Source organism: Durio zibethinus, chromosome 7 (genome assembly GCF_047325235.1).
Source record: "Durio zibethinus cultivar Kanyao isolate XHJ-2024 chromosome 7, ASM4732523v1, whole genome shotgun sequence".
NCBI lineage: Eukaryota > Viridiplantae > Streptophyta > Magnoliopsida > Malvales > Malvaceae > Durio > Durio zibethinus.
The window spans coordinates 27,102,501-27,377,946 of record NC_143168.1 but is presented as its reverse complement, the minus strand read 5'-3'; the positions used below and the strand labels follow the sequence as shown (position 1 = coordinate 27,377,946).

At 32.8% G+C, this 275,446-nt stretch overlaps 37 protein-coding genes and 7 pseudogenes across 73 annotated transcripts; 22 read left to right on the top strand and 22 right to left on the bottom strand.

The window, feature by feature from the left end:
• Window positions 1-5,038: 5,038 nt before the first annotated feature.
• Window positions 5,039-8,984, bottom strand: LOC111277278 (alpha-crystallin domain-containing protein 22.3). Of its 3 annotated transcripts, XM_022863613.2 has the most exons (4): window positions 8,830-8,914; window positions 6,545-6,577; window positions 5,935-6,302; window positions 5,039-5,451 (listed from the first exon to the last, which is right to left on the bottom strand). In XM_022863613.2, the coding sequence occupies exons 3-4, from the start codon at window positions 6,260-6,262 to the stop codon at window positions 5,219-5,221; spliced, it is 561 nt and encodes a 186-aa protein (XP_022719348.1). In that variant the 5' UTR covers window positions 6,263-6,302; window positions 6,545-6,577; window positions 8,830-8,914; the 3' UTR covers window positions 5,039-5,218. The 3 variants fall into 3 exon arrangements, with proteins under 3 accessions (XP_022719348.1, XP_022719347.1, XP_089620245.1); XM_022863612.2 differs by lacking the exon at window positions 6,545-6,577 and having other exon boundaries at window positions 8,830-8,984; XM_089764119.1 differs by lacking the exons at window positions 6,545-6,577; window positions 8,830-8,914 and having other exon boundaries at window positions 5,935-6,343.
• A 5,955-nt stretch (window positions 8,985-14,939) lies between these two features.
• Window positions 14,940-16,854, top strand: LOC111277614 (increased DNA methylation 2-like). The gene is given in 3 exon segments (XM_022864023.2): window positions 14,940-15,387; window positions 15,390-16,052; window positions 16,531-16,854. Coding segments are annotated over 3 exon segments (1,287 nt in total). The 5' UTR covers window positions 14,940-15,008; the 3' UTR covers window positions 16,776-16,854.
• Window positions 16,855-17,733: 879 nt separating this feature from the next.
• Window positions 17,734-20,111, bottom strand: NF-YC9 (nuclear factor Y, subunit C9). 4 transcript variants are annotated; one of them, XM_022863607.2, is made up of 3 exons: window positions 19,935-20,111; window positions 18,198-19,028; window positions 17,734-18,009 (listed from the first exon to the last, which is right to left on the bottom strand). In XM_022863607.2, the coding sequence occupies exon 2, from the start codon at window positions 18,995-18,997 to the stop codon at window positions 18,215-18,217; it is 783 nt and encodes a 260-aa protein (XP_022719342.1). In that variant the 5' UTR covers window positions 18,998-19,028; window positions 19,935-20,111; the 3' UTR covers window positions 17,734-18,009; window positions 18,198-18,214. The 4 variants fall into 4 exon arrangements, with proteins under 4 accessions (XP_022719342.1, XP_089620243.1, XP_089620242.1 ...); XM_089764117.1 differs by lacking the exon at window positions 19,935-20,111 and adding an exon at window positions 19,679-19,818; XM_089764116.1 differs by lacking the exon at window positions 19,935-20,111 and adding an exon at window positions 19,659-19,794.
• A 783-nt stretch (window positions 20,112-20,894) lies between these two features.
• CAX11 (cation exchanger 11) lies at window positions 20,895-24,376 on the bottom strand. The gene is made up of 2 exons (XM_022863605.2): window positions 23,005-24,376; window positions 20,895-22,075 (listed from the first exon to the last, which is right to left on the bottom strand). Exons 1-2 carry the CDS (start codon window positions 23,815-23,817, stop codon window positions 21,311-21,313), a joined length of 1,578 nt encoding a protein of 525 aa, XP_022719340.1. The 5' UTR covers window positions 23,818-24,376; the 3' UTR covers window positions 20,895-21,310.
• Window positions 24,377-24,546: 170 nt separating this feature from the next.
• LOC111277275 (uncharacterized) lies at window positions 24,547-30,037 on the bottom strand. Of its 3 annotated transcripts, none has more exons than XM_089764113.1 (12): window positions 29,733-30,037; window positions 29,124-29,463; window positions 28,897-29,047; window positions 27,948-28,285; window positions 27,724-27,874; window positions 26,934-27,274; window positions 26,703-26,853; window positions 26,278-26,612; window positions 26,074-26,203; window positions 25,572-25,897; window positions 25,382-25,499; window positions 24,547-25,253 (listed from the first exon to the last, which is right to left on the bottom strand). In XM_089764113.1, exons 2-12 carry the CDS (start codon window positions 29,454-29,456, stop codon window positions 24,781-24,783), a joined length of 2,847 nt encoding a protein of 948 aa, XP_089620239.1. In that variant the 5' UTR covers window positions 29,457-29,463; window positions 29,733-30,037; the 3' UTR covers window positions 24,547-24,780. The 3 variants fall into 3 exon arrangements, with proteins under 3 accessions (XP_089620239.1, XP_022719334.1, XP_089620240.1); XM_022863599.2 differs by having other exon boundaries at window positions 29,916-30,037; XM_089764114.1 differs by having other exon boundaries at window positions 29,030-29,047; window positions 29,916-30,037.
• A 1,096-nt stretch (window positions 30,038-31,133) lies between these two features.
• On the bottom strand, window positions 31,134-32,904 carry LOC111277613 (gamma conglutin 1-like; annotated as a pseudogene).
• A 371-nt stretch (window positions 32,905-33,275) lies between these two features.
• Window positions 33,276-35,819, bottom strand: LOC111277923 (uncharacterized). The gene is made up of 3 exons (XM_022864360.2): window positions 35,424-35,819; window positions 35,222-35,303; window positions 33,276-35,129 (listed from the first exon to the last, which is right to left on the bottom strand). The coding sequence occupies exons 1-3, from the start codon at window positions 35,451-35,453 to the stop codon at window positions 33,655-33,657; spliced, it is 1,587 nt and encodes a 528-aa protein (XP_022720095.2). The 5' UTR covers window positions 35,454-35,819; the 3' UTR covers window positions 33,276-33,654.
• A 7,996-nt stretch (window positions 35,820-43,815) lies between these two features.
• Window positions 43,816-47,621, top strand: LOC111277273 (uncharacterized). 5 transcript variants are annotated; one of them, XR_016343741.1, is made up of 6 exons: window positions 43,817-44,265; window positions 44,745-44,934; window positions 45,326-45,425; window positions 45,635-45,796; window positions 47,066-47,176; window positions 47,432-47,621. XR_016343741.1 is itself a non-coding variant. In XM_089764110.1 (5 exons), the coding sequence occupies exons 2-5, from the start codon at window positions 44,755-44,757 to the stop codon at window positions 46,450-46,452; spliced, it is 465 nt and encodes a 154-aa protein (XP_089620236.1). In that variant the 5' UTR covers window positions 43,816-44,265; window positions 44,745-44,754; the 3' UTR covers window positions 46,453-46,668. The 5 variants fall into 5 exon arrangements, 4 of the variants coding, with proteins under 4 accessions (XP_089620236.1, XP_089620235.1, XP_089620237.1 ...); XM_089764110.1 differs by lacking the exons at window positions 47,066-47,176; window positions 47,432-47,621 and adding an exon at window positions 46,430-46,668 and having other exon boundaries at window positions 43,816-44,265; XM_089764109.1 differs by having other exon boundaries at window positions 47,066-47,621.
• Window positions 47,622-48,518: 897 nt separating this feature from the next.
• On the top strand, window positions 48,519-51,787 carry LOC111277922 (putative serine/threonine-protein kinase PBL7). Its single transcript, XM_022864359.2, has 6 exons — window positions 48,519-49,083; window positions 49,408-49,649; window positions 49,943-50,328; window positions 50,680-50,812; window positions 50,995-51,084; window positions 51,190-51,787. The coding sequence occupies exons 1-6, from the start codon at window positions 48,756-48,758 to the stop codon at window positions 51,352-51,354; spliced, it is 1,344 nt and encodes a 447-aa protein (XP_022720094.2). The 5' UTR covers window positions 48,519-48,755; the 3' UTR covers window positions 51,355-51,787.
• Window positions 51,788-55,555: 3,768 nt separating this feature from the next.
• LOC111277272 (E3 ubiquitin-protein ligase ATL6 pseudogene) lies at window positions 55,556-56,898 on the bottom strand (annotated as a pseudogene). The gene has a single exon (XR_016343740.1). The product of XR_016343740.1 is annotated as an E3 ubiquitin-protein ligase ATL6 pseudogene (transcript).
• A 20,178-nt stretch (window positions 56,899-77,076) lies between these two features.
• LOC111277921 (transcription factor bHLH94-like) lies at window positions 77,077-78,604 on the top strand. The gene is made up of 3 exons (XM_022864356.2): window positions 77,077-77,655; window positions 77,738-78,148; window positions 78,238-78,604. Exons 1-3 carry the CDS (start codon window positions 77,194-77,196, stop codon window positions 78,331-78,333), a joined length of 969 nt encoding a protein of 322 aa, XP_022720091.2. The 5' UTR covers window positions 77,077-77,193; the 3' UTR covers window positions 78,334-78,604.
• A 5,145-nt stretch (window positions 78,605-83,749) lies between these two features.
• LOC111277973 (AP2/ERF and B3 domain-containing transcription factor At1g50680 pseudogene) lies at window positions 83,750-85,006 on the top strand (annotated as a pseudogene).
• Window positions 85,007-86,182: 1,176 nt separating this feature from the next.
• LOC111277612 (branched-chain-amino-acid aminotransferase-like protein 1) lies at window positions 86,183-95,839 on the bottom strand. Its single transcript, XM_089764101.1, has 20 exons — window positions 95,669-95,839; window positions 94,481-94,579; window positions 93,687-93,758; window positions 93,097-93,189; window positions 92,676-92,813; window positions 92,391-92,449; window positions 91,783-91,885; window positions 91,086-91,274; window positions 90,868-90,968; window positions 90,254-90,308; window positions 90,004-90,090; window positions 89,760-89,811; window positions 89,417-89,502; window positions 89,165-89,218; window positions 88,614-88,697; window positions 88,199-88,270; window positions 87,547-87,627; window positions 86,997-87,032; window positions 86,693-86,840; window positions 86,183-86,454 (listed from the first exon to the last, which is right to left on the bottom strand). The coding sequence occupies exons 1-19, from the start codon at window positions 95,759-95,761 to the stop codon at window positions 86,712-86,714; spliced, it is 1,683 nt and encodes a 560-aa protein (XP_089620227.1). The 5' UTR covers window positions 95,762-95,839; the 3' UTR covers window positions 86,183-86,454; window positions 86,693-86,711.
• A 1,682-nt stretch (window positions 95,840-97,521) lies between these two features.
• Window positions 97,522-104,600, bottom strand: LOC149518286 (S-adenosyl-L-methionine-dependent methyltransferases superfamily protein). Of its 6 annotated transcripts, none has more exons than XM_089764102.1 (11): window positions 104,417-104,600; window positions 104,209-104,278; window positions 103,957-104,085; window positions 103,798-103,861; window positions 103,618-103,705; window positions 102,999-103,043; window positions 102,820-102,904; window positions 102,672-102,728; window positions 102,050-102,166; window positions 98,350-98,420; window positions 97,522-98,137 (listed from the first exon to the last, which is right to left on the bottom strand). In XM_089764102.1, the coding sequence occupies exons 1-11, from the start codon at window positions 104,515-104,517 to the stop codon at window positions 97,666-97,668; spliced, it is 1,299 nt and encodes a 432-aa protein (XP_089620228.1). In that variant the 5' UTR covers window positions 104,518-104,600; the 3' UTR covers window positions 97,522-97,665. The 6 variants fall into 6 exon arrangements, with proteins under 6 accessions (XP_089620228.1, XP_089620229.1, XP_089620232.1 ...); XM_089764103.1 differs by having other exon boundaries at window positions 103,801-103,861; window positions 104,417-104,566; XM_089764106.1 differs by lacking the exon at window positions 102,050-102,166 and having other exon boundaries at window positions 104,417-104,566.
• Window positions 104,601-105,416: 816 nt separating this feature from the next.
• Window positions 105,417-106,004, top strand: LOC111277611 (uncharacterized). Its single transcript, XM_022864020.2, has one exon. The coding sequence runs from the start codon at window positions 105,417-105,419 to the stop codon at window positions 106,002-106,004; it is 588 nt and encodes a 195-aa protein (XP_022719755.2).
• A 1,071-nt stretch (window positions 106,005-107,075) lies between these two features.
• Window positions 107,076-109,893, top strand: LOC111277269 (GDSL esterase/lipase At1g54790-like; annotated as a pseudogene). Its single transcript, XR_016343739.1, has 5 exons — window positions 107,076-107,916; window positions 108,146-108,346; window positions 108,482-108,648; window positions 108,829-109,085; window positions 109,316-109,893. The product of XR_016343739.1 is annotated as a GDSL esterase/lipase At1g54790-like (transcript).
• A 113-nt stretch (window positions 109,894-110,006) lies between these two features.
• Window positions 110,007-112,191, bottom strand: LOC111277270 (UPF0603 protein At1g54780, chloroplastic-like). Its single transcript, XM_022863593.2, has 3 exons — window positions 111,609-112,191; window positions 110,906-111,098; window positions 110,007-110,386 (listed from the first exon to the last, which is right to left on the bottom strand). Exons 1-3 carry the CDS (start codon window positions 112,053-112,055, stop codon window positions 110,139-110,141), a joined length of 888 nt encoding a protein of 295 aa, XP_022719328.1. The 5' UTR covers window positions 112,056-112,191; the 3' UTR covers window positions 110,007-110,138.
• A 129-nt stretch (window positions 112,192-112,320) lies between these two features.
• Window positions 112,321-116,152, top strand: LOC111277271 (tagatose-6-phosphate ketose/aldose isomerase, putative (Mog1/PsbP/DUF1795-like photosystem II reaction center PsbP family protein)). 2 transcript variants are annotated; one of them, XM_089764099.1, is made up of 8 exons: window positions 112,321-112,778; window positions 113,624-113,703; window positions 113,914-113,974; window positions 114,217-114,274; window positions 114,438-114,495; window positions 114,925-114,997; window positions 115,280-115,399; window positions 115,566-116,152. In XM_089764099.1, exons 1-7 carry the CDS (start codon window positions 112,464-112,466, stop codon window positions 115,370-115,372), a joined length of 738 nt encoding a protein of 245 aa, XP_089620225.1. In that variant the 5' UTR covers window positions 112,321-112,463; the 3' UTR covers window positions 115,373-115,399; window positions 115,566-116,152. The 2 variants fall into 2 exon arrangements, with proteins under 2 accessions (XP_089620225.1, XP_089620223.1); XM_089764097.1 differs by having other exon boundaries at window positions 115,551-116,152.
• Window positions 116,153-117,261: 1,109 nt separating this feature from the next.
• Window positions 117,262-121,289, top strand: LOC111277267 (sodium/hydrogen exchanger 1-like). The gene is made up of 14 exons (XM_022863588.2): window positions 117,262-117,572; window positions 117,658-117,776; window positions 117,980-118,077; window positions 118,244-118,303; window positions 118,389-118,435; window positions 118,521-118,715; window positions 119,141-119,187; window positions 119,294-119,360; window positions 119,553-119,653; window positions 119,987-120,088; window positions 120,190-120,328; window positions 120,409-120,471; window positions 120,550-120,633; window positions 120,714-121,289. The coding sequence occupies exons 1-14, from the start codon at window positions 117,393-117,395 to the stop codon at window positions 121,044-121,046; spliced, it is 1,635 nt and encodes a 544-aa protein (XP_022719323.1). The 5' UTR covers window positions 117,262-117,392; the 3' UTR covers window positions 121,047-121,289.
• Window positions 121,290-123,363: 2,074 nt separating this feature from the next.
• Window positions 123,364-126,680, bottom strand: LOC111277268 (phosphoglycerate mutase-like protein AT74H). The gene is made up of 2 exons (XM_022863590.2): window positions 125,986-126,680; window positions 123,364-124,592 (listed from the first exon to the last, which is right to left on the bottom strand). The coding sequence occupies exons 1-2, from the start codon at window positions 126,647-126,649 to the stop codon at window positions 124,147-124,149; spliced, it is 1,110 nt and encodes a 369-aa protein (XP_022719325.2). The 5' UTR covers window positions 126,650-126,680; the 3' UTR covers window positions 123,364-124,146.
• LOC149518285 (uncharacterized) lies at window positions 123,406-123,963 on the top strand. Its single transcript, XM_089764100.1, has one exon. The coding sequence runs from the start codon at window positions 123,406-123,408 to the stop codon at window positions 123,961-123,963; it is 558 nt and encodes a 185-aa protein (XP_089620226.1).
• A 2,312-nt stretch (window positions 126,681-128,992) lies between the features above and the next one.
• LOC111277266 (piezo-type mechanosensitive ion channel homolog) lies at window positions 128,993-146,787 on the top strand. The gene is made up of 21 exons (XM_022863587.2): window positions 128,993-129,617; window positions 129,828-129,908; window positions 130,532-130,691; window positions 130,770-130,927; window positions 131,504-131,660; window positions 131,767-131,953; window positions 132,096-132,211; window positions 132,497-132,581; window positions 133,023-133,238; window positions 133,325-133,502; window positions 133,971-134,099; window positions 134,204-134,377; window positions 134,545-134,778; window positions 135,458-136,969; window positions 137,374-139,862; window positions 140,349-140,744; window positions 145,020-145,178; window positions 145,317-145,820; window positions 145,952-146,093; window positions 146,213-146,357; window positions 146,497-146,787. The coding sequence occupies exons 1-21, from the start codon at window positions 129,569-129,571 to the stop codon at window positions 146,630-146,632; spliced, it is 7,407 nt and encodes a 2,468-aa protein (XP_022719322.2). The 5' UTR covers window positions 128,993-129,568; the 3' UTR covers window positions 146,633-146,787.
• A 340-nt stretch (window positions 146,788-147,127) lies between these two features.
• LOC111277265 (uncharacterized) lies at window positions 147,128-150,725 on the top strand (annotated as a pseudogene). Its single transcript, XR_016343738.1, has 9 exons — window positions 147,128-147,367; window positions 147,506-147,520; window positions 147,652-147,861; window positions 147,959-148,794; window positions 149,490-149,557; window positions 149,645-149,720; window positions 149,870-149,942; window positions 150,037-150,213; window positions 150,344-150,725. The product of XR_016343738.1 is annotated as an uncharacterized LOC111277265 (transcript).
• A 797-nt stretch (window positions 150,726-151,522) lies between these two features.
• Window positions 151,523-153,314, bottom strand: LOC111277920 (uncharacterized). Its single transcript, XM_022864355.2, has one exon. The coding sequence runs from the start codon at window positions 153,106-153,108 to the stop codon at window positions 152,113-152,115; it is 996 nt and encodes a 331-aa protein (XP_022720090.2). The 5' UTR covers window positions 153,109-153,314; the 3' UTR covers window positions 151,523-152,112.
• Window positions 153,315-157,102: 3,788 nt separating this feature from the next.
• LOC111277919 (inactive Serine/Threonine-kinase, putative (DUF679)) lies at window positions 157,103-158,184 on the bottom strand. The gene has a single exon (XM_022864353.2). The coding sequence runs from the start codon at window positions 158,001-158,003 to the stop codon at window positions 157,368-157,370; it is 636 nt and encodes a 211-aa protein (XP_022720088.1). The 5' UTR covers window positions 158,004-158,184; the 3' UTR covers window positions 157,103-157,367.
• A 901-nt stretch (window positions 158,185-159,085) lies between these two features.
• Window positions 159,086-164,111, bottom strand: LOC111277263 (sugar transporter ERD6-like 5). 3 transcript variants are annotated; one of them, XM_022863583.2, is made up of 18 exons: window positions 163,463-164,111; window positions 163,064-163,126; window positions 162,558-162,647; window positions 162,398-162,457; window positions 162,113-162,178; window positions 161,967-162,032; window positions 161,818-161,893; window positions 161,676-161,740; window positions 161,395-161,487; window positions 161,194-161,274; window positions 161,028-161,112; window positions 160,877-160,920; window positions 160,731-160,793; window positions 160,581-160,640; window positions 160,437-160,490; window positions 160,220-160,279; window positions 159,980-160,094; window positions 159,086-159,878 (listed from the first exon to the last, which is right to left on the bottom strand). In XM_022863583.2, the coding sequence occupies exons 1-18, from the start codon at window positions 163,646-163,648 to the stop codon at window positions 159,748-159,750; spliced, it is 1,458 nt and encodes a 485-aa protein (XP_022719318.2). In that variant the 5' UTR covers window positions 163,649-164,111; the 3' UTR covers window positions 159,086-159,747. The 3 variants fall into 3 exon arrangements, with proteins under 3 accessions (XP_022719318.2, XP_022719319.2, XP_089620216.1); XM_022863584.2 differs by lacking the exon at window positions 162,398-162,457 and having other exon boundaries at window positions 163,463-163,820; XM_089764090.1 differs by lacking the exons at window positions 162,398-162,457; window positions 162,558-162,647 and having other exon boundaries at window positions 163,463-163,819.
• A 3,639-nt stretch (window positions 164,112-167,750) lies between these two features.
• On the bottom strand, window positions 167,751-172,670 carry LOC111277261 (sugar transporter ESL1-like). Of its 2 annotated transcripts, none has more exons than XM_022863580.2 (18): window positions 172,383-172,670; window positions 171,369-171,431; window positions 171,000-171,089; window positions 170,814-170,873; window positions 170,574-170,639; window positions 170,403-170,468; window positions 170,249-170,324; window positions 170,107-170,171; window positions 169,887-169,979; window positions 169,687-169,767; window positions 169,512-169,596; window positions 169,341-169,384; window positions 169,197-169,259; window positions 169,056-169,115; window positions 168,899-168,952; window positions 168,583-168,642; window positions 168,330-168,444; window positions 167,751-168,239 (listed from the first exon to the last, which is right to left on the bottom strand). In XM_022863580.2, exons 1-18 carry the CDS (start codon window positions 172,581-172,583, stop codon window positions 168,112-168,114), a joined length of 1,470 nt encoding a protein of 489 aa, XP_022719315.2. In that variant the 5' UTR covers window positions 172,584-172,670; the 3' UTR covers window positions 167,751-168,111. The 2 variants fall into 2 exon arrangements, with proteins under 2 accessions (XP_022719315.2, XP_089620215.1); XM_089764089.1 differs by having other exon boundaries at window positions 168,917-168,952.
• A 1,661-nt stretch (window positions 172,671-174,331) lies between these two features.
• On the bottom strand, window positions 174,332-176,255 carry LOC111277609 (sugar transporter ERD6-like 15). Of its 5 annotated transcripts, none has more exons than XM_089764096.1 (8): window positions 175,821-176,255; window positions 175,526-175,588; window positions 175,318-175,364; window positions 175,158-175,217; window positions 174,928-174,993; window positions 174,781-174,846; window positions 174,673-174,705; window positions 174,332-174,556 (listed from the first exon to the last, which is right to left on the bottom strand). In XM_089764096.1, the coding sequence occupies exons 1-8, from the start codon at window positions 175,825-175,827 to the stop codon at window positions 174,437-174,439; spliced, it is 462 nt and encodes a 153-aa protein (XP_089620222.1). In that variant the 5' UTR covers window positions 175,828-176,255; the 3' UTR covers window positions 174,332-174,436. The 5 variants fall into 5 exon arrangements, with proteins under 5 accessions (XP_089620222.1, XP_089620219.1, XP_022719754.2 ...); XM_089764093.1 differs by having other exon boundaries at window positions 175,318-175,407; window positions 175,821-176,250; XM_022864019.2 differs by having other exon boundaries at window positions 174,332-174,705; window positions 175,318-175,407; window positions 175,821-176,248.
• Window positions 176,256-178,372: 2,117 nt separating this feature from the next.
• LOC111277262 (sugar transporter ERD6-like 5) lies at window positions 178,373-182,056 on the bottom strand. Its single transcript, XM_022863581.2, has 18 exons — window positions 181,757-182,056; window positions 181,609-181,671; window positions 181,417-181,506; window positions 181,266-181,325; window positions 180,755-180,820; window positions 180,584-180,649; window positions 180,429-180,504; window positions 180,283-180,347; window positions 180,110-180,202; window positions 179,889-179,969; window positions 179,728-179,812; window positions 179,593-179,636; window positions 179,419-179,481; window positions 179,269-179,328; window positions 179,131-179,184; window positions 178,989-179,045; window positions 178,775-178,889; window positions 178,373-178,685 (listed from the first exon to the last, which is right to left on the bottom strand). The coding sequence occupies exons 1-18, from the start codon at window positions 181,955-181,957 to the stop codon at window positions 178,558-178,560; spliced, it is 1,467 nt and encodes a 488-aa protein (XP_022719316.2). The 5' UTR covers window positions 181,958-182,056; the 3' UTR covers window positions 178,373-178,557.
• A 4,968-nt stretch (window positions 182,057-187,024) lies between these two features.
• LOC111277260 (phytochrome A-like) lies at window positions 187,025-192,805 on the bottom strand. Of its 2 annotated transcripts, none has more exons than XM_022863578.2 (5): window positions 192,645-192,805; window positions 189,704-191,756; window positions 188,694-189,510; window positions 187,795-188,085; window positions 187,025-187,542 (listed from the first exon to the last, which is right to left on the bottom strand). In XM_022863578.2, the coding sequence occupies exons 2-5, from the start codon at window positions 191,748-191,750 to the stop codon at window positions 187,332-187,334; spliced, it is 3,366 nt and encodes a 1,121-aa protein (XP_022719313.1). In that variant the 5' UTR covers window positions 191,751-191,756; window positions 192,645-192,805; the 3' UTR covers window positions 187,025-187,331. The 2 variants fall into 2 exon arrangements, with proteins under 2 accessions (XP_022719313.1, XP_022719314.1); XM_022863579.2 differs by having other exon boundaries at window positions 192,689-192,805.
• A 2,451-nt stretch (window positions 192,806-195,256) lies between these two features.
• LOC111277918 (sugar transporter ERD6-like 7) lies at window positions 195,257-199,104 on the bottom strand. 2 transcript variants are annotated; one of them, XM_022864352.2, is made up of 19 exons: window positions 198,966-199,104; window positions 198,655-198,858; window positions 198,493-198,555; window positions 198,313-198,402; window positions 198,136-198,195; window positions 197,990-198,055; window positions 197,828-197,893; window positions 197,645-197,720; window positions 197,422-197,486; window positions 197,203-197,295; window positions 197,038-197,118; window positions 196,852-196,936; window positions 196,727-196,770; window positions 196,573-196,635; window positions 196,405-196,464; window positions 196,279-196,332; window positions 195,968-196,027; window positions 195,751-195,865; window positions 195,257-195,545 (listed from the first exon to the last, which is right to left on the bottom strand). In XM_022864352.2, exons 2-19 carry the CDS (start codon window positions 198,814-198,816, stop codon window positions 195,433-195,435), a joined length of 1,416 nt encoding a protein of 471 aa, XP_022720087.1. In that variant the 5' UTR covers window positions 198,817-198,858; window positions 198,966-199,104; the 3' UTR covers window positions 195,257-195,432. The 2 variants fall into 2 exon arrangements, with proteins under 2 accessions (XP_022720087.1, XP_089620218.1); XM_089764092.1 differs by having other exon boundaries at window positions 198,970-199,104.
• A 1,769-nt stretch (window positions 199,105-200,873) lies between these two features.
• On the bottom strand, window positions 200,874-202,786 carry LOC111277608 (putative LRR receptor-like serine/threonine-protein kinase RKF3 pseudogene; annotated as a pseudogene).
• Window positions 202,787-205,139: 2,353 nt separating this feature from the next.
• RBK2 (ROP binding protein kinases 2) lies at window positions 205,140-211,503 on the top strand. 2 transcript variants are annotated; one of them, XM_022863576.2, is made up of 9 exons: window positions 205,140-205,393; window positions 206,728-206,840; window positions 206,945-207,310; window positions 207,517-207,768; window positions 207,854-208,008; window positions 209,441-209,520; window positions 209,596-209,731; window positions 209,815-209,964; window positions 211,118-211,503. In XM_022863576.2, exons 1-9 carry the CDS (start codon window positions 205,386-205,388, stop codon window positions 211,286-211,288), a joined length of 1,431 nt encoding a protein of 476 aa, XP_022719311.2. In that variant the 5' UTR covers window positions 205,140-205,385; the 3' UTR covers window positions 211,289-211,503. The 2 variants fall into 2 exon arrangements, with proteins under 2 accessions (XP_022719311.2, XP_022719310.2); XM_022863575.2 differs by lacking the exon at window positions 205,140-205,393 and adding an exon at window positions 205,540-205,776.
• A 1,771-nt stretch (window positions 211,504-213,274) lies between these two features.
• On the top strand, window positions 213,275-221,348 carry LOC111277258 (autophagy-related protein 18h-like). 2 transcript variants are annotated; one of them, XM_089764088.1, is made up of 10 exons: window positions 213,450-213,906; window positions 216,616-216,782; window positions 216,910-217,368; window positions 217,687-218,130; window positions 218,437-218,682; window positions 218,771-219,571; window positions 219,649-219,824; window positions 220,100-220,224; window positions 220,309-220,842; window positions 220,998-221,348. In XM_089764088.1, exons 2-10 carry the CDS (start codon window positions 216,720-216,722, stop codon window positions 221,000-221,002), a joined length of 2,853 nt encoding a protein of 950 aa, XP_089620214.1. In that variant the 5' UTR covers window positions 213,450-213,906; window positions 216,616-216,719; the 3' UTR covers window positions 221,003-221,348. The 2 variants fall into 2 exon arrangements, with proteins under 2 accessions (XP_022719308.2, XP_089620214.1); XM_022863573.2 differs by lacking the exon at window positions 216,616-216,782 and having other exon boundaries at window positions 213,275-213,906.
• A 3,322-nt stretch (window positions 221,349-224,670) lies between these two features.
• Window positions 224,671-226,627, top strand: LOC111277917 (histidine-containing phosphotransfer protein 1-like). Its single transcript, XM_022864351.2, has 6 exons — window positions 224,671-224,975; window positions 225,169-225,299; window positions 225,418-225,486; window positions 226,065-226,136; window positions 226,229-226,301; window positions 226,413-226,627. The coding sequence occupies exons 1-6, from the start codon at window positions 224,916-224,918 to the stop codon at window positions 226,455-226,457; spliced, it is 450 nt and encodes a 149-aa protein (XP_022720086.1). The 5' UTR covers window positions 224,671-224,915; the 3' UTR covers window positions 226,458-226,627.
• Window positions 226,628-228,970: 2,343 nt separating this feature from the next.
• Window positions 228,971-235,428, bottom strand: LOC111277257 (nucleoside hydrolase 3-like). Of its 3 annotated transcripts, none has more exons than XM_022863566.2 (13): window positions 235,263-235,428; window positions 234,850-235,027; window positions 234,133-234,312; window positions 233,834-233,944; window positions 232,821-233,135; window positions 232,567-232,743; window positions 232,190-232,471; window positions 231,769-231,891; window positions 231,370-231,567; window positions 230,892-231,145; window positions 230,495-230,696; window positions 230,006-230,314; window positions 228,971-229,437 (listed from the first exon to the last, which is right to left on the bottom strand). In XM_022863566.2, the coding sequence occupies exons 1-13, from the start codon at window positions 235,325-235,327 to the stop codon at window positions 229,120-229,122; spliced, it is 2,712 nt and encodes a 903-aa protein (XP_022719301.1). In that variant the 5' UTR covers window positions 235,328-235,428; the 3' UTR covers window positions 228,971-229,119. The 3 variants fall into 3 exon arrangements, with proteins under 3 accessions (XP_022719301.1, XP_089620213.1, XP_022719305.1); XM_089764087.1 differs by having other exon boundaries at window positions 234,850-235,001; window positions 235,263-235,410; XM_022863570.2 differs by lacking the exons at window positions 231,370-231,567; window positions 231,769-231,891.
• A 1,614-nt stretch (window positions 235,429-237,042) lies between these two features.
• Window positions 237,043-239,370, top strand: LOC111277915 (uncharacterized). The gene has a single exon (XM_022864350.2). It carries the CDS (start codon window positions 237,247-237,249, stop codon window positions 239,194-239,196), a length of 1,950 nt encoding a protein of 649 aa, XP_022720085.1. The 5' UTR covers window positions 237,043-237,246; the 3' UTR covers window positions 239,197-239,370.
• Window positions 239,371-243,705: 4,335 nt separating this feature from the next.
• Window positions 243,706-246,575, bottom strand: LOC111277256 (gibberellin receptor GID1C-like). The gene is made up of 2 exons (XM_022863565.2): window positions 246,214-246,575; window positions 243,706-245,377 (listed from the first exon to the last, which is right to left on the bottom strand). The coding sequence occupies exons 1-2, from the start codon at window positions 246,334-246,336 to the stop codon at window positions 244,382-244,384; spliced, it is 1,119 nt and encodes a 372-aa protein (XP_022719300.1). The 5' UTR covers window positions 246,337-246,575; the 3' UTR covers window positions 243,706-244,381.
• Window positions 246,576-252,195: 5,620 nt separating this feature from the next.
• LOC111277914 (histone H2AX-like) lies at window positions 252,196-253,042 on the top strand. The gene is made up of 2 exons (XM_022864349.2): window positions 252,196-252,503; window positions 252,658-253,042. Exons 1-2 carry the CDS (start codon window positions 252,303-252,305, stop codon window positions 252,877-252,879), a joined length of 423 nt encoding a protein of 140 aa, XP_022720084.1. The 5' UTR covers window positions 252,196-252,302; the 3' UTR covers window positions 252,880-253,042.
• A 133-nt stretch (window positions 253,043-253,175) lies between these two features.
• Window positions 253,176-256,718, top strand: LOC111277913 (stress regulated protein). Its single transcript, XM_022864348.2, has 7 exons — window positions 253,176-254,413; window positions 254,852-255,070; window positions 255,245-255,331; window positions 255,541-255,687; window positions 255,984-256,010; window positions 256,130-256,225; window positions 256,317-256,718. Exons 1-7 carry the CDS (start codon window positions 254,192-254,194, stop codon window positions 256,515-256,517), a joined length of 999 nt encoding a protein of 332 aa, XP_022720083.1. The 5' UTR covers window positions 253,176-254,191; the 3' UTR covers window positions 256,518-256,718.
• A 235-nt stretch (window positions 256,719-256,953) lies between these two features.
• On the top strand, window positions 256,954-260,728 carry LOC111277255 (putative protein S-acyltransferase 17). Of its 3 annotated transcripts, XM_089764085.1 has the most exons (8): window positions 256,964-257,441; window positions 257,544-257,637; window positions 258,431-258,525; window positions 258,616-258,770; window positions 258,864-258,936; window positions 259,059-259,111; window positions 260,129-260,181; window positions 260,339-260,728. In XM_089764085.1, coding segments are annotated over exons 1-6 (567 nt in total). In that variant the 5' UTR covers window positions 256,964-257,292; the 3' UTR covers window positions 259,060-259,111; window positions 260,129-260,181; window positions 260,339-260,728. The 3 variants fall into 3 exon arrangements, with proteins under 3 accessions (XP_089620210.1, XP_089620212.1, XP_089620211.1); XM_089764086.1 differs by having other exon boundaries at window positions 256,963-257,441; window positions 260,058-260,728; XM_089764084.1 differs by having other exon boundaries at window positions 256,954-257,441; window positions 258,864-259,111; window positions 260,058-260,728.
• On the top strand, window positions 259,068-260,623 carry LOC149518284 (putative protein S-acyltransferase 17). The gene is made up of 7 exons (XM_089763461.1): window positions 259,068-259,111; window positions 259,408-259,548; window positions 259,628-259,719; window positions 259,803-259,855; window positions 259,965-260,046; window positions 260,129-260,181; window positions 260,282-260,623. Exons 1-7 carry the CDS (start codon window positions 259,068-259,070, stop codon window positions 260,621-260,623), a joined length of 807 nt encoding a protein of 268 aa, XP_089619587.1.
• A 495-nt stretch (window positions 260,729-261,223) lies between the features above and the next one.
• On the top strand, window positions 261,224-267,248 carry LOC111277607 (putative disease resistance protein At4g27220; annotated as a pseudogene). The gene is made up of 3 exons (XR_016343737.1): window positions 261,224-264,921; window positions 265,708-266,172; window positions 266,274-267,248. The product of XR_016343737.1 is annotated as a putative disease resistance protein At4g27220 (transcript).
• Window positions 267,249-270,875: 3,627 nt separating this feature from the next.
• On the top strand, window positions 270,876-274,127 carry LOC149518283 (uncharacterized). Its single transcript, XM_089763460.1, has 5 exons — window positions 270,876-271,628; window positions 272,158-272,613; window positions 272,726-272,854; window positions 273,567-273,692; window positions 273,849-274,127. The coding sequence occupies exons 1-5, from the start codon at window positions 270,876-270,878 to the stop codon at window positions 274,125-274,127; spliced, it is 1,743 nt and encodes a 580-aa protein (XP_089619586.1).
• The last annotated feature ends 1,319 nt before the right edge of the window (window positions 274,128-275,446 follow it).

The following is a 275,446-nucleotide window of genomic DNA, read 5'->3' as shown; positions in this document are numbered from 1 at the left end:
GGCATTACATGTAAGAATTTTTTATATACAAAAAATTTTGAATTTAATTTAATTTATTTTGATTTTATTTATATATTTATAGAAATAATTTAAAACTTATACAAAATTAAAGATAGAAAAAAGGTATATTATCATTCACATTACCTAATTATATTTAATTATTAATCTTAATTTATATATTATTTTTTATAAACATTTGTTTTTATTATAATTATAATATTTATATATTAATTAATAGCCTTGTAATTAGTGCTTTATATCTAATGGATCTAAAAGTAATTTGACTTTATGGGAAAAGCCTTGTAATTAGTGCTTTAAGTATGGGAAGTTAAGGTTGATAGAGATCCAGACTTAAAAAGTTTATATTAGAATATGAAAAATCAATCGGTTCAATTTCAGTGACGGGTTTCACTAAAACTTTTAAAGACATGTTTCTTTTATAAGACGTTTCATCGAATAAATCGATCCACTTCAGTTATAGGTTTCACCAAAGCCTTAAAAGAGGTGTTTCTTTTATGAAAGGCTTCACCAAACCCTCCAAAGGCATGTGTTTCTTTTATGAGAGTATCGTTGAATTACTTTTTTTTAACCAAGCAAAAGATCATGAGAAATCAGGTAATTATTATTTTTTATATTTATTGCTATTTAAATATTTTATATTTGTAATAACTAAAAATTTTATTTAATTTATAGGTTTTTAATATTCTAGATGTGAAAGAGTTGCAGAGAAGATACAATTTCGCATTTGGAGATTATTGTGGACCACTAATGAAGCCACTAAAATTTTGAACGAGTTTTACTTCGAGTTCGAGTCATGGTTAAGAGCTTTTTTGTAGATATGACTAATTTTAGGGTTTTTGTATATAAAGATTTTGTGATTTTTAGAATTTAAAAATGTTGTCACCATCACTAACATAATTTTTTTATTGTCACTAAAATTTTCAAGTATAATAAAATGGACTACTACTTTACTAGGTTGTAAAAGAGAGAAGTTGGAAGAAGGTAAAGATGGAGAATAATTTCATTGAGCTTTTGTTGTTAAAAAAAAGTTTCGCAGCATTATCTGGTTGCAAAAACTGCGAGAACTAAAGTTTGAGAGTTTGTTTTGGCATTACATGTAAGAATTTTTAATATACAAAAAAAATTTTAATTTAATTTAATTTATATATTTATAGAAATAATTTAAAACTTATACAAAATTAAAGATAGAAAAAATGTATGTTATCATTCACATTACCTAATTATATTTAATTATTAATCTTAATTTATATATTATTTTTTATAAACAGTTATTTTTATTATAATTATAATATTTATATATTAATTAACAGCGTACAACACACATGTATAAAAATTTGATTCTTTATTATATATGTTATAATGTAATATTATATATGATTCATTTCTTTTGATTTTTTTTTATTAAGTTTATGGATAGAATGTTGATCAATTTTTTTTTTTAAGTTGATTTATAAAAGTGAAGTAGTCAATTCATTAGGGAGGTAATTTGATTTTAAGGGAGAAGATTTGTGATAAGTACTTTCAAGGATTGAAAAATAAAATTGATAAAGATCACCACTTAAGAAAGCTTAGATTGGAATATAAAATTTTAATTATAAAATTATGTTACACTTGAGTCACATGTTTCACAAAAACCTTTAAAGACATGTGTTTTTAATAATAGGATTGCTTGATCACTTTTTTATAAATAAGCAAAAATTTATGGAAAATTAAGTAATTGTTATTTTTTATATTTATTATTATTTAAATATTTTATATATTTTATATTTGTAATAATTAAAATTTTATTTTATTTATAGGTTTTGAATGTCATAGATATTAAAAGTTATAGAGATGATCTGATTTTATATTTGAAGAATATTGCAACTGCCGATGAAACTACTAAAATTTTGAACAGGTTCAAGTTTGAGTTTTAGTTATAATTTTAATTTTATTTTTTTTTGCAAATAAGACTACTTTTAATAGTTATATTTTAAAAGTAATTCTTTTAAAAGAATTTACATTTGGAGATTATTATATACTGTTGATGGAGCTAGTAAAATTTTGGACGAGTTTTAATTTGAATTTTAGTTATAGTTTCGAGTTTTTTATAAATAAGAATATTTTATAATAGTTATATTTTAAAAGCAATTTTTTTTACTTTAAAAAAAAATTACAATTGCAACGTGATTTTTTAATTGTAACAAAAATTTTCGAGTATAATACAATGAACAAATGCTTTTATTTAAATCAAGATTATAATTTGCACTTATTATTGTTCAGTCTTGACGTCATTATGCCACTCACATGGACGGGGTGCAATCCATTAAAAAATAAATGAAAATTAATTAATTAATTAAGATGCTAACATAATGATGGTAACGGGTCATTATTGGGATGGATATTATACTTTGGTTTATGATCGATTAGATATTCATCCGCTCATTTATTTATACTTATTGGGTAATATTTTGATATATTAATTTTGATATCCAACGAGTAACTTGAATAATTGATTATAGTTTTAAAAAATATATATAATAATTAAATAAAAAGCATAAACACAAAATCCAACAAAACTAATTAAAAATTAATATCATATTTTCAAGTAATAAAATCAAAAAAATTAAAAATTAAAAAATGTCCTTAAATGCATAAAAGTGATCTTTAATAATAATGGGAATAGTAAATTAGAAGAGAAATAAAAAAAAAAAAAAAACAAAAATGGAATAACAAAATAATTCAATAAAAATCATAAATGCATAATATCCAACAAAACTAATTAAAAATTAATTTCATTGTTTTCAAGTAACAATACCAACAAAAATAAAAATTAAAAAACGTCCTTAAAAGCATAAAAATGATCTTTAAATAATAATGAGAATAGTAAATTAAAAGAGATAAAAAATAATGAAATTGGTCTTTATACATTTTTGTAACCTAAGTAGTAAGTTAAATTTTTTTGTAATTTATATATTTTTATAATAGGTTTATTTTAATTGTCAAAATAAAGAACTTATGAAAAAATATATAAAAATATATTATATAAGTTAGGTAATAGTAGAGGTAGCTAAATAACTCATGCCTTGAGAATTTCGATTAGTTCCAATATAATAGTATTGATTCTTTTTTTAAATTGAAAATTGGCTCGGAATTGGATTTTAAGTGATACAAATTCGACTTGATCTGAGAATATATAAAAATATTTTTTTATTATTTATTTAATTTTATATTATTATTTAATATTTTAATTTAAGATTTTAACTCAATAAAAATATTTTATTTATGTATAATTAAGCTATAATTTATATTAAAAAATATTTTATAAAAATTATACTAAATTAAAATTATTAAATTAATTTTGGACCAAGTTGGGTTAATTACGATTTATGAATATACAAATTAGGTATGAAAAAAACAATTTTTTAACATTAAATCAAGGAGAATATAAATATTAAAAGATTTGATCGAGTGAAAACCCGTCTTGATACGTTACTATTCTTAAGCATTTGGTGACTAGCACGGCGAGTATTATTTTATCACCCCTACTTTAACCTGACCATGTCCAAATCCAATTACCCGATTAATGTAATGGAATACAAAATTCTCCCCGTACTTGTATTCTTTGGGGTCGAAAAATGAGTAACTCGTTGCTATTCCTGTTACTTCAACATTCATCTTCTTTAGCTTAATCATAGTAACCCGTTGTATATGTATAGAACTGGATGTTTGTCTTTTAACAATGACCTTGAAGCCATGATTGTTCTCTCTACCTCACAATTTTCTATAATAGCCATCATTCCCCACAGTTCTCTCTGGTGACTCCTTGGTTTTCGCCTGTGGCTGCTCCCTCCCATACAAGCCACAATTCTTACCGCTATTTTCTCCCAAGGCAATGATTTCTTTTTATCATTATCACCCCAAAACCGTCAATGCCACAACAAATTGAATAACAAGATATAAAGTTCAACTAGAAAATTCCATAGCACATATGAAGCCTCTATATCTAGCTGTTGGAGCAACCTGATGTCATTACAAATCTTTCACTCCTTATATTCTGTCAGTTAAATTTATGAAAGAGAGTGAAATATAATCCTACATTATAAGTATTTCAAAGAGGGTTTAATTCTGTACCTGCTGTTTGTATTTCACATAACATATTTAATTATGATCATTTTCACTACGAGATGCTTTAATTCAAAAGCTTATATCCTTATTAAATACTCGAATAACACATATAAAATGTATAAATTTAAAATGGTTTATGATCCTAACATAATTAAATTATGAAAAAAAAAAATTATTATCACTTTTTAAAATAAACATAACTTATTTGAAAATGCATATCTATAAATATACAAATTAATTCATGCAAGCTGAAAAGAAAAGAAGAATAAGGGAAATCTCCCAAAGTGATATAGAAATTTTGATCATGCAAAAAAAAAAAAAATTTAAGATTCAAATTTTTACTTGTTTATGCAAAAAAAAAAAAAAATCAATATGACAAGAAAAAAAATGATTAAATTATATACGTTACTTTTATATGTAGCCGGTAATCCCACGCCAATAATTGTTGGGTAAAATAAATAAATAAATAAATTTGCAAGATTTACCTTATGACAAGTTCCTACTTTATGTTTTGGGGATATTGCTTTTATGTCTTTGGGTTATGATTGCATTTCATTTAAGTCCTCAGTGATGGGAAAGAGATGAATATCTGCAATTCTAAAATGATTACAAAATATGAAGGGAAAGAGTTACCAGTCCAATTTTATATATATCCAATTGTATGTGATTGGAAAGACACAATAGTTCAAATGAAAATTATGAATATATCCAAAATTGGGGTTTGGAAATGAAGATTTATTTCTGAATATGAAACAAATTTAAGAGAAGTTCCACCATCCTTGCATGTCAGTTTGATTCTTCCTGTTTCCAGTGAATCTGTTCAACAGGCTGCTTCCAATAAGCTTTCATATGACTGATACCATTGCCAGCTATTTAATTAAAAACAAAAAAACAAAAAAAACAGAACAGAGAAAAGGAAAGGCTGGAGATAACTATTTTATTGATTCCAAAAGAGTAGATCAAACACCAAGTTCTTATGGTCTCCACATTTTCTAAAATGATGCTTAAAGCCTGTAACATATTACTACCAAGTTGGATGCAAGGATGAAGAAGTCATTGCAGGCAGCCACTGCTTTCTGACACTTCTCAATTACATCTTCTTCACAATGGCTTCAAAAATTCCATCAGCCAAAAGACTAGTAACTTCGTAGTTATTGACAGGACCAGGTAGCTGGAATGAGACAGTGAAGTGTCCCGGCGGGCATAGATTTTGTGTCAGCATATGAAAGATTTGAAAGTTCTTGCATACTATTTTCTCACCAGTTGTTGATATCCCCTTTATTAGTACTTTTCCATCAGGTTCAATGTCACAATTGAAGTCTCCTGCACTCATAAAGTCAGATATCTCAATTATCATTCCCAGTAAAATCAATAATAAATCAGACAGATGAATACAATGATAAAACAGACAGATTAATACAATGATTCAAGCTTTTCTGACAGAATTTGATATTCACAAATCACGATAAATATATTAGCTTCAATCATAAATCCTGGAGTAGAGGTTTAATGGCACTCGTATAGAAAATGCTGTGGAAGACAATTATTGAAAGACCATTTTATTTCTAGGAATTTCCAACAACGCTGATGTCAGAAAATATGCACCTGCTCCAGTGAGTTTATATCACATGAACCACTTGCCACTGGCCTTCCCAATCTTAACCAAAGAGGTTAAGCTTCCCACTCTTAACCAAAGAGGTAAGACTTTTCAGATCAAATGAAGAAAACTAACATTCCCGATCCTATTTCAAGCAAGTTATGTAATCATGAGCAGAGTGATTGATCTTAAACGTTAAAGAAACTTACTTTTATCCATTGATACCCCAGGAAGAGCAACACGAAAATAGTATGAATCCTCCAATTCACCGATATCCACTTTCCCTAAAATTGGTCCTACTGTTCCTGTTGCAGCAGCCCCAGTCAACACAACTCCATTTTTAATAGTAGCCATGATACTGTCCAACTCCTCCCTGGTTGATTGTGAAGGCAGCAATATCATAGCTGGACCAATGGTTTCTGCAGCCTCAATCTTCTCGTTGGTTGGTGAAGAAACTGTATCATCCGGATTTGTTGGACCAACATATGGCACACAATTGAGAGGAGCCACATCAAGAACTGGTTGCTGCGGATTCATGTGATTATGCTCGTAATTTTCACCTTTTGTTCTTTCAGACCTGCCAGAAGACATGTAGGCTGTCATGTTAGCACATGAACACCAGAGCTGAAGCCCTAGGATACAAAAGCTATCTCTCACAAGCAATGCTACTATATACATTGTCTCCCTCCAGCCCAACAATTTCTATCATATGTTATTGAGGTTTTTCAAGACATAAGCAATAAAACTTGGCTTGTTTAATAATCCATTGAAAGAACAGGTAGGAAATCTTATGGAAACAGAACAAGGAGAAACATGTACCATAGATATCAGTTATTTAAGTCAGGTTTTCTCCTAAGTCACAAAAATCAAATCAGTAAGCACCGCAAGAGCAATGAAGCTTTTCTAACTATGATATAAAAATCCAAAACTAAACACATAAGCAAATGGAGAACTAATTCAATTTAACATTGACATGCATCAAATCACCAAGAACATATTGAAACCAAAAACCATGATATTTGAAGTAGTTTTGCTCAAACCTTAGAACCCCAACATTGAGATCAAGGGTTGTCAATTTTTCTGATAAATCATGCCCATCTTCGCTACTCAGTCTGAGAACTCATCGCTAGGAAAGTATTCTTTGCCTAAAGATGCTGCTTAAACTTCATGTATATTTAATAATGGTAAAAGATGTAGGTAATGGCTGAAATTTACAACCTTGGCTTATATAATGTTCATCATATTAATGCAAGACCACTTTCCGAGTGCCCTCATTTATTATTCCCCTTTAAAATTATTAATATATCCTTTGCTGCCTTTTATATTTTTTCCTTTTACTGCAAATTTTTATGTTTCGAACAGATTCCCTATTTAATAGCATACATAAACTTCCAAGTGCACAAAACAAGACAGATGCAGCCATTTTAGCTTTCGCAAATGAATAAAACACACATAGCAAGTGCGTAGTTATAATTTGTAAGAAATCAAATTGTCAGCTTTTGTAATGTAATCTTACTTGTGCTACCATTAAATAAGTAAATCTTCAAACCACACAATCAATGCTACACACTAATCATTCTAAGAAACTCTAACTATTATGCATTTGAAGTTTAATCGGGAAAATGATAAAGGACAGATAAGTAATACAGGAAGATCATAGTAAATCAGAAATATATGAAGTTTCCTTTAGACAGCATGGTGAAGAGTGAAGAGTGAAGAGGATTAGGTTGTATTGGACCAGACATATCAATTTATTAATGTTAATTCAAAGATTATTGAACTGAATTAGATGCACTTATGCATTGTAATCTATGTCTATGAAATCTTTCTTCACATGCGTGTCTATGTATTCTAAAAAGAGAGAGACAAGCTCCAGATACAAAGAAAATGAACCTTGAATAAATTTAAGAGCAATAACACTTTGTGGGAATCCTTCTGATTCAGTAGCGATTTGCAATAACAAATCAAATCTCTAACAGATATAAATGCTCATAGAGTTAATGTCAAGCAGCACATTAATATCATGATTTATAATATTAGTTCTTTTACCTCAGATATCCTGTTTTGGATATGTTTTTATGACTGTATGTCCTTTTGATTTGCCAGACAAATATATTTCTAGGCAAATCCTTTTATGTAATCTTTTTCATTATTGATTTATTTCGAGATTTTATTCAATAAATCAAATTTACCACATAATTATTCACAGTTGGATTGATAATAGCTGTGATTCCAAAGTGTATTACTGCCTAATTTATTAATTATAGATGTTTAATCAACTCTTTAATGAATCCAAAGCTTTATCATATACCTACAGAAGCACTTGCATAGCCTGCATTTCACCCAACTTTATCATATGCCTACATAACCAATCCAAATGCATAGCATCCAGCTTAGATCTCGTGAATAAAAAGTTGGCTTGTTACATAGGTGCAAACATACAAGTTATTTTAGTTGTTGGGGAATTTTCAGTTATTTTAGTTGTTGGGAGTAATGCAGATACAGGCTAGTTGTTGGGAGTAATGCAGATACAGGCTAATGCAGTTATCAAAATTCCAAAATTAAAAAAAAAAAAAAAAGTTAACCTAAAAACCCTAGGAAAACCCTAAAATTGAGGGTTTGTAGACAATGAAATCCAAACTCAAAAAAGCAACCAAAGATGAAATAGCAACATACCTGATTCAACTTCCAAGCACTTTCTTTTACATCTGTTTTTCTTATCATTAGAAAATATCGTATGTATAAAAATCCTAAAGTAAAAATCCTTCTTTTCTTTACCTATATAATATAATCAAAACATATAAAAAAAATACAACCATGAAAGTTTAAATCTTTGACAGAAAGATTAAAAACCAAAACAGAATCGATCATAACACGAACCATAAAAATTCAATCAATCCATCATCCAAAATCAATACTCAATATACATCCAAAACCCACAAAGAATATGGCATAAACTATATAATACAATTAGAAAAAATGGGAATTCAAAGCTGTAACTTTTCAGCTTAGTCCAATGCATATTAAGAACAGACATCATCAGATACATACAAAACATGCATTATAATATGTAAAAGAGCTATATAGTCATCGTGTATCTTTACCTCATTGGAGAAGCCATTGATGAGTCACAAGCAATATTGAGAGAGTTCTGTGAGTTTTTAACATGTTTTTCTGGTTTGAGAGAATCTATGTTCTATACTTGGGCCAATAGGTTTTGCCAAAATGGAGAGGGACAAGGAGACTATGTTGGCAATGATTGGGTGCAGTAGACGCACCGTGCACTTGCCTTAGTTTGTGATTTTTGTCTTATTTTTATTTTCATTTTTTATTTTTTATATTTTTCCTTTTTATAAAAATTTTAATATTTTCAATTTTCATAAATAAGATTAGGATAATTTTTTGATTTCATTAGTATATTAAATGTAAATATTCTAATATTTAACCTCTACCAATATTACTATTTGTAATTCATTGTGACAAGTTGTTGCACAAATTCATTAAGATTTTTTTTGCCCAATGGCTTAACTGATTAATGGTTGTCTATTACTTTCTGATAAACTCAACAATTGCTAGATCATTGATATAGGAAAATCATGGGGTAGGTGTTAAGTATTGCAACTCCCAGAGAATGCTTCTGAAGATATATATGCTTCAAATTCCCAAAGAGCCCCTACGGTAAAAACTGGTTTGACTGATATCACTACGCATTGGCTAAACGTACAGCTGTTTTGTCCTTCTTACGTTTGCCTGTCCACAGCTTTAGACATTATTTATCAGCATTTTCACTCCTTAATTCACTTTAAAAAGCAAAAATAATTAACCTCATTTTCAATTTTAGAGGCTCCAGTCTCACTGTAACCCTTTACTGGTTAGACTCTCATCTTCTATCTCAACTCAAATGCCACATCGCAGAATGAGTTAATGAATATGCTTGCATGTCTATAAATATATCTTTGATTAGTCAATGGAAACTGTGATTCTTTCTTTCTTTTTCTGAAACTTTTTTGTGGGGTTGCACCCAAAATATGGATATTTGTAAAGGTAGCTTGTTTCACAATATGAAGTAACTGCATTGTGTTTCTGTTTCTTAAATATTATATGCATGAAATCTTTTCAGTGAAAAAGAAATTTAGGATTTTGATCAAGAAGCCCAAATCTGTCACATTTTGGTAGTTAAATTGAAGTATAGTAAATTGCATGTATGACATGAAACCAGTCCTCTATGTTTCAGCCTGGAATTTAAGATTAAACCCTTGTTCTGTTTTCCCTCTTTGGCTCATCTCTTAACTGTTTTGATCACTGCATTCTGAAATTGATATTTGCTCTAAATTGTTTGATTTCATTCATCTTCACTCTGGTGGTATCTAAAATAGATTTGATAATTTTTGTTGTTATTTTTGAAGCAAAGAAAACTTTACTCACTGTTATATTTCTTAATATCATAAACATTACAATTTAAAGCCTAATTAATAACTACCCATTAAAATCATAATCCTAAGATTAAGCCATGACCACCAGCATGAATAACAAAAAAATAACCAACACCAGAAAAACAGAAACAACATGAAACATTCAACTAAGCAACATTCATGAATCCACATTAGCAGTCCTAAACACATCTTTTAACACTCCTCCTTGCTTTAGGAGCTGCAAACATCAAGTTTTATCCTCAGAAATTCAAACTTGCTAATTGACAGTGGCTTGGTGAAAACATCTGTAACCTGATCTTCTGTTTTGCAGTAGACAAGAACAACAGCTCCATCTTTCTGTACTTCCCTTAAGAAGAATAATTTAATATTAAAATATTTAGTTTTCTCGTGAAACACAGGATTTTGAGAGATAGCAATGGCAGCTTGGTTGTCAACAAGAATCTTCGTGCTTTCCTCCTACTCTAAGTTAAGATCGATTAAAATCTTCCTTAGCCACAAAGCTTGATTAACAGCAGCTGTTGCAGCAATAAACTCTGCTTCAGCTGTGGATTGAGCTACAATTTCTTATTTTTTCGAGCTCCATGAGAAAACACCAGAACCAAGTGTGAAACAATAGCCTGAAATGCTCTTCATATCATCAATGGAACCTCCTCAATCATTGTCTGAGAAACCAACCAGCTTGAACTCTTTGCTCTTTGTGTATTTAATGCCAAAATCACTTGTGCCTTTCAATATCTAAGCACCCTCTTTGCAGTTTTGAGATGCCATTCACTTGCACAATGCATAAATTGAGACAAAATGCTTACAGCATTCAAAATGTCAGGCCGAGTTGCTATGAGAAACATTAAGCAACCAATCAGGCTTCTGAAATATGCCTGATCAATCTTCTCTGTTTCATCTTTTTTACAGAGCTTTTCCTTTGAGTTCATTGGTGTCCTTATTTCTTTACATTCTTTAAGTTTAAACTTCTTCAGAATCTCTTTGGCATATTTCTTCTGACAGATGAAAACTTCATGTTCATTCTGTTTGATTTCCATTCCAAGAAAAAAAGTCATCAATCCAAGATTTGTCATTTCAAAAAACTCCATCATCTCTTGCTTAAACTTCTCCACAATACTTGTGTTGTTTCCTGTCACAAGTAAGTCATCTACATATAGTGAGATAATAAGAATGTTAGCTCCAATGTGCTTGACATATAAAGTTGATTCAGATAAGCTTTTGACAAATCTCAAGTTCTGCAAATGTTCATCAATCCTGCTGTACCAAGCTTTGGAGCTTGCTTCAATCCGTAAAGTGCCTTTTTAAGAAGATAAATCTTGTCTTCTTCTCCTTCATTGACATAGCCTTCTGGTTGTTCTACATAAATCTCTTCCTGCAGAAAACTATTCAAGAATGCTGACTTGACATCTAATTGGTGCACTTTCCAATTCTTTTGTGCTGCAACGACGAGTAAGAGCCTGATGGTGTTGAGTCTAGCAACTGGTGCGAAGGTATCTGAGTAGTCCACAACAAGTATTTGAGCATATCTTTTGACCACGAGTCTAGCTTTATACTTGTTGATTGAGCCATCAGCATTAAGCTTGGTTCTGTACACTCATTTGACTCCAATTACTTTTATGTTTTGAGGTCAATCAACCAACTTTCATGTTTCATTCCTTTCAATCATGAATAGCTCCTCCTTCATTCCAGCAATCCAATTTTGATCCGTCTTAGCCTCTTCATAATTTGTAGGTTCACACACAGTAATATTACATCTTTGATAAACATCAGAAAGTAGTCTTGTACCTTTGATAGGACTATCATCCACCATTTCATTCTCCCAGTCTCCAATGCTAAGAAACTTGGGCTTGTGCTCTTTTAAGGTTGGATCCATCTTTTTTGCATCATCCCAGTTCCACTTTTCATCTTTCATAAAGTGCACATCCTTGCTTATAATAATTTTTTCAGTTTGTGGCTGAAAAACTTTATAAGCTTTTGCAACTGAGCTGTAGCCAATGAAGATGCCTGGAAGTGCTCTTTTATCTAATTTATCTTTCTTAGTCTGTGGAACATAAGTGAAGCACAAACATCCAAATATTTTAAGGAAATTCAGAGATGGTTTATAACCATACCATGCCTCAAAGGGTGTTTTATCCTTCACTGCTCTTGTGGGAAGCCTGTTTTGCAAAAAAATAGCAGTATTTACTACTTCGACCCAAAATTGCTTTAGCAAGTTCTTCTCATGTAGCATACATCGTGTCATCTCCAATATGAATCTATTCCGTCTCTCACTTACTCCATTTTGTTATGGAGTGTATGGAGCGATTAATTGATGTTGGATGCCTGACTCTTCACAAAAACGAGTGAATGCTTCAGAAGTGTACTCTTTGTCATTGTCTAATCTGAGAGTTTGAATTCTACAGCCACTCTCGTTCTCAACTCTGGCTTTAAAGTTCCAGAAGACTTGAGCCACCTCTGACTTGTACTTTAAAAAGAAGATCCAACACATACGGGTGAAATCATCAATGAATGTAACATAATAAAGACTACCTTTCAGAGAGGCGTTCTTGTGGGCCTGCAATGTCAGTATGAATTAATTGTAACTTCTTTGATGCTCTCCATGTTGCCTTGGGAAATGGTTTCCTACTTTGCTTTCCAAACTGACATGCTTTATAGTTTGGAACATGATCATCAAGTTTTGAAAAATCATTTACCATCTTCTTGGATTTCATCTGCAGTAGCCCCTGATGATGATAGTGCCCGAGCCTCTTGTGCCATACTTCAGTGATATTTTTTTTGATTGGGAAAGCAGTTTGCTCCTCCTCCAATAGATTTAGAGCAAAGCTTTTCCCTTTCATTTTTACTTTGAAAATATCTTGGCCAACTGCATCTTTAATCAAGCAATTTTTATCTTCGAACACAACTTTATAACCCTTTTCAATTAGTTGTCCAACACTTAACAAGTTTTGATCAATTTCAGGGACATATAATACATCAGAAATGAACTTTGTACCTGAACAAGTTGAAATTGCAACTGTTCATTTTCCCTTCACAGTCATGTACTTGCCATTACCAACTCGAACTTTCGATGAGTTTACGTTGCTTAGTTCCCTGAATAGATCCTTGTCATATGTCATGTGGTTAGTACAACCATTATCTATAAGCCAACTCTCACTTGATTCGATGCTGGAGAAACATGTAGCTACGAACAGGTGATCCTCTTCCTTTTGATCAGCAACCTTTGCATCTTCACCATGTTGCAGATTTTTGTTTTTACAGATAACAGCTTCATGCCCCATCTGATTACATTTAGTACATTTAGCATCAGGTCTTCTCCAGCATCTAAATGGAGGATGACCCTTCTTTCCACAATGTTGGCAAGGTGAATAGGATTTCTTTTGATTTTCATTCTTTCCTTTTGCATTGGCTAATGCAGTACTTACCCCATTTCCTTCAAAATCATTTTTCTTCTTTCTTTTGCTTTTGGCCACATTTTGATGCTTGACTGCCAAAGCTCCTTCAATTGTTGTATTTTCTCTCATCAGTCTTCTTTGTTCTTGTGCTTGCAAAACGTTAAGCAATTCTGTTAAGAAAATTTTTGACAGATCCTTCGTATTCTCCAAGACAGTGATGGTTGCTTCATATCTTTCAGGTACTATAACAAGAATTTTTTTTACAATTCTTGAGTCAGTAAATTCAGATCCAAGAAGCCTTACTTTGTTTGCGATACTCAGAAGCTTTTTGAAGTAATCTTTAATCGTCTCGGAGTCTTTCATTCTTTGAAGTTCAAATTCCCTAATCAAGTTAAAGACTTGCATCCCTTTAATTCTTTCATCTCCTTCATATTCATTATTGAGATAATCCCATATCTCTTTTGCTGACTTCAGAGACATGATACGAGTAAAGATGATGGATGAGACTACAGCAAACAAGTAGGCTTTTGCCTTTGATTTCTTTGTCTTCTTTTCTTTCTGTGCTTTAATCTGTTCCATGGTGGGATTGTTTGGAAGTGCAGGAATTTCATAGTCTTCTTCCACTGCTTCCCAAAGATCTAAAGCTTCCAAGTATGTCTCCATACGTACTACCCAAATCTGGTAGTTGTCTCCGTCGAACACCGCCGGAGCAATTGCGGAGAAACTGGCTTCAGCTTCCATGACGCGTCAATTTCACACACAGATCCCTTAAGAAAATAGCTATGATACCAAATGTTGTTATTTTTAAAGCAAAGAAAACTTTACTCAGTGTTATATTTCTTAACATTAGAAACATTACAATTTAAAGCCTAATTAATAACTACCCACTAAAATCATAATCCTAAGATTAAGCCATGACCACCAGCATGAATAACAAAAAAATAACTAACACCAGAAAAACAGAAACAACATGAAACATTCAACTAAGCAACATTCATGAATCCACATTAGCAGTCCTAAACACATCTTCTAACAATTTTAATGCACATACTAATTACTAATTGATAGGTATAAATGCTTTAGGAAACTTAAGTAAACCAAAAACTTTTTGTAAAACCTTTTCTATTTTCTGTTGTGGTTATCCATAATTGTTTGTTATGTAATTGCAATATTTTATGCATTTCTTTCTGCAAATAAATAACTGCTAGTATTTCAAAAAAACCTTGTCTTGTTTAACTGTATCCATATCACCAGAACCATGTCAAAGAGGATCACAAACAGATGAATACCGTTCTGTCTCTGGTTTGTTTAATCATTTGCCTTAATCATTGAAAACTATGTTCAGAATTTATATAACTACAAGCATATCATCATTAAAGCGTCTATGGGTGCTTTCTACTTCATTGTCTAAAGTTGGGAGTTAGATGATCTATGAATGTTACATAATGTTCATTTTGAATGAAGTTCAGGTTTGATTTTCTAAGTGATATTTGTTCTTCTTGCAGAATTTTATTTACAGTGAGTATATCTGCTATGGCCAGCTCCTCTCAGACAAATGATTCTCTTGCTGTTATAAAGTTAAGATCAAACAAGATACCAAGTTCGCTGATGCCAAATAAGGACCAGCGCTTCCTTTTGTACTTCATCATTGGTACCTACTTTGGGCCAGATTTAAAAGGGGAAAAGTCCCATAAGTCAGTTTTGCAAAGAAAAGCCGAGGGACTTCCACCCTATACTTCTGACCAACTAGCTGGTTCGCATATAGAAACTGCACAACTAGATCGGATATACTATTATTTACTCCGCAAGGCTACTAAATCTTTAGCGGTGAAGTCACCATTGATGAACCTGCTGCTATCTATCCTCAGTTTCCTGATCTTTTTCCTCCGGATTTGCATCCTCATTCTCGGTTGAAAAATCATTATAATATCATTGAAAACATTGTATTTATTGACAACCCTGAAATTTCTTGCATTAGGATTGAGGATATTGCAAGGTTTGCAAGGCTAACTGGACTAGAAGATTTTTTCTTGGATATAGATGCTGCAAGGTTGCATGGTTCTTTTGACAGTGGCGATTTATATAATGTGACAGTGCAGGAGGCTAAATCTGCTGGAGATTTGTCTACCATTGGATATTCTTTTGGCTCCCAGAAAACAAGAGGAGTGCAAGACGTTTTAGGATGCAAGGATCAACATTTTCGTAGCCCACCACCAATCAAGAGTACATCCACCGATGCAACCTTGACATATAAGGCTCCTGTTCTAATACAAGATGAGACCTATAGTGCTAAGAAAGATGGTGCAGCAATGATATTTTTTCCATCTCCTCCGACTGAGGAAGAGTTGGCTAATATTGCTGCAGCCACTAAAAGTGGAACTGCATTGACTGGCACTGCAGCCATGGGAAAGGTTGGGCCAATTGTAGGACTCATGGGCATTGGTGAATGTGAAGACTCTTACCTGTTCCGCGTCTCTCTTCCAGGGGTGAAAAGAGATGAAAGTAAGTTCTTCATTAGCACTTAATTTCCGTAGTGCTTTAATTTCAATTATGGGTGCCTTCAGGAGTATTTTATATCATTTCAGGATCTGTTGGTTGATTTTACATTTCTGCCTACACTAAAATGTTGAAGGCAATTTATCAAGTTTGTGAATCAGAACACTCTTAACCATATGTGCTGTTGCCATAGAAAAGTTTAGAACTCGAAGTCTTATTTAATTTTTTTTACTTCCCTTCTGCTTATAGTCTTTCTATTCCTGTTTTTTGTTTTGTTTCTTTTCTGTATTTTCTTCAAGGGTTAGGGGAAGGATTGTTGGCTTAACACGCATGGATCAAGGTGATTTCAGAATGAAATGATATCATAACTTTAAACTTTCATATTAACTCGCCATTGTTGCATATCGTAGCTCTCAACAAGCATTTCCTTTTTTCAGTGCCTTCTTATATTTGTTACATAAAAGTAGCTATCTCCTTACTGCAGGTGAATTTAGCTGTGAAGTAGAAAATGATGGCAAGGTATTAATACGGGGAGTGACAACAACCGGTGAGAAAACAGTATACAGGTTCTCGCAAACGTTTGAAATGCTATCACAGAACCTTTGCCCACCAGGGCATTTCTCAATCTCGTTTCAATTGCCAGGGCCAGTCGATCCTAAACAGTTTTCGGGGTATTTTGGCACTGATGGGATTCTTGAAGGAATTGTGATGAAAAAGATACCTATCTAATTCATGCCTTGTCTGTAACCTCACATCTCAAGCATAAGAAGATTACCATGAGTTTTGTCAAAATCATGTATGACTCAGGACAAACGGATACATCAGTGGAATCACTTTGTCTCTCCCCCCCCCCCCCCCCCCAAACAACAATCCCCTGCTCATTCTAGAAACCTGGAATTTCCCAGACTACGTAAGAATCAAAATATATTTTTCATTTGCTTCCTTGCTTCCTTGGGCAAATGAATTTGATTTGGTTTTGGTTTGTTATTGATCCATCGCCCTGTTTTGGTTTTATTGCACTTGCTGATTATGGAGCCCTTCAGCAAGGTGGGTCTCTTACCACGTTTATGTAAAACTACTTCTTTGGATTATTATTTCAAACAGAAACAGCCATCCCCTCAAGCCATTCCCTCAAGCTGGCCCTACTCACACAGCATGTAAAATACCCCCATCACACCTCTACTCGGAATATATTAATCATTGGTCTGGACAGATATTCAGGCACGACCGTTTTGATTAGCCCGGATGACTGTCCTTTTAGAGTTTAAAATTAAATAGATTAGTTGCCGTTGACTGTCCCCATGCACATCTGTAACTGCAATACCTCCAGTAGAAACGGGTCCAGACCTTTCAGGAATATAAATTGAGTACGAACTATAAAGATCATTTCCTACAAGCTTCTCAAGAAAAAATTAGTTAAGCTGGATCTCTCAAGCATCATGCAGATGAGCTGGAACCGTAGGATGGCACCAAGTTCCATCAAACGGCTCAACAGATGATTGCACATTGCAAAGGCCATGTGGAAGCATAAACTTTTCCTAAGGCTTTTTCAAGAAACCAGAAGAACCTACTCCATAGGTTGTAAGTTCACTCTTATGTCTATCTAATCCTTTTATCATAGCAGTCGATCATAAATAAAGCAAGCATAATGATGATAGGAATAGAAATGACTATTTGAAACTAGATATGGAAGGAAACAGTGCTTCATAATGAAATTTATACATAATTCCTTTTTTACGTCTCTAAGTAATCATTCCAACTAGAAACGAGATAAACAAGATTGAAAAAGGAAAGGGTGCATAGAAAGGAAAAGTAAATTGTTCAATCATGATCAGTCATTCTTCCAGCACAGTATTTGTAAAAAGTCTGATCTTCAGCTAGAATCTTGACCAAGGCTTTTCACCAAGAGAAGCCTCCTTATTCCGTTCCGTTGAACATTCTCAAGATGTGTCAAGGAACTAGTCTGTAACCAATTCAGAAAGCAAGCAAAGATAAGAATACAAGAAATTAAAGTTCTCAAGGAATGAAACTGCAACTGGAGCAATTATACCACTGTTATTCTCCGTCACATATCAATTTATCCTTCTACTTGCTAGGCTTCCAGTTTTTAATTCACATTAAGAGTATCAACTTGCCTTCTTGCCTTCTTACCTTCTATCATTGAGCTGCTAATGATCAGAGGATGACTGCTGTTGCTCAGGACCTGGTGGCCACATCTGCTGCGCCATGTATGGATGAGACTGCTGAGCATAGATAGCAGGGTCCACCACAGGTTTCCCCATAATCATTCCCGGAGTCCCAACCTGAGGTGCATGCTGTGCAGGCATGTAATAAGACAGCGCATCAGCAGGCCCCCCAACAGGCATTGTTCCTCTTGGAATCGATGCAAGAACTTCATCTTTCAAATCCTCCCTTGGAACTATGTCAACTAAGAAATCAAATATGTCAGTCCTGGTAATTGCTGCTGCAATATCATTTTTCTGAAGTGTCCTCCTTTTATTCTCTTCTGTGTGATTCCATGATCGCAATGTCAATTCTAAGATGAACATTTCACATGCCCGGGCAAAAATGACGGGAGCCTCAGCTGATATCATCCTCACATCTTCATCAGCTTTCATGATCTTCTTGATCCTGGCTAAGGGAAGGCTATGGTTCTTGAAATCAGTAACTTTCTCAATTTCTTGATACTGATTTGCCCAAAATGCCTGGAGTTGTTGCTGAAGTTGCTGTTGCTGCTGATGATGGATTTGCTGATAAGCAAGTTGGTGCTGTGCAAGTTGAGCTCCTGTTGGCTGACTGGTGGATTGAATACCTCCCACTGATGTTACAACTGGCCCTGGATTTGGGGCCCCAGTCACTTGGTTTTGATAGGGGTTAGTGCCGTACGGCACTTGAGCTCCGCTACCCATGATCCCCATAGCTGGGGGCTGTCCATGTCCTTGCTGATCCATTCTAATCTGCTTGAACCAAAACTTAATGATTCTGCTTCAAATAAAACAGAAAATGTAGCAAGAAACTTTAATTAGGCATTACATTTTTTATTGAATTCTAAACATCCAAATTAGAATAAGCCTTCTAACCAAGATAAACTCCTTTGAAAAGAAAGCCAAAAAATAAAAGCAAATGGGTAGAAAATCAATTCCTACTCCGATCCCTTAGATGCAAATTCTATTTGAAGCATAATATCATCCATCATCCATCATTTTTCCTTTTTTCTTTGTTATTTCCTGAAATCAATTTTACTAATATCTTGCTATTGAAGATCAAGTTCCCAACATAATATAAACACTGTAAATCAAAATCTGTTACTTCCATTTAAATAAAAGACAATTCCTGACAACTGGTGTCATTTTAGCCGCAACAACGTGAATTTGATCCTGATTTACCTAATAAAATTCTCCATCCAAAATAATAACACAAAAAAGAACCAAAAGATGGTAACTGATCAACAGCTTTTTCAATCAAAACAAAGCCACCATGTCTACAGCAGTTAAACATAAAAGAGAAAATTATTATATGAGAAGATCATTCAAATAACATCTCCTAAACCAACCCCGTACGTATATGCTCGTATATTATACTTATAAAAGAAAGTATACAAAAAGCTTATACCTTTAGGGGAAAACTCGTACCTTGATTGGAAGATTTAGATAAACAAAAAAAGCAAAAAAATTGTCAAAAGATAAAAGAAGCTTCCAAGATCAAAAGGGTTAAATTGGGTAAAAGTCTTTTAAAGAGAAAATTTCCGAACGGTGAGAAAGATACAATTTTGGAAATTTTTAGGGTTGAGAGAGAAAGAGAGAATGAACATTGAAGAAAAAAGGTTGTTTTTTTTTTCAGCAATGATTAATTTTTTAAAAATATATATATTTTCTAGTACAAACTAACCTGAGATTGGAAACAACAAAAGCTGAAGATGTTCCTGTTGTTATTGTGAGTTTTTCTGTTCGATTTTGACCTATGATGTCAGAGGGCTACTTTTTATGCGGCCTTCCCCTTCTTTTTGCGTTTTCCTTTCCATTTTTGGTTTTCTGACGAAATTACCCTTTTCAATGAAATGCAGTTATGGGTTATTTGGGTTTTGGGGTGGCTCTTTTTTATATTATTATTATTTTTGTGGTGTGTTTGCCTGCTTCAGAATGAAATGACATTGGTTTGGTTCAAGCTTGCAAGTCAGATTTTGGTTTTTTTTTTTTTTTCCTGTTAGATATTCAGGTGGTGATGCTTGAGGTTAAATATGTTCATGGCATGTTACAAAGTCAGGTTTTTTAGAGTAAATTTACATGTAAATTCAAATTGGTAAACCATTTTAACATATGGAAAGATCTCTCATCAGGCTAACAGGAAGATCCAGAAGCTAAACATCCAATACCTAGTAATGTTCCAGTCTGAACCGGAATAGTTTGCACATTCCACTGTACAGGATAATCCAGTTCTAATGAACTGTTTCTCCAAGGTTTTTAAAGCTCGTTTCGGAACCCACATGCCCTCCAGTCCGGCACAGTGAGGGTCACTTTTTGACCTCAACCACACCAGGCAGCACGATGGGAGCATTCCCACCGGCCTCAGCTCCAGTTGGCCACCGGAGGAAAACCCTCCATACCGGCAGCAAAACTTTTGTATCTGCCAGTGCCTTCATAGTAGCAGTCAGTTGCTATTGATAATGCTGAAAATTTCATTGCATATGTAGTTGTCAGAACTAAGTTTAAGCATTCATCAAACCAGGAGAATCATCAAGAAAATGGTTCGTACTAGGTTGGTATTGTAGTTTTTTGGGGCTTCTTTTAACCAAATCAAGGGTTCTGCCCGTTAAAACTAAAACAAAATCCAACAATGAACATGTAAACCTTTGTGTAAGAACAAAAAGTTGTGGAATTTCATTAATGAATACCAATATACATCTATTGAATACAAATAAATCACACTATGCTCAGACTGTTGTCCTATCAGATAAATTATTCTGGTTTATATATTATTCTAATTTGCTATAAACAAAACATTCATTATAATATTGGAGAATCTAAGAAGTGCTGGATATGAAGAATACAATTCCCTCCCAAGATAAAAGTTATCTATATAGAATTTGCAGGCAAAAACCCCCCCACAATTCCTTTGTATTCATCCTCCTTTGACATAATTAATATATAATAATCTGGCACCTCGCAACGCTGAGACAAGCAACATGTAGTACCTTTTTGAAGTTCTCCAATCTCCATACATCAGCATAAATGAATTGAATTCTTCAGCTTAGTGGATCAGATCAATCACCAAGAAAACTTAGTAATGATCAAGCTAACTAGTGTGAAAACGATATAAAGGCCAACAAGGCAGAATCCCCAAAATCTAGGCACCCGGAATCTAGACCAAATTATAACCAATAGAGATCCCATCAGGCTCAAAAGCAAGAAGACAAATGCAATAATAATACCAATGTGAAAATGAAGCTGGTAGGCTTTTGGATAAACATTAGCTGTTTGCATTACTAAAGCTGTTCCAAGCCCAACAAGCATATTAAACATTGGCCCAGCGAAGCACCCAGCCATGGCCAATGCCGGATGGCCTGCTTTGGCAAGTGCAACATCAGCCACAAGATCTCCCACGGAGTTTCCCCATGCAAGTACTGTGAGTCCAAGGAGTGCCGGAGGCAATTGAAGAAGTGATCCAAGAGCTGCTAAGCAGTTCAGCAATTCGCCAGCAACAGTGGATATCCAGAACACGCTCATTACAAAAGCCACAACCACTACAAGCATTTGCTCGCTCTTTGGAGGTTCTTTTTCCAATATAAAGTGAAGGATGGCCAGAGAGAAGCTTGCAAAGAGTACTACAAACCAGAGTGGGAAACGAGTGTTTGGAAGGAGGAACACTATGGGGTGATCAAATGGCATGAATGAGTTGCAAGCATTTAATAGGGCCAGAGGGCAAAGGGCAATATTGGCAGATAGGTAGAGTCTATTCCATTCAGAAGGGGAAATTTGTGGAATTGTGAGCCTTAGAAGAAATGAGATAGGAACCTCCCATGCTTTAGAGATCTGCATAGAAGAGAAAATACAAATCATTAGGGGGAAAGCTGGTCGAAGTTTATGCATACAAGTAAAAACATAACCGAGCTGAACAAAAAACCCGGCAAATAAGATCCCAATTCCAGAAAATTCATGGAACCTATCCTTTTTCTGGCTCCTAGCATGAAGCGATAAGCAAAAATATAGCATTCCTACTTTAGACATTAAGTTGTCAGGTTAACATAAATATTGCACTTAAACCTTCCACACCTATCAATTCTGCATTGAACTCCTATGCACCCAATATTTCTAAACACTGAAGGAACCACATCAATGTATATAATTTCATATTTTGTAGTGTCTCAAGTTATTTTCATTTTCACAGGTATAAGCATGAGAACATTGACATCATTGGAAGAATGAACTTCGACAACATACAAACTGCAGTATACTTTTAGATTTCCGTTGTAATGGGTCAATGAACAAGTAAATATTCTACTTATCCATCCCAGAAAGGAAGGCTCAACTAAAACTCTTTCTACACTTCCAGTTTTATGTTCATAGCATCCAACATGTACATTTTAATCAACTCCAATATTTCGATCCGGGAGAGAGAAAAAATGGCAAACAGCAGAGCTTAATTAGATGTCACTGCTTCCACCCCATTTTTGGTTATGCTATCTAAAGCACTAAATAAGTTTAAAAAATATAAGCCATTAAGCATAAACATACAAACCAATAACATCAAGATTCAGATCCTAGTGACACTAAGCAGCAACATGAAAGTAGCCTCATCAAACTCTTCTATCTACCAATGCTCTTTCAGACTCCAATCAATCAAGTAATGATATTCTTATCCAACACTAAAACAAAGTTAAAAAAAAAAAAAAAAACACAAAAGACAGCACAAATTAACAATAACATACAAAGTTTCCTTCTAAGTAATTATAGAAGCTTACCATTTCATATACTCCTGCAATTCCGAAAGCCTCCTTCTCTCCTTTGAAACTCCTCTCAACCTCTCCAATCTCACAATCTTTATCCAGCAAACGGCAATCTTCTGCCACCATCTCCTTCTCCTCCTTCTCTCTCTCAGTTCCAAAATCCATCCAAAACACAAACCCAACAAAAAACATATAAAATCCAACAAAACCAACAGCTTGCCACACAAAAATTTCCCCACTCAAATAGACATAGAACAAAAACAATGCCCCAACCAAATAAAACAACACATCCCTAATAAAAGGAACAGGTTTTACCCCAAAAGGTGATGCATAGATAGCAACAAAGCCAACCACAAAGGCAGAGACAAAAGTCCCAGCCGACAATATTGCGCCAAACCCAATTCTATAATGACCCGTACGGACAGCATGGAGGGAGGCAAAGACATCTGGGGCACCATTTCCAAGGGCTAAAAGAGTGACAGCAGCCATGGAAGGGGACAAGTTCAGGAGAGAAGAGAGCTTCGTGGTGACAATGGAGAAATGGGATTGGGCTGTTTTGATGAGAATGTAAAAGTCCAGGAGAAGGAGAAGAGAAAGGAAAGGAATTGAAAGGAAAAAATTTTCATTGAAAAGACAGTAATGGATGGAGACGTAGTTAATGAGGGCATTATCAGAAGAATGTTGGGAATAACAAGAAATTGAAAGGAGGGATCTTTGGGGGACTAATGGGGGTTTTGGTGGGGCTTGAAGGAAGAAGAAGAAGAGAGAGGAAAGGAGAGCTACGGAAAGAAGTGTGGGTTTGAGGAAGGATGGAAACGAGAAGGCCATGCCATTAAGATCGAAAAGACTGGAACTTTGGGAGTTTTTGAGACTCCCTATTTCTTGAAAGGTTCCAACTTTTCTTTTGATTGATCGATGGAAATTTGGTGGACTGGCAGTTTATCAGTTCTTGCAGGAAATGAAAGTGAAGCTGGAAGGAAATGTGGAGGGGACAGGTAGTTTCTGTAGATCTTCGGGTTTTCAGTAGGAAGTGCTGCTTTGGATGTAAATGATCATTGGATCCATGGTTTTTGGGCTGTTTTGCTTGTTTTTGGATCTTTCAGTGAAACACTCCTTCCAGTTTCTTAAACGCGTTTCTGCCAGCGGATTCCATAAAAATGAATAAAATAACATTACTTAAAAAAAAAAAAAAGTGGGTGCTTCTTTTTTTTGGGGGGGGGGGGGGGGGGGTGGGGGAGAGAGGAGGGAAGGCCCAGATCAGATCATCAGAGGAATTGAAGGTTTGATCTTTGCTGAGCCATGCCACCGTTTTCTTTTCTTTGTTTATTCGGAGGGCATTGATTTGATTTGTGGCTACCCTTTCATTTGGAACTTTTTTCACATCTTTCTAGTGGAAGTGAGTGAAAGTATCATTTTCATATCGTTTCTGACCAAAGGAAAAAGATCTAGGTTTGTTGCCATCTAATGATGCAGTTGCAATCCGAGAGGATCAAGATCAGAGAAAAGAAACAGAGAGAAAGGAACTTTCTAAAATCTGATAAATGGAAACGATGGATCTTGGCTTGTCAATCTGGATTAAATAAAATCTGAAGCCACATCATTCATAACAAGCTTGCAGAGTAAATTTTCACCAATCTCAACATTTGTAAAATGTTGTCTGCCGAACATTGGGCTGACCATTTAACATGTCAACTGATTTGCAAATCGAGATCCAAAGAGGAAGAATAATTTACATGGACATTAACTGTTGAAGTGAAACAACTTTTACATGCTAAGAAAGATAAAAGGATGCTATCGCCTAAGCTTTCTTAATAACCACTTCCTTCGTTGATTGACATCCATTGCCACAAACATCTGGGCATTTTGCTCATCTTCGAGAAGTTTGCTAGCATCTAAGAAGAGCACATCATCCATGCCCGGTATGGCTTGAAGAGCATCAACTATGCTTTCAATGGAGCTATAATATTGGTCTTCATTGTTAAAACTAGTTTTGACCATAAGTGGCCTCCCATCAAATGGATGTAGTGTTTCTTGATTGGTTCTTGGGGCTTTTCTTGATGCTGGCATTGATGAAGCATCAGCTTTCCGCCTTTTCCTTTGATCAGGTATTTCAAACTCTGCAGCCAGAGATTGCAGATCCCCAAAGATATCATTGAACCCCATATCAAGAGGATCATTGTCAATCTCTGATTTTATACCCACACTACCCGTTCCATGTATCCTCGTTGGACTGCTACTAGAAGGGGATTCATCCTCCTCTTCACCTACAAAAGTACATTGTCAAAACCTACGTTTAGTACATATGTGACACCCAAAAAGAATGAAGTAACATTGTTCATGGATAGGCAATTCCCTTCCACACACATAAACAGAGAGAGGGAGAGAGATGGACCGGCATAATTTTCTGCCTCCAAATGCCACCCATGTATACTTGCATCTCCATAAATCAAGAACAAATCATTATAACTAGGAAGAGTTCTGTTGCAGTATGATCGCGCATCAGGGTGTTCCTGCACAAGCCAAATTTAAGCTAATAGGAACATCTCAAATTTTGTGCAGAAGAAAATTTGGTCATACAGCACCTTTAGATAAGTAGCCCAGCGATTATCATCAGCAATGATCATCTGTCGCATCTCATCCCAAGCAAATCCATCATGGTCGAGTAGATTTTTCATATCATTGAATCTTTTCCTCAAGTTCATAAAACGACTTTTTAGGACATCTTTGTCATATTGATGCCCAAATTCTGCACTAAATTTTGCAACCATATCACCCCAGGCAAGCTTGTTAAATTTTTTATCAATCAAACTCCCTTGACGGACTTGCTCTAGCATTAGATCAATGAAATATCGATCCATTGATGGTATCCAATCAGTTCTCCGACAGTAGCCATTTTTCAGTATGGTTCCTCGAACAATTAAAAACAAAGAATATGTTGAATGAAAAAGTAATGTTCATCAAAGTTGCTAAAACTAATGGATAAATCAATGGAAATAGTAAATGCCCTGCCTTTTGGATAATATGAACAACACGACTTATAGAGCTAATGCAAGTGCAGATAATCTTAGTAACAGAAAATCTCACCATATCCATTGCAGCCGGCATCTCGACCTGATCTCCGGTCCTTCCCATCAGTTGAATTTTCATAGATCAAGCACAAATCATTATAATTTGGCTTAGAATTGTTCCTGTACGACTCAACATCTGGGTATTCCTACATTTACCATATGTTAGCTACTTTCAAAAGGAAAGCTTGACATCTAAGAACAAAACAAACAAGCAAAGCACCTTGATATAGGTATCCCAAACATCATCACGGGCTGTAACCATCTGACGTGTTTCATCCCAAGAAAACACTCTCCGATCAAGAAGAGTCCTCATATCATGATATTGTTTCCCTAGACTTTTATGATGATTCCTCAAAAATTCCTCATCAAGTTGTAATCCAAAACTTTCCATAAATGAAAAAGAAATATCCATCCATACTTCAGTATTTAAAACATCACTTATCCTGTTGCCTCTATGCACTTGCTCTAACAAAAGGTCAATAAGATGTCGATCCATCAGAGGAGTCCAATCTACCCTTGAACAACCATTACTAGCATGGAATTGGGAGGCATCTCCTACAATGTCATCACATGAGAAAATACTCTCATTACCACCTAGGGAAAAAAATCTTATAATAGGCATGTCTTTTCAAAAAAAATGCATACCAATCATCAAATCTGGGTCTTCACTTTCAAGATACACACTTTTGTGGGCCATACTGCACCTTCCATTAGAACTTTCTTGGCCAAATATAACACATAGTTTGTGATAGTCAGGCACCGTTTTGTTTTTGTATGATTGAGTGTTGGGAAGTGCCTGCATATATTACACTTAAGCTGGAAAAGAAAAAGCATGACACAATGAGAACAGAAAATTAGAGATATACGGAAATTCACCTTCATGTATGCATCCCAAGTATAATCCGCAGCAATGACCATTTCTCGTGTGTCATCCCATGAGAAGCCATCCTGTTCTAGTAGTATCTTTATGTCATTATATTGCATCCTCAGGTGTTTGGCCTGAGACTTCAAAGCATCTTCATCATAGTGACATCCAAATTTTACATTGAACAGTGCAACAATTTGAGTCCACGCCTCAGGTATGAACAAATGACCAATTTTATTCCCTCCAAGTGCTTGGTTAAGCAACAAGTCAATAAAATGACAATTCATTGCTGGTGTCCAATGTGTACCCAGCATCTCACCTCTATCATGGTGATGGCCTTTGTTTTCTCCACCTACAAGAGTAGTAAAGCCCATCATAGACATATCCCAAAGTACGCCAGAAGTAGCCAAATACTTATCACCATAGACACAGCAATTTACTAACATCTTTCATAAAGACTGAAGTTATATTCCTAGTACATGTTGGTCATCAAATCTTTGTGTCTCATAGGCCCCTACAAAAGATAATTATTAACAGAAAATAAACTAATCATGCGAATTTTCTGATAACTTGCTGTTAGAGAAAGAAATGAAGTAAGAAAACCAGAGATCCATGTTCAACCAGTGAAATATACATGGCATTAAAAGGCTAAGATAACAAATAGTATAGTGTATCCACTTTTCTTGTCAAGTTTTCAGTGTTAAAAACTTGGACAAACAATCAGATGCCATGATACAATCCCCTATCCTAACCTTCAGAAGAAAAAATTTTCATGTCTGCTTACACAGAATCAAAGCTCACCATTCCATGCTGGTAATATTTTAGGCCCAGTGTTTCTTCCTTGGCACATATGACTTGAAACTCCATTATTGTTTGCATTTCCATAAATCAACCTCAAGCCTTGGTAGTTTGGCATCTTCTTCTTTCTGTAGGTACGGGCATCTGGATGTGCCTAACATATAACAAAGGAAATTAAAATAAGCTATATCAGTCCATTTACATGTTGAATGGATATAGAGATATACCTTGATATAGTTATCCCAAACACGATCATCAGCAACTACCATTTGTTGTTTATCATCCCAAGAAAACCCTTTTTGTTGAAGTAGACTCTGAACATCACTGTAGTGCTTCAACAGTTTCCTATATCTACGCCTTAAAAAGCTTTTTCCATACTGAAAACAAAACTTGGCATTGAATGAACCAAGCATCGCATTCCATGCTTGTTTGTTGAATGTGTTCTTACTGTTATTGCCCTTTCTTAGATTGTCCAGCATAAGCTCAATAAAGTATTGGTCCATGGCCAACGTCCATTCTATTTTTGGGCGCTCATCACTTGCTGTAGGAATGGTACTGCCAACAGCTAGAATTGAGATGTTAATTAGTGAAAATGTTTGTTCTTTTTTCTTCTAAAACAAAAAGCAGTTCCAACCAAGAAGGAATACATTTACATGCAATAAAAATCAATTTTAACAGCATTTAAGGCACTTGCAAATAAAAAAAACATCATCAAATGTTCATTTGCCTCCTGGTATGTCTGGCTTAGTTTACATTTTAACATTTTACATGTTTGAATAAATAAGGAAGCAATAAGGTATGTCTGCTTAATTTGCAATCAAATGTGAGCATGAATAAATCTATTAGTATGCTAAGACGCTGTATGCAGTAACTAAAGATTGAACAAGGGTTACATTAAGGGTTCATAGGTTTGCATTTAGTACACAGACACTCTCCATGAAAGTATATATGATACTAAAACACTGAAAACATTACTAGGATTTGTCAATCAAATCATATGAAACATTATTACAATGGCATTGTTATATTGAATTTTACTAGCACATGCTTGTTCATCATTCTCAAAATGTTAAATAATCATAAATAACCCCAAAACTGACTCAATGTAACCTGGCACTAGTACCGTACACACAATGCCAATGGAAATATATAACCTTACTAGTAAATAAAACACACCGAAATTCACCCCTTGAGCATCATCATCAAAGTCAATATCATGACTTGACCGGCTGTATCTTCCATCTGCTTGTGTATACGCATATATCAAGCACAAGTCATTGAAATTCATCAAAGTTTTATTCCTATATACCTGTGCATCTGGTTGACCCTGCAAATCCATTATCCTGAAATAAGAGCATATAAAAACACAAAGACCTTGACATAAACCAAAACATTGTCCCCACCTTGACATACGCATCCCAGACATTCGGTGGGGCAACTACCAATTTCCTTGTGTCATCCCAACTAAACCCGTTTTGCTCAAGAAGGTTCTTCACATCGTTATACTGCTTCCACAAATTTGTATAATGACTTTTCAAAGTATCCCTATCATATTTACACCCAAACTTTGCATTGAAAATGGACAACATATCAGTCCAAGCTTGTTTGTTAAATGTATGACCTAATCTATTACCCCTATGCATTTGATCTAACATAAGATCAATGAAATATCGTTCCATTGTTGGCGTCCAATTTGTTCTCGTTCTATCACTGCTCGTAGGTGCATTGCTTCCCATTCTTCCCCTAATAATACACAAAAGTTTCATTGATCAGTTAATTTAGAATTGCAGTATTTTAACAAAAAAAAAAATGATATTTAAATAACAACTTACAAGTTCATAAAATCCAAAGTTAATATAAGATCAAATGAAAATCACTTAAATATAAGCTTAAATGAAACAAAAATTGAAAAGATAACCAAAAAAAAAAAAAAAAAGCTATTAATTTATATGTTCACAAAGAGAACTAAAGAAAAAGGCATAAACAATCGTTAAATTTAAGGTTTCTGTTACCTAAGAGTTTCAAGCAGAGAAATTTATCTCAATTGAGTTGAGATTACGTTAAGTTAGTTAGCTCAATCAAACAACTAAAACTCAAAACTTAATTAATTTTCTTTTGTATTTTCCTTCATCTTCCCAGTAACCACACGGAAACAGAAGCAAAATTGTTAGTAACAGAGAATTAGGGTTTGGTACCTTTGGTTTTTGTGAGAGATTTGGCGAACGAGAAAATTTTATTAGAATGAAGAGAATTTTTTTTTTTCTTTTCTGGCAAATTTGATCGAGAGTGTGTTTCAGGGGTGCTTCGGATTCCAACCAAACACATGAAAACCGGGTGCTTTGGATTTACAGGGAAGGAGATCTACGGCCTGTTTGGCTGCTGGGAAAATGGGTCGTTAGCTGGCAAGGAAGGCGGCTCAAAAGGTCACCAATTGGACCCTTGAAACTAGTCCTAAGGCCCTCTCTAACCAAGGAAGTTGGGTCGAACGTTGGCCCAAAAGTCTGATGATTGGACCCAACATCCTTAGTTATCCTTTCTTCTGGACCATATATTGATGGATTAGATCCAATGTCCTAAATCTACGATTTTGTATCGTTATTTTTTATCGTATTTTAAATTATCGATATTTTTACCTCACACAAACAAACCCTTATTTATATTTTGATAATTCTAGAGCTTCACTTAGATCTATTTTCTTTTCTAATGATCTTATTAAAATGCAATTAAAATTATTTATTTTCCTAAATGCATCGGGCATGTAATTCAGTAAGGAAAAAAAGTAAATTTTAGTATTAAAAAGCCCAAAAATATTTGAAAATATGTTAAATACTATTCAGTATTCTCCCTTTTATTTTACACAATTTTGTTTTCAATTTGTCCAACTATTGGGTTTTATAGATGTTCATACCACTCTTAGATGTATATGGTATAATTTTATCAACAATAAAAAAAATCATTTTATTAATAATGTTCTGAAATCACTATTCAATTTTTTTATATAAAATTTTATTAAAAATTGAATTCTAATCACTAAAATTATTGAATCCATCGTTATGCCATCATTATACCAATAGTCCACGCGGCGGTTGCATTTGTTTCATTTCAACTTTCCTAAGATAGCTTTCAAGTTTTGGATTCTATATGCAAAATTGAAATTACATATATGGAGAGTGGATCTTCTCAAAATTAATAGTAATTTTTTCATTATCTTAACATTACAGTTCATTAGCCCCTAAAGGCCAAAACACAGCTATAGCCCTTTATTGCCATATGGCAGGCTAGCTCAAATTATTCCATTCATCACATTGTAGGAAGTAGAAACTAAAACCAAGCAAAGATCATCCGGCTACTAGAAACTAGCACCGAGCATTAGTTCACGTATACAAGAGGATCAACAAAACTTCCTCTTACAATCAATATGGAACACCAGTGAAGTTGAAGTTATTGCAAGAAGTCCTGAAAAACAGCAGGGAAGAGCTGAAACCTAGCCTTGATCTAGCCAGATCAAATTGTACAAGATTATTCTCCATTTGGTAAGCTCCAATAATAATTGAAGCTCGACTGTTCAGTCCTCCATCAACAAAGGCTAAGCAAGAAACTCCTGGTGCAGCTTGAATCATGGAGTTTGCTCCGAAAATCCTCCATACAACATGCTGATCATGGAGCACAAGGTCGATATTTGGAACCCGTGGTCCAACGTTGGTGCTTTTAAAACTGTTCGAGTTGAAACAAACCCCAAAAGGTTCAACAGGTTTTACTTGGGGAATGCTACAGAGCTCCTTAGTGAAAAATTGAGTGAAAGCTTTGAAGATTGAGTGTTCAAGAACTGTACAAGGATTGATTGTGCTGAGCTTTGTGCCTCCAACACCTCGTCTATTGATTGATAACAGAGTTGTGTTTATTGGAACATCCTTGTTATTTATTTTGATAGATCTCACTTCTATGTAGTACTCTCCTAGTGGACTAATGATAAGTGGAGTGTAGCTTAAAGGGCGTGAGATATCGACATCAGGGAGCATATAATAAGGGCTATCCCCAAAGAAAATGACCCCATCAGGAGCTAGACACAAGGCAAATGTTGGGGCAAAACCAGCAAATCCAAAGTTTGAGGCAAGTTGACTTGGTACAGAAATAGGGGAATGCCCCAGTCCAGCTACCCCTTGAACATTTTCTGCTAACCCTCTTTGCAGTAAAAGCGAAGGTGCACAAGTAAACAAGAACTGAGGTATCCTAACCAGGCGACCAGGGTTAGACCCTTGAGTGGATTCAATTGATAGCACATCTTGGGCAAGCTCACTCATGGCATGTAGGCCTGTCACAGGGTTCATTGACATGAGCCCACGTGTTGTTGTGGCACCCTGGTCTAGCCTTGGAGGAGCAAGTGTGGCAATAGTGAGTGCTGGCTCTAGCGCATTGAGTTGAGTGGCATCAAGGGGCGCGATAGGTTGATGAATGGTAGCTTTGCTCACAAGTAACCCATAGTAACCTTCCATTCAAGTCCACAACAAATAGGACTTGCAATAGAGGAGTTCTCTTGTAAATGTTAGCCACATAAAGATTGGTCATGTTATCTTGGTGCACTGGTAAAACAAATTTGTTTGGCTTGAAAGTTGTTTGAGATTCTGATAGAAGGGTGGAAGAAGAGAAGGAAAGGAAAATGAGAAGCAAATAAAGGGAAGAAGAAGAAGAAGAAGAAGAAGAAATTAGTGGAAGAAAGGAAAGCCTGGCCCTTGTACAGGAAAAGGTTAAGCGGTGAGGAAATAAAGTGTAAATTGAGTTATTTATGGACTATTATGTTCTCAAAATCAGACAGTTTTATGTCATGGCATTGTTCATGTGAAGGTTTAGGCGTTATTTGCTTTTGGCAGCCTGAAAGTGAGGCTTCGAAAGGCAGGTTCACATGCTAAATCTGGCAAAGTGAGGCTAAAGATGAACATCAGAACATCGGAACAAAATTGAATTGGTTAGTGTGAGAGGCACTTCTTAGTGGGCAAGAGCTTCACCAGCCAGCAAATGTTTGTCATTCTTGTGTATAAAAATGCATCTTTTGCGCTTTTTTCCTTATTTTTCTTGTATATACGTCAATCATATCTATATCTATTTATAGGCATCAAAACATCACCTGAAAAACCTGAATCCAAAACTTATCCCATCACTTCTTATTTGCTTAGTTTTCCTAGTCATCTGCCAAACAATTTCCTTAATCTACTGTCAATTATGGGCTTCATAGGGAGAGAAAATTCAATATTTTGAGCATGACTTTCAAAGTGGGCTCAAGTTATATCCTTCTATGAACAGTCATCAACTAGGCTATTTGGTTCCACAGCAAAATGGCTAAAGTAGTGGCATCATAGGCTCATGGCCCCTCCTGCCCAAATCATCAAAAAATATAAATCACAAACAAATGCCCAAATGGGTTAAGCCGAAAACATGGAACAATAGTTACAAATCAATCACTTTCAAAAACTCAAAAAGCGTGTGAGCCTCCCGCTGGAGTTTCTTCTAAGCAAATAATTGAAGATTGCAATCATAGAAAAAATTTAGTGGTCAAAAGCTGAAGCCAAATGGACCCTTTTTCTAACATTAGATGGGGATTGATGCCCAACATATTTTCATATTTGAAACCAACATCATATAAAATAACATATGGTACATCTTTTAAGAAAGCAACTGAACTATACCTCCCCTTCTTTTCTGACCATTCCTTCTAGCTACATCCCACAAACTTTACCTACATTTTCTTCTACATAGTAACCTTACTAGTATTCCATTGTCCAAGACATAAAACCCCCCAAGAAAAAGAGTTTGAGGGATTGATTATCTAAGAAAAACAAAAATTTGCCATTGGCAAGAAACACAAGCAATGTCTTCTTGAACCTTGCACGCTTGTAAAAAGCACCCTAGAGAAGAAAAACCAAAAAGAAAAAGAAAATTTTACATGATAGTGCAGCTGTTGGCGTTCTCATCGCTAAAGAAATGGGCATAGGATTCAGAATTTGCAGCATGCATTGGAGGAGGACCATAATTTGCATGGGGATATGGTTGTGCATACATCATTGGTTGATACATCCCCCCATTCCCGTTTGCTCGCTGTTGATTCATCATCATGGCCATGTATTGTTGTTGACTATAGGGATTCCCTGGCCCCATTCCTTGGTAGTACCCACCATTCATTGCTGCAGCTGCTGGTAGTCCTTGCACTGCAGGAAAATTACCCATCTGGCTCATTGGAAAATTTCCCACTTGGCCCATATGACCGATTTGACCCATATTATAACCCATCTGACCCATGTGACCCATCTGACCCATCTGACCATCCATTTGGCCCATCTGCCCCATATTCTTACTGCTACCGCCACCGCCACCGCCACCACCACCACCACCTCTCCCACCACCACCTCCGCCTCCTTTGCCATGATTAATAATATCAATGTCATCAAACCCACCATTTTTAATTTTTCCCATCTCATGGCCCCCACCACCATGTTTGCTCCTACCCTTTTTAGCTCCATTGCCATTATTGCTTCCACCATCATTGCCCCCATTACTATTATGGGCACCCTTATTTTTCCCATCCCATTCATTTTTACCCTTATGATTACAATCTTTTCCACCTTTATTCTTCTTAAAAAATCCTAGTAAACCACCCCCTCCTTTTTTACCACCATTTTTATCTGCTCCCCCCTTGTTTCCCTTCCCTCCTTTGTTCTTATCACCACCTCCTTTCTTTCCTCCATTACCATGCTTCCCATCTTTGTTTTCTCCCATGCCTTTCATTACTAGAGGTATATCAATAACACCTCCTTTCTTGCCATAATCCCCACCACCACCTCCTCCTTTTTTACCATTCACGGCAGGGCCATTAATCATGCCATTGGGCCCGTATGACCCATGGCCTTTTCCCATCAGAGGTACCATCTTGTTTTGCATTTGATGCCCATGGCCATGACCAAATTCCTCCTCATCATCATCAAACTCATCATCAAACTCATCATCAAATTCATCATCAAACTCATCACCAAACTCATCATAATCATCATCACTTTCATCTAAATCATCCTCAGGCAAGTGGAACTTGACAGATTTCTGGTCTTTGGAAGGTACCTTAAAATCTTTCTTCATTTGCTGCATATGCTGTGGTGCAAATTGCTGCCCTCCTTTTTGCTGGTTATTTCCACCACCACCCTTCTGAGATTTGTTGTCCTTCCCACCTTTGCCACCATCCATATGCATGTTCCTGAACTGGTTGGTGAGTTGGTTTGGGAAATTGTTTGAACCCTTTTGAGCTCCTGCCAATAGCTGTGCATGTTTCCCTGCCTTCTCCAGTTTCTTGATGAGTATAGCTGGATCAACATTTCCTGTCACTGTTACCTTCCCTTGCTCTGCATTTATACTAGTAGTATACACTCCTGACCCAAAAAAAAACAATGAACCAAATAAAACCAACAACCCAAAGTACTAAACTAAAGGAACCATGGAAAAACAAAAGAAATTAACATACCATCAATTTTCTGCAGTAGTTTCTTTATTTTCTGCTTACAGCCATCACAACTACACTGTATATTCACTCTGAGTAACCATGTCTGAAAGCGAAAAGCATTCCCAAAACAACCAGAGAAACAGTGTTAAACATAAATCAAAACTGACAAAAAGGGTTATTGACATTATTGAAAAAAAGTGCCGTATGTAACCAATTAAGTTACCTGCATCTTCATAACCTCTTGTTTATTCATCCTTTAAGGAACAGATCAGAATACGGTTGTAAGAAAAGATCCAAGAACCTGAACTGAGAAAGACAGACAGACGGACATACAGACAGACAGAGAATAGAGATAGGGAAGCTGAAACTTTTGCTTCTTGGTTGTAAAGAAAGAAAAGAAAAACCTCTGCTACAAGATTTAAGAAAGAGACACGAGTTTAAAGGAGGTTGTTGGGCATTAAAACGCTTCGATTTTAGCTTTGGGAAACCTTTATTTTTAGAGAAGAAAGAAAAGAGAAAGAGCTAAGGCGGTTGCAGAAGAGGCAAGGTATCATGGGATTTAAATATAAAAAAATAATTATGAAAAAACAGCTAGAAAAGGAGGGGTCTCATGAACCTTGATAGTATGAGCTCAACTGTATCACTTCGCTTTATACTGTATAAAGCTTCCCAAGTGATTTACAGCCAAATTCTTGAAATAAAAAACTTAATCAAAGATTAAAAAGAATTAAACCTAAAAGAAAAGTTTAGTGATTGTGGCACAGTGAAACACTTGGGCCTGGGACCAAACCGGTGTTACACACTTCTCTCTGGACCGGTGTCTGGTCTGGTCCCCATTGCATTGCTGCTGTTTCTGACTTGTTGTTGGCCTTCTTAGGCAAGTGGATTTATGATAGAATATAATTGCACATGCTCTGAATTGAAAGTAGATATTTGAGTAGATCACATTTGATCCTTGTTGAAATTAAGATCAAGTTTTTTAATATAGTTTGGACTTTGGATCTTGGAACATGAAAAAAAAAAAATTACTAAAAGAAAACTAGGAAAAATAAATTAAGTAGAAAAAAATGTTCTATTATTTTTTTCTTTTAAATTTAATTCATCCATTTTTAATAAGAAATGTTTTTAATAATATCAAGTTTCTCAATTTTTTCTTTTTCCCATACCTTGATATTGTATTAAAAAAAGAAATAAAGAAAAGGACTACCCATTAATGGCATATATCATAATGTTTAACTAATAATTTAAAAAATTTTCTGTCTAGCCTTTTCAGTGAAGTGGGTTAGGACTTAAAAGATGAGGAAAAAGTGATACCAACCAAAAAAAATTTTAAAAAAAATGAACTACTACCATTAAGGCATTACTTAATTTTTTAAAAATAAATGAAAGCATTGTATGATAAATGCACTGTTACATCTCATTCACTCCATTCATTCATTTCTATGTTTTAACATCAATGGCTCTAAATAAAAAGGATACAAAAGAATGAATAAGATGTGACAGTATATTTAGCACTCATCCTAAATGCCAAAAGCCTTTGATCTATCAACAAGTATTCGAATTCAATTGATTAAGATCGTTCTCTTTAATGAAAAAACTCTTGAGTTCGAATCCTGTCGGTGATCATTTGTTGAAATCATTTATAATGCACGACCTGCAATCACTTATATTAGATTGTTAGATATGATACATCTTACCCTAATATAAAAATTTGAGCAGTCTATTTACCCCAAATTTTTTTTACCAAAAAAAAAAAACCCCTTTGATCTAATTAAATATTTCACATATCTATTTCAGTATTTTGTGCTTTCCCCAAAAATAATACATCTCAAAGCATATTATTTTAAACTTAGATTGTGTGATTGAATTATGATTATTAAAATTAAAATTTTAATATTTTGCTAATAAGTTATGTGATTATTATTTTTTATATTTAAAATTATCAGATTAAATTTTAATTACAGAAATTAAAATTTGAATATTTCATCAATAAAACGCACTGATTGTTGGCTAGAATTATGCATTTCCACTCTTATCACATTTATTTATTTTTAAATGTTTTTCAAATATTAAAGAATCAACTTGTTTTTGTTGCAGTGGGTGAAATTAAATACAATGCATGTAGAGAGGTGTGGTAATATAAGTGTGTGAACTAACCATGTAAGCTCAGTTATGGATAAGGGTTTCCTAGGGTCAAGTAAATAATGACTTGCCATTATAGAATTGCCACATATATTAATAATTTTTTTTACAAATTTATTTAAATTGATAAAATATTTTTCTTAATAAGGTTAATGCCACCCTAGATATAGTAGCTTAAATTCGTTACAAAACATTAGCTAAATTTTAAATTATTTAATTAAATCATTTGAAAAAAAAAATGATCTTAATTAATCCTTACATCTCACGTTCTTTTTCTTTCTTTATTTATTGCCTTCGAAATTTACCCAAAAGATAATCATTAGTTCATTACAAAAGTTAATGCTTTTTTTTTCTCTCATAAAATAATTAGCTATTAATTATTAATATAAGACGTGCAAGTTTTATATAAAAACAAAAATTAGAATCCCTTGCATTCTTAATTCTAATTATTAGATGTCTAACACATATAATATATTTTCAAAGCTTAATTATTAGATGTCTAACACATGTAATATATTTTCAAAGTTTTAAAAAAAAAAAAAAAAAAACACAATCATTAAACGCATGCATGAGAATGTGTCATTATAATTCAGTGGACCACTCAAAGTTGTCAATTCGTAAATTTTTTTTATATACAAAAGATGGTAATATGAAAATAAAGTAAGGAGTTGCAAATATCAAAATTCAAACATTAAATTTATTAAATATTATTTTTAAAAATAATTATAAATTAAATTTTGAATTTTAAATTCATGAATTTATCTTTACATAATCACCAACTTCTAATTATAAATTAATTTTTAGTGTAAAAATTTAGATGAATATTTTTTTTAATTTTTAGTATTGCCCAATGATGTATATAGCAATGTTAATTATCCTTAAATTTCTCAAGGAAATAATCAATTATGAATAAAATAATACGTTGTGTTTGTGTTAATCGAGCCTTGGGTTTTGATTCTTCTTTAAATCATATGAACTGTCACATTAGGGAAAGTAACTCAGATCTGAAGTCTTATAGGCGACAGACCATTATCAGACCAAATGGTGCAGGCTTTTGTTTTGCAAATTTACAGTGATTCTTTACTTGTTTGACCATTTGAAAAAAAAAAAAAAAAGGAAAAATCATAGGGAAATGTGGTAATACAAAAGATAACATATGATATTAATCAGAAAAACTATAACATTTTTTTTAGAAATAACTATCTCTCTTCAATATAATATATAGTTTTTGAATGCAAAAAGTATATACAAGGAAAATAAATGCAAACAAGATTGATATAATTGGTTTTTTCAATATTAATAATTTTGGGTTCGAGTTTAAATTTTTTATTGAAATCATTTTAGATGTATGATTTATAATAAATATTTTTTAAATTATTAAATATGATATATTTTATTTTAATTTAAAAAATTAAAAACTTAATTTATTTTTAATTTTTTATAAAAAAATTCAAAAAAAAATTGTCATATATATATATAAATAATTAAGTTCTGTATTTTGGTCAAGGGCTTGACCAAAAGAATCTGAAACATAAATCAAGTTGTTCTCAGATACAAACAAGCACTAGAGTCAAAACTACAATTAAAGGTGTTATAACAATGATTTTCTCTGAGTTTGGACCCTTATTTGGCAAGCAAAATTATTGTTTTAATTTGTTTGTCCACCTTAAAAGCCTAACCCATGAGAAAAAAAAAAATTTGCTATCCCCAAATATCTTCTTTATAGTTTGCTTTTTTCTGTAAAAGATGTTTGAATACTGACAAAACAGACCCCCTCACCATTAGGGTATGTACCCCATAAAGAAAATCTAAACAACCCTTGCAAAATCCTTTTTTGGATATGGAGATTAAGCTGCAAAATTGGCTTTTCCACTCTGAAACTTTTGACTTATTAAATTTCTTTATTTTTTTGAAAAAATTGGGTCATAAAAATTGATTCAATCTTGCTTGTAAATTGTGCGTATCTCTCATGTCATGTAGCTATCTATACATACAAAGAAAAAAAAAAATATGAAATAGGCATTTCATATTATTATATTTTATCATATCTTATAATTAAATAATAAATAATTATTTTGATAAATTTAAAAAAAAATTTATAAAAATCATTGATCTTTCTAAAAACATGATTATGTAAATTTAAATGAAAATGACATATATTTACATTAAGTAACCTGTAAATTTTTTATATGTGAAATAGTGCTAGATTTTGAAGAAAACCTTGCTTCAAAGCAATTAATGTTGGATATGTATCTTAGTAATTGGATGAGATCAAATCCCATGATGATTATCATTATCAAAGTGGCAAATTCATTCTTCTAAAGTTGGTTTTATAACTTTGGGTTATATAATTACATTGCTTTTGGATCATAAATGAACTAGATCAACAAATTGCTTTTAGTTTTAACAAAGAAGAATCATTCAAAGTACTTTTTTTTTCTTATTCCTTTTATTATATTTTATTTAACAACACAAAAGCATAGATTAATCTATGCAAACATAGGATTTTGAAGTATTTTCTATATTGGAAAGATGGGTTATAAAGTCTTTATTAGTAAGAAAAAAGGGATATTTAGAGGTTGGGTTGGTAGCTTTCATATCATCATTAAGATGCTTTTTCAACCATCCAAATTGTAAATTGTTTAATTAAACAAGTTACTTTAGTTTCTATTAAGAACTTTAGTTATACATCTAATCTCAAATTATAGATTTTTCAAGCAAATAGTGAAATTCATGTGTAATTTTATGAACCATAAGGCATCAAAAGTTATCATTTGCAAGCAAAAGGTGAAGTGATCACCTAAAACAACCACTTCAAAAGAAAAACAAAATGATATAGGTACTCAATAATATCAAAGATTCTAATTTTAATTGATTTTCCTCTATACTCCAAACATCTAAAACCCAAAATCTGAAAATCAAATATTCATTGCGAGATTTTTGTGAGGAGTATTTCGAAAATAAAAATTTAATTATATTAAATCAATACAAGAGAATGAGTGTATCTTTAAGGTTATTCGGAAAAATAATTAATTCGAGATAAAATAAAAAATACCTTATATTTAAAAAATAATGAATACCAAATATTGTGAATGTATTGGTTTTAGGTACTTCTGATGAGTACATAGAGCAGCTTTCATGTAAACAAATGAACAAAAAAAAGGTAACATGAGAGTAACTATTGGGAAATATCTAGAGTGTGATGTGAAAATCAGATGAGATATGTGAAGCCTTGTTGAAAGGAAAAATGGAAGACTAAAGCAATCCATGACTTGATATTTGTACAGACTGAATATAACACAGAGTATTGCATCCTGGTATTTGGACTGACATTTTTATCTGATGCCTTATTTGCAGTCAACGGAAGTTGATCAGGTTCAGATATGGGGTAAAACAACAGTAGGATTTTGCTATTCCTTTAGTAAAAGTTATCACCAAGAGGTTTTATAACAAGCTTTTGTCACTTCCATTTTTTCATCTGTGTTAACAGTGGAAAACCTAGAAGAGAAATATTGCAGTTTACAGTACTGACATTGAAATTATTTTCAGAAGGCAAGTCAGGGATATTCAATTTTCAATCTGTATCTGGAATTTGCTCAACTATTATAACTTATTTCAAGCAATATTTATACAGATAATGTTACAATAATCCTCGTGAAACATTTCAAAAGTAAAATTTTGAATGTATTATATTAAAGCGAAAAAGTGTACATTTAAAATCATCTAAAGAATTGATCAAGTCTAGATAAAGTCTGAGAGTATTCCTGATCCCTATATAAGACAAACAATAATGTGGAATTAATGGTTCTCCTGAATTAGAAATTCATTTATTCGAATAAATTTGGAATGGTTTGCTTAAATTACAATGGTTCATATAAGTGGAGCAAATTCCTTGCCATCTTCTCTTTGCAAGAAAAGGGAAAAGAAGGGGCATTGAGCAAAGCAAGCAAGAACAAAAAGCAAAGATATTTTTTTGTTGCACATAAAAGAAGAGAAAGGGGCTCAAAAATAGGACTGAGTGAGGATAGTGACATGTTTTCACAGCTGGTTGACAATTAAGTTGGGTCCCCTACGTGGGGGTCTGGTAGCCCATCAATTAGGGACAAACAACTAGGGCAGTGGTCTTTATGGGCTTAGACAAGCTCTGGAGGGTCCCCACCCCCTAAACAGAAGCCAGTACCGTACCCTTTTGTTGGAGAGTCACTTCAAGCTCCTCAGGACACAGGCTCTCTCCTTTGTTTCAGATAAGATTAGGGTTATGGTTGGTGTGGTGACACCTGATAACTGATAAGGTTCAATGGTTCTTCAGCTCTGTGTTGGACCGATGGCCATGAGCCAAGCCAAACAAATCAAGCTAGCCTAATAAACAGGATTGGTCTGGTTCAGATAAGATATTAATCAAACCTCAACTAATCCGACTGCTCCACTACCAACCTTTCCCCATTGATCTTCGGCCTGGATTCTAAAATATTTGGAAGACAACAGTAGCTGTCCAATACTCACACTGATTATGACAGTTTATATGGCACGAAGAGAGTTGTACGCACAAATTTTAGTTTCAATATTGAATCAAATCTTTCGAGTTTCTAACTAATTTCTTGGCCTAAAGTCTAAAATTTCAGACCTAAAACTATTAAACTTTCTGATTTTGAAGGTTTCCGACACCTGAGACTTTTGTTGATGTATACAGATTAGGACACGCCATCAAAGAAGTTGAACCTTGAGGATAAAACAGAAGCTTGATGTCCTCATATTACCTAATTTTACTGCTATATAGATGTGATTCATTGTAGGCGAATGACAAATCATATTAAAGACCACTGGCCTGGTTTTAGGTGGAATTCTGATAGGTAGCAGTCCAATAAAGCAGAGTATAACTTGACAAAGGGCCATTGCAATCTAAAGGGCAATAAGCATGGGAATAAAGAAATAATATATTAGCTTATTCATTTACTTTTGAATGTCATTCAAATGCCGCAGCTGACATGAAAATCCCAATAAAGATTCAAATTCTCCAAATAATAAGCGCAAAACCCTTGATTCTTTTTCACTTTAAGATACTATTCAAATACGGGAGACCTCACTTTTGTCCCCCTCTTCTCATAACAACAATCTTCACCACTTTAAGACATTCTAAGTATCTTTACATTTTTTATTCGGCTTACTTGTACACCAAATATTCTCTCTGCCTTTTCTGTTCCACAAGCCTCAGAAAATCGGGAGAGAGAGAGAGAGAGAGAGAGAGAGAGAGAGAGAGAGAGAGAGAGAGAGAGAGAGAGAGAATACAACAGGTTTAACTCAACAGGCTTGGTTTTTTTTTTTTTTTTGTAAAGCGATATGACAAATTTACAAGAAACATTCAACTCCTGTAAAATTCCTAGCACAATAAAAGCTTTGCCAGTGTATGTAATGTAAGTGTACCAGCAATGTGAAACTATACCAAAATTTCAAGGCAAAAGGTTAAACTCTATGAAAACCTTGAACTTCATCACTGAGAATCTCTTTAATGACTCAGAAGAAATGTTAAATATATACTTCAAAAGCTGTATAAACAATGTCCCTTCACTGAGTCTTGTGCATTTTTATCTGGTATCATTCTAAACTGCTGGTTGAGGTTGATTCTGCAATAAGAAATCTAGAGCTTTTAAGGCAATGCAATGCTGATTTTTTTTTTAGATTCAAATGAAGAATCCCAAAAATAGATTTTGTTATTTTTCTCTCACTTTAATCCTTATCTCTATTAGTTCTTGGATCGGCTGGCAACATGCGGGACAGCTTGATTACTTTCACTAATGAATCCCCTCAATCCACAAGATTTGCTTTTCACTTCATTATTCTGCTCCAGGACAGCTTGAGTGATTTGAGCATGAGGAGACATGGTTGGTGGAGACTGATGTAGCTCTACTCCTGCCAAGAAAAATGGCAAACTTGCTTCTGCAGAGATAACGAGTGCAAAAATATCACTCTTTCTTTGAGGGTCTTGAAAGAAACCAAGGTTAATGCCAGTTCCTGAGGGCTGATAGAATCTCCCAGACAACCCTTTCTGGAATGGAATTCTCTTTGGCATATAAATTTCAGGATACAGTGGCATGAAAGTGCAGTTGGGCCCTTCCTAGGCCAAGTAAAATATGGTGACTGTCACGAAGAGAGGAAAGCTTTCACATACTTGGATCATTAACTAGACCACAACAAGTAAATCAGAAGCAAATGAAAACAGAATCAGGCCATAAAAAATGATCAAGCCATTAGAACTAGACCTACTAATTTAATACAAGGTGATATTTTATATTCACATAAATTATTAAATATAATTTTTATATAAAATACGATAAAAATATATAAATTTTAATATTTTACACCATTCAAATACACAAATACCAAGTTTAATTAAAACATATCTTGTAATCCCAAAAAAAAATAACAAAAGGATATGATTAAAAAAAATCATAATACCTTATTTATACATTCTTTCAATATAAAATTAGAAGCGATACAGTTTTATCCTTCTTCGGAAACTTCGGGCGTCCAAAAAGAAAATGAACATAACTCATAGAGTCCATCATAGGCAAAAAATTACATGTAAAGAGTTATAATCATTATCAACCAAATTAAAGCTTTGTTTTTAATTTTTTTCTATTCGTCTAGAATTTTATTATTTTCGCTTTCTTTTTCATTTGTTGTTTTAATTTAAGTTTTATTTTCGTTTTGTTTTTCTGTGAATGATTAATAAATGAGCCAAAATGGAAAATTTGTGATTAATTTTGGGCATTAGGGAGATTTGGTCAAAGACTCAAAGAAAGCCAAGAAGGGAATACGGTGTTGTTCCTTGTTTCCCCTTATATAGCTGAGGAAATACGGTGTCGTTCTCCCAACTCTGAATTCTGAAAGCGGAGAAACCCTAATTTTATCAAGTTTTGAGCAAGGTACGTTTTATTTCTTCGTCTTTTGGATCAATTGTATGTCTGTTGTGATCTTGATATATCGAATTGAACCATGTTAAACAAAATTATCTGATCTCTCAAAAAATTAATTTAATTGGAAGTTCGTTGGCATCAATCTGTTGTAGAAAAATACCCTAATCATACACCGTTAATTAAAAAAAATAAGGGAAGATTTTGCTTTGGGATTATTATAGCAGTTCATGATGTTGGTTAATCGGAGATTGTATGCATAGTGGGAACTATAGCTGATTAAGCAGGATTTATGTTTTGGTTTTCTTAGAGAAAAAATTGCTTCTTTAGCCTGAATATGGTTGTGTATGATGTGGGTTAATATCATATTGTTTGAATACTTGGAAAATATAGCTAATTCAACAGAGTGTTTATTTTTTATTTCTTTAAGAAAATATAGCTTTGAATATGGTTATTTATCACAAATCTTGTGTATGTTGTGTACACTGTAGTTTATTGTAGATGGGAGAGCCTGAGGATGGTGCAAAGCCAAAGAGAGTGGTTTTTGTGACAGTGGGAACAACATGTTTTGATGTGCTTGTGAAAGTGGTGGATTCTCAGGAAGTTAAGGATGAGTTATTGAGAAGAGGATATACTCATCTTCTCATTCAAATGGGTCGAGGGTCTTATGTTCCTACAAAGGTATATCATCACTTTCATTGACTAGTGAGTAGCTCTTTATTTTACTTTATATAAGGTTGTGATCAATGATTTTTAATGGAAAAAAAAGAAGTGATTATTGTAATTGCTTTGATCAAATCTGTGATTAGGTGAGATTTATGGGTATGACTTCAAAAATAACAATAATTCTAAGGAAAGTATCAAAATCTTCCAACGCGATTCTATGTAAAGGAATTCACACTTTTTTGATAGGCTTGCTGGTAAAATTTAATGGTTCAAAATATAATGATAAATATGGAGAAATATCCAAATTAATCAATGCTACTACTTTTTTTCTGAACTGAAGATTGCTTCCTCTTCTTCCACGTATTCTTATTCTTGTGATTTTCCTAAGGTTTACCTTTAAATGTAGTCTACTGGTGATGATGGATCTTTGGATGTAGACTACTTCACATTTTCATCAAGCATTGCTGACCATCTGAGATCTGCGTCTCTTGTGATCAGTCATGCAGGTAGCTCTTGATATATATATTTTTCCTTTCACCCTGTTATTATCCATCTTTTCTTGGTAAAAGGTTGTATATCACTCATGGCAAAACTTTTCGAAGTCATTCTTATCCTAAAGATCTGCTTCGTTATTCTTAAATTCCCATTGTGTGGTTGTCATTTAAGTTGGTAAATCCTCAAAAATTGGTGATGAACTCTTTCCGACTTTGTGCAGGTTCTGGGAGCATATTTGAGACCTTGCAGCTTGGCAAACCTCTAATTGTGGTGGTCAATGAAGATTTGATGGATAATCATCAGAGTGAGCTAGCAGAAGAACTGGCAGACAGAAAACATTTATATTGTGCTCGTCCTCAGATACTTCACCAGACTATAGCTGGTATGGATTTGAAGTCCCTCCTTCCATACTCTCCAGGAGATGCCACACCAGTGGCCAAACTCATAAATAGGTTTCTTGGTTTTCCAGAAGATTAATGAGACTGAATATAGTAAAAGAAAGTGAGCAGGCCTAAGGGAAACTTCTTGCTGTACTTTATGGTCCAACAATGCAGTTATGGGTATTTTGATGTTCCATTGAAATTTGAATATACCCAATGGGCCTTACCTGAATATTTATTTTGCAGTTTTTATTTCTCTGGCAGAAAGTGCCACTTGAGTTTCCATAGATATCATATCTTCTCACATATTGTCACCCATTTGGTAGATAGTCTAAAACATGTACTATTATATTAACAGTTGAATGAAAATCCACTGCCCTGTTCTGTCTAAGAGGTAGTAGTTTTGGTTGATGTCATGGTTTGGCTTTGGCTTGACAGCAGATGATAATTAGTCTTTGAAGAAGTCATGGGTGTCCAAATTTAATTCCTTTTCAAGTATAGCAGAGGGTAAATAGATGCAAAGTGCTATATATCAGCATATGGTTGATTATAGTTAGTAAGTAATTAAATATTGATTGTATTTATCAGTAAAACAGTTGGTGCAAAAGTCAAGCTGAGGTTCACATGATTTGCAGGGTTTGATGTCATAGACATCTGAAAGAGGGCTTTAGGTTGAGCTTGCAATGCAGTAGTATCTTGTTTTCATTAGTCTGGACTTGGTCCTACTTGAGTTTGATTCTTTCCAGCTCCAGCTATGACTACCAAAATGCAAGTCACATGACTTCTGGTATTCATAGATGAGGATTACCATCTCTCTGTCTCAGAGATGAAGGGCTCAAATGAGAGAGAAAGAGGCAAGATACAGGGCCTACCCAACCTTGCTGACAGTGATATCATTCTGTTTGTAGGTTCATGAGGCAGGAAAAAGTTGAAAGAGCCTATTACAAATTGAGTTAATGATATCTCATGATTTTTGCTTGGCAAGGTTGTATTTGAATCATTACTGGTATCATCAAGTTTTGCATTTATGGCTACAACTTAACATAAGAATCAAAGCAGACCGGTGCATGACTATTCTACAGGACAATCAATGTTCGGAAATTATATTTTTAGAACCTTTTTTTTTTTTCATTGGACCCGCTGATTTCGGACTTATGTTAGAAAATTTACAGCTGTTTTGTCCTAGGTGACAATAATTATGGAATTGAACAATGCAAACTGGATTCTTTTATCTGATGACGCTTCTGTTCTGCGCTTATGGGGTAACCTAGAGCCTTTTTCAGGATATTGCTGAAACCCCCGAAACAGGGCAATGAAATTGGAGTCTTATAACAACTTGGCAATTAAAATTGGCATTGGAGACAAGAAAGTCAAGCAAGCAGGTTAGCTGGTGCATGGTAATCGTAACATTTCACATGCTAAACATATGCAAATCATTTCACAATGCATCTGATGCGTGTAGTTTTGAGATTAAAATAATGAACCTGTGATTTAAGAATTTAAAGTGTGGAAGCTAGAGAACTCTCGTGATTGATGCTGACCGTGATTTTTTAGTAATCTTTCATTTCATGTCCGTAAATATATTATAGTTTGGACCTTTCGATGATCGAATCCTGGTTTACCTGAATTCTATGCAGCCATTGCTGATTTGGTGTTTTGGTGTGCTCTGGTGAGCAGCACATGTGAGTATGAGACAAGTTCAACAAAGAGAAAATTTCTCTTTACTCTGCTAGCTTTATGTAATAACTAATAAATAGTACTGTAGTAGTATTTTCTATTGGATAAAACAATGGGGAACTTGGTATTTATCTATGTTATTTTGTTTCATTTTCCTTCTACAATTCCTTGGGAAAAAAAAAAGGTCCCATGAGCAGATAGCCAACAGTTCCATTTCAGATTCCTAATAAGAAACTTTAGTTAAAGAATATAGTTTAATTCAATTAGTTCATAGAGTAGTTATGAAATATAATATTTAACAATCAACATCTGTTGGTTCGAATGACAAAGAGTTCAATTCTCTTTAAATAAGATTTCGGTTTCAAATCTTATAAATAAAAAAAATAGACGAGCTTATCTCTCTTTATGAGATTTGATCCGGTTCGATTCCAAATTAATTAAAGCTTAAAGTGATTACCGAACACCGAAAAATTTTAAATAATATATATATATATAATATTTAACAAATTTAAATTCAAACTTTTGTAATCTCTTTTTATATTTTATCTTCTTTTATAAAAAAAATTCAATATGACTGGACCATTTTGGTAGGAAAGCTCAATTAATTTTCCTACACATGGGTCAAGCAACAATTTGATTGGCGCTGATAAATTCCACCATAGCCTCTCTAACTTTATCATAAAAATCACCAAGGATAAGAATTGATACACTTTCCACACTACATAGCCATGATTTCTCCTTTGTGGTTGGCTGCATTATCGTAAATTGTTTGAAATGGATCCATTATTTAAACTTTATGTAAGTTTACATATATATATATATATATATATATATATTTGGAGCTTGGAAGGTTTATCCAGGAAAGGAATGTGTGGGGTCCAAAGTCAAGGACATGGATGACACAAATTTTGCAAAATACAAGTCGATTTATTAGCAAATGATTTGGATATAAGTAATTATGTGAAATGGTAGCGAAAACTTCCAATCTTTTCTTATACAAAGAAAATGACAATTCCTTGGAAAATTACATAAGAATGGACGAATGAAGTACATAAGACACTTGTTTTATCACGAGGGAGAGAGAGAGATGAGGAAAGAGAGCTGTTTTTTGGCCATACATGTAATTTGACTTTCTGTGAAGGAAAGACTCAACCTCCCCTCCCCAACGCATTCCTTTCTCCAAAGACATTACTCTCCTCAGCTCTCTCTCTCTCCTCCTTTCCTCTTTCCTTTTCATCACTCATTTTCTTTCTTGTTCGTTACATTACTTTTTTTCTTTTGTTCATGGAATATAGCAACACCACTGCTACTGCACCACCTGCAATGTCACCAGGGCTTAGTACTGCAAAAAACCATACTCATTACAAGCAACATAATTTCCATTCTACATCTCAAAACCATCAACATAGCACCATCCTTTCCTTAAACTCCATCATTGTAATCATCGTATCCATCATCTCGATTGTCGTAGTTTTGGCAATATTTCTAATTATAGTAATGCTCCGTAGACTTAAATCTGTCAGAAAGCATGCTAGTTGCAAAGAAAGTGGTAGCATCAACAACACTGGCAGGTTCATTGCTCATACTACTATAGACTTCGATTCTAGTCCTGGTAAGTGTTCATTTTCAAAACTCATGTAATTTTAATGTTTAACATTCATTGCACAGTTCATTAATGTCATCTTTGAGAAAATCGAACATGGTTTCTTTGGCTGTCATCTCATTTTCAAATTTGAATCATCAGAATTCATTTCGAAATGAGTTTTCTATAACCAAACATACCTTTAAGGCGATTTGGTTTGTTGAAATGGATTATGTAAAGGCCTTTGAACTCAAACTTGGCATTTGAAAAATCATTAACAGATCTTTTGTTCCTTTTCATATTCTTATAATCATTAACAAACTTTGATCTTGGGATGCCTGAAAAATGGAGCAGATGTGAAGGCAAGGTGTCTATATGGAGGAAGTATGCGTGCACCTCCAAGTAGACACAGAGGGGTCCAAGTTTTCACTTACAAGGAGCTGGAATTGGCAACTGACAACTTCAGTGAGGCAAATGTGATTGGCAATGGAGGTTTTGGTGTGGTATATAAAGGAGTTCTTACAGACGGTACTGTGGCAGCAATTAAGAGGCTTCACAGAGATGGAAAGCAAGGGGAGCGTGCTTTCAGGATGGAGGTGAATGACTTCATTTATTAGCCAGCTCGTTCCCAACTTGTTTTCTCTCATCGATATTCATATCTTTCTTGGATTTTTATATCACAAACTTTTTTCAGCCTTGAATGGATTATAGTTTTGTTTATTCTGGTTTTTAAAGTCAAATACATTTAATTGTTGAGTTAAATTACTGATAACAAACTATAAAGTCAACACTATTATATTGTCATCTTTCATTAATATACTCAAACTTATAAATTCTATTCAATCTTGGCACATGGGGTTGAACTATAGCATCGGATTTTATTCTGCAGGTGGATCTACTAAGCCGGTCGAACTCTCCTTACTTGGTGGAGCTACTAGGCTACTGTGCTGACCAAAATCATAGGCTTCTGATATTTGAATTCATGCCCAATGGCACTCTCCAACAGCATCTTCATGATCCTGGCAGTCAACATAGGCCGTTGGATTGGGGAACTCGGTTAAGGATAGCCCTTGATTGTGCCAGAGCCCTTGAGTTCCTTCATGAGCATGCTACCCCTACTGTTATTCACCGTGACTTTAAGTGCACCAATATATTACTGGATCAACACCTCCGGGCTAAGGTTTCTGATTTTGGATTGGCCAAAATGGGCTCAGACAAGATCAATGGTCAGATTTCAACACGCGTGTTGGGGACCACTGGATATCTAGCTCCAGAGTGAGTGCTCCATCTTGTGTCATGCTCATGCATCTCTATTTCATTATGAGATTATCACTTCCATACCGATGAATATGCAATATTAAGCACAAACTTGCACATGAGGCATCTTACCAAGGTCCTTAGTAGGTAGTTGTCGTTTCTTATTTAATAAAGATTGTTTAGGGAAGAGAAGAACCCATGCCCTTAGACCATTTGGATAGTGATTCTGCATTAAATGCCTGTTCAGGAAAAAATTTTTCAAAGTCTTACTAAACAACAAATTTAAGTCTAGTAAAAAATGAATAGCATTGGAAAGAATGAGGGTGCTGTTTTCTGAATTTTCTTTGTCCATGGATTTTGGCACTGCAGATATGCTTCAACAGGCAAACTTACCACAAAATCAGATGTCTACAGCTATGGTGTGGTGCTTTTACAGCTTTTAACAGGCCGTGTGCCAGTTGATATCAAGAGGCCTCCTGGAGAACATGTCCTTGTTTCATGGGTTAGTGGCCGGAAGCCATCATTCTCTTAGCTGCCAATGATAAGCTATACATCAGTAATAAAGTTTTGATCTTATCAACATTTAAAGCTGCAATGTTTAAAGACAACTAGAGACACTAATTTCAGTGTCATGAATAGCTTAAAGATTGTTAAGTAATGTTCCAATGTTTGATGATTTAACAGGCACTTCCAAGGCTAACCAACAGAGATAAAGTAGAGGACATGGTTGATCCAGCTATACAAGGACAGTATTCAAAGAAGGATCTGATTCAGGTGAAGTTTGCTTCTATATTATTAGTCTTATCATACATCATCACATGAATGGTTTCACCCAGCTGGTGCTAAACTTATATTTATCTTCTAATATTTGCTCCACAGGTAGCTGCTATTGCTGCTATGTGTGTGCAACCAGAAGCCGATTATCGACCTTTAATGGTAGATGTTGTGCAGTCATTGATCCCTCTAGTTAAAAATTTCAAATCCATTAACCCCCCTGCTTCCTCTAGATTTCATCGTCAAACCTCTTCTGGTCCCAAGTATTAATAATACCTTTGAGAATTGCAGAACCCAATAATTATTTTCCCGCTCTTCACGTTGCATCAACAAGAAAAAATCTACACTGTCACAATGTACAAAACAGCCTTAGCAACTGTGGTTGCTTCCTTGCATAAGAAGTAGAGGTATTCAAGACAACAGCTGAAGCTTCAGCACTCAAATCAGAAGGAAGTGAAGAGCTTATATTTGGCATATAACTGTGGCTTTCCCATGAGCCATAGACAAGCTTCTTTACAATCATATTCTTGTATAAATTTGCTGTAAAAGGATTAATAAATTCAATATTAATTATTTTCTGTTTTCAGAAATCCGATGTTTGTCTTGGAAATTAGTAATGCTTTTCTTTTGCTATGGAAAACATTTGTCAATGTAACAGTATATAATTTCTTGAGAGTCAAGTAAATGTCAAGGGAGACTTTCTTGTATCCAAAGAGTATCAGCAATCTGCTTGAATATTATTATAAGTTAAATGGAATTAAAAGGAAAAAAAATACAGCCTAGTACTCGGTTAATCAATGTCTTGTTGGCTCCACATAAAAGCCAGAATCTTCAACCAGTACAATGCCTGATGCAGTGTAAGTACTTAAATGTTTCTTTTTCAGGATATATAGGTCAGATCTCCTAGACATGTCCGATGAAAGGAATATGACAATGAATTCCATATTGATTTATGAAAGGAGAAATCCAAGGAAAAGAGAAAAGAAGGTTGACAGGAGCAGAACTTATCAGTTCTTTGAAATACAGTGAGAATGTTGAATATTGCTATAAGGTCTTTTATATGTTTAACCAGCTGCTTTTATGTTTAACCAGCTGCAATGAAGCCGGTAGCGGAACCAGTAAACTGGGAATCTATATGCCCCGGAAGACTTATAGGGAAGAGACAAAATTATGGTTAGTGCAGCAATGCAGATTGCAGAAGATGGAGATCCGTTCTAGATGTTTGAATGTAGTGTTGGTCAATCAAGGCCGTCTGCTGTGGAAAATCACAAGACCTGATACAGCCAAAAAGGACTGTAACAAAAATATACAGAGTTTTGATGATGAGATATAGTTTACAAGCTACAAAAATACAAGAAAGGGTCACAAATTAACAGCATGGCACATCGAAAACCAAAAGTTGGTGTACTCCCATTAAAATTAAGTTCACCATCCGTGAGGATAATGACCGGCGGTTAAAGCAGTAGAATGAGTATGCAACTTCCAAGGTTTTAATGTTTTTGTTGCTCCATCATTTTCACTCTTATCTGTAATTAGGACATGGTACCAATAGGAAGCTTCATAAAAAAGGCAGTCCCGGAGTCTTACGTTGTATAGGTAGTTTGGTACTAAATTGAAAATCGACAAGATGTTTAACAGAGTAATTCACCTTTTTCAGGACTTTGAAATCTTGGGTTTTGTTTTTGGTTGTATCAATAATGGTAAATCTAGTACATGGTAAGAAAACCTTAATCCACTCTTCTGTACAAAAAGATCAGAGTGAACCAGTGAACCATGTCTGACCAAAAAAAAAAAAAATCAGTGAAACTTGGTTTGACAGCCACCAGCCAACACCAAGTTGTTGGGGAGTTGTTATCGGGAGATTTTTCTCTTTCTATATTCCCTTTTAAAGAAGGAAAACAGACCACCATCTTTAACATTTCATGCATCATGTTGGTTTCTCCAACATGTAGGATGAATCAGGTAGCTTAGGCTATCAACATTGATGTCTGAAAACAACAATGTGAAGAATCATAAAGAACAAAGGAAAAAGATATTGTCTAGCTTTCCCACTTCAAACCTAAACCTGATTAACATTTAGGATAATGAAAATTCGATGAGTGATTGTTAGGATGAAATTCATAGAATTCAGAAAATTTGTGAACAATTCTACTCAAGTTATTCGAAGCAACGGTTGATCTTTTTTACCCTTGAAAACTGTAATTCTCCTAAGACCAACGAGGAGACCATGGTTACAACCCATTTTCAGTTTGCCAGGCCTATGTTAAATCCAGTTCTTCGGGACAGGTCTTAAAAATAAATTAGACCATTACCAGGCCCAAGAATTAAGATCATTCACTCAAACCATATTAAGGGTATTAGGCCCAACTTTGATGTTTTTACATCACCAACCACCAAACAATTAATTAATATATTAATGCATTGAATGTGGCCCACATGGAGTTGTTTCTGGCTTTTTCCTATCCGTCGGAACCCAACTCTTCGGTTCACAAATTCTAAGAACATATTGTATCAACAACGTTGAAAATCACCAAAATGAAGCCAAAGCTTTCATTGATACGGAAATCTCAAGCCTTTAATTGATTTATTAGTCATCTTTCAATTTTGAAAGCTCACTTGGCTTACCATGGAGTATGATTTCCCCATGGCCACATTCAAGAACTACAACTTAGCAATGGATCTTGTCAGAACTCAGAAGAAAAATATATCAAGAACCATTCTGTCTAGAGTCTTGGCATCTTGATTTTAGTTAAAGCATGGAGAAAATATCATTATTTTCTAGCTAGCTTCGAGTGCTATCAGTTTCCCTTAATCACAAACATTAAATTAAGTCTGCCACTTGCAAAATTGCAATGCTGCTGCCTTATCCTTTTGGTATAGATCATTTATTACATACAAACAAAACAAGTGATTAGTTAGAGAAAGGTTTACAGACCAAATGAAATCACCTTATGCCAAATTAATGTTAGGTCGTTTATTCCTAACTAGTTCCCATATTTATGAAGAAATGAACTAGCTAGAATCTTAATTATTCTTTGATTATTAACAAATCTTTACAAAAATTCTGATCACTTTGTCATCACTTTCAATGATCTACATGACCAAAAAAGTTAGTTTAGTTGATAAAGAAATGTTTTTTTTTTCTTGGTAACGAACCTTTGTCTCAATGCAATAAATGGATGTGAGGTAATGCATCTTTAAAATTATTCGTGAAAAGAATTAAGCTTGAATAAAATCTAAAAGCGCCTCAAGCCGTATTAAAAATAAAAGTTATCCACATGAACCCTAATGATCAGCCTAGATGCTGAAGCATATGGACCATTACAAAAATGAAAAAATGTTCATTAGCCAATGACTCAACGGATGAGTGGGGATGGATTCATTCCCACCCCTATTAACAAGGCTTTTTTAAGAAGAATGAAAAGTCAGACTCATTGTGGTTTCTGAATTCTGGCAGATCCCCACAAACAGCATCACTAAGCTGGAAGCAGCAGCTCATGCAATTATTTGTTCAGTTACAATGGCAATGGCTGTTGTGTGATGAGGTAGCTTTTCTCATTTGGAAAATCATTGCAAGATCACAGTAAAGTCAAACGGATGTGCTGTAAGCCTGTAATGGAAATTGATCAAGCTGAAATGCTGGCCATGGAAACCCAAAAAGGCAAGCGAAAAAAAAAAGTGAACTGTCAAAGTTCACCAACTTGCAAGCTCTATTTCAGTCTGATATGAAATTTCTTTCCACGTTGTCAAAGCTGAAAATGACCTGCAAGTTTTGAATCAGATTCCATACACACTTGCAAATTTTATTACAAAATTGTAAATTGATGGAATTTCAGGGAAAACCAATGTTCACCAACAATGAAGAGTTGAAAACAACCAGTCTTCTAGAACTCAAAAAATCAAAAATTGCCGGCAACAATTTTTCTTCACTATTTTTCATTTCTTCCAAAGCTTTGTTAGTGCTTATCCAATCCTTGTCCCGTCAAGTGCAGTTCAATTGGAATTTTTGCTAGAGGTCTATGTCACATTCTCCCTCAAATTCAAATTTGACTTTTGCTCGCTCACGATGCAGCTTCCAGGAAATCATGAAAGAAATTTCAAAACATACATTGTAGGTGGCAGTCAAAATCAGATGTACAAGATTCCTTTCCTTTGATCATTCAAACTCTACAACACCAAAGAAAAACCCATGCAGAAAATATTTAACTCAAAACACCTTGCTTTATTTTCTTTCCTTTTTAATTACAGTAAAATTTGCTAACTGACCTGTTCAAGACTTTGCTTAAATTAAAATACAAAATTATGAAAACTAATTAAATTTTGTCCACAAATATTATTAATTTCAATAATTAAAATTTAATATCGAACAATCTCTAATAAAAAAAATTTTCACCCTTATGTATACAACTCTGGAAAGATCAATTTCCAATCGACTTGGTCTAATATGATTGTGATCTTACACACATTGCTCTTGAAAATCAAATTGAAATCAATAAACCAAAAAATTTACTTAAAAGGACAAAAATGCATAGATAATGTACATATCTACACAAAGCTATTGACTTTTAAGTCGAAATTTAATTTATGGTATTAATAAACTTTTAAAATTGTAGGAAGAAAAAATAAATGTAATTAAACAGGAGGACGGCTTGAGTCACCCGGTCCAATCGGCAAACTTGAGGTGCCTTCGCCATCATTGGCCGCCACCTTGGGTGACTTCATGGAGGATGCTCTACTAAAAAATGGTGGTGTTATACTAAACACCCACCGGTCCGACTTAACTCCCCGGTCCAACTTCTCGAGCCGCCAGAAAGACTTTCCTCTACTACTTCCAGCGTCTTCTCCGGCTCGAAATCCTTGCCGCGAACTGCTTTCCCTAGGCAACACCAAGCTTGTTGCCCGGTTCAACTTCCGGTTTATTAACTGCTTTCGAACATCAACTGGTAATCGCAAGGTGAACCGGTCTGTGTTCTCACCCGGCTGGACCAAAGAGTGTCCGGTCGAGTGAGACCGTGGAAAGAAGAGTTTACGTGCACGGCTTGATCTTGATCCACGTGTACGGTTCCTATTTAGAGTTTGGTTCACGTCAATTACTTCAACCTCTGGAGCAACTTGATCCTCCACGTCACAGCTGACGTTATTAGTAGTTCTTCTCCTTTCTTGTTCCGTTTCCGAGTCACTGCCGTCGTTTTGAGCCTCGAGGTCTAACTCGGTGGCGGTGTCGTTCAACTCAGTGGGTTGACCCGCTGGAAGGTCACCTGGTTGAGGAGCGAGATTAGCTCTACAAACAGGGCAAGTAGTATGAGAAGCCAACCAAGCGTCGATACATTCAGGGTGAAAAACGTGGTCGCATTTGGGTATTAAACGCAGCGTTTCGTCGTCTTCGAATTCATTCAAACAAACCGCGCATTCTAAAACTCCTTTACCTATCTTGTGAACCTTAACTTCGGAGTAAACCATGGTGGGAAAAGTCTCGATCACCGACGCATCAAGTCCACGCATACCACGACGCGAACGACCGCCTGCACCGTTGACAGGGCGGATGCTTCTGTTGGAGTTGGCGTCAGAGCAGTTCCGGATGTAAATCGAGAAAAGACCCACAAAGAACAAAGCAGCAATTAAAACGACAACGATGACGGCCATGGAAGGGCTGAAACGCGCGTAAGGGTAACGCTCGTCGTTTTGGCTGGTGGTTTGAGCGGCTGAAGGAGGCGGTGCGAGGAGGAGGAAGAAAAGAAGGGAAATGATTCCATGCTTTGCGGTGTACGACATGGTAAAATGATGGGCATTTGAAGAATGGGAGAGTAAGGAGAGACGAGTAGGGGGGGTTTTAAATGAGAGATGAATGAGAGAGGTGGGGTCCACTTTATTTAATATTTTAGAGTTGGGGGGTCAGACTTGGTGAGCCACGTAGGATTGGGAAGGTTCCAAGGAAAAACGGAACTTTGAAGAATTTTGGGATTGAAGAAGTGACAATTGCATAATTAATGCAAAACAAAGGCATTTAGGCTAAATTGTATATTTTATATTTAGTTTTTTATTGCTACATTATATGAATGTTTTATTCATAATTTAAAACTTTGATTTTTTTAATTTGTAATAGTTTGTTGTTTCAAATTTATCCATACACCAATAATTTATTTTTTGAATTTAAATAAAATGTCATTATTTTAATTAGATTTGACAATTATGTTATGTTTTTATATTATGTAAAATATTAAAATTAGTATATTTATAATGTGTTTTATATAAAAATTATTTATCATAATTTATATTGATACAAAAATATAAAATATATTTTTTTATTAAATTTATATATAATTATTATTTAAATTTTAAATCATATCATTTTTATATTTTTTTATTTATATTATATTTGAATTGTATTATTTTATCATATTTTAAATTATTAAATTTAATTTTAATGGACATATATGTAATAAATTTTATCAAAATTTTAACTATATTTTAATACACGGATGAATCAAAAGATTAAAAATAATAAAGAACAAAATTTTTAGGTCAATAAAAAAATACTTTGCCAAAAAATCACAGATCAATGGTGGAATTTAATTTAGTAAACTAGTAGTTATAAAAATCAATTACTAGACTATACTACTATACTTGTTTTAGGCTTTTAGGGCTCTATAAAATAAAATAATCATTATCCATAGCAATTAATTGCTCTACTAATGATAATTTAATAGTTATTATATCAAGTTAAACTAATTACGTGTCTTACGAGGTGGACTTGTTTCAAATAAAAAATTTCTTATATTTATACTTAAATGTCTAATTAAATTAATCTTATTTTTCTTTCAATGAACCCATTTTGATATATATATATATATATAATACTTGACATGAAATACTTTAAGTCTTGATTAAGAAACTTCTTTTTTTTTTTAATGAAAATTTACCTACAATTTTTTATGACATGTTTTAATTAATTTCTAAAGTACAGGTTAATAATATTTTACCTTATAAATCGTTTTCACTAATAATTTTGATTTATATCCACTAAAAGCTAGTCAGTTATGACATAAAAAAATCAAAACATTTTTATTTTGTGAAAACCATCTAACATCAATTAGGTTGGTAGGTATAAAAATTAAAAAAGGCCAAATTTCATAAACGGTTGACCTAACATTTTAATTAGTGGCGGAAAATACGAGTACTTGATTTTTTAAAATTATTTTTAAAAGTGATAATGATTTAAATTGGATCAAATTTTAATTTTTTTTAAATATATAATATTATAAATTTTAAAAATTCAATTTGAATCTCATCTTTTTTTAAAAAAATTGATTTGATTCGAATTAAATTTTTACTTATTTGATTCAGTTTATTTGTTTTTAAATTTTAAATTTTTATATATTTTTTAATATATTTAAATAAATTTATACATAAAATAATTACTTTTATTCTATAAAAATTTAAAAAATATATAAAAAATAATAAAAATATATATTTTGATTTGATTTTTTTATATTTTGATTCAAAATACAATATGAATTTAATAAATATATTTAACATCAAACTTGATCCAAATTAAATAAAAAAAATCCGCATTGAATTGAATATTATGATTTTAAATCGATTTTAATTTTTTTAATTTTTTCTTACTCCTAATTATCTCAATAATTTTAAAACATAAATTCAAAATATAATTCAATTAATTCATATAATTGTTTTTTAAAATTAAATTCAATAATTTTAAATTTTAAATTCGCAATCTATTTTTTTAATTTTCAGATTAAGGTTTAAAAAAATAATTCTAAAACAAAAGTAAAAAATTTCAGCTTTACACTTTGATATAAAAACAGTAGAATCAAAGGGGCAGGACGGAAATTGATAAGATGAGGTGGCATAAGATTAGAAGTAGAGGATAATCGTGAGCTTCTAGAAGAATTGATTCCCTAGTTAATGGGGCGTCTAATTTAGTTGTAGGAATAATGATAATATTTCATGTTCAAAACAAGGAAGCGTTTTGCAGCCATGCAAGACCCATTGCAGGCGTAGGTCCCACTTAAGAGGAAATGAAGTTAGCATCCATTGAATTTTCTATATGTGAGAAAAAAACTTCCATCTTTTTTTCATTGCATTAATTATTACATAATAAGCAAGTGAATTTATTTTTTTAATATTTAAAGTGTCAAATTTTAAATTATAATTATTAAAATTAAAAAAAATAATTTTAAATATAAAACTTTCGCATTAAAATTTTTTATTAAAAATGTGTAAATAAAAATTTAATAAAAAATTTAAATTAATATATAATTGATAAAATTTAATGCAAATAAATAATATGTAAAAAAATTATTTATAATTTAAAAAGCTAAAAATCACTTTTCCAATGGAAACTAAAAAGGTGATACTTTGGTATTAAATGAATGAGCACTGTTCCTAGATTCATTTAAGATAAGTTTGGTATTAATGAAAACCCTAATTTTCAACGTGTCAAGTGTTTTAATCATGATTAGAAATGTGTTGATTGGGGCTTTAAAGCTAGCCACAAGATTGCTGCTTGAGCAGCCAATAATCTACTTTCTTCTATCACGAGTTTTGAATCTTGAACAAAGAATCTTTTGCTTTCTTCAATTAATTAGTCTTTTCCACTTGAATTTGGTTAAAAAGTTTGGTGGGATGCAAGGAAGCCTGAAAGAAATTGTTGAAGTTAGAATCCAAAGTTTGCAAGGAATTTGTCGTTCCTGGAAGCTAGCTTCTAGCAACAAGAACATGATCCAGGGGACCACAACTCTTTGCCAGGGACAGTTAACTTCTCTCTACAATTATTAAGGAAATTAAACAAAAGAAAAAAAAAAAAAAGCAACAATCTCAAAATTAGAAGGTGAGGTTCAGTTTGCAAGATATATGATTTGAAGCCCGGCTAGCTAATGCAATAGTTAGATTATGCAGTGGGGCAGATTCCTTTCATTTTTATTTCTTTTGGGTATTTAAAATTGTTAGGGATTAAATGCCGATGAATAAATTAAAAGTTAAGAATTCTATCAGATCACATGATACACTGCACAATTGTTGATAAAATTTTTTTTTAATTTTTCAATTCAGTAACGTTAAAAACGTCAATTTTATCTATATTTAATGAAGAATTTGATTTTTTATCCAAAAAAAGATAAGAATGGTATTATATTATGGATACGAAGATTGAAATGTATATGATTTTAAATTTTTATTAGGTATAGAGATGAAGATAGATAATATAATATTCGTTTTATATTTATATCTATATCTTACATATATATTTATATATATTTATTAAATAGTATAAATTGTTATTTTAAATTAATTAAAATTAATATATTTTTATTAAAAAAATATATTAATATATATTTATAAAAATAAAATAAAAAAGCTAAAAAAAAAAACTATGGGTATAAAAGTTCTTCATACCCATTAAACTTTCACAAGAATAAGATGAAAATAAATTTAAAATACTGATGGAGTATGAGTATGAAAACTCATATAATATAAAAGTTCAAAAATAATAATAGAGAATACTTTACCCATTGATATTCATAAATAACATGTCATCCTTGATCAAGACATGATCATTCCCATTATAATTTTACTTTCTCATTTTTTTTGCATTGATAAATTTTTTGGTTAATTATAAAGAGAAGCATTAGAGCCTGACAGCCATAGCACCCAAAAAAAAAAAAGTGTCGGAGAGTGGAGGCTGGAAGCTGACGAAGCTCTCTTTTTAACATTCTCTTCACACATATCATGACTAGAAAGAGTAATGGGGTAATTTACAGAGCTTTTCAAGCAAGTGATCAGAAAACGCGTAATGAAAAAGCAGTAGGATTTAGTGACGATCTATTGACTAAGTCACCCTGCAATATAATATTGACTGAAACCAAACGGCCACAAATATGCTTGATAAGTTGTGTATTTGTGAAGCAAAACTGCAATTTCTTCTTTCTAGCATGTAACTCCATATATATATGAATGATACCATTTGAACGGCTTGAGACTCGTCAAATATTCTTTGCCTTTTTTTAAGTTTGTTTCAAGCACTTTTGCTTTGATGTACTCTTTTCTTTCTGTTGGATATGGCAGGAAAAGTTAGAAATTATGATTTTTTTTTTGTCCTCTAGGCTTGGATACGGCATGGTTACATATTCCATAGTACATATCTGAGTATTTAAATCTGTCGATAACTATTAGAACCCTTTATCTATAACTAGATGTTGGGTCCGATGGTATGTTTCAATAGAGGAGATGGTAAGCTAGTAAGAGGTTTTAGAAAAGTAAAAAATAAAAAATAAGTTGTAATTGAGAAGGAATTGGTTTAGTTGATAGGTTCTTCCATCTTCTTAGTGAAATGGGTTTGAATTTGTTGGTGTTTTTTTTTTTTTTTTTTGTATAAAAATGATTGTAATTTAAAGATAAAATTTTTTTATAATTATTGAGATTTAAAATTTTAATTTATTAAGTGTTATTTTTTTAAAATATTGATTTTAGTTTACATTAATAATTTCAAATGGATGATTTTATAAAATATGACACATTTTGTCAAAAAATTGAACAATTTATTTATTTTAATATTTTTATAATAAAAACAATTATAAAATGTGAAGTGTAGATTTAGCAAAAACAAGATGCTAAAGTTGTTTATTGTAGCCTAATGTAAAGGGATCTTCAATTATATGGATGGTTTTCATTTTGGGGTATGTGTGATTAAGTGAAGCAAATTGTATACGTTGAGATTTAAGAGCATACATTTAACAATTCTAACTTCAAAAATTAAAATGTTAAATTCAAACCTTGAATGTTCCATGGTAACCATTTTTTTTAATGTTTAGTCAAATTGTCTTAAAGCTGACTGGTGTTATCAAATTAAAATTAAATTAATTGGTTTCTGATTCTTTTCATTACTTGTCAACCATCCATCTTTATTAACTTTGTTACAAAGTTTTAAATTTTATTTATCAAAAAAAGTCATAATTTAAAGATAAAAATAAAAAATATTATAAATATTTAAATTTATTTTTATTTTTATTAAATATTTTTTTTTAAAATAATTGTAAGCCTAAAAAATTTGCTTTCAAACTTTGAGTTCCAATCGATTAATTGTGATAAGAGATGCTATCATATCTATGATCATTTGGCATAAATTTAATGTTGAATGAAACATTTTTCAATTCATTGAAAAATCAAACATTGACAAAGTATACCATTTTTTTGTTCTGACTAGGAAATCTATGTAAGGAACACGCCGTCCAACTGTTTTTTTTTTTTTTGCATCAATCACTTTCATCTTGTCTCTGTTTGTTTTTGTCTGATCCTTGTTCTCTCCTTTATTCATTAATTAAATTAACCCCACATTTTATATATTTTCAATCCAACAAATTATATCAATATTATGTAATATGTTTTACTTTTCTTTATTTAATTATTTTAATTGAGATTAAAATTAGATATCCTATTGATTTCATATAGAAAAAAAGTTTTTAGTCATTGAATGATTAATCATGATTAAATTAACAGCATAAAGTGAAGCTTTAAACAATTAATTAAAGACAGGTTAAGCAGCCAAATCCACTTTTCAAATTCTAACCTTTGAATGATCTTGAAAAATCACTCTATACATTTTCCCTTTTCGGTTTTTCTTGCTAGTTCAAACTTCAAACGCGTCTTGGAATTGGTTTCTCCTTAGATTCTAAGAAAGGCTGCAAGAAATTGTTCAAGTTGGGCCATAATCTCAGAGAATATATATTTAGTATAGAGCAAAATTGTGTGAACTGTGGCATGAGAAGCAAATTGCTTGGGATTCTTTGGAATCTAATTTGTGGGTAAAAAAAATTTTTTCTCCAAGAATATTAAATTTCCAGGAAAGTTAAATCCCAACTAAACATTAGCCTGATTACCTACATCTTAAGTGTTGCTTATTATACTTTTTTTTAATATAAAAATGGTCGTAATTTTAAGATAAAAAAAATTATAAGTGATGAAATTTAAATTTTATATTTATTAGATATTATTTATTAAAGATAATTATATTAATCAACCAAATTAAATATTGAATTCGTAGTTCAATTTATTATACTTCAATAAAAACAAAAGATGCTTAAAAAATTATAGTAGATTGATTAAAATCTTTAAAAATTGAAGAATTGGATTGTTGGATGGAATCAAAAGGATGTGGAGTTCTCTTGTTCGCATTCTCTTCAATAATCATGACTAAAATGCTTAATTAAGCAAGGTTGTGGAGCAATTAAACAAATCTATAGTTTAGAAGAAGAGAGAAAACAAGAAAGCTACTCATAGAATAAAGTTTATTGACCCAGCAATTTTAACTAAAAAACCAAAGGCTGGAAGGCATAACATAGTCTTCCTTAATCCATCCTTGAAGCAAACGATACTCCCTTTTTTTTTTTTTTTTTCTTCTATTAGAAAAAAGTTGGTATAAATGGAACTCCATATGTATGGATGGCCTCGTGATGGTACCAACTTGAACGGCTAAACATTAGTAATAGGACAAATGATCATAGATAGCTCATCCGCATTTCTATTTGTAAATTAGTTAATTATTACTGTTAGTTTTTTTTTTCTTTTATCATTGTCGATGCTTCTGGGAAAGCATTCCTAAAACCCTAAGAACTTCGATTTCAAAATATTCTTGATACATGCCTATCATTTTTATATATGAATATCATATTTCAACTATAATATTATAAAAGGATTGCATCAAATTATATATAAGTTGAAATTACTCGTATGATATATTAATAGGATATTTAATTTTTAATTTTAATAATAAAAATTTAATATCTACAACTGCGATAAAAAAAAAAAAAAAAGAGTTTATTACTTAGTTATTCCGTACATTTTGATGAATATGGCTAAGCACATGGATGAATTGTAAATTCTGTACATTTTGAAGATTCAATTCATCCATGTGCTTAGTTATTAATTTTTCTCAAGTCAAGCTATTTCCAGAAGTTGGCTTTTTCCATTTATTTTCATTTATAAATCCCCTGATCAAGAAATTGTACCTCAAACTCTGAGTCTACGGTCTCTGCCCGACAAAAAGGATGACCAACTGACCAAGTCTTTTGTTTTAAAATAATTTAAGTTTAATTTAGAATATTCATCGTTGTCGAGTTTTATTTGGAAGTATATATTAACATTCAAAAGATAATTGATATTCGTTAATTATAAATTTTTAAATTTTAATATTTGTAACTTTTTATTTTTATTTTTAAGTTATGGTTTTTTATATAAAAAAAAAGGATAAAATCATTTTTTGCTTAAAAAAAGATAAGCCTTTCTGTCCTTTTTTCCTCTTAATTTTTTTCTTATAAACTTAAACCTGTTTCATCATAAAATGTATTTTTCCATATCTGATTGAATCCCGACCCTGAATGAAGTCTTAGAAATTAAAAGAATTCCATACCTATAGCAAAATCAACATAGGCTCATAGGTTGGGGTCAACCCAAGAGAATTTGGGCTATTTGTCCATCTTCTATAAACAGGAATCCAACAGTAATTGGGCATTTTTGAGAAAATTTTGGGCCTACTAACTCGTATTGAATCTTGAAATGCAGATTTACAAAATTTTAAGAGGAAGAGAGGTAAATCTTGAAGGCAAAATAATTTTAGGAAATTGTAATTACATAGAAGTAGTTAATTCAAGTGTCTAGTACTTTTTTTTTAGTCCATAAAAAAGAAATGAAGGAGAGCGGAACCGTTTTTCTCTTCTTTCTAATTATTTATTTTAGGGGTGAGCAAAAGTCAGTTTGAACTGATTAGATCGATCGAAATCGAATGAATTCGATTTAATTGATATGGTTTATTCGATTTTAGTTATAATCGATTTTTTAAATCGATTAAATTGATTAATTCGATCGATTTTCGATTTTTAAAATTAATAACCGTACTAACCGAATTAACTAACTTTTTAATAATTAAAAATAAAAAAATTGAGATAAATATTTTTATTTTTTAATTTTTGTAAAATATTATTAAAATTATTAAATTATTTAGTAATTTAGTTTGAATAATACTAGAGTTTGAATTTTATTGAATTGAATTTGTGGTTAAATAATTATTAATAATAGAAAAAAAAATAAAAAAATCGGTTATTTAACTAAACTAATCGAACCGAACCAATTTTGATCGGTTCGATTATGGTTGATTATTTAATAATATTCGATCGGTTTGATTATTTGTTAAATGAAAATCGATTAAGTCGATTATTGATTTTTTCAAATCGAACTGACCGAATCGATCATTTACTCACCACTAATTTATTTATTTTTTAATAAAAAACTCTGTAATCTAAAAATATGAAAATAAATTATAAATATTAAAATTTAAAGTTAAATTTTATTAATTGTAATCTTTAACTGTACCGAATCTCAAACTTAATTTTCCATTAATTTTAGAAAAGGATAAGAGTCGACCCTAAAATCTTAATATGCAAAAACGCATTTACACCTAACAAGTTTAGCTTCATACAGCCAAAATCAATGTTGTAAGGTGAAAGCAAAAATGGGGCTGGATTAATGATGAGGACAAATCAAAAATTTCATTTTGGGCTCTTTAGATGAAAATTATTACTGAAAATGAGTATTGCAACAACTAATACAACTACATTTCTTTTTTGCAATGTCAACTTCATTTTGGGGTCCATAATCCAACAAAAAAATTGATCTCTCTAGGTTTCTCTCTCTCTAGCCCTCTGTTGTTTTGGAATTTTGTTAAGGTTCAAAGCAACCATTATTATCACACCAATCATAATCATGAAGAATAATTGGTAATTAAATTAGTGAATTTTATGAATGGCCCCTCTCTTTTTCCCTATATTATTTTTACCCAAATAAAAAATTTTTTACCAAAAGATGCCTTGGAAATTATATAATGATAGAAAATAATTTCCCATATATATCTTCTGAAGTGGGCCCAAAAGTAGCATAATTTGCCTGAATTTACATTCTCCAAAATTGCAGACTTTGCTGTTAGTTTAGTGTCAGCTTCATTGGTTAAAGTAATCTTTATCTTAAATCAAATTTATAACTGACTCAGATTTTTAGGTTAGTCGGTGGCTTATGTTTTAGTTATCGATCATGTTGTTTATTCTCAAAAATAGCAAAAAAAAAAAGAAAAAAAAAAGAAAAAGTGTTGTAATTCTGCAATTTGGAAAGAATTTTAAACATAGTAATAGTAAAATTTAAATCGTTTTTTAAAAATTTGAAATATTATACATTAATTAAAATAATTGAATCGAAACTTAATCGTTACTATTTTTATAAATAATTCAATTGAATATTACTAACAATAATTAAAATTTTTCATAATTATTTAATTCAAAACTAATAATTTAAATTCCAGGCATATACATCCAGGGATTTTTATTTTTATTTTTGTCAGTGAAACCGGTTCTTAAAAATGTAAACAGAAGCTGTTTGCCAAATTATTTGCAAGAAAAAATTGCAATCAGTCTCTCTTCGATCAATATTCCAGATTTTTTTTTGAGGAACTAGCTAGCTAGCTGCCATAGCTAAATATATCGCCTGTCACCATGTATTTCCGAAATTTGTCTTCATATATGCATGCTGTATAATTTTCTAATACAGTACTGAAAAGGAAAGCAAAATAGAGATAATCTCATTCATTTTTCAGCTAAAATAATGTTGAAAAATAAATGATCAATAATTACCACCATTTTCACCATGCATGCATGTTATTAATGGAACTACCGTTAAGATTGACTCGTAATTATGAGTTTCGCTTACATGTGTTATTCTTCGTTGATATATATAAATATGTATAAGTTGGTTATTTCAATTTTTTCTTGTAGGTTGTAACTTTCAAGTTAAAAAAATAAAAATTTTATAAACATTATATTGATTATTAATGATAATAATCAATAAAATATTACATGCATTGCATGCATGATTTCTGCAATAAAGAATAAGTAATATAAAAAACTTGTATATAAGCAAAGCAGCTTTCTGGTATTACAGTTTCCTAGTATAAAAAGCTTGGAGAATGAGTGAATGACCAAGACCCCACAACCCAATTGGCCACATCAACAAGGTGTGGAACGTAAGTGATCGGCATCGGTCCAAGGCTGAGGGACCCAAACCAAAAGGTTCAGCGGGAAACAGCAGCAGCAGATCAGAGACATGAAAGAAAAAAGGCTGAAAACGAGCCAAAGAAGACCTGTTTAACCTGTTTTCCGTTGGAACGTTGCTCCAATTCTTCCTTTTTTTTTTGAATTGTTTGTATATACTAACAGTAGTAGTATCATTATTATTGCTTTACCATGATTCACTCTTGCATGCCTAGTTATCTACAACACTACTGCCCCAACGCATGTCAACGTCCATCGATTCATAATATAAGGCCAAAACAAATGCATGTGTTTTTTCTGAGGGGGTAAAAACCCCAGACACAAAGGACATCGAAACCGCTCTGGTTTTGAGGGCAGCGCCGTTGTTTGGGGTTCCAGCTACCATCAAACAACACAACTTATTACTTACACCACAGCCACATGTTCGAAAGAAACAAAATGGGGTATCTTTGGATGCCACGTGTACGGTCTCGAATCGCCCATCAAGGTACCCTTTCCAAACGCATCATGACAAACTAGTTTTCTTTATGTCATTTCCATTCAACAGGTTAGAAGAGGAGTTATAAACGCCGATCGGGGCAAAGATTTTGTTTTCTCAATTTTTTAAATTGTTTTTGTTCCCTCAAGCACAGAGGTGTGGACTGGCCTCTGAAAATTTTGCGAATTGTAAAGACTTCTGCATGCATGCATGCATGCAAATGCAATGTATGCTTGTTTAAAGGTCTTTTGAAGTTCTGTTTAGTGATATTATTGTCCTGTGTTTGGAACATGTTATGGAGTACTAAAAATTGTTAATATATTAATCGAAGGGCTGCTAAAAATTATTAATATATTAATCAAAGGGCTGCTAAAGCCAAACATGGCATGCTTCAACGCCACAAATTCAAGATGATGATATTCTAAAATCCTTTGCGTTCGTCTCGTTTAAAAAAATTTTAAGTTTAATATATTTAATATTAAAATTTAATTTTTTAATAAAATTAATATTTCATAATTTTTAATGTTAAAATGAAAATTTCTAAAAAATAATTTTAAAATATAAAAATAAGAGTTTTAGATATTCAAAAAGGAATAAAAACATAATTTGAACATAAAAAAATAGACAAAAAAAAAAAAAAGAAAGATGGAGGGATTTTTTTTAACAACTTTCCAAAAAAATAAAACAAATTACCCTTCTCTAGAATGAGCTATTGATGCTTCTATATTCATATGTGATATTGATGTCTTTTTCTAGTCAAATTTTTAATTTAACATTTTTCAACCATATATAAAATTTTTAAATTTAATTCATATGTGATATTGGTTTTAACATTAACACCAATGATCCAAAATCTTGAACAAATAAGTTTTTAACATTAACAATAATAATTTTGGAGTAAAGAAATTTATGCATTAATCGTCGAGTCAAATGATTAGGTTTTAAATTTCCTTATTTAAATAGCTAGATTATGGAATAAAATATGATGTGCTTGCAGACAAGCAATTAAGATCCAAGAATCATAGGTTGTACCAAAACAAAGATTACTCGAGACAATTCGAGTAGCTGAACAACTCAAACAAATATTTTCAATCTTCAAAGGGTAGATGATTATGCTTTGGATTAAAACTTGAGATTTTGCAATAATGCCTTGGACATTTGTTTGAAAGAAATATAAGTTTAATAAATCATCCAAGTGTACCAAACAACTGTTTGGTTTGTGGTGTGGTCTCATGTCTGCACATTCCAATAGCATAACATTACAAGAAGCTTGAGACACATTGACAAACTATAGAGATTAATTATTATGCCATAGAAAAAAAAAAGTGTTTTCTCCACACTTGAGATATACACCAAAGAGCCTTGAGAAGAGGTTGATTGGAAGTGAATGGAACTTTTTGCTGTTAGACAAATTCATAATAATGAATCAAAGGTATATTTTATGTGGGGTTGGTCGGTAAGGATTTTGGGCAATGGATAGATTTGATTGAGCTTTTAGCCGACAATTATTTTGCCTAGGATAAATCCAGGAAAAAAAAGTTTCTGCCCTTTTGCAATAGATTTCTTTGTTGAAAACATCCGGTTTTTCTCTATTTGTAATGGAGACCTATATGGGTTTGGTTCAATGGAACTATGTTTGCGTAATACATAACATTCATTTAAATTCGATGACCAAAATTCAATTTCTATCGTTCTCAAAAATATATATATATATACACACACTATTTTTTTTTTATTGTTGTATTGTTTTTTTGTTGGTCTAAAACAAGCTGCTATAGTTAAGTATACAGGGATGGGAAGTGATGGTGGGAGAATAAAATTATAGATCATTGAGACCCCACAAATTGAGTGGTGCTTTCACATGATGAAAGGATAAAAAACAATTAGTCTTTATCATTCTCCATCTTCCAAATCCTTTTGTTTTTTCATATGAAGTAAAGATAAAGCAATGCCTCTCTCTTACTCTTCCTTCCTCTTCTCTCTAGCTATCCCCCACAAAACATATATAGATTATAAGACAACTGGGGAATGCATTGTATAATCATAGCTTTTGTTGGAAAATTATGTTTTGCACAGTGTTAAGTGTAAAATGTTGTTCCTAGGCAGAGAAAAAGGGAGAGAGAGAGAGGGTACCTTGGCAGCCAAGGCCATGGAATTTTTCTATGTGTGTGCTTTTGGAATTAATTAGACTGCTTTTCAGGTTGAAAATTGCTTGCCATTGATGATTTGGGATTCAATTCTTTTGTTAGGTCTTCTCCCACTAGTTTCAAAGTGCTTGAAAAAACCATGCAGTTAAGGAAGAACATTGTATTGGAAAAGCCACCATGTGATGGGCTGAGGAGACAAACAAATTTCAAAAGAATTATAAGATTGAGACTAAATTTTATTTGAATTCCAAACTTTTAAAGCTTTAACATTAATGGAAGCTATAGACATGTATATTGAATTTTTAAAATAGAAATATTGAAACATGGTTTTAATCATTGTCTTAGTAATGGAAAAAGGAGAATTGAAGAGCATATAGTATGATTTTTTTTTCATTTTTTTAATGGCAAATGAAGTCATCTCAATGAGGGCAGCCAGCTGCTAAATCAAAATTTTATTTGACATAAAGTGCAATGGTGTTGGTCACTGCTAATAATGCAAAAAGTGATCAACTTTCTTGGGATCACATCATCAAACAGTTCTGCCTTTGCTCATAATCCAGCTACCTATGGTTTCAACCCACTCCAATATCTATCTGCTCATCCTCGGTTTTTGGAACAGAAATCATCTTCTACGATTTTCTTCTACTCAAATTATATATTCTAGCATTAGCAGCTGCTAGAATTCAACTAAAAAAAACTATATCAAGAACAATCTCCAATGCTTAACGTGAACAGTCATATGATCTATTGATAAAATATTAAATTTTTAATTTTAATAACTTTGTTCAAATTCTTACAATTTCAAGTACAAAAAAAGTAATTAACAATAACTGTATCATGACCCTCATGAACTAATTAAAAAAAATTCTAGACACTCATCAAGCCTAAGGGGATTAATCTAATTTATAGACCTAATAGAATTTTTGATAATTTCAGTTTCATTTGTTAGGTAGGATGGTGTATGTTACATTTAAACTAATTTGTTAAGGAGGTGAGCTGTTATACATAAGGGGTCCTCACAGTAATTAAGTTGATTTGGAAATGGGACAAAGCCTAGAAGGAGAAGAGGGGAGGTGGGGGAGGGGGTTAGTGTTTCCACCTTCGTCGGCAACAACAAAATCCAAATCCTTGAAAAATCTGTTTGATTTCATCTATGCCTTGACCGGATACTGACAAAGTTGCCCGGTATCCTTATCACCAAAGATTTATCGAACCAAATCCATGGCATGAGCATTTCTTCAAACCCTACATATGACCAATTTGCTTAAGTCATCGTCATTGGGGCGCCAATGGCCCCCATCGGTTTGAATGACCCTTACCGACTCCCTGAGGAACAAGGCATATCCATGCATGCATTTGAGCTTTCTCTCTCACACAAAACCCTAGCCCAGAGGGAAACTTAAACCCCATTAATGAATTGCAAAGAAAAAAAAATTGAAGTATCTTGTTGATGCAAGAATTATTGATATGCATCTGTTATGAGAAATTTTTCGGCTTTAAAGTCAAAACATTTTGATAAGACAAGGATTCGATACTAAATCACAGTTCGATATTTGACTATTAGATGTGGGATTGTTTCCCTTCAACAAGTCCGATCAATTAATTTAATTAATTATTATACCCTCCAGATGATGCAGATATGCATAATTTTTGACTTTGAAGAAAAGATATAATCAGTTGACCTAATCAGGGCCAGAATAATCCTTTATTGACCAAGTCTTATGTTCCATGCATTTGCCTTTGCCATGGCAGCGAATATAGGAAACCAATTACCAAACGGCCTAAGGCCCTAAAATCCTAATGTATGCAATCAATCTATAGCCATAACTTTGGCCATTTTTCACTATCAGAGCAGACAGGATTTCAATTAACTCGATCGTTGGGATCCATTGCTCCGACCTCGGATCCTTCCTAACTTGTTATCTCTGACCAAAACCTCGACACTGACTTAAAAGCTTACACTGTTAGGTTCCATACTTTTTTTTTAATATGATCACATAAACATTAAAGTCTTAATTTGCCTTTTAGGTCATTATAAACATGACTTTTAGGGCACTGATGATTATTAAAAATAACCTTATTGTGATAACATCAATAGTCATCACTATCAATTTTTGTCGTTTTCTCGTAACATATCTTTAAATGTATGATCTAATCAAATTAAGTTAATTTTATACCATAAATTTATATTAGCTCTTAATTAACAATTAAACAATTATTTGGCTTGTTTAGGCAGCATGGACTAATATTATTCTAGAGGTGATGAGTAACATAACTAAAGTTCCTTCCATATTGTTTCATTAATCTCATTTATTAATTTTCGGAAACTTGTCTCTGCTTTGCCCAGTACTAAAGAAAACAAAATGATCTATAAATTAATAACAAATAGAACTGATTGAGCAATTTAAACAGACCCATGCAACAAGTTGGTTGGACGCTAGTAATAATATTAGCCGCATGATTTCATAAAATACAAAAAAAAAAAAAAAAGACTTGTCCTGATCCACTGGTAAAATAATTGTGTTAGTACATTGTTGTCCTCTTGCAATGATTATGATAAAATTATATATATATATATATATATATATATTTGGATTAACTTGCAAACTACAATACATTTCGATTCTATAGTCAAGGAGGGTGCATACTTCAAGTAATGTAGTATAGTACTGATCAGCCTGCAATTTTCCTACCCAAAAGAATAAATTTATTGAATAATAATTCTACAGTTTCTCGATTTTTAATTTAATAACTTAAAATATAATATGATAATATAATATATAAAATATAAAAATAATATAATTTAAAATTTTAATAATAATTACATATAAATTTAATAAAATTAAATTTTTTTTATTTTATATTTTATACAAATTATAACACTTAATTTTCATATAAAATATAATATAAATATATAAAATTTAATATTATATACGATATAAATATAAAAATAAATAAATTTAAACGTTTTCTATTGTATCAATATAATTAATTAATCAATTAATTTCTCAAAGTAAATAAGCTCTTATAATTTTGTTGGTTGGATATTGTGCCTTTTCTCGTTAAAAGTAATTAATTTATTATTTATAATAATTTTTTAAATATAATAATTAATAATTAATGTTAAAACAAATTAATTAACGCAATAAATTTAAAGAATGCCTTTAAAACCACTTGTTAGCAAAACAATTTGTGATAATCAAACTAGTCTATGGTAAACTTATATCTATAAAAATTTAAAACATTGTATTATATTTTTTTCTTAGATAATCCTAGTTTAGACATAGAAATTAATGAATAATATTAAAGAAGAGGAAGGCAAGAGAATCTAGCTTGGTTTTCTATATGCAATGAGACAAATACAAGTAAGAGAATGGTAGTCCATTAAAATAAAAAATCAACCTCAGAATATGTACACGATTGAAGTGGATACACCAAGGCATAATATGTCGTTTGCTACAGTAATCTTAATTTTTGTTAGCATCTATTATTCACGACAAGATATGCTTTTTTGTTTTCTCTCACAAGATTGGGAACAAACTAATTAAATTTTTATAAAATATTAGGGTTAATCCGAATTATTAAGCTGTAATCTTGTTAAAGACTGAATTGTCAACGTATCTCTTAAATGACAATATATATATTTTTTTGATACATTCAAACTAGTGACAGTTGGGTCTAATATTTTGTTTATTGGGTTTTAGATCAGTTGGTGAAATTTGAAATTGGATTTTTTTGGGTTAAAGAATGAAATTATTTATCATATAGGGTTTAGGTTTAATTTCAATTATATTTTATGTATCCTTCATCTAATTTTTAGTAATATTGTACTTATTTGTAACTTCTATATATATGTGTATGCATGTATGTATAAACATTCAATAGTACAAGATTACTGAAATATTAATATGGAGTTACCTAATCTAAGAAATTTTTTTAGTTTTTTTTTTTATATAATTTTGGCTTACAAATTAATTAATTAATTAGTTAATAACAACTATATTTTATATAAAAATAATTCTATAAATTATAATTTAACCATAACTTTAAAGAGTATCGAAAAGCAATGTTGTTAGAATTGGATCTATTCAATTAGGTTCGAAAGGAGTATTAAGTCGAGGTGGTCTTCTAATCTATCAAAAACTGGTTAATAACCTATTAAACCATCAAAATTGGTATTTTTTAATTAAAGGTTTGCATGTAGTAAGATTAAAACCTATTAGTTGACACAACTGAATGATAAAATCTTGTTTTCAATGTAATTACTTGACACAATTGAGCCGATTAGTTGAACCGAAAACTAAACATCCGATTAGTTTGAACTGTTATTAAAACATTGCGTAAAACACTTGTTAGCAAAATCCAATCAGAGTTGGAATTGGAAAGAATTATATGATACACCCTCCTAAAAAGGGAAAAGAATAACAAGTTGCTAGGCGACCTGCCATTGCAATGGCAGCCATATTGAACACAATATATAGGATGAGTAGCTTGCGTTTCAGATATTTCAAACTTCATATGGTCCATTAAACATTGACTAACTAATTAAAAAGCTAGATTTTCAAGCGTGTGGCTAACTATATTTTTGGATTTATTTTCTAATTTCCCATTCATAATCTTTGGATTATTCTTTCATAGCTGGCTTAAACTCAAACCTTGTAAATTTAGGGTTTGGGGTTGACCTTATTTTTTTTATTTTAATGGTTATTTGGTGTATGGTCATCTTCATAATAGTAAAGACCAACCCCCAAAAGAGATTGCAAATGATCTAACAAAGCTCCAAATTCCAACAACTTGATTAGTTGTTATTGATTATTGAAACTATTGCCAAAATGTCGAAAAAAAAATGATTTTCAAATTAAGTTTTTCATCTTTTTTTCTTATCAACTATAGGGGAACCACAAAATTAGTAAAAAAAAAAAAAAAATCACCATAGCATTGTTAATGGTACTTGTCATATGCGGCCAAAAAAAAATTGTACTTGTCATATGGATGATTGTTGATTCATTTTGGTTATTCAACATGTATGATTTGAATTAATTGTGATATTTTCTATTGTTTTTAATTATGTTCTTTGATCCTTATATATATCCTTTCTTATATAAAAAAAAAGGAACAAATAAAAATAGAAAAACCCATAAAAGTTATTCTAGTTAATAACAAGGACGAACAATCACTTAAAATCATCGTAAAAAAAAAATTAAACTCAAGATCCGAAGATATTTTTGATAATATTACAAAAAAAGAAAGAAAAAGAATAGAAAGCTCAAACAAACTTTCTAAAGCCATCTAACCTTCTAACTCTGTACCTAAAGTTAAAATAAATAAATAAATAAAAAACCTTGAAAATTTTCTTTCAAAACTCTCTTTCTAAGTGTAAGCCTTTGTTTTGTTGCTTTTCCAACCTTCTTTTTACACAACATTGCAAGAATCTCTGCGATGTCAGCCTTTTTTATTTTGGTTCTCTATTGTATCATTGTGATTTGTACGTCCGACCGTATTATCACCAAATGACGACCAATCCTTTTCTCTTTTGTTTGGATTGTTCCAAAGCCTCTCAACGCGCGTGCACTCCACGCGCCACCTAATTTGGCCGACTTATGGTTCTTATTGGCCCGTCAGCTTGATTGTTCTTTTGGAAAGTATTAGCCTAGTGTAATGCTTAGAATTAATAATAACAAAAAAATAAAAGAAAAAGGATTAGCCATAAAAACATTCCTAAAAATGCGGAAGAATTAAGGTTGAACTTTTTTCTCTTGTTTGCTGAAAATTATATCTAAAAATTTGTGTTTGTATTATGTATAATATTAAAATTTATATAAAAATTACGTATGAAATTAGTGTCATAAAATATAGATTTAAAATTTTATTAAATTTATATATAATTATTATAAAAATATTAAATCGTATTATTTTTATGTCTTTTTTTTATATCATATTCGTATCATATTTTAAAAGATCAGATTTATTAAAAATAAGGTTCAACATGAAATAAAAAAAACTTATATAATTGGCCTTTTTTTTTTCGTAAGTTCATTGCATTAAGCTACATTCTTAGTTCAATGAAAAAAGTAAAATGATCATGTTTAAGACCATTAAGTGTTTGAATTAAACAAACATTACAATATACATGTTAGTTTTTCCTTTAAATTTTTCCTAGCCAGACCATGCTAATTTTTCTTAACCTAAGTTATATAAGAATCATACAAGTTTGTATTTAAAAATAAAAAAATTTGATCTCATAGACACGATCTCTTAAAAGTTACCATGGAATTTTGATGTGGGTTAATTATAATTATAAAATCCCAACTCATAATAAGTATATAGATTTTAATTTTAAATATAGAAATTATATTTTTATATCAATAAATCTTAATTATAATTAAGATTTATTGATAAATTTAATTATCGATAAATCATGTTAAAATTTCGTAGTAATTCTCGTGTGCCGTAGAACTTTGAAAGATCATTTTGTTATGCAATATTCAATGTGAATGATGTATAAGAAGAACTCTTCTAGTTAATAGAATGTTATGGAAAGAAAAAAAAAAAATCTTATGCATCATTTATAAATAAGATTTAGACAACCTTTTATCCAAAATTAATTAAAGCTCCTAAATATCTTGCATCATTTTCATTATTGATTTCAAAGTGTGGAGACTTATATTCAATCTGCGAAATATTATTTATTTTAATATAAAATTTTATTATTTTATCTGTTCTGATAATATTTGTGGAGATTTGTACTTAACGTATAAAATGTTGTTCGCTTTAATTCGAAAATTTTATGATTTTATTTTAAAAAGAAAAAAAAAACACTTTAGAAATATAAGTTTAGATTTTAACATATATATCATATTATATCATCACATTTTTCACTATAAGATTAAAGGCATCACACAAAGAGAAAATTTTTTTTTCTACAAAAATCATTTTTACCACTTAAACCGATGAGTAGACAAGGTGTGGCTCACAAGAGGAGAGTGTGTTACCTTAATACCCCAAAGACAGGGCCTCTACCAATATTTTCAAAGGGAAATCATAATTTTGTACCCTTTGGCCTTTGCTTTATCTCTTTCAATAAAATTCCATACTATTTCACGTGCAATTATGCTGTACAGTTTTATGTTTTTCGGTTCATCAAATGCCTTTTTTATATCTTAATCATTAGAATTAAAAATGTATCATTTTACCAATAAATTATATGACTGTTAGTTTCATCAAATGCCTTTAAAAAGCTCACTTCTTCACCCCAAAGTTCAATCCCTCAAGGCTAACGTATCCCTTTTTTTTTTCTTTTTTTTTGGATTGGAGGTCTCTTATTTAAACAGTAAAGTTTTTTAGTTTTGAGAACAAGAAAGAGAAAGAGAGAAAAAGAATGGCATTAGAAGCTGTGGTTTTTCCGCAGGACTTCTTTGGTTACAACAGCAAAGATCTCTACAGCTTGTTAGGAGGGAATTGGAGCTATGACTTTGGCTTGGAAAGAGAAGAGAAGCATTTTCCTGATCAGACTAATAATAATTTTGGTTATGGAGATTGGACTTCTTCTTCAACAACTTCAATGGTTCCACCACATCATTTCAGTGATCATCATCAAATTCACCAACCAAAGGCATCCTCCGATGCTAATGGATCATCCTCCTGTGGCCCTCCAGCCTTGGATGCTTCAACAATTACTTCAAATCGTCCCAAGAGACGCCGATCCAAGACTCGGAAAAACAAGGAAGAGATTGAGAATCAAAGAATGACTCACATTGCCGTGGAACGAAATAGAAGAAAGCAAATGAATGAATATCTTTCTGTTCTTCGATCTATAATGCCTGAATCTTATGTTCAAAGGGTATTTTTCTCTTAACCCCCTAGCTACAATATGAAAAAAATAAAATAAAATCAAAGTGTCTTGATTGTGTTTCTTTGGTCAGGGTGATCAAGCATCAATTATTGGAGGTGCTATCAATTTTGTAAAGGAGCTTGAGCAGCGTCTTCAATTGCTAAGTGCTCAGAAAGAGGTAAAAGAAAGCTCAGATCATGGTGGTGGCAGCTGCTCTTCACTTTTTGATGAATTCTTCACATTCCCACAGTACTCAACTAGTTCAACAAGGGGTGATAATTCAACTTCCATGAATGATCAACCTATGGTTGAGACTCAATCTGCCATAGCTGACATAGAAGTTACCATGGTGGAGAGCCATGCAAACCTCAAAATAAGATCGAAAAGGCGACCGGCGCAGCTCTTGAAGGTGGTTACAGGGTTGAATAGTATGCATCTCAGTATCCTCCATCTCAATGTCACAACAGTTGATCAAACTGTGCTCTATTCTCTCAGTGTCAAGGTTAGTCTAATTATATAAAAATAATTGTCACAGTTTAATTTAGTTTCCCTTAGATTTATAGCATTGATTATAGTTGGTTTTAAATGCAGGTAGAAGATGATTGTAATCTGACTTCAGTGGATGACATTGCCACAGCAGTGAATAAATTGCTAGGTAGGATTCAAGAAGATGCTATGTTGAATTGAAAATTTCTCTGATTTCACCTTTTTTCACCCCACTGTAATTTGTTTTTCTCTTTAATTTTCACCTTCATACATACCATATATGAAGGTCCTTTTTTTTAGTTCCTTTTAATCCTCAAGTTGTTTTCTGAAATTGCCTATTGCCACTGATGCTTCAATTTAGTGTAGTTTGTTTTAGGTGACTCTATCCTTCTATGGGGATGAACTGTTTTAGAAAAACATCTCTGTTTCTTTCCCTAGAATCAATCATAATTTTCAAGTAAATTAATTTTTATTATTTTTTTTCTTTTAATTGCATATAATGTATCAGCCAGACGCATAAAAAAGCCGGGTCAATTCTAACCACCTTTACTGTAATACTAATAATGCATGTCATTGACTAATGTTGTTGGAGAGTTTAAGATTGGCACTCTTGCCCACCATTAATCCCAATGACAACTTTGATTCAAGTCTTTTATTAAACACTTTTTTTTCTCTCAGTGTTATAAGTTGGAACCAAAGTGAAGTAGGTGGCTTGAACCTTGAATTTGAAACCCTTATTACCATAGAGAAACTAATCTCACTATTATTATTATTTTAAATTTCATCAAAATTAATCTTATCATCCATTCAAATTGATCTTACACTGTTAATTGATTAGGTGCTTAACATTTGCTTATAGTCTTGTCATGTTGCTAATGCTTCTTTTTCAATTAGCAAATCCAAAATTTGGCAGCAAATCCAACCTAAATGAAGCCAAAATCACAATTAGCAGCTCAAAGTTATGCAATAAAAACCATTCAAATAACCATGATTCCATGAATAATTCTTTATCATCTTATCAGAAAAGCCTGGTTTCAAGAATTTTCTTGTCAAAAGAAGCTCAAAGGAGACAATGACCAATGAAGGTGAAGTACTAAAGAAAGGCTGTCATATAAACAGCTTTTAGAAAGGCTAAAAACTTTCCCTCTTTCTGTAAATTTCTTTTTTACTTCAACATTGGGGAAAATGTATTATGATGAAGCACCAGACCAAGTAAATTAGAAGCCAAAAAACCAAGATATCATGAAAATTTGTTTTGAACAAAAATTTTGTACCTAAAAAGCCATGATTTTTTTTCCCGTATTTTACTTCAAATCAAAATCATTTGTGCATTGAAGATATCATGGCCCCATGAATTTTGTACGACATTGTTCATGGTCGAATCCCAAGGTAAGAAAAAAAAAGTTGATATGTTGGTGGGGTTTTGATTGTCTTTAAGACAGCAGAAGAACAAAGAAAATAGTATTGAAGTCTGTTTGATCATTATGTAATATCATTAAAAAGACAAATTAAAATTATGTGATGCCTTGGAGATTAGCTACATTTTATGCTTATATAACCCTTAATTTTTTTTTTCTTTAATTTCACCCCTTTGCAAAGTTCTATCATTTTTTGGAATGTTTTGTCAATTGCATAATTTTGATATTCAATTTGAAACAATTTCAATTCAAGAGATACATTTTAAGGTATAGGTTAGTCTCTTAATTCAATTTGTGAAAATAAAAAATAAATTTACATAACTTAAAATGAAAATTAATTAATTTAAATTAAGTCAGGTGTGAATGCAAAAGTTTTGGTTTAAGGTACCAACCAATGCTTTTGCAGCAATAGTTACATAATTGTGATAAATATGAATTAATCACTGTAATTGAAAGAATGGAAAATGAACTAAAGGGGATGTTTTGTTACTGTATAACTTTACACATGGAGCACAAGTTAACATATTAACAAAGTAACAAGCACAAAATGGTTTAAAAAAATAATAAAATATATTATCAACAATGCTTTGGGTGTTTCATGTTGGAGTTTGTTTATATTTTTTTTTCTTTTATTTTTTTAAAATATTAATTTTTATAAATATGTTTTACTTTTCACATGCATTGTTGAAGAGTCCAAGTCTCCATTAGTGAACCACAACATCATGTTTTTCTTTATACCATTTAGGATTTATTTTATTTTAGATGATTCTAACTTTATATATTATTTTCTTTCATGCAAAGATTCGTACTTTATTTATAAGATATTATTTATTTTAATTTGAAAGATTCACGATATTATTTTATAGAATATGTCTTGTAAACTTGAGTTTAAATTTTAATTTACATATTATAATAAAATTTTAAAGCATTCAAATATAAAATTTAGGTGTCACACTTCATTTTCTCCCTTCATCTGTTTTTATCTTCTTGTTTTCTAGCGGAGATAAATGGACTTGCAATGATTCCGATTATTTTTCTCTTTCTCTCTCTCTCTCTTCACTCAATATTATATTTTTATCTTTTTTTTTTGCAAAAAAAAAAAAAAAGACAGTGAAAAAGCTTTTATATTTTAAGTGTAAATAAACAAAGAATAAACAGGAATGAAAGGGAACTTTAAATAACAATGATCTTTGAATAAGGATGCATGGGAAAAAGATATACATTGGTCCTGATTTTACAAGGGGGAACAAGAGCAAAATTTTCACTAGGAAAAAATTTGAATGATCATTTCATTGGTAATGTTTCTTGGTGGACATCAACATATTTGATCAAGAAAATAATTGACAAAAATTGACTAAATCCACTCTCTGTTGAAAAATCTAAATTCATAACTATGAGTTCTTAAGATATTCAAGTGATTCAATTAGTAAATTAGTACGATCATTATCGGTCCATTAAAGGTTTGGTTTACGCTAATTTTTTTGATACAAGAAGGTCGTAATTTGGGATTAATGAAAAATTTCAGATACTAAGATTTGAATTAAAATTTTATTGTTGTCGTTTTTTAAAAATGGTTACACGAGCCAAATTAAGTTAAATTTTGAAGAATAAAAACGTGTGTGGAAGCAATTCTATGGTTTCTTTAACCAAGTACTAGCCAGGATAAATTAAAAGAGCTGAGTGCATATTGGATTAATTTATATTTAACCAGAAACGTTTGCGCATTATTGTTATAAGCTGATCATGATTAGTCTTCACCACACATTACTTACCGGAAATATGAAAGAGACTATTTTATATGAGAAGTAAATCAACAGCAATGCTATTGCTACGAGATAAAGATTCTGTAAAATGAAGGCTATTGTATTACAAAATAAATTGTAACTAGCCCTGATTCCAATCACAATCCGTGAGAGCTAAATATACTGATCTAATTGACATCAGAGCACACGATATATTTAATTTAGTAATCAAAAGGTTGAAATTTGATATTTAAAAAAACAAAGCAATTTGCAGACGGTTGGACCAGAGAAAATGCTGTCCCATTAGCACTTGATAGAGTATCCATAATAAAAATGTACTAAAAAAGGTGAGATTTTATCATGGGCATTGATCAAATAGCAATCAAATTTGGAAGCATTGCCTAAAGAAGTTGGGAAACACCATCCGTCAGTCCTACATTATGTCTGGAACTCTCAATTGTATACGGTTATATAAGAAAGTTTTCATTGGGACGTAGTAATATGTGAGAAACCATTGGAAAGCTTAAAGGGCATGAAATTCAGACCTGAGCCATATGCATGATCCCTGATGGCTCAAAGCCATCACATCAAACGCGGTTGGTGCTAATACCAATTCTTTCCTCTGCTGTACTACTCATTCTGTAGTCAACCATATGATTATGCTTTACCAGGACTTCAATGAGGTCAACCATATGATTTATGTGATTTATGAATTCAAGAGGCAGAGAAAATCCTGAGAAGCAGTTTGGAAAATTTAACTTTAAGCAGCTCAAGTTGTTTGTTTTGAAGAACATTGACATGGGTTTCCTATTCTAAGTAAACATTGGTTGACATGACATGGATCTTGGTAAAGATTGGAGAACATGTTTTGATGGTAACTTTATGGGAACTTTTGAAACATTAATTTACATAAAAACAACACAATCAGCGGAGGCAGGAATATTTTTGAAAAGAAAATCGTTTGCTTGACTATGATTTATTTTGTAGAATGCAACTATACAAGGAAATAATTGTCTGATTTTTTGCTGATTCTTTCTTTTTTTTTTTACAATTATTTATATTTGATTTTGTTTCCTAAAAGATTATTTACAAGTCTTTGAGTTTTGACCTTAAGTTTTGACTCTCCAGGTCCAGGATTCTGAATTTTTCTGCCATTGGTTGCTGGTGCTTGTTGATTCACCTTTTCAAAACAAAAAACCTCTCGTCATGGCGTTGAATTTTGAAACAAATTTGAGTTTCCTTTACAATGCAAATATGGATTATATTCTTGCCAAAAATAAAGTTCTGAAGTGAAAATTTTCCTAATGGAAGTTGGTATTAATTGAATAAGCAGATTTTTCTCTGATACTTATTTTATTGCCTTTTCTGGAACATCTTTCTTTGTTTCCAAGTTTCTTCCGACTACATATAAGTATCAAATAGGGTCTATATATGTTTTCTCATAGCACAACTCGTTTGATTTTGGAGAGATATCCAAGTCCTTTGTTTTTTTTTTCTTCCTGCTGCATAATTACTCAGGTACCAGCTTTTAAAATTTAATGGTAACTTTCTTTCAATTTAGTTTCAGTTTCTGATCATAAAATTTGCCGCAGTGATTGTTCTGATTTTGTTTGATTGGTCTAGGGAATCAGTCATGGATTAGCATCCAGATTTGTGTCTGTAACTGGTTACTGCTTAAAATTAGTTGGTTTGTAAGTCATATAGAGCATCTACTAAAGACGGGTTGAGCATTGGATTTGGCTTAATATTATAAAGGCATGATATTATCTTGTCAAGGAAGAGGGAGTTGTGGGGAGCAAAGGTTCCACACTGAAGACTCTTTCTCCAAGGGACTGTTAGATTGACAGAGGTTTGCTGTCACCATCTTGGCAATTTCTTGATGGAGAACCAAAGTTAAAGCCATTGAGGGATAATGTGACTATCCAAGAAGGGCTAACCCAATTTTCGTTGCGATTTTAGGATCTTTGCAGCATAGTTTCTTATATATGGAGATAAATTGGTATAGACTAAATTAATCAATAGGTCATGTAAGATCAGTGAAAACAGGTTATACATAAACTATAGCAGTACCTAGTAGCTCATAGGGCTTATTTTCCCTGGTGATACCCACCAGGTTGGCCTGCAAATTCATATCTGTCCCTTCTCAAAAATTTATAGATATCTTCTTAGTTAGAGGAAACTTTAGCAAATTTTATCTTTCTAATTGTGCTGCATAATTCCATTTTATTCGCTGTTAGTCAAAACACGATTGAATTTAGGCTTTACCTGTGAATAGTGAATAGTCCTACTCCTTCCCTTAAATTAAGTTGATTTAATTTTAACATATAGGCTACAAATGAGCATCTGAATGCTTAATATATTAGCTATGCAGTAAATTCTGTTTTCTGTAATATACTGTAAGTTATTTTGGTTCCTCACTACTTGCATTTTACTAACCTTCAACAGTGATATGTTTGTTTCTTAGAGATGATGGAAGAAGAGATGTCAAGTGTGATTTCAAGTGGTGAAGTGAATGCAACTTCAGAAGTTTTGGATTCAATTAGCACTAATCACCCTGCAAACAAACGCCAAAGATGTGGCTGTAATGGTACCTCCTCACAATTCAAAGGCGTTATGCGACAGAAAAATGGACAGTGGGGTGCTCAATTGTATGCTAATCATACTCGAATTTGGCTAGGGACTTTCAAATCTGAAAAAGACGCAGCTATGGCCTATGACAGCGCAGCAATCAAGTTTCGTCCTGGAGACACACATAGGAATTTTCCATGGACTGACGTCACCGTTGAGGAACCAAAATTTCAGAGCCATTACAGTGCTGAAGCTGTCCCGAACATGATAAGGGATGGTTCTTATCAATACAAGTTCTTGGATTTTCTTAAGGCTCGATCTAGAAATGCAAAAGCAGAAATTGATCTCAACTCAGTTGGGACATATAGCAATAAAGGGCTAACTTGCAAACAACTGTTTCAAAAGGAGCTAACACCAACCGATGTTGGTAAGCTGAATAGGCTTGTTATCCCGAAAAAATATGCTGTCAAGTACTTTCCACCAGTATCTGGAAGCAAAAAAGAAAATGATGAGACTGGTGGTAGCATGGCAAATGATGCTGAGTTATTTTTCTATGACAAGTTTATGAGATTATGGAAATTTCGTTATTGCTATTGGAATAGCAGCCAAAGCTTTGTTTTCACCAGGGGTTGGAACCGATTTTTAAAGGAAAAACAACTGAAAGCGAATGATGTGATTTCTTTCTACGTATGTCAGCGTAGAAAGGAAAGGGAGATACATAGATTCTGCATGATCGATGTGAACGAGTTTGGAAATAATAGTGCATTGATTGAGGCAGCCAATTTTCAGGTGGGAAGAGAAGTAGATTTGCAACTTCGGTTGGGACATTGTTATGCCTCTGATGGTCAAAACCACGTCAAACAAGAGAAAGAATTAATGGAAGCATGGCCTAAACAAGGGCAAGTAATGGCAGCAGAAGCAAGACAAGATGTTAATACTGAGGGTTTCAAGCTCTTTGGTATACAAATTAACTAAACCTGAGATCAGTGCTTTTTTTTATCTCTCTTTGCTATATATCTTTCTTTTATGATCAGGATTCTAGCTGATTTGAAAATTACAGTAATGATGGCTTAAGGGTTTTTTCTTTTTTTTTCTTTTTTTTTTCTGCACAATTTGTTTGCTGGAATTTTGGTTTTATGTATCAAACTATCAATGGAAGTTCAATCAGCATTTCTTTTCAACATAATTCTGAACTTTAAAGCATGATGTGATTCCCCTTATACAGTTAAATGTAAGGTAAACCCTTAATATATACTTAAAAGATTTTTTGTCTGAATTTGTGAGGAATAGTTTAAATTGGTGAAGTTCTGTTTTTCGAACTTCCCAAGTTTCTTTCATACATGATTTTATGTGAAATTTACTAGAAATTAGCTAAAGACACTAGAAATGCCATAGATATACATAGCTGGATAATTATGGATCCATATAGGATACTTTTTGCAGCAAATAGAAGCAGGAAAACCTGTAACCTCAAAAACAGCAAAAACCAAGATGAAGAAAAAATAACTTAAGACCTAAGAAACTAAAAGATAAGACAAAAACAATCTAGAAAGTGCCTTCAACCCTTAGAGTTGGCTCAGGATTTCCAGAAGTAGAAAATAATTGTATTGTTTTGTACTTTCCAGTCCTGAAGGAATATATCCATAGCTCCTGACATTTGTGGTTATGATAATAAATCATATCAGCTAAATCTATTTTGACACGTGTGGCTGAGGTTGTATATGACACGTGATCTATGATTATAGTTCTAGCTCCCAGTTTAGATTTCTTGATCCATGCCATCTTCGACCGTGATAAGACTTCTGATGCTTGGAATAATTTGGACAACATACCAATAATAGCTCTCCTTCAGATTCAACCACATAGAAATTGTATAACCATATAGGAGACAAATATGTCTGGTGGCACCACCAGTGGTTTAACGACTTGCTCAAGAAGAGAAAATTATGGAAGAAGATGATCGAACGGCTGACCTTAGCTTTCTTACCTGTATCTATTGTCTAGAGTTTTCGTTTCCAATAATAGCCGTAGCTAGGGGTTTTGGAGTAATTAACTAGTTACTACTTAACTAGGTCATGTTACTCATGTACGTGACAGCCTTGTTCTGATCGCTAAGCCACAGACCCTCAAACCATCAAAAGCCTTCGTCCAACATGAAGACAACCTCTAGTTTTGATCCTCAGGGGCAGAATTATCTCGTAAAGTTAAAGCCAACTGATAAACGTACAGCACCCCAGGGAATACTGTCATATATCTGACTTTGGTAGAAAATTATTGTAACATACATTGAAACACATTATATATGTGAGAAGATCGAGTCAATAAAGGAAATTGTCTCCTTGTAATATATGTGAGTTTGGCATTACTTTCACAATGCCAAAAAACAAAATCCAAATGTATAAGATATCAAAGTAAATATCTTGGAGCATATTGATGATACTATTCATTACAGAGGACTAATGATAATCATTTTAATACTGAACAGCAGTGCTCAAAAATATGTTGGTGCATCCAAAATCTCCATTAATCATGGTTCTGGAAGCAATCCTAACTCGTTTTCGTCTTGAGATGTGCTGCTCCTTGGTAATGATGACCTGGTATGAGGAATTTCCATTAGTTAAACTAGGAGTGAAAATGCCTAGCTTGAGGACAGATTAATTCGAACCAGCTTGTTGTATCAACTTTCAAGAGAAGCAGAAAATAAATGATATTAGGCATTAATATACCCAAAAATAGAAGAATTTAGAAAAGGAACAACCCCATTTTTTAGAATTGACAATTCCAGTTCTCGCTTTAAAGGTTAAGTGGAAAATAATCCAAAAGAGAGCAGACCTCCGTTGAAATATGTTATTCATGTTTCACCATTGGTCGGTATAAGCACTCCTGATTCTTCTGTCAGCACTTTATAAGCATTTTGCAATCTTCGAGTAACAGGCCCCACTTTCCCATCGCCAATGATGCGCCCATCAATTTTCACAACCTGTTAGAAGGATATTCATCAAGTAGTTCGAACAAGGGAATATAAACTAGCCAGCCTGTTTGTTTTATGTGCCAACAGCAAATTGAAAACGCTCTCTTTCTATCTCTCTCAGTTGATTAAGGTTCTGAATTGAATATTTAGAAAGAAGGAACTCACCGGGCTGAGTTCTCCCATTGTTCCAGTAGTCCATACCTGCAGGCCATTCTTTTTCATCATAACTTTAAACACATGTAAAAGGAATATTCACAACCAAGGTACATATATCTTAGAGTCATTTGTAAGCCAAAAATATCCCATCATTACAATTTTAACACAAAGTTTACATGCCATTATCATATTTTAGTTGGCCTCCTGAAACACTCTAAAGATTAACCACTGTAGAAGAAAGTAGCTCTGGGGTCAGAGTGGAACGATATAACTAATAAAAACAACCAGAAAAGCTTCAATAGGAAGGTATCTGGACATAGTTATCATGGTAAACACTTGTCTTATGACAGTAAAACTGTTGATGAACTTCAAAATATGACATAAGGTATACGCAACCCTTCATTATTGTGCAAGCACTAAGGCCTTTTAGTATAGTTCAAAGGAACTTCATCAAGCATATCATTGTAAAATAGAGGAGCAATTAATTTAGAATTTTCAAAGTATTTCTTGAAATGGATTCTATAAAAAAAAAAAAAAAAGAAAAGAAAACACTGGAAACCTCATCTGCTGTATGGAACTCAGATAAGCTAATCCTTCGCTCCACTAGGACAAAATTTTCCTTAATAACAAGCTCCATGACCTGCAATACCAATGACAAGAGCATCACATCAGTTTCAAAAATATAAAATAAAAGTACCGAATAAATAGCTTTAATAACATCCATTAAAAGGAAAAAAAAATTTAATAAGTGTAAGACAAGTTCATTTAATTTCACACACAAACATTTCCTCACAAAAAAATATATTTTTGGATATCTTTTTCAAGTATATGCATAAACGAAGAATATATAATATGTTGTACAAAAACAAGGGAAGAAGTTCTAGTTCTACAAATTTGCATTATTGCATCCTTAATTGCAGGGTAGATTTTAAAGATGCAAATTCATACCATTGCATAATAAAGACTGTAGTTATACCAATATATTGAGCATAGCAGTAATTTCTAGTCACACTTGATTAATAAACTTTTTTTGCTTATTCTGCTACAGGGATGAAGTAGGCAATATGTAATCAAAATTAGTCACGTTCAAATAAGATATTGATCAACTTTTCATGTACCTAAAGTGCTATTTGTTTCCTTGAGATCAGGAAGTTAGAAGTACATTGGCAAAGACACAAATTACAGCTAAAATGAAAGTTTAAGCAACTTACAGTTGCGCGAGTAATCCCAGGAAGACAATAATCAGCATGAGGTGTCAAAACGTGGCCTTTTTTTACCAAAAACTGCAACATGAAACAGAAGAATATTTCTAAGGTAGAGATTTTCAACTTGCAAAGCACATGCATTAGAAAAAACTGTCCTTCTAACAACCAAATGCCATCTGTCAACAGGTAGTAAGATCTAGAAGCCACATGTCCATTTGAACTTTCCATACCAAAGACCAACTACCTGCATATTTACTGCAGTTGTCGAGGTATATAAAAACAATGAGAACGTGAACATGAACAATTAAGTCCACGTGGAGATTATAATGCATCCAATATTAATACTTGGTCATAATGTTCTAAAATTCCTAGTTCACATGTAGATCTAAAATAAGCAATTGCAGCAAAAGCCTAGTCATACAATGTTTGTGGCATTTGTTTCGGATACATAACCATCCTTGTCAAGCATGATTGCATCATCGGCATTTGCATTATTCCCTTCTACCTGCATCAGACAACACAAATCAATTTAAGTCCAAGTCATAGTTCAACAAAAATACATAGCTGGAATTAGTAATACAAACATAACTCTCCACCATAACATAGTTAACATAATGGTCATATCAACCCATCATGGTCTACATCCTTAAGCTGAACAAAACACCAATAACCAAACTTAGAGAAACTGGTGATCAAAAAACTTTTATGTTTCAGAGATTAACAGGTCCACTGCAGCTTTGTGATAAGAAAATCCGCAATTTAATGCAGTTGTTATCTTGCAAAATATAGTTAATCAGTTCATATTAGGGCCCGAAGTATTTCATGACAGTAAAGCCATCAAATCAAGAACTACAATAGCCTGAATTGCATGACAGAAAGAAAATAACCATTCAAATAATGAATTAGATATTAAAACTTTATCTACTCTCAAATTTATCACCAAATCATATCAAAACCTTGGTAGGACAATACCTTTGCTAGTATATTATTCAGAAGATTATTGTGGTGAATCTTTGAGTCCAAATTCTGAAAGGGTTACAAAACAATTCAAAGTCAGCTGGCTCATAGGAAGATAAAATTTCCTAAAGGAAAATATTATTAAATAGAAAAAAACACCCAGCATTTCTTTCTACAATAAGCCACAAGGAGGCCAGGCATATTATGTTCTCTTAAACTTTTCTACAAGTAGCAAACAGTAGTAAGAAAAGAAACCAAGAATCTTACGTTTGGTGAATTACGTCGTGTAGTAGCAGTAACAAGTGTTATACCACTCAAGTTGTCATAAACAGGGGGTTTCCATTCAGGAAGCACTGCATTTTTTTCACAGGAAACATTAGTGTATCACTTGAGAGCCACAAAATTAAAGAAGCAGCTCTATACTCGCAAAAGTAATTTTGCTAATATTATGCAGATGCACTACGACAGAACATTCTAAGTGTGGTATTAATTTGCAGCTAACATCCATGTGTCAATAGAAATAAGAATTCATGAATACTTCTCTAGCATATGAAGGACTTAAAAATCATTTTACCAATCAAAGTGCGACTTTAAAAAAAAATCATTTTACCAATCAAAGTGCAGCCATAACGATTAAATGCAGGGCTCATTCCAGAAGTAACCTGAATAAGATGAGAGTATAGCATATGAAAGAAGAAAATCTTAGGCCAAACAAAGAATTCATGAATGGCAACAACCATAATTTTGCACCATCCCAGTTTTTAGCCCAAAGAGTGCAGTATTTTAGGCATTTCAATGGTTCCTCAAGTATATAGACTATCGAGAGACAGAGAGGAGGTGAAAATGTTTCGTACCTTTTTCCCACGAGTAAGTGTTAATCGAATGTGTGTATTATCAAACATTCCATTGGCATTGAGAGTTCTGAAAATAGCCTCTTTGATCTGCAATAACACAACATGTTACTAAGAATCAACCAATTAACTTCCTTGCAAGTGCAGAGTCAAAAGATGCTTGCACAATCGGTGGCCATCACCCAATGCCTAATACCATGAAACGCTGATATTTTCACAACAAGTGAAATCAAATTCATATTCAGATCCTCACCTCATCACGAGTTGGAACATTGTTGAAAGCCAGAGCCTTTGCAGAATCAAACATCCTTGTGAAATGAACCAAAAGAATAATGCAAGTGATCATCAGGCAATATGAGTGAGGACTGATATAGTTTTGAAGTTTGCATATGTGTCATTCACTCATCTTTCGCCATACAATCACACATAAGGAAATGAATGGGTCAAAAATATGCATATTTTTGTTTTTGCTTGAAAATGTGCTGATAAAATAATATATTACTGCACTTCCCACTAAAAGGAATTCAGAATCTCATAATACCTACTAAAAGAAACTCAAGTGAGCATGATAACTACTTGTTTCACAAAACACTCAAGAGCAAGAACAACAGCAAAGAAAGAGTATTAAGGCTATAATAGACCTATAACCAGCATGATATACTATGTATTTCTAAGTGTTATTTATAAAAGTTGCAGAATTTAGAATGTACACTTCTCTGTTAGTATAACTAGTCAAATCAGGGGAAAGCACCACTGGCACATCATGCAAGGATATTTTGAACAACTAAGATGCACAAATCATATGAAAGTACACAGCAGTCAAAACCCACAGCCTTTTGTAATCTTTTGTAATTTATTTTAACCAACCTATCTAAATGCTCTTCGAGCTTAAATATCTTTCCACTGTAAACTCGAAGTCCTTCCCACACACCATCACCGCCTTGAACGATTGAATCAAACACTGAAACCTGGTACACATGCCACAAATTAAGAATGAGAAACCTAATGCACTTATGCATTAATGCTCATAAGGGAATGCTCAAGTAACTGAATAAGAGATCTAGAATGGTTCCAGGATTAAGGACCTTTGCACTCTTGCGAGGTACAATCTCATCACCAACCCAAGCAAGCAGCTTTGCATTTTCAGGAACTGGAATATCAGGAACAGGTAAGGGGGACGTTAGAAGGGATGATGTCTGCCTCACATGGCGCCTAAGCATGTTATAGATAGGTAGACTTTGCTCTAACAAGTCATAAAATGAGAAAGGAAATGCCTGCAAGCAGATATCAACACTTCATCAATGATTCCAATATTTCAGCTTGTAATGAACTCCAAATTTTTTGAAGTAAAAAAGCATGAACTCTCATTATGGAGATGAAGATTATAGACAGATTAGTTTGCTAGACAAAAAACAAAAACATTTGTATTATAGCTTATTTTCCAAAGACAAAGGCCAACTATACTATAAAAAAACCACCAATTTACTTCTCTCAGCCTTTTAAATAAGCTTTGCGATAATTGTTTCTTTCATAAATAATCTATTTTCAGCTTACGGAGACTTGAAATAACTCATCAGGTATAGCACTATTACTGACAAAAGAGCCAAGGCTGTAGGCCTATGCTTGTCAACTAAACATAAATGCAATTAACGTTGGATTGAACTGTGAATAAGGAAGTTAAAAAGGAAACTTCAAATGTAAGATGACTCTACAGATTTAGTTAAGCCAGCAACTAATTTACAGTTCATAATTCAAAATGAAAATAATGAACAGGTGACATACCCTAGGGTACTTTCTTGTGGGTGTGAAACATGTTGATTTATGCACACTTTTATACCACCATGGAGCCCAAATACCATCTATCGGCTTAGGACCGGCTTCCCATCTGATCCAATTCAGACCACATAGCTGTCATGATAATGAAATTACTGTTCTAGTAGACGAGACTATGTGTAAAATAATATCTTTGCACATTATGTATGGGAGGTGACTGCATCAAACAGTTATTCTGGTAGAACTGGATGAGTTTCCAAAGAATATTAAGTAGGGACACACATGAAAGAGAAAGACATGGTGAATAAGAAAAGAGATAGCAAGTGGTCAGGATAAGGTAGAGTAATTATTGACTATTTGACAAGAAGGCAGCCCAAAACAAAGTTGCTCGAGGCTGGGCGGGCGACTACAAAGAAATGTTCATCCATGAAGAAGTTTAGAACATATTTGACTAAACAATCTGGTCAGTCCGCAGAAGATTTATTGAGCTAAACTAAGCCATCGTTTTACCAGCTCATCAAGACTGCCATGAATGAGAAAGTTAATAAAATGAGCTGCAGGCAGAGCCAATAAATAGATTTATATGTTTTAACTTGTAAAAAAAATTTTCTACATGCCTGAGCATCGCATCTTGAAAAGGAATATTTAAATCTTCACAAAGACCACGTAAAGTAGCCTGCACATAAATAAGATGAATAAATACAAAAAACATATGTAGCAATTGTAAAATTAAATGAATTGTGGAATTAAACATAAGAATGATCCAAGATAAACCAACTATCAGATTTCAAGGTTTGACAAAACAAATAGCTCAATACATGTAAGATTTCACATGCAGTATGATAATGGGCTTTACATAGAGTGAGGAATTCCAGGTTAACTTATTAGAAAAGATCTACGACCTCAGGATTTTGTTGAAGATCTGCTGCATCAATGACAGGTGGGGGTTTTCCCAATGCACAAAGCTCACTGTATATGGAAACTAGTTCTCCCAAACCTAACTCAAGAAAGGATGGAGGCACAACCTTGTCAAAGGATGGCTGACAAGAGAATAAACAAAACACAGAAAATATCAGTGAATGATGTCAGAGATAACGAAAGGTAGAACATTAAGCACTAAGCCTTAAAATATCAATCTTGCCAGTGTATAAGCTCTCAAGAACATAAAATTTTCATTGCCTTTATACAGGCTAACACATGAAACCCTAAACTATTCATTCTAAACAACGCAATTTACTATTTACCTACACGATTTCCTTTAGTTTACTGGTAAGATTCTATCTAAGTGAAGTGAGATGAAAGTTGTATTCTCAAACAGCTTACCAGTATATCCAGAGGATTTCGTATCAATATAAAGTGCTTTCCTTTTTGGAACAAGTCATTTGGCAAACCTGGTACCCGTTGCTTTGCTATATGCTGTATGTAAAGAGAGGGAAATTAATTTATAAATTATCAACTCAAAAATAAAATTTTGTACCTATGATAACCTAGAAGTAAATCTCAGAATCTACCGATGCTTTCCACATTATGGGTTTCCCTCCATCTTAATGGAATTTGAATATCTAAGGAAAAAGCCAAAGTTGATACAAATCCAATGAAACCTTCTTTCATTGAAATTTGACATGCTTCTGTATGTAAAACATACTTAGAATGGAGTCAGACTTTTTTATCTATAATGCACAGTTGAGACATTGATTAGAACAGCACAAAGTAATATAACTTAAGACTATAAAATAAAGTAATATAACCTAAGAAATTAACTCCATTAGAATCGATATATTACCAAAGGAACAAAAACGTTTCTAGCATAGCACACTTTAATTGGAAAGAAAATTTCTCCAAGCATGGAGTATATGTTTAATATGTTTTCCTAAACTTATGCTTGGTAGATGGAAAAACTTGTAGAATATTACCTTACAAAACCGATACTTCTTTCCTCCTGGACTATAAATGATCTCTTTCACAACTTTATTACCATTGCATTCCTATTCCAAAAATATATATACATGAGGGAGATGCCAATAACAAGTGAAAGAAAGCACAAAACCATTGAGGGAAACCAGAAACAGAAGAGAAAAGACATTGTTTAAATTGAAAGGATCAGACATACGAAAGACAGAAAACTATATGTGTCCCAAGAATAAAGATAAAAATAATCAAGTATTCTGCACAGTTACAGAGTAATTGGAGCAAACGAAATAATCCATTTTCAGCATCTTTAACTACCATTCAGACCTTCCAGTTGCCATGTTCTTGTTTCTGACCTAAACAGAGATACGATAGTGAGTTGGATTGACAGCAGCATCCTCTATTTCCAGAAAAGATCATTTCTATGGTACTAGAGTTGGCCATGTGACTCAAACACTTCAGTCATTTAATGTTGGGCACCATGTTAAGGCGCTGCAACATAATCTCATGTTGATTTGCTTTCTTTCCTTCCATAATTAGATGTTTGCCCCATAACAATATCAATAAAATTATTCAGAGAGGTAAGATTAAAAGCTATTTGGTCTTTAGCACACAATCAAAGCCAACATATCCTAGGAATTTTAATCACATAAACTAAGGCATAACATCTCTGTTTTAACAAAATAAAGATAGTGTTCCTATAAAGTGAAAAATTTAGAATCTATCTCTATTTTTCCATCTTAAAATGTAAGGAAAGAAGCAAAACGGAGAAAACATTTGTTAAGCTTATGTGACGCACCATCTTAGATAGAACATCTTCACGGTAGGGCCTTTTAACACCAGTCACCTGAAGAAAAGTTCCATAGAGGGGCTCGTCCAGCACTTCTACATCATCCCTCTAAGCATAGCAGAAAATGAAACCATTATTAAGCAAATATAACCAAAGAAAGAGGCAAACATCTACCTTTGCCAAACTGAGAAACTTGTTTACAAAATTATGGCTTCATCATCAGCCAGCATTGTCCCCAGAGTACACTTATGGACTTAACCCAGCTTTGATATTCATATGCATATTTTATAGTTACTGAAAAAAAACGGACCTTTTAATGCTCAATAAGTTTCTTAAAAGTTATAGCTCAGAGCCTCAGATCATAAGATAGGAAACCGACTAGTTCAACTAAATACAAGTTCACGCTAACATACAGATTTTAGTAGTTCCTCTCTATTCTGATAATGGTCAATATTATCCCATTTTCACATTTTGAAAACAGAAGAATGCAAATCCAAGAACCACTTGGATCATTATCCAGTCGCATTCTTATCAAACCATGAAGTAGAGCACAGCAATTTAAAAAATAATAATAATAATAATAATAAAAAGCTTGAAGATACGGTGATCCAGAAGTTAAAATCATGATCAATTACAATAAGCCACCCAACAACTGAGATCTGCACAGTCCAAAACTAAAGCTTCTAATTCCTAAAACAAACATCCATTTCACTATTGGTTCAACTTCCTCAGCAACCAATCAAACAATAAAACTAATGGGTTAATTACAATGGGATCAGTAGGTCCATTTGATCAGCAACCCGCATATCAGAAAACAAGATTCAAATTCTACTTTCTTCTTTTTTTTGTTATTCCTCGACTGTATCAGAAACCAGTCAGATTAACAGAAGTAGAACACCGCCAAAATTATGGATTAGCTACAATTTGATCAAGGTTCAATCTTCTTAATAAACCAAATGTTAAAAGATAAAATAGTCAAATTTTACTTTCATCTTCTTCATTCTTTCCCAATTTTCTCGGCAAAGTCATGGGGTACTTATAATTCAATCAAAAGCTCCATTTTCAAAACAAACCCACATATTATATCACAAACAAGATTCAGAATATAGTTTTCATCTTCTTCATTTCTCTCTCAACTTTCCCAGCTATCAATCAAGGAACCCAGGATTTTTTTTTTTTTTAAAGGGTTGGTGTTACCTGAGAAAAAGAGTACATGAGGCTAGTACTGAGTGATCTTGGAGCAGACCATGAATGGATAACCACTATTTCTTCTTGCTTTTGATCTGCCATTTTCTGTTAGATATGGCTTAGTACAGCAATCAATTATGTAAGAACTGAAGCCAGAGAGTGAAAGACACAACGACAATCGAAATTCGAAACAGAGAAGATTCGTTTTTAATGGTGCTGAGAGACAACTGTCCTGGTAGTGGGCGCTGCAGCCAGCTACAGTGAATATTGGTTAAGTTAAAAAGAACCTCGCTTTTGGTGAAAAAAGAAAATGACAGTGCATGAAGCTGGAAAATAATGGCAGTTAAAACATACGAATCCCATGCAGTCATGTAATTAATGTATAGATTTGTATTTTGAATAAGATTTTATTTATTTATTTTTCTAAGCAAATTTAAAATACATAAATTGTTCATATTTTAAAACGATGTAATAATTTAAAAATAATGACTGTCGGAAGCATATTGGAGATAATTCTAATAAAAAATTACCAATTCAACTTTCAATTGAATTCAAATAAAAAATTTTTACATCAAAAAAAATGATTTTTATCAATTAAATTAATCTCTTAATAAATAAGATTTTATCTTATCTTATAGTAATAAATCATAAATTTAATATTATTTACCTAGCGTATAAGTTATGCTTAGACACATTTTCTTAAGATAAAATCGCTGTTTCAATGATTTACTAATGTTGTTAGTAAAAAATGATTGTATAATAAATGTTAGAATTAAGAGTGTAATCAAATTGAATCAAGTTGATACAATGAAAAGTTCGAGTTCGAATTCGAGCTCGACTCTCAATTTGTAACTTAAACTCGAATGAATTTTATTTTCCTAACTCAAGTTTGATTCGTGATGAAAATCGAGTTATTCGAGCTCACTCGATTAAATTCGATTAATATGTAAAAATAAACTCGATTCTTATACTCGATAAGAGTTCGATTATTTGTACTCACACTCAAACTCGAATTCGAGATATTTTATTAATTAAAATAATAAAAATATATTTAAATATAAAAATTTGATTAAGCTCGTGAACTACTCAAATCGGGTATAAGAATATTCGAACTCGACTCGATCGATGAATCGAGCTATTCGAGCTCGACTCAATAATAATCGAACCGAATTCGAGTTTTATTTGAATCGAACTCGAATAACTTACGAGTACTAATATATCATTTACACGCCTAATTAAAATATTTTATATTTTTATCAAAATCATGTCAGATAATTATAATGATAAAATATTTATTTTAGTATATTAATTAATAATTTTGATAACAAATAATTAATTTTTTAAAAAAATAATTATATGATATGATTTAAATAAAATAAATACTAAAAAAAATATATGTTGAAATAACGTGTAATAATTGTGTCATACAATCTTTTCATTGATTGATAAAAAGGTTGCTAAGATAATATTTTGATAAAAATTTTCATCCTATTTTGTTGATAGAATTTCAACTTTTGTGCGTTAGAAACTCATTTTCGAAGAAACTCTATTATTAGCTATTATTTTCTAAAGGATAAGTCACTATCCCCTCGAAGGGGCTTCCCACGTGCCTTGAGAGTCTATTTAAGAAGCGAAAAAAAAGAGCGTTCATAATGAAACTTTGGTGTAAGATTGCGTATCATAGTTTGCTAAATGGACGTGGCACCAAGTTTGTATTCAAAAGCTATTCAGAACCAATAAGATCATGCCAACTCAATGTCTTCTATGACGATGGACCCCCCCAAAATATTGAAAATGTAAGGAGTTGGATAAATCTTTTCTAAAGAAACATTTGAATGGAGCTGAAAAAGATAGCTATGAGATTTGGATAAGCATCTTCAATTGATTTCAACAAAGCATGTATTAATATTCAAGAAATCACCCTAACAGTAGTATAATCTATTGATACAATGTTGAGCTCTCAAATCTCGATGCCTAAAGTGGAAAAAAAGAAGATATGGGTCAAGTTATTTAGATGATAAACTAAACAATCGTATGCTTGAACGATCGTATGACTTCATATAAGGAAGCAAATCAAGGGGCCTCAGTGTAGATGTTAGGTCTGTGATTGCAAGATCAGCTTGGTCTGCTAGTGCCAGAAAATGATTGAATGTTTCGGCGTTCCGAATGACGGAAGCAATGTAAGCAACTACATCTGCCCTTGATCCAACACTGGTAGCATCATTGATAATTCTTTTGGTTCCACTAGTATTGATGTCAAAAGCGTAAGAACTGGATGAATCTAAATCAGGGGCATTAAGAACTTGTCTTTGGCTGGAACCATTTACTTTACCTCTAGCACATGTGACTTTGGGTAAAGATTTCCAGGAGCTTCCTTTCTGGTTCTTGTCACATGACTTCCTTTTATTCAAAAGAATGGCCAGTACTTGAACAAGATGTAGAAGACACGATGGATCATAAATAACATCTGCACCCAGACTGCAGAAGGAAAAACGGATAAATTAGTGATGGATAAGGAAAGAGGATAAACAATGAAAAAAAAAAAAAAGCATCAATCCTGCAACTTGCTCACCATTAACTTTTAACTAACAATAACTAGGTGTTGTATTAGAAAATGTAGATTTAACCAATACCCTTCTTTTAAAATGTGAAACGTATTCATTGTAGAATAAAAGATATACAGCCCTCACATGATTTCTGGCATGAAGTCTTGGAGTTCCTTTTCTGATGCTGATTCCCAAGGCAGATGAATGCATTTAACCTAAGATTAACAATTAGGTCAGCTTTGACAGTGATGTGATAATTCTCTTTCAATTTAATTACACAGTTTTAAAACTTCCAAGGTCTCCAGACACAGAATCTGTTTTATTAAGTAACAAAGTAAGCACAAAAGAGCTTCACATTCCCATATTTGATGGAAGAGTTTTAAATTTCCTTGATCATTTTTATCATGATAAAAATCCAAAGGAAAATAATGGTTTACAAAGATGTGCCTTGAAAGTATGCATAAGAAGCACCAAAAAATTAAGCACTCAGAATAAAAAGGTTCCAAGACTTTGAATCCCCTAAAGATTCGGACTACAATGATATAAGAAATGTTTCATCTGGTTAATCATATATCAGAATGAACTCCCAACCATGTCAGATCTTTAACAACTGGATAACTTCATTTCCATTATCACTGACACCAACTTATGGCACTTCCTTTCTTTTAATAGAAATGGTCCATCATTGCCTCAGCTGAAGGGTCTACATTGTAATAAAATCGACACCTAGAAACACAACAATCTGATGGTTGTACAAGGAACATGGGAGGTAAGAAACGCCAAGACTAGATTCCTTTCTTTTAATAGTGTAGGAAAACACTTATTTACAGCTGATTGTAATCTTGTAATCTGTATATTTATATTTGTATCTCTAGAATTAAGTATTTGTATCCCTAGAATTAAGGAAAATTTAGTTTCCTAGTTTAACCCCTAATTAGTTGTATATAAACCTAAGATTCTTGTATAATTCAAGATAAGCAGTTTTTCAATATACATTCAGTTTCCACATGGTATCAGAGCTTTAGGCTCTTCTTGGGAAGAAAAATTTTCAGCCTTCATTGCCGACTTTTTTAGGCTTTCATTGCCGAATCCTGTTTAGGCTTTCATTGCCGAACCCTTTCAAAGAAAGATATCACTATCACCCAATTTGAGGAAATGTTAACTGAAAAAATCACTGGAGTACTACAAATGTCTCAGAAACAAGGAGAATTCAACAGGAAAGAGATTGAAAAGCTGAGAAACTTATTGAAAATCCTTGAAAAGCCTACTGTGGTATGTTCTTTGGGTAAAGTTTCTAATTCAGGTAAAGCTTCCAGTTCTCATGGATTAAATGTCTCGGCTAAGCCTATTATGAGTTCTTGGGTCATTGACTCGGGAGCCACAGAGCACATGACACATTCCCCACAAAAGTTTAGTACATATAACCTGTGTCCTAGTAATAAGAAAATTATTGTTGCTAATGGTTCACTTACCACAGTGACAGGATTAGGAGATGTTCAAGTTAATCCCTCGTTTGTTCTAAAAAATGTTCTTCATGTTCCTGGATTGTCTACTAATCTGATATCTATACAAAAATTTACCAGAGATATGAATTGCAAAGTAACTTTTTATCCCTCTTATTGTGAATTTCAGGACCAGAGTTCGGGGAAGATGATTGGACTTGCTAAGGAAAAGGATGGACTATACTATCTTGAGACATCAAATAACACAAGTAGTATCAAAAATAGTTTACCTTTGTCATTTCTTTCCGAAAAATCTTCCAATAAAGACAAAATCTGGCTTTATCATTTTCGTCTTGGACATCCTTCTTTTGGAACCTTGAGAAACATGTTTCCTTCTTCGTTCAAAGAATTAAATGTTGAAGATTTTCATTGAGATATTTGCGAATTTGCAAAACATAGACGTATTTCTTTTCCAATCAATAACAAAAGAAGTTCTACTCTCTTTTACTTGATTCATAGTGACATTTGGGGTCTCTCTCCAATTCCTAATATTTCTGGTGCGAGATGGTTTGTTTCATTCATAGATGATTGTACTAGAGTCTCTTGGGTTTTTTTACTTAAATCCAAATCAGATGTGAATAGTGTGTTTTTAAGCTTCCAAAACATGATCCAAAATCAATTTGGAGTAAGAATCAAGAGATTTAGGTCTGATAATCCAAAAGACTACTTCAACCAGAGTCTATCCACCTATTTCCAAAAAAAGGGGATTATCCATGAGTCATCTTGTGTTAATACTCCACAGCAGAATGGGGTGACAGAGAGGAAAAACAGCCATTTACTAGCCACAACCAGAGCCTTTCTTTTTCAAGCAAATGTACCTAAATCTTATTGGGAGGAAGCTATTCTCACTGCCACACACATTATAAATAGGTTACCTTCAAGAGTTTTGGGATTTAAAACTCCTATGGAACTACTCTCACAATTTTATTCCAACCTTAATACCACAAACAATCTCACACCTGGGATATTTGGTTGTACATCATTTGTTCATGTTCACAGTCATAACAGGGGGAAAGTTGGATCCAAGAGCGATTAAGTGTATTTTTGTGGGGTATTCTTCAACTCAAAAAGGATATAAGTGTTATCATCCTCTTATCAAAAAATTTTATGTGTCTGCAGATGTCACTTTTGAAGAAAATAAACCATTTTTTACTCAACCTTATCTTCAGGGAGAGACTTCATTCATGAAAGATAAGGATAAAGACTTCTTTTTGCTTGATTTGCCCCCTTCTTCAACATTTACACCCATTAATTCTTCTGAGTCGAAACCTGTTTCTGCTGAGCCCAAGTCAAACACTAAATTTGAGTCTGAACCCATTCCAAATACGAAAGATGTGACAAAGGATAATATTGTTCTTGATTCTATGAAGGGATTACAAGTGTACTCAAGAAGGAAAGTTCCAGATACTGAACCAGTGCCAGTCCAAGAACCTGATCCTAACTCTGGAAATGAGGTAACTACAGTTTTTGACTCTGTTTCTCAAAATGAGCATGAATCTCCTAAAACTATAACTAGTGATTATGATTTGCCTATTGCCATTAGGAAAGGAACCAAAGAATGTACCAAGCATCCACTATACCCAATATCTAATTTTGTGTCATTTGAAAAATTCTCACCATCCCACAAAAATTTTCTTGTGAGCCTAAACACTATTTTTGTTCCAACTACATTATCCGAGGCATTATCCAGTGAGAAATGGAGACAAGCCATGAAAATAAAAATGGAGGCCTTAGAGAAAAATCAGACATGGGAACTGGTAGAGTTGCCTAAAGGAAAAAATCCAATGGGGTGTAAATGGGTTTTCATTGTAAAATACAAGGCAAATGGTACTGTTGAAGTAGACCGGCATTTCATAAAGGAGAAACTAAACAGTGGGTTGATTTGTACACCTTATGTATCAACCAAGGTTCAACTTGCAGATGTGTTGACTAAAGGTCTCAGCGGTGCAACATTTCAAGAAATTATTTCCAAGCTGGGAATGGAAAACACCTATTCACCAGCTTGAGGGGGAGTGTGAGAAAACACTTATTTACAGCTGGTTGTAATTTGTAATCTGTATATTTATATTTGTATCTCTAGAATTAAGTATTTGTATCCCTAGAATTAAGGAAGATTTAGTTTCCTAGTTTAACCCCTAGTTAGTTGTATATAAACCTAAGATTCTTGTATAATTCAAGATAAGCAGTTTTTCAATATACATTCAGTTTCCACAAATAGATATGGTCCATCATTGCCTCAGCTGAAGGGTCTACATTGTAATAAAATCGACACCTAGAAACACAACACTCTGATGGTTGTACAAGGAACATGGCAGGTAAGAAACGCCAAGACTAGAACTCACCACATTTTGATTTTCAATACTTGTTTCTGGTAAATCAGTTTCTGTATTCAACTGGTTCATCTCCAAATTAAGCTTCATATTAGTTAAAGTTGACAAGTCGCCATCACTTAATATCACCTGCACCCGGTAAAACTACCATGATGTACATTATCATTTATCATCAAACTAATATGCATTCTTGTAATAGTAATGATTGCCAAAAGATTAGGAGACATTCCATCCAAGGAATACAAAACGTGCTCATTCCTAGCAAAATTTTAATCTCATTACCAGTTAAACAGAAAATGTGATTTCAGCGGGCTTTACCACAGAATAATAGCCAAGGCAATGAAAGATTAGCAATGACTAAAGTGCTTTTGGGGTTGAGGATGCACATTCGTTTGATGGTGATATGACCAACATAAAGTGATTACTCTTTTTTTATTTTTTGAAGGAAGAGTGATAATGTTGCAGAAGGTTTCCAGTTCAACTATCATTAACCAAAGCAAACACTTCAGTTTATAACTCATACCACAGCAATAAATATTAGGAAAATATATGATTCATTCAAAATTAAGCAACATTACACTATAATAAATAAAGTGATAATTTTCTAAATATACTACTCAATTAAAGAACAAACCTTGGAGGCATTTACATGAGCAAGACAAATTCCAATCAAACCAACACCGGATCCAACCTGTTTTTAATAATAAAAACCCTAAAGTAAATAGAAAAGTTGAACTTGAGATGCTACAGAGCCCACCAGCATGTATGAACAACTAACTTACCTCAAAACATGATTTCCCTGAGAAAAAATGTGGAAAAGAAAGTATCAACTCTGATAGGAAAAGACTGGATGGCCAAATTGAACACCTGTATAAACCAAAGCCATTATAAATCAATTCATCTTAGTTTACAAGCTAACTAAAAATATGAAAAAAAAAAAAAAGAAAGAAAGTAAGAATACCTATGATATGCATAACTGAAACCAAATGCAGCAATTATTATGCAACTACAGATACAAGCAAAATTTAAATAGTTAACAATCAGCAAATATTTTACTTTTCATGAGCAGTCCATCAGTTCTTTGAAGAAGCAATACACCAAATCAAATGTTAAGCATTCAAACAAATAAAATTCCAGAAAAGTTGAGAATAGAACAAAGCTAATGTGCAGAAGTATTATCTAAATTACCAATGAGGGAATGAAGGCAGTTTTTCAATGACTGATTGCAGCATGTCGCTCTATAATAGGGTATATGTATTGGATTCCATTCTCATCAGAGTAGGAATCATAGCCACTTGAGAAACAACAGTTTTTTGAAAGCTTGATTTGAGCTTATGCACTAGACTTGATACTCTATCAAAAACATTGATATTTCTCCCTCTCCATATCCACCAACATCAAACCTAATGTAATGCTTACCAAAGGACCCACCAACCTCCCCAATGTCATAAACATCGTATCATCAAATATCATAAGCAAAAAAACAGTTTTCTAGTTCCTGATGATGAAAAAACAGTGATTTTGAAAATACAACATGCAAGATAGAAATTACAGAACAAACATGAATCAACTAAACATACCCTGTATCTCCCTTAAGCATGTTGACCGAACATTGTAGTGGAACCACCAGTTTCCTTGATCTTGGACAACTTGGGAGTTCAAAACAATCTACATTCATGCAGTCAATATTCAAATGTGAGTTAATGCAAATAAACTGTAAAAGACCTCACAACTAGCAAGAGACTATTAGTATCTGTTACCACCAGGAAAAAGAAAAGAAACCCATTTGCAGACCCTCTCATTTTCTTTGACCAAATTATCATCCTAGAAAACAAGAAATTCCATCAAAAACAATGAAAGTTCCACAAACAAGAAAGTTTGAAAAGTGATGTAAAACCCCATTGGACCAAAAACTTTACCTTGACAGAAGTCATGTAGGAAGCATATTGTTCATATAATTCATCCAACACATTGCCATGGTTTGACTCAACCTCTGTAATAAGCTTCTTTACAAACTTCTTCAAATAAGATTCATTTCCTTTTCCTACCTGTTATAATTCACAACACTGAACCAAGCTTTAATGGCCATTAATTAAAAAAAAAAAATTATTGTAACAGAAAATTCAAGCGAAGTTTATAAATTTATAATACAATAAATAAATAAAGCTCACCGCTTTGGTTAGACAATGATCCCAAATAAAGCTTTGCACTTTATCTGATACCTTTCCTCCTCCACATTCCCTGCCAAATTTTTTTTTTTTTTAATTTTCAAAATCAAACAAGCCAATTAAATTGATGATAAAAAAAAAAAAAAGGAAATTTTGATTAATTTAAGGTGCGCCGGAAAAGCTAAAATGAGCCGGATTTATGAAAGCAAACCTCGCTAAACAGAGTAAAGTATCGGTGGTTTCCATGGCGTGGAAGGCGGAGACCAGGTGGAGCCCTGGAGGAGCCGTCGAATCCAGCTCTTGTTCCGCCATCGTTGGCGCCCCTCTGGTCGTGGGTTTTTCAGAGGTTTTGGATTTTAAATCCCTGAAGGATATGGCCTAGCCCATGTTGGCCCATTTCTCCAATGGTCTTTAATTACCCATTTAAACAAAGCATAAATTTTTTTGGGCTTTTGTTTTGTGATTTGTAACCCACTTGGCCCAAATTAAAATGAAAATTTTGGATTTTTTTTACTTAATTTTTCATTATTTATTCTCTTTAGACGCGTAATTTAGAGTGCCGGTTAAAATACTTTCATCTTATATTTCAACTATGAACTGTTTTATATTTAGAATTTTTCTTAGGAAGATAATCGATCTGTTGTTATTTGGTATAAATAAATAATTAAAATTTTAATACATTTAATAGATATAAATAAATTTAAAAATATAGTATTTAAAATTCATATATATAATTTTATCTAATTTAATCAAATTAAATTCAGATGAGTTAAATAAAATATAAATAAAATTGATTATAATAAATAAATAACAGTCAAGTCGATTTTCGAATATCTAATCAACGCGGATAGTAAGAGTGAATGGAGCAATGAAATATTGAATGTGGACTCTATGTTTGACCTATTGTACCGCGTATACTAACAATCTTTAAAATGTGTTTTTTTGGAAACATCCTCCATGGGTAGAATTGTACACATTTGACCTATTTTACCGTGTATTATGTTTGACTATATATATGTATAATCAGCTTGTTTCGTTTAGAGCAAATTATTAACACACATTTCATCAATTCCTTGCTGGTTAATTACCATGTATCAAAACCATTGATTTCTCCGAGATATATGTCATTAACTCCCGTTTGTCACTTAACTTCTTGCCATGCTGTGGACATCGATTTGCAATGTCCAGAAGACAGCTTCTGGCCATGTAAGATGGTTGAGATTAACGTGAAGGCAACTTTCATAACTGCCTGCCAAAAAACCCAGGTCAAGGAAGAAGAAGGGGAGAAACTGCATGTGGTCGAGTCCCACTGGTTAGCACTGGATCAGTTGATAAACGATGTTGTCGAAGCTAGAGACTGGTACGACACCAACATTTGGGACGTATTCGACTCCATGCAAATCCCCATCCAACGTTCCACGCTAGATAAAATCGTTGGCTGTGCCCTTGACATGGCGGCTACGGAGAGTTACAAGAACCGTAGGGTGTTGCGAATGCGGGTGGAGATTGAGGCATTGGTTGATGAACAGCCAAATTTGGAGGAAGGGGATGCTTATTGTGTCGATGTGGAGGCTGATGATTTTTGGGAGACGGTGGGGGCGTTTAGGAGGCTGAGGAAAGTGGTGGTCGAGAAGCCTGATGAAGAGAATGTATGTTCGATTTGCTTGTCAGGGTTCTTTGTGGGTTCGGAAATTAGTGCTACACCTTGCTCTCACGTTTTTCATGATCGTTGCATTAGAGCTTGGCTAAAGAAATGTAATAAAAAATTTTGTCCTAATTGTGTTACCATGTTGGCCTAGGTAGGTATAAGGAATTACCATGTTGGAAGAAAGGGAATCATCGAGCATGGTTTCCTGAATAACATGCAAATTCAGAATACTTTAGGTACGTTTTCATGATGTTTAGTTGGTCATGAACTGATGTAATGTCGTTGGTCTCACATATTTGCAACATGAGATATGTCGAATGCTGAAGTAAGAACTGATATGTGAACCCTTTGCCTGATTCGTTGCTACTCTCATGGGGTTGCGCAGCTAGCTTTTTGGTCAAAGAACATCACACTTTAGTGTCCTGTTAGATGCTAAAGGTTCTTCCAGGATCCTAATACCTCTGAGGATTGCATTATAAGAGAACTTCTCTGCCTACAATTATTGCATGTGTACCACGACTGATGACCATTGCATGCTAAAGTCTCTCGCTGTTGCAAAACCATGACTTTGCAATGGGTGATGTTGTTTGTCTACTTGTTTAGGGTGCTAAGTCTCGGTCTCGATTGTCATGTTCCATGGAACAAATCTGGGAACCTATCATTTTAAGGATGACCAACAATTGCCCCGAAGCAAAACAAGTTGTTTTGCTGATCAAGAATATTAGAGCTAGAAATACAAGAAAAGTAATGGAGTAAGAACACAGATACAATAAAGAGTTACAAGGTAAATATGTTAAAACCAACCGTGGAAGGGAAATTCATCACTTTGCTTGTAGAGTGCTGCTCATTTCCCTGAAACAACCTCAGGATTCCAATAATTTTCACTGAAATTAGAGTCCTAAATCACAATAATCCCTGGACTTTGTATGTTTCAAGTGTTTTTGTTCTTTGATTGACTTAATAAGACAACAGGAAGATAGCAAAAACTTTGCTTTTTGACTTTTCTCCTTGGCTTCAAAGCAAACTCTTCCCATTGCCCATAAAATCAATCAAAAGACTGTTCCTTTCATCATTGTAACCTTTTACTCAGTGTTTGCTAGTTTGAGCAAATATTCACTCCAAGCCATGGCTAACAACACCTCTCTTATCCAAATCATAACCTCGTTTTCCATAATGTTCTCTGTAGCAAATTCTGTTGTCTCCAATAACCCGGCTGTTTTCAACTTCGGTGATTATAACTCTGACACAGGTGAACTTGTTGCTGCGCTTGGTGACATCTTGGACCTTCCCAATGGTCAGACTTACTTCAAGACTCCGTCTGGAAGATTTTGTAATGGTCGGCTCATCATTGATTTCCTAAGTAATGCTCTCATCTCCACTTCAAACCACATGAAATTATGCAACCAATTGGAACCCATAGTTGTTAAGAGTATCGAATTTTTAATTCCGGTAATCAGGTTGAAATCCTAATGGTCCGTATAAAAAAAAGATCGGAACCCATTTTTATTAACTACTGGTATCCATAAAATTCTTAACAATAATTGCATTATATACTTCCTCGTATGGTGATTATTTGATACAAGTGAAAAAGTACGGAACATCTGAGAATGGGGCACCATTCCAACCCTATAGTTTACAAGAGGACAAAAAAGAAATGGGTTTTGATTTGGTGATCGTTTGGGCAACTTTTGCTTGCCGCAATTGAAAGGAAACTTCCACTGGCTGGGACACATACGACCAACCAAACTTACATTATTTATAGTTGGCAACAAACATAAAAAAGTGTTAAGCTACAAGCACTGGACCCTGGTGATCCTGCCGAAAAGCCATGGCTTCCAAGACTCACATTCTCCAAATATTTTCCTTGGTGTTCACCTTCTTGCCTTTAACCAATTCCATTCACTTCAAATTCCCTGCTATTTTCAACTTTGGTGATTCTAATTCTGATACGGGTGAGCTAGTTGCTGCCGGAATTGAAAGCCTTGAGCCACCTCATGGACAAAGTTACTTCCAAATACCGTCCGGGAGATACTGTGATGGCCGTCTTATCATTGATTTTCTCAGTTAACTTTCCAACTGTTTTCACAAGTTGCATTGCATTTAGAATTTCTATTGCATATGCAGTTTTGTTCATCATTACACTGCTTCACCCCATCATATTTGCATGTTACCCAGCTTCTCTGTTTCATCTGTTTTCTAGGAGAAACTAGTGTCTTTTGTTCTTTCCTTATTTTATGACTTCTTTTTAATATTTTTCATATAGTTCTTTGTTTACTGGGATATTTGTTGCAGTGGATGCAATGGATCTGCCATTTCTAAATGCTTATCTAGATTCAATTGGCACACCAAGTTTCCGCAAAGGATGCAATTTTGCAGCTGCAGGATCAACCATACAACCTCCTACTGCAGAATCTGTCAGTCCATTTTCTTTCGGAAATCAAGTGGCTCAGTTTGTACGGTTCAAAGCTCGGGTTCTTGAATTGTTAGCTAAAGGTGCACACATAGATCATCATCTAGAGAATGCATTTATCTTTATTTGCAATGATGCATTTATTTTAACTGAGAGCATAAACCTTACTCACGGTTGGAAATCTAATAGATACACCAGCACTTTTCATTTAATTGCAGGTAAAAAATTTGGTAAGTACCTTCCAACAGCAGATTATTTTCAGAAGGGGCTCTACATGTTTGATATAGGCCAGAATGATCTTGCTGGTGCCTTTTACTCTAAAACTTTTGATCAAATACTTGTCTTAATTCCTTCAGCCTTGACAGAATTTGAAACTGGAATAAAGGTAAGCTTCAAGAACACTACGTTAGTACTTATTGCATTAAGACTTTATTTAGTTATTTGTTTTTCATTGTCAAGGTTTCCATGTTTTCTCATGCAGTTCCTCCATATTGAGAGACATATTTTATTATCATGATGAGAAATCGAGCATCTTAATCCTTGAATCCTTTGGTTTTCCTTGTAGACACTATATGATCAAGGGGCTAGGAACTTCTGGATACATAACACAGGACCTCTTGGATGCTTAGCTCAAAATGTTGCCAAATTTGGAACTGATCCATCTAGCCTTGATGAACTAGGATGTGTCAGCAAGCACAACCAAGCTGCTAAAGTCTTCAATCTGCAGCTCCATGATGCAGGGCCAGTACACAGATTCGAATTTTACATACGTCGACATCTACACAATAAAATCCAACCTTATAGCAAATTATTCTAAAGTTGGTAAGTATGATGTGGTACTTTCTAGTGATGCGAGTTTTATTTCCTCTCTTAATTTAGTTTTTATTGCAAGTAATTTCAGGATAAGCAAAGTTGTCATTCTTTAGTCCTACAGGGATTTCAAATAGAATAAATTAAACTTATGCTTTTCTATGGTATGAGATTGCAATAAGAGGTTAACGAGGGGCACAAGTATGGAATCGAAATGATTTTGAGTGCTTACCATTTTGCAGGATTTGAACAGCCAATAATGGCTTGCTGTGGATATGGAGGTCCACCTTTGAATTATGACAACCGAATTGGTTGTGGGAAAACAAAAGTCCTTAATGGAACCTCAGTGACAGCCAAAGCATGCAATGATAGTTCTGAATATGTTAATTGGGATGGAATTCATTATTCGGAGGCTTCAAATCTGTATGTTTCATCACAAATACTCACCGGAAAGTACTATGATCCACCCTTTTCGGACAAAATGTCGTTCCTTCTCAATCTCAAGTTCTGAAGGCCTAATTTACTCATTTCTGTGACTCTTTTTATTGACTTCTAGCAGTCATTGCAAGTGTCATTGATCAAAACTTACTCTAAAGAATTATAATTTGCGACTGGAAGTTTCCATTTGCACAAAGGTAAATTATATACTGTCTGCTTATGTGTGGCATATGCAGCAAAACTCCCGTCTATGGACTTAAGCTATACATGTTGAAATTTTATGCTAAATGATATGCAGTTAAAATCGTTCATCATGAATGAAAAGGATGACATGTCACTGTATAGTTGTATCACATCAAGGGAAAATATTGGTTTCATTTTTTGATTTGTGGCCATAACAATTCTAATTATGCCGATTATAGGAGTAGATAATGAATGTTCTATAATACAGCTTTGTTTAGATCAAACATTATACCGATTCCGGTTTTCTGAATATGAACCAAAAATCTGTGCTACTGCTTGGATTGCAAGTTTCTCATCAACAACCTTTAACATGATCAATTGTGTAACTACATGTCATACATGTTTCCCCATCAATTGTTTCACTACTTGTTACACAGATACCCTTTACTTCTTGGAGACATAAGCATAGTATTGAGCCATGGGAACAACAAAAGCAATCACCAACAAACCTCCAACTACAAGACTGAATTGTCCTCGTTTCTCTTCCGTCTCTTCCCTGGTTTTAAAATTGGACTCACGCTTATTGTCCTTAACCTTGGGGCCACCAGTATCTGGAAGTCCATCAATGGCAGCAACTAGCCGCTTGGCACTGCTGTAAATGGCTTCATTGTACTTTTCTTCTGTAGCCAAAACTGCAATTGAGAGAACAGTAGGATCAGTATAACTGCAACAAAAGAAATCAAAGGAAAAGAAAGATTATTTCTGTATATGAAACTTTAGCTCATCTCTCTGCTAGTGGTTGTTTGATCTCTCACTGTAAGCTATACCAATAGCATTAAGGAAACTTGTAGGAACAGCAAACAAAATGGTTTGAGAGAAAGCAAACAAGTTCATTAACTTAAAATGAAAACCAAATATCTAAGCATTTGAGGCTATCTTCAGTGACTAGATGTTGCACTGACCAAGTTTATGCTTCATGTTGGCATCTAGAACTAGAAGTCTACCATTAAACCTATCCCCAGTAATCTTTGGATTCTTGTGTTTTCAAGTTCAAGGTCCTTAATAGAGTTACTGGTCTGTTGCTACTATTGTTTCGTCCAGATTGCTCATAATACGCATTTTCAGAATTTCCAAGTGCAGGACTAAAGAATATAAGAAGTTTTTCAACTTCAGTTTCAGACTTTCAGCTACAAAAATAAAAGAAAATTCACCAGGAAGGTTCTCTGATACAGTAGCATCAAGAATATTTTCTCCCACAGCTTCGACAAAAGGAGGTCCACCAGTGACTGCGCCTTCTTTTTGGCTTGTAACAAGCACAACAATACCTTTATTACTACCCTCTTCAAGTGTGGGATACCAACGCTCCAAAACTTGGTCAGCATACTCGAAAGCATCAGCTTTGCTCTGCAGTCAAATCTTATCAATCTTCAGTATCAAGAATCACAAAACCCTGGTTGATTTATCATAATTTTCGAACTTTGCATCTGTTTCACAAGTTAAAAGCAATCCTATATTCTCACTGTTTACTGAGAAACTCAAAGTAATGGAAAAGAAATTAATGGGATTATGAATTCATGTATATTCTATGTTATGGTTCCCTGTAAGAAGCAAGTCAAATTAATTAATCAGGTTGTCTACAAAATCAGTTGGATTTTAATGAAGCTAAACATCTAAAACTGCATAGACTTTCATTTGTTCTTCTTCCTTTTACTTGGTTTTCTAAGTGAACAAGCAGATATTTAATGACTGAAGTTTCTATTATTTCTTACTCATTGCATATTCCTATAATTCACTGTAATTCAGCAAATGAACAATAACAATAACAGGCCAACAAAAGGGCATCTTATAGAAGCTGGAAACTCACAAGTATACAAGACTAAGATAACAAGTCAATTCATGAAAACAAGATCTTACTGTGAGCTTTCTAACAGTGATAAAAATAATGTGGAAGTTCTTCCTTGACTCCAAATCAGATAAAAGCTGCTTCAAATCAGATTTTGTCACTCTGCTAAGCACATTAGCATCATCAACAACATAGGAGTCCTTCGGTGGCCCCTCATTAATTACATCAAACTCTGATGCCAATGCATTGCCAGTGTACAAGACTGGAGAAAAATTGAGTGCCAAAGAGATAGCTAGAGCTGCTAGTCCTTGCTGTGCATGAACAAACCAATTTTTTGGTTCTGCCAAAGATGGTTTTAGTGATTGGGAAGCGTGTTTCTTGAGGCTACAAGTAAAGGGTTTTGAGAGAAAGAGAGAAGTGGGTCTTGAGTGAAGTGAAGGAGATAAAAGGTTCTTAGAAATGGATGCTTTTGGATTCAAAATTGGAGAAAGAGGGTGAGAAGAGAGAATGGTTACCATGTTAACTGTTCACCAGCTGGTGGATAGGAGAGAACTGAAAATTTTTTAAAAAATTAAAAGACAGAAAACCAAGATTTTGCAGTTTCAATGTGCTTCTGGTTACTGTTGGGTTTAGAATGTTTGAGTGGTCTGGATTTTGTCCTGTTTTGGATTGGTGGCCATATTTTTCTGGAGGATAATGTCTACCAGCCACGTAGATAAACAAGGGTATATTGGACTAATCATGATTTGTCAGGACTATCCCCAAGGGCTTCTCTGAGACATATTATTTTCAATTACATAAAATGACCACAATGCCCTCCTATAGGTATTAAAACATGGGACATAACTACCATAACTAGTAACTCTCCCACGTTATCTACTTGTCCCATTAAGAGGCATGAACTCTATCTTCCCTCCCTCAGGCTCATGGCCCTTCTTATCTTCTTGTCTCTACACCCTCCAAACCCTCCTCAAGGCCCCCAACTTAACTCTCTCATCACTCCAGTTCCAACAACCGTCATTAAAACTCTCAATACTAAGAGACAGTTTATCACTAATACTACTTCGGTTTGCATCAATTTTTTGGCCCAACAAAACCCACTTCCACAATCTTTAGCCGAAACCTCCACACCTTCTAAGCCAGCTTTAAACATTGCAAACACCAAATCTTGGTTCCAATTCTATGGTGATGGTTTTGCCATTAGGGTTCCTCCTGAGTTTGAGGACATCATGGAGCCTGAGGTACATATATTCAACGGATCATGAACTTTTATTTAGCAGGCATTTTAATTAATTGCATTTAGTTATATTTTGCTGCCTTCTGTTTATCAATATGCAAAATTTTGAATTTTATAGTTTCCTCTCTTTGGCCAATGTTGCCATTCTCAGATAATTTCAGCTGCATGTAAATTGTAACTTTATGCAGAATTTTAATGTACTTGATTACCCCTAAAAGCATTTAGCCTCAAATTCTAGTTGCTTGTTCTCTTTATTTGATCTACTATCAACCAGGTAGTCTCAGTAAGAATTAGGGAATGACATTATTGTTTAATTTGTCTGGTTTAGGGTTTTCAAAACATAATGATTGAAATCCAATCTATGCATTTATTTTATACTTTTGATTGCTAACAGTCTACTTGACTAGTTCTTGCTTACAGCAAAAGTCCAATTCATGCCATTAGTTTTGATGCATAGTTTTTTCAATTTAATGCTTCATTCTGGCTAACTCTACTGCATTCTTATATTCTGGCTATGTTGTGGCATTAAGCTGCAAAAATAGATGTTCAACACTCATTTACCAAAACCTTTTAACTAGTTCTTGCTCACAGCAATAGTCCAATTCATGCCATTAGTTTTGATGCATAGTTTTTTCCATTTAATGCTTCATTCTGGCTAACTCTACTGCATTCTTATATTCTGGCTATGGTCTGGCATTAAGCTGCAAAAATAGATGTTCAACACTCATTTACCTAAACCCTTTGTTGTTTATGGAAGATAATATTGGATTTAAAACTGAATTATGACCAATATTTTTAAAGGTGATAGAGTTTTGTTGATAAACTTAGTCAATTGCTCAATATCTGTAGGATTTTAATGCTGGAGCATCCCTGTACGGGGACAAAGCAAAGCCTAGAACTTTTGCAGCACGATTTGCAACTACTGATGGGTATATATTCAGCTTTATACCAAGTTTCCTTCCCTTTTCTTTGATGTTTTGTTCATATGTGTTTTCTGTATGATCAGATATGCAGAAGCTTATGCTCCCTAAGATTAATTTAATAATTATGGATGAAGCATGCACAGAAAAGTTTAGTTTATTGAGACTTCTCATATTTTCAGTTTGTATTTGATTTCTGTCATTTTGGCATACGCGCAGATCCGAGGTTTTGAGCGTTGTCATTCGCCCAACCAATCAACTCAAAATCACCTTCCTAGAGGTTTGTTTCATGAAGCTTCTTATTAGAAATAGACTAGCTCCAAGAGCATATGTTAGTTGTTGTAATATTAGGATTTCTGCCATGGTTGACTATAATTAATGAATGCCATATAGAATGAGTTCGAAATGATATTGAATCATATCTTGTAGAATTATAGAACTAATATGATCTGTTTCATCTATTTGGAATATTTTGCTATCAGCTCTCCAGAGAACTAATATGATCTATTCCTACTTGAGCAGGCCCAAGATATTACTGATTTGGGTTCCATAAAGGAGGCAGCTAAAATATTTGTACCAGGTTGGCTATATCTAAAATCTTCATCCCGGGTTGATTTAGGTTCCGTAAAAGTTATAATTTCTGTCTATGAATTATCATGTTGGAATAAATGACCACTAGCTTTCTTCTTGACTTCTGTCATCTTTACTATTGGTCTTGAATTCTAGTAATGATGCGATGGCAGGTGGAGCAACTCTTTTCAATGCCCGAACCATAAAAATAAAGGAAGATGAAGGTTTCAAGTAAGTTATAGCTTCAAGCATTCAAGACTATTGTAAACTATGGATAATTAATCCAATTACTTAAAAAAATACTATAATTTCTTTTTTTTTCAGTAAGTAAAAGCAATCAAGCGAATAACAGAATGTAGATTACACTTAAGCAAAAGCTAATCCCCTTCTTTCCTGCTCACATTTTTTCATCACTACTGTTATAAGGTAGTGTCTCTCAGACTTTTAACGAGATGGAAAAGGAAAAGAAAAGAGTTTCAGCTTTTGTAACTATGCACCTTAGATGACAGATAAGCATCGTGTCTGTTGCTCCACAAAGTTACAAAGGATAAGGAATATAAAGAAGAAAAGTTATTTAAAGCATGTGTGTCTGAATTTGATGTCAAATGTGCTTTGTCTCATAGTCTGTTGTATGATACTGACACGCTTGATTCATGTCAGGACTTACTATTTCTATGAATTTGGAAGAGATGAACAACACATTGCACTAGTGGCCACTGTTAACAGTGGAAAGGTATGTTTTTGAATACTCTTGATTGTTAGTATGACTGTTATTATTTCCATAATTATGACCCAAAGGTTCTTCTCTTGCCAAAAGATAAGCCAATATAAATCGTGGTAGATTGCCTTAAGATGGTGCATGAAGGGTTAAGCTGAAGGTTGATTGTTTTTTACCCGACATCAGGGTGTCCTGTATTGATACTCAGATCTGTCAACTTAAATTTCAGGAATTCAGTTTTTACTAGAGATTTTGATGCAAAAAATCATATATATTTATCATTCTCATTTGATGCAGGCTATTATTGCTGGAGCAACTGCTCCACAGTCCAAGTGGGATGATGATGGAGTGAAGCTACGTTCTGCAGCAATCTCATTGACAGTTCTGTAGCCCTTTGCACAACAACTTATTTGGCAGGTTTGTTGAGTTGCGTATCCAATTTGTACAAGAAACAGATTGGTTTAGGAATTGATCTGTGGTCATTATCTTAACATAGACTTCATATAAGAGATTCATCAGCCTTTTTTGTCCTTTTCTGTTTAATTGACAATTCTCGATTCATTTCTAGTCTTCATGTGGGCAGCCCTATGTCTTGCTTAACATCAACCCTTAACATCTACTGAAGAATCAGTACCTAAAAAACTCATGTTCTCCACCCCAACAATCTTTCACGGTCACGGACAAAACCACCATAGGAAAGACATCGGTTTGGGCAAAGCATTGTCCTTGAGAACATGAATATATAAGTAGTTTTGAGTGAACCACTATCTTTCTTCTAGCTATAATGAGAATTATCTGCCAAAATCAACATGCAGAAAGCTCTTTTGCATTATTGGGTAATTCCCCAAGTCATGACAACATAAAGGGTCATTTCCTATGTATTTTCTATATCCTTTTCCTCACAAAAATGGTGGCGAAAAATATTATTGAATCCCATGTCCAAATCACAAGTTGTTATGAAAGGAAATTTTTATTCAGATTCAAGTTAGCACTATCACTAGGTAACACTAGAGAAAATCAGCTTTATGCAATTTTAACTTAGCCTGTTGCACCCAGTGCACAAGGCTCCCCACTTGTGAGGGTACGCAGCTTTTTCTTTACATTTTTGTAGAGAGACTGTTTTCAGGATTCAAATCTGTAATCTACCGGTCACAAAGACCATTGCTCCAAGGCTCGCCTTCTTGTTTTGTGATACATAAGGGAAATATATATATATATATATATATGTATGTATGTATGTTTGTATGTATATTGATCATTGCCATTCATAAATATAATCTCAATCATCACTTTAGCTTTTTGACATTCTTATTATTTGGTGTTCACTTTCACTTTTTCTTTACACGATAAAATATTTTAAAATGATCCAATCTTAAAAATATTTAATTTGAAGCAAATCAAATTCGAAAAAAAAATTTTTTAATAAAAATTTTAAAAACAATCCGTCCAATTTACAACTTTATGTTACATTACATATATGGCATTGAAACTATAACATATATCGCAGATCTTTTTGTCCGGTGGTTGATTATCCAACATTATTAATTTAAAAGAACTGATTAACTATGATTCAATCATTGCAAAAGGAGCCCTGACTTTTAGCCTTTAAGCTTTAATTTCTGCTGCTAACATGCATGAATGTAAATGGCTACGTTATTTTATTTAAATCATCTGATGAATTCTCATCATACCTTTTTTTATTGATTATCAAACTATTTTATCATTGAATTTTTAAAAGTTCAAGGATAATACGATACAATTATTTTCTCCATCATCCACGATAAGCATGAGTCAATGGATCCTCATTTTTCTTTTTTTCTTTTTTTAATTCAATAAAGAGATTAGCTTGAATCAGTGGATCACATTTTCCTTGTTTTTTTTTATTATTATTCAAATTCAAGAAAGAGTTTTAAAGAAATGAAAATTTCCAACGGCGCCAGCTAACAGCCGTATCAACCACACACACCCTTTGGTGAGTAATAATCTCCTGTGGGTAGAGTCAAGTTATTCAGCTATTCCCCTCCGCTGAATCCTTAACATGAACCCAACATATGAAAGGTCAATTGGTCCACTTTTGACTATTTTCTTATTCCAAAAAGAACCCATTATTTATTTTTCCTCAAGTAATTTACATTTTGACGTGGCAGAGTTTTATTGAGCCATTTGGCAGATGTAGGATTATAGAACCATGCTGATAATGCACAACAAAATCCCCCAAGCACCTACCAGTCTTCCCTCCAACTGTAGCTTTAAAACTCGTATGAATCCTTAACCTTCGCAAAACATCAGTTGTTTTTGTTGTCTTCTTGAAACAGTAGTTTCATAAAAAACCTTTAACCTTTTGCTCCAATCTCTTCAAAAAACCAACTTTTTTTTTGTGAATGCAAATTTCATTTACAGACCCTCAAATATGTCCAACTTTGAAGCTTTGTCACATCTTTCAACAACCCAAAGTTCATCAGATTTTCTTAGTACTAGCACCATCATTGCACTTACTGTCTTTTTTTCACTTCTTTGTGCTTGTATCATCATAGGGCATCTGCTCGAAGAGAACCGGTGGGCTAATGAGTCTATCACAGCTCTTCTTTTGGTATGTCAAGTTGTTTTTCATCTTGGATTTTGGTCATTGTTTTGGTGTTAGAATTGTGATTGATTTCTCTGTGGTTTGGATGTAGGGGTTGTGTGCTGGAGCTGTGGTATTGTTAGTGAGTAAAGGCAATAGTTCCCGGATTCTAGTGTTTAGTGAGGACTTGTTCTTCCTTTATTTGCTTCCTCCAATAATTTTCAATGCTGGGTATGGTTTTCTCTGATCATTTCTATGTGAATTTGATTGGTTGAAGAGAAGATTTGATTGCTTCAAAACAAGTGTTTTGGGGTTTATGTTAATTGAACCTGGGAGATGGGATCCAGATTTTTTGTGCTTAATACATTGTTTCAATAAGTTTCCGGGAAAATAAAGTTCCATAAATGAAGATTGGAAATGAAATTTGGCTGCAGATTCCAGGTCAAGAAAAAGCAGTTCTTCAAGAATTTCACAATAATATTGATGTTTGGAATATTCGGTACAGTAATTTCATTCTGCCTCATATCACTAGGTAAGATCTACTATTCTCTTTACTACAAACTTGGGAAATTTTGATTGTTAATCCTGAAATTCAACATAGTTGATACATATTTGAAGCTTTAATGACTAATTCTGTTATCTGATATGCTCTAGAAACATGGTCCTAACTTGGTTAATATTTGCTGGGAACATTGCAGGTGCCCTTTTGCTGTTCAAGAGAATTGGTGTGACATCCCTGAGTACTCAAGATTACTTAGGTGACATTAATATAACAAATTTGCGATACCTATGCTGCCTGCATCTTGATTCTCCAACACTGACAGTTTCAGTTTCCTAATGCAGCTATTGGTGCCATATTGTCAGCAACTGATTCAGTGTGTACATTGCAGGTAAATTCGATAAACTTCTGCTACTATTAATATAAATATAAATTTGTTATGACACTAACGCATGGGATTGTTTCTTGTGTAAAAGGTTCTCAATCAAGATGAAACGCCCTTCCTCTACAGTGTTGTATTTGGGGAGGGAGTAGTGAATGATGCTACTTCTATTGTGCTTTTCAATTCAGTTCAATCAATTGATTTCAGCAACATCGATGCCACAATATCCTTGAAACTCTTGGGGACCTTTCTTTACCTCTTCTTCTCCAGTACCATTCTTGGTATAGTAGTAAGTCATCACATCTGTTTGGTTCGCTTACTGAAAGATTTTTTGATGAACATGCTTTGGCTTTCTTCCTTTAACTTTTGGATATGGCCTATGGGGATGGGTTTTTTTGCATTCTCTTATAGTCACAACTCTAGGCTAAGTCCATCCCTTGAATTTTCTTATTTCTTCCAGTCAGGAACAAGTTTTCTTTCTTTATTGTTATTCTGACAAATGACCTTAACAAATGTTCCGGTCCAGTGTGTATTTATGCAAAAATTTTACTTCTTTTCTAAGTCCAAATTTTCCCTGCTTAAGGCTTTGAGCATTAGCTAGAGTCAGAAAGCCGAATCAGACTCACAATTTTATCTTATTTCATGCTAAATTTGAAGTTTGAGGGCTTCATAAGCCTTCAATAAATGCTAAATTGTTCAATGCTGATGTTTCAGGCTGGTCTTTTAAGTGCTTTTATCATAAAAACACTCTACTTTGGAAGGTATGGATGCCCTCTTTTGGCCAATTGTCGAAGCATTTGTTAGTAATAATTGTTCTAGACAATTCATGAGCAATGTTATAATTTCCTTTCTGTTCTTAAAACATAGGCATTCAACAGACCGGGAAGTTGCACTCATGATGATCATGGCATATTTATCATATATGCTGGCTGAGGTACAAATAAGAGAATCTCAAAATTATTTCTTAGTTCCATTTCATTTTCTTCTTCTTTTGTAGGAAGAAAAAATCACAATGAATTTGAAACAGGAAAGAAGTCTGGAATTTGGATTTAAAACCAACATTAGAGATGTTTTGGTGACTTTGCAGTCGATTTCTCAAGTGAATAAATTTATTTTCTTCTTGCAGCTACTGAGTCTCAGTGGAATTCTGACAGTTTTCTTCTGTGGCATTGTCATGTCACACTACACTTGGCATAATGTTACTGAAAGTTCGAGGATAACAACAAAGTATGAGCATTCTCCTTTTGTTTTCTCTCCTGTTATTTGAAAATATATGCATCTTTGAGCATAACAGTCACCAAATCTGGTTAATTGATCAATATCTAAGGAGTTCAAAGAACATGTTTGACTGCAATTTACGATGATCTGTCACCTTAAAACTAATTTTCTACCAAGTGATTAATTTCTGCAACTTAATATTACCCTCTGGCCAGTGGTTCTAGTTGTCAAAGATATCACCATTAAAATGCTACAAATAGATGTTGATGCCATGCATATCTATGAATGAGTTTGATGGATTTCCTTTGACATGTTATTCTTCATACTGGTTGACGATTTCAGGCATGCATTTGCAACTATTTCATTCATTGCAGAAACATTTATATTCCTATATGTAGGCATGGATGCCTTGGATATTGACAAATGGAAAGCCAGCAGTGCAAGGTTATTTTCTTTCTGATGTATCCTTTGAGCAAATTAGTCGTTTGATTGAGCAGCAAGAATAACTTATGGTTCTAACTTGCATCATCATATTCTCGATTCAGTGCAGGAACTTCAGTTGCTGTTAGTTCAACACTGTTAGCATTGGTATTGGTTGGGAGGGCAGCGTTTGTATACCCCTTGGCAAATTTCATTAATTGTATTAAAAACCGAGACAGTTCAAAGATTGAGTTTCGACAACAGGTGATAATTACAACCATCCAAGCATTTAGCTAATGTCAAACAGTTCTAAACCAAACTTTTCTAACTCTTTGCATTCTCAGTTTATAATGTGGTGGGCAGGCCTCATGAGAGGTGCAGTTACTATCGCACTGTCTTACAACCAGGTAAATTGCCAGATCCTGATTTTGGTTTACATTGCTTCTTTCTTTGTTGATATTAAGTTCAGAAAGACTCCATTGCAGTTCTCAAACTCTGAGGATACGGATACAGAGGATACAGCACTAATGATCACCTCTACCATAATTGTTGTCCTGTTTAGTACCGTGGTAACTTCAAATCCTATTTCTGCAACATATTGAACTTGTCCTGTTAGGAACATTGATATAGAATTCTTGTTCTGGAACAGGCCTTTGGTTCCATAACGAAACCATTGATCGAAGCAGTGCTACTACGACATTCAAAACCAAATATTTCAGATGCAACTGATATTCCCAGCCTAGATGACTTAAGAATTCTGTTCCTTGAAAATGATGAACCAAGTGAGTTGGGAGAGAATCGACCAGCAGCCCCAAGGAGAAGTAGTTTAAGGTTGCTAATGACTCACCCAACTTGGACAGTCCATTACTTGTGGAGAAAATTTGATGACAGATTCATGAGGCCAGTTTTTGGTGGAAGGGGTTTTGTTCCATTTGTGCCTGGTTCACCCACTGGTGCAGCTGATGAAACTTCAGGAATCTGAAGAATCAACAAGCATGAAAATTTTTCAATTTTTTGATTTGTTGAAGATGTTAGATTAATTGTTTTTCCTATTCCCCAATATAAAATAGTAAGAGTCTATTTTTGTAAAGTTGTGCAAATTTAATTATCAAAACATCATTCCACGAGGGCTGTTCAAGTAGATTTGAAGAAAATGTCATGTCTTCACAAAATTATCGAAAGCAGTTATGGAGAATATGTTCTCTGTATTGTTCTATTCCTTCTACATGCTGTCACTCTTATTGCTTCTCTAAGATTTTTCTCTTTACCAGTTTTTTATGTGTTAGTTAGGCTACAAACATCATCTTGCTTTCTAATTTATACTTAAATCTTACATGATACTTTGTTTGACTTCTGATAGATACTTTGTTTGATTTCTGATAGCCACTCAAGAATGAAATTAAGCAAAGATAATCTCTCTGGAGTAAGGTTTAGTGAGAGGTAGTTGAACCTATTGTTAATATACAAACTTTGTGAGCCCGAATGGTTAGTATCCAACTTATTATTTCTTTTAAGGTGTTGCTTGTCCCCGTATCGTATTTGAAATCCTACTTTTCTGTGAACTAAATAAAAATACTTGGATCACGATAACCAGACAAACGCCGCTGACCCATGCTTGCAATGTGTGTTTCGTAGAAAGAAATGTCATAAATAGTTTCTCAGTTTGATTATTTTCAATTGCCATCAACTACAAAAATTGCTGCAGCAGTTGATTTAGGTGTATCCAATTTTTTATTATTGGTGCATTGTGGTCAGAAAAGGCTCTGTTAGTTGTATGGATGTATTGTATATTATAAATGAATTTAGTTACAACCAATGGAATGGGACCATTTAGATAAGGTTGTAATATGGCGGATTTTCGTCTTTTTTTTTTTTTTGTACCATAAAGATGCTTCAATGGAAATAAAGGAAATCGATTATCAGTATCACCTTGTCTTTATTTTAACTAAAGGCTTCTGGTGATTCTATATTACAGATTGCTGTTGATAAGAATGACATTAATAAAGCATTCATACAACTTACTCTTTCAGTTCCTGACTAAGGAGGTATACTGATTCTACTTCAACTTCCTCCACTTCTTTGTTTGGTTACACACATGTTGATACACATGCATATTGATGAACCTATTTAAAGCATAACACAGTCATCCCATACTTTGATGATATCCATACTCGGTATGCTGCTTTTGCAAGATTGCAGCCATACCTGACCATGATTGAGAATTAATATTTTGTTGTTTATTAGATGAAATTTATCCTATGTTATTGATGCCGCAGCAATAATTTTATAAGACCACTTGTTAATTTCCTGTAATAGATACAAGTATGATCATGGGTTGACCTGGACAATGTCTCTGTTGTTTTGGCAGAAATTTGAAGCATATGATTCAAAAGGTGCAGTTGTTGCTGGGGGAAATTTTTGAAGCATATCACTATTGGTACCATGATTATGTTTTAAAGTGTGGCCTCCTCGGCTTCAGTTTTGCTTATAATTCTTGCCTGTGTTAACAGGTTCTTGTCCATGCTATCTTGGTATTTGTGAAGTCTCTCTTTCATCCTGGAGCTTACTGGCGTCTCTGTGGGCAATTTAAAGTGTGAGACAGCTATTATTGACTGCAGACTGATATTTGTGATGCTGATGATGAATAATTTACTCTTACCCAATTTTGTTTGCTGGGCATGTTGTAATTTATGCAATCCTTATACTGCATGTACCATCCATTTTGATAGACACAAATTTCAGGGAGCAATTTCTTTAAAGACTAAATGAAATGAATGAGTAGTAGTTTACAGCTTAGTGTCCTGTCTGTCTAATTTCTCTCCTCATACAATCCTTCTTGTTCTTATGGACAAATCAAATGCCTGTCCAACAATATATCATCTTTCTCCCAAGGTGAAGAGGAAGAACTAATTCAGTATTATATTCCAGGATTATAACTTGCATCAATCATGGCTTTGTTCTTATTTGTAATCTTAATTCCACTTCTTATATTCCTCTTAAATCATTTGCATCAATCAGGATTACTTGCGTCGATCCATCGAATACCAAACATATTTTTGGTTTATGCTAAAATGTTAAACCATTTCATTTTCGTGTATCATCATCTAGTGTTTCAGATTGCTGGATGCATGCTTTATGTAGAAGCAATAGCCAATAGGAAAGACAAACACTTGGGGTTTAGAACTTGGGAAGTCCATTAAGAAAAGAAAAGTATCTCTCCCAAGTGGTTTTCCCTTGCTTCCAAGTAAAGCATCCATGAAATGATTTAACCTTCCCTCCATTTCCATTGGCAGATCAGATTCTAAAATAATCATATACTCTTTCATAGATATATTCCACAAATGGATCAAAGCTTTGTCGGCCTTTACCACAGGCTCTACAACTTCATCATGAAATGTGTATCAACATATGCCATGAAAACTGTTACTTTAGGCCATGGTTCCCATCAGTCTTCAACTCAGTTACCTTCCTCCAGCGCTGCATCAATTTCCAGCTCCATGGCTGACCAAGCAACACACCCCATGGCTCAAGAAACACCACCCAAAGATGCAAGTTTGCAAGCCGAAATAGAGCCAGATCCAGCACACAATCAAAAGGAAGTTCAAGAAATGGGTGATACTAACATTTCTTCTGCACCATCTAAGGAAGAGAAAGCAGCAGTGTCTACAATTGGACCTCAAGCTCAACCACCAAAGAAAATGGTTAGCACAAATGACACATTAGATGAGATAACTTTAACAGCAAGGAGGAAGAAAAGTAAAGCGAAGAAAAGAACAGAAAAAATGGGTTCATTTGACCAAGAAATAGATGAACCAAAACCTTTGAAATCGATTAAAAAGGTGGGTTCTAAACTAGATGAGAATTCCTACATGAATTCTAGCAGCTTGGAGTCTAACTAAAATTTACCTTCTGCTTTGTTCCTTGTACATATCTGTGAGGGTTGAATGATTACATTCTCCATGCCAAAAACAAGAATGAGAAAAACCATATACTATTTGAACATATGATATATCAAATGGTTGAATATCTATCTATATAAATGAACTTTCCAATAGATATTATCATAACACAACTTTTTAATTTTAAGAATCAGTATCTACACCATTTTGTTTGGCATCGTCATATGAGTCAATATCAAAGTTTTTGACATCGTCATCTGAGTCCAATTGGAGGTCGAAAAATGAACTAAGATACCAGCTACATTGATCATTCCAATCAGCCCTGTTGCCACTGATTCGCCATTTCTGGTCTTGTATCATTTCAGGAGAGAGTCCCCATTCTAGCAACTCTTCATCTGTATGATTGATTGCTAAGCTATATTCACCACCATGTCCCAACTCCATAACTCGGATCTCACAATTGCCAGGATTATTCAAGTGCTCAAATTGTTCAACTGTCCACTTGAACCACTTCATTAGAAATACCCGGGAGGCTAGACCATGTGAGATTATTATGAGATTCAAGTCTTGAGTAGGTTCATTGTGAAGCCTATTCAAGTCTATGTCTCTCCAAAGAGATTCAAGAAAACCTGCAAATTTCAAGATTTTTTTTTTTTTCAATTAAGATTCTAGTGATCCAAACTACATATCAAAACCATTTGATTATTAAGGCTGTTCTCTAAGATAAAAGAACAAGAACGATTATATACAAACCACAATAATTCAAAGCCACAGATTTGTTTCCAGTAGATACAAGTGCTAAACCATCATAATCCATTTGAAAAGTCAGACTCACATCTGGTTCAATCCTACTTCCCTAACTTGAAGCCTTTCAAAGCCAGTGACATATTATAGTTAACTCACTCAAGTTCTACATGGATGAAATGGCAAACCAAGCCCTCCAACCAACCATTTTAGCAAATGATTTCCACAAAGTTACTCTCATTAGTCACGCAGAACCAACATATGACAAATTAAAATCACTCATCAAGAAAAATTATCTAGTATTTTAGCATGTCCTGCCACCAGAATATTATCCATATAGAAAACTTTTACTAAAATGGATCCTAATGTAATACTTTAGAGGAAAAAAACTGTCTTGACTTATTTCCAACATTCGATTAGCATTTTGAAGACGCCAATTTAGAGCAGAGATTTGTTAAGATCAGAAAAACATACATATATCAAAGAAATCTATGCTCATACACAGTCAAGGAAGCAATAAAACAGAGTTTTGTATATTCAGTTTAACAGTCCTTTAATCTTTCTTCTGTTTTACCATATTCAAAACAGAACCCAATTTTTACTTGGAAGTACTTTGCTTTTCAAGGTTTCAAAACAAGCCATTATCTAAACCATTTCCAAAGCATTTATTTCCAACAATAACAAAAATACAAAGAGATGCAGCCAAGAGGAAAAAAAAAAAGCAATTTATTTTAGGCTCTCCTTCCTAGTTCCTAGTCGTTTATTTTCCTTTTCTTCTTGCTTTCACAATCAATGAAAAAACTTTCAATGTCATCATCGAGCATCAACTTACTAAACTACTCTTTTTTGGTAGAATGGAGATCGTAGCTTGAACTCTAGACTTGCCGAATGCCACAAAAAGAGATGACTGCATGTACCAACTAGGCTAAACCCGAGTTCAACTTACTAAACTACTTTAAATAGTCACTAGAACCAATTCAAATCAACTAACTAAAGTAACCAAAAAAAAAAAAAATCCTACTTATCTGCACCTGCATTGCTTCTATTAACTTAGAAATTCAACCAAAAAGAAAACTTCTTCAAAAGTTCGACTTTTTACAACCATTCAATTTCCCATTTCCAAATCACAACTCTTTCAATAGAAACTTAATTCCCTAAGGACCCTTTAACCAAAATGCAAAGTTTACATAAAAAAGAAGTAAAATTTACATAAAAAATGCAAATTTTATATAAAAAAAAATAAGAAAAGAAAACTCAAGATGAAGAAGAAGAACTTACTTGAAACACGATCAAAAACATCAGCAGCAGATTCACCTTCAGGGAACCTATAAAAGAACCTTCCAAACTTTTCTCTCGTTTCCTTTATAACTTTCATCCTTTCCTCCACCTGAAAATTCCCAAAGTCCTGTTCTCTGATCCTACACTCTTCCCTTACACCAATCACCCTTTTCTTGGAAAATGATTTCCCGATCTCCCGCAGAGTGGATCGGGTGCGCTCGTAAGGAGAGACGTAGAAGTAGACCCGCCAATCAGGGAAAGACCCGTGGCTGGAGACGAGGTCCCGGAGATGGGAACCCGCCAGGCAGGCTTGGGCACGGCCCTGTTCCGTTAAGGAGATCTTGTGGTCGGGGGTTGTGGAGTAGGCCGAGGTGTCTAAGTTGCCTTCCGACTCACCGTGTCGGACTAGGATTATGCGTTTCGGTAACAGCCTGTTGCGATGCTGCTGGTTATGGTTGTTCGCTTGCATTGTTTTTCTAATTCTTGGAAGATTTTTTGTGTGGAAATCAATGGGAAATACAGTTGTAAATGTGGGATTTTGGTTCTGGCTTAAAATGGAGTGCAAGGTTTTGATTTTGCTCCTATTTATAATGGCAGGCTTGCTTGTTGAGGGTTTTTTTTTTTTTTTTTTGGTCTTATATTTGTTAATGGGATGAGATTCCATTCGTCTTTCATGGTTTATCCAAGTTTTCAATCATCCAAAGTTCAAAGTCATGTCTTGTATTATAAGTTTTGGAAACGAATATGAACAATTTTTTACAACTTCTTTCTTGGGTAATTTTCTAGGACTTTTTTAATTTCTTTTTTCTTGGTTCAATTTTTCAATAATTCAAAATCTTTACTTATTTGATTGTAAGAGATAAACCTAACAATTCATATCATTATGAATATTTATATAATATTTTATATAAAAATTATATATCATAATTTATATTGATATAAAAAATATAAAATATATTTTTAAAATTTTATTAAATTTATTTATAATTTTTATTAAAATTTTAAATCATATTATTTTTATATATTTTATTTATATTATTTTTATATTATATTATCACATCGTATTTTAAATTATAAAATTTAATTAAAAACGTAATTCAAAACAAAATTAACAAATAATTCAAAATTTTAATATATACCTTTAAAAAATGACATTTAACATATTAAAAACTCAAATTTTACATTTATAATTATTTACATCATTAAATTATAATATTTTTTTTTAAATATTAAGATTCCAAAACTCTTTAATTATGCCTTTTCTTTTTAATTTAGGATGAAAAGAACTTTGCTTTCAACAACTGTGTAAGGATTTCCTTGAATCTGTCAACAACTGTTTAAGATTTAGATTAGAATGTAGAAGGCTAGAAGCATATCCATTGTTGTGGTATAATTTTTAAGATGTCAAAGCTGTTTAACATGTTATCCACTTGGGCATATACCAGTCCTCACAAGGAAGAAAGAAGGAAATAACAACAGCAAAGCTGCATTTTTGCCCCCAAAGCAAGAATTCTTACCTTTGACTTGGGATTCAGATGACAATGAAAAGAATCCATTCTAGAACACAAGTGTTCATACAACTTTTGACAAAAAATGGTGGCTGCAGCAATTTTCACACAAAATATATTGCTTAATCGTAGGTTCAATATTTTTCATTTTCAATTGTTATTTAACCATTGGTTTCATGGTTGCTTGCAATTGGCCATATCCTTTGAATAATTTTGAGTAAAATGAGAAATAAACATAAGACCATAAAAGTAGAATCTTGGGTCATCCAATCCTAACTAGAAAATGTTGTATTAGCTATTAACCAAAAAGTCCATTTAATTGGTAGGATTGCATTTTTTTTTTATATAAGTGGTTTTGGGTTCAAGCTTAACTAATAGCTTCTTAACGAAATTATCTTGAATGTATTATTTATAATTATTATTTTTTAGTTAATATATTTTATTTTAATTTAAAGATGAAATACTTTATTTATATTTAAAATTAAAAAAAATATATTATGTCGACAAAATTATTGCAAATTTGATATGAGAATTGTTCTTTTAAATGCATAATTTATTTAATATATACTCAACTTCATCTACCCTACCTAACAATGCTAAGATTATGCTCCATTCATTCCATTCTTACATGCTATAACAAAGCCTCCTTCCCAATCTTTATTTATTTTACCCTTAGACAATAATTTTATTGCACTTTAGGAATACGAAAAAAAAATTGTAAATACGAGGATTTAAATTTTAAATTTACTGAATAATATTTTTTTAAAAATAATTGTATAAACAAATCGAATTAAGTATTGAGTTTTTAGATGGATGACACATCCACTTGGGCCAATAAGTTAAAGCAAATAGTCTTGGGCCTAGTATCGTTAATATAGTTTGGGTTTATGAGTTTCATTCTTGGACCAGGTCAAGCTCTAATTTCTTTTTAAGACCACACCAAACAAATTGGGTCATGTAACTTAGTAGAGTTAGACGTAAAAAATGGATTGGGTCAAGACAAAACATTTTCATTTGGATATGTAATTAGCAGGTATTAGAATTGAGCCATGCACCTAAAATGGGTTGGACTGTTGAGCTTATTTCTTGGGTTATGTCAAAGCCTTTAATGAACCACTAATCTTTTTTTTTTTTTTTAGAATAATGAGACAATAGCCTATAAGGAAAAACAAAAGGAAAAAAAAAAGCATAATCACAATATTACCAATTCCATTAATTGATAAATTCAACCAATTCAGTTGATAAAAAAATAGTAAATAAATCAGTTCAAATTCACCCATAATTGAGCATCATTTAGTGGATAAATAAGGGCAAAATGATCATTCCAAAATAATATCATGAGACATTGATTTTGTGGGTCCTTAAAAAAAATTAAAAAAATCATATTAGAATCTGAAAAAAGAATTCAAATCATTTTAGTATACCAAAAATACCCATATATGAGGAGCATGAGTTATGTTTTCCTAGTATTTATGAAACATAAGACCAAACAAATAAGCAATGTACGAATTACAAACGTTGTTAGATGTCGAATGAGAACACAAAGAGCAAAACTTTCAATTTGTTCCATACAAAAAAAAAAAAAAACTTTATTGTGTAAAGCGAGAAACATGGTAGGCTAAATCTGAGATCAATTAACCAAAATCCAGTTTTGTGGTTCAAGTAATGTTCTGAATTCTCTATACAAACACCGAGAAAAAAAAGAGATCCCATCTACCAAAACAAAAAATACCCAAGGAAAAAAAACAAGCCTTTTCTTATTGAAGATTCTTGCTACTGCATTGATTTGGTGTAAAGAGATAGTTTGTGAAAATGGGTTTATTTTATTTTGTTGTAATAACTGAAGGAAGCCAACCATGAAGCCTTTTCAATGCTCATCAATCATCACTGGTGGTAAAACCATGAAGAGCTGATTCTACTCAATGAAGCTTTTCTGATGGGTGATTTTTTTGTTGGTTGTATATTGGTTTGGCTCTAATTGGGTGTCAAAGATTCAATATTGCACTGATGACTTCCAGATTTCAGTTATGGTGCAAGTTCAATGCTGATGTTCATGGTTAAAAAGAGAGGTTATTATGGGGAAGTTCCTCAGTGGATTTGTATTGCCTCTGCTTCTTTTGACAGGTATACGCTTCCACCACTTCAATTTCATAGCAATTTTTTTCATTGGACATGTTTTCTTATCAGAGAAATCTAATGTGGATTTGATTCCCATTTTGTATGAATGCCTTACACATTTTGCTTGAAGGGTTACCTAAGAGAAATCCAAGCAAATGTTAACCAGTAAATAAAAGCAAAAAAAAAAAATTTAATCATGTTCTTTTTCTTTGGCAGCTTCTTTGTTCAATTGGAGTTTGATATCTCTGGTTGATCTGTTAGCCTTTCTCTTCATTCAATATGCAGCTCCAAAAATGGGTAAACCATCTACACTACTTTATTTCTATATCCTATTGTTAATTATGACATGTTTTTTTCTTGCAAAGAATGTTTCACAAAGGTTTCTTTTTTCCTTGTCTGAGATTATTTAAGTCTTATTGTTTGTGGGAAACGAAGGTTTCCGCTTGCACGTGAAGGGCAAGAAAAACAAGCCTGAGTTGCTAGTGTTTATTTGTATTGGGATTTGGATTAGGAATTCATTTCTGGAAGTAACTATGTTCCTTAAAATTTTAAAATCAACCATGGTTAGCATGGCAATTGCCAATTAGTTCAACTTGTCTTTCTTTACGCCTTGCATTCTCTATTCATTTGTACTTTTTCATTTCAATAATGTCAACAGCTGGAATAGTTCATATGAAAGAAATAACGAGTCATATTCTTGATTAGATTCCTTTAACCTTTTGATTAGTTCTTAAGTGCATTTTGATTTACGCCATAAATGACTAACAAAAGAGCAAAGATAGTTGTTTGGAAGAATTTTTAGCATAAGCAATGGAGTTTATTTTATTTTTTCTGGTTGAGGCTTACTTGCCCCCTGATTGAGTACCATTTTCATTCTCCAAGTCTAGAATTTCTTAGTTAGTTTTTTTGGTGTGTGATAGGTTTTCGGTTCCTGAGGCAATCTCTGTTTTCATGGTATACCCTTATCTTTTCCTTGCTAACTATTCTATCACATGCCATATTTTACATTGTTTGGGTTGTGAAAGGAGACCAGTGGAGCATTTCTGATGCTCAATGGGCAAAGCTAATCGGTTTGCTAAGGTAAAATCTAATGCATGAAGTATGCTTTCTGTTTTGCTTTGTCTATAATTTTCACATTAAAATGGGATGATGTTGCAGAGATCAGTCTTGGAGCTTTCCATCTGTAATGTTTTTCTTGGTAGTACAAGTACTAGCAGCTTTAGTTGCTTTATTTGAAATCTGCAATAGTAGATTTGGCATGGATCCACAGAGAGATTCTTTTTGGGGACATCTATATTCCTTCATCCTACATATAGGTTTGTAATAATAAACTATGCGGAACACTTCTCATATTACCATTGTTTTACAAATTTTCTTTATTTTTATTTTCTTTTCTATACATGTATGTATTCGTCCACTTTTGGACTTACCCTTCTTTTTTTTCAAAGAAAAAAATTGCAGTTTGGTTGGTATTCGGTACACATACTAGTTGAATAGATGATAAAGTAGTTCATACTTCACGGATAAATCATGTGTAGCAAGTAGTAGATATTGGAACTAAACTTAAGGCTTTTGTAGCAGAAGGCCTCTTTCTTCCATTTTGAAAGGATCAAAGCATAATGCTTTCTTCTTGGATGGTCCAATGTAATGAACTCTTTACTTATATGGTTAATTTAGTGTATGATTGAGAAAGTCAATATATAGGTATATGTTCGTATAAGTTAGTCCAAATGTTCGAAGTTTACTTGCTTTTTATCTTAAATCATTTGAATTTTTCAACTACATTTGTAGCAATTATTTGTTGTGTTACAGTATTGATTTCTCCCTTTCCTGTAGTTAGATATGCCTTAGATTTTAACTTGAAGTTGTTTTGTTCTTTCTTTTCCTTGAAGGTTCCTGTCTCAGGGTTTTAAGCTGCTTATTGTTGCCTGCTGTACAGCTTGTTGTGGGAATTAGTCATCCCTCTTGGGCTTCTTTACCATTTTTTATTTGTAGTAGTATTGGACTTGTTGATTGGTCTTTAACGAGCAACTTTCTTGGCCTTTTCAGGTAAGCATTGAATATTTCCTACAGTTAGATGATCAGATCACTTTATTAGTTAGCTTTTAATATTATCTGTTTCAATTGATTGAGTTACTTCTGTCTGGTTTTGGAGGTCTTGGCAGTATCTTTTGTTGTATGCAGGCTTGAACATCATCTTGCTCTATGTATACCAACTTCCCATTGAGTTTTCTGGGATCTTTCAATGGCTAGCTGATTTCATTGGACTCTATAAGATATCGGCGAATTCAGAGTGGTCAGAAGTTTGTTCTGGTCTTTCTCTTCTACTCTTTTACATTACTGTGAGTATAACTTGTTGCTTAAATTCATAGCAATTGTGTCCATTGTGTTTTATTATTGATCGATGACCTTTGTTGTCATCTTCTTAACCATAGATAATAGTTAATTCATTTCTGTAACTCTCTCTCTCTCTCTCTCTTGCAGCTATCGTGGATTAGATGTGATCTTATAGAAATGGAAGTCATCATGTCCACAAGAGCAAGGAGCTTGACCGAGCAACTTCTTCCTTCAAAGCATTCATTTCTTATTCGTGAATCAAGGTATTCAATGAGGATGGTAATCTAATTTGGATTGGTTTGGTTTGATTTTTTAAGCACATTCTAGTTGGTTTTGGTTTTGAAAATTTCAGAAACAGTGAAACATGAAACCATGATCACTTTATATTTATAAGTTTGATATTTAGCATGATATCTCTTTTTTTGCGTAAGAAAGTTGTTTCTATATCTATCACAGCATAACATTTGAATGGTTCCTTAAATCTTCTGTCCATCTCATAAGTGAAAACTGTAGGTTTAACATCTGTCTCTCTGGCAACCACATTGCAGATCTGGTGTTAGGCACACTAATATTTTGTTGAGCGGACCAATCTTAAGGACTTTTGGCATTAACTTTTTTACTTATGGTTTTCCGGTAAGTGTGCTACATTACTTTTTCTTTATAAAGCTTTTCTCTTTTGTGTATTGACCTACCTGTATATTTACATCTGAATGTCTGTGGAAATACATATGCATGTGAACTAATGCAGATTCTATGCAAGAAAAAAAATCAAAACCCAGACAAAATTGTAGATGTGAGTCCTATGAGAACTGTTTTTCTTTCAACCATTATTGGCTATAGTAAGGGCATCAATGGATCACAGGTTCATTAGTAATGCTTTCCTATGAATGTATGAGTGTGACAGGCGATCATAGGGTTGGTGCGAAACTTTATGTAATTTCTTCCCTTCAGAAATCATGTGGACAGAGTTTAATATCTTCAGAGAAGTTGCAATGCCTTGTTTGTAGGTTTCCAGATGTTCCAGCAGAATTCATGTTATGTGTTCTTAAGAGCATTTAATGTTGAATATGGCAGATTTCATTGCTTGCTCTGTCTTTTTGGAGTTTCCACTTCGCAAGTCTCTGCGCATTTGGACTTCTTGCATATGTTGGCTATGTTCTGTATGTCTTCCCCTCCATGTATCACTTGCACCGGTTAAATGGCTTGCTTCTTGTTTTCATTCTCTTGTGGGCTATTAGCACATATATCTTCAACATAACTTTCACAGTCCTTAATAAGGAACAATGGCAGGTAGTATTCTTGCTTATATTCTCTGGGTTGCTTATTGATATAATCATATAATCTTTGACATAAGATGTTTGGGATGATGTTTGCAGGATATGGAGATTTGGGAAACTATTGGCTTATGGCACTACCCTATCCCAGGATTTTATCTACTGGCACAATTTAGCCTAGGGGTTCTTGTTGCATTGAGTAATCTTGTAAACAATTCTGTTTTCCTATACTTGTCTGACAGGGATGGGCTGTCTTCAAATGATGATTCCACTTTAGATGGTAAGGAAACTGCAAAGTCTAAGTATCTGGACAATTCACCTTTGCTTTGCTTTTATTAATTCTTTTACTTATACCGTGAATGAGTTGATGTAGGCATAATCTGTTTTGATGGGTGGGTGGAAGCATGGCATATTAAATATGGTGATTAAATATCTGCCTGTGACGCATTTCCATGAAATAAAATGCAAGCTATAGTTTCTAAATCTGTATTCCTTTCAAGTCTACCTTTGTTGGACTACCAAAGGTTAAACTTTTTGCTGACATTTGCTTGAAATGCCAGCCCCCATATTTATCTACCGATGTTACCTAATAGCTGTCATTTGTAACCTTATTATTACACCTTAAACATCAAATCATTTCTTCACTGTTGCTTGATATTATGCTTCTAGTTTTAGTTAAAGAGTTAGGGTTACATCTGCTTCTCATGATTGTGCCCAATAAAAGTTTTGCATTGGTTTTTAATTTCAGTGACAGAAGAAACAAAAGCACTGATTGTAGCTACAATAGTATGGGGACTGCGCAAAACTTCTCATGCTATGGCACTGTTGTTCTTGTTCCTTATTGCATTAAACCCTGGCCTCATTCATGCCTTATACAGTAAGTTAAGTTACTCATATATTATGTTATTGTAGATTCTGCAATCTTGCTGGAAAAGAAATTTTTTTATGTACTAACTATGACATTTCTGCTTTATGTCTCAGTGACTTTTTTCTTGATATTTCTATTAAGCCACACTGTTGGTAGAAAAATACGGCAATGCTTAATTCTTTTATGTGAGGCACATTTCACATTATTATATATCCTTCAGCTTAATCTAATCTCCACTGCCTTGGAGAAGAAAGGCTCAATTACTGTGAAAATTCTCTCTCAACTAGGTAAGCATGCTAGTTGTTTCTTTTGGAAAAAATTATAAATTTCCTTTAATATCTAAATGTGTATAGTCAATGATGGCAGATATAGATAGTGAATTGATACATATTAACATTCTTTCTCAATTAAAATTTTAAAGGTTTCTAATATTGCATTCGATGGTTTGCTCTAGGTTCCTTTACTCATGCTAGTTCTGGGGACTTCCTGAAGATAGCTGTGCTTGCTTGCTTTTCTGCCATTCATAATCATGGGTTCAAAATGCTGCTCTCATTTTCAGCAATTGTTCAGCACACTCCTTGGCCTCCTATTGGGTTTAGCATCTTGAGAGCTGGTTTGCTCAAATCTGTTATATTGTCAGTTTATACTTCAGCATCAAGAGAGAGCCAGGCAATTAACTTTCCTCACGGTATTGCTCATCTAAGGTTGAAGATATCTAACAATGTTTTGATCTCTTCCATCTGCCTTGAATATAAGTGTCTCTCTAGAAAGGCTTCTGTTTGAAATCCTAAATTAAGGGTTGTCTTGTGTAACATAGAATATTTTGGATTATCAAGCAGCCAGAGTATGTAGCATTCACGAGTAGTTTAGGATTGACCATCCTTAGATTCCTATACTGTGCTTCAGTATAAGTAGTGCACAAAATTTTGATTTTCTTTTGGTTGATTCTCAGTATATGCACTGTCTTAGTGGATGTTAAGTCTGAATTTATTGTTTTGTATGCCATTTTGGGGAAATTCCTGACTTTAGAGCAGAAAGTTTCTGTGAGGGAACTTGACATAATGATTATTTCTTAGGCTGGGTTTTTGTAGTGGATATCAGAGATTAAATTTTGGTGTTTTCAATATGACTACATAAAAGTAATCCAGCAACCAGGATGTAATAAGGATCAATTCTTTGATATTTTGATGACTATTATACTGTTCTGATCTAGGTGGCATGTTATGAATCACATTTTGCCGACTTTTTGCAAAAACCATATGAATCTCCTTCACACACACACCAGTCACATATTTCTGTTTTGATCACAATAACTGGAGTAAAATTTTGCATAATCTTACTGGTTGTCTTTTTGTTTGATCTTACAGAGAGAAAGATAGGATCATATCTAAATGCTATTGGTGAGAAGTTTCTTTCAATGTATCGGTCATGTGGAACTTACATTGTCCTTCTCACAATTCTTCTCACGGTTTACTCAGTAAAACCTAACTATTCTTCATTTGGTTATCTATTCTTCCTTCTACTGTGGATGACTGGAAGACAACTTGTGGGGAAGACAGTAATGCACCTTTGGTTACCCCTGAAAATTTATGCTATTACAATGTTCATGATCATTTATGGGTTAAGTGTGTTCTCTTGGCTCCAGGAATGGTTGTCCAGCATGGTTGATCTTTCTTCTGCCTTTGGTTATAACCCTGAAACTTCAGTGTTGAAAAACGTATGGGAGTCCTTAGCTGTATTAATTGTTATGCAACTATATAGTTATGAGAGGAGGCAGAGCAAATACCTCACACCAAGGGATGATGTGCCAGAAATTGATGCTTTTACTTTTCTCAAGCGTCTTCTAAGTTGGCACAGTCAAAAGATACTATATCTTGCCATATTTTATGCATCTTTATCTCCAATTAGTGCATTTGGGTTTTCCTATCTTTTTGGATTAGTCATTTGTTCAATTATGGCAAAAACTTCTCATGTCCCTTCAAAATTCTTTCTAGTTTATTCAGCATTGCTTGTGATGGTTGAGTATCCTTTCCAGATGTGGGGTTACCAGGCTGAGATGTTCCCTGGTCAAAAACACTCTTCTGTTTCATTTTTCCTGGGCTTGCAGGTGTACGAGCCTGGTTTCTTGGGTGTAGAATCAGGCTTGAGAGGAAAAATGCTGGTTATTGTTGCATGTTTTCTGCAGTACAATGTCTCTCGATGGTTGGAAAGAATGCCATGCAACTTTGAAACCTGGGAGGACTCTTGTGTTTTCTTTATGCCAGCAGAAAAAGTCCCAAAAGAAGCCACTATTTTGGCCAAAAGAAAATGTTTAGATATCAATCCTCTAATAGGCAAAAAGCAAAAAGCAAGAAGCTATTCATGTCCATCTCTAAATACTGGTTTTTCTCAAGTTATGGATCCCATAGGAGGCTATGAACGCAGAAATCATTCAAATAGGTGCTCACAGGAAAGTTCCAAAGAAAACCATAAGTGGAGTAGAAAGCAAATTCATGTCTTGAGAAAGGAGAGGCTGGCAATGCAGAAGGCTAGTCTGAAAGTATATATGAAGTTCTGGATAGAGAACATGTTTAGTCTCTTTGGCCTTGAGATTAACATGATTGCATTGCTTCTTGCCAGCTTTGCTGTGCTGAATGCTATTTCTTTGCTTTATATTGCATCACTTGCTGCTTGTGTTCTTTTACAACGGCGGGTCATACGTAAACTATGGCCAATGTTTGTTTTCTTGTTTGCTTCTGTTTTTACCCTTGAGTACTTGGCCATTTGGTTGAATCCGACTTCTTGGAAGCATCTTTCCCTGACTAAAGCTGAAGTGATATGCAATGACTGTTGGAGAAGCTCTGATCTTCACTTTGATTACTGCATAAAATGCTGGCTAGGTATCTCTCCTATGAAATGCTCAGAATAGTGGGTTAGTAGGCAAAGTTACTTCATATATTTATTATATATAGTGATGTGAAACTCAACACAAGCAAGTTGGATGGTTTTAATTTCTGTTTTGAGCATCATAGGAGAGGATATTTATTTATCTTTTATTTAAAATTAGGAACTGGATTGCTCCCAAGGCCCAAGAGTTTACATATTGGCAGCAGAAGTACTCTTTTGTATTAGATTAAGCAATTTCTGCTTATCGTTAGTTGTCAACCATTGTTATCTTCATTGTTGCTTTATGATCTTGTTGTTTATTAACTTCCATAATGAAACTATTTAACATTGTGGGTTTGTGTGTTCTGTCATTACTTCTCTTTCCATATCTTGACTCCATTCATGAAACTTTTTGCAGGAATCATTGTAGATGATCCCAGAATGCTTATCAGCTATTATGCAGTTTTCATGTTTTCTTGTTTCAAACTTCGTGCTGATCACTTGTCCAGTCTCTCGGGGTTTCGGACATATAAGCAAATGATGTCTCATTCCAAACATGCATCTGGTCTGAGTGATCTCTCCTTTGAAACAAAAGTCCTGTGGACATTTCTTGACTACTTGAGGCTTTACAGTTATTGTCACTTACTGGATCTTGTGCTTGCTTTGATTTTGATCACGGGAACACTAGAGTACGATATTCTTCACCTTGGCTACCTTGGATTTGCTCTAGTTTTCTTTCGACTTAGGCTTCAAATACTAAAGAAGAAGAATAGCATCTTCAAATTCTTGCGGATTTACAATTTTGCTCTAATTGTCCTTTCTCTTGCGTATCAGTCTCCTTTTGTGGGGGATTTTTGTGAGGGGAAATGCGAAATGATCGATCGCATTAGCAAAGTGATTGGGTTGCATAAATATGGATTTCAAATTACATCCAGATTTGCACTTGTTGAGGTTGTAATATTTATGCTCGTTTCACTTCAGTCATACATGTTCTCATCCTTGGAGTTTGACTATGTGTCGAAATATCTTGAAGCAGAACAGTTTGGTGCTTTAGTGCGTGAGCAGGAGAAGAGGGCTGCATGGAAGACTGGACAGTTGCAACACATACGCAAATCTGAGGAGCAGAAGCGCATGCGTAATTCACAAGTGGAAAAGATTAAATCAGAGATGCTCAACTTGCAAATCCAACTTCACAGTATGAGCTCCACTAATTGCAGTAACACCTTCCCTGAAGGCAAAGACAATGGAGAAAGGAACCTTTCTGTAAATTTAAACCTGGCTCAGACTACCCCTGACAAAAGGGATACTGATTTCAAGAAAAAGGGTCTTAATTTAAGCTTTGACTTGTTATTTACTCATGATATGAATGAATCTCCTAGAAGTGAAAGAACTGGAGTTCCATCTGCAGAGAACTCCAGAAAACAGTCAACAGATTCGCTTTTTGAGATCACTGAACTAAAGGACACAGCTAATGATAACATGTTCTTCAATTCCGATTTCAGGCCTCAGAAAAAATCCCATGTCAAGGGAAACCCTCTAAAATCAGCAGTACAACTAATAGGGGATGGAGTTTCACATGTGCAATCTCTTGGTAGTATGGCTGTCATGAATCTTGTGAACTTCTTGAATATTGACCATGAAAAACTAGATTCAGCTGATCATTCTTCTGACGACGATGTATATTATGAGATAGAGAATCTGGATTTTGGTGGTGAACATACTGAACAGACACATTCCATGCTATCTGATAGTGACCGGAACATGTCTAACTCGAATGTTGCATGCCTACAAATCAGGATCATATTCCACTATATTTGGGACCAAATGAGATCAAATAATGATGTTGTTTGTTACTGCTGCTTTATTCTGATTTTCCTATGGAATTTTAGCTTGCTTTCTATGGTTTATCTTGCCAGTCTCTTCTTATATGCTCTGTGCGTAAATACTGGTCCAAGCCACATGTTCTGGGTTATTATGCTAATATACACTGAAGTGTGTATTTTGCTTCAATACTTATGTCAAATCATCATCCAACATTTTGGGATAATTTTTGAAGCCAGATTGCTTCGGGAGTTGGGATTTCCGGCACACAAGATCATGTCTTCTTTTGTGATCAGCCATTGGCCTCTTTTTTTGGTGTATTTGTTTACTCTCTTACAGTCAGCCATAACTGCCAGAGATGGTGAATGGGCAGCAGCAACAGAGTTCAGTTTTACTAAAAAAAATCATTACCAGGAAATGGCTGCATATAGTTTTGGTTTCATTAAGAGAATAAAGGGGCTGCTTTTACCTATAAGAAATGTGATGGAAGTGTTGATTAGAAATCTTTACAGGTACTGGAAATCTCTGACAGAGGGAGCAGAAACTCCTCCCTATTTTGTGCAGCTGTCTATGGAAGTCAATTTACCACCTGAGGATAGCATTCAACCAGAGACAATTGAATCGAAAATGAACAAGTTGCTGAAGATCATGCATGATAGAAGATGCAGGGAGAATCTCAATAATTATCCCGCAAGTAGAGTTAGAGTTCAAAGCATTGAACGAAGTCCAGAAAATATTAATGTAGCTCTGGCTGTTTTTGAGGTGTTATATGCCTCCCCTTCAGGGAAATCTTCCTTTACAGATTGGCAAAGGTCGCTAACTCCAGCAGCTGATGTAACCAGTGAGATTCTAGATGCTTACCATGCTGATATTTTTAAAGAAATAGGATTCCCTTACATGATACTATCGGTAATTGGTGGATGTAAGAAAGATATAGACTTGTATGCCTATGTATTTTGTGCAGATTTGGTTGTTTTCTTCTTGGTGGCAATTTTCTACCAATCTGTCATAAAAAATAATAGTGAGTTCCTTGAAGTTTACCAGCATGAAGATCAATTCCCAAAAGAATTTGTCTTTATCTTAATGGTACCCCTCTTTCTCTTGACACATTGTTCAATTTTTTATAAAATCATTGAAGTTCTCTTTTAGGCCAGTTGCTAGAGTTTGACATACTACTTTACATGGGAACTATCACTACCTCATTGCATGGATCAGGTCAAGGATTCTATGATAGTAGCATTCTATGTATTTTTCAGTTGTCTTATAATTGTGAATCTAAACTACAAAATTATCACATAACAAAAAATTTTCCTCCCTGAAAAAATCATGGATTGCTCTAAATAAACTCTTTTCTAGTGCTTGTATGACTCAGTTTGATCAACATTTTATATTAACATATGGAAATGGACCCCTCTTTTCTTTTTATTCCATATGTGAAACAAGCTTCTTTATCATACCAAAATTGTCCATGTTAATGTGAGCTTATTACTCTTAATCTCAATGTATTCTGTAAGGTTATGAATTAAAAGGTTAGATCTCTGAAATTGATAGAGATTTGTTTCCCCATTGCAGGTTATCTTTTTCTTGATAGTGCTGGATCGCATCATTTACCTTTGTTCATATGCCACTGGGAAAGTTATATTCTATCTTTTCACTCTTGTCCTCTTCATATACTCTGTCACAAACTATGCGTGGCACATGGAGCCTTCAGACAAACATGCTGGAAAGTTTGCACTCCGCGCTATTTACCTCATGAAGCTGATTTCCTTGGCTCTGCAGGCCATACAAATCCGATTTGGGATTCCACATGAAAGCAATTTGTATCGGCAATTTTTAACAAGTAGCATTTCACAAACTAACTTCTTGGGTTTCCGAACTTATCGTGCTCTACCATTCCTTTATGAACTTCGATGTGTACTTGATTGGTCTTGCACAACCACATCTTTGACCATGTATGATTGGCTAAAGGTATGTTTGTGGAAACTGAATGTATATTGAAAAACTGCTTACATGAATTATACAAGAATCTTAGGTTTATATACAACTAACTAGGGGTTAAACTAGGAAACTAAATCTTCCTTAATTCTAGGGATACAAATACTTAATTCTAGAGATACAAATATAAATATACAGATTACAAGATTACAACCAGCTGTAAATAAGTGTTTTCCCACACTCCCCCTCAAGCTGGTGAATAGGTGTTTTCCATTCCCAGCTTGGAAATAATTCCTTGAAATGTTCCACTGCTGAGACCTTTAGTCAACACATCTGCAAGTTGACCCTTGGTTGATACATAAGGTGTACAAATCAACCCACTGTCTAGTTTCTCCTTTATGAAATGCCGGTCTACTTCAATGTGTTTTGTTCTGTCATGTTGTACAGGATTGTGAGCAATGCTTATTGCAGACTTGTTATCACAGTAGAGTCTCATTGGTCCATCCCACTTGATCTTCAAGTCTTCTAAGATAATCTTTAACCATAGTAGTTCACAAATCCCTTGAGCCATTGCTCTGAACTCTGCTTCAGCACTTGATCTTGCCACCACATTCTGTTTTTTACTCCTCCAAGTCACAAGATTACCACCTAAGAAAGTACAATAGCCTGAGGTGGATCTTCTATCAGTTACTGAACCTGCATAATCAGCATCTGTATATGCTTCTAGAACTAACCCCGAATTTCTTTTGAATAAGATACCTCTCCCAGGATTGGCCTTCAAATAGTGCAATATACGGTAGATAGCCTGTAGGTGCACTTCTTTAGGACTATGCATAAATTGACTTACCACACTCACAGCATATGCTATATCAGGTCTAGTATGTGAGAGATAAATGAGTCTTCCAACTAATCTTTGGTACATCTCTCTATTTACAGCAGCATCTTCATTAGCTTCTCCAATTTTATGATTAGGATCCATAGGGGTATTTGCAGGTTTACATGCAAGCTTCCCAGTTTCCTTCAAAAGATCCATCACATATTTCTGTTGTGAGATAAAAATACCATGCCGTGAGTGAGCTACTTCAATTCCTAGGAAGTACTTCAATCTCCCTAGCTCTTTTATCTCAAATTCTCTAGCCAAACACTGTTTTAAAGATTCTCTCTCTTTTTCATCATCTCCAGTTACAATTATATCATCAACATACACTAATAGAACTGTGACTCTCCCTGAATCAGAGTGCTTGATAAACAATGTGTGATCTCCTTGACTCTGTTTATATCCCATTACTAGCATCGCTTTGGCAAATCTCCCGAACCAAGCTCTAGGAGACTGTTTAAGGCCATATAAAGCCTTTTTTAGCCTGCATACTTTGTTTGCTTCTAGATGACCTTCAAATCCCGGTGGAACCTTCATATATATTTCTTCTTCCAAATCACCATGTAGAAAAGCATTCTTTACATCAAATTGTTGAAGCTGCCAATTGTAATTTGCAGCCAATGATAACAAAATTCTAACTGTATTCATCTTGGCAACTGGAGCAAAGGTTTCCTGGTAATCCACTCCATAAGTTTGAGTGTAGCCCTTAGCCACTAACCTGGCTTTATACCTTTCAACAGTACCATCTGCCTTGTATTTTACGGTGAAAACCCATTTACACCCCACTGAATTTTTTCCTTTAGGCAACTCTACCAGTTCCCATGTCTGATTTTTCTCTAAGGCCTCCATTTCTATTTTCATGGCTTGCCTCCATTTCTCATTGGATAATGCCTCGGATAATGTAGATGGAACAGAAATAGTGTTTAGGCTCACAAGAAAATTTTTGTGGGATGGTGAGAATTTTTCAAATGACACAAAATTAGATATTGGGTATAGTGGATGCTTGGTACATTCTCTGGTTCCTTTCCTAATGGCAATAGGCAAATCATAATCACTGGTTATAGTTTTAGGAGATTCATGCTCATTTTGAGAAACAGAGTCAAAAACTGTAGTTACCTCATTTCCAGAGTTAGGATCAGGCTCTTGGACTGGCACTGGTTCAGGATCTGGAACTTTCCTTCTTGAGTACACCTGTAATTCCTTCATAGAATCAAGAATAATATTATCCTTTGTCACATCTTCTGTATTTGGAATGGGTTCAGACTCAAATTCAGTGTTTGACTTGGGCTCAGCAGAAACAGGTTTCGACTCAGAAGAATTAATGGGTGTAAATGTTGAAGAAGGGGGAAAATCAAGCAAAAAGAAGTCTTTATCCTTATCTTCCATGAATGAAGTCTCCCCCTGAAGATAAGGTTGAGTAAAAAATGGTTTATTTTCTTCAAAAGTGACATCTGCAGACACATAGAATTTTTTGGTAGGAGGATGATAGCACTTATATCCTTTTTGAGTTGAAGAATACCCCACAAAAATACACTTAATCGCTCTTGGATCCAACTTTCCCCTGTTATGACTGTGAACATGAACAAATGATGTACAACCAAATATCCTAGGTGTGAGATTGTTTGTGGTATTGAGGTTGGGATAAAATTGTGAGAGTAGTTCCATAGGAGTTTTAAATCCCAAAACTCTTGAAGGTAACCTATTTATAATGTATGTGGCAGTGAGAACAGCTTCCCCCCAATAAGATTTAGGTACATTTGCTTGAAAAAAAAAGGCTCGGGTTGTGGCTAGTAAATGATTGTTTTTCCTCTCTGCCACTCCATTCTGCTGTGGAGTATTAACACAAGATGACTCATGGATAATCCCCTCTTTTTGAAAATAGGTGGATAGACTATGGTTGAAGTAGTCTCTTGCATTATCAGACCTAAATCTCTTGATTCTCACTCCAAATTGATTTTGGATCATGTTTTGGAAGCTTAAAAACACACTATTCACATCTGATTTGGATTTAAGTAAAAAAACCCAAGAAACCCTAGTACAATCATCTATGAATGAAACAAACCATCTCGCACCAGAAATATTAGGAATTGTAGAGGGACCCCAAATGTCACTATGAATCAAGTAAAAGGGAGTAGAACTTCTTTTGTTACTGATTGGAAAAGACACACGTCTATGTTTTGCAAATTCACAAATATCACAATGAAAATCTTCAACATTTAATCCTTTGAACAAAGAAGGAAACATGTTTCTCAAGGTTCCAAAAGAAGGATGTCCAAGACGAAAATGATAAAGCCAAATTTTGTCTTTATTGGAAGATTTTTCAGAAAGAAATGACAAAGGTAAACTATTTTTGATACTACTTGTGCTATTTGATGTCTCAAGATAGTATAGTCCATCCTTCTCCTTAGCAAGTCCAATCATCTTCCCCGAACTCTGGTCCTGAAATTCACAATAAGAGGGATAAAAAGTTACTTTGCAATTCATATCTCTGGTAAGTTTTTGTATAGATATCAGATTAATAGATAATCCAGGAACATGAAGAACATTTTTTAGAACAAACGAGGGATTAACTTGAACATCTCCTAATCCTGCCACTGTGGTAAGTGAACCATCAGCAACAACAATTTTCTTATTACTAGGACACAGGTTATATGTACTAAATTTTTGTGAAGAATGTGTCATGTGGTCTGTGGCTCCTGAGTCAATGACCCAAGAACTCGTAATAGGCTTAGCCGAGACATTTAATCCATGAGAACCAGAAGCTTTACCTGAACTAGAAACTTTACCCAAAGAACATACCATAGTAGGCTTTTCAAGGATTTTCAATAAGTTTCTCAGCTTTTCAATCTCTTCCCTGTTGAACTCTCCTTGTTTCTGAGACATCTGTAGTACTCTAGTGATTTTCCCAGTTAACATTTTCTCAAATTGAGGTGTAGTGATATCTTTCTTTGAAAGGGTTCGGCAATGAAGGCCTAAACAGGATTCGGCAATGAAGGCCTAAAAAAGTCAGCAATGAAGGCTGAAAATTTTGCTTCCCAAGAAGAGCCTAAAGCTCTGATACCATGTGGAAACTGAATGTATATTGAAAAACTGCTTACATGAATTATACAAGAATCTTAGGTTTATATACAACTAACTAGGGGTTAAACTAGGAAACTAAATCTTCCTTAATTCTAGGGATACAAATACTTAATTCTAGAGATACAAATATAAATATACAGATTACAAGATTACAACCAGCTGTAAATAAGTGTTTTCCCACAATGTTGTCACATATAAACTGCTTTGTTATTTTTGTTCAGCATCTACTTTCTGCTTCTTATATGAGGTGCAATCATATCTAAAGTTTCTTTTCCTGAAATCCTGTTGTTTCCCTTACAAGAAACTTGTAAGCTTGATATTTTTGGATCTAATAATTGCTTTCTCTGTAGTTGGAGGATATCCATGGAAGCTTGTTTCTTGTCAAATGTGATGTGGACCTAAATAGAGCTAAACACCAACAAGGACAAAAGCAGACAAAAATGACTAAATTTTGCAGTGGCATATGCTTGTTTCTCGTACTGATTTGTGTCATATGGGCCCCTATGCTGGTAAGAATCTCAGAGTATACATTCTAGTTTTTGAAGTTCTGATAAGCAAATTCTAGATTTCTAGATTTGCTGGAAGAACTCCACAGCATCAGTGATTGATTTATGCAGTGTGGGGGGCTGGGGATTGTGTTTTGACAGATGTACAGCAGCGGTAACCCTACAAATATTGCAAACCCTATTAGAGAAGCCAGTGTTCAGATTGATATAAAGACAAGTAGTGGAAGGCTTACGTTGTTTGAGACCACTTTGTGTGAAAAGATCTCATGGAATGATGTAAAACGACATATTGATCTTGATCCTGAAGGTTACTTAGATAATTATAATGAAGAGGACATTCAACTGATATGCTGCCAACCTGATGCAAGCAACCTGTGGCTTGTTCCCCCAGTGGTCCAGGCCAGATATATCAAATCTCTCCTGTGGAACATGGACATTGTTTTCTCTTGGCAATTTACAAGGGATAGGCCCAGAGGGAAGGAGGTTGTGAAACATCAATTACTTGTAGCAGATCAGGATCTTCCTAAATCAGCAGAAGTGATGCAAGTTCTTAATGGTACTGCCAATAGTTTTAGGATGTTTAATATCTATCCAAGATATTTCCGGGTTACAGGTTCTGGTGATGTGCGGTTTCTTGAACAGGCGGTATGCCATTTCCAATATCTTGCAAATATATCCACCTGATTATAGTCATTTAGATTAATTATCAATATAATTTTTTATGCTATGTGCTACGCTGTCTGTGGAGACAACATTAAACATATCACATTTTACAGGTAGATATGGTTAGTGGGGATCTTGTTCTGAATCGTGGAAATCCAGAGTGGTGGTCTTTTCGGGACATTGGTGCATCAGATGGAACTGGATGCGGTGAGTTTGCAGGACCAATGGCCATAATTGTATCTGAGGAAACACCGCGTAAGTTCTAAAAGAGTGATCATAACAGCTTTAAGGCCTACATGCAAATCCTATGAAAGTTGCTCTACATTTTTTACTTCACAATTAATTTCAAACAATTCGATCTTGTGCTGCTTCAGAAGGCATTCTCGGGGATACACTCAGCAAATTCAGCATTTGGGGACTGTACATTACCTTTGTGCTAGCTGTAGGCCGTTTCATCAGACTACAATGTTCTGATCTGAGAATGAGAATACAATTCGAAAACCTTCCTTCGTGTGACAGGTCTGTTCATCTCCATACCCTTTTCTTCACTTCAGACCCATGTCATCCTGACGCTTCAAGTCATGATTATTTTCTCCCTGACGATGCAATACCTATGCGGTGAAACCAGCGTTTGCTGACGACATTTGTATTGGTTCAGGTTACTAGCAATCTGCGAGGATATATATGCTGCAAGAGCTGAGGGTGAGCTTGAGGTTGAAGAGGTCCTTTACTGGACTCTAGTCAGCATTTATCGATCTCCACATATGCTGCTCGAGTACACGAAGCCTGACTAGATCATCAAGAATCAATCCTGTTAATCTAAAGTTGATGCCATCCATGGCAATTGAAGTGAAATTTTGGGCATTCATTTTGCAGTTTGTGTACTTAAAACTTACAAGTTATCGTTATGAGAGAAATTATTTCATCCACTATTAGTAAAACTTTTAAACACGTTCTTCTTAAAACATACTAAAAACAAAAATTAATTTTAAAAAATGATATGTATCAATTTCTTAGTTTTATGTCACTTATGTAGCTAAAAAATTATATTAATTATGCAATTAAAGCTTAATAAGTTGTGCCACCCTTTTTTTTTCTAAAAATTCAAATGAATTTTTTCAACTAAAAATTAAAATATCCTCATTTATGTAGCATTGTAAATGGATAAATAAATAGTTAAATCTCTATAAAAATAGTTTTAGAAAAGAAAATACTATACAAGTAAATAGATTTTGTTTTTAAAGTCTAAACGACACCGTTCTGTTTAAAAGGCCTACGACAGAACAAAAATGGAGGATACAAAATTAATCTTTTCAAAAAAAGAAATCTTAGCGGCAAAGCTATCAGACGCGCCTTGCGTCGACCAGCCACAGCTCTTCTACTGATTCTAGAGGTCTATTCGCTGGCTTTTTGTTCAATTTTCTCGTTCTTGTTTGGTTCCTAAGAAAATATTGGATTTTCCCCTTGGAATCAAGAACCAAACTAAAGCTTTGTCGATTCTTCACATTTCTTAAACCCTAACAGCTTTGGTAAGTTCTCTCTCATAAATGATCCCAATTTTTTATTTTTCATTGATTTCTGTTCATCTATTACACTTTAAACTTCTGTAAGTTAATTTGAATTTCTTTCTATTTTGGCCTTTAACTGTACTGTTTATTTTCCCGCAGCTTCTAGCATGAAAGGTGTTTGATCTTTTGCCTCAATGAGAATGCTCAAAATTTTAGCGTTATTTCTAATTAATAAAATTAAGTTTCTTTTTCTTAATTATAGAAAAAAAATTACTAGTAGTTGCAGTTGTGATGAATTTGGGCAGGGAAGCCAACGACAACTTCTAGTTCACTGAAGGAATATCTAAAAGGATACGAGAGAAAAAACGAAGAAGAGGAACTGAAGAAGAAAAGGAAGAAGAAGAAGAAGAAGAAAACCCAAGTAGAGTCCTCAGGTGTTTTAGTTGTTGATGAAGACCCTGTCTGGCAAAAATCTGTTAATCTCGAAGAAGACGGTGATGCCAATGATTCGCCCGGTTAGTATAAAAGCTATTATTTATTTATTTATGATTTAGGTTTGATGACTTTATAATGTTTAATTATTGGTTTATGTGTTTTTGTTGTTTTTTTAAGATGAGAAGCTGCTAGTGGATGGGGATATAGAAGCAAAACGAATGAAAAGGCTGGAGAAAATTAGGCTGAGGAGGGGATACAATGCTATGGCTGAGGATGGTAGTGGCTGGGTTTCGCTTTCTCCTAAACATCTGAATATGGTGGATCCTAATTATGATATTTCTCCTCCTCGTAGGCAGAGGAATAGAAATGACACACCTTCTCCAGAACCTGGGGTGAGGTATTCAAACTCTGAAAGAGAAGTTGAGGATTTGTCACCACCAAGAAAACTGCGTTCCCATGGTTTAAAATCTTATTTATCACCCCCAAGGAGAAGTAGGGCTCAGAATAACACAGCATCAACAAGAGAAGATGCTGATTTATCACCTCCTCGTAGGAGGGCAGCTCGGATTGACTCACCTGAACCTCAAGTTAAGGCATCGAGAGAAGGTACTGATTTATCTCCTCCACGGAAAAGGAGGGTTCGGAATGACACACCTTCACCAGAACCTGTAGTGAACAGAGCAGACAATGATTTGTCACCACCTCGGAAACGGAGGGCTAGAAACGACACACCTTCACCAGAACGCAGGATGAAGCCTTTGAGAAGAGATACGGATCTGTCACCTCCATGGGAAAGGTTGAGATGCCACCATACAGCCTGAATTGCCCCCACCTACACAATCTCATCCTCAAACGTTAGAGATTATTCATGATTCGGATCTCCCCCTTCCAAGGATAAATAGGAGGGAATCAACTGGTCCTGCTTCTCCGAAGGAGCAGCTTAAAACTGGTTTAATTTCTTGCAGTGAAATCTGGGAGGAAATTTCTAAAACCAAGAAAGATGATTGGTTAAGGTATCTATTCCGTCTAAGTATCTAGATATAATTCATTTTTCAGAAATTCTCTGTTGGTATTCTACCTTTTCCATCCTTGAAATGTTAATATAAATGGGTGAAGTTATAGGTACTCAGTCACTAATGAATGACCGTCCTTGAGTTTGATTGTAGACTTTAGCCAGTTTTGTTTTCAGACAAACTGCAGAAGTGGCTTCTTCTTTTTTGTATGCAGTAATTATTAGATGTGGCATTAAGAATATCGAGTGAAATCATTGAGTCTGAGGTATAGCCATGCTCATGTGGTAACCTGTTGTAGGAATTTATGGATTATTCCATGATGACATTGGTGAAATACCTTTGTTGATGAATTGAGAGAGAGGTGTAATATAGAATTGCATGCAAACTAAGGAGCAAAGGAATCTCTCTAGTATTTTACTTTGGGTGACAACTTGATATAGGCAATACTTTTGGTAGCATGCTTGCATATATCTATACATAAATACACAAACATTCAGAATTGACTTTATGTAACTTTTAATTTGACTCTATCTTGTGTGCTTCAATAGTTAGAATTGCAAATTGTGTGTGTGTGTGTGTGTGTTGGGAGTGGGGTGGGGGAGGGGGGAGGGGGGAGAGGGGTAGGGGGGTTCTGCATTGCATTTAATTTCTGTAGTCTTTGGTTTTTCTCTGACTTAATTTTGGTGCCTTCTCAGGTTTAAGGAGATGGATCCATCTGTAAGCGGACGAGGTGCAGAACCTGTATATCGTGATAAGACAAAAGGTAAAGGACAAGTCATTTTAAGTGATATCTAGTTCAAAACACATGCATGCTTTCATCTGGCTCACACTTTCCTCATGAATCCTGCAGGGGAAGGCATATCAAAGGAAGAGTACCTGAAGTCAAAACAAAAAGGGGAAGATAAGCCCAAGTATAACATGGAAAAGTTAGCTGTTGAGTTGATAATTGTGTTTCTTCTTTCTTAAACTTCCTATGTAGAGCATTTATATGTTCTTATCTTCTGCTTGATTTAGATTATTTTTTCACTAATTTTGCTGCATATAGCAATTTTATATTTACAGCTTATACTTGCAGGGATGACCCGGAGCTCGACAATAAGTTGAAGGATAGACTAAGATGGGGTGACCGTATGGCACATTTGGTCAAGGTAATTAACTACTTGTTTGATATTAATGAGATTTTAGGTAGTTTGACACTGAGTTCACATATATATATATATATATATTTTTTATGAATTGCAGAAAAAGCATTCTGAGCCAGTTCTTAGAGACCTAGGGGATGCTGAGAAGATGAAGGAATCAGGGTTTATAGTTCCTCAAGACATTCCTGCACATAGTTGGATAGTAAGAAAGATGCTGCACCAAATGGATACGGTATAAGACCAGGAAGGCACTGGGATGCAGTTGATCGTAGTAATGGTAAATTTAATTCTATTATTATTTCAAAAATCCTTGGTCTCCAAGTTCATTCTCATTCCAAATCAAGTTTTTGTAAAAAAAAGAAAAAAAAGAAAAAAAGGACGATGCTAATCAGCTGTATATCTTGTAGGTTTTGAGAAGAAAATGTTCACAAAATTAAATGAGAAACGGGCCACAGAAAGGGAAGCGTGTCTTTGGTCTGTATCCGACACGTGATTCAAGACATCCACCGCATTCTTTGAGTACTCAACCAATGCACTGGTTGCCAGCTTCAAATATTATTTTTTTTATGCCTGGTCTTAATTTTCATCTCGTCTTTCAATGATCATATTATAGGGTTATAATCGAGTCAAGTGGAGTTGATATAGTGAAAGCTTGAACTTGAGTTGGATTTAAAACTCGGCTTGAGTTTAATCAAGTTTTAATTTTTAAGTTCGAATTTAATTTCAGATAAAAATCAAATTATTTGAGTTTGATCAATTAAATTTAATAAAAAATGAGTTTAATCTTCATGTTTGATTTTCAAATTTGATTATGTGTTTGAATTCGAGTTTGAATTTAAATTGATATATATTTATATAGGTAAAATAATAATTTTTTAATTAAAATAATAAATATATTAAATTTTAAAATTTTGATTAGGCATATGAATTATTTGAATTAGTTATTAAGATATTTAAATATAAATTATTTGATAAATAAAATTATTCAAATTTGATTTGATAATAAATGAATTGAATTTGAATTTTATTTAAATTGAAATTTAATAGCTTGCTACTATTGATAATATATTATTTATATGATTCTCTAATTTTGATTAAAGTTGATGCATGAATGTCTCAAATGGACGATTCTACAATGATGAGTGAAGGCCAAAGTGCATATTCAGCCTGTCTCTTCAAAGCTCTTAAGAACTCTATTTAATGGCACTGGGATTGCAATCTTATTGGAGAGCAGGAAATTCTTTCATGAGTTGAAAGTCAGAGATGCTTATTGTATATTTCTGACCATCTAGCCAGTGTTTTTCCTCCATGGTTAACTCTTGACTGTTTTATTTCATTTCAAATCAATTTTCATATACTTTTTGGATGTCTCTTTTGTACATATTGAATATAAATTTAATAATTTTAAATATAACATAATAATACGATAGAAGAAAAAAAATTAAAATAGAATGGTTTAAAATTTTAATAAAAATTATATATAAATTTGATTAAGCTATTTTTAGAGTTTATGATAAGCATTGTAAGGTTTTTAAGGCACGTCTAAATCAACTTGTCCTAAGGTTCTTAAATCTTCTCAGACCAATCAAGCCGAACCAATGTCTACCGATGTTGAACCATGGATTGATCTTTACACCAAAAAAAAAAAAAAAAAAAAAATCCATGGCAATTTTTATTCCCAAATTTTTAACTATACAACACCTAACAAGCTTTTATTAATACATAAAAATGTACACCCCATGAGTACACTCTGACAACGATTTTCTACTATCAATTTAGACAAAGAAAAAGAAAAAAAAAAAAAAACTGGGTGTTTTTGGTATTCGACATTTCTATTGGAAAAAATCAAAGATGAAGTTCCAGAATTTTTTTTTAAAGAAAAAAAGTGTTAGAGTTTGTAGCATCTGAAATTTTTTAAAATTGGCAAAATGAAACTTCAAATCATTTCTTTGTTTTTTTTAATTCCTTAGCTGAAGCTTGGAGAACTGGAGATTACCCATCTTTCACCTCCAAATTCGGTTGACACATCGTCCCTACCTTCTGTCTCTGCTTGACTCCAAAAACAAATTAATTAATCCAACAAATTATGAAACATCGATCTTCCCCAACAAAACACCACCATAATTTCTTGTCTTTTTTTTTTTTTTTTGGTTTTCACATCATATGATTTGATTCTTCACCTTGTTGTCACACATGGCTGCCTCCACACATGCAAGCTATGATGGTCATTGATATGACGATGGTGATGATGGCTCATAACCAGCTCATTACATCTCCTGAAACCTTCTCCACTCACTCTAAACTTCCATAATTCTTCGAACTCTTCTTCTTCTTCTTGCAAATGTAATTCTTGTTCTTGTTCTTCTTGCTCTGTCTCTTCTTGTTCTTGTTCTTCATTGATTTTATAGCTAACATCACTGCTAACAAGATGCAATCTCAAGCGACCATTTTCCCTAACAGCATGTAAAACCTCAGATCTTTGAATCCTAACCTCAGTTAACTCCAACCTCCCATTTTTCCTTACAGGCTTTAGATAAAAACAAGGCTGACCATTTTGGTTCAATGAAGAAAGTGGTGGTGGAAACTTGTTGTTATTACTCCTTTCTGATCTCTTCTCTTCACTCCTTTTCCTTCTCCATCCCTCCCTTTCCCCTTCACTCAACTCCATATGATGTCGATGATCATCATAATTACTCTCATTATAATTATAGTTATCATCATCATCATCAACTCTCCTTTCATCACAACTCTCAAACCCTAAACTCTCCGTACATGACATGAGTCCATCAACCCCACCACCCATATCATCTTTAAACCCTATCCCACCAGGGTCTTTCTTTTTCGACGGAAGTGCTGTTGCTGCCATCATAGAGGACTCGATAATATTTGGATTACCAACCCTAGGTGTTTCATGGGAAACCAACGTGCCTAACCCACATTTGGAAACAGCTGGAGGAGGAGAATCCATAGCATTAGACAACCCCAAGGCCAACGTGCCTAACCCACATTTGGAAACAGCTGGAGGAGGAGAATCCATAGCATTAGAAAACCCCAAGAAAGAGTTTACACTTTTCTTACAGAAGTAGTACTTCAACATGATCATTCTCAATGCAAAAAGGAAGAGAGAGGCGCAGATGAAGAAGGAAAGAAGGTGAGGGAAACAAAGGGCCATAAGGTAAAGAAAACAAAAGAAAAGGGGTTTGGGGTTTGGCTTTTGATGATTATAATGAAGACGAAAAGTGAAGAAGAGAAGGAGATGTGGGCATTAATAACGTCCTCAGGGCGAAGATAGGGGGTGAAATAGAGAAATGAAAACGAAAATGGAAAGTGGGTGTGTGGGTATGGTGAAGTGCCAACGTGAATCGTGAGCTGTAGTGATAGAGCAAACGGTGCCGGGTCCCACGACTCATGGCCTTACCCTTCGGTTGCTATCATCTGACCATATTTTCCCTTCCTTTTCTCTTTTTCATTTCTTCTCGTGTATATATATTGGCAAAATTGATGGGATGGAAAACCTAAATTTAACTGCTATCCTTCGTAGGTTTGATAATTTATATGTTGGCATAGCGTAAAATATTAAAATTTATATATTTATGTTATATTTTATATAAAAATTATATATTATAATTTATGTTGAATTGAATATAAAATATTATTTTATTTTATTTTATTAAATTTAGATATAATTATTATTAAAATTTTAAGTTATGTTGTTTTTTATATTTTATATTCATATAGTATTTGTGTCATATTATTATGTCATATTTTAAATTATCAAATTTAATTCATTAAATCAATTGATATGTTATTAGAATTAATATTTGAAAATTATAAATTCGAAAAAGTTTAAACATATAATATTTTTTTCAACAAAAAATGTAATAAGATAGAAAAAAGTTTTAAAGATAAATTAAGAATTAAAAAAAAAAACTCAATTTGGTCATATAATTATTTTTACTAAATTACTTATAAAATTTTTTAACTTTAAGTTATCAATTTTTTATATAAAAAAATTAATGAAATGAAATGGTTGATGGAATTGTTTAATAATCATTGAGATATGATCATTTTGTTGGGAGTTGCTTTGTTATTTGTTTGTTTTGGAGATAAGAACACATTTGTTGGCCAAATACATTTCTCATTAAGGAATTGTTTGGTTATAATGAACCAAATAAGTAGTTTATACAATAGAAAAGATTACATCCTCAAAGTTTCAGAAGTATCCTATTATTTAGGGATGATGTTTTTAATTCTATTTTTTTTTTAATCTTGAATTAACTAATTAATTACCAAGGTATAGAACTATTGTCAAAAGTAAAGTTTGCTTATTTTGAACTTGATATTGAACATATTTAATTGTTTTTTCTTTAATAAGCAAAACCAGCAAATTGGTACATTGAGCAAATTGAACAAAGACAATGCTTTCATGTATTGTCCTTCAAGTAACACACATGATTGCAAGATTTTGTGCTGTTGTGCACATAAAAATCTTCTAAACATATTATATCATTTTCTAATATGTTTGGTAATATTATATATATATATATATTAATTTTTCTTTTCAACAAAGCTCAAACTCTGTGGACCACCTCTTTAATATTATTACAAGTAATTCATATCCAAAAAGCAAGAAAAAATAAAACTTTCATTGACAATGATACTTTCAAGTCTATGAACCTTCACTTTTTTTTTTTTTTAAATAAAGGGAAGTTCTTTTAACATAGTTCTTAATAATTAGACCAATCATTTTTCTTGGCTTCATGATATTTTTGGCACTAGTGAACAATTTATGGAAACTGATTTTTGTGGAAAAAGTGAAAGAATTTGAGTAATTGCTACAAAAATTGCATCCCCAAACTTGATAAGCTAAGCTTTTGCTGGCTATTTTTGTTGACTTGCTAATTTTTTTAAGGTAGAGTCATCAAGCTGATTGGATTTTGTGGATATTCCTTGGATATGCAATCTAAAAAATATATAATTTAATTAGTTTTTTTATTAGATCTCAATTAATTTTTGAAGACAATATTTAAATTTTTTTTATCTTTCAATTGTGATTTTTTTTATAAAAAGATGAAAAAGAATAATTACATACTTTAGTGTTCTAATAATTATTAAGAAGCTATATGTGTTTATGGTTTTGTCAGAGTCTATAAACCAAATTGAAATTTATGAAGAATTATTTGATACTTCAATTTTATGCAGAAATATTTTAAAAATATGCTATAATATGTAAATAAATATTTAAATTTAAATATATAAGACATCTTTTATTAAAAAAAAATTGATATCTTCTTTTAAAAAATAATATACTTTACAGATTAAGTACGAATCTTTACAATTAGTTATTGTCTAATATCAACATGAGCTAAAGCAATGCATCTTTTATTCTTACTTTGCAAAGGAAAAAAAAAATATGAAAGATTGAAACCTCCTATAAAGGTTTGCAAAATAAGTTTTGAATTGTCAAAGATAATCCTACACACATTTTTCTGTTAGAGGAGAAAATGATAGATAATTTTTTTTTCTAGTTTTTAATTATTTTTCACAATAAAAGTAGCACCACCCACTTCTTATCTTAGAGGAGAAAATGACGTGTAAGAAGAATAGTCATGCACATGTCTAAGGCAAAGACACATTTTGGCTTTCTCCTTGCATGTTTCACTCCATCCAAGTCCTTTTCTATTTCCCAAATTTAATTTCCATTGTTGTTTTTTTCCCTATTAATTTATCTATTTATTCTAGTATCTTCCTGATCGTGATCTGCAAATTTTTTTTTTGGACATATATAATGTATTATTATATAAATCAGATCATTTAAAAAACGATACGTAAATATAATATAAACATAATATAAAAAAATAAAAATAATCCGAATTAAAATTTTAACAAAAATTATATATGAATTTAATAAAAACTCAAAATTATATTCGTATTTTTCGTATAAATACAAATTATGATATATATAATTTAATATAAAATATATAAATTATTATTATTTTATACGATACAAATATACAAATGATCTCTTACCTTTGAGTTTCTTATAATGTCTTTTTCATGCATGTTGGGGAAAAATTTTAATTTTTTTATGGCTCTGGACTGCTTCAAATTTGGTTTACAATTAATAAATAGTATTTTTGACAAATATATCTCGTACTCATCAAACCCGTTTAAATAAAAACCTACTATATAATGTATATTTCTTTTTCAATTAAAAAGTGACATACATTAATCTTGAAAAAAGAATTATAATTATAGTTTTGTTAGTAATAAGGGTGTCCAAGGTTGGAGAGGATTAGACCTAATTAACACTTTTAAAACCTTGTTCAAAATTCGATTTAGTTCATCCATTTGGGTTTAAATAGATTTATTTATTTAAATATTATTTTAAAATATATTTTAAAATAATATTTAAATAAAAACTAATTTTTATTAATAAAAAAGGATTGTAGACAACCCCATGTCATTTTTATTTTCTTGCCTTAGTTTGGCCTTAATTGATCAAATTTGTTAAGTTATTGGAAGAAAAAAAAACCCATAATTTTGTTTCAATTATTAATAGTTTTATTATCAATACATGTGATATTTCAATCCCATATAAAAAATTTTTGTAAATTTATTATAATATATAAGTTAAGGCTTAATTTTAAATTTGTAAAACGTAATTTGTAAAATAAAATTATAAAATTTTTTAATTAAAATAAACAATATTTCTTAAGTTTGATACGGATTTTTAATATATATATATAATTAGATAATTGATTTTTCAACTTTGTTTTTGTTTATTTATTTGAAAATTAATTAGATCGATTCTATTATTAATTATTGGATACTATCTGCCAGTCAGTACTGTATTTAATGGTGCATAGCTAACATTCTTGAGAAAACGTGATTCCCTTTGCATGATTTATATATGTTGCGTAACAAGTTCCACCAATTCTCCGATTACCATTTTTAATTTGAGACCCACTAACTCTTCTTTTTCCCCCAAATTGATTCCTCAAAGATTATTTTCTCTCAAAATCAATTTTCAAAAAATTTCATAACTTCGTGCTATAAACTTTTATTTTTTTTTATATTTAAAATGGTTAAAATTTAAACCCTAATCATTAAAATTAAAAATTAAATGCTATATTAATAATCAAGTGACTGTTGAGAGAAAAAAATGACGCAAAAGAAAATAATATTATACAATAAATTCAACTTAAGCTCCATCAAATGTAGCTTCCAGCTAATCAAATACAGGCAACCTTACAGATATATATATATATATATATATATATATACATATATGAGTAGGAATTTGCTTATATTAATAGTTTAATTTATATATCTATAAATATATTTTTTTTTAATTTTCGAAACTACTATTTTGATTAAAATGAGTAATGGATTTAAAGTATATAACTGGCTGGCTAGGGTTGATATATCTTAAGTAGTGTCAGCTTTGGTATGGGTCTGTTTCTCTTCCTTTCTATCACCATGATCAGGCTTATCAGCATAACCAATCCCTCTTCTTTTGGTTGGGAAAAGCATGAACAAACCGCTGGCTAATAGCCCACCTGCTAATGGCAAATTTGTCATCAGTGCATTACCATTTGCCCCCGGTTCAGGAAAAAAGCAACCTTGAACATCAAAGCTGCTACAAGCCATTACTAAAAACAAAGTTACGGAGCCAAAGGCATGAACAAAATCTATGGGGGTGAGTCTATACTTTCTTAAAATTTTCTTGGCTTCTTCCTCGTTGTTCTCCAAGTCAAGACCATCATCACGCTCATCGTTAAAAACCCAAAGTCCTTTGATGGTGGCAAGACCATAGTAAAGCTTGTTATCGCTGCCCACAAAGCTGTCAGTGAAGGAAGATAAGAAACAACCAAGTGAACATACTATAATAAGACCTAAGACCATGTATTTGTGAACTATTTCACATTTTCCATTGTTGGAGAATGAAGGTATGATGGCTTGGAACGCGAAGACGGTGCCTGTTGGAAGCAGGTTTACTAGGTTGGCCGTGCCTGGTAGCGCCTTGGGGGCGAATCGTGGGATAGAAGCTCTATTGCTTGCCATGGAGAGAAGAGAAGATCAGTTTTTTGTTGTTTGCTTGTTTATGGGATATAATTTTCCAGGTGGTGTGGTTTTATATATATAGAGGAACTAGGCCTGTGAAGACTGAAGAGTTTGGTTTGGCTGGATTGAGCTGCATAAATTATCCGAAGTAGGGCCTTTTGATCAGAAATAAATTGTCATGGATACTTTAATTATGAACTAATTTATTTGCCATAAAAAACATCAAATGACATGTGACATTTGCTTATTCCAATTTGCAACTTAGAGTGGTTGAGAGAATCACCTGAAAAGAAATTAATTAATTAACAGAAGAGAGGTGTGACAGACCACTTTGCACCAAGCTGCACATTTTCTGTTCCTTGATATACATACATTCACAAGATCACTATCAATAATGGAAGGTAGAATATTTCATCTGCTAAAGTCTTTCCACTCCTGCAAAATTGATTCTGACCACCAGTTGATAACGAGAACAAATAACTGTCCCACCTCTTAAATAAGTTTTTTCCTTTCTTTTTTTATGCCAATTTCCATGCCAAACAGCTGCAAGAATACTTCAAGGGAGAGCTTTGAACCATGTGTTTCATGAGATATATGATAACTTTGATAAGAACAGTAACCTTCCAACATGCATTTAGGTTTGTAGGCAACCAAAGTAGTTATTTAGTGGGCTCCAAAGATTCATGCCAAAAATGAAATACAATAGAGGTCCGACCAGGCAATAGAAAACTAACATCGATATCTTGCTTGATATATAATACCAGATGATCATAAGTTCCATTCCCTGATTGTATGTATGTTGCTTGATCATATATAGTTTATAATGATTTGAAGGTGCTTCAATGTCTTCAACCATGGCCAACTAGTTATTGATTCTGATTTATCACCAATGGTTGGTCATTGCCTGAAAGATTTAACTTTATTCCCCATTTTCTTGAACTAGAAGGAATAGAACTCTTATTCCCTTGGTTTCACCTGCAATATATAGTTTCAGAGATAGACAAGCTTTTTGGTCAAGCAATAATTCGGGCCATTAAGACTGCTAAAGGAGAAGAATCGGATCTAATAGTCAAGTCCATTGGAGAACAATCATCAGTAGTGCATGCTAACATCAAAAACATGTACATGGAAACATATCAGGTTTAAAGAGCTTCCAGAGAAGTTTAAAAATAAACTTTCGTCATCTGCAAAATAGAGAACTTCTCAAATGCCCTTCCTTGTTATACATACATTTCTAGGGAAACAAACACATTGCATGAAAATGGAAAATCCAGGCCAGGTTTGTTAGTTAAATAACAAAAAATGAAGCATTTCAACAGTAACTGTTATGACTTAGGTCCCCTTTAATCATGGGGTTCCTAATTTCCCTTTGAAGAATATCTTGTCTCTTGCCATGCGCCGCTATCCCCTTTAGGTGCAATTATTTTTGTGTTATACCGCTCTTGTCTTGGCATCCATCAACTAAATTTGAAATTTCTAATAATGCCATTTTTCCTTGTACCAAAAAAATATAATAATAATAACAATAATAATAGCTACAGGAAAATGGAATAACACAAACACTGAGAAAATTCTGTATGCAAGTGAAATAACCATCAATTCATGAATTCAAACATGGCATTGGTAGCAAAAGTTGATGGTTGCATTGATGTTAGAACTTTGAATTGTACATGAATTGCTCAATGACAGATTGATTAATTTGTGGTATACCAAAACACGGCAGGACATAATGGAGAAGCCATATTCATCTTTTCGAGGAAAGTGGATTCATTGATGCTTGTATTTCTTCTAGCGTGCGTCCCTTGGTCTCCGGTACCAGCTTTGCTACAAACAGAACAGTTAAGCCGCATATGCTAGCAAATATGAAGAATGTTCCTGGAAGGAGGAAGACAATGCAAAAAAGGTTAAAATGTGACAGGTTTTGTACCTAAGATGATATATCAAAGAGAGGAAGAATCAGATGCACAACATCTTACCTGTTGAGCTCCATTTCATGAGGAAGTTAAATGCAAAGGAAATAATCCAAGAACCAAACCAGCTAACCAATGTCACAAGGCTTCCAGCTGAACCTTTCATGTTTATGGGAAATATCTGAAATGGGAACCCTTTTCTAGTAAAGCAAAAAGTTCTTTTTTCCCTTTTTTTTTTTCATGTTTGAAAATCAATTCATATAGATATTGAAGGCTGCAGAGTTCAGACAAGTAGGGTCAGCCTACCTCAGACATTATAACCCAAGGTATTCCCCCCATGCCTAATGAAAATGATCCTGTGTACACCTACATATGTTTAGACAAACAAATCAGAAAGAGATTATTTCACTCATGAAAACAATAGAAAATATAGAGATTAAAGGAGTGGGACGGTTGGAAACTGAGGGGCTGAAGTTTGAGATCATTCCATATATGTCAAAATAAATCGATTCATTGGCTTTACCAGTACGCCAACAAGTGATAAAAAAGGAGTGGCTTCCTTCCATTGTTGAAGGTCCTGCATGTGATCGAGCTTAATATTTTCAGGACATAAATAGAACACAACAATCATTTTGATATTTGAGATCAGTAAATCTCATCTTTGAACCTGCAAGAAAAACGATAACCCAACAAGCAAGCAACCCAAACATGTTCCAGCTGCAGATACCTGTAGATATTAGTAGATTTTAGCAAGAGCATTTCTACATCTTAATATATAGATCAAAAACTAAGAAGATAAATTTCCAGGCCTCCCCACCAATAGAAGTGGTCTTCTCCCAGATTTATCCAGCAAGAGAACTCCCAATGCTGTCATTGGAACCTGTAGAAGATTTTTCAATCATCAAGAAAAAGCATTAATCAAAATGATTAATCAAACTCTGATTTTACTGCAAGTCAACAGACCTGAACAACAACCATTGCTATCATTCCAACACTACCAGAAAATCCTGTCATAAAGAATTGAAGATAAAGGATGTATCATATGTGGACTTCCTCTCTTTCTCTTCTTTGTTGTTTCACAACATAAAAGTAGCCTTAAAGTGATATTGCATACCAGCTGATATAAAAATAGCACTAGCATAAAATGCAATTCCATTGACTCCTCCGAATTGTTGCAGAACCATCAGGCCAACTCCAACCTTAAACAGTTTAGTTATACATTAAAAGAGCAACTCATAGCAAGGAACAATGACACAACCAGGATTGATTTTAACTATTACAATGAGGGACCGAGCATATTTCCTCTGGAACAAGTAAAAAATGCTAGCTTCAGAAAGCTGTTGAAGTTGTTCTGTGTAATCCTGCAAAAAGAAAATTTTTATAAAGTAAAAACTGCTTCTTTCTTGTTTCATGGAGTGGAGGTGCTAAAAATCCAAAGAACTAAACCTGAAACTCACATGCACCTAAAGTTAATAACTTACTCTAATCTCGCTTGCTTCCTCAGAAATATCAGCATTGTCCCCCCTTAGTCGCTGCAGGGCAGCTTCACACTCTTTCCATTTTCCTATCTTTGCCTGCAGAGAATTGTATCCACTATTTCAATGTGATAATAGAGGCTTGGATTTACTTTGAAGCATCATTTCAGAAGAAATGTAATCGTTTAATAGCATGCACAACATATGTATGAATTATGAGTTTTTATATCATTTTCCTAAACAATTTAAATAACTGCTAGAATCTAGACTGCTGTATAAAAAATTACCAGCCATCTAGGTGACTCAGGGATGAAGAATAAACCCAGAAGCTGCATAAGACATGGAATAGTTCCTGAAATCATATTATATGGAGACACTGTTAGAATATCATTTAAATGGCAATGTGACACCATAAAATATGACAGTTACCAATGAGGGCCAAAGTCCTCCAGGTGGCAAAAGCGCCTATGAGATATGTTATTGACACACCACAACAGATCATCAGCTGCCGAATCCATTGTCAGTGGGTATATAAGCACAGAACATATTGAATTCCACTTGTGATGCTTAGCATTTACCTGATGGACTGATGTAAATCCTCCTCGAATATTCTTGGGTGTAACTTCAGCAATATACACAGGAACCTATAGTGAACAAGAATACATATATTCCTTCAATTTTATGAACAGCTAGTCGGTAAAATTGCAATCTGTTCAAAACTTACCACGTATGAAAGGAGGCCCATCCCATATCCTACCAGCAGCCGGCCAAGGTCAAGGCACCAAGCAACCTTTTGACAAGCAGTTAACATATAGCAACATGAATTGAGGCAATATAAGGTATTAAAGTGCTGTTATGTTTTAGAGGAGTGGAACCAACAACTAAAAGGGTAAAATTTTATTCTCCTAGAATGATAATTATTAGGTTCTGTTTCTATCTAAAGATGTTTGCAAGCCAACATTTTTTCAATTGAAAAGGCGGAGTAGAACCAAAGTAAGCTTCAGAACACCTTTGAAAATAGTATCGCAAGCCATCCAACTATGCAGAACACCTCCGAGACAGCCATTGTCTGCCTCAAATGTTAACCAACATTAATAGGAAAGTCAAAGACATGAAAACTGTACCGAAGTAGAATTATACATATAGCTATAGGTTCTTGAAAACCTTACATATTTTCGACCAATGTAATCCGCTATTCTCCCACTCATTACTGCACCTAACATTGCTCCAATTGTCAATATTGAACCAAAAAGAGAATACTGCAATGAACAAAGTAGGGAAAGAGAAAATTTCACACAGAAATGCCGGAGATAAACAAAAAAGAGAAGCAATTATAGGAATCCTATTACGTTTGCGCTTTTTCATAACAGTACTAGGTCACTCAGTTTAAATGAAGTTGAAACTTATATGTTATTCAGTTTCCTTTTAAAGAATGAACATCATGTTAGATTAAGAACAACCATGCTAGCTTATCAGCTGCTCATGGCATGTGTACATTTGACCAAATATGGTCCTGCTGCTCGGTAACAAAAGTTGGCATAAGGCACTAGAAACAAAATTTTAAGGTCATAAACACTGAACAAATTATACCTGGTTGCAAACAAAATTAAGTAGTGAAATATGGTGGAAATGGATTCACAAGAGCAACTGCCATAAAAGGCTATTTATGCTTTACCTCCGCTACAGAGAGACTCAGGTCATCCATGATTCCAGTCTGAGCAGGGGATGAATATCCAATCTGGAAAAAATCTTGCCATATTAGTTCATATTTATAAGACAAAGGACAGCATTTCCGCTCAATTAGAATATATTATTGTTTTCTTAAGTCTTGTTACTCTTCAAATGATTAACACAGAACACTCCAGGCACTGTTACTGTAGAATTAAGGTCCTACTTTGCCATTCACTAATCATCGTGGCACCGAAGAGACAAGATAACTTGTTATAACACCATTCAATCAAGCACCACTATGAAGTAGATCTGATCAGTGTTAGACAGAGTTGGCCCTTCACTTTTCATGTTAAAAAAAGAAAAGTAAAACTAATCATTTCATCGGAGGAAAGAATATACTTACAGCAGTCCCAAAAACATAAGATCCACAAACAGCAACAAAGGTGCTGAGAACAACCGTAGCTGTTGCAGAAGTAGTTCCAGTTCCAACCTGCCCTTCACCAGAACAACCACCAACATCATCCTGAGGCTTCTCTTTAACCATCAAAGAACAAGAAAGTTCTCCTTCTTCCATTCTTTCTCTACTCATCTCTAAACAGAATCAAGCAAGAAAACTGTGTTGAAGATAGAATCTAAAACATAAAATAGTGGTAAGATTGGATTTGGAAGTGGAATTAACTTTATGAACAGAAGGACAAGACATGATTTTCAGTAATGGGTCTGAGGGCCCCCACTTGAAATGTGATATTTGTTGGATTGTTTGAATCTTTCACGCATTTAGACACATGTAGCTGTTGTCTTTATCTTATATAAACAACATCCTCCTAGATTCCTATCAGTTTCCTTCAGCACCCTTTCACCTTTCTTTTTATTATTTACTTTGTTTTCTTCAAGCTGGATCATACTCTATCTTTCCTTAATCTCTTCAAGACCAATAAACTAGAAATCTTTAAGTAAAAAATTTTCAATTTTTTAGATTGATGTTTGAATCTTAATATAGTGAATAAATCATAACATGAATCCAAAATAAAAAAGAATTAGAATGAGAACTGTCCATAAAGGGAAGAGAGACTAGGAATCCCACAAATGGAAACTATAAATGTGATAGAGAAAAATAAAGTGGCTGATGAAACTGAAAAATTGAATTCTACCAAAAGTAGATAAAAATCATCATTTTATTTTTTCAGTTCATTGTAACAGTACAAGTTATAAACTTCATGATTCGTGATGACAGATTTAATTCAAAGGTTTATGTACAGATGAAAAAGAATCCAAAGGGCAAAACCAATCCTTTTCAGAAACAGCAGAAGACTACCTCCATTTCATTAAATTTTTTTTTTTTTTTGATATGTTGGAGATCATATCTTTAAGAATAAAAAAACATTAAAGATGCTGAAACTTAAACTCTAAATATGCAGAATTCAATTTTTTATAAATAATTACGTGAACCAATCAAACTTAAGAGGCACATATCATTAAATTTTCCTTCTTAGCTGTAATGTTTCGATGCCATCCCCGTGACAAAATTCCTACTTTTATTGTCCATATTAACAGAAGTTATATTTTATAACAAAACAAAATGTTATAACGATTTTAAATAGATAATTATTTAAATAATTATAATTATTTGAATATGTCTGATAAAATTTTTTTTAAATCTCTTACTTATTAATTTTTCAAATATTAATAAATAAATATTATTTTACATCGAATAAGTTTGTATGAACTGAAATAATTATTTTATGACTAAACAAAAGTTCAAAAAAATTTAAAATAAATAATTGTTCTAATAGTCTTAATCATTTGAATTGATTCGGTAAATAAATTTACTTTTTAAATCACTGATTAATTAATTTTCATAAAACAATTATGTCATGTCCTAAGATCAAGACACAATATAACTATATTATCTTAAAGTAAAATTTCAAAGTAATACGAAGTATTCTTTCTTAACCATTTTAAAATCTTTTAATAAAATAATTTGTTAAGAAAAATCCACATCTTTAATCCAAGTAATGATAAATCTCTATATATTCAAAACTAAACTAATAAAAATACAAAATCATTTCGTAAGATCTCACTAACCAACAATATCTCAAATGCCTAGGTAATCTTTCTAATTTAATCCTCTAGCTTCTCTCAAGAATAAGCAAACTTATTATTTTAATCATCTATATAGGAAAAGTAAAAGAAGAATGAGCAAGCCATAGCTTAACAAGTATAGGTTTATACACTTACCTAATCAAGTATCATTTTCATACATATCATATAGAACATTCAAAATATTCATTAAATTATAATGTCAAAATATTTCAAAAATCATCATTCTGTCAAATATTTTGTAGATCATAAATCAATATCACAACATGTCAATTCATCAATTATAAATCATAAATCATTATCAAATACATATTTCATCTAAATCATAGATCAATATTTAAAATCATCATAAATCATAATAATCATCATTATCATTTATTTATCATTAGTTACGGTCATTGTTATAATCTGTGATATTAATCATATCAACAATTTTATCTTCATGATCATTGCTAACTATTATAATCTGCTAGCTTAAACTTTACGTTAACTATTATAACTCGTTAATAAGTTGTATGATCATGTCTATATTAATTACTATTACCTGTTAATTAGGATCGCAGAACTAGTTCTTCTATCAATAATCCCACTTCACATGGATATAAAAACGTAGTTATCATAAAATCATTTTTTAAACATAAATCATTTTTTCATTTCATTCATAAGTATGATCTATCATTTACATCGCATAAACACAAAAATAATTATATGCTTGATCTCATTTGTATATATCGAAAATGAAAAAATAAAACATTTACTCATTTAGAAATATATATATATATATATATATATATATACATAGGTTCGAAAATAAGTAAAGTATATGATATTCCACTTACCACCTTTGTATTATACCACTTAAATAAAACAAATTTAAATAGTTATGAATATTTGAACAATTGTCTATTTTAAATTATTATAACTTTTTGTTTTGTTATAAAATAATTCTTTTAGTTCATACAATTATTCAAAATAAGACAATACTAATTTATTAATATTTCAAAAAATTTTAAGTGAATTAAAATATAAATCTGTTTATTGAATCAATTCAAATAATTATGGTTATTTAAACAATTATCTATTTTAAATTGTTATTATATTTTGTTTGGTTATAAAATAATTATTTTTTATTATACAAGCTTATACGAAATAAAATAATGCTAATTTATTAATCTTTCAAAAATTATTAAATAAGATTATTAAATAAGACATTAAAAAAATAAATTTGTTTACCAAACTAATTCAAATAGTTATGATCATTTGAACAATTATATATTTCAAATTATTATAACTTTTTGTTTTATCATAAAATAATTATTTATGTTCATACAAGCTTACTTAGATAAAATAATACTAATCTAATAATATTTCAAAAATTAATAGCTAACAAATTTAAAAAATAAATTTGTTTGTCAAATTAGTTTAAAAGGTTAAAACTATATGAATAATTATTTCTTTTAAGTCGTTATGACTTTTTGTTTTATCATAAAATAATTTTTTTAATTCATACTATCTTACTACGGATAAAATATTATCTTAAAACATTAATATTATTTTATTTCAAATAAATTTATATGAATTGAAATAATTCTTTTATGATAAAACAAAAAATTATAACAATTTTAAATAAATAATTATTGTAATAGTCATGACTATTTGATCTGATTTTGAAAACATATTTATTTTTTAAATCTTTTACTTATTAATTATCAAAATATTAATAAATTAGTATTACTTTAATATGAATAAGCTTATATGAACAAAAACAATTATTTTATGACAAAACAAAAAAAATAACAATTTCAAATAAATAATTGTTCAAATAGCTATAACAATTTGAATTATTTTGATAAATAGATTTATTTTTTTAAATGTCTTATTTAATTTCAAAATATAAATAGATTAATATTATTTTATTTTAAACAAACTTATATGAACAAAAACATTTGCTTTATGACAAAAAAAAATCATAATGATTTGTAATAGATAATTGTATAAATAATCATAATTATTTGAACTGGTTCAATAAATAAAATTATTTTTTAAATCTCTTCCTTTTAATTTTTGAAATATTAATTATTTTATTTTATTTCAAATAAACTAATATGAATTAAAAAAAATTATTTTATGATAAAATAAAAAGTCATAACGATTTAAAAAAAATAATTGCTCAAATAGTCATAGCTATTTGAACTAGTTTAATAAATAAATTTATTTTTTAAATCTCTTATTTAATTTTTGAAATATAAATATATTAGTATTATTTTATTCAAACAAATTTATATGAATAAAAATATTTGTTTTATGATAAAAAAGATCATAATGATTTACAATAGATAATTATATAAATAATCATAATTATTTGAATTAATTCAGTAAATAAAATTATTTTTTTAAAACTCACGTATTAATTTTTGATGCAACTGCAAAATTAGAGAGGAGTGGAGAATGTGGTCTTATAGGAGAATCAAAGCCAATTGTTTGGTCCTGCCATGTCAGTTTTAAACTTTGGGTTCAATGGTTCTTCATTTATAGCATTGAAACATATATCGACCTTGCAGTTTGGTACATGGGAACTACCTTTGTTCTAATTGAAGGCAAGCACATACTTGAGTGGTGCTAAAATTTTGATGGATATAGGTGGGTCTTAGCCTACTATTTACAATTACTCAAGTGGGCTAACTGCAAAAGAAAATGCCGAGACAATTGGCATTGCAACTTGTACTTGGGTTTTAACTGAGCTCAAATGAATTAAAAATTCACCATACAACAAATATGATTCAATATCATGATAAAATATTTTGGATGTCTCGATACTATACATAATATGTAGGGTTCTGTACGACCAATACATGGAACAGGGTTCACCGGCATTGTCACATCCTGGAATGATCACTTATAACATAAGAACGCAAGTAATTCATATGTATATTGTTTTTAGAGATGGTGAATTCATTCCAACAGAAAAGGAGTAAGTGATGCTTGTATTTCCTCCAGTGTTCTCCCTTTTGTCTCTGGGACCAACTTGGCGACGAATAGAACAGTTAAGCCCGCAACTCCAGAGAAAATGAAAAATGTTCCTGCAATGATGTTTGCCATTAGATTTTAGTTCAGAAGTGTAATGGTTATGCCAGTTTGGTTACACTGTTAGAGAGGGAGAGGAAGAAGACCTGCTGAGCTCCATTCCATCATAAAATTGAAACTGTAAGTAGTGAGCCAAGAAGTGGACCAATTGACTAAAGTCACCAGGCTTCCAGCTTGGGCTTTAACATTTATAGGAAATATCTGACAAAGAAAAAGAACATGTTTTAGTCAAATGGATCTCGTCTCCAGCTATTGGAGCAACATTGATATATATGTTAAATTCATCCATGTAAAACTGTTAGCAAAGAAGCAGCATTCGATCTCAAAATTGGTACATACCTCAGACATTATAATCCATGGTATTCCTCCCAAGCCTATTGTGTAAGCCGTAGCAGAAATCTGAGTTTGCAGTAGGGATCAGTTTATAGATAGAGTTGGCTCGAAGTTAGAATAATATATATTTAGTTGTGTATATGCATGCAGGTTCTACTTCTGAACTCATTCTTCTAATGGAGGATTTCAATTCTAGGATTAAAAAATGCATGTTTTGTGTACTTGAGTAGCCTGATCCTAGTCATGATTATGGCCATTGGCAAAATAGGAGGGGCGTTCATCATGAAGTACAAAGTAGCCTCTAAGAAACTGAAGTACATACTAAAGAGCCGGTAAGTACTAGAATGGGAGTAAGCGCCTTCAGATGGGGAAATTCCTGATTATGAAACAACATCAAAGCTTTCAGAAAGAGAATTGGAAAACGTTAACAAGAAAATGAAAGTAAGTAGCTTGGGGAAAATATCTCAACTTTGTTATACCTTAAAGCAGAACGACAGTCCTACAATTAAGCCGGAGAAGCACATTCCACTTGCAGAGACCTGCATAAATTGGAATACCACTTTTTTCACTTGTTGTTCAACAATTTCATTATCTTAAAATGAATCCCTTACAACACTAACCAGTAAGAGTGGTCGTCTACCACATCTATCCATTAAAAACAAAGCTACAACAGCCACTGGAATCTACAAAAAACAATATTATTGACATGTCTCAGAAATGCAAGAAGCAAAATTTGAAATTTAGCAAAAGTTAGAAGAAGGTACCTGTACAATAGATAAAACTTGAAGGCCAAGGGTACTTGAAATACCTGTTGCGAAAAAGAATTTGTATTTTTATTTTTTCTAATACCATGTTACAGTTTTATTGTTTACAACAAAAAAAGAATTGCTACTGAAATAATTATAAAGAAACCAACACAGAAGACCTAAATGTACCAGCTTTTTCAAGTATGCTACTAGCATAATATGCCATAGGACTGTTTCCTCCGAGTTGTTGCAATAGCATTAGGCCAACTCCAACCTGAAAATTCCAAGAAACCATATATACAATGATCAGACAAGTCACAACAGGTGATTATGGCTTATTAATCAAATGTTATTCTCAGCTCACAATGAGTGAATTAGCATATCTTCTCTGGAACAATTCCAGGAAACTAGCTTCTCTCTGTTGCTCAACAATTTCCATATAATCCTACACGAGAATGGAAGCACATGACATTTCTTGCTATCATGAGAAAACTAAGTGGCTTCATTTTCCTGGGAAAATATAAAAGAGAAAAAAATTAGCAAGATATGAAGCTAAAAGGCTACTCTGATATCAGCTGCTTCTTCAGAAATATCAGCATCCTCTCCCCTAAGACTCTTCAAAGCAGCTTCAAACTCTTTCTGTCGACCACATTTTGCCTGCAGAAGCGGTAATCTTTTATGCCTTTGCTTTCCTCAACTCAAAACTAGAGAATGAAGTGGAAAATTTCTTACCGATCTAGCTCTAACATGTTATGCATTGGGCAGATTACAGAGTCGGACTTACCAGCCATCTAGGGGACTCTGGAATGAAGAACAAGCCTATTATCTGTACTGCACAGGGAATAGCACCTGAAGGAAACAGAACTTCATTAACACTACATTAGGCTTAAGTTAATTGAAAAATAGAAGAGCAGAAGGATATATACTGATCGTTGCCAGGGCACGCCAAGAAATGAAGGTTCCAACGAAATATACAAATGCAAAACCAGAAGTAGTCATCAACTGCATTATTTTGGAAAGCACATATTGTAATTAGTGATATCTTGGCACATCATATTGTCGATTATGGTTTAGTATTACCTGATTTGCTGATATAAATGAACCGCGGTGACTTTTTGGTGTTATTTCTGCTATGTAAACAGGTACCTGTTTGTTGAGGACAGTTAGGCGTCATTATACATCTCGTTCTTTAAGTTACTTAAAAACTGGTTAGGTTAATGAAATATGAATTGCAAACCTCTGTACAATTACCACATAACAGATCATCGCAACTCCATATCCGATTGACAGCCTTCCAATGTCCAGCCACAAAGCATTCTTCCAACAAGAATTAAACATTTACTTTTTAAGATCTTACAAATTGGTCTATATGGAGTTAACAATAATTAGTAAACATAAAACTATGCACACAAGAAGTTTCATTAGCAACCGACTCAAAAGTCAAAACAAGCATAACTTTGGGGAAGGAAATAATTCAAAGTGGAAGTTAACCTTTGCAAATGCTATTGATAGCCACCCAGCAGTGCAGAATACTTCAGAGAACCACATTGCCTGTCTCACAGTATATCAACACGTTAATTGAGAGGAATAAACCATTATGAATACACTTCAAGTTGAAATCTTATAGTATTATATCTATAAAAGATGTAAAGGTAGCTTAAACAAAAAAAAACTTACACGTCTCAGACCAATAAGATCTGCTATTCTCCCACTTAAAATTGCGCCTACCATTCCTCCAACAGTCATTATTGAACCGAAAACGGAATACTGCAGATTGTGAAGTAAATCAGTAGAAAGAAAGGTGACATAAAAGTGAAATTCATGCATTGTGTAGTATTTTCCAAACCTATTTGACAGTTCAATGAATAGTTTTTACATCAGGAAATTGTTTTGCAAGACATTGATTGGTGACAAAGATTACAAACTGAACTTGAGCTTTCATATGCTTTAATTAAGTGGAATCTTATGGGTCACACATGAGTTTGCTCTTTCTAAAGAAAATAAAACCTGACTGGAAAAAAGAACAAAAAATTGTTGTGTACTAACTGCTGCAGTAGAGAGCCCCAAGTCTTCCATGATCCCAGTCTCCACAGGTGCTGAATAACCAATCTGGATTCAAGCAAGTTAGATCATTTTTATTAATTCAATCAAAATTACCAAACACGATATTCTATGTTACTTCGACTTTTCATTTTTTCTTAAAAGTACAAAAAAAACATATATCAGATACTAGAAATTGATATATTGTTGAAAAAAAAAGATGAAATTATTCATGGGATTTGTCTGGTTATAAAGTTTCATATATTTTAATTTTTGTACAACTTGCATTCCAATTAATTCATGAACTTAACCCATAAGTAACTGAAAAATTTACAATTCCATTAATGGTTACATCTAATTAGTCTTAAATCAAAGTCTCCAGGATCAATCAATAGGTCAAAGAGGTGCCCAAAATGCAATAATTATTAGGGTTGAAATTATTCTGGACTGAATTATATATTTTTATTATTTTTATATATATTTAAATTTCTTATAAAATAAAAATAACTATTTTATTTCTAAATATATTTTTATATATTAAAATAATATATATAAAATAATAAATTTAAATTTGAAAAATCAAATAAATAAAATTCGAATAGTATAAAAGTTTAATTTGAATTCAGATCATTTTAAAAATTTATAATTTATATATTATCTAAAATAAATAAATTTAATTTAATTCGATCTGAATTATTAATTAAATGTGTAATTTTCTTATAAATGGGTTAAAAATAAATTAAAAACTTTTTAAAATGCAATATCTTTAAAAAATCTATATGCATGAAAAATATACAGACTATTATTTTGTGGTGGTATTTTTGAAAAAAAAAAATGAAACGACTTTTTTTTTTATTAGATTAAAAAACATATGTTTCTTATATATAAGCTATTTGGAAAAGAAAAGAGAGATCAACAGTCATGTCATCGTATCTGTTTTTAGAAGAAAGTCAAGAATTAAACTTTATCTGATTCAAAACCCAAAATTCATTTAAAAAGAAAAGAAAGTGAAAAACTTACAGAGCAGCCATAACAGAAAGAGCCACAGACAGCAACAAAAGTACTGAAGACAAGAACAGCGGTTAACGATGAAGCTGTTGTTGGTTTTGGCAATAATGGCATGTTAACGTTGTTAATACTGCTGTCACCACCACCACCGACGTCATTGCTCCTTGGTTTTGTTTCATTCGGTAAATCCCCTGTTAACAGCTCTTCTTCCATGCTTCCTCAGTTTCAAAGTCCCAAAATTAAACAAGAAATAATTTTGTCTTCTGCTTTCCGTTGAAGAAAAAACTATCTATAACGAAAACGACTCATCTACAGTATCTGATAATTTATTTTATGTCTGATTTGATTTGTTTACAGTAAAATTTTATCATTAAATTATTTTTTAAAACTATTTCACTCGTGATTTTAAAAGTATTTTTTATATTTTAATTAATAATGTATTTTAAATAAATTTAAAATTAAAAAAATGTGACCTCAAAAGTCAAACTACATCATTATTTATGAAAAACAGTATTTTCTTTTAATTTAGTACTATTTTTGATGTATAATTTTTTATGTCATGATTAAAATTTTTTATGTAATGGTATTTAGATAAATAAAAAATATGCATTTATCCCAAGAAATTGCTACAATTAGAATTTTTTTCTTTATTTAATTCTTTTTTTTTGTAAAATTTTGAATGCCATATGTACTTCAGCGTTTTTTTCTTTACATATTTTTTTTCAAAATTTTTTGTAATTAAAATTATTTAATTATTTTTTTCACACAAATTTTTAAAAAATTATAAATTTTTTTTAAAAATAGATTGTCAAAAAATCATATAATTTTTTAGAAATAAATTTTCAAAATATTATAAATCTTTTGAAAATAAATTTTCAGAAAAATTATAAATTTTTTTAAAAATTCATTTTCACAAAGTTTTTTTCGAAAATTTATTCTTTAAAAAAATTTATACTTTTTCAAAAATCTATTTTAAAAAAATATATGACTTTTAAAAATTTTATTTTTTTAAAATTATAAAATTTTAAAATGTTGTAAAAATAATAATTAACTAATTTATTTGTAAAAAAAAATTGTTAAAATATTAAGATGGGAAATTAAAAAAAAAAAAAGGAATTGCATTTAGCAGCACTAATAAAATTTTTACGTATGTCGTGCGACGCGACCAACGCCATTGAATTTTTAGGGTTGCTTCATTTTTAGACAAATTATTCCTAAAATTCTTTTTCTATTTGATTTGATTGTCTGTTTTATTTTTTTCATCTTTAAAACTTATCAACTTTGGCCATTTATGTATTAAATAATTTATAAAATTATATTGGAAAAAATTTTTATTCAAGTTTTTTTAGAAGTATTTTTCATATTTTAATTAATAATATATTTAAAATAAAAATTAAACTTAAATTTTGACTCTTAAATTCAAAATTAGGACATTATTTATGAAAAAATAAACCAAATCTTAACTTTTTGAAAAAAAAAAAAATTCTTGTTGGTTGAATTTCTTTTTGATTAAAAAATAATTTTAAATCGTCTTTGCACATATGATAGGAAGAATGAGAAAAACAATGTAAGTTTTAATTCCATGGGTTGTGAACTAGTAAAAAATAATTTGTGATATTGAATTGAAGTTTTTCATACAAGATTAGATAAATCTGTAAAAGACCTCAAATTTTAATTATATTAAAAATTCATCGTTCTAAATAAATGGATGAATTATTTGATTTAAATTTCAAATTCAAAAAAAAAATTTAAAACAATAAGAAATTCAATCGGTCCAATATTTAATCAAATTCACTATATACTATCAAACAAATAATTAGTTCATAGTGAAAAATGTTCTTCCTTGTGCAATTACTATTGTTCATTAGAAAACTGAACCAAACTATTCCTTGATTTCCCAACTGAGCTTTCCAATCCTGGCTGGAGGTGGTTTAACTGGTTGATTTTTAAAGTTCATAATGATTACCAAATGCCACTTGCATTCTTTTCCACCAAAATTCTAACATAAAAAATTTATTAGGCATTAATTTGTGACAAGTGAGACTTCAACTGTACTTCCTTTTCCCTTAACAGACACCAAAAAAAAAAAGGTGTGGAATTTGTGAGTGGTTGACCTTAATTTTTACTTCCCAAGTCCCAACCTGAAGATTCAATGGAACCTGATATTTTTGTCCAGGCCTCTCCTGCTGTCCATTAAAAAAAAAAAAAAACCAGTCTAAGTTTAGATTTTATATTCATGGGGAAAAAAAATCGAGTAACCTATTAGAGCCAAGACGCGCCAATTGATGAAAGGACCAATTACATATATCATGGAAACGCCTACGACACCAATCACCTGCAGAATCAGCAGTGGCAAGAACATGATTCGGAAAGTAATTGTGCCTTGAATTTAATTAAGTGCAGGATTCACCTGTACTAGAGCTGTAAATCTTCCCCTAAGATTCTTGGGTGTTATCTCCGCAACATACACAGCTACCTGTTTGGGATTGAAATATAATTATCCATCATCATATAATTTAAAATATCAAAATGGAAATGATATTTTTGCAACAGTTACCAAATAACCAGCAATTCCATTCCTGAATCCTAGCAATAATCTTCCTACATCAAGCACCCGTGTAACCTTTCCAACACATGAAAATTCAACATTAAGCAAGGAAAATCAATTGAGTCGATTACAGAAAACTGCAGTTCAGTTATGATCTGCGAGATGTAATCTTCTTGGCAAAGGAAAGGAGCACATGACATAAAAGGAAAAGTTGGCAGAGAATGAAAGACAGAAGAGACCTTTGCAAATGCTATTGCCAGCCATCCCACAATGTAGAATAAGTTCAAAACCCACATAGTCTGATTCAAGACATTGGGGAATTAGACATGATTTTCCAACCAAAATTCAATAAATGGCTTAGAGATGTTTGTTCAGTTCAGTAGTCATGTAGAAGCTCACACATTTACGACCAAGGAGATCTGTTGTCTTCCCACTTGCTAATGCACCTAGAATCGATCCAGTATTTAACATTGAACCAAAAAGTGAATACTGAACAGAAAAGAGAGTTGTTAGAAATTCAAAGTAGGTTTTCACTTTAAACGCACCATCCCACATAAGTAAGATATATGAACTATCCAGAACCAATGTAATTAGCATAGGGTGTTACCTCTGCAAAAGAAAGACCCAGGTCCTCCATGATTACAGACTGAGTGGGAGATGGATATCCCATCTGTGAAATAGTCATGAAAAGGGCAAGGAAAAAAATGATTTAAGCAATCATTTCCATTTACAGTAGATAATCAAACTATTTCAACAAAAAGAAGAAAACCCATAATTACATACTAACTAAAAATGGGTCAAATTCAGTAGAATAGATTGTAAACCACATGCAAAATGCTCATTGAGATTCAAGAAGTAATTTTTGCTTGCCATATATAGAATGTAATTATTGATCTACTTACAACACATCCAAAACCAAAGGAAATGGAAGCTGCCACAAAGGTGCCAAGAACAAGAGTAGTAGTGACACTTGAACTAGTCTGCAGCTCACCACCACCATCACCATGTTCTTCCCTTACAAGTAAAGACTCTGTACTGTTGCTCTTTCTTCCGCCATCTATTCTGGTCTTGGAAGGAAAAAAAAAAAAACAACTAGGAATATGATCAGAATGTGAAAGGAAAATAACAATGCTCAGGATCTTACATTAAATTGGGGTTTCCTTTATCTTTTGGTTAAGCACCCCCATGACATTTAAAAGTAAAAGGCTCATTTTTGGGTCTATGAAACTATTATAAGTTATAACCACTCCATTTCTAAGGAAATAGAGGAAATAATCGTGCACTGCAGAGAAAATAACTCTGGAAAGTATCCCAAATTATTGGGGAAATTTTAGATAATTTTAGAACATTCACCTTTGAAAATGTGCAGATGACTTCAAAATGTACAGCTCCTGTTGATCAATAAAAGAGTAAGAAAACCAAAGGACCAAAGAAGATAATGATTGTGTTGTGGTGCTTTCAGACAAGGGAGAAAAATCAAACGAAAATTGATTTAAAATTATATTATTTCGTTTGATTCGATTGATTTTTTTTTTATTCGATTTAGATTAAATTTAAATATTATATATATATATATATTAGATTATAATTTATGTAACGCACAAAATAATTTTATTTATTTATTATAAGTGTATATATACAAATTAATTTTTTAAAAATTTATATTTAAATTTTTAAAATTCATAACATATATAAAATTTATATATATTGATTTGTCATTAAAAAATAATTTTTTTGAAAATAATAAAAAACTTATGTTTTTTTGGATATTTTTGTTTATAATAATATTTATACACTTATAAAATTATATCAAATAAAAATAAATTACGTTTTTTTAAAATAAAAATATATATTATTGAATGATAAAGTAAATAATAAAAGAAGTATTAACACACTTTCACTTTAGTAATCTTGACTAAATTATTATACAAAATATGAAAAATATTAAAAAATATGTGAAAAGAAAATAGATTAAAAAAAATTATTTTTCATAAGAATGAAATTATAATAACAATAAAATATATTTTTAAAAAATTTATAAACAAAAAAAAATTGTAATAGTAACAGAATATACCTTAAAAAAAGTTACTGAAAAAATAAAAAAATTGATATATAACACATTATATTTGTAGTTTTAAATAAAAAAAAAATTAACATACTTTCACTTTAATAATTTTGACTAAATTATTTTTCATAAGAATGAAACTGTAATAATAATAAAATATATTTTAGAAAAAATTTATAAACAAAAAAAATAAATTGTAATAGTAATAAAATATACTTTAAAAACGTTATTGAAAAAATAAAAAAGTTTATGTATAAAACATTATATTTGTAGTCTTAAATTTGTAGAAGAATTCTTTAATAGTAATTAAGATTAAATAGATAATTTTTAAAATTTAAAATGGATATAATAAGTAATAAAGATAATGTTAAATTTTTTGCATTTATTTGAAATATGAATTTGTTAATTAGAGTTTAAATAGATATAATCATTTTTAAAATCTTATTATTTAAAGATTTAAGATGAAAATTTTTTGAATTTTTAAAATTTTATATAAAATTGTTTGAATTTTTAATGTCTTATGTAAATTTTTTTAAAAAATAATTTTTTAAATCAAATTTTTTGAATCAAGATAAAAAAAATATTTTTTGAAAATTTTAGATAAATTTAATTTTTGTAATTTTTAAATATGTTTAAAAATTTTTTATAATTAAATAATTTTTTAAATAAAGTTATTTGGTAAACAACTAAAATTGTTTATTAAAAAAATAAAATCCATATTTCATATTTTTAATTTTAGAATATATATCTTTAAATTAATTTGATTTTTAATTATAGTTTAATAATTTTGATATTTGAATAAATTTAAAATTATCTAATTTGTAATTAAAAAAATTATCTTTTTTTTTTAAAAACTATCATATATGTTATTTAAGAAAGTTGTTCTATGTGACAAACTTGTTTATGATGTTATATAATATATATATATATATATATTATTAGATTAGTTTTAAATCAAATTAAAAATTAAAAAAATTGAATTAAATTATATATTTTTATAATTTTTATATATTTTTTAAATTTTTATAAAATAAAATTAATAATTTTATATTAAAATTTATTTTAAAATATTAAAATTTTATATTAAAATAATATGTAAAAATAAATAAAACTTTAAAATGAATCAAATAAAAAATGGATTCGAATACAAATTAAATTTTATAATTTTATAATATTATGTAATATTTAAAAAAAATTAAATCAATTCGATTCAAAGACATACGAGCATTTGTCATCCTGTTTATTAGTAACTGATGAAGAGGCGGGGGAGCAGGGGCTGAACCTAAGTCATGCTGTGATTGGAATTTTGCCAAGACAACAGATATCATGAGTAATTATTTGCTTGACTCCCACTAGAAAAGATGTGGGGTCAAGGTCAATCAATTCTGATGGAAAAGTTTTTGACCACTAGCGGCTTTTCTTGTTATTATTTGTAATGTTTACTCATAAATTACACAAGTCCAGCGCCATAAAAAGCTACTCAAATTATACGAGAAGCACACAAGAGTAGGGTGCCTCAGTTTTCCTGACACATTAATATCAGAATACTATGCAATGGCTTCCTAGAATTTCACTCATTCCATAGAATGACTGAACATTGATGCCTGTATTTCTTCCAGAGTTCGCCCTTTAGTCTCTGGCACCATTGCTGCTCCAAGCAAGAAACTCGCACCACAAAAGGCTGAAAATATAAAGAATATCCCTGGAACAGTGCCATAAACAGTTGGTATTTCTGAGATATATAAAAAGCATGAGAACAGCGGATGGTTTAGTAAAAGATGTCATGATCACCTGCCGAGCTCCATTGAATTAGGAAGTTGAAGAAGTATGCAACAATCCAATTAAAAACATTGCTGACCAAGTTGCAGATGCTTCCAGCTGAACCCTTTACATTTACAGGAAATACCTGAGACAAAACCCAATATTGTTTAGTAAGCATTGTAAAATCTTATTCAGGATATGAAGGTGAAAGGGAAGAAAACAATAAACTAAACTGTTTCCATACCTCTGATACTAAAAGCCATGTCATTCCTGCTACTAATGTATATGATGCCATGTATAACTGAAAGCATAATCAAATATTTATAACCAAAAAGGAAACGAAAGTCCAAAGGTTTGTTTGTGAATTAATGCAGTATTACTATTACCAATAAGCCGATGAGTGCAAAATAGGGAGCACCTTGATCCCAGCAATTAAAGTCCTGTTCAGTGCAACTGAGATTTCAGGATATAGTTGACTTCACAAACAACATCAAAGGGGCCAATATATGTAAGTTTTTCTGAACCTGTAAGAGGAATGACAATCCCGTGAGGAAGCTACCCAAGCATAATCCAGCTGAACATACCTGCAAACAAGTTTCAATATTGGTTCATTAATGTTCAAGCATGCAATACATTTCCAACCAATTTAAAAACAAAAATTTCAGTTTTCTAACCAGTAGAACTGGTCGTCTTCCAACTTTATCAACTAAGGAGATACCTAAAGCACCTAATAGTGTCTGCAAAAAGAAAATGACACAAAAAGACAAATAGTTTCAGAGATTGCCACCAAGCAAAATCTGGCTTCAAACTACACAAAGAAGTGAAAAAAAAAAAGAAAAAAAAAGAACCTGAACAATTGCCAATGTAACGAGTCCAACCATGCTTGATATACCTGTCATGAATAAGAACTTCATCTATATAGTTATAATTTCTGTAAGGGTTTTCCTAAAGTTGTTAAAAGAGTATTATGTCCTGCAATTTACCAGCTGAGAGAAATATAGCACCAGAATAATATGCAATGGCAGCAATCCCCCCCAAACTTTGCAATATCAACAGTCCAGCAAAAATCTGTATGAAATGCCAGAGATCCATTTAATCATAAATACAGAAATTGATAAACTAGCAACCAAGTGACAAGGCTTACAAGTAAGGGACGAATATACTTCTTCTGAAATACATCTAAAATACTACCCTCTGATGCACTTTGAAGGGATTCTGTATAATCCTGATAAATAGCAAAGAACATATTAAAAAAATAAAGCTTAGAAAGTAAAAAAAAAATTAGGAAAATTTATACTAGTTTTCAGAATTCAAGATTAGCCATGACATCAAAGTTAAAAAAAAAACAAAAAAGATAAGGGTTACTTTGATTTCTGTTGCTTCCTCTGAAATGTCAACTTTGTCTCCCCGGAGGGACTGCAAAGCAACTTCAAGGTCCTTTTGTCGACCAACTTTTGCCTGTGGAGAACTATTTTCAATAACTACAGTGAATTTTTCAAGTAGGCAAGTTTTAACAGAATGTAAGTTGTTGGACTCACCAACCATCGAGGAGATTCTGGAATGAAGAAGAGGAGTGGAAGCTGAAGTAGACCAGGAATAGTAGCTGTGTAAGTAAAATAATTCCAACCTGTTAAATCTTTCAGATTGCATAACCAGGAAAACATGACAGGATATTTTTAGTTACCTATTAAAGCCAATGTGCGCCAATTGACAAAGGAGCCGACAACATACATGAATGACAAGCCCCAACAAACCATCAACTGCAGAATAAGTAGGGTAAGAAGTATGATGGATTACAAGTGCGTTTATAGTCTGAGTTTGATGAATAGAAGCGTTTACCGTTCCCAGGGCGGAAATTGTTCCCCTGAGATTCTTGGGAGCTACTTCTGCTACATATACGGGCATCTGTTTCATATTTAATGGTAAATAGTGTTAGCCTTATCCATCAGAAATTGAACACCACATTGCATGACTGTATCAAATTTCAGATACAAACTTGAGAAAAGTTACCAGAAAACCAGCAATTCCATTTCTAAATCCCAATACAAATCTTCCAAGGTCAAGCAGCCAAGAAACCTTTACAAAAGCACAAGCCAGTTTAGTGTTATGAACTGAAAGCAAAGCAATGAAATATCAACAAACACTGATTAGACTATGAGTAACATGCATCTAATTGATCTAATATTCCAAATGAATATATAACTTGAAAATCTTCAGTAATCACATTATGATGGCTTATTACTATTTACTAGCATCCTAGTTAGCTTTTCAAGTCATCTTGTAAGGAATGTGACATGGCAGCTCTACAAAAATTAATTTGGATAAAATAAGCACATGGAATTCATTTCTTTACGAAGATCTAATTGGATGTCATTTGTAACCAAGTTGTTAATGGTAGAGAATCTGGTTCTCTTAACATTTTAGAGAAAACAATAAATGGTTGGGTCTGTTTCAGTGAGTAAATCAAGCAAATGTCATGCAAGAAATGATTGTGGAAAATGAAAGGCAGAAGAGTTTAAACCTTTGTGAAAGCTATGGCAAGCCAGCCACCAATGTAGAATAAATTCAAAATCCACATAGTCTGATTCAAGACACGGAGTTAGTAACTTTTATATTCAATTAACATTCAACAGTAAGCTTAAAGACTTTTGCTCAGTCATGAAAAAGCTTACGCCTTTCCGACCAAGGAAATCTATTATCTTCCCACTTATTACTGCACCTAGCATTGCTCCAATTGTCAGTAATGAACCAAAAAGTGAAAACTGCAAAAACAAAGAGTATTATTTGTAAATTTAAAACACATAAAGGGTGGTCAAATGCAATTAAAATTATACACTTAACAGTTAAATGTTGTTATTGCTTACCTCTGCCACAGAAAGACCTAAGTCTTCCGTGATTTCAGACTGAGTAGGTGATGAATAGCCCACCTGCAAAACAATCACAGAAAAGTAAGTTGATTCCATGAAGTGTTAAGAGACAATTTTTTTCGCTTGTCTAAGAAATGGACTTTACAGCATTTCCAAAACCAAAGGCAATACAGGCATTCACAAAGGCACTCAGAACCAGAATAGTGGTAACACTGGAAGCAGCCAAATTAGGCACACCTCCATCACCACCACTTCCACTTCTACCATTATCTTCATTGATGTTGTCATCAAGGCTTTGTCTAACAAGTAAAGATTCAGTTAATGCTGTCCTTTGCTGATTCGCCATAGATAGTTAGCTTGAAAGATATGTGAACATTAACGAAAGAAGAACATAATAGGATTTTGAACTTTCACATGAAGGTAGTTGGCCCTCCTCACTTACAGCAACACGAAGTTCCATTGAAATTTTGTACTTATAACCACATATTAAGACAAAATTAACAAGAATTAAATGGTAAATACATGTAAATTCACAAGGAATTAATAGCAGACTAGTAGTTGGCTACTGTCCATGGATATACCTACCATTCTCTTCTCTGAGACAAACAGTTTTCTCGGTTATTGAATTAGCTACAATCCGTTGTATCGTATGCTTCTCTTTTAATCATGGTCTCATCAAACCAAAAAATATAGATGTCATAGACATAATTTAAATATCCAACGTATCTAATGTAGGGTCCAAATTCATCTGTTCCCCAAAATCTTTGCTTTAAAAAGCTGGTTGCTGATAAAAGTGGCTTTACTTTAAAAATGTAATATTGTTAGGCTAAAAATCTCTAATCCAATCACATAAACGGAAGCGAAATCAAACAATAAATCAAGTACACAAGAGACAACAATTTAACGTGGTTCGGTCAATCGACCTACATCCACGGATAAGATACAAGATCCACTAGTTGTAGAGAATTACAAACTTACTTCAAATATCAACCTCACTCAACAATCAATACTCATAAGACACTCTCAATCTTTTCTAGTCTTATAAAGTATTCTCAACCCAAACAAACACAAACTCAAATCTTTGTGCACCCTTTCAACATAATCACACACATACCCATATGCACTTCCATACATCAACTCACAAATAAATATATACACACATAAAACGTAAAGCCCTAATACTCCTATGAGTTGTCTATCCCACAAAACCCTACAACTCTCTTACATCTTTTTTTCATACCTAACCTTGTAGAGACTTCACTTATTTATAACCATACAAATTTGCCCATTAAGAATCCCTTTTCTCTTATAATTTTTTTTTTAAGTCAAACTTATCTATTAAGAATTCATTTCCTCTTTGAATTCTTCTCTTGCAAGTCAAATTTACCTATTAAAAATCCTCTTTCTCTTAGAATTCTTCTTTTGTAAATCTTTTTGTCTATCAAATAATATTTAATAAATTTTAAACAAATCTCTTATGAGATTTAAGTCAATATTCCCAACAAATATGACTAAAATACATTAATTTTGTTTTCTATTTTTTTTAACCATTTCACATTTTTCAATCCATGAATTTAATGTTTTACTAACATTTTATAAGATAGATGGAATTAAAAGAAATGAATAAATGATTCTGGTAAACAGTAACTCTTTGACTCGAGAATTAAAGTTTAAGGTCCGAATCTCATTCCCTTTGTCTGTGACAAAATATGTGTGTATGTATGTGTTAATGAAGCATGTAATTTTTATCCATATGCACCTTTTCTTTCTTCATTTTGATCATAGTATAAGAAATATTGGACGTCTGAAAACATGATTATTGCTTCTTTTTATTATTGCTTCTTTTTCTTAGCCCCTCATCAAACCACATGAATATGCCCTTTTACTGGCTATAAAAACATGATTAATACTGAGTTGTGGTCTAGTATGGCTGAAATATTGAAATGGGAAATCTTTGAAACGTGGGTTTCACCTAAAAGTAAGACCTAATGGTTCAGCTTCTACCTCAGTTGACTGAGCAGTGGGAACTCAGAGAAATGGGAAGCTGAAACAGTGAAATGATACACATGCTTTCACCTTACTTCTTTTTCTACTAGCCACGTTGATGTCAGAAAATGAATATATGCAATACCCGTAAAAATATATATATATATATATATTAAGTATTTTTATAAATAAAAGGACTCTTTAATAAAAAAATAAAAAATATATAGAATTCACCGATAAATAACTCAACTTTTAATAAGATTAAAATTTATCACTTGTTCAACCAATAATTGATGAGAAAAAAAAGGGGCTTCTTATTCCTCTCTTTCTTATACAGAAAAGACAAGTCCAAAAATTTCAAGTGAAGGATAAAATTAATATTTATAGTTTGAGTTATCTCTTAAAGGTGAGTAAATAATTTTTTTTAATTTTGAAGAAATAATATTAATTGTTAAATCTTGATATTTAACCTGTAATTGAAAATTTTTAAAATTTTAAAAAATTTATTATCTCTCTTCAATACTAGTTTGAATAAATCATTTAGATTTTAATTAAAGTCTATAAAGTGTTGAGAAAGTTTAGTAATATAATTTTATTGTAGTAAAATTAGGAAACAAAAATTTGATGGGATTAGAAAAAAAAATTGTTTCGTATAAACTCTAGTATTTGCAATAGTAAATTAAGATAATATTCTGTATTGAGAGATAAAATATTTCTATGATTATTATATATCGTTGTAAAGTTTGCTGAATCTATTTTCTAATGAAACAAACGAAAGTCGAATCCAATTTTTTTTTGAAAAGTTATCTAATTTTTATTTAATGATATGCATGTTGTATAATAATATTATTAGGGTTGAATTACAAAAAATTGCATTAAATTTTATACAAAGAATTAAAAATTAAGCCATATATGTTTGAAAAGTTTATTAAATCTATTTTTTAATGAAACAAGCAAAATTGAATTTAAAGTCTCTTATGAATAAATAATAATTTTTATTAGAAGATATACGTGTTATTTGACAATATGACGTGAATTGCAAAATTTATTATAATTAATCTACAAAAAATTACGAGATGAGCTATATATGGTTAGAAAGCTTATTGAGTTTAGTTTTTAACACATTAAAAATATTTTAATTCTCAAGTTGAATATCTTGAGATGTGATCATTTTAGTAAAAGTAATGCAGGCTATCAAAATTAATTACTCGAGTTAATTCTTATTTCACTTAATTATTTTTTGTATACTTGGTCTAAAAAATGGGTTGATTAATTACCGTTATATTGAAATAATCTTGAATAGACCGTTAATTATTTTTGAAAAAAAATTAAGTGGTGAAATCGAAATAAAGTAAGTAAAATCTCACACATTTTACATGTTTTTAAATCTATATATATATATGTATGTTTCTAAATAAATGAATGTTTTATTTCATTATTTTCGATGTATAAAAATAGGATCAAGCATATAATTATTTTTCTTTTTTTTTATATAAATGATAGATCGTACTTATGAATGAAATGAAAAAATGATTTATGTTTAAGTAATGATTTTATGATAATTATGTTTTTACATCTTTTGAAAGTGGAATCATCGACACCAAAGATATTTCAATGGCCCTAGCTAACGGGTTTAGTTGTTAACATAACCATGATCATACGACCTTACTAAAGAGTTATAGTAATTACAGTAATGCCCTAGCTAACTAATTATAATAGTTAGCAATATTTTGAAGATAAAATTGTCAATATGATCAATGTTACAACAGTGATCGTAACTAACGATAAATTAATTATTTATGATAATGATGATTTATGATTATTTTAATGATTGATCCATAATTCGATTTGATTACGATATTTAAATGGCAGCATATTTTGTAATAATTTATGAATTAACATATTTTGATATTGATTTATGATTTCTAAAATATTTAACACAATGATGATTTTGAAAATATTTTGACATTATAATTTGATGAATGTTTTGAATGATCTATATAATATGTATAAAAATGATATTTGATCCAGTAACGTGTGTGAACTTATACTTACTGAGCTGTGATTTGCTCATTCCTCATTTATTTTTTCTTTATAAATGAGTAAGTGATAAGTTTGCTTAATTTTGTGAAAAGTTAAAAATCAAATGAGAAAGATTACTTAGTTATCGAAAATAATATTGGTCAACGAGATCTTATGAAATAGTTTTATATTTTATATAGTGTGTGTTTAGATATATAAAGATGTGTTATTAATTAGATTAAAGATATAAATTTTACTTGACAAATTATATCAATTTATTAAAAAATTTTAAAATAATTTAAAAAAACTTCGTATTATTTTAAAATTTTATTTCGAAATAATATAATCGTATTGTGTTTTAATTGGAGACGTGACAATATATATACTCTTGTTGTAAAAAAGTGCCAGAAAAAATGTACTCACTGCAAATTCAAGACAAAATATATTTGTCAACAAGCTTCTCCATTTTCCAAAATTTGACAGCACTTTCATATGAAAACAACAGTCAAAGGGGTCATTGATGTAACATTTTGACATTTTTCTTACCCTAAAATTATTTCATTTCCTGAAGAAAAACAGAACAAAATCTGCCAAATAAACAGCAGAGAAGATTAAAAAAAGTAGAATAAGGTTATTGGTTTTAACTCTGCAACAGAAGGATCAAGGTCTTCCATAATTCCATATTGTGTAGGTGAAACAATTACATAAAACAAAGTTGAGCCCTTGAAAGAGTTAAATCCTTTGACTAGTCATAAAAATGCACTTCACACTATTTCCTAACTAAAGGCCTTGCAAGCTGTCACAAAGGCACTGAGAACATGAGTGGTGGTGACTTCTGAAGCCACTGTTGCCACACTTGCAGACCACCATTATTTTCGTTGCTTAAAATTCTGAGGCCATAGCCTTGTTGTCTGAGAAGCAAGGTTTCAGTTACTGCCGTTCTTTGCTCCACCATAGATCGTTGGTTAGCTTGAAAGTTAAATCATGTAAATGATCGGATGGTTTCTCATTTCGACCATATTTTAACAACCGGAAAGATTTTCCAGATCCACCTTCATTAAGAGGCTTCTTAATGATTTATTGGCGTTTGCAAGACTAGTCAGACTGTAACTTGCAAGTTGGCTCGCCTCTTAAAATTATAAGTACAGATTGACTCAAGATTTTCTCTATAATTAGCCTTTTTTTTTCCTATGTATTTGAACTTAAGCTTGAGAAATGAGAAATCGATCCGAAAACCATTGTCAATTCGTAACTATTTTCCATGTTAGCATAAACAAGCTGTCATTACAGTATACTGTGTATCGCTACTAGCTCAGTAGCTTACCAAGAAATATCAATTATTGTTGAATAATCAAATAGAAAAATGGCAGTTTCCCACGTTCATCATCTCCAGTGGTTCTTGACGTTTTACTTTAGAAAACGGAATAACATCTCTGATATCACTGAAACAATTACATGTTACAATTTCCAAGTACTACTTCAGTTCAGTGCCCTCAAGACAAGTGAAAACAAATTCTACGGTTCGCCTAGCAACATTCAACAATAAGTTCACAAAACTTATTGAAACATCTCTCTACAACCTTGAAAGAGCAGTCATTTTTTCAAACTGCAACACATCAACATATAAAAACGACATGCTGTGGCAAAATACAGTGAAATTTCACAGTTCTCCTTAACTGTACAAAACCATTGGCTTATTCCAAGAAAATCAATTAGGTTCTGGACCTATTTGCTGCAGCAAGTTCAACCGTCACGATGAATGTTGACCTGCCTGCTTCCCTTAAATACTGGATATCTCCATTCATGAGTTTTACCAACTTTCTGCTGATGAGCAAACTGATACCCTCCTCTGATGCATCTCCATCACTTTCAAACATTTGGTTCAGCAATGATTCAGGTACTCCGCCACCTGCATGTGTTATCCTGTCCCAAGATATATACAAAATGCCTTTTACTTTTGGCTGACTTCATAAAGGAAGATTTCACTTATGCCTAAAACTAATGCATATATATACCAGCCCCATACACTTACTACTGATGAATCAATCTAAAAAATGGAACAAGAAGCTTAAATTGGAGTGCAGGCATATTCTCCTCTTTTCCAACGTATATTTAGGACACATGCCAACAACTAGTAATTTAGTACGAATGCATAGTTATGAAAGAAAGAAGCACCTGAGCTCCAAATGTGCAAGATGAACAGACTGTCCTAGTTGATCTTTGGTCAAGCTAGCTACAACAACAAGTTGGCCTCCATTTGGTGTAAAATTAACTGATATCAACAAGAAATCAGCTAAGACCTGTTGAAGTCTAACACTATCTCCATACAAAGTCTCAGTCATGACCTCTTCTGCTGTATCATTGACTATTCGGATACCTTTCCCACTGCTCTTTGTCATCACTTGACTAATAGAAGCAACCAATACCTCATGCAGGGTGAATTCAATCATTTCAAGATCTAAATATCTGTTAAGAATTTTGAAAACAGAAAGAAGAGAAAAGATAAGCACCAAAATATAGATATCAAAACAAAAGTACTGAGAGGTGCTGCGGTACATGACCAAGATTTCTAAAAAAGTAATCAAGAGCACATGAAATTCCAATATAGTTAAATTTCAATTCTGGCTGAGAGCAAGATGAGAGAAACCGAAGTTAAAGGAAAGTGATGTCATTATGCTAGAAGGAATCATTGTTCTCTAAAGGAGGAAGAGAAAAGATGTAGAGAGATTTTGCATTAAGAAAGAGCAAGTCTAGAATATCAGAAAAGCTGTCCGGTGAGACTGGCAAATGAAGTTTGGATTATAAACTCCTAATGATTGGACACCCAGTAAATATGCTATAGGCATGGGCATAGAATCCCCAAAGAAGACAAAGCAGTATTAATTCCAGAAGCAACAAAATCCAGGCTAACAAAATGCATGGTTTAATTTAAGAGTTCCATAAAAAGATTTTTGACAGGATCTTATGTGTGGCTTCTAGAGTAAGATAATTTTTCAAAAGCATATCGTGCAGCTGTTCATTGCTGATTAAAAATATATATATATAAAGTCATGTTTTGCAGGTTGTTTTCATACCCATCAATGATGCTATGAAGGTCTGAATCATCAAGTATCTTGCTGAGCTGTCGCTGACACAGGGCACTAGTCTGCAGAAGGAGTTTTTGTTCTGGTCCCAACTCTGTGCCCTCCATCATTTTCCTAGAAAAAATAATACCAGAGAGAGGATTACGGATCTGCCTTTTCAGATAAGCTAATGCTTTCAATCTCTTCATGGCAGTTTGCTCGGATAATCGCTGGACATGAAGTGCTTGTTGCAACTCATGGCTTGGAAGCTGCAAGAAACAAAAGACACCAGTGACAGCACCCTCTCGGTCCAATTTCTTATTCACACATAACAAGCATTCCAGATACTTTCCACTGCGAGCAAAGAAACCAAAAGGAACTTTTTCAGGCTCATGACCAGTCACAGCATTATTAAGTACAACACCAAGATTAACAAAAGATTCTTGATTCTTTAGACGACAGGATGCACTGTTGGTCCCAAAAACCTCCCCCAACAGCATTTTATCTAGCACTTCATCTCGCTTCCACCCGGTTAACTTTGTCATTGCTGGATTCCACTCAGAGCACCAACCAAATTCATCCATACCAAATATTGGAGGAATAAGTGGGTTTGGATTTTGTACTATTGCTTTGTAATCACCTTCGATCCTGGTGAATTTGTCCATGACAATCTTCTGACCAGTTATATCTTGTGCCACAAAACAAACTCCCACAACATTTTCATGGAGATCCCTGTTTGCACAAGCATTGACAACTAAACTGATGGGGCCAACTTCAGTTCTCGACCCATGAGTTTTGATCTCAAATTGAATGTTCTTTTCTTCTTTGCCTGATCAGGAAGAAGTAATGTAACGAAATTGTTAATGACATAAACAAAATCTAAATGGAAACAGGGAAAAAAAAAAGAAATTTCGGCATTCAGAATTAATATTAATGAGATAATATGCTGTAGCACTCATGTTCACGAAAACACACTCACTAGATCAACTAAATAAGATACAAAGAAATGGAATATTACATACCCTGCAATGCCAAGAATAACATTTTCTTGACTGTCTCAACTGAAGAATCTTCAACAAGTGTAAGTAAATGCTTTCCAATTGCATTATCAACAGGAAGGCCAGTCAACTCAGCAATTTTCATATTCCACCCATTAACCAGGCCATCAACATCAACTGCCAAAATTGGCACTGTAGCTGTTTCAATTAAACGAACCATCTCACTTGTCACTGCCTCCAGCTCTTGCATCCCTTTTATTTTGAGGTCACTGAGCTTCGAGTGAATGGCAGTGGTGTTTGTATCTGTGGTCTCAACCTCTTTGAATGCATTCCTTAGAATAAGCTGCAAAGAATGGATTGCATCCATTTCATAGTCCTTCCATGGCACACTCCTTGTCTTGACAACATCAAGAAAAGCCTTGAATGATGACCTTGGGTGCATCTTCCTGTCATCATCCTTCTCACCAGGTTCATGTCTTGCACCACCCCATCGAATTTCTGCAGCAGTATGGGACCGGAACCAGAAAAGCATGTCATTGGGGGTTATCCTCACAACTGCCATTCCACATACTACATCACCAAGAGCCAAAGCCCCTGGGAACCCAGCATCACACAAGCTATCAGTACTCAGACCTGTGGAATCCATATGATACTCAGAAAGCCATGACGCTATCTCATGCAGTTGGAAATCACTTGGAGTTACTCCTAGTTTCCATATTTTGTTCTTGTATAATAAGGCAGCCCCATCACATTTCACCAAATCCATTATATTTGGGCTCTGTGATACAATACCCACAGGTGCATCCCGCATAAGCATATCACACAAGAGGGTCTGGGTGCGCAGGATATTCTTCTCGATGATTTGACTTTCTAACTCTAACTCCTTATTGACATGGATGGCAAATACTTGAGCTAGAAACTCACAGGCATACCTGAGGGGGAATGGAACAAACCTAGGAGTGGTGTTATGGCATACTACCAAACCCCACAATCTCTTTCTCTTTTGTTGTGGCTGCGCAGAATCAGTGCTATCATCCTCTTCATCTCCATCATTGACAATAACAGCCATAACCAGAGAAGCAATGGAATTCATGTTCTCCATATATTTTAAATGGCAGCTATGTGGGGCCCTTAGTGTTGAACCACACAAGGTTAAGTCGAAAGGAAGCTTATCATCTTGTAATACTTTTACATGTTTTGCTCTACAATCAACAATCATACGGACTTTATTTTTCATAAACAAAAATCGGGCAGCCTGAGGGATGTCGGTGGCTGGATAATGCAAACCTAAATAAGGCTCTAGGCCTGGCTTAGTTATCTCAGAAACCACTTCCCCGTGGTCATCATCATGGAATTTATAGGTCATCACCCTGTCATAACCAGTGAGTTCAAAAACCTCCTGCACCATTGTATCACAAAGCCTTTTGATTCCCCCACTAGGCAGAGATTGCAAGCGAGTAATTGCCTTTGCTGCTAGTTTGTATGACTGCAAGGCTCCAGCAGCAGTCATGGGAACTTCATAGGGCTTCACAGGTTCAAAATCAATGATCAAGCTCCCTGTTACCCGATGGATTATTGCATAAAAGGGCTTCCCAGAAGTCTTGCAATGGACCAAGATTGGATTCAAAAGAGAAACCTCCCCAATTCCTAGGGCCTTTAGCAATGCAGAGGAACTGGGGGCAGTGAAAATAGTTTTTATGTCAGTTCCAAAGCCAAGAACTGGGTGGTCCCCAACACTCGGCACTGCATGACTAACCATGGTCAAAATTTCAGGGGCATTCTCACTGTATGCTATGACCTTGTAAGTTTTCTCATCTAAGGCAAGCAAGCACCCAAAGGGTTGGATAAACTTGCCTTTCTGTATGTTATGGAGATATGCCGTGGTAAGCTTGTCTGACCTAGGTTGCTGGTCTCCACTTACACGCACTGAACTTGAATAGTCAAAGGAGCTACCAGACTCCTCAAAATCTGCATGGAGTTTTGCATCTACTGTGGTTTGAGCAATAATCCGAGCACTGTGCCTTGATCTCCCAGAGTTATTAGATGAATGGCTTTGCCTTGATGAAGACATTTTCACCTGATACTCAATAAAAAGCAAAGGAAGATATCTCTATGAATAACAACCACCAGAAAAAACTATATACTATGGATTATGGAAAGTAAAAACAAGAACCGACATGGTAGCAACTGTTAGTGATTGTGATCATGAACATAATCTTATCAATTTTATCAATAGAAATTGTATCACAGCCTTCAAATAGCAAAAGTATCAATGAAATAGAGCTTAAATTTTCTTATCTCAAATCAGCTATAACTGATACTTTTGCTATGCGCCCTTTGTTTTCTATTCATTTTTTAGTTTTTGGATTTTGCTTTCTATTTATTTTTGCAAAAAAAGAAAAAAAAGAAAAAAGCAAATAGCAAATAGCAAATAGTAAAAGCATCAAGCAAAAGAGCCCTATGAGCAAAGAATACTGAGGTCTAAACCTGTAAATAATTCTGACTTCTCCTATAACATTAGAGCAAGAAAATTGGGGGTCAATTTCTATTTTTTTCATTTTTGTGAGAATAGGTAGGATAAGATTAAATTTCAAAGAGTCAAATAAGAACCCTATGAATAATTTTGCTTTCCAGTCATAGAAATGATGCCCTTTTCCATCAATAACTACAGCATATGAGTTGACCAATTGCTCAAGTCCCAGACTTGCAGTTGCTCTGATCTATAGTTCAAAACTCAATCATACAAGATTCAGTAACCTTAATCATGAATTCATGATCACCCCTCCCCCCCCCCCCCCCCCCCAACCCTTCCTAAAGAAAGGAGAAAAAAAGTAGCTAAGCTAAAAGGAATCCCCCCCATCATCACTCATCAGACATGGTAGAGAAACAGAAAGTGAACAAATAACGAGCTATTGTACTCATACAATAATCCACATAGCAGTTGAGCTGAAACTAAAGGACTAACCTTTCGTGGATAAGAGCAAAAAAAACCAAAAGGGCAGCTGCTACCTGTGACTGTGATAAAGACTAGAAGAGGTAGCTAACAAAAGAGCTTGGAAACGAGAATCCCAAGCTGGGGCAGTGAATCCAGAATCCATCTCCAATCTCATTATAGAAAAAACCCACAAAAAGAACTCGACCACCGCCTTGAAAGACTAGCAGCACTTTCCAATTACCAGCTAGCAGGGACCACCATGATAACTTAAAATAATAATTAAATAAATTTCATGGAGGCATGGCGATTGGCACCAACCCGACATGAAGATAAATAAAATAACAAAGCATGGGTTTCCAAAACAAGGATAACAGTGTCAGTAGCAGTTATGTCATCATTGGTTTTCTATATTGTTTACTGTTTATTGTTAAATCAAACTTTTATGGGTTGTGGGCTTTTGTCTTCCTTCAATAAAAGAAACTACTTTCTAGGCTGGATCACTTGGTTGTTTCCCATTAAAATGTAATACTGTAGTTAACTATATATTATAATTGAACAAATCTACCCCTACAGATATGGAATGATGAAACTGTTGTTTATGGATATTAATTAATTAATGTTAGTAATATTTATTAGAGTTAGTCCACTAAGTAAGAAGATGAGTTGTTAATGATGATTTGTTCATAAAATCTGACGCGGGTGGTGATTTCTGGTCAGCAAATAGTAGTAGCAAAGCAGAGGCAGGCCATGTCCAATTGTGCTTTTGCTTTTGGGTACCCATTTCCCTTCGGCTTAAGCAAAATTAGACTAAAAAGCAACAAAAATATACATTATGGGAGTCACGTGTCTTAGTGTTGGACAGATATTGGCCCATACCAGAATCCAAAGTAGAAAGAAATACCAGAAGACATGTTGGGGGTGTAGGGTCCATGCATCTGTTCCTTTCCCCTCCTCCTAACCCTACCCCTTTATCCGTTTCTAAAGGATCAACAAAAGTGGATGATAGATCCTTTACCATTGTCATGCTCTTCAACCATCCCTTTGTCGGCTTCATTACCCTTTCCATCCTCTGAAGAAAGCAGGAGCTGAGCTTCATGAAAATTTATGGCAACAACTGGAGTAGTAGCTAGTTAGTTATCAAAGGAAGAATGGGCTCATGCCAATTTTTTTAGAATGACTTGATTGTCAGCTTTACTTGTGGCCTTTAGCCATTGTTTCTCGCAGCCCAAGTCGAATACCAACACGACAATATTGGTTTCTGACAAAGGAGCCCAACGAAACCAAATCTGGGCAACAGGAAGATATCACAAAGGGCAGAGATGGCTTAGTGGATCTTATGACTGGTCGGTTTTGGGCCTATTTTGCTGATGCTTAAATGGGTCCTTGCACCATTTTTGAAGGAAGGAGTAGAGGCATTTTAAGTTGAAGAATCAGCTAAATACTTAATAAATGGGTGTTTTTGAAAATTCAATCAGTTTATAAAAGAAGTAAGAATACTCATACAGTACTGTTTGATTTTTTCTTTTAATTCTAAAAGAGTATAAATAATTTCTTTATTTGAGGAAATTGGCCTTATTGTTTTCTAGATAGAAAACAATGATAATAAAAAAGAAAAAAGAAAAAGGTGATTTCCCTTTCTTGCTTGACTTGGAAACTGAAAGTGCCAAACTTTTCCATTTCAGAAAAATCTTAGAGATGCAAACATGAAGTGAAATCAATTTCTTTGCCTAGAATTTCACATTTTATGGCACAAGTGCATATAGATTATTTTATCTTATTTCAATTTGCAAATACGGTTCAAAATAAGCTAATATTTCCTATGGAAATAAATGACACATGGTCCTGTGATCACTTGAATATGATGTTTGTATCTCCTTTATTGCAGATCTTGAGTCAATAATGTTTGTATTTCCTCTAGTGTTTGCCCCCTTGGTTTCCGGAACTAGTTTTGAATGAACACAATTGCAGCACCACCAGAGAAGGCAAAAATGGCTAAAGAATGTTGTAGAGTCGACATAAGATGAAACCTGATAATCCTGTAATGACACAACCCAAGCATGTTCCATCTGCAGGTATCTGCAAAGATTGGTAGTTGAATGTTTATGAATGATTACCATTAAACTTTATAGATGATTGGAAGAAAAGTCTTTTTGATCCTAATTAGCAGAAGTGGTTGTCATCCTGTCATATCAATGAAGAATACTCCCAGAGCAGCCACAAAAGTCTGCTAAACAACATCCCCAATGTATTAGAATGTACCAAGTACAATGTTTAATCTGAAGACAAATTGTAAACATATTGTCATTCATAACCTGGAGAACAGCTACCGGGAAAACCTATCAAAAACCAAGAAATCTTTTGTACATTTTTGAATCTATGTTTTCAGTCAATTAAACAAGGATAATAGGATGGTTCCATAACCAGTGACCTATGAACACTCGCAGCAATTATTGGTGCTATGGGGTCAGTGATTCTTGTATTTCTTTTGACATTATAATTCATGGTATTCCTCCCAAATATTGGTCACAGAAAGAACATTTTGTTTTTTTGACAAAATTGTCGACAAAGATAAGCTTGTTTGGATTAGTCCAAAAAAAATGCACTGGGTATGACCCAAAAATCTTTTGCCGCTCAATGAAAAATTTTGTCTAAAGAATGGTTTCTATGATCAGTTTGCATATCTTGCTAAAAATTCAAATTTATCTTTGGGAAAGAACAATCTACCCAATGTTACTTTCTAATAAAGTTCTAGACATACAGTACATAAAACCAAGACATTCTACATTTCCCTGTAGGCATCATCAGATTTTCCTATTCTCTAATCCATGGAAGCCTGAATTTCTTCCAATGTACGACCCTTTGTCTCAGGTACCAACTTGAAGATGAACACAATAGCTGCTGCACAGAATGTGGCAAACACTGAAAATGCACCTGAAAAGAGAACCAATATTTGTTCTTCTGAGGTTCATAATGTGACCTAATCTTTGGAAAGATATGAAAAAAACAGAATCAAGCAATTTGTTTGGAAACATTTTGAACTGTAAAAAAACACGATGAAGGTTCTTAAAATGCCTTTGATGTGGATAGGGACTCCACATCAAGCAGTTTTAACAGGTAACAGCTATATAGGATTTACCATATGAACTCCAGCTCATGAGAAAGTTGAAACTGTAGGAAACAACCCATGAACCACCCCAGCTCACCAGGGTTACAAGGCTTCCTGCAATGCCTTTGATGTGGATAGGGAATATCTGGATCAAAACCAAAACATAATTAGCCACTGATCAGTCTATATTTTCTCAGTTTGTATCTGTTACACAATAAGTGAAAGCTAATGAGAATCCAAATTTTACCTCAGACATTACAATCCAAGGAATTCCACCCAATCCAAGACAATAGGAGCCCATGTCAACCTGAGGATTTGGCAGGATAAAAAACAAGTAAGCAAATTAGACCTTCAAACTTTTGACAGTATGCAGTGTTCTTCAAGAAGGAATCTGATGATCTAGAGATGGTTTCAAATGAATTTAGTGTTATGTCTTGATTCAGGTGTTTTTTAAAAGGGTATGAACTTTAATCTATGCTTCAGGTTCCAGAATTCTATTGCAGCCTAGAATGAAGTGTTAAAAGTAATTGACCCAGTTGAGGAGTTTTGTTTGGTTACCATGATGCCAGTGATTGTGAAGACTGGACCAAGATCAGAAGCCAAGTGATGCTTCTGTTGAAGAAAATTCAAATGTGTTAGGAGATGAAGAATCCAAACAGATAGTATTATAAGTTTGATAAATACCTTCAAATAGAAGGAAGCCCCGCTAAGGAGACTGCCAACGACCATTCCACTTACAGAAATCTAAAAAAGATAAACAGTTTAGAATGATATAAAAGTTCCTTAATTATCTTGTAATCTATCTTATGAAAAATTTTAAAATGGATGGTCTGATTGGTGCCTACTCCCTACCAGCAAAAGAGGCCTTCTCCCAGCTTTATCGATTATGACAGTTCCAAGTGCAAGAACAATTATCTGAAGGGAAACACAGCCTCATGTATAAATGTCTTTGATAATTGATCAAAAGAAGAAAAACCTTAGAAAATGAAAGAAAAAAGATGAAAACCTGTAGACAAGCATAGAGAATGCTTCCAACATTTGGAGGAACACCTGAAATAAAAAATTCAACACGTCATGCTGGCAGAAAAGAAGACAATTTCTTTGTAATAATTTAAATGAAGCAGGTTTTACCTGCAGATGTAAAAATTTGGCCAGCATAGAAAACAACTCCATTGTATCCAGAAAACTGTTGGAACACCATCAGTCCAACTCCAATCTGTATGCCATTTGTTGAGGATAAAAAGGAAGGAAAAAGGATTAACTGAAGCGAAAACAATATTCTGACGGAAATCATTTCCAGGAGAGAACGATACTTACAATGACCAAACGTAAGTTTCTTTTGAGAAACAAATCCATCACTGTGGCTTTTGGGAGATGTTGGAGAATTTCCAAAGAGTCCTATAAAATCAAATCAAAATTTACCTTAAAATTAATCTCAAAATGAAAGGAAAAGACAACAAGGAAATGCAATGAGGTAAGTACCTGAATTTCAGCCTCTTCTCCCGAAACATCAGTGTTATCTCCACGAAGCTTCTGAAGTGCAGCATGGAACTCATTCTGGCAGCCAACCATTGCCTGTACCAAAGAATTTACTTACTTTACCTAATACTTATTTTGATGCTTTTGGAGCAATGAACTTATGAATAGAAACGAATGTTAAAAATTTTTTAAGTTCCATCTTTTATTAAGAACTGATCTTACCAGCCATCTAGGGGACTCTGGGATGAAATAAAGCCCGAAAATCATAGTGGCACATGGGAGCATTCCTGCAACCAAAAACCAACTTCAAGTAAGCCTCTCGAAATAATTAAGTTTCTTGTTACTGTTTTTCCTGTTATATTTGAAAATTAAAATCGGCTTCTAATTTGCATTTTGTCTTGCTAAGAACACAATGTAGTAATGCAAGACTAATACACTGACTTACCGGTTAGAGCCAGTGTTCGCCAAGTAACCAATGCACCTATTGCATATGCCACCAGAAGACCAGTTGCAATGGAAACCTGTAAAGTATTATAAAATCATAAAGTCAAGAAAGAATGGCTTCTGAAAGTGTACATTAGCATAGTTCCAGTAAAATGAGTTTGAAACTTTGAATTAACTTTGGTACCTGATGTAATGTTAACAGAGCCCCCCTAAGGTATGTTGGGGTTATCTCAGCAATGAATACTGGCACCTATGATGCAATTACAAAATCTCAATTAGCATGTAAGAAAATCATTAATTATCTGTTCATAACAAGAACATTTAAAAAATTTAATTGAAAGCATACCACATAGGAGTGAACACCAATGGCATATCCTGTTAAAAATCTTCCCAAATCCAGAGATACAGGTCCCTGCAAAAGGAATTTCACTCATCACCTTGGAGAGGTAAGATTATATTAGAAATTGATTCAGAATTGAATATAAAACAAACCAGAGCTAAATAGATTATGAGCCATCCTGAAATGCAGATGATTGATGACATCCTCATAGTCTGCAATGACGGGCAGAGAGCAAGTTAAGCAGAGAATTTAATAATAAAAAGTTGGGAAATACTAAGTTGCTTAATGCATTTGATGACATATAACAGGATATCTCCATCTGTCTATACCCATTTTCTACCAATCAGATCAGCAGCACGCCCACAAGTGATTGCACCAATCATTGCACCAATAGTCAGTATGGATCCAAAGGCTGAAAACTGCAAATGACAACACAATTTCAAACTTTCGAAGCATGGCTGCGTAACAACATATATACAAAGTGATGCATTATTTTGTTGTTCAGGTACCTCTGAAGAGGACATTCCAAGTTCCTCCATTATTGCTTGCTGTGTAGGAGAAGAGTATCCAATCTGCAAAACCAAAAAATTTCAGTTACAACAATAATTGAAAATCCCAGTGCTTGCAAATACAGAAAATGAGACCAACACTAAGATGATAGAGAAACTCACACTTGAGCCAAACTCAAAAGAGCCCATAATTGCAACAAATGTGCTGAGAAGAACCATAAACAGACTGCCATTGTCGCACGAATTCAGTTGTTTTTCCTTCTTTTGGATAAATGGCTGCAACATGCTGGCACTTCCATTCTCAATGTCCTGTGAGGTGGCCATTTCTTCTACTTGTGATATTTTTAACCTGCTGCAAGGCCAAACCTGCAAACAACGTAAGAAAAATCAGAAAAACAAAGAGATGAATAAAACAAGAGGCTGAATGAAACCAAAGGACCAAATTAAATCCCCTTAGGTCCTTACCTACTTACCTACAATTTTCTGATCCTTTTCTTCTTCTTTATTGGATATTGTGTTCGTTCCCGACCAGCATATGGTCCCCCAAGATCAATGTCAAAGCACTTAACCTTCAGGAATCAAGGAGAGCATCTGTCAGTTACATATGCCCTGTTTCTGCGACACAAATTTATATAGCATTTGCATATACCAGAAAGAGAGAAGATTAGCGTGGTCATGAGTCCATTTGGTTCAGCTTTGCATGCTCCACTATCAATGTCATGCACTGATATAAAGTTCAAAAAAACTTAAAAATAGTGATAGCAAAGCTGTAACATGATAAAATCAGAAACTATTTTTTGAGATACTAATAAAATCCAGCTAAAATATATATAGTCAGACTGATATGCATCAATTTATCTAGTTTCCATAAATATCAAAACCATAGAGGTTTCCTGACGTGGATATGAGTCAAAGTGCTATTAACTTTGTTCCTTATATATTTGTAGAAGGTCCGTGGTGTTATAAATAGTGACTCAAATTCATATTGTTTGATGGACAAAAATATTTACAGAATAAAAATTTTAAGAGAAAAAATATTCTTAATAGGTAAGTTTGACTTGTAAAAGAAAAATTTTAAGAGAAAAAGAATTTTTAATAGATAAGTTTGTATACTTATATATATACGGACTTAGGTATAAGAAAAAGATATAAAGGAGTTGTAAGATTTTATGAGATAAATACCTTATAAAACTACTAAAGATTTATATTTTATGGTACAACATAGGTATAGGTGTATATGTTGGAGTGAACTATAAAAGATTGAGAAAAGTCACGTAAGTATGAGTACATGAGTATATATAAATATGTGTTTATTTGAGTTAAAAATACTTCTATGTATATAAGTATATGTTTGTTTAAATTGAAAAAACTTTATAAGAATATAAGAAATTGAAAGGGTTTACAAGTATTAATTGTTAAGTTATTCATATGATTTATATATTTATAATTTTTTACAATTAGTAAATATTTTATTTTTCATCAGTGGCTGTAGATCAATTAGATCGAATCATATTAAATTATTATTTTTTATATAATTGATTAATTATTTGATTATGCTTTTATTAATGTGATTGGATTGAAACTTTTTGGCGGATGATAAGTTTATTGTGTGAAATAGTAACGATTTGTCCTTAACAGCAGCAAGCAAGGATTATGGCAATAGCTTTGCCTTCTTTTTTTTTTTCCAACTTTTGGCCCTTGCCCACAGATTTTATGTCACCTTCTCCATTCGTTATCTGTTATCAAATCAAAGCAAAGCATCTAAATTTCATGTATTTGAACAACCTCATAAGATGTAATTTTGTTTAACATAAACATAATCAGGTTGATAATAATAACATCTCAAATATTAAAATTATAATCTCTTGAATTGTCATGTTCATCATATATTATAAGATGCAGCTGTAAAGGCAACTTGGCATCCAAAAATTAGGAAACGACCACTTTATTGAAGCTGTCAATTGATTGAAGTCCTTCCAATTATGGTGCCATAGAAGAAAATAATAATAATTATTACGAGGAAAAGCACCTGTAAACCTTTCTTATTCTTAAGCTGCGGCTTCTTTTGTAATATATATATGCTGGTGACGAAGTGAACGCTATATTCAACAATCTACAAACAGGAAGACCAATTTGATTTTGTGAAAGTAAAACAAAGTGTATGGAAGAAAGATAAGTATTGGGTTTAAGTTTAACCTTTTATATATGTTGTTAGTCTGGTCAAGTATTTAAAAGAAGTACTCTTTCACTAGAAGATTACAATAGCTAATAAAATCATTGTCAGTTTTAAAAAAGGAATACTAGTGAAAAAAGGAACTTTATTTTACAAAGAAATCCTTAATTTGTTTTTGAAAGAAATACTATAACGAATACTACAAGAAATAAAATTCAACTTATTCAAGGAATTATACACTGATAACCTCAATAATACAAGGATCAGGGCAAGCCCTGGGAACTGAACAAGCTGAATGAAAAACCAGTTTGGAAAATTTTCACAATCTGATTCATTGTTGGCCTAAAAGATATGTAATATCGCAATAGAGCTAAGAACAGCAATTAATACATAGTGTTCCATAACTTCTGGCAATCCAATGTCTGGCTTGGCATGCCTTGTTCAATAACATCTAATGCCCTCCCTTGTTCGACAAGTTCCCAGGCCCTATCTGTCAGTTGGAAAATCTATCCATCACTGTTGGCATTTGCCTTTTTGCCACTCAAAAGCTCCTGAAGCACAACCCCAAAGCTGTAAACATCATTTTTTTTTTCTGTTAACTTGCCGCACAAGGCTTATTCTGGAACAACATAGCCTAGAGTTCCAGCTACTCTCGTGCTGAAATGTGTCATTCCTTCTGACTTGATCTTTGCCAGGCCGAAATCTGCAACTTTTGGCTCAAATGCCTAGTCCAGAATAATGTTCTTTGATGTCTCTGTGAGTAATAGCAGGATGCAGACCGTGATGCAACTAAGCTAAACCTCCCACAGTTCCAAGGGCTGTCTTCTGACGAACAGGCCTAAACCGAAAAGATGATCATGGAGGCTTCCATTATGCATCAAATCACAAACAATGATTCTCTGATGGCCTTCCAAAGGAACTGTTGGAATTACAGAACCTCTTAAAGCAACAAGATTGACATGTTTTACACTTGCAATGACTTCTGCTTCATGTACCAAGCTTGCATCTCCAGCAACAGAACGATTCTTCGATCTTTTTTATTTCAACTTCAGATCAATCAGGTCCCGTTATAAATATTCCCATATCCAACCACCAGTTACATTACATACAGTCATTGCTTATATAATGAGTTAGCCAAAAAACCTGGAAAATAAGGAAAATGGTGTTTTTTTATATTGATAATTGGTCTCCATTGGACCAAATGTTACCCCAATTTAGGAGTAATTTGGGCTATGTCCAATTAAGCTCAATTATACACTTCAAGAATCTTATGGCTTTGACCAATTTTATTTCAAACTCAGGCCTCTGGATGGGAAAGCCATGGGTTTGCTCTACTTGGCCATTGATTTAATTGCCTAAATGCTTGGGTCATCATATCTGCCTATAGTTTTTTCCTTATTATGAAACAGATGAATGATGATCAGAAATACTAACCCCTCATTGATCTTTCTTTATTTCAACCATAACTTTCATTAGTTTTATGAGATTCTACTTTATGTTACAGAAAAACAGTTATGTCGTCTCCTTCGCTATCCTTAAAAAAGACCATCGAAAATACAGTTTATACATATGTAAGATAGTTCACATCAATTGGACATAGAGCCAGGTTTCCCACGTTCTCACATTTAAAGCTTGTTTATTGTTCTTATTTCTTCATCATTGTTATACAATAAGCTTGGTGGTAAACTATAGTATATATTTTTTTTGTTACAATTGAAATTCCAAGTTGAAACCTTAATTTTAAAGTTGTTTTTAGTATTATTAAACTAACAGTACATATATAATATCTAATTTTCTTCGTTTTCAATTCACTATTTTTTCAAATTCAAACTATTACGACGTGTGTAACATATAAAATCAAGCTAATTGATTTGCTCAAAAAGTTAGGTTGAATCTCTCCATCATAAAATGGTGATATTAAAATTTGATTGAAAGATGAGAAGAGGAAAGACAACAACAATATAATAAAACTCATGAAAAGCCACTAACTGTTTTGTTAGAGGAAAACAACGTTGTCTTGACACCAACGCTAGCTTGTTTTTTCAAAACGTTGTTGTCATGGCAGTACCCAACACGACATTCTAACCTTCCCCTTCTGATGGTGACCATGTGCCCTTCCATGGCTGATTTTGCATTGAAACAGTTAGTAGAGTTTCAAAAAATGTTTGATCCCCTTCAATCTAAAATTTTTATTCAGATTTGATTTTATCTCTATTATTTATACTAATAACAACATCATTGTTAAAGATTTTAATCGAATTAATTGATCAAATTAATTTAATTTAATTAATCAATAGATCATCGAAATAATTTGAATTAATTAACAAAAATAATTATAAAAGAATAATGATTTTTAATTAATTCAATTAAAAAATTAAATTAATCAAAATATAATAAAATTCAATATAAAATAAAAAATATATAAAATGGACTATTTTATTTCATAAGTTATTAGAGTTTTAACATAATATTTGAGTATTTAAATATTTTGTTGGATAATTTTATTTAATTTGTTTAAAACATGAAAAATTAAAAGTTTAAAATATAATTAAAGTTAAATATATTTATTATTCGATTAACCGAAAAAATTAATCAAATTAAACGAATTAAATTTATTAAGTTAATTTTTAAAATTAATAATTTCGAGTCAATTAACTAAAATAAAATAAAATAATTCGATTAATTCAATTTTAAATAATTCAATTTAAAATTAATCAAACTGATCGAATAAATACCTCTAAATATTGATGAATATTATTTTTTATACCGCTAGTGTGATTTTTAGAGTATGTAACAAATGATGCTATGAACTAAATGAAAACAAGAAGAGTTTGTATCACCTCGAAACAACAATACTATTTGAATTTGATATATTTATTCATCAAATCATTCTGTGACTTCGATTAAAGATATATCTTATTAATATTTTTGTTGATATGTTATTTATAATATTACTACATTAATTATTTTAAGTAAACCTTAATAAAGTATAGGATAACCTTCTAAAAATTTAAAAACTCTATCAAATATGTACGGAACAATATTTTATGAGTGGAGTTGGAAATTTTTTTTATACAAAAAAAAAATTTTTTCAAACGTTCCATAGTTTAAAAGAACAACAAACAATATATATAAACTAATATTAAAAAAAGGTTATTGTATAATAAATGTTGATTAATGTCTATTTACTTGTTTTTGTTTTCTTCTTAAAGAAGGGGCAAAGAAGAATTATATTGCACTTATCAATTCACGTTTTCTTTCATATTTGATGGCAACGTATAGATATAATTTATATATTTATATCGTATAAAATATTAAATTTTAAATATTTATAATATATTTTACATGAAAATTATATATCATAATTCATGTCAACATAAAAAATTTTATTTTATTAAATTCATATATAATTATTATTATAATTTTAAATTATATTATTTTTATATTATATTCATATTAGTTATATTTTAAATTATCAAATTTAAAATTAATATTTCAAAATGGTTTTATTATTGGTATGAGTATCTCAATCATTAAAGGAAAAAAGGTTTGTTTTAAGTATACAACTCAATGCTTATTTATGAAGCATGGGCATATAGTAAATGCCCACAACTGCTAATATTATTATACTTTATTAGTGTGTATTTTTACATGTACAATTTTTTTTAATTTAAAAAAAAATACAAATAAAAATTTTGAGTGAATAAATACATGCATCTATTATTGATGACTTAAATGCTCAGGTGCTCTTTTTTTTTTTTCCTTTAATTCACATATAAAAGTAAAGAAAAAGGTATCTTTCCTTTAAATTAGTCGTGTTTATGTGTGAAGGTTTGAATAGAAGTTTTTAAATGTGAGTTGGGTTAGAAATATTATTTTTGATAAAAATATTTTTATTTAATTTTAATTTTAAAATATATTTATAAATATTATTATTTATTTTTAATATTTTAAATAATAACAAATTTAAATGAGCATAAATAAATGAATTAAGTCAAATTTTGGACAAAATTCTTGAGTATCAAAAAAGTTTGGTCCAATTCCTAATTCAACCTCATTCTTGAACACATATACTTTAATCAAGGACATTCATAATTTGATTTTAATCGAATTGATCAATTAAATTGATTTATTGATTGATTATTTAATTAATTTTGATAATTAATAAAAAAATTTTAAAAAATTTTAATTTTTGATTAATTTAATTCAAAAATCGATTTTTATCAATTAATCAAAAAAAATTAATGGAACTAACAAAAATTCAATGAATTCATTTTTAAAATTAATAAATTTGATTTAATTAATAAAAATAAAATTAAATAAATAAATTTAATTTTAAATAATTTTATTTAAAATTAACCAAACTAATTAAATAAACATCTTCCTTTAATATTTCAAGTACCAAGAATTTTATTTACTTTTGGGAAAACAAAAACATAGAATTAAGAACTGTCTCATTTAAAACTTTTGTAGTGCAAATTGCAAAACATGAAATTTGCTGAAAGAACTTCAAATTTTGTTTTTCAGCGGAAAAAAAAAAAGAAAGGGAACTTTTACTTTCGGTCCTTCTCACCGTCTGATTGCACAGTTTTGAGCGTTTAAGGTTGAGAGGAGAAGTCGCTGCAGAGCTTTTAACACATGTCACCAACCCAGCACAGCAAACCAACGATTCTTGCGGACTCATGTAATAGAAAAGTGGGAAACAAACAAACCAAAGTTAATGCAAAGGTTGGTTTGTATAGCAAGTACTTTTACTTCCTTTAGAAAATAAAAAGAGAAAGTAATGAAAAGATTTCCATGTATAGCTATTTTAAGTATCAAATTGCCTTTTTTCAGGGTCTTTGAAAGAAAACAAGAACAAACAACTTTTTTTTTTTGGTGGGGTCAAAATTATGTACTAAAGAACAGGGCTTTAATGTTATAGAAACCACTACAACGCTTGTTTTGTTTGTTTCGTGTCTCTCTCTTTCTCTTACTTGCTTTGCTTTGCATTGCTTTGCATTGCTTTCTCTCTATCACATTGTCATTTGGTTTAGTTTGGTTTGGTTTATTTTGCTTGTTTTGAGAGTGTTCATGGCCGATGATAATGACTATAAGCATGCTACTTCGAGGTATGTATTTGTTTTTCTTCATGTTATCTCATTTGGGAATTTTTTTTTTTTGTGTTGTTCTTTCTTTTTGTTGTTAATTGATTGTTAGCAAATGATTTCTTTGTTTTCTCCTTCATGTTATATTGTCTGGGTATTTCTTTTTTTTTTTTTTCTAAAAGTTGGTTCTTTTTTTTTTTTTTTTTGCTGATGTTTTTTGAATGTTGGAATATTGGTTGTTGTTGTCCCTCTTCATGTTATCTCATTTGGGTATGCCTTAGTTTTATTGAAAGTTCATTGAATGTTAGCAAATGAGTTCATTTTCTCTTTTTACCAAATGTTTGTTGAATGGTGACCAATGATTTCTTCTATTTTGTATTTAGAAAAGATAAACAAATTGTAAAGAATTTTTTTACTCTCTTTCCTTTTTTTATTTTTTTCTTCTATCTGTTGTATTACAAAGAAAATTGTTAGTTTTGATTCTATTTTGTTGTCATTTCGGGCTTTCTGTATAATCATGTTTGATACTTGTGAGTTTCAGCTTATCAATTTGAGGGTTTTTCTACACGCACCATATATGGAAGACAAGTACTTTTGGTTATGTTCCTTCTTTATAATGTTTCTCATTTTCATGTTTTGTTTTATGGAAATCTTGTTAATGTTTTTACATCTTGGTATAAAATTTTCTTTTTCCTCTCTCTTTTGGATTAATCTAGTTTATGGCTATGTTCTTTTTAGCTTTTCAAGTTTTCATAGGTCTGATGATGAATTCCACTTTGGCTTGTATTTTGTTTTATGTCATAAAAAAGAATTCTATTTTGGAAAATTTAGCAAATCTTTCACCAATTCTATCCTATAATTGTCTTCCCAAAACAAAGTACTTACAGATATGCTGAAACAAGCACAGACTCCGGTTGTCGGTTTTATTTGGGTTTGACTGATTATTGATTTGTTATGGCCATTGATTTCTTCCAGTGAGAACTGCACAGATTCTGACAACAGGCCAGGGAGGAACTCAGAAGATGTGGTTATTCAAGCAAGACATAAAAGACAAGGGGCTATATTTTCTTCATATTCATCAGCCCATGGTAGTTTTCTCTGTCTCTCTGTTTTGTCTATGAGCTATCTGTTTCTTGTTTGGTGCATATGTTTCAATAGTTCATGCTCTTACCATTCTCTTATTCTATTGAAGAATTAGGCGGCCTAAACACAGAAAAGGAGAAAAAAGATGGATCATCTCCTAAAGGAGTTATAGAAGCCTGTTTAGGATTGGGATTGGAATCCGATATGACTTCTCCTGATGAGAGCCCCAAGGCAGAAATTCGTTGTACACATGCAGGAGCGTTTTCTAACTGGAGAAAATTCTTTAAATTATGGAAAAGAAGACCAGGAAAGCATTTAGCTTCCTTTCCCCCTCTTACTGTACCAAAGCTATCAAGAAAGAGCAGCAGGAGCACAAAAGAGAATCCTGTGCTGAGAGATTTATACAACTTCAAGTCTTCTTTAAAGAACTTCAGCCTACGTCAGCTCCAAGCTGCAACAAACAACTTTAACCCAGGTATGCAATTAATGTCAAGACATAGAATACTTGCAAAAACCATTTGAATATTTGGCCCACTTCTATTCCAGAATTTGGCAGAATTATTATTTGCTATCTCCTTAATCATGAGAAATGGTAAGTGTGCTTAATGAAACTGTTATTACAGAAATATTATGAAATTGATTTAGTGATGTAGATAACTATAAGGGTTCGATTTCTTGTAGAGAACATAATTGGAAAGGGTGGTTATGCTGAAGTCTACAAGGGTTGTTTAGAAGATGGAAAGCTTCTAGCAATAAAGCGGCTGACAAAAGGGACACTTGATGAGAGGACAGCTGGTTTCCTATCTGAGCTTGGAGTTATAGCCCATGTAAACCATCCAAACACTGCTAAGTTGATTGGGTGTGGCATTGAGGGTGGAATGCACCTTGTTTTTGCGTTATCTACATTGGGAAGTTTGGGATCAGTTCTTCATGGTTTGTTCCTACTCTGCATTGTTTTTCTCAATTCATTATTTCCTTAAATTTAAGAGAACTTTTTTATGCTTTTGACATTATCCAGGTTCAAAAGGTACACTAAATTGGAGTAAAAGATATAAGATTGCTTTGGGTATAGCAGATGGCCTCACATATCTTCATGAGACTTGTGAAAGGCGAATTATTCATAGAGATATCAAGTCTGATAATATTCTGCTTACAGAGAACTTTGAGCCTCAGGTACTTTCAAGCTTTAAAATTCAAAGGATACACCAAATGAGATGTTTAAAAACCAAGGGTTGTGAAAGATTTGCAAGAATGCAGAGTGTACAGAACCGCGAGCGCGCATCTGTATATTTCATGATACAAAGAAATCATGAAACTAACATGCGGAGACAAGAAGAGAATGCTTTTCCTTGTAGAGTGCTAGAACTAATATTCTGTAAGCTGGGTACTTATGGTTATCTATGTGAACTAGGTCCTATAAATTTTTCGAAATATCTATGCATACTTCCAGTTTCTCCAACTATATGACTTCTGATTACCTTTGTTCACTTTCTTTTGTAGAACATAATTTACTTCTCCTTGCCATTTACCTACTACATTGAAATAATGGATAGTTAGGAGAAAAAAAAAGAATATTATATTGATACAAACCGATCGAAACTATTGTCTCCCTCTGATCTTTAAACATAAAGAATGCTCCCCATGCATACCAAGTCTTTAGTCTTTACTAAGTACTTACTATGTTCACAAAATCTACAACTGTTGATAACATCCCAAAATGAGAAAAATATAAAATCTAATGAATACATAGAAATGAATTACATTGCTTGCAGAGACATACACAATCACTAGGTTAATTTTCAAGAATCTAGAGTTAGAAATTAGGATCTTTCAATTGCAATATGGGGAAAAAAAAGGAAGAAAAACTCAGTATAATTAACAATTGCTATGTTCTAAAATCTTAAATTTTTCAAAGCCATAAAGAAGCCAATTTAATCTCCTAATACTAACTTGTTTTCTTTTCCTCAATGACTGGCCAAAAAATTTAAAATTCTTTGCGTTGCTATCCTAGATTTTTGGTTGTTATACCAAACACTTCTGTTAAGCTTAAGCACAAGGTGAGCCTTGTAAGGTATAAGCCTTGTGCAAGCCTTAATCTCTGCGGTATAAGTTTTGCAATTTAAATGGAGCCAATGAGATGGCTCAAATAAGCCTCAACTTAAGGAGTGAAGCATATGTGAGATATTGATTCCATTCTTCCTTTGTGCTCATTCTGCATGTGCCTGCAGTTAGGATGAAAGTTTTAGATTATTATATGTCATGTTTTTGTTATGAAAATCAAGTATTTTGACTCAATATCTTGTCGAGAAGTATGCAGGAGTGTAGTACTTTCATTGCCTTTTCGATCTGAAAATTGTTTCCATTGTTTTCTTTCCAATGAGCGGCTAGCATCTATAATTTTATTTTTGTCAACATATATGAGTAGGATCTACCAATAATGGTGGTGATTATATCTGTCCTTTTATTTTTTTGAAATTTTGTGACAGATGTTTTGTAAAGCTCCTAATGATCTGTCATCGTAAATGTCAACTGTCCTTTAACATTTGTATTATCATTTCCTTTGTCCATTTTGTTTATTGATTACGTCAGCCAATTTGTCATTCAGATTTGTGATTTCGGCCTTGCCAAGTGGCTACCAAGACAGTGGACTCACTACAACGTGTCAAAATTTGAAGGCACTTTCGGGTTTGAAAGCCATATCTATATTGAGTTAATAAATACTTTTTTCATAATGCTGACGCATTTGTTTTTGAGATGCAGCTACTTTGCTCCTGAATACTTCATGCACGGGATAGTTGATGAGAAAACTGATGTCTATGCATTTGGAGTTTTACTTTTAGAGCTCATAACTGGACGGAAAGCTTTAGATGATCAACAGCAAAGCGTTGTGATATGGGTACATTTCCTTAGGAAGAATTTGATCATTCCAACCATATCATAATTGTAAAAAATCCTTACTTACCCTTGTAATTCTTATAGGCAAAGCCTCTGCTTGATGAGAACGATATTAAAGATCTTGTAGATCCTTCCCTAGGTGATGATTATGATGAAGAGGAGGTGGATCGCATGGTTTTAACTGCCTCTTTGTGCATCGAGCAGTCTCCTATTCTTCGTCCTCAAATGAGTCAGGTTAGTATTAGATTTAGAAGGTTTTGAATATTTGTTCACTCTTTTAAGAAATTAATTAATTGGAGCAATAAATATGACATATCCCTATATAAATGATGAGTAACACATTATTGGTTAATGTACGCTGCAAGTAAGATTAGGAAATGAAAATATGAACTTTGATCTGATAACTAACATGTCTGTTTTGAAAGGTTTGTGCATCATCTCATTTAATTTGGAAAGCAATAGTACTTTTATGATTTAATTCTTTTTCGTACTGATGAATCATCGATTCATTCGAGAAAGCAAGCCTGGTGGTTCATTTATTTCTGACATGCTGATCTTGTTTGCTGTTACAAACAACACCAAACTATATTTATCAATTGCATGTTTGTCCAAGTTCAATGGTAGTATCCTATTAACAATAACTTGCTCAGCGGTAAAATGAACCAGCAAGCAGTAGGAAGAAAGAATGAAACTATTGTTAGAGACCTAAGGACAATAACCCTTTCCTTTGGTATTCTTGCTTTAGGATTTTTCTCAAAGTTGGTGTGGAACCTGGGAGAGTTTAGAGGTTTATAACTGCTAGTAAAATGCTCTATGTGATAGTGTAGAATTTCATTAAATTGCTTAACTGAATCTTAAAGTTCATTTTGAAGATGAGCTGACCTTGTTTTCTATTTAGCAATCAAGTTGAGCATGGTTCTAAAGAACCTCCTGTAGGAAGTTCTCTTTGCAGTTACTACCAAGAAAGTTCATCCACCTCCACTTGCTTGTGGCATCTGTTTCGTTTATGATTACTTCTGGTTAATTTCTCTGAACCATCTTAAATGAAAATGAAGTAATTTTTCCTTCTTTAGGACATCTGTGTTGAAACCCAGCAAATATAGCATCAAGAATATCTAAATCACAAGCAACTATATCTCAGCCTACAAATCACTTTCTGCTTCCAGAAGCAAGAAAAGCAATGACATGGTCTATGACTCATGCTTTTCGTTTGTCCTTAATTTATTAATGGCCAATCATATGTTGAGCTTTATCGAAAATGAAAGGTCATTAATCCTCTTATTCTAGATCACCCTTGTATTTCTGCATACTCAGGATAATCATATTTTATGTAGTTTTGCTGCAGCAAATATATGATAACAAGTTAACCAAGTTGTTTTCAATGCAGGTCGTGATACTGCTGAGAGGTGATGAATATGTAGCAGACTGTTTTAAAGAATCCCAAAGGCGATCCATCCAAAGAACATACTCGAACGAACTCTTGGATGCACATGAATACAACTCTACGAAACATCTAAGCAACATCAATCGACTCCAGGAGATTGCTTTAGGTTCTTAAAAGCTAGTTAACTTCTTTCAAACCATAAGGTCTTTTTAAGTATGAAGGTTTGCTGGAATACTGTTTGCCATGGCATTTGGAAGCATTGGTTCTTACTCCATGAAAACCAATTCAAAGCTCTTCCAAATTTCATGTGAAACAGTTTGCTTCTGTTGGTTTTTTTTTTCAATGTATATTTAAGGTTCGGTGTGAAACTTGTAAGGAACTAGAAACTATATATATGCAAGAAACAATTTTGAACAGAGTAGAATGTTCAATTTGGATTAATTTGAAGTTTTGAATGATTGATGTTATGGACAAAAAACATGAAGAGATACCCCATAAGAAACATGTTATACCACATTTTAAGGTTGTCTTGACCAAGTTTAGAAATGGGGTTGCTTTGGTTTGGTTTCTTCAATTAGTGTTTTGAGTAAATCAAGGATTATTCATGATGATATTTTGGTGATTAAATGGAAAGAATTGAACATCAAATCAATGCTGAATTAAGCAATCAATGTGAAATGATCAATCCTTATCTTCTTTTCCCAAGGTATGAAAAATTGTAATATATTCTTTTGAAAATAAATACTTCCCAAATTCTCGTCAAATTCTAAAAGCACAAGCAACCAATGATTGAAATTTCCAAGATATCCATGTAATGGGTGTTTTATTAGCACTTTTGTTATTTACGGTAAATTTAATAATTTAAAATATAATACAATAATATAACACAAATATAATATAAATAATATTTTAATAAGAGTTATATATAAATATAACAAAATTAAAAAAATATATTTTATATTTTGTATTGACATAAATTATAATATATGATTTCGTGTAAAATATGATACAAATACATAAATTTTAATTTTTTATATAATATAAATATACGAGTCAAATCTAATTTATAAAAATTATAATTTAACAATATTGATATTTAAATTTTATTCACAAAATAATATATCTTTTTTAAAAAATTTATAAATTAATAGAATTAAATTTTAAATTTATAAGAATTTTAATTTAAAAAATATAAAGTATATTAATTATAAAATATATACCATTACTAACATTCAAATTTCATAAAAAAATGTGATAAAAATATTTAAAAAAAACAAACAAAAATTTGAAAGACAAGTTTTAAATGACAAGTAAGATCGAAATGGCATGGAGGAAATGAAGCTGACACGTCAAGTTAGCATAATCTCTTTGAGCTGTTTGGTTTGGTTTTCTTTTGGAATTTTATTTAATTTTTAGTTTTTTTTTTTATTTTAATTATTAATTATTGTTCTCTCTCCAAATTTGTATGTGAAAGTTAACGGCTGACAACTGTACAAATCTATCCCCGCATTTTGTGGCTCCGCATCTCCCTTTAAGATATTCTCGCCCTTGTCGTAACGTAACCGATCTTCCCCTTAACTTTTCATTTTTTCTTTCTTGCCCCTGAATTTTCTTTCACTTTTTTCATTTTCGTCCCTTTTTTTTTTAATCTTTTCATTTGATCACCAATGAATTTCATAATTCCGACATCGTGTGCTCATTTTTTTTTGTCAACAAAATTGGGCTTGACTTTCATGTTACCAAGCGTCAATTATTAATTGGTTGATACACAGTTTTAATAAAATTGTTCCACTTTTTTTTTTTGACCAATATAAGTGAAACAAGAAGAATAAGATTTCACAATTAAAAAATTAAAATTTTTTTAAAAATAATTAATGTTTATAGTTTTATCAAATTCTAATGTAATAATTAATTAAAATTTAAAAATTAATTTTGATTAAAAAGTGAAGAAACTAACTTAATTTCATTAATTTATTATAAATATTTATTAAATGAATCTAGACCTCATGTAAAAGCTAATAAATATTCAAAGCATCTAAATTTAAGTAGGGTTAAAAATATTTTTTTAATATGATAAAAATAGGATAAATATTAAAAAATCTCTCATCCAAAATTTCTTTTAGGTTTGGTATAAATATACAAGATTTCTCATTATCATATGAAAGGGCAATAAAGTAATTTCACATTCCCAACTCACCAAAGTTCAAAAACTACTCAAATTAGCAGATAACCTGTCAACCAAATCTTTTTGACCAAAGAGGACTAAATTGAACTGTTCAAAAAACTTTGCAGGCCTCATCTATAATTCCTCCATTTTGTTGCTTACACTGCAATTAACATTTAACAAAGAAAGCAAAGAAGCGTTTTTTCTGTTCCTCTCTCTCCTTCCTCTCTGTTAAAAAGGTCAAACCCAACCACCGCAAAAAAAAAAAAAAGGAATTTTCATCTCCGGTGACCGTTTAACCTTGAAACGCCGCCGTTCTGTTTTTCTCCTCTTATGCTATTGCCGATCGTTTTTTCTTTCCCGGTAACGCCCCGGTGGCCGGCAAAAGAAATTAATTTTGGATTATCTCTTGACTATGAGGAGCAACGGCAGCATCGGAAACAACAAAGGCGCCAACATTAGTAATAATAATAAAAATAATATTCATAATAATAATAGTGGTTTTTTGCCAAATTCTTTGAAATTCATATCTTCTTGCATAAAAACTGCCTCTTCCGGTGTCCGAACAGTTAGTGCCTCCGTCGCTGCTTCTATTTCTGGAGACGGCCACGAACACCAAAAGGACCAGGTTTTCTATTTTAATTTTTTTTATTATTGTTTATTAGCTCTTGATTATTTAATTATGCCTTAATTAATTTAGGTTTAATTTTTCGTTGTTTTGCTGATTTAGGGATTACTTGTTTGGAAAAATAAGCTGCTTTTTAGTTTTATTTTTCTGTTTGGCTGCTCAGAAAAAATAAAGAGAAAATTAAATGTGGAGAAAATTTTTTTTTTAAATTAAAGTAAAAAATACTTATTCTAATGATTTTGGGCTTAGTGAAGTGAATGCTGTAATTTAGAGCTAAAAGTGTAATTTCTTCTGGTGAATTAGATCTTATTTGTTAATATTCGCTGAAATTTAAGTTTGATTGTTGACTATGATGCGTTATCAAAGAAATTTTAAAAGATGCATAGGAATCTCTCCTTTAAAGTATATATAACTATTGTGTTTTTTAGTGGCCATTGAATGGACATTGCATTGTTATGTTGAAAATGATGTTTTCTTTTTGTGAGCTGTATAAAATGAATGAAGTTGTGAATAATTTATTCAATGAAGGCAAATGAAAGATAGTTGATTATATAATCAGTAGATTTAGTGCTTTAATTTTGATTGATTTTGTTGTATTAACCAAACCAATATTTAGATGATATTTGTCAGAAAATGATGTGTTAGGGAGTTAAGGAAAGTGATGCTTATTTATAGAATTGATTATTTTTCATTACATTGATGCTAAAAATCTCTGTGTTTATGGATTGTTTTAGGGCTTTATAAGTCATTGTAATGCCTGAATTATGTTTTCAAGGTCAAAATCACCATAGAGGCTTAGACTTAGATGCCATTATGTTGCAAAAAAGAAAAAAAATTGATCATTTGCTTGACCCATTTACAGTTGTGGCTTTGTGAGAAAGATTAGATTATAAATCTGGAAACAATGACTTTGGAGAGCAGGGATTTAAATAGCAGCGAGATAGCAGTATAGTGGCCGCTATTTTGCGGTAGCATCACTATCTGCCACTGCTATTCTGGAAAAAACAGAGGAGAATTTGAATCCCAGTTGTAGTGGCACATCGCGGCTGCGAAATGCGGCATAACGTTGAATAGTGGCTACAGCAGTCCGTTATTGCCCACTACTCTGTTTTCCATTCAAAAATTCGAGGAAAAAATTTTTTCATTTGACTCAGGTTAAAAATTTAAAACTGAAAAAGCAAGCCTGAAAAGATACATCAATTCACAAATTCAGCCAAAAAAAACACAAAACCTAGACTTCCAAAGGCATTAATTGTCTCAAATTCAACCTGAATCAAAATCAAGCACATGCAATTTAAGGTAAGCAAGTAATTTAGTACTCAAAATACTTTTTTTTGTTGAAAATTTTCAAATTTGCAGTGATTCTGTGTTTGGGACTGGATTGGGCTATGGTGCACCGCTACTAGGGGGCAGAGGCTGCTGGGACTTGAGACTAGAGACAAGAGATGAGAGTGAGACTTGAGGTTGAGAGAGACGAGCAGAGAGCACACATCAGAAAAAATGAGATTTGAGAAATGGAGGATGAGGGTGAAGGCCTGGAGAGAAAAATTATTGTAACACATGGTGAGGGGATGAGAAGACATGGTGTCTGTCTGTGGGATTTAGACAAGAGGTAGAGACCAGAGAGAATAGATTGTAAATGAATTGGGGGAAATTACGGAAAAAACATGGATGTTGTGTGGGGGTTGAATTTTTTTAATATATATTTAGGGGTAATATAGCCAGCTTCATTTTTTTATTTTAGGAAGAAATTTTTTATTTAGGAGAAACTTTTTTTAGAAGGAAATTTTACCGTGGGAGCTAAAAGATTTTTTAGTTCTTTTAATAGAAAAAGAATTGTTAATTAATTCCACAAGATAATGATTAACATTTCAATTTTTGAATTTTGAAAAAAATTATATCAAAGTTATTGCTTAAAAGTGGCATTAATCTAATTAGTACTTAAAATATTTGCTTAATTTCCTGAAACTACCCATGAACAGAGACAATTTATAAAGGACATAAACAAAAAGAAGCATTAATGGAGAGTGTGCCAAAACCAAATCATGTCATCTGCTTAAATTATGGATGGCTAACCACTTGCTAGATGATTTTTGCACAATATAATTTGGCAATAACTTGATGAGTATATGGTATTTAAGGAATCAAATATATCATTTATTTAAAGAATCAAATATACCATTTACTATGGATATCTATTTTTCACATGTTTATTTATCTCTTGTTATTTTCTAACTATCATATAAGTAATTTTTTAAATATAAATATTTTGCTATAATCTCAAAAAAATTATAAATAATTTTTCTTAAATATATAAAAGATATGACATGATATAAACTACTTTAAAAATCATAAAATAAGAGTTTTTATGATTAATAATTATAATTACTACATTTTATAGTAAGTTGAGCAAAATAAAAAAAAAAAAATTAATGACTGCTATAATTGCAATGACTGCAAAAATCTTCATTACATCAACAGTTGTGATAAACGCGACGTGACCGAAAATGCAACGGCTATCGCAATTTAAATCCCTACTGGAGAGTTTAGTTATTTGTGTGAGAACCGTATTGATTTTTGGACAGAGTAACAGAGTCAGTTATTATAAGATTTTTTATGTGCCGACATGTTGATTCTTCTTTGCTCTTTCTATTACTGCCAATTCTGTTGTATTAATTCTAATCATGCTGTGGTTTGAGTTCCTTTAAGGTCAAAATTGCCAAAATGGAAACTGAGCTGCTGAATTGCATTGTATTGTATGCAAGTTGTTATCAGTTGCTCACCATTTTGATGGGAATCATTCATTGTAAAGAATGAGGGCAGTAGTTTACCCCTGTCCCCTTATCCTAAGAAGGGGGGGCGAATTTGAGATGCAGGTATAGATTTACCTGTGTCACATTGCCTGCCATGGTTTTTTGTTGCACTCCTCTTTGACAGGTCGCATAACTTTTATAAGCATTTACCTTGAAACTTGCTCCTTATTGGAATTCTTTTATATAACAGGTGCTCTGGGCTTCCTTTGACAGACTGGATCTTGGTTCCTTATCTTTTAAACGTGTTCTCTTACTTGGATACTCCAATGGCTTTCAAGTTCTTGACGTCGAAGATGCCTCTAATTTCAGTGAACTTGTTTCAAGGCGTGATGATCCAGTTACATTTTTACAAATGCAGCCACTCCCTGAAATGTCTGAGGGTCATGAAGGATTTAGAGCATCGCATCCTTTACTTCTGGTGGTTGCCTGTGACGAGTCGAAGGGCTCAGGTTTGATGCTTACTGGAAAAGATGGATTGGCTAGAGATGGTTTTGATGAACCTCAAAATGGAAATGTTCCTATCTCTCCTACTGCTGTTCGATTCTATTCACTAAGGTCTCACAATTACGTTCATGTACTGAGATTCCGGTCAACTGTATATATGGTTAGGTGCAGTCCTCGAATAGTTGCTGTGGGGCTTGCAACACAAGTAAGAATTAGTTTTTTTTTTTTTCTTTTCTCAAACTTAGTTTTAGTACAACTAGTATTTTAACATTTTTCATAAAAAAGTACAGACAGATTGAGCAATTTTTATCCTTCACTTCTTCTTATGTTTGGAATGCTCTACTTCAATGTACAACTCAAAATAATCAGATTGGATGGTCCCAGGACTACTTGTATCTTGTCAAGATGTTAATTGGTGGATGGTGTTTAGTTTAAATACGTTCCTTATTTCTTTTTATTTGACCAGTTATTTAGTTGGAGCGAAACAATTTAAACCATGCTAATTTCTTTTATTGGTTGGCAGGTATACTGCTTCGATGCTCTCACTCTTGAAAATAAATTTAGTGTCCTCACCTATCCTGTCCCCCAAGCAGGAGGCCAAGGAATGGTTGGCATTAATATTGGATATGGTCCCATGGCAGTGGGTCCCAGGTGGTTAGCTTATGCTTCGAACAATCCTTTGCAGTCAAATACAGGTCGCCTGAGTCCACAGAACCTTACACCATCTCCTGGTGTTAGTCCATCAACTTCACCCAGCAGTGGGAGTCTTGTGGCTCGATATGCCATGGAATCTAGTAAGCAATTAGCTGCTGGGTTAATCAATCTGGGTGACATGGGCTACAAAACTTTGTCAAAATACTATCAAGATCTTATTCCCGATGGTTCTGGTTCTCCCATATCTTCAAATTCAGGCTGGAAAGTTGGTCGGGGTGTATCACATTCTGCAGAGACTGATATTGCTGGGACGGTTAGTAGTTGATGTATTTGAGAAGCAAACTTTAGTCTTATGCTAGATTGCCTGATAGTAATAACATGATCTTTGCCCATTAATTCCACCTTGGTGTGGAAGGCCACTATTCATATCATTGCCTATGTGCTTGAATTTTTTATATCAGATACATGTTTGAGTCAAATTTCTCAGAGGTTTCAGATGAGATAAGATGGCTCATTAGTTCTTAGAAATACTGAAGGCAAGAATGATTTGACCCGCTAATTATCAACTATGAAAATATGTGTAATTTTAGGATTTTCTTTTTTATATGGTCCATTGCAGGTTGTTGTCAAAGATTTTGTTTCCAGAGCTGTTGTATCACAGTTCAGGGCTCATGCTAGTCCAATTTCTGCTCTAAGATTTGATCCTAGTGGGACTCTTCTTGTTACAGCCTCAATACATGGGAACAATATAAATATTTTTCGGATTATGCCATCCTCAACAAAGAATGGATCTGGCACTCAAAGCTATGATCGGAGCTCTTCACATTTGCACCTTTACAAGCTCCATCGTGGCATGACATCAGCTGTATGTTCCTGTGCCTTATACTTTTTCAAAAAACTGTAATGTTTTATATATTTATAATTTATTTTTTGTTTTCGTTTTCGTTTTGCAGGTGATACAAGATATTTGCTTTAGTGCTTACAGTCAGTGGATTGCCATTGTTTCATCTCGGGGTACTTGCCATATTTTTGTTCTTTCCCCATTCGGTGGTGAGAATGTTCTCCAAATTCAGAATTCTCATGTAGATGGGCCTATCTTATCACCAGTTGTATCTCTCCCTTGGTGGTCCACTCCATCTTTTACGATAAACTACCAAACATTTTCTTTTCCAGCACCACCAACTGTTACCCTCTCTGTTGTTAGCAGAATAAAAAATGGAAACTCTGGATGGCTTAATACAGTTACCAATGCTGCATCTTCTGCTGCTGGAAAGGCCTCCTTCCCATCTGGTGCTTTTTCTGCTGTTTTTCATAACTCTTTACCTAATGATTTGCAGCGAGCTCAAGTAAACACTAATGTTTTAGAGCACCTATTAGTTTACACTCCTTCTGGTCATATTGTTCAACATAAGCTACTGCCTTCCTTTGGGGGAGAGGCAGGTGAAAGTGCTTCAAGAGTTGGACCAGGTTCTGCTTTTCAGGTGCAAGAAGAGGAGTTACGGGTGAAAGTTGAAGCTATGCAAGCATGGGATGTATGCCGAAGAACAAATTGGCCTGAAAGAGAGGAATGCCTTTCTGGAATGACTCATGGAAGAAAAGACGCATTAGAGATGATTATGGATGTTTCTGATTCCGAAGATAATGATGCTGGGCACAAGGACCTGTCAAAGCCCCATGACCGGTCTCACTTGTATCTTTCCAATGCAGAAGTGCAGATAAGCTCTGGAAGGATACCAATCTGGCAGAACTCTAAGGTAGTTATTTAAAATAGGTTCGTGACATACTGTTGCTCATCACCAGTTTTACTTACGTCTCGTATGTATTTTCTTAGGTATCTTTCCATACAATGAGTCCTGTGGAGTTCAATGACCATAGTTTCACTGCAGATCAGTATGGTGGAGAAATTGAAATAGAACAGATGCCTGTTCATGAGATTGAAATTAGACAGAGGGATTTATTGCCTGTTTTTGAGCATTTTCGCCGGATTCAATCTGAATGGAATGATAGGTAATTTCTGCATTCTTTCACATTGTGCCCTTTCTGGTTTGACTATTAAACACTGTACACCAAAAAATATATTGGACTTGCTTTTGGTTCAAACTAACTGAATATCATCTGAAAGAAAATTTTGGCAATGTTTCCTTTTTTAAATCTTGTGATTTTTTAGGTTGGGAGGGGGGTTTAGGATGGTCAATGGTGTTACATGGTGCAGGATAGTATTTACATGGTACCACCATATGAATTTTCCTTCACTGTTCCTTTTTTTTTTTTTTTTTGTTCAGGGGCTTTGATGCAGAAAGATATCCGATGTCTTCTTCTCATGATGCCAAAGCAAGATTCTCTGAAGTCACTGTTATTTCTCATTCCAAGTTGTTGTCACCTAGCTCCGTTGAAAACTCGGATGGTGGTATGACAATGTTTTAAATTTTCGATATCATTTGATAGACTTTTGGGTTCATGTAACTCATTTGATGCTTGGTGTTTTAACCAGGATCATCAAGGAATTCTTATCCATCCAGCATTCAATCTGGAAAGGATAGTGGTGGAGTAAAAGGAGAGAGTTCTGTTTTTGCCTCACCTATGCTTAACCAGAGCACTCTTAAGAAAGATGTTGGTGCAGTTTCTTTTGATCAATCTAAAATGGGCGTTTGTCACATTGAAGATAGTAATTCTACTAATAGTATGTCATCATTAACAAGTGGCTATCTATCTGGTGGAAGAACTGTTGCAAAGGAGGTTCAATTTCCAAACAGTGGCGGAACCAGTGATGTTTCAAACACAAGTTCTAACCGATCTGATTTGAGTCTGAACATGATAGATGAAGGGCCTGTAAATGACTCGCCAGATTTTGAGCAATTTTTTCAAGAAGAGTACTGTAAAGCATTGCCCTTAAGTACATGTTGTGAACCGACTGAGGTTGTTACTGATGCTGACAGCAGCAGCAGTCCTTGTGATAGAGAAAAATCTGAGGAAGAAGGCGACAATGATGATATGCTCGGGGGTGTTTTTGCCTTCTCTGAGGAAGGTAAGTATGTAAAGGTGTTATTTGATATATATGATGCGTTCTACTTTGGAAACCCAAGCTTCTAAAATTTTTCTTCCTGCATGTAACATACAAATCATCTTTATATCATCTATTGAAACTAAAACCTTATTGAAATCATCATTTCCTTTTGTCAGGTTGAGTTGGATCCACTTGTGTTTCTTTCCAGATGCGTGCGTTACATTTATATTTGTCAAGTTCTGGTTCTTTGGTCAAACGTCGGCCTTGTGGGGGGATTCACATACTAATTGAAAGTGTGGTTCGCTGATTTAAAAAGCTACTGACTGATTGATTCAAGTACTATGACTGGCTTATTGTGCCGCCAGGGTAATCTCTGGTTTCGTCCCTACTTGTGTACATGTTGTAAATTGATACTGATAAATACAAATGATTTGTGAGGACATGTTCTTTCTGTTCTGTGTAACATTATTCATTCTTCAAAGAAAAAGAAAAATTAATAAAAAAAAAAAAGAAAATGAGTTACTCTACGGTGTGTTCTTTTGTTTAAATTTTGTTTCTATAAGCCTGTTTGATGCCCCCCCCCCCCCCCCCCCAATATTCTTGACATCTCTTGCCCTTTTATTACATTTGGAAGTTTTGGTCTTTCCAGGGTCTGGGTTAATTTGTTTTTGGTGCATCAATCATTGAATCAAATGTTGGGATTAAACTCGGTAAATTTGGTTTTCTCTATGTATAGTTGTATACTGTTTGAAAATAGCTGGGTGCTTGTGCCATGTGATATGAACCTATTTGGTTTCAATTATTTCAAAATTTATACAGCTCTCAGCAACCAACAAAGCAATCATCACACAGCTCTTGGGCCCTTATGGAGATTTTCTGGTTTTTCAAGAATAAGCCAACTTTTGATACCAGACGAAACAAGAAACTAGTAGGTAATACTAGTACATGAATTATATACATCCTGGCATTCTGCACTATTTGAGTACTGTAGAGGAAAACACACTCATCCCAACTTTTCTCTTTGATAAGCTTCGTTCTGTTCATTTACAAAACTCCGGATACCCAAAAACATCCTGCATCCTTGTATTCTTGTGGCCTGCCATGGCAGCTCATTTATGGCATGAAATCTCCCATGGATTTTGGCCCCCACCAACAGTCCACCACCTAGATGCCCTTTCCATCAATGGAGTTTGACAGGCAGTGGTCCCTTTAACTCTAACCAGTCACTGAGATACCCTTCCACCATTTCCTCTCTTCACTATTTTTCTATATAATGCACTTCCCTAGAGGAAATTTGGCTGCATGACAGTAATGACTGACTAGTTGACAAAGAAAACTTAAGAGGGCTCACTTAGGGGCCCTCTGACTATGGAGATTGGAGCCATTTTTGGTGTCCAGTCCACCTGGAAAGGGTCCATTTGTTTTTTGTCTTTTAAGGGCTGCATTGTCGTAATCCAACATACTGTTGAATGGGCTATATTCAATATGCCATTGAGGGTCCCCAACATTCGGCCTGAAACCAACCTAAATTGCTATGCTAGCTCATGAGTTGTTCTAATTAACCTCTTTGCCAGCCATTGATTAACGGTTCTGTTAGAATGCAAATCATGTTGTCAACTGTTCCTCAAATGCATTTGATTAGAACAATCTTGGGGAATTTGTCAGTGATCTTGGAAAACGCATAGTAATTTCTTTCCATTTCCATTCCAATTCACAAAATGCTTGGAAACAAAGATTCCCTAAGATAATTTTTTCTAAAATGATTTTGACTTTGGGTTTCTAATTAGATGTGTATAGTTCAAGCAATCATAGAGGTTGAACAACCAGATAAAATACACCTCATTAATTAGCATTATTATATTTTTTGACATTAATCTAAAATGATTACGAAGATTAACTGAGTTAAACATCGATTTTATTATTATTATTTTTTTCACACAAGAGAGAATCTAGTGGGATTATGACATGGAATCAGCTTAACAACCTTAACCAAACCTCCAAAACATTTTTGTAACAATGTTGGACAGATAATTGAGTATGTTAAAAAAGACCTAATTTTCTTTTCAATTTTTTGTTCTATTAGTTTCAAAAGTCCATAAAATCATTTTCAAGGGTCCAAGACAAAAGAATTCTAATTCACGCCAGGGCCCCTCAAATAATTCCTCCATCCATTTGGGAACTTTGTGTGTGAAAAAAAATAAAAATCTTTAACATATGGGCTAAAGATACAAATAGCAGAAAATAAAAAGCAATCAGATAAACATTATCTACATATAAAATTAGGCTATGATGTTTAAAAAATTTTCACCTAGGTTTATGCTTATCCAAAGCCTTTGGTTGCTGCACCAAGAAACAAATCATTTTCATAATTTACATAAGATGTGATTTTTAGGAGAAAGAAAATTCAAACTTCACTTTAAACATAAAAATTTTGAGCCGACCGATATTTAGATCAATTGATATGTTATTAAAATTAATTTTTAAAAATTATAATTTTAAGTGAATTTTTAAGTATAATATTGTTATTGGTGAAATAAGTAGTAGAATTAAAAAATTTATGAATAAGTTAAAATTTTCAAAAAAAATATATAATAGTTTGATTCACGAATTTAAGTTTGTGAACATTAATTGCAATAAATTCCAAATTTAATTTAATTTTATAATATAAAAATCATGTAATAATTAAAAGAAGCTAATTAAAGATAGCGTATGGAAGATTTTGTTAACCTTGAGAAAGTAAAAGCCAAACAAGCAATGATTTTAAGGCATATTATGTGGCCAAATATCACTATTGAATCACTCCTAACCAATTAATAATCTATCAAACATATTACCCCATCAGACAACACCAAAAACACACATTCAACAACTGTGGCATGGAGAGCAGCAACATGATAAGATTCTTGACAAGATTGACAACATATAGGCATAAAATGGAAGGGATAAGAGGGAAGAGAGGGAAGCAACATAAAGGAGAAGTAAGTCAGAAAATTACATGATCCAACTTTTTTTTTTTAAAGGAATTATCATTTCAACTTGATTGTTTAAGATAGGGATGTTGTTTTATAATGGAGGTAGCAAAAACATGAAGGATTAAATCGATTTTATGATAATTTTTATTAAAAAAATGATGAAATTTACACTTTTTATTGTCAAAGATTAAATAACAGCATTACAAGGAGACAAAATTTTACCCAAAGCCAAAATCTCTCTCATGGAAACATGTAACATGGTTATCACATCACTTTCACTTTACTGCAAATTTGGCTTGGAAAAATGGGTCTTTTTCATCCAATGTTTATTAGTTATTGCAAAATTTTTGAAAGAGTTAAACATGTTGTCTTTTCATTGTCCTAATTACCTTGAGAGACAAAGTCCTCATTCCAAAGCAATAAAATCTTGTATTTGTCAGCAAATAAGCATGCCCCAATAACAATGACCTAACCTTCTTGTATCTTATGGCACCAAATTCATTCATAAGTATTTATTTGCTATTTATTTTTTTGGTTTTTTTTGAGACATGAACCAATGGGAAATTGTGTGAAAACATTTGTTTCTGCTGCTGCTATAGTATTTAAGATAGTATCAGATTTTACTGCTGACAGTGGAATAAATTATCTAGAACTGAAGGAGGTGTTGGCAGTAATGCCATATCCTTTAGGTTGGCTGGCCCTATGCATAGTAAATCAAAATAATAAACAATTGAAGAAAATGATGTACAGAGAAAGAAAGGGCAATAATTACTTAAAAAATATATAAATGGGAAGGTTAATGATACATGGCATCAAGTTTTGGATCTAGTGATGCATTTATATATACTATATATTTCAGAGTTTTCAACTTGATCATAAATGATGAGAGGTTAAATCAAGGAGGCAAATAAAACAGAAACACAAACCCAGAGGAGAAAGGAAAAAAAAGGACAACAAAAGAGGGAGAGAGAGAGAAAGAAACAGGAAAGGGTGTGACTTTTTCATTTACTTATAATATCCATTTAATCAGGCTCAGCTTTCCCACTCTTTTTAAGGCAAGAACATGATATAGTTCTGTAAGATCTGCAAGTGGGAAAATATAACTTAAAGGAGGCTGCTGCAATGGATGTGGTTCAGTTGCAAAGGCAGTTGGTTGACTATAGAACCTCACTCTATCATGAGGTTTGTTTTGTTATAGTATTAGCAACTGTTGACGTTCAAGAAAAGTTGGCTTTGTTTTCATTTTATCTCTTCCCTGCTCCATTATGAGGATAGTTTTTATATTTAGCCACTATAATCATTGAAAGTTTGCTTTGCTTTTGTTTTTTGGCTTTTGGATTAGATTTTTCATGATGAGTTCTTGTTTTATGAGTAGGGGTTTCTGGATGAGCAATTTACCCAACTTCAAGAACTTCAAGATGAAAATAACCCACATTTTGTGGTTGAAGTGGTGTCTCTTTTCTTTGAAGATTCTGAAAGACATCTCAATGAACTGACTACAGCTCTGTGAGGATTTTACTTTCTTAAACTGAACCATTCAGGGCTGTATTTTCTGCTATGCTTTACTCTTTGACATTTCTTCATGTCTGAATGTGGTTTGGTTATGGTTTCTGATCTTATGTAGAGAGCAGCAGAGTGTAGATTTCAGAAGGGTGGATGCTCATGTTCACCAGCTCAAAGGAAGCAGCTCCAGGTATTTTTCTTGTTTTCTCTATTTTTTTTAACCTCACTTTCTAATTTTACCCTCAGATGAAACTTCTTTCCAATTTGGGTAAATCTTGTTTTGCCACCCCTTGTTTCCAGCATGAGAAACGCCATCTGCATTTTTGTAGTGAATAATTTTTTCAATGGTTAAAGCCAATTTTAGACCAACATATTTTTCACTGCTTGAAGCACATGTGCCACCATCATTTTTGCTATTTCTCTATGAGAGAAAAATTAATTTTCCTGATGGAATCTTATTAGTATTTATGTTTTTAATCAGCTAAAATCCATTCAAATGCCATCGACAGAATAAGTTAATGAGAAAGTACTGTCACTGCAAAAACCATTTTCAAATTACAAATTTCCTTTGACAGTTTATATTGATGCACAACTGTAACATTTGTTTTTTATGGTCACCAATTTTCACCTGTTGTTGGATAGGGGTTCTACTATTCGTCCCACATGAAAGAAGCATAACTTTCTTCTATCTTTGGTCTTACAACAAATTGTTCTTCATATTTCTATTATAATAGTTTTTTCATGGGCAAAATGTTCTTAAATTAACAGCATTGGTGCTCAGAGAGTTCAGCAAGTCTGCATAGCCTTCCGCAACTACTGCGAGGAGCAGAATGTTGAAGGGTGAGTTTATGTTATGCCTCTGATCATTGCTGTTGATTTAATTTAGTGTTGATATATTTTTAAGAAGTTTCAAACTTTGATGTCTTGTGTAGGTGTCTTGAATGTCTGCAACAAGTGAAGCATGAGTATTCCCTGGTGAAAACCAAGCTTGAATCTATGTTCCAGGTAATGTTTGAGAAATTTTTACTTCTTCAGAAGAGATTCTTTTTCCGAACAGGTTTCATCCAGATTCCTTTGTTTACTACTAGAATTGATTTTCCATTTGTTTGACTGCAGCTTGAACAACAGATCTTGACTGCTGGAGGCTCAATTCCTATGTAATAGTTGCTTCAAAGAGACCTATAATCATCTGCAGAGAAAAACAAGGGAGCAAAATGGGATTTTGGCTATGTAGAAAAGTTTTTTCTTGTCTTTGTTGCTTGTATCATATCCAGTGTATGAGCAATGACAAAGAATGTGAATAAACCCTTCCATCTGATCTTTCCTCTCCATTGCTGAATGTTTATTGATCATTCAATTCTTGCACCAATAGTTATCAAATCAATTTAGGAACAACATATGGACAAATGAAACAAATCTTATCAGGACTAACCCTCCATCCTTTGGAACAAACTTCGACTTTTGAAATCGGATATACATAAATTAAAGATACCAGAGTTGCTGTTGAGGTCTAATGAGACAAAACAATTCCTATACCTGAAAACGGCGATTTGCCAAACTATTGGACAGTCATTATCCATTCAAATGAATTACATCTTCAACTGAGACCAGACCTCGCCAAATCTTGACTTAGCTCCCAAGACTATCAGTTTCTTGTGTTGTATGTTGGCATGTCTCCGGCCGAAGCGCAAGCATGTAAGATAAGCTGGAGCACCAAAATGACAGAACATTGTCTCAACTCATAGAAACAAGAACGAGTTCTTCCTGTTTCAATTCCGACCTAATCCAACAGTAACCGCTCAGCTCATTTCTCTCTGACCTTTTAAAGCATGGTTCAGAACATGTCAATTGGATCGGTCATTTTAGCAAAACAAGACTGCTAGAGATGGTAGTGTGGCACATCGGAGAGGGTGAGTCATTATTATTTCATCCAGCAGTTTGGTATAGGAGATTATTTATCTAAACATCCAGAACAACAATCCATAGTAGGTAAAAGAAGCAGTCTACTGGTGCAACAGTTATCTTGACAGGCTAAATGGATACACATGCAACAATTAGGTCAATAAGCTCAACTACCATGCATGTAGATGGAGATCTTCAAAGGTCAAAAAAATTCAGTGGCCCAATAAATATTATCACCGACCATTCAGTGTGACAGACAGGGTATCTCATTAACGTACTTTAATGATTATACTATTGTTGGAACCGATGCATTTTAGGCATTGAAAATGAAGTTGAAACCCCACGTTGTTGGGTTGATTTCTCCTTTAAAGTCAGAAAATGTATTCTATAATCACCATTTTGTACTGATCTGTATTACATTCATTGAACATAATTATTTTATAAGGTCAACTATTTTCACATGAGTGGGATGTCCACCTAGTTTGCTTATTGCTGGTAAATTGGTAATCCTGCAAGCAAAGCCAAAATACATGCTGTAATGACAGAATATCAAATAATTTTCTTTCATGTTTCCATATTTTATAAAAATCAATATCATCATCACCCAGCCAAGTCACCCACCATCTACTTCAATCTTTTTCGTGATTTCAATTCCATATAAAACATATCACTGTACCAATAAGATGTTGATTCAAACTTTCAGGTAAAAATCCACCACATAAACTGGTTAGCTGGTTGATAGGATCCACCAAACTTTGCAGAATTGTTCAAGAACCAATTAAATGTAAAAGCCATGGGGATGGCCAAATTGAAAAAGAAAACTTCCAGCTGGGAGATTCCACTTTAGTTTGTATCATGCTAATATTTTAAGTATTATAAAAGACAGAGGAATCCATGTGCAGTGCTTATATGCAGAGTTCATGAACTGCCATGGTGTCATAGTCATAATTTACAACGACTCGGACCATTTGAAAGACATGATTCAGTGCATTTATGTTAAAGAACCAGTGAGCGTGAACATTTCTTATGCGACTAAAGGTTGGTACATGTCTAAATCATCATAAGAGAGCATGATGCTAAGTGCAAAGAGCTGAAATGTGAACTCTGTCCTGGTAATATCTGTTACTTGATGGGAAAGATGGTCCTGTATATGCAGCACTATTAATCAAGACTTGAAGTTTGTTTTGCTTAATAATAATGGGTAAATAAAAGTATAGAAGACTGACCAACTCAATTGAGTACCCTTTATAAGAATCTGAGCCATGTTTGGTCAGAGAATCATTGCTTAATATTGTTCTATGGTCACTGATATTTGTATTTTAAGCATATCTGAAGGCTTTTTGAGGCAGCATCCAACAAAAGCGCATCTTCAAAGTCCTCCATGAGCTTACTCTTGATTGTCCCAATATATAGAGACAATAAACACTATGGATTCTGAATAATTAACAAATCATTAAATGCAAACTAAGAATCTGATAATCTCATTATTGAAAAAGGGTATGCATGCTATTTCCATTTATGCTTATAATGGAAGATGTATCTTTAGTTTGTTTAATATATACATGTAATTATGTGTGTAGGTCGGAAAATCACATTTTAAATATTTATGCTGGATAATCTGAAGCTCTCTCAGGATTCTATCTCATTTCCATTTTAACTTTCCTTTCGTGTAATTTGTATGTAAATTTCATTGAACTGCAGGATCTGACACGACGATGAATTGCTGGAGCTAGTAGCTCAACTACAGGAAAAAGTAATAAACAACAGCAAAGAAAGACAAACTTCTTGCAACTTTCTCTTTACTTCATCTGTTGCTAAGCTCATACACACTATGTAGAAACCTCTTAAATATTTTCATTTGAATTAAAGACCAAAAGATGTCAAAACCGTTTAAAAGAATGGCTTAAGTTATAACAAACATTTACACCTGCTGATTATGAACAAAGTTCATCTTTTCTGGTGGCGAATTCCACATTCTTTCCTGCTCATGAAAGCTTCCTAGCACGGCAGACTGTCTGTGATCACCTAAGACCCTTACAAAGTGATCATAGTATGTCTCTGGATTAAAATTTTCCAAAATAGTCACCTGTTTCCCTTTCTCTTCATCAATAACTATCTCACCTATCTTTGTTATGTCTCCATCTGCCAAGACCTTAAGAGGCTTCAATGTAAATGTCTGGTTCAAATGTGGATTTCCAGCCAAGATTGCTGCACCAAGGATCTCTCCCAAAAATATATCCTGCAAAGAGACAAAATTATTTGAATCCAATCTAAGTTCTTTGGCAGCCATATTTGCGAATGGAGTTGCATTGAAAGCATTCTAGACTCCAAATCTATGCTAGTCCTCAGCATGATTTAAGTTAACTCAGGAGATGTAGTTGATTTAGTTCTGATATCTAAGGCAAAGTTTAATCATCCACTATAAACATGTTTGTGAGCAGCAGAACAAATTTCTACTGCATTTCAAACTTTTTAAGAGGTCACCTCTTTGGTAAATCCTTTCTTTTGTGACATGTACTGTTATTCCAGCTGTGAACTTTGCTATTTCTATTGTCTTTAAAACCAGTGATGTAAAATTCAGCCATGTATTAAAGTATAACATTTTTAAAATTCTCCTTTAGCTTAAAAATCTTTAGTATATTTGTGTGCATATCATCTGCTGAAAATTTTTCCATCATTTATTTTATCCTCTCTTTGGAAGAATGTATCGCATCTGGAACTTATAAAACCCCACAGTTCAAAAGATTCATATTAACCAAATGAACTAAAACATAATCAGATATACACTATAAGGTTTTTAAATTTACCATGTGATGATATCTATAATGTTCCTGTTGTAATCGCCAAAGTCTGGAAAGTAGATGTTGGGCAAACACAACTTCAGGAGTCTGAGTAGTGGCATTCATCCTGTTAAGAATTGTGCTGAAGGAACTAACTCTTCTTTGCATCTGCAGTGGAACAAGTCTGATGTCCACAGATGAAGTAAAAACTTCCTTTGCAGCTAAAGGATCAAGAAACATGTTAAATTCTGCATATTTATTTGAGGGAACAGTGAAAACATTTCCTTCGCTATTGTCATAGACATAGCCTGTGTGTCCTCCAACAATGTATACACCCTGCATCAGAAAAAATAAGTAGACAATGTCATTAACTGATCCAGGTTTCAGGGCAGTTTTTTCCAAGGAAACTGATATTTCTGGCATGGGGGCAATGCTTTTGAACAGTGAAGTTAATACCAGAAATCCTCATATGACAGTACCTATGATTTACGGCAGGACTGTTATCATATTATTTACCTGAATCAGTGAGCTAGTATTCTCTGATAGAATGATCTGTGCTAAATTTGTCAAAGGTCCATTAGTCAAAATAGTGATCTTTGATCCTGGATCCAAAGACTCCACTATAGACTTCCAAACTTCTTGTGCTGATGGTTGCCTAAGTCCAGGATTATCAGTATCTCTAGGATCTCCAAACTTGACAGAGTTTTCTGTCGTATATCTGGAAAAGTGATAATAAGGCCAGATATATTCAACTTGTTTCTGCTCATGCATGTTTTGCATCGTTTATGTATCTGAATTTTATCAGTTTTACTGGCAAATAAGGGGTCAAAGGATATAAAATGTGATTTTTCATATTTGAAAATTCAACAAATTGGACATATAAGAATGAAAATCTGAAGGCTGGGAATGTAACCTTCTTGGACTTCGAGGTAAGTCCCGAGCAAGTCCATACAGTGTGTCAGAGTCCAAGTATCCACCACTACCATGAGGGATAGCTTTGGAATACTTGCAGTCTCCAATAGCAGCAAAAGATGGATTGGCTTGCCCAACTGCAAATGCTTCACCAAGACCAACTGGAATGTCATCTCGGGCCATCATATGTAATATATCGTATACAACATCAATCGTTGCAGGAGTTGCCCAGCCTGTTGAGCTGATTAATATTCCCTGGTTGAACATAAAAATACAAGCATGAGGAACTTCAGGGAATCCAAAAAATTGGAATAGTTAAGTGTCCTGTTTCATGTAAAGTCTGAGCACTAGTAATGCTTAAATGTAACTTGCAGAATATTGCCATATTTGTTCAATTTACAGATGCAGATGCTTAACTTCAAGAGATCAGCAGTCTAGGTTGGGGTTAGACCTAGCAAATCCAATCCATCATAAACTACCTTGAGGTTGATTAATTCCACAGGTAATTTGAGGAGATATAGAAGAGCTAGAAAGTCCCCGGCACTCATATCCATGTCGAAAACAACTGGTTTTCCCCTTATCTTCTTTCCAAAATCTGGTTTATAAAGAAACTCCCTGTGGAAAGGATACTGTGTTCTGATATCAAACCTCCCAGTTCTCTCAGGGCTGTTTATAACCTACAATTAAGAGAAGGAATGAACAGTTTTGTGACCACATTCATTTGTATTACCATCACCTCAACTTTTATGTCTAGAAGAAATCTTAATCCTAGAGAACATGATATCCTTCAGCATTTCCTGGTTAGTTGACTGTGTCATTAAGCATCAATTAAACAACAGAAAAAAGGTCTTATTGACAAAGTATTTACAGGAGCTTACATGGAGAAAGCTTTTATAAAATTCTCTCCCAAGTATGCTTCTATTATCATGATTGGGTTTAGCTTTCGTTGCAACGAGAACACGTACTGCATCCTCTCCTGTACCTTCTTTTGTGTAACCATCCTGTTAGCATTGTGTGATTCTCTAAGACAATGAATCTTATAGTTGAAAGAAGCTGTGTCTTTTTACAAGAAATATGATGAAAGAACTTCACTGCTATAGTTACTATATGAACCAGCTTCAAATTTCTTTAAGTGACAGAACCTATCAGTCACCTTTAGGACGCAAAAGAAAGCTGAAAGCACATTTTATTGGGAAAAATACATAAAAAAACCTTATATGCATACGCCATTTCTGATGAATTAAGTATTAGTTCAATGTGCTAATTAAAAAAACATTAACACCTAAGTTTTTATAATACCTGACATTTCCCTTTTCCTTTCTGAAGGCAAAAGGGATCTTGCATTCCCATTTGAACATGGCCACTATGAACCCCATTCTTCTGTACATTAAACCTTGGGGTTGAGTACCCTGTAATGAGTGGATTTGAGCCATCTAATGCTCCATAAGGTTCATTTGAGGTGACAACCGTGATGTTCATATATTGCATCTCAGCAAACTCATTTTCTCCATAAAGATTGTGAGAGTTTCGGATTATAGACAATGCTACACCAACCAGAAAAGAGTCCCACATACAATATTGCTGCCAACGTTTCATCAGTCACTTCATTGGACGTCTAAGATGAATATATCGTACAAAAGAGAAGCATGAACCACAAGGATTTCAAGGGAAATTACCTCATGAAATGCATCACTTAACCACGTATCGCGAATAATTTTTAGAGCCTGGAAACTGTACTTTGCCTCATATGTATTCTGTCTCCTTTCAAACTCCATGAAGAAACTCTTACTTAAAGGAATAGTATTTGTTGCATCTAGAGGAATGAGTGTAACTGGAATACCAAAATGCAACACCTGCTCAAAAGAAAAGATTCAAATACCAAATAAAGCATCGAGTTCATGAATATCAAACAAAAATAACAAAACAATACCTTGTAGGCTGCAAAAGGATCTGAAAATATATTGAACTCGGCATATGGATTGCTATCTTGTGGATACAGATTACCAATATCAGAACATTCCCCTGAACTGTCAGAGCTGTTGATCTTCGGACAGTTTGGTCTAACAGAACCTCCCATGGCATAAACGTGTTTAACATTTTTTTTCAAGTGAGGATTGCTCATAAGAAAGATGGCAAAGTTTGTATGTGCTCCCATGAGAAACACAGTTATAGGACCTGAAGATATTGCATCTATCATTACTTGCTGTGCTGTAGGTTGCTGAAGAGGAGTGTACCTCCTGCTACCCTATGTCATGCAAGGGAAAACTGTCACAAGGACTTGAAATACATTGAGAAGGAAGCTTAATGAATTCCACCTCAAGCACCATTTGACACTAAAATTTGAACTTCTCTCCAGACCAATTTTAGCTTTGTTTCAGGTACAACAAATTTTGAAGCTAGTTTGAGCGACTTTCAGATATAGACTTTGGAAGTGATTTAATCATATATGATGAACTAAAACTAGAAGCATAACGTGAAAAGAATTGTGATAAGGGTTTAAGATTTTAAGTTAATTACTACTAGCAACTTAGTTTAAGGCTTCATTTGGAACTTGGAAGTGCTCTAGGAAGGGGTTGTGTCATGCAGTGATTATCCTCTCTCACAAAACCGGTTTATTGGGCGTCAACACTTACATGTCTAACGATCTTTTCTTTCTTATTCATGTGAGATTAATACATCCTGCCTACTCAATTTAAGTGTTTGACGTGACAGTTGCACCATACTAGAGTGCCAATATGGGTTTAGCGTGATAGAAATCCCTTCCCACCACGCTTTCAAATGAAACTTAAACTTATGAGAACCATGTGCTTTATACTAAAAAAAAATTTAATTGCTGAATTAATGATGTTTGGACCCGAGTTGTTACAAATTATGCGAATATTTTCGATCATGGATCAGGATGTTGCAAGCAAGGTAATGATTATGTAATTGAAATGGGGATACCTGTGGAAGAAAGGCTTTTCTAAGGCCATAGTTAGAATTGACATCAAGGCGACCTCTTTGTGCCACAGGAATTGCTTGTCTATATCTACATTCCCCAGCTGTTGACATTCCCTGCCACCACAAAAGTTGTCATGGTTTGCTTTTACTTTTCTTCATTTTTGTCATCAAATCCCCCTCCAATTCTTTTGAATTACTGATCTTAAACCTGACAAAACTACGTGCTCTTATTGCATACACTCATGGCACAGTTTTATTGGTAGTTGTATATGTCAAAATTATTATAAAATAAAGAGATGAACCTGGTCAATTATGGGTTGAAATCCACCAACATTTGGGAGAATGGTTCCATTGGGCAAAATGCCACCTTCACCTCCTACTCCCACGGGAATATCATCGCGACCCATCATGAATAGAATATCGTAAACATGATTGATGGCATGCCCTGCTTCACTCCATCCATTTGCATTTATAGTAATTGCCTGCGATAAATATTTTAATATGCCAATGATCTTCCATGCTATGCATAAATGTATAAATTTTATATATTATTAGTGAATTAAATGATATCATCTCATTAACGAAGTGAATCAAATATTATTATTTTATGAGTAAATTTTTATATATTTATTTTAAAAGTTGATAACCATTCATTAATAAGATAATATTATTTGATTTATTGATACAATATAAAATCTATATACTAACGATGCATTAAATCATCAGAATTTATAATTACCTAAGATCCATTAAAATATTTTATGGAATTTACACTTACATAATTATAATAAAAAGAATTGTTGATGAAAATGAAAGCATATGATAATAGATTATTAGAGCTAGATAAGCATGCAATTACTTGTAGAAATTTTTTTGTTTTACATCTTTATATATAGAGAATTGCTTTAAGTTTGATTGATGTTGATATTCACAAGAGAGAGGGACCTGTTCTAGATAAACAATGGTAACTATAGACATAAACTGCAGATTGATGTTGATATATTAAGAGAGAGAGAAACCTGCAAATCGAATCGTGTAGAGTCTTGCTTCAAGAGATAAAAGAGAGCAAAAACATCGTCGGTATCAGCATCTGTATCGACCAGAATCCGATGAGGCTGAGCATCATCAGGATCCACCAAGAAAACCAAAGCTCCCAGGCTTCCAACCATGGCTGCTACCCATATCACTCTCATTACTCTAATATATCACTCAATATAATCAAACAAAGCAAAACAAAATCAATTATATCTTCAATTAACATCCTCACCTGCAAAAACTTTGAAAAACAAAATTGATCATAGCATGTATCTTTCATAAAACAATAAAAAAAACAAACATAAAAGCAAATATGTCTCATTCCCATGGATGCTCCAACATGAACTAGTTAGAAATGAACATAATATATATAAATAAAGAAGAAGAGAAGAAGAACCTTTGACTTTGACAGAACAATTTTCTAACTTCATTATTCCATACTAAGGCAAACATAGTTTGCATATAGTATAGTTAGTGGGAAAGGGGCATAAAAGATAAAGAAAAAAAAGAAAAGTTTTGGGGTTTTGTTTATATAAGGGAGAAATATATGGCAAAGCATGAATGTTTCACGAAGAAATAGAGTGCTTGCAATTTAAAATATGAAATAGTAACATAATATTAATATAATATAAAAAATTATAAAAATTATACTATTTAAAATTTTAATAATAATATAATATAGATTTAATAAAATAAAATATATATTTTATATTTTCGAATTAACACGAATTATAACATGTAATTTTTATATAAAATACAATACAAATATATAAATTTTAATATTTTATATGATATAAATAAACGAATCACTAATAGAATATTAATCTTATTCATATTTAATGAAAAATTTAAATTTTTACCCGAATAAGATGAAAATGGGTATTACATTATGGGTAATGAAATAAAAATGAGTATGATTTTAAATTTTTATTAGATATAAGTACACGGATGAATAATATAATATATGTCTCGTATATGTACTTAACATATATATTTGTATTCGAATTAGTAAATAAATTTTTTATTAAATAATATAAATTATTATTTTAAATTAATTAAAATTAATATATTAATATATATTTATAAAAAATATCAAAATATATAAATAAAAGATAAAAAACTCAAAAAATAAATTTTATTTTTTATTTCTGTTAAAGAGTTATGAGTAAATATTTTAGAGGATAAAAATAAAAATTAATTTAAAATATTCATAGAATATAAATACATGCATGAATATGATATTAAAAGCCAAAAATAAAAATGAGAAATGCTGTATCCTTCCATTCCCTACCCATTTTAGTAACACCCTACATAAATCTAAATATGGTATAAGTATTTAATAACATAGAAAGTTTTTGTGTTTCCAAGCCGGCATGTATATTTCCTTTTCTGTTATTTTGCACGTTGAATGTTGCTTTATTTGCAGATATAGCTACCATATATATATATATATATGATAATTAATTTCCCATATTATAATATTATATTTGTACATCCAATAAAAAAAAAAAGTTTCAAAATAATTTTGATCCTATGATAAATTATAACATATTTTTCTTATATTGATGATTATGTTATATGGTTACAAATAGTTGGCCAAAACATAGACATTGAAATGCTTTAATCAATTTGACAAAATTTAGCTTAATTGTAATACATGCATCTCTACTCAAAAGAAAATAAAAATAGAAAAGAAAATTTTTTGATCAATTTGATTTAACAATTTCATTCATATGCCAGAATTTAGTTTTAATGGGAATACATGCATCTCTGCTCAAAGATTTGATATCCAAAATAAACTTCCATTCAAAAAATAAAAATTTGTCTATTAATTAAGGAAAAAAATTGACTTTGTTTAAATTAAATACTCAAAAGATTGATTCAATAAGATTATTTATTCTTGATGGTAATTTTATATTGACTTCTAATTATTAGAAAATAGATTAAATTTAGTGATGAATTTTTTATGAATAACGGTGAATTTTAATGATAATGAATTTTACCATTAAAAAATACACAGACAAACATAATGAATTTTTATTGTTTTTTGATCAAATGAATGAATCTAAAATTTTCCAATAGAGAGCAACCACATTAACTCAATATTGTGTGATTGTGGATGCTATAAAGAGCAGCACCAAACCCCACAGCCAAATCCAAAATCCTAATTTTTTTTTTAATGATTTTCCAAATTCCCAATAAACTTTGAACTTTGGGCCCCAAAATTTGAATCCTCAAAGGTAGCCTTATTCCCTTCAAAAGCCCTCCTTTCCTCTCATCTTTGTTTATCAGGCTATCTCCATATCTCATATCTCCACCATAAAAACCCTAGCAAAACCCTAGCCTTCAAAATCCACATCCCATTTCCAATACTCCCAAAAATGGCCAAAAAGAAATTGTCCCACCAATCCAAAGACCGCAAACAACAAAACCCATCTCAGGAAACCCATGACTCTGTCAAAGAATCAACCTTTGCAAAATCTTCCAACCCTATGAGCCGCCATTCTTCCATGGAAGATCCTAATGAGAAGCTCCAAAATCTTAAGTCTCTTAACTCTTTACTTGTCAAGGAGGCCTTTGAAAGGAGACAACAGATTGAATCATTGGTTCAAGCCAAAGAAGCCCTTGAGGCTGAGTTGAGTGAAAGGAAGGAACTTGAGGGTGAGAAGAGTGAGAAAAATGTGAGCTTGGAGTTGCAAAATGGGTTGCTTTCGGTTTATATGGAAACCCAAATGAAGGAAATGGGTCTTGAGAGGGAAGGGGAGATTGGGGCGTTGAAAAGTAAGGTAAATGGACTAATGTGTAGTCTTGAAAATGAGAGAGAAAGATTGAGTTTGGCTTGTACAGAGAGAGATTTGGCAAGGAATGACTTTGAGTTGCAGGTTAATGAGGGTAGTTTGATGAAAGAGAAACTGATGGAAATGGAGAAAAATGAGAGGAAATTTGTGGAAGAGGTTGGAAAACTGAGAATGGAATATGATAAGTTGGTTGGGGAGAAAGAGGAGTTAGAGAAGGTGAAGAGTTCGGTGCTGAAGGAGAAAGATTTGTTGGAAAAAAGCATTAAGGATATGGAAAAAGAAGTTGAGCTTTTGAGAAAAAGGATTGAAAATGTTGTGAGGGAGAAGAAAGAGATTGAGATGGAGAAAAATGAGCAAAAAATGAAGATTGATGAGATGGAAAAGGAAATGTGGGAAATGGGTGAGGTTATATCGAGTTTGAGGAAGGAAGAGGGGATTTTGCGGTTTAAAGTTTTGGAGTTGGAAAAGAATTGTGGTGAAGCTATGGATAGAGAGGCTGAACGGGCAATAGAGATCGGTGCATTGGTGGAGGAGAAGAGAGCAAAAGAAAGGAGTATTGAGAGGTTAATGGAGGAAAAGGATTTTGTCTCTAGATCATTGGAGGTGACAACGGTGGAGTCAGAGGATAGGCAGAGAAGAATTGAGAAGTTATTGGAGGAAAGTGATGCAGCTAGAAGAGTGTTGGAAATGAATGAGAAGGAAATAAAGGATATGCAAAATAAGATTGAGGACTTGCTTGGAGACAGAAATGAGATTGAGAGGGTCAAGGTTGGTCTTGAGAATGAAAATGTCGAGTTGTTGAAAGAAGTGAGTGAGCTGAGGAATGTTGTGAACAGGCTGCAAGAGGCATGCTGGGATCACGAAAAAAAGAATAAAGAATTGGTTTCTGAAGTTAGCCGTTTTAGAGATTCATTTGAGCAAGTAACACTTGAGAGGGACAATGCTTTGAAAGGATTGGATGAGGAGAAGCAGAATGGTGTTAACTTGAGATTGAAAGTTTCAGAAGTGGAGAAAGTGCTTGAGAAAACTGCAGAAGAGCTGGCACAAAAGAGAACTGAGTGGCAGAACCTAACCAAGGAAAAGAAGGAGATGGAGAGTCACTTTGGATCAATGACTGAAGATAAAGATAGGTTGCAGGAGGACCTTTTGGAGGCAAAACGAAGTTTTAATTTTTTGAGGGCTAAAATGGAATCAACCAGCATTAATTACGAGCGAGCATTGACTCTGTTGAAGAACACTGCTTTGCTGTTATGTCGATCTAAAGATGAAAATGATCGAAAGGAGAAGGAAGAAGCAATTATTGCTGAACAGAAGATTGAAGATGAAGTTGAACCATATGCGGCAGAATTAGAGGCAATCAAACAAGCATTTAAGAATAAAGAGACAGTGGAACAAGATTTGAAGCAGAAAGTTGAGTTTATGGAGAAATCCATGGTGGAAGCACAAAAGAAAAAGAGTTTCTGGACTTGGGTCTCCTCAGCAACAACTCTTTTGGCTGCTGTAACTGTTGCATATGTTGCAAGAGGACGTTAAATGGTTTGGTTTATTGGTAGTTTTGTTTGTAGCACAAGGTTTTCTTACTTCTAGGATTAACTGAGAAAAAACTGTGACAACATGCTATGTTGCTACTTTTGAACTTCAGCTCAGTGATAAATAATGCTATTTGGATAAGTCAAGAATCACAACCTCAAAGGGATTTTTTTTTAACTGCTTTATTTGCATAATTCCTATATGTTAATGCTTCATAATTTTTGGTTATATCGGTCTGCCCTCTGCTCATATGTTACTTTATTGCTTATACTCTTTGTTTGTAGAAAGTTAGAACATGAAAAAATGCATGCTTTCCAAGGACTCTTTGTTCTTGCTTGATTTGGATATGGTACTTGTTTAAAGTTCTATTCTATGCATCTGTTGCCTAGTTATACTTCCTGATGACTATTTCCATAGAGACAAATACATGTACATATACATGTGTCACTGGAACATATGTAAGCAAAAACTTCATTCAATTACTTAAAAACATTTATGCTTCACTTCCATGGTAATTAGACAGATTTTGGGAGTTGAACCTTTGGTGAGTTCATTGTACCTGATTCTACACATCCATTCAGTTGGGTCCATATGCTACATTATTGTTTCTGATGTTCATAGTAGATCACTGTCTTTTATTGTGCTCAAATATTAAACATGATGTTTCAGCTATTTGATTCAGATAGTAGACAACAATCTTTCACTCCATTTCTACTCATTCCAATCTTTCAAGGTTCATGAACATGCATCTGTATGTCTGCTTTACATATTCAACATATATGCTGGATAAAGACCAAATCCCCTCGAAGTGATCCGTACAAACATCAATGCATGTCATTTTAGCACTGCATTATCCTTTGAAGATCAATGCTTATTGGATGAAATATGATGACCAAATTTTATATGTTAAAAAAATGGTATGCATCTTTTCTGATGATTATATTGTTTAACTACTTACTAAAGAAGATCATATTCATAAAATGCCCTTCCTATGATAAATATTAGGGGAAAAAGTTTGGGCTTTTTAAGTTGATTAGGTGGGATATTGACATGAGCTTCTTTAAGATTTTGCAAACCAATCGCTTTATGAAAGTTTTAGAAAAACAATTGTAGCTTTGATTTCCCTTTCATATCCCCTTTTTAAAATATTATATAAAGTGAGTTTATAAATTTATTTTTCTCGGCTATTCTTCTTCTTGCAATCTAATAATTGATGAAATCTCTTATTCTATCATTGTTAATAATCACGAGTCATATGCTCTCTAATTGCAACCTGATAATTTTTTTGTATCAGAAACCTCGAATTTGATAATAAACCATTGATTCACATAAAGAAAAGCTATTATAACAAAAATTACAAAAAAAAATTTATTATAACAAAAGGTATACTTTATAAAAATCAAATCATACGTGTGATGTATATAATAAAAGGACGTTTAAGCTCATGTGAGTAGGATGTCAATTTTATTCATATTTAATACATAATTGATTTTTCATCTTAACGGAAATAGAAATAGATATTATATTATGAAAATATATATAATTTTAAATTTTTATTGGATATGAAAATGAGAATGGATAATATAATTCTTGTTTCATATTAGTACTTTATATATATATTTAGTATATAGCTTTTTTATTAAATAATATCAATTATTATTTTAGATTAATTAAAATTAATATATTTTTATTGAAAAAATATATATTAATATATATTAATAAAAAATTATCTAAATATACAAGATAAAAATAAAAAAAAATTTTAAAAAATTTAGATTTTAATTTTTTTTAAGTTATGAGTAAGAGAACTATTTATACTCTTTAAATATTTATGAAGATGAAAATAAGAATAAATTTAAAATATTCTTAAATATGAATACGAAAATATGTATAATATAAAAATTTAAAAATAATGATGAAGATAAAAAATAACTCATTGACATCCTTAAGTTTTGAACATTATCTAAAATACCTTATTTCTTACTGAACTACGAACTATTTATTTTTCGTAATTCGTTGCGAAGGCTACCAATTCTTCTCTTCTATCAAAATGACGCGGATAAACAGGACTGAGTACAACCATGCAAAACAAGTACAGTATGGTGTATAATTATAGACCATAAATTCTCAAATTATCATAACTTAGGGCTGCATTTGGATGCTAACGTATCTCCGGCGGAAGTACGTTTAGCATGAAAGCTTGCGTCTGTCAACTGGAGAAATGAGATCCAAATGTAAAATCAATGCGTTTGGATTTGCAACGGTGATCTGTTGGAGGATTTTGCTCAAGCGAGCAACTGGTTTTTTTTTTTTTTTTTAATTTTCTGTTTTTTTTATCCTTCAAGTTAAATTGTAGAGATAAAAATGTCTCACAATTAACATTTTTTATTTTTTAATTATGTAATTTTATTTTTTATTTAAAATTTATAAAATAATAAATAAATAAATAAAATTTAACTATTTATTAACTCAATTATTATTTATTATAAAAATAATTTATTAATTTTTAATAATTTATTAATTTTATAAATATTATATAATTCAAATTTTTTATTATATATAATTTTTAATTTAATGTACTTAATAATTTTTTTATTATAATTCATCTCATCATTGCTATTATTTTTACATCTAAATATTTATTCTATCATTAATTTTAATTTTATTATTATAATAATTAATTTTATTTTTATCTTAATCTCGTTGAAATTAATTTCATTGTTGCTTCAAATGGATCGGTCGGCAATGACAACTTCGAAATGAGCTGGCTATTAGCAAATGGTAGGTAAGTTTTGGTGGTGACATTGATATCACACAAAAACTGGTGTATGCATCAGATTTGATCCAACACCCTTTTGCAGCAATCTCAAAAGATGCCATCTATACCTTTGATAAGGAGAGAAAATACAGCTACCCTGCCAATACTATTGTCACAATGTCATCTGATTCTTGTTTGTGGCACTCAAGACACAGTTGTTAGTATTTCATTCACTTTCTTCCATGGCCACCATAAAGGCATAATTTTGTAGTAATTTGACTGGTCATCCAGTAGTCAATCCTTTCCTTTTTCCAGATTCAAGGCCATAATGCCCTAAATCTCTGAACATAAACAGTGAAAATGCAAGAGATTTGGGAATGGGATGGGGGATCATTCATTATCCTAAAGATTTGACATTTTTATGTCCTGGTACATGGTATCATCCTGGTTGGAAAAAGAGATTGCCTTTAGAAAGGTAAAGAGGTGAAAAAACTTTTGAATGTTGGGTGAGTTTTAAATTGTTTCAACTGAATGGATGGTTCCAGAGCCTTAACTCTTAAACCATTAATGATCAAGTTGGAAATTTATCAGCTGGGAACTTCACATGCTGCAGATGCAATCCTAGTCAGACCACATGATTAGAAACAAAACAGTTCCTTGTATTATCGTTTGAAATTGTTGAAAATGAAACAACAGAGGAGAATAGATTAAGCAGAAATACAGAAGACGACAAATTGTGGACAAAATGAGACCAAATTTATTTTTTTTTCTTCGAGTTGAGTAATTTATGCATGCTAATCTTTATATATATATATATATTTATATATTTATCAGAATTTAAACTCTAATTATTAGAGTTAAAAATTTAACAAACGCAACGTGATTTTTGGCTAACCCCATATTTTAGTTGGTCCACAAAAGTCAATTAGACAAGGTTTGATGCCTTTATCAAAAGCTTAGCTGTTCTTTAACATTATGCTAATATTCCTTTAGCACTATGAAAGCAAATCCTAACAGCTTACAAAAAGGATGGTGTGTGTTTCTCTAGTGGTCCCCTTTAATGCATCCAAATTGCAACCACCATTATGTAGGTTTTCCCCTTTCAAAACAAGCCAATTTCTGTATTTTATGGAGCTTCAAGCGCCAAATTACTCTTCCCTTACAAGCATTCAAGAAATGACAAGAATGCATCAAATCAATCAAGCTATGGGGCAAAAAATAGACTGGTAGAATTTGCTTCCAATCATTTATCAAAGTGTCTGGATACCCTTTTGTCCTGGCTGGAATTAATGGATGAAATGGCCGCACGTTTTGATTCCTCGTTCAGTAGTCTAAACAATTATCTTCTGGGGAGTGAAATTTGGCAGATATTGTTTTTTAGATGTTCATGCTAATCTATCATCAATCATTCAGCAAAAGGTTCATCCACCTTTTTCCAAGATTAAACATATGGATAAGCCAAAAAGCTGTGAAGTTATTGTTTGTGCAATCCTGAGTAGAACATAAACATCCCATGAACAAGAAGCTTGTATAGCTCATCAACACAGCCTGATCCTTCACCACAACAAGCAAACATAAATTCAGTGTCATGGAATCTGCACTGCTCCCTTCTTTTTAACAGCTCTAGCCTTTTCAACTTGAAAGATGAGGTTAGGAGTTTATTCTTGTTCTTTTTGGTTAAAAACTACAAATTCAAGAGGAAGAATCTTGCTATCAGAAGTTTCCAGGAAACCAGTAACTTTGAACTATTACAGTGATCAAGAGTTCAGGACTCTGCCTTTGAGTGTATATGACAATATTATAGAACAATATAGTTTGTATTTACACTTGCCCAGTAGAGCGTGAAAACAAGAAGAGAAAACAAAAAACTAAAATTTAAACTTGAGGAAGAAAAACTGAAAGACAATGGAGAAGACAGATTTAAGCAAACATCTTTATATATATACTAATACATATGTATACATACAAGGTCACACCACCATTGAACCTTTCTAATTCATGTTCTAAAATTAGCTTATATAATATCAGCCAGGCACCGATCCCTTGATCAGGTACCAAATGTTATCCATATATTCCTGTCTTCTTCTCCTTTGTGGCAAGAAGCCAGAATCCGTAGCTCTTAAATTTAGTGGTCGGCTAAACATAGTCAAAAGGCTCGAACCGCCATAACAGCTTCATCAAACCATAACACCCAAGTCCAGGCGATTGAATGCAGGCCAGAACACATCCTGATCCAGCTACATGCTGAAATACCTCTTCTTCATCATATAATCAAGCTCGGTAGTCGATAAATCAGGAAAACGCAGAGCCCAATAACACCAACAGTAATTAGTAATACTACACAATCATAAACTGCAAACTTCTTAATTAGCATAAGGTGAACGTCCAGCTCCAGTCATTTATGGCTGCCTGTAGGTAAAGTTAATTCTATTAACAGTTAAAACTCACAAATTTACTTATCTCACCCATAACAGTATGGAAGTGGTTGTTATTAGGCAACAAGTAAAAACCAATTGTTGCCTGTTCCATATATAAATGAGTAACCTCTTGGCCAGCTTTTTTGAGCCCTTCAACATAAGCCAATTGCCAATCCTGAACAAGATCCAAGCCAGCAACCACAACAAGACTCTTTGGAAATTTGATTCCTTCAAGACTTCTACCATTAGGGCCAAATGGGTTACATGCAGGATGGTCCCTGTTTTCACCTTCAGGGAGAAAAGCTCTCCAGTACCAGTCCCGGTCTCGTAGAGTAACAAAGTATTTCCCATCTAAACGCTTTTCAGATTCTGTTCTTTCTTGTCCGCCAAACATTGGATTGAGCAATATATTCCCCAATACATCAATTCCTGATTCCACGGCTCGTGCAGCAACATGGTGTACAATGTTACCACCGGAGCTATCCCCAGCCAAATATATATGAACCTTTGAATCTTTCTGACTTTGAAGCCACGTTCTAGAGTTAACCCACTTTAGAGCAGTCCACCCATCATCATAAGCACATGGATATCTATTTTCAGGTGCCCGTCGATAATTCACAGAAACCACAACAGCCTTACAAATACCTACCAATCGCCGACACAGAGTGTCATATATAGCACTATTTGCCGAGGAATGTGCAAAACTTCCACCATGAAAGAAAATTATAACAGGGACAACCTCACCCGTGACAGGCTTCTCAAGTTCAACAATATTTGGCCGAGGCTCTTCAGTAGTAGCTGGCCTATAAATCCGACTAAGGAGGCTTGTACCACGATCAATGAGGACATCAAATGAGAAAACCCCGTCAACTGGGTTTGCATTAGCAGGTACTTTGCGATCAAGAAACTCTGCCAAGTGACGATTGAAAGTGCCATCAGGTCGACGAAGAAGATTGTAAGCCAACTTAAAATTGGAGATGAGGACCCATGTATTTAGGGGAACCACCATCTATTCAGAGACAAAGGTAAAGAAAAAAAATCAAAAAAGAGCTTCATCTTCCCAAAAAACAAAGCAAAGTATGTATACATACAGCAAGTCAGCAACCAAGACCTTGAGAAATCAAAAATCTAAAACAAAGAAGATTTTTCACCACCAACTTTATAGTGACTGTCTAAAGTAAACAAATACATTACCAGAAAACCATAGAGACCCCAGATATTAACTGTATCCACTTTGTCAAGATACACAAAATTAGTAAGAATATATGCTATGATGCTAATAACCAATGCAAAATTTGTCAAGCAACTCCATAATTTTCACAAACTACTCAAGTCAAATGGTATCCTCCATAGCAAGGTGCATAGCAAGGTGATCCAAACCAACTACATGTAAGACTAGTCCACTAACTTATATAATCTTCAAAATTCAATCAAACCCCCCAAATAAAACTAATCCAAAGACTGAACTAAAGTCAGAAAATTCCAACTTTCTTGGAGAATCAAAAAGACGAGCCCCAAACCTAAATCACAAACAATAATCAGCAAACTCATATATGATTTTAAAGCTCAAAAGTCAAACTAAATTGCTCCATACCCCAAAAGCAGAAAAAGAATCAACTTTCAACATCCCAAAACCCCAATTTTTTTTTAAAAAAAATCTTCAATAAAATATATTTGATTGGACTACCACCTCTAACCAAAATCAGCCATAACTCAGCTTTATTCAACTAAAATAGTTCGAAAATATATAAAAAAAAATCTATTAAAAACCCATCTTTGATGAACCAATTCTAGAAGGAAATGAACAAAATGGGAAAAAAAGAAAAGAAGGAAAAAAGATTGTACCTTGCACTCATTGAAGTTGACTTCATTACTTCCAGCCATTTCCCTCTTCTTTAAACACTCAAAAAAAAAACCCAAAAGCTTAAAACAGATCCTTTTGAAGAACCACTCAAACCCACAATTCATATCATAAACCAAAATCAAATAACAACCCAACAAAGATTTTAACCTTTTCTTATTCCTTTTTCCCCAAAGATCCCTCCTTTTTCTTCTTTTTTTTTTTTTTTTTTTGTTCAACTCATTATCAAGTTCTTAAGAAAAAAAAGGATCATTTTTTGGCTTAATAATCTCTTCAAAAGAAAACAGAGAAAAGAGAGTAAACGATAAAAGGATAAATCTCACAGCAATATAACAGAGAGGGCTGTATGACAGTATGTGTGATGTGTGGAGTGGGTGATGGATAGAAAGGTGTGCGCGTGTTAGAAAATGTGTAGGGTGAAATGCTAAAATGTACATAAAGTGAACGCGGACATGAGAGACGACAAAATGACCGGCAGAAAGATAACTGTTCTGTGGGTCCCACAATGTGGATTTAATTATGTAATTTTTTAATTAATTATTTTCAATAACTTTTAAATACTTTTTGAAAAAAAAAAATCATTTAACAATTCAGATTTAATATAATCTTTATATAAATATATAAATAAATTATTTGGGAAAGGCCTTAATATATGAATTATCTTTAAAAAATCATCATATGTTTTTTTATATATAAAATTTAATAATTTAAAAAATTAAATTAAAAATATTTATTTTTATTCTTTTTCTTAAATCATTCTCAAATAAAATTTATAAAAAATAACGAAAATCTCATTACCATCATTAATACAAAAAATAATTTTTACCATAAATTACTTCAAATTTATAAAAGCCATTTTACTTTTTGATTAGCTTGAATTCAAAATATTGTAGTTAAAATTTTTACTATATAATAAGTTAGAAATCTCATATTTCAAGATATAGATACAAATCGAGTCAGAATAAATTTTTTGCTCACTTTAAATCTAACATAATTTTATATATTTAATATTTAAATTCGACCAAATTTGATATTAAATTATTATTTTTATATTCAAATTTGAATTCGACTTGCATATAAAATTATAATGGATTTGATCCAATTCAAAATTTATAAAATATTTTTAATATAACTATAAAATTAAATAAATATAAATATATAAATATAAAATTAAATAAATAAAAAAATATATATTTTATATATATACTAGGTCAAGATAAGATAAATTTACCTAAAACTTGACCTCGATTTTTTTCATCTTAAACGTAACCCAACTTGAAACCTAATTAAAATAAAAATGATTTTATAGGGTTGGATCATATTGGAACCAACAAATTCGAGTTGAATTATTAACCCTACATATTTCATGAAGTGAGATAAAAAAAAAAAAAAAAACCATGCACTTTTTTTTTATTTTTGCTATATGATTTTACTTTTTATTTATAATTTTACTTTTCAAATATCATATTTTTTTTATTTTTAGGTCATGTTCAGTATATAATAATAGATAAAATAAAATAATATTATAAATGGAATTAAGTTAACTAATATCATCATATTTTATATTTGATATATATAAATATTAACATAAGATAATTTATTTATTTGTTAAAGTTATCCCTCCTCAAAATTTATAAAAATCAAATATGATATAAGATAATTATTATTCTATCTTATAAATAATCATATACATAAAATGTAACCTTAATATATACAATTTTATTCTATCATACATATATATCATTTTTTTTTTGTAATGTGTTTTTAATATATTCGTATTGCTTGATGATTTAAAAAATTTTAGAAGTAATAACTTGGACAAATAATTTTTGCTAATTTATATCTAACATGATATATATAATAAATAAAATTTAATACTAACCAAAAAGTTTTAATTTTATGATATATAATAAGTTATATTATATGAGGTTTTAGTTAAGTGATAGTTATTTTGACCAAATAATTCAACAACATTGATTCAATGAAAATTTTTAATTAATATTTTATCTTGCACCTTTTTTTTTAATAATGTATGGATGTTTGAAATTTATTAAAAGATTTGAAAAAAAAAAAGTTGGGTTTCTTATAAAAAAAAAATGGAGTGTCATTGTTTGGATTTAATGTATTTAAAACATGACTGTCTTTTATTCCAGACTTAAACCTATACACAATATTATTCTAAAAAAAAAAAAAAAAAACTGAACAAAATTTTGTAATCTAATATGGCTAAACTCTTTACAATTATTGCTTTTTAATTTTGATAAATTCATAGTGATTCCAATGTTTATTTTAAATTCATACAATTGCATGTAATAAAAATATATAACCAAATAGGTATAAAAACATTTATTTTTTTAGTCAGTTAAATTCTATAAACTTTGTTAGATTTTTATGTTATAAATTCTAAAAAAAAAATCAATAAAAATGTATTAAGAAAATATTTTGGGTAACTTTTTTTAATTTTGAAGAAAACAATTAAACTTTAAAATAAATATTGATATTCTTTTCCAATAATTTAAAAAAAAACACATATTTTGAATTAAATCAATTTAATGATTTTCTTAAGTAGATCAATCAAATAAATACGATATTTGTTTTAATAAGTAACAATTATTTTACTTTAATTTCTTTTGAAATGCATGTGTTATATTTTTGGAAATAAAAAGTAAGATAATTCAATTATATTTATTAAATTATAATTTTATGATAAAAATGAGTTAAGTGTGGATATTAAATTATCGAGTTTATATATACCAATAGGTTTAAGTTTTCTTATATATATATAATTAAGTTATAATCTAAAAATAAAAAGGATAGTAAGTGTTAAAATTTAAATTTATACTCGTTGAATATCATCTCTTAATAATATTTATATAAATTTATTAAATTAAAATTTGAATTATTACAATTGTTTTTACTAATTCACTCTAAGATATTATATTTTAAAAATAATTATATGAATTATCTAAGTTAAATGTTTGAATTACTGTACATATGGCAACCCACTTTAGCATTACCATTATCCATGGGTTCACACCAATTTTTCTCAAATTTTATAGGTAACAAAGTTGGGTAAAGCTCTCTTTCTTTCTCTAACTTACTTCCTACCCATATGTATCTGTCACCTTTTTCTATCTCATAATTCATATTCCATGAGCTTTCCTTGACAAAGTATTTATTTATTTATTCATTTTTTAAATACTTTTCATCTGAATGGCATAATAATTCTCCTATTATAATGTGGGAGTGGTATAAAATACTTGAGAGTACATCATATTTTGCTAATCACATGGTCTCTTTGGATTTTGTATTGATTTCCCACTAAAATATAGTTTGTTTTCACTAATGCCATTAATTAATTCACATCTAATTAATTATCAGAAAAAATTTGTTAAATATAGTTTAATTTGATAAAATATAAGATTTAATTACATTTTACAATTCATATATCTTTGTTGTATTTATTTTTTTTTAAATACATGTAAAAATATATAAATTATTATATTATAATTTATATTGATATTTTTAATAAAAATATGTTTTTTAAAACTTATATACGAATTATTTTAAAAATTTAATTTAATTTTTATATTATATTTAAAATTATCATATCTAAATCTAATCACGTCAAATTTATATAATATAAATATTATCATAAATTCATATAGATTAAGATTCATTCAATTTCTTTGATAAATTATATTTTCATACTCTAACAAGTTTTATTCTTTTTTAAGTGTTAAATTTTCAAGACATGATACGGTGTATTTTGCATTTTCTTTTTACAAAGAACCAAATAATCAATTTATCTCAAATTCTTGTTAAAAAAACAAATTCACATGAAAGATTATTAAGTGGGATTGCCATGATTATTTAGATGCAATTGTCCTTGCAATGATCCCAAAACAAAATGCTGTGGTGGAACAACTTTGTATCAGATAATCATGACCAAAAAAAAAAAAAAAGAGTTGAAGAAGCAAAAACAAACAGCTAGCATCTCTCCCTGCTGTCATTGTCTATGAACATCACTGTCAAGGCGGCAGCTTTGGGGTGTTCTTTACTATTAGGCATCCCTCAGCCCACAGAATGGTTTTGGAAGCATTTGTGTTTGGTCAACAACTAGGAACAGTTTTTGGATTCTTGTGGATTACCCTCTTTCCATGCGGATGGAGATTGGAGAGGTGAGAAGAATAAATAGTTAAATAAATTTTATCATCCGTTCCCCAAGGCAAATGCCCCCAACCCTCAATTCTTTTATTTTTTTTATTTGAATGGACCAAATTTCACTACATCATTCTTCCCACTTTCCTTTAATATCTTTTGGCCTCTTTTGCATTTTTGGTCACCCTCTCCTATCTTCTTCATGATCCTTGTCATTTTTCTTTTAGTGGTACTAAATGTTTTCTGACTTTTTGTTTATATTTTAATTTTTTAATTTTTTTTATAAATAAAATTATTTAATTACTTTTTCTTTCATGTAAAATTTTAAAAATTATAAAAATTTTCAAAAAATTATAAATTTGTTCAAAAATAAAATTTAAAAAAACTTATGACTTTTCATAAATTTATTTTTGAAATGTTATAAAATTTCATAAAGTGGTGAGAAGAATAATTAAATAGTTTTATTTATAAAAAATAAAAAAAGTAAAGTGTGAAGAGAAAAAATAAAGGTGTATTTAGTAATATTTTTTTCTTTAACTCAAAGACTTTTTTTTTATAAATATTATCTTTTAAAAATAATTATAAATTAATTTAATTAATTTTAAATTCCAAAGATTAATAACCTAAGACTAATAGGGGCAAACATGATATTAATCTTATATAAAAAAAATGAAAATGCAAAGTAATCCTAGAAATTGGTTACTGACAAGATTAAAAATTAGCTAATGGCTAGGGGAATCTCTTTGCCATTTTAGGGTCAGATTCAATGCATGGTTGCTAGCAAGCAATGAGGAAAAAAATGGAAACTTGAGGGCATTTCTAAATTAAGAATTTTTCTCTGGTTACCAATCAAGATCCACTTTTAAGCAATTGGAGTAGTGTCCATGAACATTATATAACATTCAACCTCTTCTTTCATGATGGAATTTCTCATGTCACCACTCCAACTTTTCTTCTTCTATTGGGAAAGAGAATCCTATATAGCTAATCCTATCTTTCATAACTATCATTGCATTATTAAGTTAATGTATGGAAAGTAATAGAATAAAAATATTTGCGATAAATTTAAGATTTAAATATCGTTTTCTTGTATTAATCTTTTTCATATATACTAAAAAAAAAAAATCCAACCTATTTACTAACAATGGCACAATAATGTTGTAATATAAGTTGTAATAGTATCTCAAACTTATTACCCTATTATTTTTGGGCTACATGTGATATTCAATTAAGTAATGATAAATAATTTTTTTTCATCCAATAAATCTCATCCTGACATGATATATATAACTTAATATTTATATTTAACAAACATAAAATTTAAATTTTAATATTTATAATTTTTTATTCTTAAATTATGATCTTGAAAAATAAAAAAAAAATTTATTAAATCAAATGTTCGGAGAACGTCGACGATAGTTATTAGATAGAACTTAGAACCAAGGCTACGGTCGCATCAGTGATGAGAAAAATAGGAATTTATTCGGACGTGAAGTGACCGGTCACATATTTCTGATTTGATATTTGAGGCCCAAAAAGAGGAATTGGATTGGGCAATGGCTGCTTTATGAATAACTTTGGGCTTCTTTTAGAGGGCATCAATTGGGCTATGGACACCTTCAATTATACGACGCCACTTGAATAAAGACAATAACCCGACAAAGAACCGAGAAAACTCCAAAGTCCAAACAAGAGTAACATTTCCCGCGAAAACCCAAAAATCTCGTGCCTCGTTGGCAATCCTCGTGAGCATTTACTCTACCAATCAAATTTCTCCATACTCTGCTATATAAACCACCGAACTCACTTTTCTTCAAACGCTCCATTGAGTTCTAAGCCTCTGCTTTTAACGATTCCAGTTTCATCTCTAGATTCAGTACAACAGCGAAATTTAGGGTTAGGGATTTTGAAGATGAGTTCCATGGGAGGATCAACGAAAGGAGGGAGAGGTAAGCCCAAGGCATCGAAGTCGGTGTCGAGGTCGCAGAAGGCTGGTCTTCAGTTTCCGGTGGGGAGGATCGCCAGGTTCTTGAAAGCTGGGAAATATGCCGATCGTGTCGGTGCTGGTGCTCCCGTCTATCTCTCTGCCGTGCTTGAGTACCTCGCCGCTGAGGTGAGTTTTTAAGAGGTTTCCATTTTGGGTTTTGTTTGATTTGGGAAGAAGTTTGTGATTTATATAAGTTTTTCGGATTCGATTATTATATTAAATAAATAATTCCTTTTTTTTTTTTTTTAATTCCAATTTCAATTCTTTTTGCTTGTTTAAGGTTCTAGAGCTTGCTGGAAACGCTGCGAGAGATAACAAAAAGAATCGAATAGTTCCAAGACACATCCAATTAGCAGTGAGGAACGACGAAGAATTAAGCAAGCTTTTGGGTTCGGTTACTATTGCAAATGGAGGTGTTTTGCCTAACATTCACCAGACGCTACTCCCCAAGAAAATGGGAAAGGGCAAGGGTGATATTGGATCAGCTTCTCAGGAGTTTTAGGCCTTTTCTTACTCTTTGTTTTGTTGGGGCTTTGTCAAAACAGTCGTATAATACCGGATGTTTAGTTTTAGGGTTTTTTTTTTCTTAAATTTTGGGCTTTGAACTCCTTGTGTTTATATTTTGAGCAAAGCAGATATATATCAAGCTAGTTATGTTAACTTTACCTTCTTTTGTTCCTATTCTATCACATTGATTTGGGAATTTAATCTGTTTTGGTTTGCCCACAAGTTTGTGGTACAAGAATTGATTGATGTATCAGAAACCAGAATTTTCTAAAAATTTCCTTCTCGATTTGAGCAAGAATGGACCAATGTTGGATTTTGCTGGCTTGCTCAGATGTTAAGGCAGAACTAGATTGTGCATGTAAGTACAGAAGAAAGCATCAAGTTGCTTGATGAAAATTCTAGTTACATTACCAAACTTCCATACAATTGCGTGGGGCAGTAGGTTGAGGGAATTGCTTCATGTGCTAAAGCTCTCTATAGTTGCCCAGGTGACCAGGTCCCTTGCCCTAAGGATAGCAGGTTGGGGGATGCCATCATCAAGCTTGGGGGCTCAACATAGCTACAATGTTCTCTATTTTATCAACATACCATTTAGATTCCTCGATGCCATTGCCTCGGCCAGTCTTGATCTAGTTTCGTTTTGATGGTGCAAGATTGAAACAGTATTCACTGCAGCCGATCTAACTTGATCATCTGCTCGACTTTCTGTGTAACCCAACCATCTAACTACTTTATCCAGCTGCTTCCATTGAAGTAATGCGAAATTAGCTCATGGCAAAATCAAACTATAGTTAAGTGTTTTTGTTAGAAGCAGATGAAGTTGCCGTCTCTTCCCATCCGGTTGAAGAGTTGGATTATGGAGGCCGTAGAGTCGAGGTGGCGTTCAGCCGTGAAGTTCATTTCCGAATTACTGTGTCCGATGGATACGGCGTCGTTGGATGAAGTGAAATTTACTAAAAAGTACATTATCCCTTTTGGTAGTTGGTGTGTAAAGGAGAAACGGTGCGTTTGAAATATCTTTCCTTTTAGTAATTATTTTACATAATATTTGATAATAAAATGATTTAATTTCCCTCGTTTTGTCCTTTTTTTTATAAAATTATATTCTGTTAGGAATTTTTTTGAAAAAAATTAGTTTATCCTTTGGTTCTTTTTAGTGTATTTTCATTTGTTATAAATCTTTGTAGTCGTTTTAGAATTATCATAATTGCGTGGTTGAGAAAATGTGCAACTTAAAGATGAAAGAGACATGGCATGTTATGTTAGAAAACTACTGAATTTTGAATTAGTTCTTTTTCTCTATAGTTATGGGCTCTTTGGTTTATTATTGCAACTTAAGTTCATATCCAAGACAGAGATTGTCCTCATTTAGAATTGTGAGCTCATCCGAAATTGGAGTGTCAAGAAAACAAGTGTTGGAACAAGTGGATAAGGAGCTGAGCAAGGGAGATGAGAGGGCTGCACTCTCTCTTGTCAAGGCCTTGCAAGGAAAGCCTGGTGGGCTTCGATGTTTTGGTGCAGCTCGCCAGGTTTGATACTAATTATGAACTGTGATGGTTTTTTGATTACTTTGTTTTCATTAATTTTTGTTTTGAAATGAGAAGTAGTAAATCAGAAACCAGAGAATTCGTAAATAAGTCATTAAAATGTGTTTGCCCAGGTTGAGTTGGAAAGTTCCCATTACAAAATTCTGCAATTTTTGTCTGCTGTGAATCACATGAAAATTTGGTAGTTAATGCTTAGTTTCCCATGTTTGAAATGTGAAAACAGCTCTGAGATTTCTGCCTGGTGTTTCAGTTGATGCAGGCTTCTCTTTAACGTAACATGGCGCCAACGTATGATTTTCTTTGGAGTTTATTTACCACAACTTTGGGATACATACAAGGCCAAAGTTGTGTATTTTGTTATGATTACATAGTCTACAGTGTAGGGTTTGCGGTTGATTTGAGGAGTAAAATTGCTTGCAGGTTCCCCAAAGACTTTACACCTTGGATGAATTGAGATTGAACGGAATAGAAACTGCATCTCTTCTATCGCCGGTGGATGCAACTCTAGGTGCAATAGAAAGAAACCTGCAGCTTGCTGCTATCTTAGGAGGGGTTGCAACATGGAATGCTTTTAGTTTTAGCCCACAGCAAATCCTGTTTATTTCTTTGGGATTCTTGTTTTTGTGGACACTGGACTCGGTAATTTCCTCAAGCTGATCTAACTCATTTAGAATTCCATGAGTGTGTTCTGTTGGCTGACAAGAGATTTCTAGTTTAGAATTCAATGCTCTAAACATGGATCAATTGGTTGACTTACAAATAGTAATGGGGCAAAAACCTCTCTTTTCTACAACATGCTAGTGTTTTGTATAGGTTTCCTTCAACGGAGGAGTTGGTAGCTTGGTCCTTGACACAGTTGGTCACACTTTCAGTCAGAAATACCACAACAGGGTTATCCAAGTAAGACCTCTCTCTTTTATTTTCTATATTTTTCTCTAATTTTGGTCAGTTTATAGTTAATGATCCCCATTTATAATTACTTCATAAATATGTGTTAATGCTGCTCTTTATCTTGATGACCTATCAGCTGATTAGTCTTTCATTTTGCTGAAAGAATGAAACTGATTTCCATAGAAACGAACTATTTAGTGTATAAGATTTCTGTGCAGCATGAAGCTGGTCATTTCTTGATCGCTTACCTGGTGGGTATTCTTCCCAGAGGATATACATTAACTAGTTTGGAAGCTTTAAAGAAAGAAGGATCACTCAATATTCAAGCAGGAACAGCTTTTGTTGATTTTGAGTTCCTTGAAGAAGTAAGTTGTTTTCTTCAAATTTTTTGTTCATTTATGTAACTTTCTGCTATATTCCACTCAGCTGCTGTTGCAGCCCCCCCTTTTTGTCTTCAGTTTTTTTTTTTTTGGGGGGGGAGGGGTGGAGAGACAAGGGTTGCCTTATCTATTTCCAAGGTCCTAAACAGTGACCCTTAATCCTACTTAAAAGAAACTCGAATTATATTCCAGCAGAGCAGAAGGCTCTACCACACCAGTTAATTGTACCGCAGCCATAACCATCATACAGATTTATAAATTACCATTTTGATTTCGTGCAGGTAAATGCAGGGAAAGTATCAGCTACAGTAAGTAGTCTACTTCTCACATTTTTCATTTTATTGCTCTTAAGCGTATTAGATTTCAGATCACAGCCTCATAAAAAGTGACAAGAACTCTTATGGTAATAAGAATGTTTCTGATGCAGACACTGAACAGATTTTCATGCATAGCACTAGCAGGTGTGGCAACTGAATATCTGTTATACGGATATGCTGAGGGTGGCCTTGCTGATATAAACAAGGTACAGCATACCTCTGCTCAACTTCTATTGGATACCGAAAACCAAGCTGTAGGAGTTTCACTACTGATTGAACTTTCTGGTCATGGAGCAGTTGGATGTATTGCTCAAAGGCTTGGGATTCACACAAAAGAAAGCAGATTCCCAAGTTAGATGGTCTGTACTAAACACCATCTTACTATTGCGCCGCCATAAAGTAGGACGAGCTAAACTTGCAGAGGCAATGTCCATGGGAAAATCTGTAGGATCTTGCATTGAAATTATAGAGGATAACATCACTGATGCTGACATCTAATTGCAGCTGGCTTCACTGGCTAACTTCTTTTTTTTTTTTTCTTGACTTTTACATGCATAAAAAAAGATTCTCTCAATATAGTATATCACTATATCTTCTGTTTGGATTGCAAATAAAAATATTGTAATGTGGCTGATTGAATTCTGCCATTTCTTCACAAATTTCAAGTTCAAATGACTATGAAAATTCAAGATTACCATAGTGTTATTGATTATTTGAAGGTTCAATCAACTTATTAGTTAAAAATATATTGTTTTTCAAAGACAAATAAGTTTGATTTGCATTTTTTATTTTTAAAACCATGAATTATTAATAAATTTCTTAGCCTAATTGTCTTTTTTTTTTTCAAAAAGAAAGAAGTCCAATAAATCAAATACAAATGAATTTTGGAAATACAAGTAGTTGAATTATAAGAATTTCTATTAGAGATTTTTTTTTATATTTTAATTTCAATTTTGGCATCGTATTCCCTATTCCCAAACACCCACCAGAATTTCAGAATTGAAATGATCCAATGAATATTCAAAAGCGAAAAAAAAAGGGAAAAAAAAAACGTTCCTGAACGTTTGTCCCAGTCAGACAACATTCGAAAAACCAAACCCGAACTCAGGAACTGCCACAGCACAACTACAAAACACAAAACATAACACCCAATAGTCCAACTAAGCCGGCCCCTGAAAATCTAACCAAAAGTTCCAAATTTTCTCTCTCAAAATCCCCACTTTTTACCCTCTCTCCAATACCGAGAGAAAATATATATTTTTTTTTCAGAAGGATGGCTGTACATTGGGCACTGATATGCTATGGCTTGTTAACTCTTACTGTAGTTGTTTCTTTCCTTTGTGGGCAGTGGCCTCTCTTCCAAGGAACACCGATCAGCTACATCCACCGTTTCATCACTTTTGGAGCCTATCAATACTTCCTGTGCTTCCCTTTTTTTTGCACTTTTCCTTTGATGGGTTCTTCTTGTTTCTTTTTTCTTTTCAGTTTGGGTTTCTGATTTTTGGTTGTTTTGATTTGTTTCAGGAAGTTTGTGGGGGCTGTGTTCGGAGATAACGGAACAAATTTGATCCTTTCTGTTGAGTATTATTGTTGTGATAGGCCTAATCCTATCTTGCAGGTATAATTCTAACCAATTGAAAGTTATCGAATTGAAGCCCCTGGAAAATGAAGTTGATTTCCTTTTCTAAATGAGTTTGTTTTCTTGTTTCATAGCATGGTTGTGAATGAGTGTGAATGAACTTTGGTATTCAGTGTGTTATAATTTGGAATTTTATGCTAGAACTAGAATTGGGGTACATGAAAGTTATGTTCTTTGGAAACATTAGAAAGCAAGATAGCTTAGGTAATGATGTTTAATTTGACTTAATTTGATGCTAAAACATTGAATTATAAGATTCTTTTGTTACATTACATATGAGGAAGTTCTAGAGTAGATGGAGAACTTGAAAATTGGGAGTTAGCCTTGTGAGGAGTAACAACTGCAGGGCCAAGCCAAGGTTGTTAGATTGAATTATAGGAGGGTTGGCGTTCTGTTTTCTCTTTGATATTTGATTCATGGGTTCAGTTGATTGGAAACTATGCGCATTAAATTTGATGAACGATGATAAACTGAATAGAAGTTTTGTTTTGTCAAAGCTCTATGTGATTGTGACTGCCATTTAAATGTAGAAACTTACAGTAGTATAGAAAAACCTTCGAAATAGTATAGAAAGAAATTGTTTTCTGATGAAAATGGTAAGAATACATGATTTAGATGTCCAAGTATTCTACCTTAGCTTTAAAAGTGCGTTACGTTAAAATCCACCATTGAGAAAGATGATCTTGTATTTAAGGGTTGTTTTTTACAAGAAAGGGGGGATTTTTTGTTCATATTGTGGTCACCACTTTCTTTGACTATCTCTTTGTGACAGATTATATACTTGGCAACAATTGGTGCAACTTATTACATTATAGCAAAGACATCCTTTAGCTATATTCCTGGGTATTATCTGAGTGGAGTGCATAGGTATGTGCTAAGAAGTGAATTCTCTGCTGTAACCTGATTTCTTCAAAATGATTGTCTTCTCTTTTTACCTCAGATTTTGATTTTTTGCAGGTACACACGTTTGTTGGCAGTTGGTATCGGCATTGTGCTCTTTCTATTGACTAGCTTTTCTGATCCTGGTACCATGAAGGCAGAGAATGTTTCACAATATCTATCTGCTTATCCTTATGACAATATCATTTATACAGAGAAAGAATGCTCGACATGTAAACTTCCCAATTAGGTTAACTGTTTGGTGTCATATTTATTGGTGGCTTTTTAATTCTGTAAGATGTGATGGGATTATTCTATTGATCCAGACCTGCTAGATTCAAGCATTGCAGCTTATGCAATCGATGTGTTGCCTGCTTTGATCATCATTGTGGATGGATGGTTGTGCATCTTGAACTATTATTTTCTTCTTTATTTTAATTTGTATTGCGAGTTGTTCTATGTACATCATGTTAAAGGTATCTGAATCTCATGTCTACTAAAGATGGTGTTACATATTGCAGAACAATTGTATGGGGGAAAGAAATACCCGATACTTCTTGGCTTTTCTTTTATGGTGAGTTCTGCACTATTTATCAGCAGCTAGCAATCTATGTTTTCATTTAGTTTACTTAATTTCCTTTTACGTTTTTGTTCACCCTTGTGCTGGATAGATACGTATGATGTTCTCTAGGAGAACATGAGCAGCCTCTAGTTACTAGGCTGAAACTACCCATCACTATAGCTTATGCTGTCAATTAGTAGGGTCATAGTCAAGGTTTTGTCATTAACTATGACTGGAGCTTTTCACCATTGAAGTCCATTAATGTAAACTAGTTGTTGATATCAAGGCTGCATTAATTTTGGTTGGAGCGATGATCTAAATCTAGTAATTGAGCAGTGTCTTCTGTTTTATCCTTTAACATATAGCACTTGTTCATTAGCAGCTTTTTTTGAGATTGAGAACACTGCTTATCCTTTTGTTCCCTACTTGTCCATGCACAACTTGTCCTGGTATATGAGTTATAACATAAGCTACTTTTCCATTTTAGTGGTCAAAATTCATGTTAAATTCATATTTAGCATTCTGCAGGCATTTCCTTCTGTGCATGTATGGGGCAATTGCTATTGGATTGATTCTTGCTGGAAGATTGAAAGAATTGAGAGTTGTATATATTTTAACAGGCATGACGATTCCGACTTAGGTTTTCTAGTTTCTTAATTATCTAAAGACTAAACGTTCCGTGCCACTTTCTTTGGTTTTCCAGTTTATTATGGTGTTGATAATTCTTTTGACAGTTTAGCTCCTCATATTGTGCAAGTGAGTGTCATTTATATTTTGTTATCTGAGTTATTGCTAAGGGTTATTGCTTGATGTGAGGCTACAATTTTTGTTTTGAAACAACAATAGGAAGATTAACTTCCTATAGTGTCTTCATTATTTTGAGATATTTTCTGCTTTAAGTTTTGGGTCTTGCAGTCAATATTTGGAGTTTAATAAATTATCTTTTGGTTTGTCGCAGTGGCTGTTGGGCTCATTTAACACCCAAATACTACTTATGGTATTCATGGCTATAGTTTCTTTTGCTGGCAGGTTTCTTTGCATATCATGCTAATCTTTGTCTCATAAACATCACAACAAATGAGGTGAGATCTATTTAGACCTTGTTCAGTATTTTGTTACCTTAATTTACCAATTCAGCCTTGACCGAACATAAACCAGGAAATAGTTGGCAATGCTGATTAGGTTGTTAATGAAACCCTGAAACTAGAATCAAATGTTCTCATCTGTCTGAAAATACAGACCTTCAAGTGGCAAGACTACATAACCTGGCAGAACAAACTGCGTGAAGCAAGAGCAAGAGCAAGTACTGCAGCATTGAAAGCCAGCATCACTGGGATGAGATGCGAAGGAAGGCCTCGAGAGAGCAAATGTGAATCCTTCTTCAGAAGGTCCCCTCTAGAGGATACTGCAGGTGTTGTAAAGAATAATATGTACGATAAAGGATTCTTTCACAATGTCTATGACGTCATTTTTCCATTTTCGACAAGAGCACCATTTTGGCAGACCAAATCAAAATCTGTCTAAGATTGTCAACCGTTAATACCTATTCATTAACTCTGCTTTTCACCTCCAGTAACCATGTTGTCAGCCAGAACTTCAAGATATATAGATGATCAGGTTTAAATCTCAACAGTTGCATATGGATGATAGCCCATTGTACAGCTTCACTGGCTGTAGTATTATTGTTTAGGAAGAGGGTTACTGATACATCTTATTTTGTAAAAAACAGCATTTGAGACTATGATTCACTGATTTAAGCCCAAAAAACTGGAATCCCTTTACTTTGATTCACTGATTTCAAACTAGTTCTATAGCCTTTTCCTTTTGGCTCTTTGACAGCATTTGAAACAGCTGTCTTTTCGAAACTCATTTGTCTTGGTCACAGCTTTATTATTGATTTATTGTTCTTGCTGTTTTTTCATTATTTTCATTCTTCGGTCTGCTGGATACCCTGATTGCTCTGTTCTGTAACTTGCTTTGCTTGTCTGGTGAAAAAAAATGGAAGCTGCTGCCAACCCTATGTTCTAATGAATCATTAGATCATTTCTCTTCCGTTGCAAGCCAGTCCACTGGCGGGGTGCTTCCTGGTGCGAACCAATGCGATGGAATCCAAATGAGGTTAGTGGGATAAAAACAATCAACAAACTAAAAATGATTTCCTTTTTTTTTTTTTCATGATCCTTTTTATCATGGCTTACAACTGTTTGCTTTATTAAGAATTCACAGATACCAACCAACAGTACTAAGAGTACGTGCTTCATTATAATTGATACCATAGAACTTTGTCTGCATATGAATTTTGTTTTTTTTTTTTTCTAAAATGTAGGTGAAGTGATAATATTGTATTAATAAAGCTGGCAACTGGGTCAGTCTTTCTTGATAATTGGTATTTCAACGTTGACTTGCTGGACAAAGAGCATGTGAAATTGTGAATAATTCGCATTACAAGGAAGATGAAAACAAATTGCCGAGTTAAAGTAGAAAAAATTAGCCCTAAAATATTGCAAATTGCAATGTGGAACTGTTAAAAATTAGTAAGAAATTGCAAATTGCAATGTGGAATTGCAATGTGGACTTTGTGCAATGTGATGACTGATTCAATTAATCTTTGCCATCGGCTTATATAAAAAGTCCTTGCGCTTTCTTCTCTATACCCAAATCTTCAACCTTTCTCTTGAACTGATCTTCGTGTAAACAATTTCCATTCTTAACTTTATGCTCAAACTCATTTGCTCATTCATTCCAAAAACCTTTTCCCCTACTTCCCACCTTGCTGCTTTTGCCTTTTCCTAACCTGGTTTTAGTCCCCTTGTTTTGTTTTTCCTCTTTGTTTTTCTCTGGTTTCCTCATTCATAGCTACTGGATCGGAAGACGAGTCTGTTCAAGCCATTTCTTGTCTTCTCTATACCCAAAGCTTCAACCTTTCTCCTGAACTGATCTTTCTCTAAAACAACTGCCATTCTTAACTTTCTGCTCAAACTCAGTTGCTCATTTATTCGAAAAACCCTTTTCCCTACTTCCCACATTGCTGCTATTGCCTTTTTCTAACCTAGTTTTAGTCCCCTTGTTCTGTTTTTCCTTTTTGTTTATCTCTGGTTCCCTCATTCATAGTTGCTGGATCGGAAGACGAGTCTGTCCAAACCATTTCTTGTCTTTACCCATAACTGATTACATATATTGCATGCTGTCAATTATCTTTGTTGTTGATTCCTCTCCTGTTGTCTCTTTTTTGTTCTTTTATTTGCTTTGCTGGTCTGCTTGAAATAAAAAAAAAAAAACCAAAAAAATGGAAGCCATTGCTATTGGAGCTGCAGCCAATCTTTCTTCGGATGCTGCGAAAGGCATCTTCCAAGAAATCAAACGGCATATGAGGTATGTGATAATCTATAAGAAGGATGGTGAGAAGTTTGAGGAGAAAATGAAGATGCTGGCGGCGAAAAGAGAAAGTGTGTAGAACGATATCGAAGCTGCAGAAAGGAACGTGGAGAAGATAAAACCGGACGTCGAGCTTTGGTGCAGTAAGGTGGACAAGGTAATCAAAGCCGAGGTGAAAAGTGTGAGGGATCTTCAAGACAAAGCAAAGAGCAAGTGCTTCATTGGCTTGTGCCCGAACCTCAAGTCTCGCTACCGACTTAGCAGGAAAGCTGAAGAAGTTGTTGCGACTGTGAATGAACTCCTCCAACAAGGTGAATTCAACTGCGTTTCATGCCCTGCTCCTCCGGCAGACATAGTGGATGCAACACCTAAAGATTTTGAGGCGTTCGAATCAAGAGCGAAAGTATTTAGAGACATCATAGAGGCATTGAAAGATGGTACAACCAACGTGATAGGGGTGTATGGGACGGCTGGTGTGGGCAAAACAACACCAGTCAGAGAAATTTGTAGACAGGCCAAAGAAGATAAGTTATTTGATTCCGTGATTATGGCAGTTGTGAATCAGACTCCTGACCTTCAAAAAATTCAAGACCAACTTGCAGATTTGTTGGGTCTAAAATTAGAAGAAAAGAGTGTGGAGGCAAGAGCAGGTCGATTACGTGAAAGATTGAAGAAAGAGAAGAAGGTTCTTGTTATTTTAGATGATATTTGGAAGAAACTAGATTTGAATGATGTGGGCATTCCTTTTGGAGATGAAAATAAGGGATGCAGCATATTGCTCACTTCAAGAGATCTAAATGTTCTAAGGAATGAGATGGATGCTCGAAAAAATTTTGCAGTATCTGTTTTAGAAGATAAAGAAGCTTGGGACCTGTTTAAGAAGATGGCTGGAGACGATGCTGAAAGTCCTGAGTTGCGATCTACAGCAGTTGAAGTAGCCAAAAAATGTGCAGGACTGCCTGTCGCCATTGCAACAGTTGCAAGGGCTTTAAGAAACAAAGGCTTATTTGCGTGGAATGATGCTTTGAGAAAACTACAAAGGCCTTCCCCAACAAACTTCAAAGGAGTACCAGCAAATGTTTATTCAGCCATAGAGTTGAGTTACAACCATTTGGAAAGACAAGAACTCAAACAGACATTCTTGCTTTGCGGGCTGCTAGGTCACAACACTTTCATTAGAGACTTGCTGAGATATACAATTGGTTTGGGTTTATTTCATGGTGTCAACAGAGTGGAAGAGTCAAGAGATAGATTGTTGACAGTGGTGAGTGAACTCAAATCCTCTTGTTTGTTGCGTGATAGTTACACAAATGTGCGTGTTGATATGCATGATCTTATTTGTGATGTGGCCTTAGCAATCCCTTATAGGGACTACAATGTCTTTGCACTAAAAGACGAAGATGATCTAGAAGATTGGCCTAATGGATTGACAATGGAAAAATGCACCATGATTAGTTTGAGATATGCTAATATTAGCTATTTTCCCAAAGAGTTGAAATGTCCGCAACTTGATCTTTTTCTTTTGTATAACGAGGATCTTTCCGTTGAATTGCCAATCAACTTTTTTAAGGAAACACTAAATCTTAAAGTTTTAGATTTGACTGATATGCAATTTCAGTCCTTATCTTCGTCAATTAGTTTCCTAACAAACCTTCGGACATTGTGCCTAGACCAATGTATTTTGGGAGATATCGCTGGGGTTGGTGAGCTCAAGAATTTAGAAATTCTTAGCCTTTTGCGTTCTGATCTTGAAAGGCTACCTAAGGAAATTGGGGAATTGATCAAATTAAGGTTGTTAGATCTCAGTGGTTGTACCAGACTCAAAATAATTCCACCAGGGGTCTTATCGAGTTTGTCTAGATTGGAAGAATTGTATATGGGTGACAGTTTTGTTCAATGGGAAGTAGAGAGGCGGGCCAACCAACAAAGCAATGCTAGTCTTGCTGAATTGAAGCTTTTGTCTCATCTGACTACTTTAGATGTTCTTATTCCTGATGCCAAGATTATGCCAGCGGACTTGTTCTCCAAGAAGTTGGAAAGATAACAAGATTTTCATAGTATAAGGATGGAATTGGGTTGGTGAGCGTAAACACTTAAGGGCATTGAAACTCAAGTTAAATACAAGTGTTGATGAGTTGGATCATGGATTTAAGATGTTTCTAAAGAAAACTGAAGATCTATATTTGGATGACATGAAAGGTGTCAAGATTGCAATGCATGAGCTGATGGATGAGGAAAGCTTTCAGCAGTTGAAGAATCTCCATATCCAAAATGGTTCAGAGATTGAATATATCATTAGTGATGATGGTGCAGCTTATAAAAATGAATGTCTTCAATTGCGATCCTTGACACTTCATGGTCTGCCACAGCTCATTAGCTTTTGCTTTGAAAACAAAAGGGGCTCTAATTCTTCATGTCAAAATGAGTTATCGCTTTTTAGTGAAAAGGTATGTCTTTCTTTTACGTTAGTTTCTAAATATTTTTGCTTTTAAAAAAATGAATAGAAAGGAAAAGGCAAAAAAAAAAAAAATCAGTGATATAGAGAAAAAAAAAAGGAAAAGCATCAATCAGGTGAAATCCTAACAAATATCCAAAATTTGAAGTAGTCTATTTTCAAGGACTTTTTAGCTTTTAGGTTTATTAATTAATGAGGTTTCAACCTTTCATTCATTGATAGTGTATTGAAATATATACTCTAATAGTGTCAAACATAAATCCTTTTTGTTTAAATGCTCATTCAAATGCATATCTATGTTGGTCTCATTTTCGATTTCCTCCAAAACTATATATACTCTCAAATGTAAGCCTTTGTGATTGACAATGAGACCATGACCTGAATGTGGATGCTCTATTGTTCGGGGGGCTAAATGTCAGAATGAAAATTTAATCATAATTTGCACATGATTTTTCACTTGAGAATTTAATGTTTTATTTCAAATTAAAAAAAAAAAGAAATTGATAACATAAGTTAGTGACTATTATTAATTTGATTTTGATTTAAAATTGATCAGAATAGTCATTTAGATATTGGAATAAAAGATTGATAACACTAAATCACTTTTACTTGAGAGGGGAAGTAATTTCTCTTTCACTGTACTGCATGACGTTGCATTGGCAAACACCATTCCTTGGTTTTTATCGGATCATGTTATACTGAAAGATTAGTCTTTTTCTTCTGTTATATTTTGATTTTTTAATATCTCTAATAATGTAGTATAATTAAATTAATGTAGTTGGTGTTCCCTTGCTTGGAGAGCCTTCGGTTGTCCTCAATCAATGTTGAAAGGATATGGCACATCCGGTTTTCAAATATATCTGAGTACGGCACTCAAAATCTAACAAGTTTGACTATTGAGGGTTGCGACAACTTGAAACAGCTATTATCATCTTCTATGGCTAGAAGTCTAACGCATCTTAAAGGCTTTGAGATAGTTGAATGCAAATGCTTAAGAGAGGTGATATTTGCAGGGGATATAGAAGAAGAAGACAAGGCTACGATTTCATTTCCTCAATTAAACTCTCTAAAGATAAGGAAGCTTCAACATCTTATTGGGTTTTGTTCAGAAAATTATAATATTGAATTCCCATCCTCGAAGCTTCTGGAGATAGAGCAATGTCCTCAGTTGCGGGGATTCGTATCTAAATCTACAATGGAGAAGAACCAACATTTCTCTCCACAAGCTCTCTTCAATGAAAAGGTAGATTTATTGTTATAAAGTTCTGTACTATACTTTCTTTTCTTTTTTTATCTTTATTCTTGGAACTAATTACTCTTGTTATCTTTACACGATACACATAGGTTGCGTTCCCTACTTTGGAGCAACTGAGTATTTCCTGGTTGAGAAATATGAAGATGATGTGGCACAATCAACTCTCTGTAAATTCCTTTTGCAAATTGGAAACAATGGTAGTTGAACATTGTAATGAGCTCTTTACCATTTTTCCATTTGATTTGTTGACTACATTTCAAGGACTTCAAACTCTACAAGTATCTAGTTGTGGTTCAGTGGAACACATTTGAACTCCAAAGGTTAAATATGAAAGAAACACATATTGTGGCTGCTCAACTAAGAGAATTGTATGTTTTTAATCTATCAAAACTGAAGAATGTTTGGGGCGAGGACCCTCAAGGAATTTTAACGTTTCAAAATCTAAATGTCGTAGATATTGGGTACTGTTGGAGTCTGAAGAATGTGTTTCCAGCCTCGGTTGCCAGAGTTCTTCCACAACTTAAAGATCTTGAAGTAGATAGCTGTGCAGTAGAGGAGATTGTTTCAAAAGCGGAAGGATGGGAAACGAGTGTAACTAATTTTGAGTTTGATCAAGTGTCCTCCCTCGTGCTATGGAACCTGCCAAATCTCAGATGTTTCTATACGGGGATGCATACAACAAAGTGGCCGATGTTAAAAAAGTTGAAAACATACCACTGCAACAAACTGAAGATACTTGACATCGGTTGTCTTAATTTGCCAGATATGAGTGAGGACAACCAATTGGACTCTCCAATCCAACCACCCCTTTTCTTAGTTGAAAAGTTATGAACTCCGGATCACACTTAAAAAGCTACCTAGTTGTAATAATACCATGAACCTGATTTTTTTTATTGATCATTTAGTTCAAATTTGAATTTTATCATTTCTCTAAATTTTCTAAATTTGGGAAAGGTCTTATAATGGAAATTCACCAGCTCTTTAGACTTTAAGTAAGGAGACACAAGCACATCTGTACCAATTAGCCAAATGCTTAGATGCTGTAATTTTTCTCTTGGTAGATAAATTGTCCATTTTCACTCAAAAAGTACAAAACTGTAATTGATTTTTCTTTGGTTTTGTAGGTGGTTCCCAAATTTGAAGAACTGTCTTTGACCAGTGATGACATTGCAATAATATGTGATAGCAATGTTTCCAAAGGCCTTTTCCATGAAATAAAAGCTCTTAATCTGCTCTGCTACCACGATGAATCTGCTATTTTTCCAACTACCTTTCTTGAAAGATTCAATAATTTGGAAAAGCTTGAGGTGTTTTGTTGCCAATTTAAAGATCTATTTTCTTACAAAGGAGGTGCTGATGACGGGACAAATGCTCCAACAATTTTGCCAATTAGAAACTTAAAACTGAATGGCCTTCATTATCTAAAACACATGTGGATGCAAGGGTCACGATTCTTCCCAATCTTGAAACACTTGAAGTTAGCTTTTGTGACAATATGATTAGTTTAGGATTATCCTCAACACCTTTTCAAAATCTCATGACTTTGGATGTTTGGGCGTGTGGAGCAATGATAAACTTAGTTACATCCTTAGCAGTCCAAAGTTTGGTCCAGCTCAAAAATTTATAGATAAAAAACTGTGTTTCAATGAAAGAAATTGTTGGAAATGAAGGAGATGATGGAGCAACCTATGGCTCATCTTCTAAGTTCAAAGTCATTTTTCCTTCCATGTTAGTTTTTTATTTTACGATGGTATTTTTATCTTTTATCGTTATTTATTTATATAACTATTAAGTTCAGAAGTTTAAATTGTTAATAACTTTTTATTTATTAAATAATTATTTTATCCTTAATTAATAATTTTTTAATATTGGCTATTATTTATTATTTATTATCATTGAAAACTTTATTTAAATAAACTTTATCCTTAATTGATAATTTTCATATGAAATTAAATAATTGACTATTTTATCTATTTATTTCCTTATAAATCTTAAATTTTGTACCAAATTAAATTATTTTTAGTAAAATTTAGTTTTTATTCTATTAAATCAATAAGGAGTTTAAATATGTATGAAATTTATTATTACTATATAATATGCCACAAAATGGATTGTTTGATATACTCTAATTGAATTAGATTTAAAATGAGTATTGCTTTTCAACTTTACATTGGTTTTCCTTTTTTAGGGCTGTTTATTTTCATATTATTTAATGTCATATTGCTATTAAATTTGGATGATTTTATTTGTTATTTTTTTAATTATCCTTCAAGCATTTTCCATTATTATCTAATCGTTTTGAATGGATTAACTTTATATATTTATATGATCAAAATAAAAATTTGATGGCGATTGGAATTTTTAGATATTGATTTGGTAAATATAAAAGATAAAATAATTAAAATATGAATTTAAATTTTCTATTATGTTTATGCTCCCAAAAATATTAATGAAATATTATGATATTTATTTGATAAATGATATGACTTATATATATATATATATATATAGATTAAAATACTGATTTAAATTTATTTTAGGTCTCATAACATATAAAAATAGCCAATAAATTTTAAATAGCTTAATAAATCAATTTTATTGTACTTTCTTTGAACTAATTTAATAATATAAGCAAAACATAATATTAGAAAGCCATATAACGAAATGGCGATTTTACATAATTCATAGAATATGTATATTATTAAATAATTATGAATTGATAACTGCACAAATTATTCAATGACCTATTTAAATTTATTTATAAGTAGTTTATGTGTTGTATAGCACACTCTACTTTTGTGTATGACTTTCTTTTTTCTCCTTTTGCATGCGAGAAGATAATAACAAATTAAAATATATCAAATTGTAATATTAATTTAGAGTTTTGATAGTGAGAAAAATTTTTTTTATGGTTTTGATAAGTTAATCTATAAGAAAAACAATTATTGAAAACAATGCAACAAATTTCTAGTGTAATAGATGATGTATACCTTTAATTAGCTCAATTTATATGTACATTTTAAGTACTCATTATTTTATTATTATTGTTATTACAGTTACAAGTTAAATCATCCAATTCTGTAATTCAATTATTAGTTTTTAATGCTCTTAGAATCCTTTGGTTATGTTTGTAGCTAGCTCTTCTTCTCTCCACTAATTTCTTCTTTCTTTAATTTTTGTTAGGATTTGAAATTGATACTTTTGCTCATTTTTTATGTATCTTGTCAAGCTAGTAGTATAATTTATTTCCCCTTATTAACACAATCAAATAAATATTTTGTAGGTGCTATTCTCTAACTTAAGTGAATTGGTAATCGTTGGTAATGGATATTGGACAACGATATGGGACGATAAACTCACATTTGGTTCATTTTGTGAATTAACCCTCCTCGTAGTGAAAAATTGTAAAAGACTTCTAAATGTTTTTTCATTTCATATGATGGAAAGACTTGACAAACTTGAAAATCTTTAAATATTGAACTGTGAATCCTTGGTAGAAGTAATTGGACTTGATTATGGACTAAATTCCACTAAATCAACCACCATGTTTATATTTCCTAAAATAAGATTATTGATACTTCATTGGCTACCCAAATTGAAGAATTTCTACTCGAGGTTGCATACGACAAGCTGGCCATCCTTAAAACAATTGGAGGTGACAGGATGCGACAATGTGGAGATATTAGCTAGGCAGTATTTGGGCTTTTCGGAAACGCATGGAGAGAGCCAATTGAAAATTATCTCTTCTCAACAACCCTTGTTTTGGGTCACTGAGGTATGAACCCTTAATAACTATGTAGAATGTAAGTATTTATAATTTGTTTGGATTTGTTTCTTGTTTTCAGTTTTTTTTTTTGAAAAGTTTGTTTTGAACACATAGAACATGTTTAGTAAGTAATTTTGTTACATATGAAAAGAAAATACTTAAATTGTTGCATATATAATAATTCAATACACAAAATAAAATTTTTAAGAATTAATTAAAAACAATATTGTATTTATAAAATAAAATTATATTATTTGCATAATATTATTTAATACTATTTGATAGTAATATTGAATATTGCCATTTAATCATATTAGAATTTAATTTCCTTTAAATAATATTAAAATTAAATATATTAATATATAATAAAATTAGAAAATATTAATTAAAGTAATATTAAAAAGTAATAATTATATAAATATTAAATAAATTTTTTAATATTAAATTTACAATATTTGTATGAATTAATATAATTCTAAGCGATGTATTCTATAATAAATTGAATTCATAATCAATTATTAAAAATTCAATAACATTATCTATAGACTGTTGAATTTTCGATACCAAATTATGGATTAAACTCTTTTTGTACAAACAACAAAGGATTTCGACTTTCTAAAAATATTTAAAAGGTTAATCATTAAGATTGCAAGTAAAATGTTTTACATGCATGATAAATTTCATCCATGACCTTTAATTTTTTATTTTGATTCCACTTCCACTCAAAAAAAGCTCGTGACAAAATGACAATTTAAAAGGTTAGGAATCTAAATAGAATAATTCAAAAGCTAGGGGTGGGATTAAAATTAGAATATAAGTTAGAACCGATTCAAAATCTTTGTTTTTGTTTAACGTATTTTTTAATTTTGATTCTCAGAATACATTTCCCAATTTAAAAAAGTTATTTTTGGAAGCCAATGGCATTATGACAGAGATATGGCATGGACAACTTCCGGCCCAATATTTTTGCAAACTAATACTTCTTTCGCTCGAAAGAATTCCCAACAGATCAGCCACTATCCTAAACAGTTTCATTCAGTCATTACCAAATCTTGACGGTCTTTGTGTTAGAGAAGCTCCCTTCAATGAAATATTTCAATGTGAAGGACTTTGGGATGAGGATGAACATCCTGGAGCACTTGCTCGGTTGACTAGATTATTCCTGATAGAACTTCCTGAGTTGACACATCTCTGGAAGGAAGAATACCAAGTTGGAGAAGTTTTCAGTAACCTAAGAACTCTAGGAGTACGGAAATGTGACAAATTGAAGAATTTAGTGCCATCCTCTGTGTACTTTAAAAATTTGACAAATCTGCAGGTGTCGAATTGTCATGGGCTTAAGAATTTATTAACACTCCCAACGGCAAAAAGCATGGTGGTACTCACAGAAATGAGTATTACTGATTGCCAAATGATAGAAGAAATCATAGCTCGTGGAAGTGATGATGTGATGGACGGCATCGTGTTCTCCCAACTGAAGTCTTTGAAACTTGGTTGTCTTCCGAGCCTATCAAGCTTCTGCTTAGGGAATTATGCCTTTGGATTCCCTTCCTTGGAAGAGTTAATAATAAGAGAGTGTCCAAAGATGGTGCAGGGAATACAATCAACTGAAGGTGAATATGTAGGGCATTGGGAAGGCAACCTCAAGGCCATTGTTCAACACTTGTTTACAGAAAAGGTATGCATCAATTCAAATGATTTCCTTGCCATTGTTACATTGTTTTATGTGCATGATCATATTCCAATTGAAATGCAACATTGCCCGATTGTTGGCTTTCTAACTTTCCATATTGTACATTCTGTTAATGGTTATATGACTTGTAAAAATGTTGTTACAATAGATTTTTCCACTTTTTGGTCCCCTTAAAAAATTCATTGATTCAAAATTTGCAAGATTTACGCCAGACATTTATGCAGACATATCAACAACGTAAGTTGGGCACAAATACAGACAGTTTGATGTGTCTGCCAATGAAATTGATCACATTATTGATCACATTATAGAGTTTTGATTAAGTTAAAATTTTCTTCTAGTTAAAACCTTTTGTTCTTTTTTGGTGATTGAGAAAATGAAAACCAAAAGCAGCAGACATGTTCTTATCATTTGCATGCTTCTCTAGTACCGTCATTCATGTGTTCTTTTTTTTTTTATCAGCTAAAGAGTGAAAAGTTTTTCGTGCATTAAGGAATATATATACTGTATGCAGATTTTTCCAATCTTGGAGGATTTGGAGCAGTCCTTAATCAACATTCAGAGAATCTGGCATAAAAAATTTCCGGTAACAGCTTCTTGTGCTCAATATTTAACATGCTTGACTATCGAGGGCTGTCACAATTTAAACTGTCTATTTTCATTCCCAATGATGGAAAGTTTTGTGCAACTCAAGATTCTTAACATTGAGAATTGTGAGAATTTAGAAAAAGTAATCTTGATAGAGGGATTAGCCAAAGAAGAACAGATGAGCCAAAAGTTGTTCCGTAAACTAGAATTCCTATTGCTCAAATACCTTCCAAAACTGACGAGATTCTGCCATCAAAGTTACCTTGAATTCCCCTCGTTGAGAATTGTTAAGATAGAGGGTTGTCTTACATTAGATACGTTCGTCTCTAATGCAGAAGGAAACAACTCAGAGATTGCCTCTCCAACACTTTTCAATGAAAAGGTGATAGTGATACTCCATTATTTTGTTTTCTCTGTATCATTACTCTCTCTCTCTCCATTAATCTAACCTTAAATTCTATGCAATTATTGACACAATCAAACATATTTCATAGGTGGAATTCCCTTTCTTAGAGGAATTGAGCATCATAGGTGTGGGTAATTGGAGAGTCAACCAACTCCATGAGGATTCCTTTAACCGTAGTTTGGATTTTGCTCTTCCTAAAGATCTCTTTTACGAATATGTATATGGAGACACCTTGCAACTATTTAACCGTAAATTCTGTCACATGATATTGATCTTTCTTGTGTTCCTGTCATGGCCACTGTCAATAGATGGATACCATAGATATCAAATTCTAATCTAGGATTTCCTCTGTTAATGCTTTACTGGTTCAGCATTTGCCAATGTGGATTTTTGTATGATATTTGGAATTAGTTGTATCGACAATTCTTGTTTTGTCCTTCAATTAGTCAATCCTAGTTATTGCTTCAAACCCACAATTTTATAAAAGACTGAAGATCATATTTAGCATTCTGCAGTCATATCCTTCTTTGCATGTATGGGACAACTGCTATTGGATTGGTACATGCTGGACGATTGAAAGAATTGAAAGTAGTATATATTTTAACATGTAAATTGATTTGTACTAAGATTTTCTCGTTTCTTAATGCTCTACATACTAAATGTTCCATGCCATTTTCTTTATTTTTCCTGTTTATTATTGTGTAGATAATTCTTTTGGCAGTTGAGCTCCTCACATTGTACAGGTGAGTTTCATATATATTCTGTAATTTGAATTATTGCCAAGGGTTATTGCTAATTTTTGTTTTGAAACAACTAAAGGAAGATTAACTTCCTATAGTGCCTTCATTATTTTGAATATTTTCTGCTTTATGTTTTGGGTCTTGCAGTAGATATTTTGAGTTAATAAATTGTCTTTTGGTTTGTCGTAGTGGCTGTTGGGCTCATTTGACACCCGAATACTACTTATGGTGTTCATGGCTATAGTTTCTCTCTTATTGGCGGGTTTCTTTGCTTATCATGCTAATCTTTGTCTCACAAACACCACAACGAACGAGGTGAGATCCGTTTAACCTTGTTAATTAGTTTGTTACCTGAATTTGCCAACCCAGCCTTGACCGAACATAAACCATGAAATAATTGGCTACGCTAATTGAGTTGCAGTTGAAACCATGAAACTAGAATCATATGTTCTCATCTGTGTGAAAATACAGACCTTCAAGTGGCAAGACTACTTAAGCTGGCAGAAGAAACTGAGTGAAGCAAGAGCAAGTGTTGCAGCATTGAAAGCAAGCATCACCAGGATGAGTAGTGATGGAAAGCCTCTGGAGAGCAAAAGTAAATCCTTCTTCAGAAGGTCCCCTTTAGAGGATACTGAAGGTGTTGTAAAGAATAATGTGCATGACGACGGATTCTTTTACAATTTCTTTGAGGTCGTTTGTCCGGTTTCGACAAGAGCATCATTTTTGCAGACCAAAACAAAATCTGGCTAAGATTGTCAACTGTTAATGCCTAGTCATTCACTCGGCTTTTGCCTTCGGTCATCATGTTGCCAGCCAGAACTACAAGATAAATGATCAGGTTTAAATCTCAAGAGTTGCATACAGCTTCTTCACTGGCTATACTATTATTGCTCAAGTAAAAGTGTTAACAATGCATCTTATTTTAATTGTAAGAACAGCATTTGAGACTAATAATTGAAGAGGGTAGTACACTTTCTAACATCTCTGGTTATTATTGTCCTTTTAGTCAAGGAGACTCGGTCCTTCGACCTTTGAAAAAAATATAGAATTATTATCAATATTTTTTATTTAAATATGGTTGGTCACTTAAATTTTTAATTTTTTAATAAAACTCTAAAATTTATTAAAGTGTAACAAAAAATTATTTTTGTCTTTCGAAAATCAAAGCCAGAATATAATTACACTTGAGAAAGGTATTAGCATCTTATTGCAGCAAGTGTTACCCTTCATTTGATATATGATCTATCTTAATATTTGAAATTTATTTAAAAAATATAATGTTCACAAAAATTGTTTTTATTATTTTATTTAAAAAATTTATTATTTACATTTTATAAATTTTCCAACTTTCTCGTGGAATTTATATAAAATATTTTTATTTATAAAATTTTGAGAAAAATTGACCATTCACGATATTTTTAAAATTTCTTCATGAGATATTTTTATTCACAAATATAATGAAATAAAAAACATATATAATTTAAACAAATAATAATTAAAATTTTATTATTATGTAAAAATTTGCAATTATTTATTCTTTTGTGATTATTTAAATAAAATCTTCATTTGTAAAAATTGATTTTAAGGTTTTTCCGAATCTTTAGTGTAATTTAAAAATTATTTTTACTTAGTTATAATTAAGGAAAATAAGACTCTTTTATTTTTCCCTAACAATCCCTTTTTCAACAGATTTTGATAAACTAATCATTTTATATTTTTATTATTTATTTGTTTTGATTTTTTAAATAAATCTATATTTAGTAAAAATAATTTTTAAATTATCCCAAATCTTAATGAAATCCAAAAATATTTTTAATTTCTAATAATTAAAAAAATAAAACTGTTATTTAAAAAATATTTTCAAATCATTTATTCATTATTTATTTACAACAATAATTTATACAACTCATTTAAACAATATAAATATAAAAAAGTAAAATAAAGAAAATATATACCTTAAAATCTTAGGCCAAATTTGATGGACTTCCAATTAAATTGGACCTTGAACTATTTGATATTGGGCTCCCAAATGCAATTGGGCTGTATTAAAAATACCAATAACCTGAGAC

What these genes read in the sequence shown, in the direction of transcription:
- LOC111277278 (XM_089764119.1), bottom strand. Translation starts at nt 6,328, where the DNA reads ATGACAGCCTACATGTCTTCTGGCAGGTCTGAAAGAACAAAAGGTGAA. An exon ending in TGGGGTATCAATGGATAAAA is followed by an intron (nt 5,452 to 5,934) that starts GTAAGTTTCTTT and finishes TTATGAGTGCAG; the next exon opens with GAGACTTCAATTGTGACATT.
- LOC111277258 (XM_022863573.2), top strand. Translation starts at nt 213,694, where the DNA reads ATGAGGAGCAACGGCAGCATCGGAAACAACAAAGGCGCCAACATTAGT. An exon ending in ACGAACACCAAAAGGACCAG is followed by an intron (nt 213,907 to 216,909) that starts GTTTTCTATTTT and finishes TTTATATAACAG; the next exon opens with GTGCTCTGGGCTTCCTTTGA. An exon ending in CGTTGAAAACTCGGATGGTG is followed by an intron (nt 220,225 to 220,308) that starts GTATGACAATGT and finishes TGTTTTAACCAG; the next exon opens with GATCATCAAGGAATTCTTAT.
- RBK2 (XM_022863575.2), top strand. Translation starts at nt 205,739, where the DNA reads ATGGCCGATGATAATGACTATAAGCATGCTACTTCGAG. An exon ending in TTCATATTCATCAGCCCATG is followed by an intron (nt 206,841 to 206,944) that starts GTAGTTTTCTCT and finishes ATTCTATTGAAG; the next exon opens with AATTAGGCGGCCTAAACACA. An exon ending in AACAAACAACTTTAACCCAG is followed by an intron (nt 207,311 to 207,516) that starts GTATGCAATTAA and finishes GATTTCTTGTAG; the next exon opens with AGAACATAATTGGAAAGGGT.
- LOC111277920 (XM_022864355.2), bottom strand. Translation starts at nt 153,108, where the DNA reads ATGGCCCTTTGTTTCCCTCACCTTCTTTCCTTCTTCATCTGCGCCTCT.
- LOC111277255 (XM_089764084.1), top strand. Translation starts at nt 257,293, where the DNA reads ATGGCTGTACATTGGGCACTGATATGCTATGGCTTGTTAACTCTTACT. An exon ending in GGAGCCTATCAATACTTCCT is followed by an intron (nt 257,442 to 257,543) that starts GTGCTTCCCTTT and finishes GATTTGTTTCAG; the next exon opens with GAAGTTTGTGGGGGCTGTGT. An exon ending in TATCTGAGTGGAGTGCATAG is followed by an intron (nt 258,526 to 258,615) that starts GTATGTGCTAAG and finishes GATTTTTTGCAG; the next exon opens with GTACACACGTTTGTTGGCAG.
- LOC111277270 (XM_022863593.2), bottom strand. Translation starts at nt 112,055, where the DNA reads ATGGTAACCATTCTCTCTTCTCACCCTCTTTCTCCAATTTTGAATCCA. An exon ending in TCACTGTTAGAAAGCTCACA is followed by an intron (nt 111,099 to 111,608) that starts GTAAGATCTTGT and finishes ATTTGACTGCAG; the next exon opens with AGCAAAGCTGATGCTTTCGA. An exon ending in TGTATCAGAGAACCTTCCTG is followed by an intron (nt 110,387 to 110,905) that starts GTGAATTTTCTT and finishes TCTCAATTGCAG; the next exon opens with TTTTGGCTACAGAAGAAAAG.
- LOC111277260 (XM_022863578.2), bottom strand. Translation starts at nt 191,750, where the DNA reads ATGTCTTCATCAAGGCAAAGCCATTCATCTAATAACTCTGGGAGATCA. An exon ending in GTTATTCTTGGCATTGCAGG is followed by an intron (nt 189,511 to 189,703) that starts GTATGTAATATT and finishes CTTCCTGATCAG; the next exon opens with GCAAAGAAGAAAAGAACATT. An exon ending in CTTCATAGCATCATTGATGG is followed by an intron (nt 188,086 to 188,693) that starts GTATGAAAACAA and finishes AATTCTTAACAG; the next exon opens with ATATTTAGATCTTGAAATGA.
- LOC111277921 (XM_022864356.2), top strand. Translation starts at nt 77,194, where the DNA reads ATGGCATTAGAAGCTGTGGTTTTTCCGCAGGACTTCTTTGGTTACAAC. An exon ending in CTGAATCTTATGTTCAAAGG is followed by an intron (nt 77,656 to 77,737) that starts GTATTTTTCTCT and finishes TTCTTTGGTCAG; the next exon opens with GGTGATCAAGCATCAATTAT. An exon ending in TCTATTCTCTCAGTGTCAAG is followed by an intron (nt 78,149 to 78,237) that starts GTTAGTCTAATT and finishes TTTTAAATGCAG; the next exon opens with GTAGAAGATGATTGTAATCT.
- LOC111277271 (XM_089764099.1), top strand. Translation starts at nt 112,464, where the DNA reads ATGGCCCTTCTTATCTTCTTGTCTCTACACCCTCCAAACCCTCCTCAA. An exon ending in AGGACATCATGGAGCCTGAG is followed by an intron (nt 112,779 to 113,623) that starts GTACATATATTC and finishes CAATATCTGTAG; the next exon opens with GATTTTAATGCTGGAGCATC. An exon ending in CCACTGTTAACAGTGGAAAG is followed by an intron (nt 114,998 to 115,279) that starts GTATGTTTTTGA and finishes CATTTGATGCAG; the next exon opens with GCTATTATTGCTGGAGCAAC.
- LOC111277919 (XM_022864353.2), bottom strand. Translation starts at nt 158,003, where the DNA reads ATGGCAAGCAATAGAGCTTCTATCCCACGATTCGCCCCCAAGGCGCTA.
- LOC111277611 (XM_022864020.2), top strand. Translation starts at nt 105,417, where the DNA reads ATGGTTGAGATTAACGTGAAGGCAACTTTCATAACTGCCTGCCAAAAA.
- LOC111277262 (XM_022863581.2), bottom strand. Translation starts at nt 181,957, where the DNA reads ATGGCGAATCAGCAAAGGACAGCATTAACTGAATCTTTACTTGTTAGA. An exon ending in TTGCCATAGCTTTCACAAAG is followed by an intron (nt 180,821 to 181,265) that starts GTTTAAACTCTT and finishes GCTTTTGTAAAG; the next exon opens with GTTTCTTGGCTGCTTGACCT. An exon ending in AGGAAGCAACAGAAATCAAA is followed by an intron (nt 179,970 to 180,109) that starts GTAACCCTTATC and finishes GCTATTTATCAG; the next exon opens with GATTATACAGAATCCCTTCA.
- CAX11 (XM_022863605.2), bottom strand. Translation starts at nt 23,817, where the DNA reads ATGGCCTTCTCGTTTCCATCCTTCCTCAAACCCACACTTCTTTCCGTA. An exon ending in TTGCAGGAGTATATGAAATG is followed by an intron (nt 22,076 to 23,004) that starts GTAAGCTTCTAT and finishes TCTTCTATGCAG; the next exon opens with ATCTCTAAAGCATGGGAGGT.
- LOC111277913 (XM_022864348.2), top strand. Translation starts at nt 254,192, where the DNA reads ATGGGCTCTTTGGTTTATTATTGCAACTTAAGTTCATATCCAAGACAG. An exon ending in TTTTGTGGACACTGGACTCG is followed by an intron (nt 255,071 to 255,244) that starts GTAATTTCCTCA and finishes TGTTTTGTATAG; the next exon opens with GTTTCCTTCAACGGAGGAGT. An exon ending in CAGGGAAAGTATCAGCTACA is followed by an intron (nt 256,011 to 256,129) that starts GTAAGTAGTCTA and finishes TTTCTGATGCAG; the next exon opens with ACACTGAACAGATTTTCATG.
- LOC111277918 (XM_022864352.2), bottom strand. Translation starts at nt 198,816, where the DNA reads ATGGCCACCTCACAGGACATTGAGAATGGAAGTGCCAGCATGTTGCAG. An exon ending in GAGAAGAGGCTGAAATTCAG is followed by an intron (nt 197,119 to 197,202) that starts GTACTTACCTCA and finishes TTGATTTTATAG; the next exon opens with GACTCTTTGGAAATTCTCCA. An exon ending in CATGAGCTGGAGTTCATATG is followed by an intron (nt 195,546 to 195,750) that starts GTAAATCCTATA and finishes TTCTCTTTTCAG; the next exon opens with GTGCATTTTCAGTGTTTGCC.
- LOC149518283 (XM_089763460.1), top strand. Translation starts at nt 270,876, where the DNA reads ATGACAGAGATATGGCATGGACAACTTCCGGCCCAATATTTTTGCAAA. An exon ending in AACACTTGTTTACAGAAAAG is followed by an intron (nt 271,629 to 272,157) that starts GTATGCATCAAT and finishes TACTGTATGCAG; the next exon opens with ATTTTTCCAATCTTGGAGGA. An exon ending in CAACACTTTTCAATGAAAAG is followed by an intron (nt 272,614 to 272,725) that starts GTGATAGTGATA and finishes CATATTTCATAG; the next exon opens with GTGGAATTCCCTTTCTTAGA.
- LOC111277917 (XM_022864351.2), top strand. Translation starts at nt 224,916, where the DNA reads ATGGATGTGGTTCAGTTGCAAAGGCAGTTGGTTGACTATAGAACCTCA. An exon ending in AATGAACTGACTACAGCTCT is followed by an intron (nt 225,300 to 225,417) that starts GTGAGGATTTTA and finishes GATCTTATGTAG; the next exon opens with AGAGCAGCAGAGTGTAGATT. An exon ending in CTCAAAGGAAGCAGCTCCAG is followed by an intron (nt 225,487 to 226,064) that starts GTATTTTTCTTG and finishes TTAAATTAACAG; the next exon opens with CATTGGTGCTCAGAGAGTTC.
- LOC111277263 (XM_022863583.2), bottom strand. Translation starts at nt 163,648, where the DNA reads ATGAGTAGAGAAAGAATGGAAGAAGGAGAACTTTCTTGTTCTTTGATG. An exon ending in TTGCGATACTATTTTCAAAG is followed by an intron (nt 162,179 to 162,397) that starts GTGTTCTGAAGC and finishes GCTTGTCAAAAG; the next exon opens with GTTGCTTGGTGCCTTGACCT. An exon ending in CATGAAATGGAGCTCAACAG is followed by an intron (nt 159,879 to 159,979) that starts GTAAGATGTTGT and finishes TCCTCCTTCCAG; the next exon opens with GAACATTCTTCATATTTGCT.
- LOC149518285 (XM_089764100.1), top strand. Translation starts at nt 123,406, where the DNA reads ATGGATCAAAGCTTTGTCGGCCTTTACCACAGGCTCTACAACTTCATC.
- LOC111277256 (XM_022863565.2), bottom strand. Translation starts at nt 246,336, where the DNA reads ATGAATTGTGGGTTTGAGTGGTTCTTCAAAAGGATCTGTTTTAAGCTT. An exon ending in TCAACTTCAATGAGTGCAAG is followed by an intron (nt 245,378 to 246,213) that starts GTACAATCTTTT and finishes GTCTCTGAATAG; the next exon opens with ATGGTGGTTCCCCTAAATAC.
- LOC111277266 (XM_022863587.2), top strand. Translation starts at nt 129,569, where the DNA reads ATGGGGAAGTTCCTCAGTGGATTTGTATTGCCTCTGCTTCTTTTGACA. An exon ending in TGCGGTTTCTTGAACAGGCG is followed by an intron (nt 145,821 to 145,951) that starts GTATGCCATTTC and finishes CACATTTTACAG; the next exon opens with GTAGATATGGTTAGTGGGGA. An exon ending in TGTATCTGAGGAAACACCGC is followed by an intron (nt 146,094 to 146,212) that starts GTAAGTTCTAAA and finishes GTGCTGCTTCAG; the next exon opens with AAGGCATTCTCGGGGATACA.
- LOC111277268 (XM_022863590.2), bottom strand. Translation starts at nt 126,649, where the DNA reads ATGGAATCTCATCCCATTAACAAATATAAGACCAAAAAAAAAAAAAAA. An exon ending in TGTTTTTGATCGTGTTTCAA is followed by an intron (nt 124,593 to 125,985) that starts GTAAGTTCTTCT and finishes TGAAATTTGCAG; the next exon opens with GTTTTCTTGAATCTCTTTGG.
- LOC111277257 (XM_022863566.2), bottom strand. Translation starts at nt 235,327, where the DNA reads ATGCAAACTATGTTTGCCTTAGTATGGAATAATGAAGTTAGAAAATTG. An exon ending in ATCCTTTTGCAGCCTACAAG is followed by an intron (nt 232,744 to 232,820) that starts GTATTGTTTTGT and finishes TCTTTTGAGCAG; the next exon opens with GTGTTGCATTTTGGTATTCC. An exon ending in TTTATAAAAGCTTTCTCCAT is followed by an intron (nt 231,568 to 231,768) that starts GTAAGCTCCTGT and finishes TCTTAATTGTAG; the next exon opens with GTTATAAACAGCCCTGAGAG.
- LOC111277914 (XM_022864349.2), top strand. Translation starts at nt 252,303, where the DNA reads ATGAGTTCCATGGGAGGATCAACGAAAGGAGGGAGAGGTAAGCCCAAG. An exon ending in TTGAGTACCTCGCCGCTGAG is followed by an intron (nt 252,504 to 252,657) that starts GTGAGTTTTTAA and finishes TGCTTGTTTAAG; the next exon opens with GTTCTAGAGCTTGCTGGAAA.
- LOC111277915 (XM_022864350.2), top strand. Translation starts at nt 237,247, where the DNA reads ATGGCCAAAAAGAAATTGTCCCACCAATCCAAAGACCGCAAACAACAA.
- NF-YC9 (XM_022863607.2), bottom strand. Translation starts at nt 18,997, where the DNA reads ATGGATCAGCAAGGACATGGACAGCCCCCAGCTATGGGGATCATGGGT.
- LOC111277261 (XM_022863580.2), bottom strand. Translation starts at nt 172,583, where the DNA reads ATGGAAGAAGAGCTGTTAACAGGGGATTTACCGAATGAAACAAAACCA. An exon ending in AAGTTTTATCTATTGTACAG is followed by an intron (nt 169,260 to 169,340) that starts GTACCTTCTTCT and finishes TGTTTTTTGTAG; the next exon opens with ATTCCAGTGGCTGTTGTAGC. An exon ending in GTAGACGACCACTCTTACTG is followed by an intron (nt 169,116 to 169,196) that starts GTTAGTGTTGTA and finishes CAATTTATGCAG; the next exon opens with GTCTCTGCAAGTGGAATGTG.
- LOC111277612 (XM_089764101.1), bottom strand. Translation starts at nt 95,761, where the DNA reads ATGGCAGATCAAAAGCAAGAAGAAATAGTGGTTATCCATTCATGGTCT. An exon ending in TACCTCGCAAGAGTGCAAAG is followed by an intron (nt 90,969 to 91,085) that starts GTCCTTAATCCT and finishes CATGTGTACCAG; the next exon opens with GTTTCAGTGTTTGATTCAAT. An exon ending in CTGGGATTACTCGCGCAACT is followed by an intron (nt 87,628 to 88,198) that starts GTAAGTTGCTTA and finishes TTGGTATTGCAG; the next exon opens with GTCATGGAGCTTGTTATTAA.
- LOC111277922 (XM_022864359.2), top strand. Translation starts at nt 48,756, where the DNA reads ATGGAATATAGCAACACCACTGCTACTGCACCACCTGCAATGTCACCA. An exon ending in AGCGTGCTTTCAGGATGGAG is followed by an intron (nt 49,650 to 49,942) that starts GTGAATGACTTC and finishes TTTATTCTGCAG; the next exon opens with GTGGATCTACTAAGCCGGTC. An exon ending in ACTGGATATCTAGCTCCAGA is followed by an intron (nt 50,329 to 50,679) that starts GTGAGTGCTCCA and finishes TTGGCACTGCAG; the next exon opens with ATATGCTTCAACAGGCAAAC.
- LOC111277267 (XM_022863588.2), top strand. Translation starts at nt 117,393, where the DNA reads ATGTCCAACTTTGAAGCTTTGTCACATCTTTCAACAACCCAAAGTTCA. An exon ending in CTATCACAGCTCTTCTTTTG is followed by an intron (nt 117,573 to 117,657) that starts GTATGTCAAGTT and finishes GTTTGGATGTAG; the next exon opens with GGGTTGTGTGCTGGAGCTGT. An exon ending in CCAATAATTTTCAATGCTGG is followed by an intron (nt 117,777 to 117,979) that starts GTATGGTTTTCT and finishes ATTTGGCTGCAG; the next exon opens with ATTCCAGGTCAAGAAAAAGC.
- LOC149518284 (XM_089763461.1), top strand. Translation starts at nt 259,068, where the DNA reads ATGGGGGAAAGAAATACCCGATACTTCTTGGCTTTTCTTTTATG. An exon ending in TAGCTCCTCATATTGTGCAA is followed by an intron (nt 259,856 to 259,964) that starts GTGAGTGTCATT and finishes AACTTCCTATAG; the next exon opens with TGTCTTCATTATTTTGAGAT. An exon ending in GTTTAATAAATTATCTTTTG is followed by an intron (nt 260,047 to 260,128) that starts GTTTGTCGCAGT and finishes TTTTGCTGGCAG; the next exon opens with GTTTCTTTGCATATCATGCT.
- LOC149518286 (XM_089764102.1), bottom strand. Translation starts at nt 104,517, where the DNA reads ATGGCGGAACAAGAGCTGGATTCGACGGCTCCTCCAGGGCTCCACCTG. An exon ending in CCTACATGACTTCTGTCAAG is followed by an intron (nt 103,862 to 103,956) that starts GTAAAGTTTTTG and finishes CTTGTTTTCTAG; the next exon opens with GATGATAATTTGGTCAAAGA. An exon ending in ATGCTTAAGGGAGATACAGG is followed by an intron (nt 103,044 to 103,617) that starts GTATGTTTAGTT and finishes TTGTATCTGTAG; the next exon opens with TTGCATAATAATTGCTGCAT.
- LOC111277609 (XM_089764093.1), bottom strand. Translation starts at nt 175,588, where the DNA reads ATGGGATATCCATCTCCCACTCAGTCTGTAATCATGGAGGACCTGGGT. An exon ending in ATCTCCTTGGTCGTAAATGT is followed by an intron (nt 175,218 to 175,317) that starts GTGAGCTTCTAC and finishes GTCTTGAATCAG; the next exon opens with ACTATGTGGGTTTTGAACTT. An exon ending in ATGGAATTGCTGGTTATTTG is followed by an intron (nt 174,847 to 174,927) that starts GTAACTGTTGCA and finishes AATCCCAAACAG; the next exon opens with GTAGCTGTGTATGTTGCGGA.
- LOC111277923 (XM_022864360.2), bottom strand. Translation starts at nt 35,453, where the DNA reads ATGAATAAACAAGAGGTTATGAAGATGCAG. An exon ending in AAGAGGTTATGAAGATGCAG is followed by an intron (nt 35,304 to 35,423) that starts GTAACTTAATTG and finishes TTTCGCTTTCAG; the next exon opens with ACATGGTTACTCAGAGTGAA. An exon ending in ACTACTGCAGAAAATTGATG is followed by an intron (nt 35,130 to 35,221) that starts GTATGTTAATTT and finishes TTTTTGGGTCAG; the next exon opens with GAGTGTATACTACTAGTATA.
- LOC111277273 (XM_022863596.2), top strand. Translation starts at nt 44,755, where the DNA reads ATGGGAGAGCCTGAGGATGGTGCAAAGCCAAAGAGAGTGGTTTTTGTG. An exon ending in GGTCTTATGTTCCTACAAAG is followed by an intron (nt 44,935 to 45,325) that starts GTATATCATCAC and finishes CTTTAAATGTAG; the next exon opens with TCTACTGGTGATGATGGATC. An exon ending in TCTTGTGATCAGTCATGCAG is followed by an intron (nt 45,426 to 45,634) that starts GTAGCTCTTGAT and finishes GACTTTGTGCAG; the next exon opens with GTTCTGGGAGCATATTTGAG.
- LOC111277275 (XM_089764113.1), bottom strand. Translation starts at nt 29,456, where the DNA reads ATGGGAAGCAATGCACCTACGAGCAGTGATAGAACGAGAACAAATTGG. An exon ending in TCTGGGATGCGTATGTCAAG is followed by an intron (nt 29,048 to 29,123) that starts GTGGGGACAATG and finishes ATGGATTTGCAG; the next exon opens with GGTCAACCAGATGCACAGGT. An exon ending in TGCCGGCTGCAATGGATATG is followed by an intron (nt 25,898 to 26,073) that starts GTGAGATTTTCT and finishes TAATTGTTCGAG; the next exon opens with GAACCATACTGAAAAATGGC.